Raw genomic sequence first — 283,352 nt, 5'->3', positions numbered from 1 at the left:
TTCATTAGACTGATACCTGATGGACATTATTATCGTGGGAAAATATCTTAACAAATGTCTCCTAAAGATAGTTTTCTATATATTCATTCTGGAAATTCTAAAGTGGAGACTGAAATGGAGACTGTATGAGTTTTTATTAAAAAAAGACATTAAAAATTTTAATATGTATTTTTATATATGTAAATATGTGTATATATGTGTGTGTGTGTCTATATATATATATATATATAGACACACACACACACACACATATATATGTAGTAATTTGGGAAGGAATAGAAACAACACCTAATATTTATAGCATGAGGAATAATTTACTCAGCAATAGAAATTATATTGATGAGAAAATTAGTTTTTTGTAAAGAATATGCGAACGTATACACTTCATGCAATGAATGATCTGATTTATAACCGTGTTTTATTATTTAGATACTTCAGAGCATTGCCAATCATGTTCTCTTCACAAAAGAAGAGCATATGCGGCCTTTTAATGATTTTGTGAAAAGCAACTTTGATGCAGCGCGGAGGTAGGATTGCTCTATCTGATTTAAATATTGTCAGTTTCACTTAAGTCTGTGTACTTGGTCTATGTGGAGCTCCTGTGTAGGTTTTTTTCCTCTTCCCGCTCTAGGTCAAGAGCAGAGTTAATCTTATTTTCTTTTACTATAAGAGACAGTAGCGAAATAAATCCGTATTCTTGATAATTTGATAGTGACTTCCATACTTGAAAACTAGCAGGGATTTTTGGCACATCTACTAAAATAAAAGATTTGAAGTTGCTATAATATGGGGGAGAGGAAAAAGGAAAAGATTCCTTCTAGTAAAAACTAAAGCCAAAATGGCACATATTATGCTTAATAGTGTATAATGACAATATTTTGATGTTAGAATATTTTTGATACTTCGTTTTGGAAGTGTACCTGAACTAAAAAGTTACTCAAAGGAATAATGACAGCTGTTGAAGTTTTATGATTTTAGAAAACTTGAGTTCTGTGAGGTGCCATAACTAACTAGTTCTTTCTCTTTATCTCTCTGAGTTGTGGGCTTATCTGTAAATAGGGGCAAAACTGTTTGGGTTCTGAGTTGATTTTAGAGAAACAAATGAGGTAGTGTGTGAGAAAATGCTTTGTAAATGTAAGTTAAAGTCCAGAATTCTACTTTTCATGCAGTGTGAAACTAACTGATCTCATAGTCTAAGCTGGACTTGGGCAACTCTGTCTTGCAGTTTTTCATTGTTGTTCTTACCAGTTTCTGTCTAGTTGGCATTTAAAAGGCATATTGTTGGACTGCAAGCTCTATTGAAGAGAAAAGTGAATGTCAGCATAGGATTCATATTCCAGCAGATTGACTACCCATAGAAAGTTAAGAGAACAAAGGTTCTCATCCTGGCTCTGACCTAACCAGCTGTGTAACTTTGGGGAAGTCTTTTGTCTTGTCTTGGTCTCCATTTCCTTATCTATAAAGTACTGTACTGGCTTCGATCCAAAGTCTGATCTATCTAAATTTTGTTGTTGCCTGACTTCAGAACCTACCATGAAGCTGAAGCCCGGTATGGGAAATGGAAAACCAACTTTCTCCTTGTCTCTTCCTGTGTTTAATGACAGTCACATGTGAATAATACTTACAGTCCTCCATACTTGTAATGTCAGTTATTTTACAGAGTTACTTCAGATCAGTTTGATTCAAACATAGATATGAGTGCATCTAGTTTTTAAAAATTCTAATGGCTTTGTATTTTTTAAGGTTTTTCCTTGATATAGCATCTGATTGTCCTACCAGTGATGCAGTAAATCATAGTCTCTCCTTCATCAGCGATGGCAATGTGCTTGCTTTACATCGTCTACTCTGGAACAATCAAGAGAAAATTGGCCAGTATCTTTCCAGTAACAGGTAAGATTTCGCAGTCGTGGAGATTTTGAAAACTCTTAGTTTAAATTTATAAAAATTATTGGGCACGAATAATGCTTTTTTACTCTGCATCTGCTTAGAATAGAATTAAGGTTTGGAAAGAGAAATGTAGAGCCCTAAACTCTTAAATAGGCAAGCGGTTGACTCGTATGAAATGATGAACAAGTCTACCTGGTGCTACAGACTTTTTTTTTTTTTTTTTTTTAAAGTGTTAAGCTAAAAAAAATCACAAATTAGCCCTTTGGATTTTTCTGGTTTGCAAAACATCAAACGTGTGCAACAAGATATAGGGGAGTTTACATTTACTAGAAGTTCAAATGAGTATTGGTATCTGAATCTAAAGAGCAGCTAATTCTAGGGAATTTAATAATTAAAACATTGCCAGTGTTCTGATTCTATTTGTCATACTCTAAGTATTTGAAAATAAAGCTTTATGTAGAAAATACCCAATAATTGAAAAGTATTAACTTGGGTATTGGTTTATTAGCTGTTTTTAAAGCCTATTGTAGCCTGAATCACTTGCTGCCCTTTCAAGTTGTGTATGTGTATAAACAGCCCAAATTCCCACGCATTCCTCTTACAAATGTAAAATGAGTCCAGAAAAATCTTAAATGCTAATAAAAATGGTTTGCTCATTCATGGGAATGCTAGAAGACCATGAAGCTAAGGCTAACTAATAAAGAGAGGGCAGTTTAAAAGAGAGAGCATTTTAATCCTTCATGAAGGGTTACTGGGTTAAAGTGACACTGGCATGACCGACGTATGCTGGGACATAAAAGGAAGAAGATGCTTTGTCTGTGTGACACGCAAATAAACTGTGAACTTTTAAACGCAAACATTCGTTTCTCTTACATAATTCACATGCATATTTGTGTAGCTTGATGCTACAGAGTTTTTAAAAATGCGGATATTTCAAAAAAACGTTCCAAACATACAGAAGAGTGTAGGCTGTAATATAACAGAGACCCACATCTACCAACTAGCTTTAACATTAGTTTGCTATTTTACTTCAGATCTTTATAACATTTTGTTTCTTGGGGGAAAAGCTATTACTTCTCTCTATGAAACTGACAAAATAAGGAAATTATAGGCATATATAACATAGCTTTGTGTGTTTTAAAAATTTGCAGAAATTGGGACGCCTGGGTGGCTCAGTCGGTTAAGCGTCCGACTTTGGCTCAGGTCATGATTGCACTGTTCATGGGTTCAAGCCCTGCATCGTGCTCTGTGCTTGAGAGCTCAGAGCCTGGAGCCTGCTTTGGATTCTGTGTCTCCCTCGCTCTCTGCTCCTCCCCCGCTCTCACTCTCTCATAAATAATCATTAAAAATTTTGCATAAATTATATAGCGAATAAGTCTCTTCACACAATATTCTGTTTGAGATTTACCATTAACTTATGTTAGTATTTTATTGAATGACTATATCAAAATTTATTTTCACATTTCCTAATTGATGGATATTTCGGCCTGTTTCTTGATTTTCACTGTTCTAAATAGTAATGTAATAAATATGCTTCATATTTGTCTTCTTGTGTATTACCTGAATGTGTGATTGCTGGGTTCTGGGGTACACACAGCCCTACCTTTTCTAGATACCGCTCCATTACTTTTCAAAGTGTACATGCTCATTTACACCTTGATCAGCACTGAGTGAGAGTACCTCTTTATACACATCCTCACCAAAGTTGACATTAGTAAACGTCCTAATTTTTGCCGATTTGATGTTTGTGAAATGGTATCTTGTTATTCTCGTGTAGTTTTAAATGCTTAATAGTTACTGAAAATCCATATTTACCGTGGTTAAGCAAGGACAAATATGTCCAATTCATAAAGAGGAGTTTCTCAAGAAGGATTCTTTTCATCCTGTGAAAAAGTAGATTACAATGTTATTTTTACTTATTGCTTGTTTAATGGTAGTGGATTAAGAATACTAGAAAAAATGAATTTTTATGTAAATTTTGTAGTTTGGGGAGTGGTCATATTTCTAAGATGTCTCCGTGTGTATTTACAACCTTCGAGGTCTTTTTGTTGCTGTTTTTACAAATCATCGGGAACCACCAGCTGACAGTAAGAAGTAAAGCAACCGGTGATAAACTAAAGCAATGTGTACAGCTACATGTGAACCGCTGCTTTTTTCTAAGTAGTTTGCTGTTTCTAGGGATCACAAAGCTGTTGGAAGACGACCTTTTGATAAGATGGCAACACTTCTTGCGTACTTGGGTCCTCCAGAGCACAAACCTGTGGCCGATACACATTGGTCCAGCCTTAACCTTACCAGTTCAAAGTTTGAGGAATTTATGACTAGGTAAAGTACCACCGTGAAATAATAATTGCTCTCTTTTGGCTGAGGTGCAAGGTTTACCAGCAGACCACTTGTTGGATATACTTGTATTTCTGATGGAAGATTATTAGGAAAGATGTGCTTGATGATCACGTTGCCATATTTTGGGATCCCACTTGTTTCTTACCTTATCTGTTGTTGACATGTGCTTGGTTTTATAGTTGATTTTCCTCTAAAAATAATATCTTTTTGAATGGTACTTTGTCATATGGCTTTGAGGTGTTTTTGCATTTAATACTTATAAGGGAGGGTAGGTAATCATATTTTAGTTAAGGGAGATTCTGCAGCTCAGTGTGAGTAACTGATTTGCCCAAGATCCCACACCTCAGTCATAGGTCCTTTGGTTTTAAGTTCTGAGCTCTTTCTTTCTGCCACACTGTAGCGTTTTTCAGAACCCTCCCCAGATTTGATGCTATTAACCTGTTTTAGATGGAGACTCCCAAAATTCAGTAAATTTCAGTATTGCTGTAAATTTTCTGTGGACATTTGTTTTGAATCTCATTTAGAGGGATTTAGTTTGTGAGGTAAAAGAGCCTCCTTGTTAGACATGCACCTTTATGACGTTCGAGCGAAGATGGTGAGCTGAGTCCTTTAGTCTTTAAAGTACCTTTCAAAGTACTTTACACTTAGTCACTTAGTAAGTGCTTCAGTGACTGTGGGTGTTTTGTTCATAATATGTGCCAGAGACAGAAGTAAAAAAGCAGAAATTAAAATGCAGAAATTAACTCACATTAGAGATTGGCATATACTGTGCTTTGCAATGTAAGTGCTGGCTATTGATCATATCACGTACAGGCCATAGTTTTGTACACATGACTCCAGTTCTTTGATACCATGAAACGAATGTGTGAATACAAAACAGTCTCCTTTCCAGCTTATTTTTGATCTTTAGCTCTGCTATATTCTTTTCATTGTAACAAATGTTTATTCCTGAGTGATTAAAGAAATACTTTCCACACACAGTTTTCATATTACGTAATTGAAAATTACACAGTACAAAAACATATAGCTTTTTTATTCACCACTTACTGAGAACATCCTAGCCATTTTTCCACTTTTCTAAGAAAACCTATTTATTGCTCCTTCTCTGAGACCCTAGCTTCCCTTATAAAAGACAGTCTTCCATGCTTTTGGAGACTAACCAATCTAACAGTGTCTGGTATATATAGTGTTCAATAAATGTTAAGTGTTATTTTTGTTCTCCTCTCAGCTCCCACTGATGCTCTTTGAGACCCGTTTTTTTTTTTTTTTTGTAAAAAAAAAAAAATATATGAAGAAAGTTTCATTTTCTCAACTATAAAAATAAAAATTGTTAAGGTATTCAAAAGTCAGAAATCTAAAGAAAGTAAAAAATTCTCATTTACTCTTCTTAGAGATATTCACCTTTTAGAGATAATTCAGTTAACATTTGGCACGCAGCCTCATAATCATTTGTACATATGTGTACCTGTTGCCCTTATCAAATGATATCTAGGTTGTTTCCATTCATACTAAACAAATGCTGAGCTGGTACTGGCGACATAATGAACTGAGATGATAGAACCTCTCTCCCCCACCCCTTCCAGGACGTAAGAGATACATGACGTACAGAAGTACTAGGTCAAAGTATTTTATACTATATTACATAGCATTATACTATACTACTACACTATACTACTGTATACTATATATACTGTATACTATATATACTATATACTACACTATACTGCTGTAACACCTAGTATTATATGCTTAGGTATATGCTTTTTTAATGTTTATTTTGAGAGAGAGCACCAGCGTGAGTGGGGAAGGGGCAGAGAGAGAGCAAAAGCGAGAACCCCAAGCAGGCTCCATGCTCAGCACGGAGCCCACCTGAAGGCTCAATCTCACAACCCTGAGGGGTGCTTGGGTAGTAGCTCAGTCAAGTGTCCGACTTCGGCTCAGGTCATGATCTTGCCGTCTGTGAGTTCAAGCCCCAAGTCCGGCTCTGTTGCTGACAGTTTGGAGTCTGGAGCCTGCTTCAGGTTCTGTGTCTGCCTCTCTCTGCCCCTTTCCCTCCCCGCCCCCACTCAACAAATAAACATTAAAAAAATTTTTTTTTAATCTCATGACCCTGAGATCGTGACCTGAGCTGATATCAAGAGTCAGACACTTAACCGACTGAGCCACCCAGGTACCTCCAAAGGAAATATATTTTTAAAATATTTTATTTTTAAAACACATAGCTGGAAGATAATTTCTGAGCACATTGCCAACATATGGTCAGTACAGATTGATAAAGAAGTGGAAAATATGAAAAAAGTTAAGAGATGCAGATGACAGAAGGAGAAGGTCCAAAATGAGTAATAGATGTTTCAGAAATGGAGCTTAGAGAGAACGGAGAAGAGGTAATATTTGAAGAGACAACAGATGACAACGTCCCAGGGTTGGTGAATGACCTGAAGCTTCAAATAATTACACACTGAATGTTTAACAGAATACATAAAAATCAAATCATGCTTTTTCCGAAACATTTTAAAATACATATGGGGATCTAACATACGACAAAAAATTCACCTAGCAATGGGCACGTGGGTCGCTTCCATATCTTGCCTATTATAAATAATGCTGCAATAAATATAGAGTACATGTATCTTTTCAGATTAATGCTTTCATATTCTTTGGGTGAATACCCAGTGGAGTTATTGGATCCTATGGTAATTCTATCTTTAATTTTTTGAGGAACTTTCACACTGTTTTCCACAGAGGCTGCGCCAACCTTCATTCCCACCAACAGTACATGAGGGTTCCTTTTTCTCCAGCATCCTCACCAACACCTATTGTTTCCTGTGTTTTTGATTTTAGCCATAGAATGGACTTTTAATAAATGGTGTTGCTACAACTGAGTGAGTGACTGGAAAAAGGTGCTCCCATCATTCATGAGGATAAACTCCCATGAAGAAGAAACCATATGCAAAGGAAGGCCTTTTTAATCATTCAGAATTATAAACCCAAAAAGAAAAGGTTGATAAACTGAACTCTTGAAAGACAAATAAATAAAAACTCAACAGCTTCTAGAAAAAGAAAATACCATGATTAAAAACAATCCTATGGTAGGGACACCTGGGTGGCTCAGTCAGTTGGGTGTCTGACTTTGGCTCAGGTCATGATCTCAAGGCTCATGAGTTCGAGCCCCATGTCGGGCTCTGTGCTGACAGCTCCGAGCCTGGAGCCCTCTTCAGATTCTGTGTCTCCCTCTCTCTCTGCCCCTCCCCCACTTGCACACTGTCTCTCTCTGCCTCTCTCTCTCAAAAATAAATAAACTATTAAAGGATTTTTTAAATTTAAAAACAATCCTATGGTTCATATTACTGCCCAGGGTAGTGCTAAGGACGACTTGTTATGTTTCAAAGAGTAACATCTTGAAATTTTGGGTACTTGTTGTCCAGTTGCCCTTCAGGAAGTGTGTTGCTTTTAAATGTTTTGTCATTTAGTATATTTCATCACTGGTCTAATCATGGGTTTTTACAAATACTCAATGGACAATATAAAGCCTATGAGTTACCCTGTTTTTTGTTTGTTTGTTTGTTTGTTTTTCCTTTCAGGCATCAAGTACATGAAAAAGAAGAGTTCAAGGCTTTGAAAACATTAAGTATTTTCTACCAAGCTGGGACTTCCAAAGCTGGGAATCCTATATTTTATTATGTTGCACGGAGGTAAGAAATACTGTTTCAGTTTCTCTTATCAGAGTGTTTAAAATGGAGAGAGACAGCAAGTTTGATTTTTCCCATTTGACTTCACTGGAATTAAAGACAAGTTTACCTGGAAGAATATAGCAGGGTAAATAACCAGCCTGTCCCAAAATGATACGTGGTATTTTAGAAATTGCTTTTCAGGAGACCTATTTCCTATTGGCTTCTCTTTCCTACATCAGTTTTTTTTTTATACTTCTTACAATGGATTAATTACCAAGTATAAAAAAAAAATAGCAAAGCATCTTTTCTTTTTAGGTGTATTCTGATTAAATAATATCTACAACATGACAGAAATAAAACTTTAAGAATCTGTTTCTAAGAACTTTCAGTAATATGCTGTGTATGACAACATCAGGGTGATTTAACAAATAATTTAGAGAAGGTGTGGAAATTTCTATAAAGATGGCACAGGTGCCAGCTTGGAAAATTGATTGCATTTTTTTTCATGCTGTCTTCAGTCCAGGCTAGTGCCTAGAAAACCTTTCTGAAAATGCTGTGAGCTCCTTCTTCACAGTAGGTATGAAGCTTTGCGTTGCTTTCCCTGCTACTGTCTTCTCTTTCTTGCCTCATTCTACCTTTTGAGAACTTACCTGTGATACAAGTTGGCGAGTTTTAGTATATGTGCTGCCGAAGCGAGCACACAAGTTGGCGAGTTTTACTTCTTCCTGTTCGTATCATAAACTCGTGGTATTTGAACGGCAGAGACGGTGTGGTCTCGTATTTGAACCGCAGAGACGGTGTGGTCTAACAGAGAGACCATTGGTTTTGGAATTTCAAGGACTTTGTGTAATCTTAGTTTTACTATCCAGTAGCTGTAGAAATTAATCTTCCTGAGTTTCCTGAATTTAGCATACGTTGAAGAGTTCTGTCAGGAGACTGAATGGCCATGGATTGCGAGAGCTTGTCAGTGTATAGGAAATGGAGGTTGAGAAATGGCGGGAGAGGACTGAGCAAAGGGATGCAGAAGGTGGGAAACTAAGTTAGTCAAATAATTCAGATAGCATTCAGACCAGGAAGCCCCAAGAACCGGGTCTTATGGAATCTAGAGAGTATAGAAACTTGCATTTACCCTGTGGTCTCCTCTTGAACAACTCTGAGTAAGGTCTCTTCGTTTCCCTTGAAAGTCTTCTCTCCAACATTTCTTTCAGTTCCTGTTTCTAAGTCACCTAAGGTAATTTTCACTTTCTTTTGCAATTGAGATGAAGCATATTTGCGTTTCAACCACAACTTTTAATGCAGTCGGTATATTTTGACCCTCCCTATTTTGCTGAAGTAATTAAAAGTGAAACACTGGTGAGAGAGGCAAACAGGTGCGTGTCCTCCTCCCCCTTTAACTTCTCGTTAGTTTACAAGTAGCAAAGATTTCTGGGAAACCTCAGTGCAGACACCCTCTGTTGGATTAAATCAGTGGGATTTCCGGGAAACCTATGTAACATGGTGATTTGAGAGTGTTAAGGATTCTCAACTTTGTTGCGTAACTAGCCACATAATCTTAGACAAGTTACTTTTTTCTGAATCTGGTTCTTCATATGTTAAAAAAAGGTGAGGGGGGGGCGCCTGGGTGGCGCAGTCGGTTCAGCGTCCGACTTCAGCCAGGTCACGATCTCGCGGTCTGTGAGTTCGAGCCCCGGTCCGTGAGTTCGAGCCCCGCGTCGGGCTCTGGGTTGATGGCTCGGAGCCTGGAGCCTGTTTCCGATTCTGTGTCTCCCTCTCTCTCTGCCCCTCCCCCGTTCATGCTCTGTCTCTCTCTGTCCCAAAAATTTTTAAAAAATAAATAAATAAATAAATAAATAACGTTGAAAAAAAAAAAAAGGTGAGGGGTAGAACTTATAAAAACTGTCGACCTGTCCCATAAAATACTTTGTGACTTAAAAGTTCTGTACAGAGTATGTTTGAGGTTTTCTTTTCTTTTCTTTTTTCTTTTTGTTTTTTGATAGGACTCTTCCAGTTTCAGATTTTGGGTACTTTCAGCTTTTTATTTAGACCTCCTAGAGCTCCTCTTGGCCTTCATTTTCACCTGGTGTGAAGTCTTAGCTCAAAGACAGTTGAGCACATAGTAGCTCAGAGCGGAGAGAGGCCTGTTTCCTCCACTGTACAAGTCCAGAAGATTGTAAAGGCCTTATCTCTACATAGCCAGCTTTGTCAAAGAGCACTTGGGTTGGACTTCTCTTTTGATATTCTTGTGTTTCTGTGGCTTGGACTACAATGTATTAATTAACGTCTTTTGACCTGTGGATTCCATTCACCTTACAAATAGTCCAGGGACATTTCAGACTTGAAGTATGCCAAACTTAATTCCGTATATTCAATTCCACTTTTTCACACTGTATTCTCTTTTTCAATAACATCATTCTTCGTTCCCATGCTAGAAACCCTGATCTTTTTAAATTCTTACCTCTTTCTTTTATCCTCCTCATTATCAGTCACCTAGTCTTGATTTTAACAGTGAGATCCTGACAAATCAATTAAGTTGTTTTAGTGTGACCTTTGTTATTGCAAAGAAGCCCTTCTTATTTTCTCAGGAAAAACAGGAATTGCAGCAGAGCCTGCCCAGATGTAGACAGAGCTAGGTGGCTATCCGTTCTGGAACCAGTTTACACTCTGACTCCCTCTTGGCCTCCTAATCAACTCTGCTTCATGATTTTTCTCTTACTGTATCCCTTCAGTTTTAGCCCCAGCCACTAATTCTTTCATTACCTCAGTACTGCATGCTTCAAATTCCAAAAAGAGAATGTGGTTCGGCTGAATAGTATCTGTTTGGCAAAACCTTTCATGCTAAGTGCTTGCTCCTAGCTGCAGTCATGTGATCAAAATAACCACCTACTGCTATTTTTTTTTTTAGCAGGGGCTGTCCTTTGGTATGTGTTCTATTTTTTTTTTTTTAATTGGATCTTAATGGTTTATTTCTTTTAGGTGCCTTGAAAATGCCTTTTGGAACCATTTTTTGCCCCACTGCTATTACTGACACTTGCTTATTAGCTCTTACCTGTGCTAATGCAGCATTATCCTCCAACTTCCTAATTCGCGGGGAACTTCTTCCAGGTCATCTCCACATTGCTTCTGGAGGCAGTTGCCAGTACACATCTCATCTCGTCGTTCTCGGGGTGTTAAATAGCACCATCGATTCCTCATATAAAGGAATCCACAGGTTCTGTTGTCAGGCATGCAAGGTGCTCCATAATTATTACCTAATTGAGTTCCTAATCTTTCCCTGCTATTCCCTCCCATAGATTTATGCTCCTACCCTGTAGTAAAGTACCATAAATACAAGAACAATTGTTGCAGCCTTGTTTATAGTAGCAAAAAAAAAAAAAAAAAGAAAGAAAAAGAAAAGAAAAGAAAGAAAACACAGTAACTGTGTTCCAAAGGGGAATTGTTGAATATATGGTGCTGCCTCTATATTATGGAATAATATACAATGTGTTGTTTTTTCTACTTGTTACAAGCAACGGAAATGAAATTCAAACTTGTGCAAACTAAAAAGGGTATCAATTGGCACATGCACCTGAGGAGATCAAGGGATGGCCTGGCTTCTTGCATGACCTCGTGCAGAGCTTTGAACAGGGTCATCTGGAGAACATTGTCTTCTCTCTCTCGACTCCACTTCCTTTGGGTCGATGTCATTCCCAGGAAGCTCTTCCCATGGCCAGCAATGGATTGCGTTCTCAGCTTAACAACTGAGGGAGAATGACCTATTTGCCAGTAGGTACAGCAAAGGTCCTGGTTTTACTGGCCTGGCTTGAGTCACGTGCCAGTTCTCGAGGCAATCACTGTGGCAGGGGGATGGAATATCTTGGTTGTCTGGGCCTGAATCATGTGCCCATCCCTGGAGCACAGTGGTGAAACTGTAGCCCTACTTGAATTACGTGAGTTGAAAGGGAAAATTGGACTGCAGATACCAGGATGAGGAAAAAATGGATTCTGATCAGGCGAGAGTAACAGAAGTGTTCCAGTGCAGCTTTAAAAAGACCCAGAAGGAGGACTGTGGCACTTGTCATACAAGGTGCCGAGTAATATGTGTGCACAAGCATATATAGCTGGAGAAATGTGTGCAAATATGCACATTAAACTATTCATGTTGCTTATGACGGGGGAGTATGACTGGAGGAGGTCGAAGACCAGTTAGAATATTTATTATGTATCTCTCTGGGTTGTTACCAGGAGCATGGGTTATTTGGGGAGAATACTTAAAAATGTGAAACCTAAAAGTTTTACATGAATGTTAGAAATATTACACCTGGCAGTTGCTTTTTGGGTGGCACTAGTGCTAACATTTACTGAGTGCTTTCTCTGCGTCAGGCGAATTGTGCCTGTGGTAGAATTTTTCATGTAGCCCCGACACTAACCTTCTGAGGCCTTGTTAAGAGCCGTGAAGGACATGTGTATAAATAAACTTGTCAAGAGAAGGGGCAAGTCACCCCCAAACCTAGCTGTCCGAATGACCTGGAGAATTAAAACGGGAAACATATCCCGAGACCCTGTCCTGGGCTACCAGATCAGAATCCCTTGGGGAGAGCCTAATCTATATATTCAGCAGGCACCCGGAGTGATTCATCTGTAATCCGTTTATGACTGAAGTTTGGGAATCGCACCGGGTCGTGTATTTCACTCATGGCAGCACAACTGCTAAGAATCAGCTGGTTTCAAACCTTAACAACTACACTATTAATGACATGGTTATTATCAGTGTTAAAATTATGTACTAGGTTTTGGGGTTAAATCAACCCTTGTAGACCAGCATGAAACTTCCCAATAGTTTTGAGATACATTTCTATAGGGAAGAATTCTGAATTCTAGGCATCTGATTTACAAATCACCTTTTCAAATACCAGGAAAATGTTTACTCAGAGCAAGATAGTCTTGTCATTGGACCAGCTGCATTATGCATTGCAGTAGTTAGCAGAGTTGGGGCGCCTGGCTGGCTCAGTCGGAAGAGCATGCAACTCTTGATCCTCAGGGTCATGCGTTTGAGCCCTACCTCTGGGTGTAGAGATCCTTCAAATAAATTTAAAAAAAAAAAACAAAACATTTTTTTTTTCAAAAAACAGAATTGGCACATTTTTTACTGTAACAACATATTACTGTTCCACATTCATGAAATAGGTGACACAGGTGTTTTGTGTAGTATCTTCTCGTAAGATTAGCACATGTCTATTTAATAAAAACTGATACAAAAATAGCACACACCACTCCTCATTCCCCATCCCCTGTCCCCTTCTCTCATACACAGAGGTGTACTTTGGTTAGACATTACCAACACAATTTCTTCTCTTACACTTTTAATGTAAAAATCTGAGTTTCAATTCAATGCTGCAGACATTTAAAAGGCAAACATGTGGCATTTTGCTTGTTTTAGCATTTTTAAGGAAGAAAACCATTATATTAAGGTAATAAACTTACACAATTAAAATCTACAACCTAATTAAGCCAGGATAATGATAACTTCCTAACAAGTAAGTTGAAATAAATTTGATTTTCCTAGTGTGCTTGTTGTAATTCGGCAGATAGTAATGAACTGAGATAGGAATGCAGAAGTTCAAGTCCACTTCAGCCTGAGTGCACACAAAACAGTGAACATATTATATAGAAAAGAAAATGAGTGCTCTCCATTGGATTCAGTTTTGTGCCACCACTTCCCATAGTCGTCGTGTTCATGGTTGTGGCTATCTTTGGGGTCACTGCTGTTTTCAGAAGTGTCTTGTCATTTGAAGTCATCTTTGTATTTGAGGTTCTTTGGAGATCTGAAGTTGTCTTGAGAGTCGAGATTGTGTTGGAATTCGAGATTGTCTTGGAATTCGAGGTTGTGTTGGAATTCGAGGTTGTCTTGGAATTCGAGGTTGTGTTGGAATTCGAGGTTGTCTTGGAATTCGAGGTTGTGTTGGAATTCGAGGTTGTCTTGGAATTTGGGATTGTCAGAGAATTCAGACTCATCGCGGGACTCGAGACTGTCATAGACCTTGAGGTCATTAATGTTGTAGTGCTCCCCAAAGTGTTAGTGACAAACAGGAGGAACAGGCTGATGAGTGACAGCTTGAACACCATTTTCCTGTTTCAAAATAATTATAGAAATTTACTGACACTCGGAACAGAAATCTAAGAATTAGCTTTTTTAAAGAGGAACACCTGGGGGCGCCTGGGTGGCTCGGTGGGTTAAGCGTCCGACTTCAGCTCAGGTCATGATCTCACGGTCCGTGAGTTCGAGCCCCGCGTCGGGCTCTGTGCTGACAGCTCACAGCCTGGAGCCTGTTTTGGATTCTGTGTCTCCCTCTCTCTCCGCCCCTCCCCTGTTCATGCTCTGTCTCTCTCTGTCTCAAAAATAAATAAACGTTAAAAAATAAAATAAAATAAAATAAAATAAAATAAAATAAAATAAAATAAAATAAAATAAAATAAAAAAAAGAGGGACACCTGGGGGCACCCCGGTGGCTCAGTCGGTTGGGCATCCGACTTTGGCTCAGGTCACGATCTCACGATTCATGAGTCCGAGTCCTGCGTCAGGCTCTGTGCTGACAGCTTGGAGCTCAGAGCCTGGAGCCTGCTTTGGATTCTGTGACTCCCTCTCTCTCTGCCCCTCCCCCACTTGCTCTGTGTCTCTGTAGCTCAAAAAATAAATGAATGTTAAAAAAATTAAAAAAAAAAAAAAAAAAAAAGAGGAAAACCTGAAGGAAATCTCATTCCAGCCCTGGGGAAATGCTGATCTTGGGCTTCATAATTTCTTTCTTTTTTTTTTTTTTTTTTTTTTGAAGTTTATTAATTTATTTTTGAGAGAGAGAGAGAGAGAGAGAGAGAGAGAGAGAGAGAGAGAGAAAGAGAGAATCTCAAGCAGGCAGTACACTGTCAGTGCAGAGTCTAATGTGGGGCTCGTACCCACGAACTGTATCATGATCTGAGCTGAAGTCTGGCGCTGAACTGACTGGCACCCCAACAATTTTATAGTTTTTAAGATAGGGAAAAAGTCAGAGTGATCAATACCAACTCCTTACAAATGGACTTACAAATGGACTCAGACAAAGGGCATAACTTGCCTGAGAATGCATATCTTTTTTTTTTTTTTAACTTTTTTTTTTTTTTTAATTTATTTTTGGGACAGAGAGAGACAGAGCATGAACGGGGGAGGGGCAGAGAGAGAGGGAGACACAGAATCGGAAACAGGCTCCAGGCTCCGAGCCATCAGCCCAGAGCCTGACGCGGGGCTCGAACTCACGGACCGCGAGATCGTGACCTGGCTGAAGTCGGACGCTCAACCGACGGCGCCACCCAGGCGCCCCAGAGAATGCATATCTAAAAATGTGTAGAACTAGAACTTGAGTCTGACTCTTAGTCCAGTCTTCTACAGACATACACCAAAAGTTTACTAATAAACCATTTTTAAAATAAGGCTTATTTACTTTTATCTTACATTCAAACCTGATGGCTTGCCACATGTGAGATAATGCAACTACCCCATGTTGGTCATGGTTAAAATGCTCTTTTTAACTTGAAGTGCAGACTTTAATTTTAGGAATCTAATACATCCTAAAAGTTACATTTGCCTCTAATATGTAATTCAGAAAATTTGAAGTTAATATTACCTTTTGATGTTTTTTTCTTCGAAGATTAAGAATTCAGGCTTTCTCCAGTGTCCCTTGGGGAATCTAACTAACTTCTTACCGTATGCTGGTTAAATACAATCAGTGAGGAGGTCACATGTTCTGAACTTGACCTGGGATTTGCTCTTTGGAAATGTCCTACTGAGTATTTTCCAAACAGCTAGTATAAACAGCTGGACCTTGGCAGAGATCAAGGAATTCAAATAAAGTCTTTCTAAAATTCTACTTGTTTATTTAAGGAAGCCGGTGAACATATCTTTGTTATTCCTCTTATCTGTGTGTTCATTAGTTTCTTCACTAGACTAACTAGAGGACTCTATTATTTTGCCTGCTGTGATTATCATGACTTTAAATCAAGTAAGTATATTAAGAGACAGATGTCTTAATTTTTCTTAAAACATCTTGCTTATATGTTTATAGGTTGATTCTGACCATGTTATTTTGAAGTTTTAAAAATGATTCAGGAATATAGCATTTCAGGCATTTAATAATACATAATCTATTAGAAAAGAAGTTAAACCTTATTAATATAAAACAAGCTTAGTAAGAAAAGAAAGAAAAGGATTGCATATGGAAGTGATACTGTCATACCGTGTTAACAAAGTTTTTGTTTTTGTTTTTTTTTTAATAATTTTTCTTTTTAAGTGGGCTCCATATCCAGTGGGGGGCTTCAGCTCACGACCCTGAGATCAAGAGTCACATGCTTTACTGATTGAGCCAGCTAGGCACCCCAACAAAGTTTTTTCTCTTTAATACATTAAACCACCCACGTTGAAGCACATTAAGTATATTCTTTAAAGGAATTTTGTCTTTTGATTATTTCTTTTCCTTGATAATTAGCATACAGGGAAGTTCAGTTGTATCGTGCTAACATTTTCGTCACATTGGCCGGCACTCTTTAAAATTGTGTTGACATACAAGGAAATTGCTACAAAAATGGCAGAAGTACAAGTCGGTACATGTTCCTCACATGTTTTACTTTGCCATAAAGATTTGTTTCTCCTGAATGAATAGAACCAGTGCTTGCTAAACCTTATTTATGTGGCACATGTAATAAAGAACCTCGCTAAACTGGAGATTAGCGTGATTAGACCTAAGAAGTCAACATAAAAGGCCTCTTAGCAACCAGAGTAAAAATTTATAAATCAGAGTCCTCAGATAACACAGATAACTCCTTAGTGATGCTCCAAACACTTCATCTCAACTTATTTAAAATTTAAAATTCAAAGTTTTCCCTTCCCTATGTTTGAACCCAGATAGGTTCTTCTCATAGTCTGATTCTCAGTAAGTTGCATCATCACCTAGCCAAATGGCTTTCCTACCGTGGACTTCTCACGGTCCTCTTTGACTTATTAATCTTAGACTGTCTAGGCATCTTGATGAAAATTAGGCAAAATTTAAAACTCTGAACTGTCCACTCAGGTGCTCTTAATCAGAAGCCATTTGCCATTCATTATTCAGGTCTTTAAATACCTCCTGCCTCTTTTCGTTTGTTCAGTCTCCCCCCATCTGCCCAACAGACTTCTCGTTCACAGTTCTGTTCTTCCTTCCAGGTCTAAGTCGGATGGCAGTGCCTTTTCTCTGAGCCTTCCCTAATTCTATACTTCAGAATCAGTCACTTTAAGACTTCATACTTTTAGAGCATGGATCAGAGTCTGCTTGTTACTATAGATGTATCCTAAATCTCTCTTCCACCATATCCTGGCGTTCTCTTGGTCAGGATTACCTCTTCTCTATATTCCCTCTGCCTGCTAGCCCAGTGAGTGCTGGGACAGAACAGGATACAATCAACACTGGAATTGATTGCAGTATCTCCTTTGTTTCTTTATGTCTGTGGGCTGATATCACTAATGATGTTTAGAATGATAGGAGCCATTTGGTCATTTGCAGTTTTCCTAAGTGTAACTTTGCCAGTCATGGGTCTGAGTTGAAGTCCCATCCCTATTTTCTTACTGCCGTTTGAGAGGTTTCTTCATTTGTATAATGATCACACTGCACGTTCATAATCCCTTAGCTGTAATTCTGAAATGCAAAATCCTCTGGAAACCTGAAGGATTTTGTCAAAAAAGATCTGGTACCAAAACTTATTTGGTGGAAACGCCTAATCTGCCTTGGCGTGAGGCTTTTCATCATTGTTATTAGTACTATCTGTATTTGTCCACCACTTAACGTGGGTGTTAATGTTTCACTGAAGAAATCTCAGGTTGACTTGGGGTATGGTCTCAAATTCTACTGAAGTGTTATATAATACACCATAAGGCTAGCGCTTCTCACTGTGTTTCTTCTGTTCCTTCCGGACACATCACCACACTGCTCCATGAGTCTTTATAGTCAGGTGGTGCCACGTGTCTGTGTCTCAGTCAGGACAACGTAGGCTCCACTGATGTATGTCCCTTCCAGGCCTTCTCACCACTCGTCCATCTGGTGTCTTCTCTCAACACCTAGTAGCAACCAACGGTTCAGGAGGGGGTTCTACACATGGTGAACTACTGGATGACCTGATACCAGTGAGAAGTAAACTTTTGGTGTCTTAGCCAGGGTTGTGTTGGCATTGTGGCAGAAGTTAGTTCATGCTGACAAATAGAGCTGGGTCCTGGGTAACTTGCCGTGGCCTCTCCAGATCCACTCCCTGTACTCCCTGTCGTCCCCTGAGAGGCCGAGCTGTGTGTGGAGGATAGCATTGGGCGTCTTTGCTCACCTCCTTCTCTTTGACCTGTGGGGAAGAGTGTATTCTTTCAGCTCGCTTCCTGCAAGGCCACGGTGGGCTGACTGCATCCCTCTGTGAAGATCATGGTTTTTGTCAGACGGCCCTCTCTGTGTCTGGTTTCTGGCGACTGCTCCCTGCCTGACTCCTTCAGGTCTACTGTCCGACTGTCGAACAGTTTCCCTTATCTCTCTCTTAGGAAACCCTTCCCTCTCCTCTGTACACATTCGCTCGTATCCCAGTTTGAGTGTGCCACCTGTTTCCTGCTGGAACCTAAACTACTACAAACAGTATATGCACTGTGTTGTCTTCCTCAAAATCTGAACAACTCTCAATTCTGAACTGTATCTTGTCCCAAGGTTTCAGGTGAGGGATTGTGGATCTGTGCCACATTCATAAGTTTATTGTGAATATTGTGATAGTATTTGCGTGGCATTCAGAACTGTGCCCAGCAAGTAGTAAGCATTGGGTAGATAGTAGCCAGAATTGATGTAAGAATAGCAACCGTGTTCTGAATTTTTATCTGGGAAATCCAGATTTCTCATATTTAGTGCTGGAGCTTTGGAACTAGCAAGGAATTATAAGAGCAGTATCTTCCTTATTATACTTATATATTACCTTGAATTGACCTTTTTTTTATGTTTCTGGAACTTTCTATCTTCGCCTATTGATTCTTTCAAAACTCTTAAATGGAGAAAAGGGATCTTATTTATAAAACCATCTCAATGCTCATAAATTTTATATAGCAACTTCTGGAGAATTTCAAGTTGCAATTTTAGTATGTTAGTCTAGAAATAATTAGGTCCTGTTTTTTCTTCCGTAACTTTTCTCTTCCGTCTTTGGGTTTTTGTCTCATGAATAGGACACTTGAATGTTTTCTTGGGTGCCAGTTACACAAACACTCTGTTAGCGATGGAAGCACTCTTTGCTGTTTAGAACACCCTCTCTAAGTACTCTGCCATTATGTTTATTACACCTGTACCTCATGTCCCTTCAACTTTTAAAGTTTGGAAAGTTGGTGCCTGGATGGCTCAGTCAGTTAAGTGTCCGACTTCGGCTCAGGTCATGATCTCACGGTTCATGGGTTCAAGCCCCGTGTTGAGCTCTGTGCTCTGTTACCTCCGAGCCTGGAGCCTGCTTCAAATTCTGCGTCTCCGCCTCTCTGCCTCTCTCCCCCTCATGCTCTGTCTCTCTGTCTCAAAAATAAATAAAACATTAAAAAATAATAATAAACTTTTGAAAGTAATATGTGTTTGCTTCTGAAAGCAATTAGGGTTTTCAGGATTAACATTTTTATCATGCTACTAGTGGGCTTTTACCTGTGTTTATTTTTTTTATTTTTTATTTTTTTTTAATTTTTTTAACGTTTATTTATTTTTGAGACAGAGAGAGACAGAGCATGAACAGGGGAGGGTCAGAGAGAGGGAGACACAGAATCGGAAACAGGCTCCAGGCTCTGAGCTGTCAGCACAGAGCCCGACGCGGGGCTCGAACTCACAGACCGCGAGATCATGACCTGAGCCGAAGTCAGCCGCCCAACCGACTGAGCCACCCAGGTGCCCCAACCTGTGTTTAAAAGTAGAACATCTAGGGTGCCTGGGTGGCTCAGTCGGTTAAGCCTCCGACTGCGGCTCAGGTCACGATCTCCCTGTCCGTGAGTTCAAGCCCCACGTCGGGCTCTGTGCTGACCGCTCAGAGCCTGGAACCTGTTTCGGATTCTGTGTCTCCCTCTCTCTCTGACCCTCCCCCATTCATGCTCTGTCTCTCTCTGTCTCAAAAATAAATAGACATTTAAAAAAAATTTTTTTTAAGTAGAACATCTAAAACATATCAGAAGTGTGTAGCACAAGTGGCTTTCATTGTGGACAATTACTCGTGAAGACACTATTTGTAAGCTTCCTGAGAAAGTGGATATGCAAGTATGCAGAAACAGACTCTTGTTATGTCAGACTTAAATGTGATACATTTTAGAATTGTACTTCACTTTTCTACAGCGAAATACCAGCCATTTCATTTTAGAAATCTAATATAGGAAAAATAACACTTTTCCCCTTGTTGCAACATACATGTTCCAAGAGCAAATGACTGTTTTGGAGCAAGTTTTTTTCCTACTTTTATAATACTGTAAGTCTGTTACCTCATTTTGGCTTGTTGTCATTTAATCTTATTTTTCGTTAATGGTGAAAACAAAGTGATTTAATTTCTGAGACAGACTATCCTCCTTTCTGTTTCCTTCTCTCTGGTAACAGTGTCTCCAGCTGCCTTGAGCTTTAAATAGAAGCCTTAGCATCAGTCTTCACTTCTACCTGTTCTTAACCACAGGCATCTGATTAGGCAGTGGGTGTTTCTGATTCTGCTTCACAAAGTGTTTTATGCTTTATCTTCACACTCCATTTACGGTTCAATCGGTTGTCAAAGCTGGGGTTAGTGAACAAACATTTGTGGTAAAGGACCAAGTAGTAGGCTTTTTAGGCCAAATAGTTTTTCGCTTGCTTGCTTGCTTGCTTGCTTGCTTGCTTGCTTTCTCTTTCTTCTTTCCTTCTTCCTTCCTTCCTCCTTTCCTTTACCTTCCCTCCCCTCCCCCTTCCCCTCCCCTCCTCTTTCTTTCTTTCTTTCTTTCTTTCTTTCTTTCTTTCTTTCTTTCTTTCTTTCTTTCTTTCTTGTGTGGGAGGGATTGTTTTGTTTTAAAATGCTCTTTAAAAATGTAAGGACCATTCTTAGCTTACATGCCACAAGTGGCATGTGGGCAGTATACTGCCGGTGGACCATTGTTTGCTGTCTAGGCTATTACAACAACTTCCTAATTGGATTCTTTGTCAACCAGGATATTACCCCATCCCCTCCATTTTCCCCACTACTGCCAGAATGATGTCTCTGAAATACTACCGTGTTACTTCCAGATAAAACCTTTTATGTGCTCCAGTTAGCCAAGTTTTCATATGTAAGACATTCATATACCACCTTTGGGATTTTTGCCATTTCTTCAAAACTTCTGTTATTTCCTCAATATTTTTATTGGCTTTTATTGGACTTTTTTTTCTTAAAGGAAAATTTATATTATGCTATAAGGAAAGTCAGTATTGATTGCTCTAACTAGAAAACCACTAAGCAAAAGATAATGGTAAAAAGAAATACAGAAGTGTTAAATGCCTATTTCATATGGCACCCCATTATATAGGTACCATGCTTCAACAAAACCACCGACTTACAAGGCAAAGCCTTTGTTCCTTAGCGTCTCATACAAATCTCTTCATGATCTTTTATGCTGCTCATATTAGTTGCAAGGTTGCTGAACTAAAGCAGAAGGTTGAAAGTCATTTTGTAAAAGGCTAGATGGTGGCCTTATTTTGGAAATCTGATGATACTGCCATCATCGATGTGGTTCCAAGTAAGCCTCTGGGACGTTCTCAGAAAAGGGTCTTCATGGTACATGGCTGAGGGTATCATCAGAGCACTTGTCAAGAAGACTAGAGGAGCCAATGAAGACACAAAATCTGCCCAGAAAGCTCAGAATGCCAAGTGAGCATTCTATACATTACCTTTACTATAGTGATCAAAAAAGTCTTCAAGCCGTTTGTCTCAATTGGTCGTTTAAGTTTAATATTAGAGGACTAGCCATCACCATGTATGGTAACATTTGTAGAGGGTGCTCCAGACTTTATATTAGATGCCTAGCCTTGTGCTTCCGCAACACTAACCATCTTACCATTGGCCTTGGATGCCCTTCCTTTAATGTAGAGCAAACTCCTACTTTTGATTCAAGGCCCGTCTTGGTAACCTAACTCTTATCCCTCTAGACATTTTTTTTTTTTTAATAGTAACAGCTTTATTGAGATATAATTCATGTTGATCTTTTGGTTAATTAAAATGTGTTTCAGTTTGAAGAAAACAGTGTCTCTAAGTTCATACTTAATGTCCTGCAGCTTTTATTGTTTTTAACTTCGAGTCAGGGCAGAGACGTACAGCATTTCACCAGGTATGTGCTTTGTTAAAGCAAGAAAGATTTCTTGTAGTTGTTGTAGAAAAGCCGTGAGGAATGAGGAAATATCAGAACTTATCAATAGACGAAATGATTTTTAAACACTTCTTTGCTTTATTTGTCATCAGTATGAGGAAATACAGCTGAATATCTGATGTCTAAGTCATAGAACTGGTAAATGGACGGGCTGTGTGCCAGTTACTCTTATATTACACAATGTCTTACATGCAGTAGTGGTTGCTGAGGCTTTGTTTGGCAAATGAGGGCCTTCCCAGTGGTTATTGTGGTGATGGCATCCTTGTTTTCCCTTACTGAGGTTTTATTTATTTATTTATTTTTTCTTTCTGGACCAAAAGCCGTTAAATCTTAGTTTATTTTCTGTTGAGGCAGGGATTTGACAGACATTTCAGTCATTCAGCCTTCCAGAAGCGTTTGGTTTATTTGTTTGGATGGTGACTATGGGCAACAAAATAGCAGAGTGAAAAACTGCATTTCCTGGTATGGAGTATTTCATCAGATTTATGTGATACTTGGCACCAAGATGCCTGTATGAAATATCCAGATATCTGATTGTTTACTGCTAAATTTTATTCCCTATGGGATAAATAACCTTGTAAACTAGTTATTTGAAGTATAACTACATACATGGGGAATTATGTATCATTATGGGTTCAGTCATTTCCATTTCTGATGTTGGTAGTTACCCATGAATCTCTGAAACAAGGGACAGCAGTAATCTTTGAAATATTTATGTAGCACCTACAGAGTGCTTTAATACACGTGATTTATTGTATTCCTTAAAATACATATCCCATATGGGATACATGTTCTTAACTAGATTTTTACCTGAAGGCACATTTAATCACTTGCCCAAGGTAACAACACAGGCTGTGGGTAACAAAACCTTATCTCATGCTCTGTTAAACCACAATATGCTTTAAATACACTTAGAACTGTTTTGATCAGAAAACAACTATATAGTTTGCTGTTTTTACTGTGTGTGTGTGTGTGTGTGTGTGTGTGTGTGTGTGTGTGTGTGTGTGTTTAGTTTTTGTGCTTTCATCTCATCAATAACTTCCAACAGATTCATAATATCAAGCCACGGTTTATAGAAAAGATAAATGGGTATGTTGAGCATATGGCTCAACTAGTTCCTAAACGTGTTTAATGGAGTTGGGGCTTTGAGCCAAAAATGGCATTTTTTTTAAGTTAAGCTTCTTCAAAACCTCACTTTGCACAGCACTTTTTAAAGTGTGAAGCAAGCTAATCTGCTTAATACAGTAACAATGGAAGTGGCATTTGTTTCTCTTTCTTGGACTGATTTCTCTTGAGCCATCCACTGGTACTAAGTTGTTCACAGGTCTCAGAATTAACCTTTTTTTTTTTTTTTGGAATTATTCCATAGGTAACTCACACTGCCTAGAGCTAATTTCTTAGAAGTAGCCACCTAACCAAATCTTCCTTCATTCTTAACTTTTCTTAGATCTCTCCTTTTTCTGGACTCTGAAGCTATTATTTTGACCTAGTGGAAGAAACGCAGACTGTAGAATAAGACTTGGAGGTTTAACTTGGTCTGTTCTAAGTAGGTCATTGTTAGCGCACCAGGTACATCTTTGATCTGTATTAATTCATTGTCTCATTTCTAAATTCAGATCAAGATGGTCAAAAAACCCCACAGACTCCTAGGAGGCAGTGATCTCTACACAGAAATCGAAAGGAAGAATCCGGGTTTACTAGGGGAAGAAGAGGGAAGGTAGTGTACCAAAGAGGACACGCAGTATCTCTGAGAGCTCACGAGAGAGCGAGAGAGCGCGGTGAACCAGAGGGACAGAAAGATACTTTGTTTGAACTATACAGCAACGGAGCTGGTAAATTTAAGGATGCCACTCTAAAGGCAAGGGCCTGACCATAAGTAAGCCGTAGTAAGAGTTTACATTTTATTCTGAGATACTGGAAATTTTTGAATGTTTCGGGGGTTTTGTTTGTTTAAGGAGAGAAAAGAGCCTGTCTGGTTACATTTGTTGGGGAACAATTCTGACAGCAGCTGACCATGTGGTGCTAAAGTAAGCTCATACAATGTGTAGGCATAGCTTGGAGATTCTGCGGGTTCAGTTCCAGACCATGGCAATAAAGCAAGTATCACAGTAAAGCGAATCAAATGAATTTTTTGGTTTCCCAGTGAATGTCAAAGTTATGTTTACCCTAGAATGTAGTCTGTTAAGTGTGCAATAGCATATTAGGTCTAAAATAACAATGTACATGCCTTAACTGAAGACACTTTATGCTAAAAATGCTAATTATCATTTGAGCTTTCAGTGAGTCATAATCTCTTCGTTGGTGGGTGGTCTTGCACAGTGTTGACGGCTGCTGACTGATCAGGGTGCCGGCTGCTGAAGCTGGGGTGGCCGTGGCAGTTTCTTAGAATAAGACAACAATGAAGTTTCACACATCGATCGACTCTTCCTTTCGTGAATGATTTCTCTGTAGCACATGATGCTGTTCAATAGCATTTTATGCACGGTAGACCTTCTTTCAGAATCGGAGTCAGTCCTCTGAAACCCTGCTGCTGCTTTATCAACAAAGTGTATGTCATATTCTAGATCCTTTGTTGTCATTTCAGCAGTCTTCACAGCATCTTCGCCAGGAGCAGATTCCAACTGAAGAAACTGCTCTCTTTGTTCCACCGTAAGCAGCATCTCCATCCATTCAGCTTTTATCAGGAGATGGCAGCCGCTCAGTCCCATCTTCAGACTCTGCTTCTAATCCTAATTTTCTTGCTGTTTCCACCACATCTGCCATTAATTCTTCCACTGAAGAATCTGTTTCGGTGGAATTCTTCCACTTGAAATCCCTGAAGTCATCCATGAGGGTTGGAATCAACTTCTTCCAAACTCCTGTTTGTCTTGATATTTTGACCTCTTTCCAACGCAGGGCCTGAGCTCCAGAGCCTGAGATCAAAACCTGAGCTGAGATCAAGACTTAGACCCTTAACCGACTCGGTCAGGTGCCCCGAACCACAAATGTTTTTAATGGCTTCTAGAATGGTATCTCCTTTCCAGAAGGTTTTTGATTGACTCTGTCTAGATCCATCACAGGATCACCGTCTGGGGCAGCTATAGCCTTATGAAATGTATTTGTTAAATAAGACTTGAAGGTCACAATTATTCCTTGATCCATTGGGCTTCAGAATGGATGTTGTGTCAGCAGACATGAAAACAACATAAATTTCATTGTCTGTCTCCACCACAGCTCTTGTGTGACCAGGTGCATTGCCAGCAAACAGTAATATCTTGAATCTTTTTTTCTGAGTAGCAGGCCTCAACAGTGGGCTTAAAATATTCAGTAAAACCATGTTGTAAACAGATGTGCTGTTATTCAGGCTTCGTTTTTGCATTTGTAGAGCATAGGCAGAGTAGATTTAGCGTCATTCTTAAGTGCCCTAGGATATTCAGAATTATAAATAAGCATTGGCTTCAACTTAGTCTCCTGCTGTGTTAGCCCCTAACAAGAGGGTCAGCCTGTCTCTTGACTGACTTCTCTCTACCTACAAAAGTCCCAGATAGCATCTCCTCCCAAGAGAAGGCTGTTGCACTTACACTGAAACTCTGCTGTTTACTGCAGCCGCCTTCCAGAATGATCTTAGCTGGACCTTCTGGAGAACTTGCTGTAGCTTCTCCATCAGCACCTGCTTCACCTTGCATTTGTGTGTTACAGACATGGCTTCTTTCCTAAACCTCATGAAGTAACTTCTCCGCCAGCTTCAAAGGGAGCTCTGCAGCGTCTTTACCTCTCTCAACTGTCATAGAACTGAAGAGGGGTTGGGTCTTGCTCTAGATTAGGCTTTAGCTTAAGGGAATGTTGTGGCTGGTTTGATCATCTCTCCAGACCACTAAAACTTTCTCCATATCAGTGACAAGGCCGTTTCACTTTCCTATCATTTGTGTGTTCGCTGCAGTAGCTTCAAGAACTTTTCCCTCGCATTCACAAAGGCCTGGCTTTCAGCCTGTCCTGGCTTTCGACATGCCTTCCTCACTAGCCTTGATCACCTCTAGCTTTTGTCTTACAGTGAATGACATGTGACGCTTCCTTTCACTTGAATGCTTAGAGGCCACTGCAGGGTCGTTAATTGCCCTAATACCAATATTGTTGTGTCTCTAGGAATTGGGAGGCTGAAGGAAAGGAAGTGGTCGTAGGGATACAATGCACACATTTACTTATTAATTCACGGTCTTATGTGGATGCTGTTCTGGGTACCCCATGACAAATACAGTAGTAACATCAAAGATCACTGATCACAGGTCATCATAATAAACATAATTGCGATGAAAAAGTTTGAAATATTGGGAGGAATTACCAAAATGTGAGAGACACGAAGCGGGCAAGTGCTGTAGGAGAAATGGCGCCAATAGGCTTGCTCAGCACAGGGTGGCCACAAACCTCCAATATGAGAAAACGCACTGTGTATGAAGGTGCAGTAAAGTGAAGCCCACTAAAATGAGCTGTGCCTGTGAATGTGCTTCCAAGAATGCTGATTATGTTTCTCTGTCTCTGGTCTTCATTTCATGATGCCCTCTAGTGTCTTGACCACCCCTTCCCATTCACAGTTCATTTTTCGTCTTCCCATTTTCTTGTTTTCCTCCTTGACCTAGATCTCTTGGACAGCTGTCTCAGTAGTTCTTTTTTTAGATCTCTTGCATTTTTCAAGGACAAAGCAGTTAATAAAATGTACTTGGTATACAGTATTAGCATTTTGGTATAGATCTCTTTTTTGTTGTGTTTAATATATAGTTCTATATGTTTATATCCTATAATTTTTGCTTTCTAGTTTTTGCATTCTCCACGTTTCAAACTTCAAAAACTCTTCATAAATATTCTTACTGGACACATAATATTCTGGTCAGTGGGATCATGATCTACTTACCTAATGTCCTAATGGTATTTAGCATTGTTTCCATTTTTCCTGCTGTTAGAAAGAATTGACCTAGAATTTACTAGGTTAAAGGTTAAAATATTTTAGTGTTTTGAACATTGTTGTGTTGGGAGGCCTGTAGCTGGTGTATTACATTAAGAATACGCAGATTATACCATAATGGGTATTTACCCAAAGAAAATGAAAACACTGATTTGAAAAGATAGATGCACCCTTATGTTTTTCGCAGCATTATTTACAAAGCCAGTATGGAAGCATCCCAAGTGCCCATTGATAGGTAAGTGGATAAAGAAGATGTGGTATATAAATACACATACACACACACACACCTACATACATTCATACACACAATGGAATATTAGCCATAAAAAAGAATGACATCTTTGTGACAACATGGATGGACCTAGAAGGTATTATGCTAAGTGAAATAAGCCAGACAGAAAAAGATAAATACCATATGATCTCACTATGTGGAATCAAAAACAAAACAAAACAAAACAAAGAAACAAACAGACTTTTAAATACGGAAAACCAACTGGTGGTTGCCAAAGGGGAGGTGCATTAGGAGATGAGCAAAATAGATGAAGGAGAATAAGAGGTATAAACTTCCCGTTATGAAAATAAATGAGTCATGGAGATGAAAAGGAAATAGGAAATACAGTTAATAATACTGTAGTAACACTGTATGGTGACTGCACTTATGGGGAGCATTGAGTAATGTATAGAATTGTTGAATCACTGTGTTGTATACTTCAAACTAACATAACATTGTGTTGTAAAAAGAGGAGGGATTTAAGGGAAAAAAAGGACTCTGGATTATGACCTGCACAAACCACACACGTGGTGCTGGCAGGTAGCTCCCTAAGCACCTGAGCTTCCATTTTGGGGAAGTGAGAACCCTGGGTGGTTTTGATTTGATTTGTTTTGGCACACTCACACAAAGGAAGTAAGGTCAAAAGATGTATTACTTAGGGATCCCGGAAGTGTTCAGGGGGCTGGGCGCAATGAGCTGGAGGAAGGCATGCTTCCGTCCCGGCTCACCGGCAAGCAGGAAACAGCACAGGGTAACAAGCGCCTGTTACTTAGAAGGTGGTTGGGACGACAGTCAGTAACTTTTCACGGGCCCAACTCTGAGTAGTTATTTAACAATGTGCACCAGGAAAAGCAAAGCAGGAACTGGTGGTGGAAATCCTAAGCTCGGGTCCTTACCCGGAGGGCCAGACTCTGCGTCTGGGGGGTGTGCGGGGTTGTCCTCCTGCCAGACGCCTAGGCAGCAGCTCAGAGTAGCTGTTCCCTCCTCACGGCTGCCAGTTGCCGTTCAAAGAAGTGGTGCCAACATGTGAATGTGGTTATTTCGTGATGGCTTCCCCAGCCTTCATTTCTGTTTCTTAACGATTGCTTGCTGAATTAATGATGAAAATGGTATCCCATTTTGTTTTCATTTTCAGTCATTACGTGGTAGTCCCTAGGTCCATATACTTTTCAGTCAGGATACTTCCTGTCTTTTAAGTGTTCTGCTTATGTCCTTTGCCCATTTACCCATTGGGAATCTAAATATTTTTCTTATCAATTTTGTAAGCTTTTGATGAACAATCTCCTTTATGGTATTCTCTTTGAATATTTTTATTCAGCTCATTACTTCCACATAAAGAAACTTGGGAGTTTTATGTAGACAAATCCATTGATAATTTCTTTGTGATTTTTTTTCCCCTTTCCTAATTAAAAAAAAGGTCTCCCAGAGATTTATAAATATGTTTAAATTCTTCTGCTGGGGGCGCCTGGGTGGCGCAGTCGGTTAAGCGTCCGACTTCAGCCAGGTCACGATCTCGCGGTCCGTGAGTTCGAGCCCCGCGTCAGGCTCTGGGCTGATGGCTCAGAGCCTGGAGCCTGTTTCCGATTCTGTGTCTCCCTCTCTCTCTGCCCCTCCCCCGTTCATGCTCTGTCTCTCTCTGTCCCAAAAATAAAATTAAAAACGTTGAAAAAAAAAAAAATTCTTCTGCTGGTTTTAAGACTTCCTTTTTTTTTTTTTTTTTTTTTTTAATGTTCTCATTTTTAGTTTGCTGTGTAGGTGTATCATGTGAAATGAGTGTTGACGTAGGCTGTTTTCCAGTTTCCCCAATATTCTTAATACTGAGTCTTACCCTTGCCCTTTGATTTGTGATTTTTTTTTCCTTCTAAAGTGAACAATGTTTGGGAATTTCCTATGCGGTAGGCCCCGTTCTAAGCATGTTACATGAATTATCTCATTTTGCCCTCACTCCTCTCAACAACCCTGTGAGGAAATGGAAGTCCTTAGAACTCTTCTGTGCACAGTACTCTGACTGTGCTTGCATATCTATGCTGTGGCTGTCTGCCTTTCTATTTTTATGTCCCTACTATTTTGTCTTAGAAGGGTTCTCCTCCAGAGAATGTGTAAGATACCTCTACTGTGTCTTCCTTTTTTCTGTTCTTGCCTATTTATTTTTCCAGGTGACTTGAAGTGTTTTATGTCATGTCTCAAAAAGAATCTCATTGGAATATATTTGTCAGAGTTGGTTTAATCCACGAATTATACCGGAAATAATCTCATTTTTGCGATACCACTCAAGGTGTGTCTCGTGTACTTAGCCTTGATTCCAGGTGCTGAATAAATGTCTGTTGAGTGAAAGAATAAATGAATGGAGAGATCTTTGTGTATCGTCTTCATCAAGTTTCAGCTAATACCTTGCATTAATGCTGTTTTAGCTTTTCCCCCATTCGGTCCTGCACATTTCATGTGAATGTTATTTCAGGCATTGTATATTTGCTTTGTTGTTGCTGCAATGAACGGTATCTTTCTTCTGTAATTTTCTAACTATTTGTTGCCAACATACAAGAAAATCCTTCATGTTTCCATATGCTTTTTGTTATTTAAGGTTATTCTTTTGAAGGCATTCCTGAGGAATCCTTTGGATAGACCATTATTTCAGTTTATTAATAGTAATAATTTTGTTGCCTATTTCCATATAATTGTATCTGTTATTCCTGTTCTGGAATGTCCCAAATAATGTTGAGAAGATTGATGACAAAATAGGCATCGTTGTTCTGATTCTGATTTTAATAGAAATATAACTTGTCACTTTTAACTGTGATGCTGGCTGGTAGTTTGCCATGCATGCTCTCATTCTTTGTCTAGTTCTTAAAATGCATTGCATAAGGAATAATGTTAAAAAAGATTTGAGGTTGACTTTCATTTGACATCTTTGGTGTTGGTTAAAGGAATTTGCTGCTGCTTCAGAGCATTGTTATGGAAGGTTATTGAATAGCACATACTTGTGATCTTTTAATTTAGCCACAGAAGACATCTTCTTCTGCTGTGATAGTGAACGTTTCTCTGACTTTCTTCTGCATCCCTATTCCACTCATACATCTGAACCTGAACTCTGGAGGGTGGAAAAGCAGCGACTGAAGCCAGCACACCCTTTCATTCTGTTGCTGTTAAGGTGTGGAGCTTGGGTATTCCTACCTGCATTTCTCAAAAGCACTGGGCTTGGGCATATCCATAATAATAATAACCCTAACAACAGCAGCAGCAGCATTACTGCATATAGAATGTGGGGGGGGTGGGGAGGGTAGGGAGCACGACAGTATGATAAGGCTGTCTGTGAATTATACCATTTGATCCTCAAGAAAAACACTATGAATAAGTTCTGCTAGTCCATTTTAGACAGGAGGAAACCTTGACCCTGAGCAGTGGTAACATGGCCGGGATTGTACAGCTGAGAAGTGACAGAAGCAGGATTTAGGCCTAGAACTTTAGACACATGCTTCCCTGCTGTTTTTTTTTTTTTTAATTTTTTTTTTTCAACGTTTTTAATTTATTTTTGGGACAGAGAGAGACAGAGCATGAACGGGGGAGGGTCAGAGAGAGAGGGAGACGCAGAATCGGAAACAGGCTCCAGGCTCCGAGCCATCAGCCCAGAGCCTGACGCGGGGCTCGAACTCACGGACCGTGAGATCGTGACCTGGCTGAAGTCGGACGCTTAACCAACTGCGCCACCCAGGCGCCCCTTCCCTGCTGTTTTATCCCTTATTGCATTTACTTTGTATTTGTGCTCTTATTAGGATCCTCTTGACTGGTGAGAAACAAAAGTTACTTATAAAATAGAATTAAGCCCGAGGGGTGGATGAATGGATGGATATATATCTAATGAGCTCGAGAGGACTAATGTATTTTGAAATGTTTATGGAGCCAGTAATACAGGAGTTCTTGTCTTAGTGGCAAATAATGAGTCCTCCTCCATTAAAAATGATAAGAACACAATTTCCTTAGAAGGAAGTTTATCTAATTACTTTAAGGCTAGGTAATACTTCTAAGGATTTGAAGTCTGTGTAGTTGACTTGTAAATTTACTCCGTTTTTTCCTTTGCGTTTTGCAGACAAGTCAGGAAGATTGGTGTAATCCATAGATGCTACTAATGCTGTAATCCATAATTTCACCTTCTTGTCACTTGTCCCTGTAGCATTTCTAAGACAGCATTGTATTTTTGGCACCCTCAGAGTGAAAGACATCTAAGAAACCTACTTGTTGAGAAGCTCACTCTATGTGTTTCAGAAACCTGACATAAGTGTTTGGTAGAGGAGGGTGTGTAAGTGACTAGTCTTTTTTTTTTTTTTAATGTTTATTTATTTTTGAGAGAGACAGAGACAGAATGCAAGTGGGTTAGGGGCAGAGAGAGAGGCAGACACAGAATCGGAAGCAGGCTCCAAGCTCTGAGCTGTCAGCACGGAGCCTGACGCGGGGCTCGAGAACTCACGAGCCGTGAGATCATGACCTGAGCCGAAGTCGGACACTCAACCGACTGAGCCACCCAGGCGCCCCGTAAGTGAGTAGTCTTTACCATCGCTGGCAAAGCGACTAGGTCAGTGATGAGGAGGAGTGGAAGCAGCTTGCCCATTTAGAAAGGTAATGAATTTTAAAATCATTTAGGGGACTTTTTCAAATAACCCCCTTTCTTCATGGTGAGATTCCCTGCCATGGTGAGTTGGGTTTGCTGGGGCAGGGGAATGTTTAAGAGCCACTGTACTAGTCAGCCTAGGAGAGAAATGGCCTTATTGAAGCTTAACAGTAGTTTTCCCATAAGCCCGGGCCTTTAAAACCAAAAGAGTACGTTAGAGGGTTATTCCTTTTCTGTCTCGCCAAATAGAAAGGTTCCCAAACCTGGAAAGAAGTCTTGTCTTATTTTAAAATTTCCTAGGAAGGAGCATCAGAGTTTCTTTCTGGACTCTTCCAACTCTAGGAATTGCTTGAAATAGAGCCTTCCTTATGTCTCACAATTTAAATCCCTCATTTGTGGCCTATTTCAGCTATGCTGTCTTGCATTTTAATCTAGCCTTGTTTCAGGGCTTCTTTTTCTGACTCGTGGCTATTACTTTTGTTCGTCTCTAATTCATAAGGTGGCTTTCTTTTTTGTATTTGTAGAAAATTCGCCATTTTCTTCTAGCTGTGCCCAGTGCAGTTTGATTTGGAGTGTGAACATCGGTCTTAGGCCCAGCCCTAGTCCTATATTGTGTGTTGTATTGGGTTCATCACCCAGTTGTGGCACCAGATGAATCCCGTCTTTTCTTCCCTTTCTCCTTGCCTGTTTCTTCCTTATAGTGCCCATGTTTGTTAGACCCCCAGGATTTTATCCTGACTCTATCCTTATTTTTAATTGAGGTAAATCAGATTCTGACATCCGATGTACAAAAGGTAAATTTCCCTCTCCTATACGTAGAAGACTTTTAATTTTGTAAATGTGTAAATTTTTCATTAGTAAATGGTCTGTTAAATATGCGCTAAAACTGTCCCTTTACATATCTGTAAAGCCAAACTTTTTATGATATTTTTAATACTTTTCTTAAATGCAAAAAACAAAGCCGTTAAACTTTCCTTATTAAAATGCAAAGCCTGGTGTCTTCTAGCTTTTTGAAGAGCTTTTGTCCATTATATAATCTGTAAAGTAGCCAAGAGTTCCTCAGAAGCAGGACATCATTTAGATTTGAAACAATTATGGCTTGTGTGTAAAATAATGATGTGGCATAACCATTCACGGGGTAGCAACCACAGTTATACTTCAGTGGCAAAATCCTTGGATGCCTCCAACATTTCTTTCATTTACCCTACAGACTTTACCAGAGTACCCTAAGACAAAAATGGTTCGGTCATTTCAATTATACTGAAAAGATTAAGTTGGTCTGACTAGAAAGCCAAATGACACAATTATGAGCATAGACCTTTTATTTTTTTTTCCCCAGATGTTTGACAGTGTAAACATACATAAAATACATATTAAAGTTTAGATGCTTTACGTTTTGTGCGATAAATCGAAGCCTCAAAAAGAAAACATTTCATTAAAAAGAAAGAAACTCATTAGTGTTACTGAAGACAGTAAAATAGCAGCAAGTACCGAGACATTGTGCACTTCTTTTCTTTAAGACAAGTTACTTCATTTACATCGGAGTCAGAAAGGTGAGACTGGCTTTCTCGAATACTTATGTAGCTTGAATCACTGGTTAGATAGGGGCATATTTTCCCAACTATACATCAGGGGGGAGCTCTTTCATTGGCTTCAAACGCTGCGGCCCCTCAGCCAGCCAGCATGACCACAGCATTGAGCATCAAGAGAAGTGAAGCGTTTACTTTCCAAGCGCTTGCCACAGAAGGTAAGCGAGTCTTTCCATTTGTGGTTGTCTCTTCCCTTCGGAAGTTAAGGGTTGTGCTTTGTTGAGGCATTTCAGAGAAATTACTTGGCATGCCACTAGTAATACTTAGGGTCATGGGTGTTGGGGATGATTTTGTGGAGCTAGTGAGGCTTGTGTTTGTAACGATTCCATCTTGGAGGTGAATAGTTAGAGTTGCAGCTGCTGCTTCATGTGAATTGATGGTTTCTAAGGATGTATCTTCCGGGTAGGGCACAAAAGCCTTGTCGGTGCTAGCAAAGGTGGTGTCTTTGCTTAGAGTGGCACCAAACGTTGTTTCCTTTGTTCGGTATTGTTTGGGGGTTTTGGTCACTTTGGACTGAGTTACCATACTCAGAGAGTTAATGGTGTCCACTGTCTGCATCCCACTGAGAGTGAACAAGCTTGAGGTAAATCCAGAAGGTGTGGGATATATGCTATGTTCCTTCAAAGATGATATTTGGCTAGAACAGGGAGTCCCTATCACATGGGCTTTTGTTTCCATCATCCACTTCAATAAGTAAGTGATGTTTTGTTTGTGGTCACATGACCACCTGTTATTGTGAAGGGTTATCTCCTGCAACTGAAAGAGTTGGTCAAAAGCTTGATCTGGAATGAATGTGAACTTATTGTTGTGCAGGTAAAGATGTGTGAGATTTGTCAGGTTTATTAATGTTCCTGGAAGGATTTGTGTCAAGGAATTGTTAGACAGGTCCACGATATGTAGTTTGGAGGGCATGTTGGTTGGAACTGTCCACAGTTTGTTACTACTGAGGTTGAGAACCTCAAGACTTCTCAGTGTATTTTTAATGAGAACAACCTTTTCCAGCATATTCTTAGAAACATCCAGATATCTAAGGTTCCACTGATAAGCAGTATCAGATTTGTCAAGCAGTTTAATGTTGTTGTTAGCAGCAGACATGTTCCAGAGGGACCGAGGTAACTGAGCAGGTAGGCTTTCGAGCCTGTTGTTTGAAATATCCAGGGTCCTCAGATTGGTGTATTGGGTTAACTGGTTATGAAGATCGGTAAAATGGTTATAAGACAGATTTAAATGGATAATATTCTCTTGCAGTCCAGATGGTAATGTAGTCAAGTTTCTGCCTGAACAGTCCACATGCCTGTGCCTCTCTGTGCATATACATTGGAGAGGACAAATGCATAAAATACCAGGTGTCAGAAACAGAAGGATGAACAAGCTGGGAGACATTTTCAATATCTGATATTCCATCAAAGCCTGGAAACAAACAGATACACCCTTCTTTTAATATGCAAACACAATTAGGCATCTGCATGGGTCAGTTAGCATTAGGCAAAATTTTCAATAAACCTCGTTGTTGTTGAGTCCTTTTATAATTGTTCCAGTGATTAAACTAACAAAGCTCCCCTTCATTTATAGTCCAAATGCTTAATCCTTCAATTGGGGCTATGTGGTAGAGAGGGACTCTCTCCCCCTACTTGCTCCTGTATTTTTCTCCCTTCTTTTTTCCCTTCTTTTACCAGTCTTTCTTATTTATCTTCCCAGAGCCTTAAAATTACAAAATGGCATTCTCTGCAAATAGAGAGTCAGAATCTTAAGCTGTTACTCTTTTTGAGAATATCCCTTCTTACTCAGATAGGAAAAAATGGCTGTCGTGCCTGGGGTTTTTTTTGTTTTGTTTGGTTTGGTTTTTTTTTTTAATCTCTGCAGTAATGTAATAGTCAATATTGTGTATAGAGTAAGATTTGATTTAGATATTAAGACAATACTTTGAAATTCATCTTTGTCTCTTTGGGATAAATATGTCCTAGCAAAACATTTCAAGGCACTTGAAAAATTCAGACCAATACCGTAATTTAAACCTCTCATTTTATAGTGATTTTTTTATGTATGTTTCAGTGCCGATTCTAAAAGAAAGCAACGTGTATATTTACAAAGTGAATGAATATTAAAAAGAAACCCCTCCACTGACACTGCAGCAAATTTCTGGTGCATGCACTTGCTTGCTACTGAATATATATTCAATCCTCACGTTGACTTTTTCTTTAAAAAAAGGAAAAAAATTCCCAAGTCAGTCTTTTACTGATCTAAATAACAGCTTACCATAGTGTCGTCTTCAGCAGCAGCATCTCATTTTCTCCGGGAAACTTAAGCTTTAAAGGTCGCCTTGCTCTGGAGAGTGGGAGCCGCTTCTGGCTGTGGGCTGTGCTTGCCCGCTCAGCTGCGTTGTGCGGCTGTGAGCCCGAGCTCTGCAGCCACCTGATCAGTCCACAGAGGACTGCAGCGCTGTCATTGGTGCTGACTCAAATTTAGTGCAAGAGGTGCACACGCAACAAAATGGGCCCCCCAAGTTTGTTTTGTTTTTTTTTTTTTTTTTTTTAATTTACAGCATGGAGCATGCCCATCTACCTCCCAATTTGCCAGAGGATGTGGTGCCTCGTGCCCATTAGACCTGGCCCTCACTCATTTCTGTGTATTTGAGCTCAGGTTCCACATTCTGACATTGCCTCATGAAGAATGTGCAGTTCTCTTTTTAAAGCCTCTACCTCTTATTCTTTTTACACGTTGAACACGAACTTGACCGTCCTTTTCTAAGCTGTTAATTTAACTATTTTTAACTCCTGCCTCTTCATGTTCTCCTAAAATGGTTCAGTTGTCCTGTCACTTTTTAAAATAACAGAATACAATCTATGTTTCATTTTCGTGTGCTCCCCCAACATGCTGATTATTAATATAATCAGCTTTTCAGATTTATCAACCACTTCAATCTTCCTTTTTCAGAAGTACCGAAGTACTTACATATGGGGTTATTTTGTCATTATCTTTCTGGTACAAAGGATCATTTAACCCAGACTACACATAAGCAAGACTACATTTGTAAATGAGCATCTCATGCTTTTAGTTAAATTCATATGGTCAGATAAACATGTTTTATATTGTCTTTTAGGTTAAGGATCTTTTTTCTCTATGCAACTCAACTTCGTTTAGTGAGTGGGTATATGTATTGTTCCGTCCAGAGACATCTTCGATACAACAGGAGTGACCATGTATTCATTTGATTTTGTGTTTTAAAAATAATTGTATCAATTTTAGGTGATTTCGTCAGAACGTTTCACATTTTGCCTTACTGAGAAAGCAATTTATAGTTTTAAAATTGCGTAGGGGAGCCTGGGTGGCTCAGTCAGTTGAGCATCTGACTTCAGCTCATGTCCTGATCTCAGGGTTTGTGAGTTTGAGCCCCATGTCGGACTCTGTGCTGACCGCTCGGAGCCTGGAGCCCGCTTCAGATTCTGTGTCTCCCTCTCTCTCTGCCCTCCCCTGTTTGTGCTCTGTTTTTCAAAAATAATAAACATTAAAAAAAATTTTTTTAAAGAAATAACATTGCACAAAATAACGTCAAAGGCAAAACTTTGGTCATGAGTTTTAGAAAATGTGACTAGATTTGTAGTAGCTTCTGCTTCGCCCTTTAGTGGATTGATTGTATGAATAATCTGTAAGAGCTCAAATCTAATTCCCAGAATATCCAGTTTACCTTAGAAAAGAAAGCAAATAAAGTTATGGGATTTTCGTTACCAAATTGTTACTATTTAAAAACCAATTCTTAGCACGTTACATGTAAAGAAGATCTCCTTATGCCTTGTTGTTAATCCTTTGTTTTTCTCTAAATTATATTTGCCATTCCTTTGCCCCAGATTTTACCCCAAACAGAATTTATTGTATTAAAATTTGAAGTTTATTTTCTTAGAAAAGAAACTATAAGAGTCACCTTTTGTATAAAATTCATGTTCCTCAAAAAATATCTATAAAGTCTGCAGTGTTAGAGATTTATTATTGATTAGGTGCTTTATTCCCACTTTACTTGGAGAGTTCACCCTTGGACTCTTAATAAGATTCTTTCTATGGATTTCAGAAACCAGTCATCAATCTTAGTGCTTAAAAGTAATGTGTTAAAAATACTACGTTCAGCAATATTGTGGAACTAGAGAATGATTGTTTTGACATTTAGATTTCTTACATTTTAGCTCCTGTATGTACTGTTATACTTCAAGGGATGAGACTGAGGGTCAGCTTACCAGACAACTAAATCTCTGTTACAATTTGAGGAAGTCTCATTACATCAATGTGGAAATAGAATTACCCAGTTCCATTATACTTACCAGTACTTTTTTTTTCTGAAACCAGGAACATGTTATTTCATTAACTTACGGACTCAAATGAATTTGGGTTTAGGCTTTATTGAGATTAGATTCTGCTGTATATACTAGAAAAATCCAATATGATGGTAGTGACAGTATTTCTCATTTCAAGTTTGGGGACATAACCAAATTGCTTCCTATTATTCAAAGATTATTATAAAATTTTCAGAAAGATAAAGGGGAAACATTTTTAATATATTCAAATTGTAACAATCTGCCCTTATGTTTTTGGAAGCTCTCATCAAGTAAAATAATACCATATATTACTATTACTCAAATAATTTTGTATAGCCTTAAGTGTTTGTTACAACTTATTTTAGATATGATTTCAGGCAAATTGCATTTTAGATAAGTCTGTCAAGTCAGGAGTTCCAGCTATTGAAGCAACTATTATATTCTGGAGACTAAGCCGTATATTCATTTAACATACTCTTTTGTGAAATGCCCTGTCCTAGGATATATTACCCCACCCTTGTGAAAGGTGTAACAGGGAACAGTTGCCAGGGAACAACTGTCCCATGGTAATCAACAATTTAGAAGCCCAGTCGGTCTGTCTGTCTGTTTTTTTTCTTTTTTTACTGATTCCCATTTTGTATTTTTATGAAGTTTTTAAATCTTGGTTCCAGTATAGGTAACATACAGTGTTCTATTTGTTTCAGGTGTACAATATAGTGATTCAACAATTCTATACTTAGTGCTCATCACCGTAAGAGTACAGTAGTTTGTCTTTATTTCTTAAAAAAATTTTTTTTTATTCTTATGTATATTTTTAAGTTTATTTATTTTGAGAGAGACAGCGTGAGCAGGGGAGAGGCAGAGAGAGAGGGAGACAGCGCAGAGCCTGATGCAGGGCTTGAACTCACAAACTGTGAGGTGATGACGTGAGCGCAAGAGTCTAATGCTTAACCAACTGAGCCACCGAGGCGCCCCTAAAAAAATTTTTTTTTTAAGTTTATTCATTTTGAGAGGGACAGAGAGAGAGGGAGAGAGAATCTCAAGCACTGACAGTACGGAGCCCAGTGCAGGGCTAATACAGAATGCAAAGTCCTGACCTGAGCTGAAACCAAGAGTTGGTTAACTGAGCCACCCTAGCACCCCTGTCTGTCTGTCTTTCTTTCTTTTTTTCTTTCTTCCTTTTTTTGGGGGGTTTTTTGTTTGTTTGTTTGTTTGTTTGTTTATTTTTGAGAGAGTCAGAGCATGAGCGGGAGAAGGGCAGAGAAAGAGGGAAACACAGAATCCAAAACAGGCTCCAGGCTCCAGGCTCCAAGCTGTCAGCACAGAGCCTGATAGGGGGCTTGAACCCATGAGCCGTGAGATCATGACCTGAACTGAAGTTCGACACTTAACTGACTGAGCCACCCAGGCGCCCCTTCATTTCTTCATTTCTTATACTCATAACATCTGTCATGCTTATTTGAGAGTAAAAGTACTACATTTTCTGTTTTTAGTAACATGGTTGGCTATTCAGACTGAATTTTCTGCTGGAAACAAGAGTACTCAACAAAGTGTTTAATGGCATGGATGAACTGACAAGATAGAAATGATCAGGTTAGAACCCATGTGGATCAGTTTCTTGTCCCACCTCCCCACCCCTTTTTTTCCCATGCCACTGGCTTGTTGCCAGAACTCATTTATTCCTTCTGGATTTATGTTTGCTTCCTTGTAAACATTTGATTTGTTTCTCTGTCCACCATATTTCCTATAAATGGTTCCTAACAGCATTAACAAAATTGTTCATTCATATCATCGTACAATAGTTTCAAATAATGCCCGTATTGCTAGAGACAGATTACACACTATTGAATAAAATTTAAGATTTCTTTGTAGTTCTTTTTGTTCTTAGAATATAATTCACTAAGGATGTATAGTCCATTCTGTTGTCTAATACAACTTGAAATAACGTTTTTTTCTCTATGTTTATGCCACCAACTTTACATAAAGTTGGGTTCATTTGTTTCTATTAGTTAATAGTTTTTAGGGACTGCTTAAGTCAAAACTATATAACAAGATATATTCAGAGAAATCTTGCTTCTGTGTCCCCTTCACCCTATTCTATTCTTCCTCCTATTGGTGGTGACTATTTGTATTAACTTTTGGTTTTATATTAACAGTCTGTCTGTCTGTCTTTTTTTTGCAAACATATTAAAATATGTATGCATTGCATGTTCTTATTCCCTTTGCTTGTATTAAGGGCTGTATACTAAATATGCTGTTATACATCTTATTCTTTTTTTTCCTTAATATATCTTGAAGATCATTTCCCATCAGCAAATAGAGATCTTTCACATTCATTTCACAATGCTTAGTACTCTTTATGGGATTGTACTTACCATGGTTTATTCCACCAGTCCCTAGTATGAACATCTGTGTTGTTACCAGACTTTTGCTGTTACAGATAATGCCAGTGAATACCCTGGCACCTAAGTAACTTCATATTTTGTCCGATGAATCTTTGAAAAAGATTCCTAGGAGTAGGATTGCTTCGTGAAAAGGTAGATGCATTTGGAATTTGTCTGGATATTACTGCATTTTTCTGTGTAGTCCATACCATTCTGCAGCCCCCTCAACAGTGAATCATGGTGTCATTCTCTGTCACCTCACCATACACTTTGTTGTTGAACTGTTGGATTTATAGCAATCTGCTGGGATCAGTATCTCAGGGTAATTTTAAATACAGTGCTCTAATTTGAAGAAAGTTGTACATCTTTCTGTTTTCAGGAGCCATTAAAATTTTTTCTTCTGGGACTGTCTTTTACATTTTGGACATTTTTTTCTATATTGTTGTGGGTCCTTCCTTCCCCCCAAATAGAATTTTTTTTTTAAATTCGGAAATATTAGCCCTTTGTCTTATGGTTGCAAATTTTTTCCAGTTTGCCTTTGACTTTATTACAGTGGAATTTGCTTTTTGTTTTTTGACAGTTAAAAGTTTTTTATATAATTGGATTTTCCTTTTCTTTTTATTGCTTCTGGAATTTGAGTCTCAGCTGGGAAAATTTTTTTTCTTCCAGGTTATAAAGCAATTCTCATATTTTCTTCTATTATATAATTTCATGTTTTATATTTATATCTCTGGTCTGTTTGGTGCTTATCCTAATGTATGGATCCAATTTTATCTTTTTCCAAATGTCTATCCAATTGTCCCCATATTTCTTCTACCGATTTGAGATTTGAGTCTATTTCTGGACTTTGCAGTCCATTTGTCTAATCAGGTGTAAGTATCACAGTGCATGATTATTGTAATGTTTTAACTATAGGTGCCCAAATATTTTGCTACGTTACTTTTTGATTAGAACTAGGTAATAACAATTACAGCACACATCATTGTGTCCCCCACTACCAACACCAAATGGAGTACATGTGTGATACATATATGTTGCAATGCATGACATAGGTGCTCTTTGGTCCTCTACTAGTGAAAAGAGTCCTGACCCAGGAGTCAGGGAACAAACTCAGCTTTTAGCACCGCTACTAAGCAAGTCACTACTCTTTCTGGCCTATTTTCTCATCAGTTAACAAATAAAAGGAGTTGAACTGGATGGTCTTCAGGGTTGTTTCTGAATCTGGTTAGTGCTGATCTGGTAAGAGCACCACTGCCGTATGGTAGTTCAGTCTATGTTTTATCCCCCTGGGCCGTGTCCTTTTCCCATTTTCATGAAACAAAATTTTTCTTCCACTCTGGATCCTGGCTCTTCCATCTTTTTTGTAGGTTTTTCTTTGTTCCAGCACTTTCTTCTCTCCTGGATGTCTTTTATTAGCTTGCATTTCTTTCTGCTGATTAAGCAAGGATTGCCACTGTTTGGCTGCTCAGCTTCCACTGACCTCAGTGGGGAAAATTACATGCAGTAAATGGGAATTCTTTTTCCCCGTGGCAGAGAATTTTTTAAAAAAGACAACACCCAAAACTAGCTGCTGACAGTAAGACTGGTCTTCAGTTGTACAGAGAACAGCAGGAAGAAAGCTGCATGTAGGGTTTGAAGAAATCAGATGGGACTATGACCAGGTCATCGGCTCCTGATTTATCCGTGAGAGTTGGTGTTTCCCTATATTTCCCAGCACCCATCCTTCAAGAGATCAGGAAAAAAGGTAATGAGAAAGAAGAACAAAAGTGTGGAAAGAGCCTCTTGAGTAACCATCTCACATGTGAAATGAGAAGGGTTATGATGATTTAAAGCACATCAAAGTCTTGACCAAATATAAAAACATAGCTTATTTATCCTAAATAGAATTCAGGAAATTCATAGGAAATTCTTAAACTCCTGATTGCTGCTGAGTAGGATTAACCTTAAAAATGCTAAGTTTGAAAAACAACATGAAAGAAGCATTTTCAAGTGGGAGACAAAGAACCAATGTAATATGGCGAGAGACATGCTTCAGGAATAAACGCCAGGAAAATAAGTCCAAGGAAGTGTTTCTGCAGATAAGGCTTTTTAATGGTCAGTGAGGGATGGTTTAAAAGATTTTTTTTTTTTTGATGTTTATTTATTTTTGAGACAGAGAGAGACAGAGCATGAACAGAGGAGGAGCAGTGAGAGAGGGAGACACAGAATCTGAAACGGGCTCCAGGCTCTGAGCTGTGAGCACAGAGCCCGACGCGGGGCTCGAACTCACGGACCGTGAGATCATGACCTGAACCGAAGCCGGACGCTTAACCAACCAAGCCATCCAGGCGCCCCATAAAAGATTTAAAGGGAAATATTGTATATAAAATTTCAGTGTCCAAAAAAGCCTGCTAGTTTTTTGTTTTTGTTTTTGTTTGTTTACTAAAGTTGGAGCTTTGTTAGTTTCTTGAACAACAGTGCTACAAATAAATACTGTATTTTGTTCTGAAAAACCCCACAGTAATGAGGAGTTCTTCACGGTTAAACTACTGACAAGACCACCACATTTTATTCTGAGTGATGGCTAGGGTAAGGAAGAAGACCACATGCTTGTTGGGCAAAGAAACACTTTTGTGGGCACAGGCCGGCACCCCCACAAGCCTAGCCCAGGAACGCTCACCGCCCTGACTCTGACAAAGATTAGGTCCACCCCTACTCTGGTAACTCAGTTTCATCACTTGTCAGGTAATGGAGAAAAGACGAAATTCTGCATAGGAAAGGTGGTTTAAGAGTTTAAATGTATAGTGTCAGAAAGTGTCCATTTAGGGAAAGTTGAGAATCATCTGTATTTGATGTAGTCTGTTTTTCTTGGAAAAATCATTCAAATTTGGAATGGAGCCATAGAAGTGTGGTTTTGTGTGTGTGGTTTTATTTTTTGTTTTCCTTTATAAGATTTCATTTTGTTTGGGTGCTAGAGCCATAGAACGAAGAAATTTTTACAGATGCTTAGTTTTAGGGGCACCTGGGTGGCTCAGTCGGTTAAGTGTCCAGCTCTTGATTTCTGCTCAGGTCACGATCTCACAGTTTGTGAGTTCAAGCCCTGCATCAGGCTCTGTGCTGACAGTGTGGAGCCTCCTTGGGATTCTGTCTCCCTGCTGCTGTCTCTGCCCTACCCTGCTCGAATTCTCTCTTTCTCAAAATAAATAAACTCAAAACAAATAAAATTTTAAAAAAGGATGTTAGTTTAAAAAATTGTGCTCCCCCAATGTCTACAGTTTATGGTGCATGCTTATATTTTTTTCAGAGTAAACATCCCCAATCCAACCCCCACCCCCACAATTTGGTGTTTTAACATACTTGCTTTACTGTTTCCAGTGAGAGCTAAAAGGAAATTTTTGTATTCTCAAACATGCATTTTAGTTTCTCATCCCCACAAACTTGGAATATGTATTTAATACTTGAGGTGTTAATTTAAAATTTGGAGTTTTAGAGCACCCTGCTGGCTCAGTCAGCAGAGCATGCGATTCTTAATCTTGGGGTTACAGGTTTGAGCCCCACATTGTGTGTGGAGATTACTTAAAATCAATCTTAAGGGGGCGCCTGGGTGGCTCAGTCAGTTAAGCATCTGACCCTCAATTTCAGCTCAGGCCATGCTCTCACAGCTTGTGAGTTCAAGCCCCACGTCAGGCTCTGTGCTGTGACAACCTGCTTCCAATTCCATGTCTCCCTCTCTCTGTCTGCCCCTTTCCTGCTCACGTTCTGTCTCTCAGAAAGAAATAACATTTAAAAAATTTTTTTAATTAAAAACTTTAAATAAAATTTGGAGTTTTGTTTAAAACTTGGAGTATGTATTTAATTTCTCATCCCCTCCCTCCCCATCTCAATCTTTGAAATGGAAAAACAAAGTGTTATTTATTCAATGTAACTTTACACACAGCTATTCAGGAAAAAAAGATACATCCATTAGATGATATTAACTATATGTAGAGTGCTTATTTCCAAAGTGGCTAAGTTACTGACATACATACCATCCACATAGGTAAAATGTTCTCTGCATTAAAGTTAGGTACAATAGCTAGTAAATAGATCACTGTTATGTCATTTTTTAAAAATAAGTTCCAGCCATGCACATGGGCTTTAGCAGATTTCAGGTAGTTCCTGAATAAAAATCAAAATTGGCTACCAGGTGCCTTTTAATATATTTCATCACATGAAGAGAAAAAACAGATGGAGTTCTGTAGGAAGGATGGAAAATCAGCTAAAAAGCAAATTACAGTATTTATAACAGTTCTTCAGGTGGGGGTGGCAAGGATTCACTGTGGTCTTGACCAGAGTCGGGAGGAATAGAGAATTCCTGACCCTGGATCTCATTGTTGGAATCTTCCTGGTTTTTCATGAAATCTTCTGGTGCCGGGGGCAAGTGAAATGAGTCGGGAGGAGGTGGAAATGATTGTTCAAACTCAGAATTGTAACCTTCACAGACTTGATTGAGACAGTCCAGAGATGGTGGGAGATTGGTGGACTCATCTGGAAGAGGAGATATAATTGTCATTGTGGGTTTGTTGGATTGGTTACTCTCCTGTCCTTCCAAATCAAGAAGTGGGGAAGGTGGTGGATAATCTGCATCATCTGAAGAAGAAACAGCAGTGCCGATCGTTGATCCCCCAGCACTCTCCTCTGATGTACCATTTACCTGATCTTTTATTTTCTCTGTTTTGGGGTTGTTGGAATCTCCAATGTGTTCACTTGATTCAAACAACTTAATTTCTAAGTCATCTGCTAAGAGTGTGTTTTTGCTTGGTTTCCAGGGCATAAGTGAAACAATTGATGTCCTTTTCACGGGTACTTCATTTTCTCTAAAGTTATCCAAACAGATGTCAGGGGTTTCACCATCGGCAAATGGAGACCTACCTGCCCAATTCTGATCATGTGAAACTGGTTTTCTCAAGCATTTCCATAGCACAATCATGATTATAGCTACAAACATAGACGTCAGAATTACACCCACTAATGTGGCAGCTATCAAATTAGAATTGGTTTCACGTGGGATATTTGTGTTACTGGTAGTTTCTAGGTTGAATCCTGGAGTCACCCTCTGTGAACTTTTGACACTTGGGGTTGGTGGTATAGATGGATTATGAACAGTTGGTAGTATTGGTTTTCCAGGAGACGTGTGGATAGATGATGGTTGTTGAGTGGAAGTGTAGAGAAATGGCGGCAGTTGTTTGGTAGAAGTATGGGCAGATGGCGGTAGTTGTCCGGCAGAGGTAAGCACAGGGAGTACTGTTTGTCGGGAGGAGGCGTTGGCCGTTGGTGTTGGTTGTCTGGTGATGTTAGAGGCAGGTGGTTGCCCGGCAGAAGTGTGCACTGCCGGTTTTTCAGAAGGAGCATAGGCCCCTGGTATTGATTGTCCAGCAGCAACTTTGGCAGTTGATATTGGTTGTGCAGAAGAAACATGGCTGAATTCTGTTGGTTGACTCCAAGGATTCCCTGTTGTGTTTTGAGAATTAGCTGAGACATTGAGCCTTGATGATATAAATACAGGAGACTCTGTTGTAATGTCTTCTGTCGTTAAGAGAAATGTATCACTGAGGTGTCCACAAAACAAAATTAAGATGAAATATTTGGGATCCATTTCAGAATGTTTCCTTTTTATCAGTGGTTTTATAATGAAAGAAAGAAAGACAGGTGTTATTTGGTGTCTGGCACAAAGTAGGTAGGTATTTGAGATGTATTTATCGTTTCTAATTTAGACTTCATACACTGCAGTGTAAATAGTCTTGAATGCATCCTAAACTTCACCATAAAACACGTGGACCTCAGAGGCAAACGTCTCTCTTCGTTCTTTCATAAGATCTGTACTTGGCCCTGCTACCCCTTTAGCTTCATGACCTCATAATCCTTCATTTCACAGTCCTACTTCTTAAACACATAGGCTCTGTGTGCTGGTTCCATATGCTCTCTACTTTTCCTTGCGACTAGAAATATACCAGTCCTGTTGCTTTGAAGGACACCGATAATCATCTATTACCTAATCCAACAGTCTTTTTCTTTATTCTTTCTTTTTCTTTTCTCCCTCTCTTAGCCACTTTTGACACTATTGACTGTGCCTTCACTACTATTCAAGTAGCTCTTTGTGATAGTCTTCCTTTCATGTTAATCTCACTAGCTCCTGTTTTTCTCTTCTTAAATATGGGTACTTGGTATTCAGTCCTCACTCTTACCAGCTTTTCTGTGAACCTGAATCTATAAAATTTCAGCTCTCGCCTGTATGCCATAACTCCCAAACCTGCACGTCCAGCCTAAATCTCCTTAATTCCGATTGCTTGCCATGACTTCTTGGTGGCCATCTCCATGTATATATCCTACTGCCAGCAAATTTAACATACTCAGATCAATCCATCTTCATCATCTTTATGTCAAAACTGACTCCTCTCTCCTCTATTTTCATTAATGGTATCGCCTTTGGTAAGTTTTTCATGCACAGAGTCTACTGTGTTCATAGGCTCTGCAGCATCCTCAGAGTCTAGCACTATGTCGTTACATTAGGAGCTCATACTCTTAAAGGAGTCCGCTCAACTCAGAATCCTAAGTGATCTCTGAATCTGAGACCGTTCTGTCCAGTTGGTTAGTGTTGTCTTGCCGATGCTTTCATTTATTTATCGATGAACACTATCTTTGCGTCAGGCCTGTTCTAGGTTTGAGAGACACCCCCCCACACACCCACAATATAGTTTCTAGTTTTCCAGTGGTGGAAACAAGTAATAATTATAATAATTTAATAAGGTTTCTCATAAACGTATGCAAGAGATGCACAGAGGAACTGACATAGCCTGGGAGGTCTTCAGGGAGGGTTTCTCAGAGAAGTAAAACTTGAACTGAATTTTGAAAGGTCTGTAGGAATGAATTAAGCAAATAAAATATTCCAGTCAAGGAAACAACATATGGACATGGGTAGAGAAGGCACATGTGTAAGTTTGGCAGGCAGGGCTTTTTGTGGGATGTGGTAGAATGTAAAACTTGAAGAGTTAAGTTCCAGGTCTACTTCCAGCATGTAACTCTCCATCTAACTATGAGAACTAGTCATTTCATCTCTCCTGCTCTCAGTTGCCTCATCTCTAAAGTGAGGACTTACACTAAGACGGTGTTCAACACTAGGTGTGATATACCTGTTTTGTGCGTCATTAAACACAATGATAACTATTTGGTTGTTTCTTAACATTAGGGAAAGGAACATCTCAGGGTGTTAGATCCTGGTATATACGATTGGAAACTATATAGAGACTCGAAAGGGGTGTCTGGATGGCTCAGTTGGTTAAACGGCCGACTTCAGCTCAGGTCACGATCTCATGGCTCGAAGGCTCGTGAGTTCAAGCCCCACATCGGGCTTTGTGCTGACCGCTTAGAGCCCGGAGCCTGCTGCGGATTCTGTGTCTCCCTTCTCTCTGCCCCTTTCCCCCATTCACACTCTGTCTCTCTCTCAAACACAAACATTTTAAGAAATCATTTAAAAAAAAAGAGTTTGCCCAGTGTTATGTCACTATTAGTGACAGAGTGGCATTTGTACCCAGGACCATCTGATTCACAAGCATATGCTCTTTCTACTCCTCGAAACCACCTCAGGGTTTACATTTTGGCTCCTTTACAGCAAAGAGCCATGTATGTTAGGAGCTTAGTAAATACCTAACCTGTATTGGCTTCATGGCTCCTTTCCTTTTCAATTTTTCACTATCTATGAATACTTCTGCCAGAATGTAAGCAGAGAAGATGAAATCAAAGTTATTAAATTATGCTTTGTATCCATTTTGCAAAAGGCTTCATAGGGAAAGAAATGGAAACTTTTGGCATAAATATGGGGATTTGAATCATCTCTAGATGGTTATCCATGCACAGTTCCCACTTGCTATTCTTAAGAGCATCAACCCCTCAACAAGTTATTCTTCAGAGTTTCACTTTAGTTTTTTAAGAAATGCCATCCAGAGCAATGGAAAATATAGGCCATAAATTGGCTTCGGCCAAAAATGTTTCCTCTTTTGTGACTTCGCTTAAAATTTGTAAAAAAACCCACATGGTTCCTCTTTTCAGTTAGCTGAAAAAGGCGTTAGAGAAGGAAAGACCTCAAACAGGAACATAATTATAAACCTATTTTAATTTGTAAGATCAATTTTGATAGGTTCATAGCTTCTTTGGTCTTCCTGTGGTCAATAGGAAGACCATAAAACTTTTGAGTATATGGGATTTTTTGCTTGTCATTTAAGGGCTCCAGCAATATCAAAACCAAATTCTATTTTTTACCTATCTTATCTCTTTTTCCCACTCTTCAGTTAGCTGTCTACCCTCCTAGCATCTGCTACATCAGAATGTTAGAATCTGTTAGAATTCTGCAGCAAATCAGAACAGCCCAGAAAAGAAAGAGCAGGATTTAAAAGAGGAATAAATAGGGGGCCTAATGGTGAAGAAACGGACTTTTTCTAACTCAGAGAAGTGAGGCAGTTGTTACGACCAGTACAGAAAGAAAGTTCTTTAGCATACGTAGTTTTTTAAATATATAAACCATGTGTACCTGAAGTACCAACATTGCTTCTGTAGGGAGAAAGGCAGAGAGAAAGAACCATATGGGGCAGGGGAGTAAAAAGAAGATGTCAGATATGATGAAATGAAAAAGGAGTGCAAAGAAATAAAAAAAATAACACCAAGGAGAAAAATAAAGCAAAAATTAAAGGAAGCAGCAAACATATGGAAAAGGAGAAGGTCAATGGACTAGAGAAATTATTGAAAAGAAAAGTTAATGAAAAGCTAAAGAAAAAGTAGTGGTTATGTAAACTAGCAAGAAATTAGGGTATTTGATTAAGGTGGGCAAAATTAGAAAGAAGTTGGGAGAGAAGATTGAAGTAGATGAAGGGCCCACGAAGTGCTGTGCTCTGTCACTAGCCTGTATCTGCGGACACAAGGAAGCAACCAAGAGCGGCCTTCCCAAATGGAGGACTTGACTCACCTGTCTTCTCAGACTCCCTTGTCTTTCATTTCAGGCTCTCCTATCTGTTCTAAGTATCCTGAAGACACTTGAAATTTTTTCCTGGCACTGTTCACAAGCATGCCTGCTCATTATTCTAAAGAACCCATGCACGTAGCAAAGCATGTTTCTAAAAATCCCTTAGTCTGCTGCTCAAGCACATCCCAAATTTGTCTACCTTTGTATGCCAGTATCTTGCTCATTATTATAGGCTGACAACTTTGAGGTCAAAAATCTGTGATTTGGGTCCTTTGCTTTTCCTGAATATTTTAAAACGTTTTAAAAGAGGAAGGAAAACGACAGCTATATTTTAACTAACTGTACAGGAAGTTACAGTGAAGTAGGAGTCCTCATATATTAGCCATGTTCTCATAAATATAATGGCATAAGGATATAAAGAGTATAGTTAGGGGCGCCTGGGTGGCTCAGTTGGTTAACTGTCTGACTCTTGATTTCAGCTCAGGTCATGCATGATCTCACGGTTCATGAGACTGAGCCCCACGTTGGGCTCTGTGCTGACAGTGCAGAGCCTGCTTGGAATTCTCTCCCTCTCTCTCTGCCCCTCTCTTGCTCGTGTGTGTGTGTGTGTGTGTGTGTGTGTGTGTGTCTCAATAAATAAACAAACTTTAAAAAAGAAAGTACAGTTAAAATTGATTCTGTTAAGTTGCATATGGTAAAAAATAGGTCATTGTCATTTTTTTTATTTTTTTTAATGTTTTTATTTATTTTTGAGACAGAGAGTATGAGCAGGAGAGGGGCAGAGAGAGGGGGAGACACAGAATCTGAAACAGGCTCCAGGTGCTGAGCTGTCAGCATGGAGCCCGACATGGGGCTTGAATTCACTGAGTGTGAGATCATGACCTGAGCCGAAGTCGGACGCTCAACTGACTGAGCCACCCAGGCGCCCCAGGTCATTGTCATTTACAGAGAATCATGGAGATTTGGAGAACACATTCTAGGGAAAAAGTCAAGTATAGGTATAATAATACCTGAGTTATTATGGCTTTGATATTATTATTGCTTTGATGTAATAAGTTACAAGATAGATTAAAATTTATTATTAGTGTATCTCCAGCCGGTTGTTATTAAGTCATAAAAGGAAGAAAACACCAAGTCTTTGTCTTGAGGAAGAGTGGCAAAAGAGATTAACCTTGAACTATAATAGGAAGTGTTTGGTGACTTTTGTCGATAATAATAGCTATCATCTACTGAGTACCCATTAAATGTTAGGTACTACCCTATTTTAATGAGCAAGGTAGTGTTACCTTCATCTTATAGATAAAGAAACTGAGGCACAGAGATGTGGGGTAACTTGCCAGAGTGTCACAGCTATAAATAGAGGCACTGTTAAAGAAATACCAGTTGTGTACCAGAGCCATTTCCTTCTGTCCCAAGTCACTATATATGCTGCACTGTCTTTCATAGTAGAATTACGAAGCAGGAATGTTTTATGAAGGAAGGAGACGTGGGATCTCTGAGAACAGAGATGTAAATAACTTTTGGAGGCTGTCTTGAGTAAATGGTAGGGAAAAAACTACTAGAAAACCATTTAGTCCTCTGATTCTATGAAAACAGTTGTGGGAATTTGAATGGTTAGCCTATAAGCTATCATATTTGAGGTAACTTCTAAAGATTGGACACTGAAAGGCATCAGATTTATATTTAACAAACTTGAACTTTTTCAGAATTCATAATTTCCTTCCAAGTAGAGTTATACAGGAATTAGTTGAAAAACACAAGTGCTGTTAAACTCACAAGTACCATCGAACTGACCCTTTGAAAATATAGACAAATCGTGTCTTAAAAAAAAAGAGAGAGAGATAAAAATCTTTATTTTCTAACTTATGTAATAATTACTTAGAAAAAATCCAAAGTGGACTTCTATAAGGGAAAGTCATAAATATTTATGAAATGTTGTAATAGAGTATCACCCATTATGAATTTATTCTGTGATATTACAAGTCTATGTAAACTAAACTCTTTGCAATTTTTGTTTTGGAGGGTATTTACTTTGTAACTGCCCAGTTTACTCACAGAATAGGCATGTTTTATGCATGGTAGCAATTTTCTATTATTTATCCTGTGAGTGTTTTTTTCCTATATCTAATACTGGTTACTAAAGGTTCAGATGATAATGTGTGGCATAAATACGTAGATGATATGAATACATGTACACACATTTTGTCATAACAGTTTTGTCTTAGTGAGCTTTAAAAATGAGCCATAATATTTTCCTTTAACTTAAATATAAAATTCTTACTTATTACTTAAATATAAATATAAAATTATTACTTAAGTATCAAATTTTTACTTAAAATTCCATTTGTGTAAAAATTAAAGCATATGTAATAATGATAATTGAATATCTCCTCTAATCGCCTTTGCTTTCTTTTTAAATTAAGTGAAGGTGAAGATGACCGTTTTTACCGTGGAAACTAAAGAGGATAAAAAAAAATAATTTAAATCTATGGATTATGTTACATGTAGGAACATCTTATAAGAAGCAAGTTAGAATTTTTCACAGTTGGTATTTGGGGCTTGTAAATTCACTCATATCCCATGGATTCTAGTTTTACTTCTAACCCTTAGCTTTATCCACTATGTTTATAGTTTATATCTTTTAATTACAGAACTAAGGCTAACTAACCATTGTGATTGAATAAACTTAAAAGGGCTTATATTATACAAACCTAACTGAACATTTTTCTCCAAGGCAAGCTCAATACTGAATTTTTTTAATACCATGCAATAAATTACAAAACCGTTACAGACATCTTTAGACTAGCAGAGTGTATGTTTAAAACACTAACGCCATTTTAGTTTTAAAAATAAACTTTATATATAACAAAGATCAAACCAGATTGCCTGTGTGAAAATTTTCTTACCTCAGCTGTTAACTTCTTTTTGCAGAATGCTAAGTTCTTGTTCTAACTGGACATTTTGGTGATTTGGCTAAGGAAGCAAAAGGGGTGGTTCAATTCAGATTAAAAATGGTCCTGTAGCAAACTGAAATGCTTTCTGTAGAAGAAGAGGAAGTTGATGGATAGTTGGTTCAGGAAGTGCAATAAGCCACAAAATGACTAAGAAAGGCACTACTTTAAGAGAACTTATTTTGAAACACGATTTGCAGCTCTATGATTTGAATGCTTTTAATTAATATTGGTAAGTAAACATTTGAGACTCTCTAGTAATGTGATTATATAATTTAAATATTTCGAATAGAACTTTAGAGGCAACTTACATAGTCTAAGGAAAAACTACCTGTTGAGTTGTTACCCACAGTGAGATTTCTTTTCGTAAGAGGCAGATGGTGTGTTCTGTTTACTTGATCACCTTTTGCAAGTTGCTGTACTTCTGAGTCATCATTTCCTTCTCCGGAGGAATATGTCACTTACTGAGCTGTTGTGAAGATTAAATAAGCTAACGTGTATAAATGCCTCGCACACAGTAGGTAGCCAGTGAATGTTAAGCTTCTTTCCTCCTACATAATTTAGACAAAGCCCAGGTAAACTTACAGTCAATTTTTTTTTGGACCAAATACGTAACGACGTTGGGAGTTCAAGAGCACAACTCTTTGATTATCCACAAAATACGTCCTTCTCAGAAGGTAAAATAAATGGGGAATCATTATTTAAATAAATTAACCAAGCAAAATATATTGAAAAGAGAATGCATCAGTCTGAATAAAAATTTTCTTTGGACAGGTCACCTTGTAGCCTCTTTCCTCATCCAAAAAAGGGAGATCATAATTCCTAACTTGTAAATCTGGTCCAGGATTAAATGTAAAGTGCCTAGGATAGCACCTGTTACAGTAGATACATTACGTTTTAAGCCATGCCCTGCTTTTTCCCTGGTCACTGCAGAGGATCCCAGACTGTTAAGAACTCATTCTTAATGTCAAGGTTACTTACAACTTGGTAGAAAAAGAATAGTTTCTGTTTTTAAGGGGTCCTACTATAAAGCAGAGTATAATCAAAACACTAAACTTTTGACTCACTATTTTAAAATCCCTGAATTAAGTGTGTGGACCCTAATACCAAGGGGTGGAAACAAAAATGTCTTCGTTCAAAAATAACTTTTAAAATTTGAACTCAAAACAGACCTTAATGTATCATGTTTAAACACTGTCAAGTTTGAAAAGGAGCCACTTTTGTTTGTTCATGAGCTGTCATTGGATAGCATCATTCTGAGAGTGTGTATTTAATTAGGGAGTTGATGAATTTTAGGTATTCCTGCAGTAGAAGCTTTCTGTTTCGTCAGAAATTGTTGGACCTGTATGTTGAGTACAAAAGTGGTTACCTAGTTAATTCCTTGTTTTTAAAAAGGTGCTAATTTTTTTCAGTATCCTCTGACAAGTATATATGGCCCCTGATTCAAGGAGCTGTTTGTGTTACCACTATTCGTTCTAGTACACAGTCTCACATTATTAGTTTGTATAAGATGGGAGCTCTGCTCAGTTTCATTTGCCAGTCTGGTCCTTTGTACCCCTCAAAAGGTGACCTGATATCACCATGACTGGCATGAGTGTTCTCTTGCTTCCCCTTTTCCCTTTTTGACATTTAGTTTTATCTCGAGTAATACGGTTATAATTTTTTAACCCATTGGTAACAAGTTGATCATAAAGCGGATACTTGGGGGTTTTTTCCCCCTCTCGTTTTAAGATGTAACCTAGATCTTTAGAGCCATGGTACCTGTAAGAAGTGAATTTGGCCAAGAGCAGTATCACCTAGGGAATTAATGCAAAAATTACCAGTGCCTGGAGGCCACCCCCGTTCCAACTGAATCAGAAAGAGAGGGTGGGAATTAGGTTTTGGCTAGTTTTAAAAGCTCTTCAGATGATTCTGATACACAGTCAAGATGAGAATCACTAACCTAAAAGGGAGAATAAGATTGTGATCGTACGTGGCAAAAATATGCAAAATGTTTTCTTACATGGCTAGCGTATTGCCCAAAATAAATGCTCAGTAAGGGATGAGATTTTTTTAAATTTAGCTTGGTCTTTAGTATGCCCTGATCAATTTTAGCAGTAAGTTGGAAAGTCTCTCAAACCAACTTTTGTAATACATTTAACTGAAGGTGGAAGTCTTGATTTAAGTGTAAGTCATTATCTTACTTGAACCCAGTTTCTTGAAAGGTTAAACAATTACCTAGAGCATCTCGTTTTCCAAATTAGAACAAACACACCCCCCCCCACACACACCCCTTTCCTTTGCTCATGTCACATTAGATAGTAAAAATAAATAAATAAAATTGATCATTTGTCAGGCCACTTGGCATCCTTGAAGTCAGAAAATTAATCGGCCTTTGGATATTTGCTATAGATAGCCCAGTAAGCAGTATTTATAGAATAGAGGTACATGGCACTTGAACAGTAAGATATGCTGTACGTTTACACTTGGCCTTCTTGGTGGCTCCAGTCTCCCCTGTTTCAGTTGGGCACTATTTCTTATTGATCTTTATAGTGTGTTGTCTAAGATAATAAAATGAATACAAATAATACGTGTAGTCAGTTTTATTCTAATGAGTCTTACGATACAAAATTAAAAGTTTTAATTAAATATTTGTAGTAGAAAAACACTTTCTTATGTGTGCCATACTTAAAGATGAAAACATCTAGCATAAAATTAGCTGTGTTGATCTACGAGCTGGGACAGATTCCGTCTCATTCAGCAGAGGCACCGTTAAACTACAGTTCAACTCTGTGCATTAGGAATTTGGCTTCTGTTAGATGTTGAAGCATATACTTGCCTCTAAGGACACATTAAAACTCTTCAAAGTTTAATTACATTCAGACAAAGATCATCTAACTACTGCTGCTGAACAGGAAATATTTAATTGTTCCTTTCTACCTCCATTAATTAGTTCCTTCAACTCATCTTTAAAACCTTCTCCACGTCCTTGGGTGTTTTATTATTTGCTTCTTAAAATATTCAGTGTCAGAATGAAAGTGCACAGTTTAAGTATTTGAGAAGGTGAACTGACTTCTTCCCTTCTCGCCTGCTCGATTCTAAATTGCAAGGCTGCCATGTCAACAGATCTTAGACCAACTTGTGGCATTAAATGCCAAACGGATTTCATTTTTACTTCATAAGCTTTCTCATTGCTACTTTGCATTTGTCTTCACTAAAGCTTCTGTTAGTTAGTGAGTTTTTCAGTTCCTCCTTCATCTTTTCTGTCCCTTGTAGCTGTGAGAGTTCCAGTAGATTGCATCATTAGGTTGGGCCCTGTGAGCTGTTGTGCTCTTTTCCAAGTGTCTGATTCAGCAGGCCATAGACCACTGCTTGCCAGAAAATCGCCGTTGGTTCTCGGCTGACGCTTGCCTACTTGTTTTGATCGTCTGAGGGATGAGACTTTGTTTGCCAGAACTACAGTCGAAAGAAATAGGAGGGTGCAGATAAGAAAAAGCACTGCAATTATAATTAAGCAAACTAGCATAGCCATTTTGTTGTTGTTTTCCTCACAGACCCCTTTTTTGAAAATTTCATGGGGACTCTTGCTTGTGTTTTTGATGCTCGGTACTGTTGGAGAGCTGTTCCTGACAACAGAAGGTATATAAATCTCCAGTTCCGATTTAGGAGTTAGAGGTAGGACAGGAGATGACGTGGCGATTTCAGTCATGTTTGTAGAATTACTCTTTTTATCTACTGCAGAAGTTGTAGGGTTTGTGTTCATGTTTTCATTTTGGTTTCTGCCCGTCTTATTTTGAATATCTGGATCCCAGACAGTAGTACTGTTAGCCCACAGATGGGTATAGTTTGCTTTTGTTCCAGGACACAAAGAAAAAGCTGTTGTCATCACAAAGGCAAGATGCAGGTAATGTCCTGCGTGTTCCATGTCCATGAGTATACCGGTAATCTGTTGGGACAGCAGATAATTTGTTAATTTGTGAAAGAATAATGGTTCCTACTTTTCGTGATTGTAGTTAAAAGGTGGACACCTGATGTCTTACAAGTTAGCTACAAACTCATACCTAATATTTGCTGTCCTGTTTGAATTCCTTCTCAGCTGACTTTTTCTATTAGGCTATGTGTAAAGAAGCCATTTAATTTCTGTTATTCTTTTAAATGCTAGAAGTTGGCATTATAAAAGCCTATGAATCATTTTAAACTGAATACTGTGGTTTTGTATAGTTTTCTCCCCCTCAAGCATGCTGAACTTCAGCTTTGAGTCGACGACTTCTGCTTCTACTTTCCTGATTCCTCCTTCCTGCCCCCGCCCAGACCCCAACCATTTAAGGATCTTTCTTGCAGAAACTGCCCACACTCTAACAAATGTGTCACTCAGCTTTATATGGGCCTTAAGCATTTTGCTTTAAGTAGGAAAAGAACATGCAAATGGCTTTTTGGGGTTTTGTTTTGGGGTTGAGAAAGGGGAAGTGTGGTAGCAACCAAAGGAAAAGGATTTCAAATAGGAATTCAACATGTTCTTTAAAAAAAAAAAAAAAAAAAAAAAAATGGAATTCAAGATGTTCTTTTATCTTCCCGGGTGTTTATCTTGGAGCTTAGAATAAAACTGGTACTTAGAAATATACTCCTGGGTATTTGTGAAAGCAATTATATATGGTGTTGGTTCTCTCTTTTCACATCTGTATCCCCTGACTTCTTGTGGCTTTCTGAAGGCAAAGGCATGCCAGGTTTTTCAACCTAAAAATCTGGCATTACAGTGAAAATGAGGCAGATTTCTTATGAATAATATCGAAAGTTAAATTTATTGACTTTTTGCATCATCATTTATGCCCAGCATTTTTTCCATGAATATTTTGACACAATGTTTTAAAATACATGATACAGTAAAATAGAGAACACCAGGATTGTGGGGATTTAGACTGAAGTGGGAAGACAAGGCAGATCTTGAGTCTCGACATATAAATAAAAAAGATGAACTTTAGTTGTGGCTTCAGGCTCCTTGGAAGGCAGTACAAAAAGGAGACAAGTCTGTTCCTAATTCTCATTATCCACCATATGATTGAAGATTTAAACAGAGCTGGCATATCTGTTCTAGGTACTGATGAACCAGCGGGAACGATCTATCACCATTATCGAATTATCTCTTTTATTATAATATTGTTTGAGCTGCTTTTTTTTTTTTTTTTTTTTTTTGTAAGAGTATCTTATTGTTAGCATTTGTTTGAGATAACTGGAAGCAAAACCTACATTATTCTCCTGAGATTGACTCAGTGGAATTGCCTGTTTAAAAACTTTATTTTATAGATGTTCTTCTCAAACCTGAATGTGAGTGTCTGAATGTCTTTTTTTTTTTTTAATGTGGATTCTGATTCTGTAGTTCTAAGAGGGACCTGAGATCCTGCATTTCTAGCCTCCTCCCAAGTAAAACAGATGTCACTGCTAGCCATGCTTTTTTGAGTTTTGAGGTTTTATAATAAATAGTTGCCACGTGTCATTGGATAATATTTGGATGCTATTGATATACAGAAATTGAGAATAACAAATGTGATATGTTGTTATACTAACAAAAGTAGCTTATAATAAACAAAGGTAAATGGCAACTAACCAGTGAAGTAATATTTCCTAAAGGAAAATAAACCTTTATTATGTGTTCTAGAATTAAGATTACTTTTTGGATTATGATCTTTAATAGACAGTTGAAGGGATTGTGCACTGACTTCTATAAAATAGTGTTCAGCTTCAGTTTTTAAAGTGAACGACACCAATCTTAGGATACTTTATGGTTCTTTCACAAAGAGAAATACTTTATTTTGGGTTAGCAAGTAATTTCCCTCCTTTCATCCTAGACTAGCCTTCTGCATTCAATGCTAAAATAATTTAAAGTGGGTTATTCCTATCACATTAGTTCATTAACAGGGTAGTATACATCATGGTATTCGTACTCATTTCAGCAGTGCTTACCACGGGGTAGATAATAGGCCCGCTGTGGATTGTCTTCGGCCAGATGTACTGTCATTCCCAGATAAACAAGCTGTTAACAAAATGAGACTTTCTCTTGCCCTTACAAATGCCTGAGAATAGAGAACTGTCTCTGTGTCCCCAGTTTATGCCATGGAAGCCAGGTTATGTTACCAAAAGTTCTCTTTATCTCCGGTCATTTTGAATAAAATTTATAATGCCTAAGCATTCATAATGAGAACTTTATTTTTTAAACTTTTTAAATAACAAGTAAAACTTTTCAATTCACTGTGGAGTCTAAACTCAAATCCTTTCTAATCCTCATAAAAACTATGTTGATGATAAATCTTTCCATCTCTAACTTAAATGTTACTTAATAGTACAGAAAAGAACAGTACACATTTTCAATCACTTATGATTCTACTTTATTAGTAAGATTCTTAGGTATTATTTGAAAGCACTTCCTTCAGCACTAATCTGTACAACGTTATGAGTAAAAAGGCATAAGAAAAGCCATATATATGACCTACCTTACAAATTCTTGGTCAAAATTTGGTTATAACCTGATTTTAATAAGCCACTTCTTTTCTTGTCTTGAAGCACAGCTTCCAAGTAATTTAAAGCAGAATAGACTTGGAGAATATGAACCTTAAAGTAAATCTGCAGTGAAAAAAAAAAGGATATGTACAGCTAGCTTTCCACTTTTAAAACCAAACCACAGATGACACATTTCCTTTCTGCTGCAACTAAAGCACATGTCACAGGGGGAAAAAAATCCAACTTGTCCAGTTGGCCACTGGCATGACAGGAGGCTTTGTACAACAAGTCCCCGCCTCCAGGGCAGGGAGGGTTTTCTGCCCCATGCCTTTTGACCTTATGTGCATTACATATGCCTGCTGTGTGCTTTTGAATGATATATTAGTATCATTCAGAAAGAGATGGAAGGGTATTTTTCCTGCAGCATTACAATCTTCTCTAAAAATTTTATTTGTGTACCACAAGCTGATTTAATGACATGAGTTAGGAGACCTGGGGTATTGGTCAGATAATAGAAACAGTGATACACATAACCAACATCTCAGATTGCAGAGCTACAGCAAAGACTTGAGAAAATATCTAGTAAACTTAGGTTATATGGGGCAGAATATACTTTTGTGTTGTTGAATGTATACACACAAAGTCTCTGCCTCTCTCTCTCTTTCTCCCCCCAACCCCCGAAGGTCCTGTCATCACTTCATATTCAGTATGTCTAAATGGACTTCATTTTCCCTCCAAAAGTGGCTGCCCCTCATGATCTCTTTTTTTTGTCGTTCATGATAGGAACATTCTTTGTGATCTCAGAGGCTTGATACACAGCAAGTCCTTTTAATTCAAGTCCTTCCTTTCAGCCCTGACCAGAACTTGGATTGTGTTGGCTCTTCCCCTCATATTCTTGAATTGGTTTCTTTTTTTTTTTTCTTTCTTTCTTTTTTTTTTTTTTTTTTTTTTTTTTTTAGCTGTCACCATAGCATTTAGATCCTTAGGAGGCCATACCTAGACTACTACCATAGCTTTTATTTTTTTCCTTACCAGCCCCGACTTCTTCATGTATCTTGTATACATCACTTCCTTTGATCATATCACTTCTTTAAGAATGTAAAGTTGAATAACTCCTTAACACCTATAGCAGTGATTCAGAAATGTCTGTGTACGTAAATATGAGATGAGAAGTTTTTTTAAAAACAATGAAAATTTCTGGGCCCCGCTGTATACATTCCTATGTAGTAGGTCTGGGCTAGCAGCAGGAAGCAGACTGCATTTGTAACAGGTGCCACGGTTGATTGTGATACTGGGCTCCACAGAACATACTCTGAGAAATATTGGAGAAAACTCAAACCTCTTGAAAAATTTTGATCCCTTCACAACTTAACTCTTATATATTTTTCAAACTGTGTCTCTTTTTTGTGAAGTTAAGCTTTCCACTTCATTTGGTTTTGTGTTTTAGTTTTTGTTGAAATTCCAGTTAACATACACTGTGATGTAAATTTCAGGTGATTCAACACTTACAACACCTGGTGCTCATCACCGATGCGCTCCTTAACCTCCATCACCTATTTAACCCACCTCCTTCCCCTCCCTCAAGTGACCATCAGTTTGTTCTCTGTAGTGAAGAGTCTGTTTTCTGGCTTGCCTCTCTTTCTTTCTTCCCCTTATGATTGTTTGTCTTGTTTCTTAAATGCCACGTATGAGTGAAATCATATAGTATTTGTCTTTCTCTGACTGACTTATTTTACTAAGCATAATATACTCTAGCTCCATCCGCGTCATTGCAAATGACAAGATTTCATTCTTTTTTTATGGCTGAGTAATATTCTGTTGTAATATATACCACCTCTTCTTTATCCATTCACAGTTGATGAACATTTGGGCTCTTTCCATAATTTGGCTACTGTAGATAATGATGCTGTAAACATTGAATTAGTATTTCTGTATCCTTTGGGTAAATACCTAGTAGTGCAATTGTCCAGATTTATCTCTTAAAACGTCTGTACATGAATCTTTCATTCCAGCTAAAATAGCTGACTGTTGCCTCAGCACATCTAGTTATCTGTTTCTTTTCCTCTTTAGAGGCCTCCTTCAGGCCTCTCCATGAGGCCTGCCAGTCCCTCCTCTTGTTGAATTCAAAGTTTCTCCTACCCACTGAAGCCTCAGCATCTTCTGTGTAGCTTTCACTGGCTACCCAGTTTGTGTTCATATCTCCCTCTTCTGAACTTTTTCTCTGCTATTTGTTTGATAAGTGATTACATACAACCTCATACCTTTCCTGTCATCTTGAAATATTTTATTTTGGGGCACCTGAGTGACTTAGTCATTCGAGCGTCCAACTCGATTCAGGTCATGATCTCAGGGTCTTGGAATCAAACCCTGTGTCGGGCTCTATGCCCTTGGCATGGAGCCAGCTTGAGATTCTCTCTCTGCCCCTCCCCCTGCTCGTGCATTCTCTCTCTCTCTCTCTCTCTCTCTCTCCCTCTCTCTCTCTCTTTCTCAAAAATAAATTATTTTAAAATCATTTAACTTATATTTTTATCTTATTTCCTCCCAACAAGATTATTAAAAATCTCTGAGGTAAGGATGTTTATCGGGCCTAGTACTACCAGAGTCATCGAGTATGGAACTTTGGGCCAAGTTAACATCAGTTCCGACTTGAAGTTCTAGTACTGTGTTCTTCAGGGCTTTCTGGTGGTCTTTACCTTAGCTGCTCTCACACTGATCAGCATTCTTTTGAGTTGTAAGCAACTTAGGACCTAATATGGCTTAATCAAAAAAAAAGAATTTATTGGCTCACACAACTGAATAGTCCAGGGATAAATTTGGTCCCAGGAGAGGCTTTATCTAGGACTCCAATGAAATGGCTGGGGTCCTCTCTCTCTCTTCATCTCTCTGCTCCATTTCTTCTGTCTTCAGGCAGGCTTTTCTTTCATATGTCAAGATATGAGCTAACAACTCCCAGGGCAATGTGTTTCCTTGTTTATAAACACCAGGAAAGAAAAAGTCTCAATTCCTAACTAAAGCTAAAGTCTCTGAATTGGGCCTCTTTGGCCCTTATTGTCCTGATTTAAGTCATATGATCATTGCTGAACCACCGGTAGTCAAGGTGGGGTGAACGAATTGACCAAAGCCGTTCAGATGACTCCAGGGCTCCAGGGCGTCATTCCCACCCAGACTGTTCAGCTGGGAAATTCTGTGGGCCTCGAGGCAACCAATCAGTGTTCACTGCCTTCCTCTGTCTGTGGTGTGCGGGTTTGTTGCTCAAAAGGTTTTGAACTGGAGACTTGTCTCTTCCGTTTTACTTCTACCTTCTCAATGTCTCAAGAATAACTGATTTTAGAAAATGGACTTAGACTTTATGTAATTGTTTTATATTAGTTTTCTCTAGAAAGCTAAACAGAAAATTGAAAGAATGAAATAGATTAGTAGCATCTGTATATTTATCCGGAACCCTGTTAACCATCTGTGTCCTGTTTTTGTCCTCTTCCTTAGGTTTAAAACTGGCCAAATCAATGGCGATTTGCTGATATACCACGTCTTGCTGACTTTAAAGCCATATTATGCAAAGCCATATGAAATTGTAGTGGACCTTACCCATACCGGGCCTAGCAATCGCTTTAAAACGGACTTTCTCTCCAAGTGGTTTGTTGTTTTTCCTGGCTTTGCTTATGACAATGTCTCTGCAGTCTATATCTATAACTGCAACTCCTGGGTCAGAGAGTATACCAAGTATCACGAACGGCTACTGACTGGCCTCAAAGGCAGCAAGAGGCTCATTTTCATCGACTGTCCTGGGAAACTGGCTGAGCACATAGAGCATGAACAACAGAAACTGCCTGCTGCCACGCTGGCTTTAGAAGAGGACCTGAAGGTATTCCACAATGCGCTCAAGCTAGCTCACAAAGACACCAAGGTTTCTATTAAAGTAAGTTTCACTCCTTGTTAGGTAAATGATTTGTTAGCTTTCTCGGCTAAGCAGACTGTGCTGGCCTTCCTAGGTGTCCTCATAGTGGTGTATTAAATGTAAAGTAAGTCCAGGTGAAGGAAAAACCAAGCTATCTTCATGGGGGTCCTGTGGAAGATATGAGAGGTGTATGCTTAATTATAGTCTAGGTCGGATTGGAAGCAGGAGAGTGTTGTAGAGAGTGCAGTTTGCCATGTATCAGTCAAGTGGTAGGAATGTGTGGAGGGTGGAAATTACCAGGTGAGAATTCTTCTGATGATTACGCGCTCTTTGCAGAGTGGGAAACGAATCAAGAGAAAATCCATAATTGTCCGTAGGATTCTTGACCTTTTTAGAAAAAATAATTTTTTTAAATGTTTCCAGTCTCTTTTGAGATCATTTATCATAATACCTATTGAGTCCATTTGAATATGTAACGGTGGTAACTCTTCCTTAAATGGCAAACATGGTATTTGTTTGGTCGGTTGGTTGGCTGGTTTTCAGAGCTTCTTACAACTCTATTTAGCGGGATTTAATTCTTCTTCACTTCACCCTCTTACACCTTCACTTCCCAGGTTGGTTCTACTGCTGTTCAAGTAACCTCAGCAGAGCGAACAAAAGTCCTAGGACAGTCGGTCTTTCTAAATGATATCTATTATGCTTCGGAAATTGAAGAGATCTGCCTGGTGGATGAGAACCAGTTTACCTTAACCATTGCAAACCAGGGCACACCGCTCACCTTCATGCACCAGGAGTGCGAAGCCATCGTCCAGTCTATCATTCACATCCGGACCCGCTGGGAGCTGTCGCAGCCCGACTCCATCCCCCAGCACACCAAGATTCGGCCAAAAGATGTCCCTGGGACACTACTCAATATTGCATTACTTAATTTAGGCAGTTCCGACCCTAGTTTACGGTAGGTTTTTTTAAAAAACCCTCTTCAACTCTATTCAGGGTTTGTTGCTTTTAGAATGAGGCCGCTTAATAAGCTTTTAAAACAGCCTTTACCTTAATACTCTAAATTGTAAGGTATGCTGTGTTGGTTAACCAGCGTGACCTCATCAGCTTGTGGGGTATTCACATGAACTGTGGAATTCTAAATAGGGTGATTCACACTAAGGCAGTGTATGTTCTTTCTCCGGGAAACTTTCATCTGAAACAGACTGCATAGCAGTTTTATTGTTTTGGGTCCCCCCGCCCCCGCAAAAGCCTTTTTAAAAAAAGTTAGTCCTAAGTTTCTCCTTCTCTGAGTCTTCTAATTATGTTTTCCCCTGTTCAAAACTATATCACTGTTAAGTTTCCTCACAAATTAGATTATCATTGTTTGACAAAGGAGGGCTTAATGTTCAATAACTCAAACAGTAACATTGCATACTTTCCACTTATGTGACTTCAACAAAATTCCTGAAGTCTTAAGACTAATGCAGATGTCATCTGACAGAGTATAATTGGTTCTGTTTAGGCTTAATAATCTGAACGTGAATGAGGAAAGGGCATGGCCTGTGGGGTCAGTAGATTTGGTTTAAATCTAGATCTACTACCACGTATGACTTTGGGCAAGATCCTAAAGTACTCTTAGCTCTAGTCTCCTCATTTTCAAAGTAAAGATAGCAATGCCTTCCCTGTATACCTGCAAAGGTTTAATAGTATATACAGTAGTATATTTTAGCACCTACCAAACAGTTTCTGCTCGGTTAGTATTACTGCCTCCCAGTCCCCGCCCCCCACTTCCTCTCTCTGCCAATGTCTCTTTGTACTCCTCCCTCCTTTCTCCCCTCTGCTTTTTATTTTAGGATAATTCTTTGTCCCAGGTTCCTTGGGACTGTCAAGATTTTTACAGGTATAAATTCTTAGCTCCAGAAAATCTTTCTAGGGTATAATAATATAGCCCAGTTTTATAAGTGGCCCTTTTAGGATTCCTGATTCTTAAATAAAGGGGGGCGCGGGGGGGGGGGGGGGAATCAAGATTTCTTTACCTGAACGGGGCCTCATGGAGTCCATGAGCTCCCAGAAACTATACATAAAATTGTGTGTGTGCTTAGCTTTCATTATCTGCAAGGAACCTGTGACACCTACCCCCAGTTTGAGGAGGGCCCCATTCTTTATAGCTGTTGAAAATGTCCAAGAATAAAAGTCAATGTCAAAATAATGTAACTCCAAATTCCTAGGAGTTAGTAAGAGATACATAAACTTAGAAACAATATTAACATTCTCGATTTAGGAAAATAGAGCTACAAAGCCTGCCTTTAATTTCTAATTCAAAGTTCCTCATAGAAGAATGCTAACATCTTCTAATAGTTATCAGCTTGAATTGATCCTGTATTCTCTTCTGAAATAAAGTGAGCTGACAGCTTCTGCTTTTTGCTGAAGCAGGTCATTCCAGAGAAGAAACCTTTAGGCTGATTCAGATTTCAATGCCTTTTGCCCCCAGATGGTTGTTGCATAAATATAGTAGCATGGTGAAAGTTCAGAGGTCAGGAGAACCTAAAATTTACAGACCAAACTATTTCTCTTGCCAGATGGGGGAGAAAAATGAAAATTTGCAAATCGAGTGTGAGTTTTTTGACCTGTCTCCTAAATTGCTTAAGTATATTTTCAGACATTTAGAAAAGAAGTTTTGTTTCTAATGGAACCTGGATATATGTTATTATTTTGTTTTTAGTGGTTATGTGTAATGGAAGGAAAAATGGGGGGACTTCATTACATTACGTTTGTTTTTGACCCCCCAGTTTGTAGTATGTCTTGTAGGGCACCCAGAAAGAAATTCAGTAGTGTTGGCTAAAGATTTTCACATTTTAATTGGATGAGGGGCCATCTCGTTTGTCTTCTTATGATCCCCATTATAAATGGATCTGATGGGAGGGGAGCCACAATTTGAGGTTTGGGCGTCACTGAAAATATGATGAGCCTCATTCTACTTCTTTCTGTTGATCCACCTTAGGACCATAAATCTCTCCTATTTTATATCCCAGGGAAATGTCTTTTAGGAAGGTCTTAAACTTACCTGTCGCAGGAACCTCACAGTGCTGTTCTGGTTATGTCAAGAACCTCCTTTAAAGGAAATCCATAAATGGTCAAGGGGTATTTTGTGTTTACTGTAGAATCATAACATCTTGTCTCTAATGGATCATGAAGTTTAAAAATCGTTATTATGCTTTGTAATAGAATCATAAGTTGTGTGTTATGAAAAAAAAATTGGAGCTATAAGAAAAAATAAGTTTTAAACAACTTCATTTGTGTTTTCTCCTAGGTCAGCTGCCTATAATCTTCTCTGTGCCTTAACTTGTACCTTTAATTTAAAAATCGAGGGCCAGCTACTAGAGACGTCAGGTTTATGCATCCCTGCCAACAACACCCTCTTTATTGTCTCTATTAGTAAGACACTGGCAGCCAATGAGCCACATCTCACCTTAGAATTTTTGGAAGAGTGTATTTCTGGATTTAGCAAATCTAGTAAGTAAGAATTTTCTTTAATACTAACGATTCTAAGAAGAGTCCGAGAAGATCCTTTCATTGCAGAATTTGCCAGTGAAATCATAATTGATTTTTATTTTCAGTTCTTTACCTCCTCTAATATTTCATCTGCACCTGAGAGAACTCTGCAGGAACTTCCTGGTAGACAACATTGAGAAATCCGCCAAAATTCTGGCCACAAACGCGTGATGGCAAGATTCTGATACCTTACATGTCTCCGAGCCACAAGCCACATACAAAGTAGTTTTTGCTCTGTTCTAGTTTAATTGGCTCTAGGATTTATCTTCTTAGCTGATTATTCTGAATGAGTGAAGTGTCCATGTCATCCCCCTGATTTTTTTTTTTTTTTTAACAGTTATTTATTTTTGAGAGACAGAGACAGAGCATGAGCAGGAGAGGGGCAGAGAAAGAGAGAGGAAGACACAGAATCCAAAACAGGCTCCAGGCTCTGGGCTGTCAACACAGAGCCCGACGCGGGGCTTGAACCCACGAACTGAGATCATGACCTGAGCCACCCAGGTGCCCCGTCATCCCCTTGATTTTAAAGAAAGAGTCATGTTCTCTTTTCTTGAGGTTGTCTTTGAACTGTGATTTTAGTGTTCAAGTACAGTGCCTGGAGAATGCAGTGGCGCATAATACAGGGTCCAGAGTCAACTCCTGACTTGGCTTTTAACAAGTCCTAACAGGGGTGCCTGGGTGGCTCAGTCAGTTAAGTGTCCAACCTCAGCTCAGGTCATGAGTCCGTGGGTTCGAGCCCCACGTCAGGTTCTGTGCTGACGTCTCAGAGTCTGGAGCCTAATTCAGATTCTGTGTCTCCCTCTCTCTCTGCTCCTCCCCCCGAACTCTCAAAAATAAAGATTTTTTTAAAAATTAAAAAAAAAATGTCTTACAAATTTAACATCCACTCTTTCCATTCATTCATTCTCATACCCTGTAGTAGTATAAATGTTGCTCTTCTTCCAGCTTATTTCCTGACATTTGCTTCCCTTTCTCTCTCCATAATACATAAACTTTTTCCTGCATTCAAACGTATTTCTTGATTTTTCAGGTCATTGAAAACTTTGACAATTCCTCAAGACCAGATCACTATATATAGTTACTTAACAATAAGAGATGTAGGAATATAGCTCTAAAGAGACAATGTGTTAAGACTGACAAAACAAGAAAAGCATAAAGATTTGTTAAGAAATATTAATATTAAAAAAAAGATTTGTGTGAATGACCAGGCATATTGTGTTCCTGGATTAAACAGTTGTTCCCAGATTGTTATAAATTCAGTGCAATCCCATCAAAATAGCTTCAGGATTTGAGGATTAAAAAGGAGGCAGAACTGAAAATGATTATAAATTTCACCTAAAAGGACAAGAGTAGGTAAGAAAGTATGGAAAGAAAACTGAGAGACACTTGATGTTGCAGACATCTGGACACATACCAGTACAGTAATTCAAACAGAGGTGTTCAAGAGTCAGCAGTCAGATCAGTTTAAGAGAAACAGATTGATAAAGAAGCATCACAAACTGATGGGGGAAGATTAAATCATTTAAGCAATGAGATGGGGAAATGCATTAAATTGGGTCCCATCTTCACCCTAAACCACAAGATACCAGAATAAGTTCTAGTTATATTTAAGATATAAAAACTGGAACCATGGGGGCGCCTGGGTGGCTCAGTCAAGAGTCAAGCACCCAACTCTTGATTTCAGTTCAGATCATGATCTTATGGTTCGTGGGTTTGTGCCCCACATCAGGCTCTGTGCTGCCAGTGTAGAGCCTGCCTGGGATTCCCTCTCCGCCCCCCCCCCCCCCCCCGCCGTCTCTCTCTCCCTGTCTCCCTCTGCGTCTCCTCTGCTCGCGCGCACGCTCTCTCTCCCCCAAAATAAATAAATAAACTTTAAAAATTATATAAAAAATAAAAACTGGAACCATTAAAAAAGAAGAATGTTTAATAGCTTTCTGGATGATTAAGGACTTATGAAGGAAAAAAGTGGTAGATGGAAACAAAGGAAATGGTGAACATAAATGACCACGTAAAACTTCAAAACATCTCTATTTCCAAAACTGAAACACAAGTAAAAGATAATAAAAAACTAGGAAATAGGCTTGCAGCAAATATGAGAAAAGATTAACACCTTTAATCACAAAGAGTTCTTACAGATTAATGAGAAGTGGATCAACAGCAGTAGCATGCAGGTCATGCTAAAAAAGAGTGTATTTTAAGAAATTCACTAATAAAATCAAAGAAATACAAACTCAAAGAATAGAAAGATAACATTCAGTTATCAAACTGGCAAAGGATTTTGTTCACTTTATTTCAGTGTTGGCAGTCGATGGAATTGTGAACAGGGGCAGGGTTTTGAGAAAGCAGTTTGGACATAGATATCAAGACTCTTAGGAATGTTCATACCTTTTGGCCTCATGATTCCATCTTTTAGAATTTATCCTCAGGAATTGATGTTCAGGTGTTTATTATAGCATTACTTCTTATTTACGTTTTTAAAATTGAGGCATATCCTACCAGTCCAATGCCCACATCTTAAGTGAACAGCTTGATGAATTTTTACATGTGAACACATCACAAAACCATCTCCCAGAACAAGAACATTTCCCGCATTCAGAAGACTCCTCTCAGTCAGTACACTATCCCCTCACCAAGAGTAACCACTCTTAGGACCTCAATCGCCATGGATTTATTTTGCCTACTTTTGAACTTCACATAATGTTATTTATAATAGCAAAATATGGGAACAATCTAAAGGTCAAACAATGAAGAACTAATTAGGGGCGCCTGGGTGGCGCAGTCGGTTAAGCGTCCGGCTTCAGCCAGGTCACGATCTCGCGGTCCGTGAGTTCGAGCCCCGCGTCAGGCTCCGGGCCGATGGCTCGGAGCCTGGAGCCTGTTTCCGATTCTGTGTCTCCCTCTCTCTCTGCCCCTCCCCCGTTCATGCTCTGTCTCTCTCTGTCCCAAAAATAAATAAAAAATGTTGAAGAAAAAAAAAAAAAAAAAAAACTAATTGTCAGATTTCCATATGATGGAGTAACATGAAACCGTTAAAAATATTTTGGTTCAGAATTTCAGTTTGGGAAGATGAAAAAATTCTGGAGATGGAGACTGGAGATAGTTGCACAATGATGTACGTAAGGCCACTGACATGTGCACTTAATGATGGCAAATTTCATGCTGTGTATATTTTACCACAATTTAAAAAAAGCATTTTGGGGACTCTAGATAAAGTTACATGGAGGAATTTTTGTATCTTTTTCTAAGTCCGAAGTTATTTCAAAATGGTTCAAAAAAATGTTTATGGAGAATTTTTAATGATGAGTAATAACCTCAGTATAACGTGTGGTGCAGAAGATATTCAAAACATACTGCACGTACAGCATAGCCCCCGTCTTTGTGGAAGACGTGGGGTGGGTTTTCTGTGCATACGCACAGGTAATGTACCTCATCTCTGCATAGCTTTGAAAGCCTGAGGGGAGAGAGATTAATCTCAGCTTCATTTTTGTGGTGATGCTTTCGTTTTCCCTAACTTTCTCGGATTGCCACATATTCCTTTTACAATTAGAGTAAAAATTTTAACTAGAAGGTATTAAGAGGGAGAAAAATAAGATAAACCTTTTCAAACATGGCTAGTTGGCTTCTAAGATTACTTTCTTCACGGCCTATTCTCCTCGTCTCTGTCTTTAACATGGTGGCCAAATCTCTTTTCTCCAGGCTGTCTCCTAGGTAATGATCTTTACCTTTTACCTTCTTTCTCCCAATCCCTTATTTTTATTGTTGATGTCCTTTTCATTGGCCATCTATGCTAATAGTGTATTTTTTCCCAGGTATTGAATTGAAACACCTTTGTTTGGAATACATGACTCCATGGCTGTCAAACCTAGTCCGTTTTTGTAAGCACAATGATGATGCCAAACGACAAAGAGTTACTGCCATTCTCGATAAGCTGATAACAATGACCATAAATGAGAAACAGATGTACCCATCTATTCAAGCCAAAATATGGGGGAGCCTTGGGCAGGTATTGAGTTTGCTCAAATATTTAAATGTCTAGTACCTCCGTGATGCAGATATTAATCTAGTACCCCCTTTGTGCAAAACATTGTGCTAGGCATTAGGGATACAGCTGTGGAAAAGACAGTCCCCTCTTTCAAAAGGCATGCAGACACTCACCTAATTCTTGATCTGGTTCAGAATTGTAGATGTCTAATGCATGTTTCAGAGCCAGAAAAAAACTAGTTATTTTAGTGCTCTTTTCCATGACATAACTATATAGGATTTAACTGTAAAACTCCAGTGTGGTTTCTAGTAAATAGTGCTGTGTAACATATTCTAGTACCTGACATACCAGAGAGGTCAGTAGATATTTGTCAGTTGACGTTATTTGGGACACCTGCTTTCGTTTACAGTTCTCTCTCACAAGAACACCAGGAGTAAAGTACAGAATATACTGTAGTGTTTTCCTTTTTATCTGACAAGAATTATGCCCATCATTTCTTCAACATTACCACTTAAGGAAGTGATCCCTTACTCAAACAACGCGGCGAATCCTCCAAGTAATTTGAAATGACCTTGGAGCTGGTTTTAGAGCTCTGTAAAACATCTCAGCACTTGAAGTCATTTCCTATATTTTAAAACAATTGTATTTTATATTAATCACACATGACTGTCTTAGGAGACAACAGAGGTGCTTTGCTAGTGGATGAAAATAATACACGTGGAAATTTAAAATTTTTGCATGCCAGTCTCTTCATCTCTGACGCAGTTGAGTGAATATCTTCATACTCCTTCGGATATGTAATGACAAATTACATTTATTGACAGGTCTCTAAATGAAACCTAGTGTTTTGGAGGCCTCAGGGAAAGTAGAAGTTTCATGTTAATTGGGCTGCTGCTTGCAGTATTTTTAAATTAAAAGTTAAGTTGGCACAACAGATGGCGGAAACATACATTATTTCTCCCTCTTCCACTAGATTACAGATCTCCTTGACGTTGTACTAGACAGTTTCATCAAAACCAGTGCGACAGGTGGCTTGGGATCAATAAAAGCCGAGGTGATGGCAGATACTGCCGTAGCTTTGGCTTCTGGAAATGTGAAATTGGTTTCCAGCAAGGTAATCAACTTTTCCTTTGCCTTCTGGACCATGGCATGATGCGTCTGTTTTTCTTACCGGGAGGTTTTTTGGTATGGTGACTAGTCGTTTTAGAGTTAAACTGAAATTTTTTGTGATAAAACTTTTTTTTAGCCCTTGTGTTTCTTAAAATTCTGTTTCTTGACAGGTTATTGGAAGGATGTGCAAAATAATTGACAAGACATGCTTGTCTCCAACTCCTACCTTAGAGCAGCATCTCATGTGGGACGACATTGCCATCCTTGCACGCTACATGCTGATGCTGTCCTTCAACAATTCCCTTGACGTGGCAGCTCATCTCCCCTACCTCTTCCACGTTGTTACTTTCTTAGTAGCCACGGGGCCGCTCTCCCTTAGAGCTTCCACACACGGATTGGTCATTAATATCATTCACTCTCTGTGTACTTGTTCACAGCTGCATTTTAGTGGTGAGTTCCAGGAAAGTAACTTGTGTTTTGTAATTCCTTTCTCCACTTTATATAGCCCGGTTGGCACAAATTATCCTAGTTGTGAGTACGGTGCCTTAACACTAGCTGCTTATTGGAGCTTGTGATAGTGGCATGAAATACTATCAAAAAGAAAAAGAATAAATTAATTCCATTCCATTTCAAGCGATAGCCAAGATTTTGTGTGTGTATTTGTCAGGTAGAATCTTGTAGGTATCACAGAAGCTAAAGCCTGAGCACCAGTTGACGGTGTAGCATTACTAGCATGAATTTGTAGAGAAATGGAGCTAAAGCAATGAGCATTGAGATAATGTATCTAGAGGGTTGGTTTAGGGAGCATGGTTATATAACTTTGATCTGCTACTCAAATTTTCCAAATTCAAAGTGAAATTTGCCATGTTAAAAAGTTAATATCTTTCAAGTCTTCACTTGTTCCTTTTTTCTTTTACAGAAGAGACCAAGCAAGTTTTGAGACTCAGTCTGACAGAGTTCTCCTTACCCAAGTTTTACTTGCTGTTTGGCATTAGCAAAGTCAAGTCAGCTGCCGTCATTGCCTTCCGCTCCAGTTACCGGGACAGGTCGTTCTCTCCTGGCTCCTATGAGAGGGAGACTTTTGCTTTGACATCCTTGGAAACAGTCACAGAAGCTTTGTTGGAGATAATGGAGGTACACTAGGCAAAATGATAAGAAACTAAGGTTATTTTTTTAATCCGTTAGTACTGTAAAGAAGAAATACTAGTTTATTCTATTTTACGCTTAATGCTTAAATAAAACTCCCATGGAATGTGTTTATTGGTAATATATATATATATATATATATATATATCTCGCTTATTTAATGACATTATAATAAGCATTATTTAATGATTAGTATACATTTATGTGCATGAATCTATTTAGAGTATCCTTTTTTTAAGGCATGTATGAGAGATATTCCAACATGCAAGTGGCTGGACCAGTGGACGGAACTAGCTCAAAGGTATGTCCCAAATAAATTTAACTCATAGGAGTATGGGTATTATTGAAAATGTCAACATTACTGCAGAGTCGTTATTTTAATTAATTACCTAGTGTGTATAAACACAAAGGTTTTCATAGACTTTTTGGGTCTTTTAATTGCAGATTCGCATTCCAATATAATCCATCCCTGCAACCGAGAGCTCTTGTTGTCTTTGGCTGTATTAGCAAGCGAGTGTCTCATGGGCAGATAAAGCAGATTATCCGTATTCTTAGCAAGGTATGTCTCTGTCCCTCCTCCCAAATATCTGTGGGTCTCAAGTTGGAAAGCATATCTTGCATGTTTCTCAGTGACATCTAAACTTGAAGTTAATAAAATATCTTGCATGTTGCTTGCTAAACCTTTAAACAATGGATTTGGTTATTTTCTTTATTAAATTCTTTGAAGTGAAGAAACCTTTTCTAAAGAAGATGCCTTAAAAGAAAATATGTATTGTCTCTTTGGCTAAGAAGGTACTCTTAGTATTTTATCAGTTTTCAAAGCATTTAACTATATGGTAGAACTTGCCTTATATAAAAGTATTTAATTTGTAACAATATAATAATGCACAAAATATTGTATTGGAATATAACATAGAAGTATTTAAAAATGAAAACCCAAATGATCTAGCTACCAAGAATACCACAGCATTGGAAATAATTCTAGCACTTACTAACCAAGGAATTATTCTGAACTGATTCTGAGATCCAGTTTAGGAGTTTATGTTTTATTTCAGTGGAAGTAAAATAAAAAATTCTGTTTCCCTAAAAGGCACTTGAGAGTTGCTTAAAAGGACCTGATACTTACAACAGTCAAGTTCTAATAGAAGCCACAGTAATAGCGCTAACCAAATTACAGCCGCTCCTCAATAAGGTAATTACCGTACAGAACGAGCCCATTTAGTTTGGGCATTGGTATTAAATGTTGTTTCATTTTGTGTCAAAGAGTTCAGAAAACAAGTTGGGCTGAGAGGTTATAAGGAAGAGGAAGTAGTTAAAGCAGAACTTCCTGTCTTTAAGTGTAGTTGTTTGAAGACCTCACACTAGAGGAAGATAAGTATGCGGAGGATGTTCTCGGGTGCCTCTAAGTTTTCATCTCATCAGTGCTAAAGGAAGACAGGTGTAGACTCTGAATTTTTTTGTCCAATAAGTGTTCATTGAGCACCTGCTATGTGCCAAGTACCATTTTAGGTTCTAGAGAGGTAGTACCTGAACCAAACTAATAAAATTCCCTACCCTCATGGAGCTTACATTCTGGGACGAGTGTGGGAGTTGGGGCATGAAATAGATAATTAAATAAGTACGATAATAGTTCACGATCATTACCATGGAGAAATGTAAAGGTGGGTGAAGTGTACCTAATCACCAAATGAGTTTGGGTGCTAAATGAAGTTGATGTTTAAAAGGAATGAAAGGATGCGGCCACTGATGTAGGATGGGCTGAGCTTATCTCAGCTTTGTGGCCTGGAGCAGGTCGTTTAACATATCTGGACATCATATTTCCACATTGATAAAATGAATAGACTAGATGAGCATTATTTTCCAACTCTAAAGTTGTATAATTATATGAATTGAGTACAAGATTTGAGGGAGGTTACAGAGAAATAAATACCTGTGTGCTCCTCTCATCGAGTTGTATCTACGAGCACATCTTCTAATCCTAAATTACACAAAATGGTTCGCTCATCCTCATAAGTTAAAATGAGGCTCAGAAGGGCTAAGTGACTTCCCCAAGGTCACATACCTAATAAGACAGAACCACGATTCTCTTCCAAGGCTGTCTGACCCTGAAGTCTATGTATTTTCCCCTATACCACACTGCTAAATAAGGGTTTCCCCCAAATCAATATCTTGAATTCATAACAGCAAGAGATATTATGCTGATAAGGGTGACAAGAAAATTAAAAGGGTAGAATCTGAAGTTAAAGAGATAGTGGGATTTAGTGTAGAGAAAGGGAGAAAGCCTTGCATAGCAAACCATGCAGCAGGAGGGTCATACAAGAATGGTGGGACAGTGAAGGGATGGTGGGCAGACTATTCTAGTTGTATGGAGAAATTTTGCAGGAGAATAGAGAGAGGGAAGATTGTAAAGATTGGATAGAACTAATCTAACATCTAAGACCCTTCAGAAAGGAGTTTGGAAATGTCCCTATATGTTTTCAAGCAGATAAGTAATATGACAAAAGGAAGGCTTAGAAGGGTTCTTCTGGGGGCATTGTGCACCGCAGATTGGAGTAGGGGGAGACCAGAGGCAAAAAAGAATCCACATTTACAGTAAAGAAGGTTGGTGTAGAATAAAGTCGTTAGCAATAATCAAATACTAAAGAGACTACTTTGGAAGGATCAACAAGACTTGGTGACTGGAGTTTGGGATCAAAGAACAGGGAGAAACCAAAGTAGGTGTTAATGTTCTCAGCCTGGCTAACTGTGTCTTTAGCTATACACATGCAGTAGATGAAGAGCCTACCCGTATATTTACCTTCTTCAGAAGAGAAAACATGCATCATCTGGGCATTAATGTGCTCTGTTTGATACTGCAATGTGTTTTGAACGAGACTGTTTTGTAGCTCATCTCACTAATCTGGAATGCGTGGCCTTTGCCAGGACTCCCCTCTGCACAAAGCCCTCTTTTGGGTAGCTGTGGCTGTGCTGCAGCTCGATGAGGTCAACTTGTATTCAGCAGGCACCGCACTTCTTGAACAAAACCTGCACACCTTAGACAGTCTGCGGATATTCAACGACAAGGTAAGCAAGCTTTCATTTGGCATCCCTAGAGTGTGCACGTTAAGAATTCCTCTCTTGTTTATTCTTGTCCTTTTAAAATCAGAAGAGGTCCATAACTTCAATATGAATTTCTTTAATGCAACTTATTGTGAGTATAGCTTCTTAAGAACTCATATAAAACTAAACTTTCCTATGTAAAAATAGCAGAAAACAGTATTCACCCAATACTGGTAAATAGAAGAGGGATGAAAACTACTGAGTAGTGGGGCACCTGGGTGGCTCAGTTGAGCATCTCCTGTCAGCTCAGGTCATGATTGGTTCATGGGTTCCAGCCCCTGGCAGTGCAGAGCTTGCTTGGGATTCTCTCTCGCTCTCTCTGCCCCTCCTTAGCTCGCACACACACTCTCTCCCCCTCTCTCTAATTAAATAAACTTAAAATATATATACATATATTGAGGGGTCCCTGGGTGACTCAGTCAGTTAAGCTTCTGAGTCTTGAGTTTGGCTCAGGTCATGATCTCACAGTTCGTGGGTTCGAGCCCCGCATAAGGCTCTGCGCTGACAGTGTGAGCCTGCTTGGGATTCTCTCTCCCTCTCTCTCTGCCCGTCCCCTGCGCGCACACGCGCGCTCTCTCTCTCTGTCTCTCTCTCTCTCTCAAAAATACATAAACAAACTTTTTTTTAAATTTACATGCAAATTAGTATATAGTGCAACAATGATTTCAGGAGTAGATTTCTTAGTGCCCCTTCCCCATTTAACCCATCCCCCCTCCCACAACCCCTCCACTAACCCTCTGTTTGTTCTCCATATTTAGGAGTCTCTTCTGTTTTGTCCCCCTCCCTGTTTTTATATTGTTTTCATTTCCCTTCCCTTAGGTTCATCTGTTTTGTCTCTTAAAGTCCTCATATGAGTGAAGTCATGATTTTTGTCTTTCTCTGACTAATTTCACTTAGCATAATACCCTCCAGTTCTATCCATGTAGTTGCAAATGGCAAGATTTCATTCTTTTTGATTGCCGAGTAATAACTCCATTGTGTGTGTGTGTGTGTGTGTGTATATATATATATACACACACACACACCACATCTTCTTTATCCATCCATCCATCGATGGACATTTGGGCTCTTTCCATACTTTAGCTATTGTTGATGGTGCTGCTATAAACATGGGGGTGCCTGTGTCCCTTCGAAACAGCACACCTGTATCCCGTGGATAAATGCCTAGTAGTGCAATTGCTGGGTCGTAGAGTAGTTCTATTTTTAGTTTTTTGAGGCACCTCCATACTGTTTTCCAGAGTGGCTGCACCAGCCTGTATTCCCACATAAACAAACATTTTTTAAAAAAATATATTGAGTAGGGGTGCCTGGGTGGCTCAGTTGGTTGAGCGTCTGACTTCAGCTTGGGTCATGATCTCACAGTTCATGAGTTCAAGCCCTGCATCGGGCTCTCTGCTGTCAGCGCAGAACCCGCTTCAGATCCTCTGCCTCCCGTCCTCTCTGCCTGTCCCCCACTTGCACTATCTCTCTCAAAAATAAATAAACGTTAAAAAAAAATTGAGTAGTAATAGCTACTATGCTAGGCTGTGTGCTGTGCTGTACTTTGCACTGTACTACATAGGACCATCGTTATTTGTGATTTCATAACCCAAGGTTAGCGTTCTCTACCTCCCATTTCACGGATGAAGAAATAATGTATACATAAGCTTATTTTTATTGAATAATGGTACTTAATGAAAAATAGGGTGGAGAGTCTAAAGGACACTTTGGGGTACTTAATTATACTAGTTTTTGGTTTTGCCTAATCCCACTTTGAAACATACCATTAGCGCCCTTCTTAATGTTTATCAACCTTGACCGTGGTTGGATTTTGGTTCACAGAGTATAGAGGAAGGCATATAACAGTATGAAATGATGTCCCGTTTGTCTTTGGAGAAAAATGGGATAAGTCTAGGAAAAAGAAAGGGGAGGAATTTTTTTTTTAAAGATATGTACATGTTTATAACAAGAGATTTACTTGAAGTGAGCTGAACAAAGCTGTGAGTGGGAAAAACACAGAGAACAGGAGCATGGTTTGAAGTGTGAAGATACTTGGGTTAAACACTGTTTCATCAGTCTGCCAGATGTCGTATACACTTGGAACGGCCACCTTGGAGTTTATCCTTCAAACCTCCATTTTACAAAACACGAAAGAAAAAAGTTAACTAGCTTGTCCATGTTCGTACATCTGACTGGGGACTAGAGCCCATCCTTCATGATCCCCGTTGCGCTTCTCTGGGGTTGTCTTGGGACCATGGTGCTCAGAGAGAGATAGCTAGCTGTTGGCTATTTGTACGGATTTAAAAATAGTTGTAAATGAAACGTCTGTCTAGGCATATCTGCCTTGGTATTTTCATTGCCACAACGGCCCATTAGCAGGAGCTAATATTGACTTCAGTGCCCCCAAGATACTAGGAATCAGAGTTAATAAAGCTTATTAGAAGTTGCCAGGAGGTGAGATGAATAAGGTCTGAGGATCTGCTGTATAACACGGTGACTATAGTTGATAACACTGTAGCGTATAATTGACACTTGCTAAGAGTAGAACTGAAAGTTCTACATTTAACGACTTAATGTTCTCATCAAAAGCGGGCTGTAAATATGTGACATGATGGGCGTGTTCGTTAACTGGATGGGGTAAATTCTTTCACAGTGTAAACGTGTATCAAATCATCATGTTGTACACTTTAAATACCTTAGAATTTTGTCAGTTATGCCTTAATAAAGCTAGAAAAAATAAATTGTACATATAGCAGGTTAATAATCATACCTTATATAGTATTCTGCAACTTCCATTTTTATTTAACAACATAAAGTGAACATCTTTCTAAGCACACACACACACATTCACACGTACACGTTTCTGTGTGTGTGTGTGTGTGTGTGTGTGTGTGTGTGTGTGTGTGTGTGTAATTCTTTCCCCTGGCTGTAGAATATTTTACAGTATGCATGAGCCACAATTTTTTCAACCATTTGCCCATTAATGAACATTTGTTTCTGTCGTTTCTTCTTTTCTGTTATAAACAATGCTACTGTAAACACCTCTTTACATTTATTTTAAGTACTCCTGTTTTCCTTTCTTTGAGATAGAAATCTAGATAACCTGAGCATGACCCCAAATACCTTCAGTTGTTGGCTTTTAAAAATTTCTGTTCAGGAAAGGGAAAGAAAAATAAGATAAAAACAGAGAGGGAGGCAAACTATAAGAGACTCTTCAATGCAGAGAAAACGAACTGAGGGTTGCTGGAGGGGTATTGGGAGAGGGATGGATTAAATGGGTCATGGGCATTAAGGAAGGCACTTGTTGAGATGAGCACTGGGTGTTGTATGTATATGATGAATTCCTAACTTCTACTCCTGAAATGATTATTACAGTATATGTTAAGTAACTTAGATTTAAATAAAAAATTTTTAAAGAGGAGAAAAATAATCTCCGTTCATGAGGGAATCACTGCGTTTTGGGGTTTTTTTTGGTTTTTTTTTTTTTTTAGAGAGAGAGTGCACTCGAGCAGGGGCGGAGCAGAGTGAGAGGAGGACGTAACATCTGAAGCTGGCTGTGCACTGACAGCAGAGAGTCTGATGCAGGGCTCGAACTCACAAACTAGGAGATCATTACCCAAGCTGAAGTCAGAAGCTTAACTGACTGAACTACCCAGGCGCCCCTCCCTGGGCTTTTTTTAAAAATGCAGATTCTGGGGCATTACCCAGTGACCTTAAACCCTAATTATGTTGGGCAAGTTGCATAGCATTTTTAAGTTTCAGTTTCCTTGTTTTCCCACACTAGAATGTAAAATCCACCAAGGCGAGTAGTTTTTGTTTTGTTCACGGATTTATTTGCAGAGCCTAGAGCCATGACTGGCACGTCAAAAACACATAATAAGTACTTGAGAAGTAAAAGAATGAGCCAATAAATCTGTACAATGGAGCTAATGTTGGCTGCATAGGAGTGCTTTAAGGTTTCAGTACAGTCATGCATCTAACATTGTCGCATACTGCGGGCACTCAGTAAATAGGAACTCTTTTTGTTGTCTTGAATTTTCAGTCATAGTACACAAAACACTACATCTGCTACAATTCAATGGATGGTCTTGTTTAAAACAACAATAATTCTAATTTTTAAAAAGTCATCACAAGGTAAATTGATAACCATTTGTTTTGCATCATAAACCAAAGCTCTTTCATCTGCTATCATCTTATTATTTATGCTTGATTGTCTCACAGTAACTTATTTGTAGTATCTTGAATGTTCTATGGTGTTCTGTAGTCATCTGAAAATAATTTCTCTCAACTCGAAAGGATTACTTATCTTGTCATAGCTGTTGAACACAATCAAAAACCAATAAGTGACCCTTTAAGGAAAGATCCTGTGTGAACCCCACCAACCATCTTCTGATTATCTTTAACAGAGTCCAGAGGAAGTATTTATGGCAATCCGGAACCCTCTGGAATGGCACTGCAAGCAGATGGATCATTTTGTTGGACTCAATTTCAACTCTAACTTTAACTTCGCGCTGGTTGGACACCTCTTAAAAGGTAGAGGCCTTGGGTCAGAATGTTTTTATGAAACGATATCAGGAAGCCTGAAGTAACTAAAATAATTCATAATTTTAAATAAGTTGAAATAATTTGGCTCATATGTCCTACTTTAACTGCAAATATATCTGTCTTCCTGAGCCATGTTTTTTTGTTCAATATGTATTTTAATGGAGCCTAATTTCCACGTCAGTTATCAGATTTCCTTTAAAAGGCAAAAGAGTTGATTCCTACAATAACCCTAAATACCGGACTTTCTAATAGCTGTATTGTTAGTCAATACTAAGTATCTTTTTGGTTATTGGAAATAAGACAGACTGCAAATCAATAAATGTAACTTGAGTAACTTATGTTAGAAAATGACAGCTTAGAGAGTTGATCACAGACTTTCCCCAACTTGTTTCTAACGTATTGATTAGTTGCATTGTTACATACCACAGAACCTCACTTTTCTTGTACCCCACATTCCCCCCCCACCCCACCCCACCCCCGCTTCAAATTTTTGTATTGCTTATAGCAGTGGTCTCAGCTATTCTTAGAGCCAACCCAATCACTGCCTGCCCTGGCTCCACTCCCCACTGCTGGCTTCACTGTGTGTTAGCTTTGGTTTATTAACATGGAACAGCCATGGCCAGAGACTATGTCATTAATAGGAGCGGCGTATGGTGAGGAGTCAGAGACAAGAGCAGTGAGACTTAGGATGAGGAACTAGCATGAACCAATGGTCTTAAGCAGCACTGGCTTTGGTCATAATTAGAGTTTTGTATCAATTTAAATGATTCTTACGCTGGAGGGATCATGGAGGTTCCCCGGTTTTTGCCTGACATATGTACATACACCCACTAATGTGAATGTAAACATTTGATTTCATCACCTTATGAAATTTCTGCAAAAATATTAATAGTTTTAATCACTAAGGTGAATAGGGATTGCTCAAAAGATATTACACTGACTCCAGGAATTCAAAAGAAGGGTTGCACTAGGCTGATAAAGTGCTTGCCTGTTCTGTATTTCTAAAAATATACCAGGTGTTTTCAGTGTCCACATCCCCTGCTGTAAAATGGAGTAGCTTTCATGTTTAAAAGGTGTCCAGAGACCAGGCTAACTCTCTGATCAACCCTGTTCTTCGGGTTCTGAGAGCATATGCAGCCTACGTCATTAGGGTTTTTTCTTTAAGAAAAAAAAAAAGAATTTTAAGCAATAGAACCCTATTTTCAAAAGATATCGTCAGGTGATCCCCAATACATAGTTGTTGTTGTGGTTTTTTTTTTTGGTGGGGGGGGGTGGGGGGGAAGTTCCTGCACTGCTTTAGGGAATGGAATATCTGAAACCACATCCATCTTTCCTAATTTTCCTCTCCCTGAGGTACCTTAGAGTTCCAGGGATCAGTATTCTTTTCTACACATATATGGTACTTAATCTTTTTGTAATTAAGTATTCACATTTGTATGTTTATCTTCCCAAACAGCTGTTCTCAGAAGGCAGGAGTTTTCCCTTATATTTCCTTTCCCTGTAGAGTTGCTGGTCAAGAGAGTAAGAACTCAAGGAATACTGGTTGAAAGAATGGACGAACTTCCTGTTCGTTTTTCTTTTTTGTAGGGTACAGGCATCCTTCACCTGCCATTGTTGCAAGAACGGTCAGAATTCTGCATACACTACTGACTCTGGTCAACAAACATAGAAACTGTGACAAATTTGAGGTGAACACACAGAGCGTGGCTTACTTGGCAGGTAAAAGCACGAAACAGACAAAATTAATCTTACCGAATCTATCTAAAAACATCTGTCAGTCCTTCAGCTGGTTGCTTGGCGGGGTAAAGAGTTCAGAGTCCAGTCCTGTGGTGGTGGTTAAAATTTTAAGTTTTGCCAAAACATTTTTCCTTACAAAAGAACTTGCATTAAAGTCTGAAATGCATTCCCTTTGTCATCTTTGGTTCAAGACACCGCATGGTTCCCTATTTTCTGCTATAGCATCTGAAGGCCTCAGCCTAGCATCCTTGGGCCCTTCAGCAGTTCTCCTGACTGTCGCCTTTCCCTACATTTCCTAAGTCCCAGTTTTTATTACCTCTCCAGATGGATGGGCTATTTTAAGCTCATCTACTTGCCGCCCCCTTGGAATCGCCTTTCTGCCTCTTAAAAGTGCGTTCCTAATGCCATTTGTTTAAGCCAGAATGTCTGCCCATCCCCACCATCCCATTAAATCTTCCCACTTGTTCTCACCCGGTGTGTGTTTTTCTCCACTCGGCAACACTTAGCACTCCCGTGTAATGCAGCTCTGGAACGTAGCAAGTGCGGATTCCCAATTTAGGAGACGGCAGTTTGTGGCAGCTTTTTTGTTGGAATCATTTGACCTTGGGCAAATCATCTAATATCTCAGAGTATTTTTCCTTATCTAAAAAATAGACCTTATAGTACCTGTCCTGCCCACTTTCTGTGTTTGTTGAGATCAAAAGTACATTAAAGCGCTTGACAAATATAAGGTACTTATTAAATCTCAGTATATTTCATACTTATGTAGTCTTTCAAAACAGACCATAAACTTTCAAGGTAAGAAAGTCTGTCCTAAGTGGTTTATATCCTTAAACTTCACACTCTCTAGGGTTCTTTCTCTGCTTGTCTGACAGCTGTTACCCTCTAAGAGGTTGTAAGAATGTATCCTGTTTTTAGTCACACTTGAAATTTGTTAAATTTTCTCATCTTCCTTTTTTCCTTTTAGCCTTACTCACAGTGTCTGAGGAGGTTCGAAGTCGCTGTAGCCTAAAACATAGAAAGTCTCTTCTTCTTACTGATATTTCAATGGAAAATGTTCCTATGGATACATATCCCATCCATCATGGCGACCCCAGCTATAGGTAAGTAGACTTCTTCTCCCATAATTACATAATTATAATCAGGTTTCAATTTTCCATGCCAGTGGAGACAGGCAGCAAGAATAATCAGGAAGGTAATATATAGGGGAATCTAAAGATATCTAGGAACAGTATATAAATCAAAACTCCTGTTACACACATACCATGTGTAATGTGGATTAGTAGTAGGAAAGTTTCTCCTCTTCTAATCTAACTGTGCTCCATGTTAACATTAGTTTGCCTCTGTTAAGCACAAACAGTTGAGTAATGAAAAGAGACGATTTTGAAATTACCGGGTTGTCAGAAAGGGCCTAGGAAAAAAACAACATGAAATATAAGCAACATCACATTCTTAATGATAGAAAACTAAGCTATACAGATTTGTGCAAAGGTACACATGCCACCACATTTGTTGTGTTTATTCCCATCACACTAAACTTACTTAAAATTTTTCTACGGTGTGGATTTAGTTGGTAGAATAATCACATTATGCCCACTGTTGTATGTGGTTTGGGGTAGTATATTTTTCACTATAACATGGAGAAATTACATGAAACTTTGGAGACTTTCTATATTTTCAATTAAAAGACATCTTTAAGTTTTAGGTACCACGTTGAATATAGGAACGTAATTGTGTAGCTGTAGAGCTTCTCTCATTCAATTTATCACCATCCCACTTTTCGATTAAAAAGTCTTCCACAGTTTCCCACTGAGATTTTAGCAGTGTATGCAGAAGTTTTCCAGGCACACTTGGTTTTCGATAGTCTTATTCTTCAATCATTTCTCGGATTATATTTCTCTGACATATGCCCTTTTTGTCCTGAAAAGGAAAAAATGAGTTTGCTTGTGTTCCTTTGTCAAAGTATAGTTGCTTTTCTTGGTTTAAACCAAGAATACAATTGCCTGTTTAAACTTGATTTCCCCTGATTAAAAAATCAACGTGGTACAGTTCTGCCAAGCATCAGTGAGTCCCTACTGTGTATAAGACATCGTGGCAAGAAAGTAGGAGGAAAGTGCTAATTTTTAAGAAAATTTCCCAAATAGATTGAAGAAACAAAGGAAGAAAGAGAATATTTCTTGGACATACACTAAGAGCTTGTACCCTAAAGCCTTTTTTAAAGTGCAGTTTTAAAATTAAGTGATTTCTGTCATTGGGAAATAGGACAGCCAATTGAGAGGGGCAAACAGTGGTTGTCTTTGTCACCATGTTATCTAATTCTTCTCAATTGTTTAAATCTCTCAGGACGCTAAAGGAGAACCAGCCGTGGTCATCTCCCAAAGGTTCTGAGGGGTACCTTGCAGCCACCTATCCAGCCGTGGGCCAGACCAGTCCCCGGGCCAGGAAGTCCATGAGCTTGGACATGGGGCAACCTTCTCAGGCCAACACAAAGAAGTTGCTGGGTTAGTTTATCTAAATTACATAGAGTTTGTTAAACTTTTTTTTTTAACGGCCAGATACTTTCACTCTTGGAAGATTATTCAAAGCTGTTCAAAATTATCAAAATTTCCCATTTTGATATAGCAAAGTTTTTGATGCCAATTACAAGAGAGTTTGATAGATAAGTCAGTTAAGCCATATCAGTTAAACAGACGAATGAGAACAGGATCTTGAACCAGTTTTTTCTGATTCCTAGATGAAATACTGTGCTTATCCTCATTTTGTTCTGCCTTGGCCGGGCAGCAGGGAAATGGGAGTTGGGGAAACATTAGCCCGAGAAAGGAGGAGTCTGGCCGCACTCAGATGCAGGGCCTTTAACAATATATTTCCCCAAAAAGTATCGCCTGAGGGCAGAATACATCAATATGCTATGAAGCTGTAATAATGCTATTTGCCACCTCTTCTTTAAAAAGACAACAAAGTAAGATTTTTTTGATTACTGTATTTTTTATTACTATATGATTCTTTTTGAAAATGAAGATTGCTCAGTTACATCAGCATTTGTTGATGAGAGAGGTATACCTAAAATTCTGTGAAACCCTCTCCCTTTACAAAAACTGAAAGTAAATAATGAGAGAGCTCACTGACCTCATGCCACCACAGAGGAACTTTGCCTGAAGTTGGAATTGTTTCTAGAATACCTTGGGATCCATATTTCAGTGACCATGAATGGCTCAGTGGGTCTCAGTTATCCATGCAAGCATATTTTTAAATATCTTTGGGTATTGGGAAAATGTTTCTGTTCATAAGGAAAACAGTGAACAAACAATGAAGTGTGAAATAAATAATCTGCTAGTGAGCCATGAAAGAAATAGAAACCGTGAAGGTTAATCACTGTCACTAGTCACATAGGGTTGCTACCTTTTGTTTGAGTTTCTTTCTGTTTATACTTTGTCACAAAAGAGTCTTCTAGGAGTTTCCTAGTTACTTTGTGTTTTGTAATTCTGGGTTTTCATGCTAAGGAAGTTGTAAGTGCAAAACTAACTTTAGAGAAAACGTACTATTGAATTCAGTTAGCCCATGTGCTAGATGAAAAAGTTATGGTCTCTGCCTTGAAGAGCTCATAGCTTGGTAGCTAGGCTTATAATCCACTGATTATGAAAGCATCCCCAAGTGCCGCTAAGTAACATGTCTTGCTGAGGGGAAACTGAGGATCTGGGGAAATTAGGAAACACTGCAGAGAGGAAGTAACTTTGAACTTTTTGAACTTTTGGGTCTTGAAGATTTACTGTGCGCTTGCCTGACAGATACAGGGTGAGGAAGGCAAGTGTTCAAGAGAGGGGAGTGACGTGCAGGAGACTTTATATGCCGCGTTAAGGGATTTAGCCTTGTGTACCCAGCAGGGATCTTTAAGCAGGGAAGGGTTGTTACCAAATTTTGTTTTTAGGCAAGTTTTTCTGGCTGTGATGTGGAGAAATAGAGATGTTTGGCAAAGGGACCACATAAGGGATTGATAGAGCATCCAAACAAGAGACAGTGTGGACCTACACTAAGGCAGGAGCAATGAAAGAATGGAGAAGAGGGGTCAGGTGTGTGGTGATGTCTGAAGTAGAACGGACGAGACTTAGTGCAAGTCTAAATAGTCCACTGTCACCACTTAAAAAAAATGTTTTTAAATGTTTATTTAGTTTTGAGAGAGGGAGAGAGACAGAGTGCGAGCAGGGGAGGGGTAGAGAGAGAGGGAGACACAGAATCCGAAGCAGGCTCCAGGCTCTGAGCTGTCGGCACAGAGCCCGACGTGGGGCTCGAACCCACAGACCACGAGATCGTGACCTGAGCCAAAGTCGGGCACTTAACCGACTGAGCCACCCAGGCGCCCCTCACCTTCATTACTTGAAATAAGAGAAAGGTATTCCATGTAGTGCGATACGTGACTTAGACTCAAAGCCAAGTGGAGACGGTGCTACTTGCCATTTTTGAAGCATGTCCCACTGTATCTATTTATTTAGCACTTTATTTAGTGTTTAGTACTCCTTTAGTACTTGCAGGCATGCAAATGTTGTTTTCAAAACTGAAGCGCTAAAATCAAACTTTGATCTTGCCCACATGTGGAAAATTTTCATGCTAATGACTAATTCTTGCCACGAGCAGAATTTCTTAAATTGAGAAGAGGCTGTTCAGACATAGTTGATCTTTGCAGCTGAACAGTGCATACCCCTATACTCATCACCAAACATTGTACTTGTTGGCAGAGTTGGTTACCTCCAGTGTGGTGAATGTAATCTCAGTTTAATTTGGACCAATGAGGTACATCCGGTCCTGAGATGGAAAGCCGTGGGGCCAAAATTCCTTGGCAAGATGGAAACTAAAGGAGCGAGACTCTGCCCCCAGGGATGTGTTTGAGCTTTCTTTGGGTCCTTAAATGAAAACTTAAACACTTGATGTCCAAACATTTTCTTTTTAGTATAAATCCTATTCACAGACACTGTGGTTAATGAACTGCCATATTCTGTAACTTTTGTTTATAGGAACAAGGAAAAGTTTTGATCACTTGATATCAGACACAAAGGCTCCTAAAAGGCAAGAAATGGAATCAGGGATCACAACACCCCCCAAAATGAGGAGAGTAGCAGAAACTGATTATGAAATGGGTGAGAAACAGAGTTAATAATTGATCTAGATCATTGAAAATAAGATGGGAGAGCCATATTTGCTTTCCAGCCATTTCTTAGAATCTTTAGGATGAAATATAGACGCGTTTGCTCTTGTTCAGAAGATAAGCTATACAGTCCTTAAAATGAAAGTATTCCTGAAACCTGTATAAAAAGTAATCATATATATGATATACAGCATTGTAAACAGCTGGCCAGAACGTCTGTGTAGGTGAATATTAATTCTGTAAGATATTGACGTTGCTGTTTTAAGTACCTGCTAGAAAGCTATTGAATTATAGAAGTAACAGTAAAATGTTAGGTGAAGTGCTATGTGGTGTGAATGTTCGGTTAATACAGCTGATTGTGTTAATCCGCATCTCACTGCAGAAACTCAGAGGATTTCCTCATCACAACAACACCCGCATTTGCGTAAAGTTTCGGTGTCTGAATCAAATGTTCTCTTGGATGAAGAAGTACTTACTGATCCAAAGATCCAAGCGCTTCTTCTTACCGTTCTGGTAAAATTTTTGACCTTTTGTGGGGGGTGGGTTTTTTGCCCTCAAGTTTTTATTGCAGTCTATTCTTGGGAGGCCCTTAAATATTAAAAACATGAAAAGGAAGACGGTCTTCTGCCTCTCACCAGAACAGATAACAGTTCAGCCACAGAATAAAATGTGTTTTGTTGACTTTTTTGCACTTTGGCAGGCTACACTGGTAAAATATACCACGGATGAGTTTGATCAGCGAATTCTTTACGAATACTTAGCGGAAGCCAGTGTTGTTTTCCCCAAGGTTTTTCCAGTCGTGTAAGTATCTCTTGTTTGTGTTTGACTTTTGTATCTATCTTGAAGTCATGTGTTTTATAAAAGCTCGGGCAAAGTATCATCCGATAATGTTCACCGGTTGTGGAGTGGGGGGGATACGAGACAGTGTGATAGAGATTTCAGCTTAGAGACAGTGGTTTAGTGGGGGCCAAGACTAGTTTTGGCCTATTAGGGAAAACATTTTTTTTTTTTTTTATCTTGTTGGTTTTCTGAAGGCTTCATCCTGATGAGCATTGTTCATTCCCTCACTTAGCAGCAAAGTGTTAGATGCTGTATGTACCTGTTTTGGTTTCTTTTTTGGTAGAGCTTGTGTGTTTATCCACAGCTGAGTGAAAACAAAATTAACCTTCTATATAGGAGATGACTTTTATTCTCTCTGAAGAGCAAAGATCATATTCGCCTCAAAGTATTCAAATCTAAATAACCCAAAGAAACATGGGCTATTCTATTCCTGATCTAGACCTTCTATGTAGTATCATTGTATCCTTACTTTTGTTTAATCTCATTTTAAAATGTCAGAATTTTATATAGTTGGCTCTTGGTTATTTCTATTAATGGAGTGTGGCCGGGTTAGACGTAGTTAATTTCCTCTTAATTTTGAATAGATCATATGTTCCACCCCTCCAAATTAATTTTGCTCTCCTAAAGTGACTGATATTAAATTTAGTTTTAACTCCCTGGGTACATATCAACAGTCAGCAGAAAGAAATGGTCCTAAAACATGTCAAATGACAGAAGCCAACCTTGTCTTGAGCAAACAGTCACCATATATAATTAAACACGGTTGCATGACAGTACTATTTGGTTGTTTTTACCATATTTTTCTTGACGACTAAAAAGGACAAACCACGAAAATAAATTCATACGTTTAATGTAGAAAATTGGAAAAGCACCAGAAAGTAAAAAAACACCCCTCTCCCTTCATCTTTATCACGTTGTTCTGGGGAATATATGATCTTTTCCAGTGTATATTACCATGTAGGTTTCCTTTAAAATGTTCCTGTGTTTTGTTCTTGTTTTTTTTTTTTAGACACAATTTGTTGGACTCTAAGATCAACACCCTATTGTCATTGTGCCAAGATCCAAATTTGTTAAATCCAATTCATGGAATTGTGCAGAGTGTGGTGTACCATGAGGAATCTCCACCACAGTACCAGACATCGTACCTGCAAAGTAAATGTCTCAGGAGGATGGTTGATGAACTTTCTAAAATGAGCGCTGTTACAGAGCGCATGACTGAAGAATTCGTTATAAGGGATCGGCTTGTTCATACTTCTCTCTCCATATGCCGTTTTCTGACTCTTTTCATTGCGTGTTGTTCAATACAATACAAAGTTGTGGTTTACAACTTTTTAAAATTGCAATATGGTTTTATACTGAGTTTAAGTGAGTTTTAATCTACCCTGACATTCATTGTAAAAAAAAAAAAAAAAAAAAGGTTTCAAATGTGTGTAGGTTTTAAATGTCATCAACTATACAACTTATTTAATTTCTGTTAAGATTAAGAGAGTATCATGCTTGTTGTAAGAGTAACATTTGATTTGTTGCAGGTTTTGGTTTTAATGGCTTGTGGCGGTTTGCAGGACCCTTTTCAAAGGTAAGAAAATATTTTTTTCTCTACTGACAAAATGAAAGTTTTTATTCATATTAGTGTACCTGCTCTGAGAACATACAATACTCTGAAAACCAGAATGATGATTCACAATAAACACATTATTTTTCTAAAATGTTTTCCAGCATAGACTCTTTCCAAGAGGCAGCACCTTTAATAGGTTTATATATTAGTTTTTACCAAAAAACAACTCAGTTCCACTTAGGCTTGACTTTTCAGAAGGGTGTGATGAACTTCTGCAAAGTTTTCTGCTCTCGGTCACTCATGTGTTTGATGATCGTAATGCATACACTTAAGTATCTTGTAATCAGAAAGGAGCATTACCTGTGGCTAAAATCTACCTCGTGACCCAAAAGTAATATAATGTTATATTTCAACTCAATCTCCGTTCTTAAAAAGATTACATAATGAAAAAAAAAATTACCTCCTGAAAACATTTTTCCTTCCAACCTGTTGGATTAGATTCATTCTTCCCTGAATATATCCTTATTTGTTTCTACTCATTTTTTTCTTTGATTGGCGTTAGTTGATATAGTGCTACATAAATGTGTTTTTGATGATTCTATTACTGGTTCCTCTAGATTGAGATTCCTTGAAGGCAGGACTTCTTTTTCTTCCCCCTACAGTTCCTAGTGCAGTGTCATAGTTTTATGAATTCAGTATTTCATTTTTATTTTGTTCAGTTATTACTGAATATCTTTTGATATGCCAACGTTGTGATTTTTAAAATGGGTCTGAGTTCCTAGGAGTAAGTATATCGTGCAGGAATGTGTGTAGTTGCACGCAATTCTCTGCCCTTCCCAGTGTTCAGTTAGTCGAATATGTAAATGGCAGCTGGAATGATGATACTCCGTTCGTTTTCTCTGTTTTGGAAAACTGACTAGACATCATTCCTGATGGTTTTATTGTCTCAGGATCAATGCCGTCTTTGCTTCTGCATGGCTTTCAGTAATTACAGGTTCATTCGGAAGCTGTAGGTGTAAGCCAAATAAAATTCCCCACATTAAGTCCCATGGTAGTCTAGAAATACTGCACCAACCTCTCCCCGCCCCCTTTTAGCGCTGCAGAATACAAAAGAAGAAAAACAGTACATTAAGCCCAAAACAAAAATTGAGTTAATCTTTTGTGGCTTCAGAGGGGATTTACAGAAAAAAAGAATGGAGCTAAAATAATTTCCTATATTTTCCATTACAGCAAACCCAAATCCCAGACTATGCTGAGCTTATTGTTAAGTTTCTTGATGCCTTGATTGACACGTATTTGCCTGGAATTGATGAAGAAACCAGTGAGGAGTCCCTCCTGACACCCACTTCTCCTTATCCTCCTGCAGTGCAGAGCCAGCTTAGTATCACTGCTAACCTTAACCTTTCTAATTCCATGACCTCACTCGCAACTTCCCAGCATTCCCCAGGTTAGTAAATGTAATCTTTATATAAATTTGAGCAATACTATTAATATACCAACATCAGGACTTCCCTTGTTATCAGGTTATAGTATATTTATAGTACATTTTGCTCCTTTTGATCATGAGGTTCATCTTACATTTCTTCTTTACCTTAGAGTTGACTTGAATTTTGTTATTCTGTAAAGCTTTCTACTTTCAAACAGTTATTCATAAGATAGTGAAATGTTTAGTGTTCACACAGTGTTCTAAGGTTGATAATTTTTTAGAATTTGGCCAGGAAGAGCAACCTCTGTTACCTTACCCTGTAAGTGAAGAAAGAGAATTAGAATTCCCTTCCTAGATATATTAGCCTTGCCCTAAGGGCTTCTATGTCTCTGGTACAGCGTACCATATCCAAAAAATACACAAAGTACGGTAGTACCCCCTCTCCCCGTTGCCAGCAACAACTCAACCATCCAGAGACCAACCTGAAAATCTATAAATTAACAGCCAGAAAAAAGCCATCTCAAGAAAATAACATCTTCAAGCTCATAAGTGTGTTCCTTTACCATGGAGTCACTCTTAGGTGCACATGGGAAAAATATGCCAATGCAAACACGCAGCCAAGAAGTGGGTACACTGAGAAAGAACAGCTAATAGCTTGAGCAGGGCTGAGGCACACAAGATGGCAGGGATGGCAAACTTCACCGACTCCTGGGCTCATCCAGTGTCCCAGTGAATGTTCTCATACACCTCTGGTCCACATCAAAGGTGCTACTCAGGGCAGAACTAACGCCACTGTATACGATGATGACAGTGGGTAGTGAGGGAAAGCTTCTGTGTAGTCATGTTTGCTATTCAGAATGATACCCTTCTGAAATGGTAAAAAATTTTTAAAAAAGGTTTTGCGTTTAAAGTTCCATTATCTGAAAATTCTACTTATGAAGCAGCTCATTCTATAAGGAAAAGGTACTATACACTGTTCTTTTTTAGGTGTTAGCATGGATTTTCTTTTTAAAAGCCAAGTAATGTATCACTCCTATTTTGTGATGTTCAAGACACATAAATAGAACCCCCAAGTTTATAATCCTAGTTTTGCCTCAGTATTTAAACACGCATAATTTCGAAGGCCTGAAGAACTCGGCAAGTATAATAGCCAATTCGCATGATAAACCGTCTCATTAAATAACCTGTATCCATCTATTACGCTCTGCTCAACAACAAAGCTTTGGTTAGCAGAGGAAACAAACCATTTGGTCCAGCATTTATTTATCAGTCACCTGACTGCATTTCTTTTTTCCTCCAAGAAATAGAAGAAATCTGGCCAACTTCCCTTCCGCACATAACCATGTTCCTTTGCCCTCTGTCCCTTATTCCAGAGGACAGTGTTTCTCCAAGTGTGATTCCTAGACCAGCATCGGCGTCATTTGGGAGCTCGCTAGAATGCAGGTGCTACAGTCCCACTGCAGACCTCCTGCGTAAGAAAGTCCAAGAGTGGGGCCCCACCAGCAGTCTGCTTTAATAAACACCCTGGGTGATCCTTACATACACTGGAGTGTGAGAGGCACTGCCCTAGGGTATGCCTGTGATCTTGACCCTTTATCAGTGTCCCAACCATTAAAGCCAGGGAAAAACTTAAAATACACTTTCTTCTAGATATTCCAGCCACTGAATTCTTTCCCTCACCATCACCATCCCCTCCAAATCTTAGCATTTTGGAGCTAAGGAGAACTACAGAGATAATTTAGTTCTAGGCCCGCCAGGGTTGAGGGTGATGGGGTAATTAAGGTATAGAAGGGTGAAGGTAATTGCTTTATCACGCAGTTCTTCCCCAGAACCAAGGCTAGTGCTCTGCCGCATTGTCTTCCATATCTGTGATGTATCCATCACCTTTCTTCCTTCCCTTCATCTCCCTTTTTCTTTCATTTATTTGTCTATTTACTGCTGTCTCATTACTTCCACCTGCCTCACCCTAAGTCCACCACTCCTTTTCTTCTGTAGGGCTGTTTTCTGGGTTCCTTGTTGTTTGTAATGTTAATGACAATCAGAAATGTGTAGACTCTGTCTATACTGTCCTCTTGTTTTTTTAAAGTTTGGTCTATTTCCATCAAACTTTTGCCTCTTGGGCTACTAAAGTGGTGTTAAACCTGTCAAAATGATTATTTGTTTTTATATTAACTCTTTTTTGATTTTTACACCCGGACTAATTGTTAGGGAGATTTCTGCCCGTCTTTGCCCACTAATGGAGACAGTAAAGTAATCAGATTGAGAATAAAGGTAACAGTACAAGTTCCCCCGCTAGTTGATTAATTGCTTATATCCTGTATTGGTTTAAAAAAAAAAAAAATAGCCCTACCCTGCAACCTCTTATTTAGAACTGTTTATAAAAATCAGAAAGTAGTATGTATGGTTTTTGTTACGGTTTTATACTTACTCTTAGCCAAAAGGCTGAGAAGCAATTTTTTTGGTTAAAAATTGGTCACTTCCAGTGTCCAGTGTCACTTCCAGTGGTTCTTCAGACGGCTGCTTGAATAGACTGCCACACTCTGGAAACCTGCCACTATTCTCAAAGGAAACTGAAGCTTTAAAAGCAATAGAATTAATTAAGTAAAATCATGGTGTTCAGCAATTCCTAGCTCTCAATTGCAAATTGTGTGTCCTTGGTTTACCAGATTAATTAACCACATGTTTTTGGAGAAGGTGGTTATCCTTTCAGTAGTGATGTCACTCTCCAATGAAACAAACCCATTTTTATCTTTAAATTGTGGGCTCATCTCTATGAAGGGATCCTGGTTTATCTATGTATACAATCGCTGCACTTTTGTCTTTTGCTCTTATGGAATTACCTCTGTAAGAGTTAATGCTTCATTTGTAATTAGGTATCCTGCTTTGTATCTCTAGCTACATGTAATCTTAGATTCCTGTCCCCTCTGTTCTTTATGGAGTGGACTTGCTGATATCAAAGGGCTGAAAGAGGTGATGAATCTTACCCAGATTCCTAACTCAGCCTAGCATTTCTGCTTTGCTGTTTGGCTGTATAAAAGCAAAATATTTCCCTATCTCCACTCCCATTAGCCAAGTCCCAAGCGTAAGTATTTAAAGAAACTCGATGTCACCCCCTGAAATGGAGCACAAATGTGGCTTGCCATCAAATTACCCAACATTAATCTGCGCCCAATCTCCTGAGCTGTAAGCAGGTGAAGTCTCTGTTGCCCTATGTCAAAAAGCCACGGTTGCTGATCTGCATACAGCCCAGCTCTTCACTGCAAACTTTCCTTGTCGATCAAGGCACTGCTGTCTACATCTTTGTTCCTTAGCAGGGTCAGCCACTCAGCTGTATTTTCTTTTTGGTCACCAACCAGCCTTCTCTGCTGTCAAATCAGCTAGGTAAGAGATTCGTAAACTCCCTCCCACTCCGAAACATTAAACCTCACTTAAATAAAAAAAACTTTCAGTGGTAATTCATCAACCACCAGCTTTTGAGGAAGGGGTGGTCGTTTACTTACACAAAGCAATTGCCTCTGAAAATGCATTCTTCTTGACAAATTATCATTAGCTCACTTGTCTATCCCCTTAGCACAAGGAGGATTATTTGATAAATCTATATTTTAAAATGTGTAAATGGCTGTTTTCTGACTCCCTCCCTAGTTGAAATTGAATTTGGCATCGGTGGAGCCATCGGTGGAGTTCAGTGCATGTAAAATTGTATTAACTGTGGACCTTTTAGCCAAATGGGCATAAAACTTTGCCTCTTCAGATTTTCCCAAATGCCACTAAGAGAACCCTGAAGAGAATCCATGGAATTTACTCTCTCATATATAAGAATATTCCAAATTGATTTTTTAATCCACTATTAGGTCCAGGGTGGTAGAGTTGGACTTGAATGGAAGAACCAGGATTAGAGCTAGAAAATCAGGTCTATCCACTTAGAAATGTTGGGGCAGGCAGGGGGCGGGGCGGGGGGTGGGAGGGAGGAGTACCCTCTGTCTTGCTTAAGGCCAAGCCATGAGTGGCTCCTGTAGATGCTGAGCAAAGAAGCCTTTTTAAAGCCATAGTTCTGAATGCTTTATAACCATTTCAAGTGCAGTCTCCTGGCATCTTCTCTGCACGTTAAAGAGCAAGTATATCAGAAATAAAATCCAGATAGAATTAGTACTCATTAAAAAGAAATTAAGCAGATCCACTTCCAGTGTATTAAAATTTAATTGATACTCTGCCAAGGTCTCCTAGTATTTTTCACACTGTAATTTAATTCAGTAAACATTTGAACATCCGTTTTGGAGGTGTACCCTAAGGCACTCTGGGACACGTAAAGATGAGAGAGACCCTGGTCACCAGCGACATCACGGTTTTTGCTTGTGGATCTCACTCAGTATTGGATTTTGAGCTAAATTTTTTACTTCCTTCTAACAAATTCTACATGTACACAGGTTCTTTGCTTTTAAGTGCAAAATTAATACTACAGTGTTCTGTAGAAAATAACCAAAACTCCAGATATTTGTCCTACAGAGATCCGTGCAAGGAACTCTTTTAGACCTAAGGAAGCGGGGAAGCTAGTGGGACTTAATACCTGCCCTCAAATGGATTTCAGAATAAGAGGGGTAAAGTGCACACAGATAACTATTTTGATTTGACCTCTTTTGTGGGACTTGCCATGTTGTACTTTATACTGTTTTCTGATGGATCAAAGGGACATCTGTTTGGAAGAATCACATAACAGTCGTGACAAAACTTTTATAACATATTTGTGACCTCAGAAAATGTGAGGTGTTAATTGATTTTTTAACCCAAACAAGCATGGGATCTATTTTAAATGGTTTTTGCTAGAAAAAGGATCTTTCCCCCCCTTTGATTAGCTTATTTTACTCTTAGTATTGGAGCATGAATGTTTTAGAACAAAAGCCTGTTCAGTTGAGTGGGTGTTTTGTTTTGTTTTGTTTTGTTTTGTTTTGTTTTGTTTTTAAATCACCCCTTCCACTTTATTTTGGGACTGTGTCCAAGCCTGTCGGTTACTCACTTTCCTTCTGAAATGCAGACCTTCTGGGTGGAGCAACTGGGAATTACAAGCATTCTTTAGCCAGTAGCCCTGACAGTTATATGCACGGTAACACTGTGTCAAGACCATTTCTCTACACTTAGACTTAGCTCTGAGCCCTTAACGTTCCTGATGTGTTTACCAGGTTTAAAATGTCTCCCTCTTAGAAGAAACTTAAAGGCCTCTCTCTAGAGACTACTTAAAATCTCTGAAACAATTTTAATGTTTTAGGGAACTGCATGTGGTATCCCCAGACCTTTATTTGGCATTCTCTTGATTATTTTTCCCTTCTTTTTCTGTGTTATTATTATCCTGTATTTCAGGGAGAAAAATAATTTAAGCTGAGCACTTGCTTGCTGTAATTTCTAATTTTTCATTTAATTTTTTAGTTTAATTCTTGATGTAAACTAAAATTATTATTCTAACGGAGGTGGTAAAAACATGTCTACCCGTAAAATTAGAAGTTCTAACATGTGTTTACAGAGTGTAATATTTAGGCGATTAATGGTCAGAGTTCAATAATTCAAAACTGATTTCTTCTGAAAACCAGGGAACATAATAATCATCCCATACCTACTCGTATTTCACCCTTTTAAAAAATCCTGTGGCCATCACTCACTTTTGTTTTTCCTTCCATTCCGTGTCTGTGAAGCTTCTCTGCCTTGCTCTAAATCGGCAGTTTTCATGCAGCTGTTTCCTCATCAAGGTACTCTATCCTTCCGTCAGCTTTGCACGAAATACCGCTTACCCCGCGCTCGTCCTGGGCACGTGGCATGAGACTTCACTCACCGATCCCTGTAAGCACAGTTTGGCTTAGCACCTGAGGCACTTGTAACACCACCGCTGTAAGGTCTGGTGCTTATTGGGCCTGCGGGGCCGTGCAGTCTGTCTCCGTGAGGAGCTGCTTATACCCACCCTCCCCTCCGCCGCCCCCAGCACTGAACATGCGGTCCCAGCCCTGGGCCAACGCAGGCAGGGTCACCCCAGGGACAGTTAATAGGGAGAGCAGGGTAAGTCGTTTGAGGAAGAGTTTCTATCTTAGAAGTACTTGTTTTCCCCCAATACCAATATAAATCCAATCCCAGTATTTCCTTACAAATTAAAGCTGCCCGTGTACTCTAGCCCCATATTTAAAAAAAGGAATGCGGCCTGTACTTAGTTCTAAGGGCTAAGAAGAAAAAAATGTGATGCACTTATGTTTAATTTATAAAAGCTGTCTCTTCTTTTACTCTCCTATAACTATTACACAAAAAGGTTAGACCTAATACAAAAAGAAGTAATGGCAATTGAGGAAAAGACCATAAAAATGTTTGTTAATTCTTAGAGTTACAAGTTTGTATATCTAGCTTAAAGTACAAATATTTCCAAACACGGACTTAACATGTCTCCACGAAAGTATTTACTATACCGTAAGAACAAGCTATTGTTACCTCTTCTTCCAAAGTTTGTGTTTTGTGCTTAATCCCATTGTCCTAAGTACACATCCTAGTATGCACGTTCTAGTGTAAAATTCAAGTCCTATGCATTTGTTCTAATACTCCTTTCAGTACGTCATGTGGTCTTTTTTATTTCAGGTGTCAAGAGCGTCTTGATTTCTGTAGTGGTTATCTTATCTGTGTGCAAGAAGTCTTCACATGGATTATCTTGTCTGATTCTTCTAACAGCCCTTGGAAATAGGCAATTCTACTCTTACCCTTAATTGACAGATTAAGAACTAAAACCTAAAGTTAGGTTCTGATCCAACCAAGACTCAAACCTGGGTCTTCTGACATGTTTGCTTCCTTGTCTGTAATAAATGAGCCCTCTGATGTGTTTGCCTTCTCATATATGTCTTAAGACTTTTCTGACAGGTTTGCCGTATTACGTATGTAATCAACCAAGCAACGCGGGGTCAGGTAACCTACCAGAGCTCCTGTGCAGCTGGTGTGAGACTTGACTTCTTAGTCTTTTTGTTGTGTGACCTCTCACAAATTAACCCATTTTTCTTTGGCTTCTCAAGAACTAAAAGGGGTTCAGTCCTTTTATTGTTTCATGAAAGTATAGGTTCCAGTTTGGGGAAAACATTTTGGTCTTTAAAAAAAAAAAGAGGTGAATTTTAAAAATGGAGTGTTTTATTTTATGTTAGGTTAGACCTATCCCTAGCTGTCAAAATATATAAACCATGATACCTGCCTTCAAGGAACTCATGTTCGAGCAGAGGAGTTAGATTTATAACTTCAATAACTATTATGTCATGTAATCATTTTTCCTTCTTGATTTCCTAAAGTCTGGCCAATAACACCTTTTGTTTAGGATTTCATCTTTATCTGGAACCACCACAATTCATTGAAGCATAGTGCTTATTAATACACTGCTCTAGAGAATTTCCAGCTTCTTCTGTCCTGCATGTCTGTAACTGGCTGCGTGTTTGACCACAGCCCATATGGGGGTGCGGGGGGGGGGGGGGGGGGGCGTGGGACTGAAACTAGGAAATCAGGACCACGCAAGTTTTTACCTTTGTTTCATTCAGGTGGTGGCCTCTGGGTTTCTATCACCTCAGGCAGCTTTGCTCTTGTGCCCACTGAGAGTCAGAAGCGTAAGCTGTTGCTTAGGGGCCTAAGAAGAGACCAGACTGCAAAGCCTCAGAGGGGCAACACCAGGGTCTGCTTCCTAATTTAAAGCATCGCCTGTACTGGTCCAGGGTAGATCCTGTCTCCATTTGAGCAGTCTGGCTGGCCATCTGAGAGTTCTTCCTCTGGGATGCCAAGCCCAGATCCCTCACCAGTGTCAAGAGCGGATTCTAGATGTCATTGTAGAGAGCAAAAAGAAAGAATGCTGCCAAAATTCTCAAATGTGCAAACCGGAAACCAAAATGCCAGAACTGGGCACCACAATCGCTCTGTTTCGTTCTAACTTGGCTTCTCCAAGATGCTGCACCCTGGTATAAATGTAATGCATTTTTAATTGATTTTTTTCTTACATATGACCCTCCAAGATGTTTGTATAAACCTGTCCTTTAAAGTAAAACAGTTTTGCTGTGGAGTTAGGAAACAGTTATGCCACATTTACCTGTGTGTGGCTTGTAGAGTCGGGTCACCGAGTAGGAAGAAAACACACATACAATAACAAGAATTGAGATGAAAATTAATATGAGGGCAGAAGTAGGACATCAACCTCTAACATAGCCTGGAGGCTTTTGGCTGTGGGTGATGGGACAAAGTCAGTGATACTTTAACATTTTTAACCAAAAGGAACAGGTGCTCATTCGGGGGGAAAAATGAGGAAATTCAGGAAAATAGAAGAAAAAAATCACCCTTAATCCCACCACTCTAACATTTTACTATGTTTTATACATTTTATAAATGTTTAACATTTTGATACATCTCCCTCCCGTTTCTTTCCTTTACATAGTAAAGGTCTAAAACTTTATAGCTTGCTTTCTATCCTTAACATTTAACAGGAAATAAATAAGCCTTTTAAATTTTTATTTAGAGGTCTGAAAGTTACTTGCTTGACAGAAAATAGAAGATCCTTAGTATTTCTTTGGAGAAACCTTCACCCTAGTGACTTAGTCTGTGACTACACCTTCTGTGATTTTCATTCTGGGAATATCAGCGAGCAGGCCCTTGTGCCTCCACAGAAGCATTGCCCCTCGCAGTGTAATGAACGAGTGCCTTCTCCCTGGAGTGAGCCCAGCCCAGCCAGTGGCAAGGCTATCTCAAAGGTGTGCACACGAGAGCAAGCCCCAGGCTGGCGGATTGCTGCCAGAGAGCCACGGGCCCTCCTCGTGGTTGCCCACTCTGAGCTCCTCCTGATGGCTGTCTCCCAGTTGTTTTCAGACTCTTCTCTTCTTAAATCCTCGTTTTGCCTGAATCTTACTTTCTGTGAAGGATAGGACCCCAGGTAAGGAACTGTGGACTTGAACTTGTAGGCCCCATGCAGATTTAAGGAAATGGAAGGTCATATGCACTGAATTCATGACAATTTCGGATGGAGAAAGCTAAAAAAAAGAGTATTTTTGTCTTTTCCACTCCATATATGACACCACACCCTCGAGATCAGGGGTTGCACGCTTTTTGGCTCTGAATCACAGCGATCACATTTAAAACTGGTAGCATTCCCTTCAGCCCATGTTTACTGAAGAAGATAGCAACTAGATCCTAAAGGAAAAGGAAAATGAATAATAAATAATCTTTGCTTTTTTGGGCATAGAGGAGATAAGATGTAGACACAACTGGTGGTGTAGGGAGACTGTAAGAGATACAAATGCCCTCTAGAAGCAAGGAGAGAGAGAGAGAGAAAGTTCTGGCAGGAGACTGCAGAAGGCATCAGGAAGGAAATGGAGAGGAGAAAAAAACGGGTTGGATGTATCTAACGGAGACAGGCGTGGCAATGAAAAGAGCCTGCACAAACACACACTGCAGAGCTCAGGGCACGCTAGAGATGATGAGCAGCCTTCTTTGCATTTTGTTATTATTTTTTTTTTTAAATCGCCTGAGGAAGATGCAAATAAACACACAGACGAGGACAAAGCTCACCCAGAGTTCTGTCACCCAGAGAAGCGTCCTGTGAACACCGGGGTGCGCTTTCTTCCATTCATCTTTCTGCACACATGGTTAGAACGGGACAGATTCCGGATGCTGGTTCCCTGTGCCCGGCTCCTAGGGAGGGGTGGGGGGCGCGGTCTGACTCTGCACTCAGATTGCAGCCCGGTGCACGCTCTCATAAAGAAACACTAGCAAGTGTCCGCCTTCCCGTGGTAAGTTCGAGACAGCAAACCCCTGTTGAGCCTGTGCACATCTGGCCTTACACTCTGAATGGAATTCAGGGCCAAGTCTAAATGATGTGTGGCTCCTGGAAGGTCATCACAAATTCACTTCCTTTTCATGAGCCAGTAAGTAGATGTCTGGATCTATGTCCATCTTCTGTAACATAAAGCCTTCTTGGCTTGAAATGGTCCTTTGTCCAAAAGTGGGTATTTTTTCATCCTCAGATTTCATGTTTATTTTAAAAATCAAATGGTATGATAAGAATTAGGTAAAAATTACCTGAATTAACGCTACCCAGAAATAACGTATTCTGGCAGGTGTTTTCCCAGCTTTTTTTGTTTTTTTTTTTTTCTACTTTTACTAAATCATGGTCATCTTTCTGTATCCGTAAATATCAACCAGTACTTTGCACTTTGATACAAATTGCCAACATGCTCTCCAACTTTCTGCTGTCCCACCAAGTGATACCATAGGTGGGTATAATCAGTAATTATTTTGGTAAATTTTGCTGAAGCGTAACAGAAAAATACACAGATCAAATTTACAACCTAGTGAACTTTTAAGAAGTGAACACTTAAAAATCCAACATCCGAATCAAGAAACAGAACATTGCCAACACCCCCAAGAAACTACCTACATTCCCCCTTCCAGTCACTACTTCCCAGGGTCACCACTATTCTGTTACCTAATTTGTAATCTTTACTAATCTGATTAACTATGTTGTGTTTTGCTTCCGGTTACTTTTATGAAGTCACTGCTTGGACTGTTGATAAAATTCATTGTAGGGCCCAGTTTCTGGAGGTTAAATCTCCTCCGTGAAAGAAACGAATGGCATCTATTTTAGGTGCAGAAAATGAAGTGATATGCCAGAGTTGAAAAGGTTAAAGCAAAGATTCTACAGGGGCACCTGGGTAGCTCAATTGGTTAAGTGTCCAACTCTTGACTTCCACTCAGATCATGATCTCACAGTTTGTGAGTTCGAGCCCCACGTCGGGCTCTGCGCTGACAGCATGGAGCCTGCTTGGGAGTCTCTCTCTCTTCCTCTCTCTCTCCCCCTCCCCCACCCCCTGCTCATACATACACTCTCTCTCAAAATAAGTATTTTTTTAAAAGATTCTACAGTATAACCTTTGTCATATATTCTCAGTAAATATTTGAGTTCCTTTGAGACAGGCACTGTGATTTAAAAAAAAAAAAAAAAATCTTCCTTTCTTTGAAATGACAAATTTCAGTATCTTCTGCAACTGGAGAGTACATTCTGTGTTTAAACACCAGTAAGGCCATGTGGCTAGAAGCTGACCTCTGCTGGAAGCTTCTGGTATGATTTGGTGGTAGGAGCTCTCGTCTTCCCTGGTGGCTGCTAGCCTTTCGTTCAGCTCAAGCCCGCCTGCCTCTCTAGCTTTTCCTTGCAACTTGTCAGTTTGTTCTTTTTCTTTTCTTCCTTATGCTGTTTTTCTGCCGTGATAGCAAATTTTGCTTAACAAAATGTGAAGTTTTGTGTGTGGCAAGGTCTTTGTGAGTAAACGTCCTAGCAGCTGTTACAATGAAATATGCAAAAGCAGTTTGCCAGGTTGCACCTCCTTTACACGTCCCGATATTCAGCCCCGGAGCCCAGCACCAGAGGAGGGAGAGTAACTGGCTGCTTCTCTTCTCTCCAGGGATCGACAAGGAGAACGTTGAACTCTCCCCCACCTCTGGCCACTGTAACAGTGGACGCACTCGCCATGGATCCGCAAGCCAGGTGCAGAAGCAAAGAAGCGCTGGCAGTTTCAAACGTAATAGCATTAAGAAGATCGTGTGAAGCTTTCTTCCTTTCCTTTTTCAAACAGACTTAACTCACACGGGCTCTTCGCCAGTGACCCCTCACCACCGTGCTGTGACGCTGCACTTCATGTTCCACGAGGAGCCCGTCCGAGTCTGCCATGTTGCCAGATGATCAACTCTTGGAAGCATTGCCTAAATCTGATGCTGCTTTTTCTTTAACTTTTGTTGTTGTCGTCGTTCTCCTACTTTTGGTGTGTCTGGTGTGAGCAGGTGTTCGGAACAACTGCAAAGAAAGTGGGAGGTCAGGACGCTTGAACTGAGAACGTCCCACTTGTGAGAAAGGATGAACTCTTGATTACTGCTACCACTGGCCAGCTATGAAAGCCATTTGCACAGAGCTCTGCCTTCTATGTTTTCCCCTCCTTCGTCCTACAAAGTAAAGTGTTAGTCTCACTTACACACTTTTCGAGATAGGAGTTCATGGGACAAGTAGCACTATAACCCCGGTATGTTTAATCTGACTTTTAGCTGTGGACTTTTTTTTACCTTACAAAACCGAAGGAACCGTAGACGTCAAGCCTCAGTGACTTCACACCGTAAAGCCACAGGCAAGGTACTTTGGGGGGTGGAGGGATTTAGAGTTTTGTAATGAGTTCTTACGAAATACTAACACTCGAGTATTAGCAATAATCACAGGAAAGGAAGCATAACCACGTATATCTTAACATTACCGAATTAAAGCGACGGGTTCTGAGGCCTTATCCAAACTCAGTCATCCAAACTAGTTTATTTTTGTCTCCAGTTGATTATCTTTTAACCTTTAAGTATGCTGAAAGTTGTTGTTTCTGTTTTTGTAAGCCAAAACTATACTAAGTATAGTCATGATCTGTTTTCCCCCTCCTTCTCTTCTTTCCTAAATAATTCTGAGCAGGGTAACCCGTGAACAAAGTGTTGGAAATTGTTCCTTGAAGGTCATTTTCGTAAATGTTTGCATTAGCTCCATAGCAAAATGGAATGGTACGGGACTTCTAGAGTAGCTGATGCTTTTCATTTCGTTGGATGATTTTCCCAGAAACAGAGTGTGGTGTATATTATCAAAAGTTTCTTTGATGACATGTATTTTAAGTGTCTTGTGATCTCACCCCCTCCCCTCCGAAAAAATCAGGAATCCTTTTAGCAAACCATTTGGGTTCTATATGATAGAACTGCATTTAACCACTGTGAAAGGACGGGCCGGCCTGCATTAGTGTGACAATAGGGGACCTTAACAGTTGCTGCTATACTGAACCGTATGGGTTATCCTGGTGTTGGAATTTCCCTGGTAATGCAGACCCAAGTTTTGGGTGGTACCTGCAGTATGCAAAATGATTTGACTTCAGTGAACACAGTCGTAGTATCCGGATGTTCCAATTTAGAACTGAACCGTATTTATTACAAAAAGATAATATCCCCCTATTCCCAGGTTCCCTTTATATGTTCCGATGTGATGGCTTTGGGAGGGGAAAGAAACGTAGGGGAGGGGAGCCTCCTGTAGTGCTATTCCATGAGCGGATTTCAGTAAATTAAATTCCACAGCTAAATCAAGAAATAATGGTACATTGAAGTGTTCTGATTTTAATAATATAACACATTTCACATTTATCCACACAGTAACAATGTAATATGTTAATGTAAATAAAATTGCTTTTGATATTGAGAAATAACAAGAATTTAATTTTTTTAATTTGTTTACAGTCTCGGAAAAGTAAGAACCATCTGCCAAAATAAAAGGAGAAAACACTTTAGTTAATACTAAAGTTAATAGTTATTTTGACATAGAACTGTTGGAAAATATTGAAGACAGGTGCAATTAACTAAATTTGTGTTTTTATTGTAGAGGCTGCGTTAGAGTAGTGTTTATGGTAACAGAGCAACTAAGTCTCTAAAGATGCTAAGACTAGAGCTGAGTTTAGAGGTAGATCCTTAACAACCCGATGCCGCGCTGCTGTTAAGGTCGTGGTTCTCCCACGACCCCGTGCTCCTGGGAAGGTATCGCGACTCCTTGGATCCTGGAATAAAAGGCAGATGTGAGCCTTTAATCATTGTGGTTCCACGTTTTTCCTCTTGGTTGGTTCGGTGCGTGTCGGTGGGTGTTGTCACACTGTTCTGCTTCTCCCAATCAAAATAGAGCAACTGCCAAAGGTTTTCTGTTAAAAATAGTGATGTTTCCATAACAAACTTTTCCAGGTATGATATTTCTTAAATTTATTCATTATTTCCCTCTAGTGTAATGAATGGAATGAATTCACTTGAAGTACCTCACGAAATGATCAGCGTTGCACAAATCAAAATTGAGCCTTCTTTGAACTGCGAAAATACTTTTTTGATCAGTACATCCTGGAAATTTGAGAACGCCCTAAGGTTTAAAATTTACCTTGTTTAGAGAACTTCTGACTTTTGAGGAGAACCTAACTTTCCAAGTAACTAAAATGAACATGAGCCTAAGCCTCACCAGTACTCGTCCCCTGAGAAATGAAACACTCTCTCAGGCTTCCTGCCACCATCTATCTACACAAGAAATCTGAGGTTCAGAGCAAGTTGCCCATTTTGCGTAATCCGATGTGAGTTCTACAAAGAACATCATAATTGGGGTTCGTGGATGTTTCCCCTGACTTGCTAAAGAGGCAAACGTGACGCAGCACGTCGCTGTGCAGAACCCACCTGTTTTATCACGGGCCCCATCCCAGGGGTGCGCCCTCATTCACCAACATCGCGACGCCGTTCCCTGGCTCTGGGGGAAAACGGCGAGGCTCTGCCCTTCATCCACTCACCCCTCCCCTGCCTGTTACAGAATGCCAGCCCCGTGCAATCCTGATGGGGGGCGGGGAGGGAGGAGAAGGGGGCGCCTGGACCCCCAGGAGCAGTCAGCTGCCACCCCCACAGGACTCCCTCCCTGCTTAGCGGGTTTTAGGCTTTTTCCGTTTTGTTTTGGCTTTCTGTTTGCTACACCCCTCCCAGCCCTCCAGGCATCATGAGGCATGTCTTATTCAATGTTATGCAATGGACTTCTAAACAAAATTCACTCTTCGTGTCAGCCACACAATTTTTTTTAAAGCAGTATATTCACCTGTAAATAGTTTGTGTAAAATTTGACAGAAAAGTATATTTACTACACTGTAAATACATGTGATGATATATTGTATTATTTTGCTTTTTTTGTAAAGCAGTTAGTTGCTGTACATGGATAACAAAAATTTGATTATTCTCGTGTTAGTATTGTTAACTTCTTCCTGCGACTGCGTTACATCATTTAAAGAAAATGCTGTGTATTGTAAACTTACATTGTATACGATAACTTCCTCTCCTTTCCATCTGGGCCTAAACTTTGGCAGTTCCCTCGTCTACAGCCTTGTGAATATTGTCCGCCAGCAGGAGAAATACTGCCCAGCAGTCAGAATGGATCATTGTAGGGGAAAATTGTAGAAATCCATTTCAGACCATTGTTGTTCCCACCCCGTTTTCCTCCCTGTGTATGTACTCCACACCACCCACCCACCCCCCTTTTTTTAAGTAAAATGTAAATTCAATCTGCTCTAAGATGTGGGGAGTTGTTTAATTGCTTCACATGCCTCAGCTCTGTTTTCTCCCTTCCCCCCACTTCCCCCTGATCTTTTGAAACATCAAGGCCGGTTCCTTTCTTTTAAGGATGCCTTGGGTTCTCCTCCCTCCCACAGCATGGGACAGACCTTTCTATTTCCAGAACCTCTCTAAAGGAAAAGTAAAATAATTTTGGTGAACCGTGTAGGGGAGGAAGAGTTTTCCTCGAGACTTTTAGGGTCCCTGGCTGGGTCTGAGAATTAAACTGACAAGGACAGCTTAACAGAAGAAAAGCACACAGCACAGGTTTACGTATACAAGTTTTACATGACACAGGAGCCTTTATAAGAAAATGAAGACCCGAAGCAATTAGACCTGGGGGTGTTTATGCTTGTTCTGCCCGATGAAGAGGGCAGTCACGGAGGAACATGATAGTCAAAGAGTGTGAGGTAAGTGTAGTCAAGGGGAGGGTGGGGGACACTTAGCAAGGCCTGTTTGTTTCCATGGTCTTGTCTTTGGAGATAAGGATGCTCCTTTTTTCTGGGCCTAGGGAGAATGGCCCTCACAGGAGGGGATTATGCCCTGTTTTCAGGGGAAAAGGGCAGGGGCAAGGTCGGAGTGAAGGCCTCCACCATTATCTCAGACTCTCTGTGCCATGTTTGGGGGTTGTGTGGCCTGATCCCCATCCAGTGCTTTTTCAGGACAGCTTAAGCTGAGGGGTGACTGTTCTCTGGGATGAGCCGTCTTGACTTCTTTTAAAATGAGCCGTTAGAAATGCCAAGACCCCCCTGAGATGGAGCAGTCAGAGGGCCTGTGTTGGGACCGTACAACTCTCCCCACCTTTTCAGCGTTCCCTCCGTGGACTCTTCTGTGACACTACGTGGGTAAACACTGGAAAACACTTTCCCTGGCTCAGCTGATGCCAGCTTTACTATTTACCCCATTAGGTGGGCTACTCCCGGGTGGAGAAAGAATCCAGCCTAAACCCTGTAGGCAGGACAGAGCTGATCCTTAGGAGGTGGCAGTGCCTGGCGTTAAATAAAGGACTAAAGCACCATGAAACAGATTCCCGCACGTGTGGGGCAAGTGCTGGTCTGTTTGTGGGGACACAGAACAGGTGTACCTCACCTGAAGAGCTTGCTAATATTTCTTGGGCCCTCCGAGGCACAGGCAGACTCCAGGGATGGGGTTCTAGGAGGGACAGACAGAGTTTAAAGCCTCTGAGGTGACTGTCCTGGGTGCCCAGGCATAACTCCGCTGTCTTTTCCCTGTGGCCTAAGGCGTGGTAGCCCAAACTAGGGATGCCTCTGGGGTAATAACCCTTTGGACCACACCTCTCTATCCCTGGACAATAAGCTCCTTGACACGGACCATATTGTTTATCTTTTGTGGGGCCCCGTGCCCTTTCTTGGCCTGTACAGACTTTTGCTTTCTGGGACACCCTCGGGGACTTGAGAAATGACCAAGAAGTGTGTCCGGGTGGAGATATGTCTAGTGTGCAGTTGAAAGTAGGGTTATAGGGGCGCCTGGGTGGCCCAGTCGGTTAAGTGTCTGACTTCAGCCCAGGTCATGATCTCACCACAGTTTGTGGGATCGAGCCTCGCGTTGGGCTCTGTGCTGACAGCTCAGGGCCTGGAGCCTGCTTCGGATTCTGTGTCTCCCTCCCTGTGTGCCCCACCCCCGCTCGTGCTCTCCCTGTCTCTCTCAAAAATAAGCATTTTTTTAAAATTTAAAAATTAAACGGGGCGCCTGGGTGGCGCAGTCGGTTAAGCGTCCGACTTCAGCCAGGTCACGATCTCGCGGTCCGTGGGTTCGAGTCCCGCGTCAGGCTCTGGGCTGATGGCTCGGAGCCTGGAGCCTGTTTCCGATTCTGTCTCCCTCTCTCTCTGCCCCTCCCCCGTTCATGCTCTGTCTCTCTCTGTCCCAAAAATAAATTAAAAACGTTGAAAAAAAAATTAAAAAAAAAAAAAAATAAATAAAATTTAAAAATTAAAAAAAAAGTAGGGTTGTATAAGAGGTAACTGAAGCTGGGGATGATGACCTGACCCAGAGAAGACAGGTAGCAGAGAAGCATCTAGGCAGAAAGCATCACACCCCAACAGGAGATTCGCTCATTCTGTTCTTTACTTTTTTCCATTCTTTTGTCCCACTTTGGGGGGTGTACCCTAATTTCCTACATTTTAACTCCACAAAAACAGGCCTTAGGGGCACCTGGTTGGCTCAGTCAGTTAAGCATCCGACTTCAGCTCAGGTCATGATCTCACAGTTTGTGGGTTCAAGCCCCACGTCGGGCTCTGTGCTGACAGCTCAGAGCCTGGAGTCTGCTTCAGATTCTGTGTCCCCCTCTCTCTCTCTCTCTCTGCCCCTTCTCCACTCATGCTATCTCTCCTCTCTCTCTCTCTCTCTCTATCTCTATCTCTCTCTCAAATAAACATTTAAAAAGATTTTTAACAAACATGCCTTAGCCCCAGAGCAGCAAAAACAGGGGTACTCTGTATCTCTGAGTCTGGCCCAAAGTCAAAGTACAGTCAGAAACTGATGGCAAGGGGTCCTCCCTTATTGATTTAGTAATCGATGCACTGAAGGCAGAAAAGAACTGGGTGATCCAGGCTTCAAGCAAAAACGCCACTACCACCCCCTATAATTGTATCCCGAGACAAATGAAAAAAAAAGGTTTGGTTTTGTTTTGATTAACAAAAGAGTCCATTTCTGAGTTTGCAGGCATTCATTCCACTCACGGAAGAAAGAAACATCGATTGGACCCCTTGTTTTCACAAATGAACTCCAGCATCAGCACCTCCTGGAAATGCCTCCGTTCAGGCACTTGTTTCTCTTGGTTCTGGAACAGCTGCTCGTTGGCAGGGTTGTGATGGAGCGCTCCTACACTCCGGCTAGGCTCTGAGCCTCAGTTGCAGGCATCGTGCGCGTTCGAGGCCCTCGGCAGATGGTTGCTGAAGGACACGTAAGGCTCTGTGTTCTCAGGGAACTGTAGAAATAGATGTAATAAGAAAAAAAAAAAAAAAAAAAGACCCTCTTCCTAATAGCAATCCCAATGCAAAATCCCTACCAAAATGGAGATGACCTGTGTCTCCTAATAAAGACCGACTGAAAACCGTAATCCAGGTTTTGAGATTTCACGTTTCAGTAAAATTTCCAAAATGTATTTTGTCCATTCATACCTTTAGAAGAAAGCACGAACCTTTTTAAAAAGTCTTTTTATAATGAAAAAGCCATTTCAACCTCAAAAGAGTAGGGAGAGAGGGGACCCTTTAAGAGGAATTAATTTTGCTTTGTAAAAAGTCACTGTGTTGTCCTTCTCCTCCCACAGCACTTCTCAGCAGGTGGGCATGTGACTGACCTGACCGGCAGGTCTGAAAGGAGAGCTAAGTAAATGGAGAGACAGACCACAGCCCTGGGTGGGAAAACTGAATAGTACAGTGTCAAGTCTTCCCAAGTTACTGATTTTTTTTAACTCGTTTTTAAATTAAGTTCATTTATTTATTTTGAGAGGGGGAGAGGAGCAGAGAGAGCGAACCCCAAGTAGGCTCCACGCTGTCAGCACAGAGCCAGATGTGGGACTCAATCTCAAACCTGAGATCATGACCTGAGCTGAAATCAAGAGTCAGATGCTTAACGGACTGAGCCACCCAGGCGCCCCTGCAAATTGCTGATTTAATGCACTTCCAATCCAGATCCAAACAAAATGACCCTAGGGTGTATCTTGGAGCATAAACAAGAAAGCATGGCTAAGAAAAAAGAAAAAAACATAGTTGGAAACTTCCCTAACTAGATAATATAGACATTTTAAAATATTTCAAATTGATCGTTTAATTAAACTAAATAGAATGGAACAGGCAAAAAGGTCCTAATTATGCTATAGTTTAAACGAAACAAAACACCAGCAACCTCCAAATTTCATTGAGCCACAAAGGCGGATTCCCCACCCTGCTACGTGTCCACCACTGGCTGGTAGGGGGCGCTGCTCACCCAGTTTCTATGGCTCCAAAGTGCCGCCTCCACAGCAAAGAGCTGGTCAGAGAGCAGAGGGGGAGCTCGGGCACCGCTGCCCCAGTCTCCCCCTGGGACGATGTTAATGTTCCATAGCCACCCTGTCCAATATGGTGGCCACAGACACACGAGGCCGAAATGTGGCTATTGAAACTGACAAACTTACTTTTTATGTCATTTACAGTAAATGTAGATATACATGGGGCTGGTGACTACCAGATTGGAGAGCCCAGCACCCAGGGAGGTCTCACATTAGCAATTATAGGCCTGAGGCCAGACGTGCAACCACTTCTGCTCACTGTCACTCCCAGACTTGTCACACAGCTCCACAAAATAAACCACAAGGGTCCCAAAAAGCTATTCTTCATTGCCCAGAAGGATGGCTAGAAATGTTGGCCAAGAACATAAATAACTCTCACAATAGGGAAGGACTTTGTAAGCCGAAAGCAGCGGAAGATATCCTAAAGATTATGCCAAAATGTCCCCATGTCCAAAGAACTCACCCAAAATGTAAAGGCCAACAGAGAAAAAAACTAAATAAAAATAAAGGCCAACAGAGAAACTGTTCCTATTATAAAGAGTTCATTAAACTCAATTATTTTATTTTATTTTTTTATGTTTATTTACTTAGGGTGAGCTGGGGAGGGGTAGAAAGAGGCGGGGAGAGAGAGAGCGAGAGGGTGAGAGAGAATCCCAAGCAGGCTGCACACTGCCAGCAAGGAGCCCGATGTGGGGCTCAAATTCACAAACCAAGAGATCATGACCTGAGCTGAAGTCAGATGCTTAACCCACTGAGCCACCCAGGTGCCCCAAAATCAATTTTTTTTTTAAATTTTTTTTTCAATGTTTTTTTTATTTATTTTTGGGACAGAGAGAGACAGAGCATGAACGGGGCAGGGGCAGAGAGAGAGGGAGACACAGAATCGGAAGCAGGCTCCAGGCTCCGAGCCATCAGCCCAGAGCCTGATGGGGGGCTCGAACTCACGGACCGCGAGATCGTGACCTGGCTGAAGTCGGACGCTTAACCGACTGTGCCACCCAGGCGCCCCCCAAAATCAATTTTAAGAAAAGACCCATGTAGAAAAAAAATGGGCAAAGGACATGAATGGCTAATTCACAGAAAGGAAATACTGTACCAACTGCTGATCAGTATACAATGAAAAAGTTCACACTCAGTAAACAAAAAAATTCCAATAGATACAGTGAAATATCATTTTCATCTGTCAAATTAGCATAGATGTATCTAACTGATACTTGGTGCTGGTCAGGAGAGAGTGGGATGGACTCATGCACTCGACCTCATCTTCCTGTGTCACCAGCCTTAAGAACATCCGCACCGTTTGCCCCAGTAATACTGTAATCTGGTCATCTAGCCTAGAGAAAGAAGGGATCAGAGTGCTAAGACTTCCATTAAAGTATCATATATAATATCAAAACACCTGGAGACAACCAAAACGTTGGCCAAATTATCTACGTTTTTCCAGCACTTTCTGGAAGCTGACAAGGGCCTCCTTATATAGCCTTTAAAAATGGGTTTAAAGAAGAATATTTAAATTTGAGAGAAAACTTCCAGTAGAATCAAGAGTTTGGAAACTGTGCATGAGGGCTGATCCTCAATTATGTTTATATATGTACACATATATATTCATATGTATAGTTTATACATAGAAGTCTAGGAAAGCAACACTGCTTCTTAGGAGTGATCTTACCTCCCCTGAACAGCAGGGGGCGGAGGAGAACCGGCCAATTCCCAGGGAGGCAGATGGATGGAGCACGGGGAGGGAGCCCTCTCTGCTCCTTTGCTGTTTTGTTTCTTGGGCTGCCTTTGCTGGAGGCCAGGATCCCTGCTGGAACCCCTTTTATTTATTTATTTACTTATTTACTTATTTATTTACTTCCTTATTTATTTATTTATTTATTTATTTATTTATTTATTTAAGTTTATTTATTTTGAGGGGGAGAAGGGCAGAGAGAAAAGGAGAAAGAGAATCCCAAGCAGGCTCCACACTGCCAGCACAGAGCCTGACGCTGAGCTCTATCCCACAAACCGTGAGATCATGATCTGAGCCAAAACCAAAAGTCGGACACTTAACCGACTGAGCCCCCTTTAAACATGGCACCTGGCCGATCAGGTCAGTGGAGCATGTGCCTCTTGATCTCAGGGTCGTGAGTTCAAGCCCCATGGTGAGTGTGCAGTTTACCCAAAACAAGCCATAAAAACACTGCACCTCGGTCTGTTCTCAAGAGGCCTCTGGAGGACTTCACGGCAAGGTGACCCTCCAGTGCCTCCTGTGCAGTGTCACTGTCGGTGGGGGGGGTCCCAGCAGGAAGACCTGACACTCCCTTGGCCTCTGTGTTCCTAACTCTCAGTGACCCTGGCTTGTCCAGCCCAGCTCCCAGCCCCCACACCCCTCCCACGTGTGTATTCAGCAAAACTGGGACACCTTGGATTTCTGGGTGTTATTTTGGTTTTTAAGCTTCTCAAGCAGGGGTGGCAGAATTAGTAGCTGGGACTCTCGCCTACTGCCTGAGATTCTGCGTCTGTCGTTCCAGGATCACCTGCCGCACCTGCTGCCCCCATGCTTCCATGTGGGAAGGAGCATTGATGGGGGCCAGGAGGCCACCTGGGCCGTGGTCCTGTCTCTGCCACCAAAAAGCCTTGTGATCTTGGGCACTCACTTTCCTTCTTGAGACTTTGGGTTTGAATCAGACAAAGGGGTTGGCAGGAAAGTGTCTCCCATCCTGACAGTCTCTGGCTCTCTGATCATCAGGCCTTTGGGATAAGCTTTCTCAGCCCTCCTCCTGAGCCCAGTTACCTTTCAGTAACAAATGGCCCCGCCTCACCCCCATGTCACCTTTATGCTATGACCCGGGCTGACAAGCAGCATCCATGCGGGACATTGCCAATCTCATGGCAGAGGACAAGGAGACATGGAGGACCATGCTTTGGCTCATAAGTCTGTCCCTAAGTGACAGTTCCTCCACATTTCACGGCCCAAAGTAAGTCCCACATGGCTACTTTCTGAGTTCCCTAGGGCAGAATGTATGATCCCCTGGAGGGGGAGGGGTCCCAGGGGGGAAACTGCAACAATTAACAGCACAGTAATACCGCCTGCCATTTACCCATTTACTAAGTCCTTGTTAATATCCCAGGTACCTTGTGACATGAGTCTCAACTCCAAGACAACGGTTAACTATTGAGCTGACTGATATGGGGGCGCCTGGGTGGCTCAGTCAGCTAAGCACCTGATTGCAGCTCAAGTCATGATCTCACGGTTCGTGAGTTTGAGCCCCACGTTGGGCTCCTCGCTGACAGTACGGAGCCTGCTTGGGATTCTCTCTCTCTTTCCTTATCTCTCTGCCTCTCCCCCACTCGTGCTTTTTCTCTCTCAAAATAAATGAACCTAAAAAAAAAAAAAAAAAGCACAACGTACAGCAAACAGTCTGTGTTCACACCAGTATTTTTCAAGAACGCTGGGGTGGGAAGGTTAAGATAGGGGATATTATTTTGTCTTTACTACTCTGTGAGGTAGATATCATTATGCCCATTTTACAGATAAGAGCATTGAGATTAAGTCGCTTGGTCAAGGACACATGGCTTATAAGTGGTCGAGCCAGGACGTGGACCTCAAGCCCTCGGAGTCTGAACCCCGCACTCTCAGCCTTTCCATTATATACCTCCCACAAAAATGGCAGAGGCCCAGGACGGGCCTGCCGGGCTCCCAACAGCACGGAGCATATGCCAGCCTCCTGGGGGTAAGAAGAAGTCAGCCCATGGCACCCACTGGCCCTGACCAGGCTGCGTTTCCTGGCCTGGCAGGACCAAGGAGCCTGTTTGTTCTAAGACCCGGGAGACTAACAGCAAAGGCCCCTGAGACACATTAGCAGTGGGTCAGACCCCCCCCAGCAGAGACACAAAGATGCTCTGATCCCACTTTGCTTGGGGGTGGGGGGGGGTGCAGTTCTTGCTCTGTGAGGACAGAGAGACCCCGGTGCTATCAGGAGACGAAACCAGAGGGGAGGAGCAGGCCTCACCAGGAGAGGGTACCTGGAGTCAACCCGCTGGGATTCGAACCCTCCCACGAGCTGCTGGAGACAACAGAGTTGGTTCACGGAAAGCCCGTGGCACAGTGCCGGGCGTGTTGTCGGTCTCCGAGCGTTGTTACAGGGGCCCGAGGAAGAAGGGAGTAGAGCCAAAGATCAGCTGGGACGCTCAGCAAGCATCACGGAACCTCACAGAAACACCCGAGGAGAGTCTGCATGGGGTTCTGTGGGAGCAGAGCGATGAGGGCAACTCAGGGAAGACTTCTTGGAGGAGGTGGTGCCTGAAGGACGGCTGTGGAGACGAGAGGAGGTAGGACATTCCAGGCAAGGGGGACAGGTAATTCGTAAGACAAGCCGGGTGTGTCGTCCATCGACGCTGGGTCGAGTCAGTGTCGCGGAGTCAAGGTCCATGCTCAATAAATGGGTAACAGTGTGGTAGATGGCTTTACTGTCCTGCCATCTTACAGAACAAAGGGCCCCCCGCTGGGATCGCACTGTAAAGGTCCTGCCTGTTTGCCGGTCACACTGAGGACTTGGGAGTTTTTCTTTTCTGCAGAAGGGGGCAGCAGAGGAGGCTGGAACAGGGGAACGTGCTGAGGCCCCGGGGAAGCCAACTTCCGGTAGGTGAGACCCGTGGTTGGAGCCGGCTCCCCAGCCCTTGAGGAATCCAGGAGCGGCTACTGGGCTTTTAGGAGCCATGTCTGCACTGGTGAAAGGATCCGGAACTCACTCGGGCCGAATAAGCAAGGTTTTGCACCCTTCTGAGAATCTTGGAAGGAAGGTTAGCAACCAGTTAGCAACCCGAGGGTCAGAGAAGGTTCCGCGTGGGCACCCACGGGAGCGAAACCCCCAGCTTCCTGGGCACCCCTCCCAACAAGGAAGGACAATGTCTTTGGATGCCCTGCTCACCTGGACGCGCCCCCGTCCTTGGCACCCCCCGGGCAGGGTGCTGCTGGCTTCCACGAGCCTATGGGCACTCTGCGTCTGCTGGCCAAGCGTATTTTAGGACAGGTGAAGAAAGCAAATGAGTTCACGCCACCTTCCTCCTCTCCAGAGCGATAATTATTCATGGTTAAATAAAACCCCGCAGGTTGTGAGCAAGAAAAAAAAAAAAAAAAAAAACCAAAAAACTGTGAATCCTGCTCCGTTTCCACACAACATGGACGATGAAGTCAATGCCCCTACATGAAAACCAAAAATGCTTCCCCCTTTCAGACTGGTTCCAAACGTCCCCCTGCGGACACACGTACCGGACCACAGGCCGGTCACCAGCCCAGGCACCGCACGGGGCATGTTCCATTCGCTTTCTCATTACAAACCCCTGGGGCCTCTGTGAGGCAGGAACTACCGTCCCCACTTTACAGACGGGAACACTGAGGCTCAGAGACGTGAAGTCGTGCAGAATCATGAGCTAAGAGAGCAGGACCTGGTGTTCAGCTCAGCTGTCTGGGATCCCAACTGGCTCTCGGTAATTTTCAATACCTTCCACATGATATTCATACCTTGGCTAATGGCTGCACCACCCTGATCTCTGGTTGTGTGTTCACGCTGCCTCCTTTTCTGTTTCTGTCAGACCTCCCTCTAAGTGTGGCTGTATTTAGAGCCCACCCGGGGAACCCAGGATAATCTCCCCATCTCCAGATCCTTCATCACATCCGCAAAGACTCTTGTTCCAATAAAGGTCACGGTCGCAGGTCCCAGGGATTGGGAGGTGGGTCTCATCAGGGGGCGTCTTCCAGACTACCACACACATTTCACCCTTCCTTCCTCAACTTATTCCCTCACAGACCCTGCCTGTGTCTGTTGATCATTGTGCCAGGAGCTGGGGGCTAGAAAACCAAGGACAGGGTGGCTTCGCTTGTCTGCACAGAATGATGCAGGAGCAGAGAGGAGAGACAGTCAAGGTGAAAGAGAATGTAACCAGGGAAGGCTTCCTGCAGGAGGTGCCTGTGCCACTTCCAGGGCACCTTGGAAAGAGAGGCTGGAGGAAGTGGCTTGGGAGGAGGTAGGAATGAGGAGGTGCCCCAGGCAGAGGGAGGCAGGAGGGAGCTGGGATGCTCTGGGACAGGGGTGAGGAGAGACAGGAGACCGGAGAGGCTGAAGCCTGTTGAGGCTCCTCCCTAGAGAATGGGTTGGAATCCCCACTGCTCCTTCCATATGTATTTCCCAGGTGTGCCTGTGAGGCCGGGCAGCTGTTGGAAATCGCCTGGGGACACAGGGGTCACCTGTGGAAGAGGAAGAGGCTCCTGGTCTTGCTCACTGCTCCCCCAAAGGACTCTCTTGCTTCCCTGGCATGAGTATTCTCTCGTAGCTGCAGGGGCTGCACTTTGAGTTCTCAGACCAAAGACTTGGGAGCCCTGGGGCTCTGGTCCCAGGTCGGCCTCGAACAACCTGGGTCCTCCCAGTCCGGGCCCTCAGTGCAGGTCCCATGTGTCATGACTGCCCAGTTATCAGCAAGGACAGGGACTGTGGCTACTCCTTCTTCTCTCACCGCCCCGGCATGCCAGTACAATATAGGCACTCGAGAGAAAGAACGTGACCACACAGAGAGCACGTCTGCGACGGGTCTTGCTGGCCCCAGCGACACAGTGGTGAGCCACAGACCCGGTCCCGAGCCCACGTCTTGGGGGGGAGGCAGGCATCCATCAAGCCATCACTTGACAGAGGTAAACCTGCAGGGAGGGACCTGGCCGAGAAGAGTCGGGGGTCGAGGAGGACCCCCCCGAGGAAGGAACTTTTGAATTGGGGGTGACCGTGTCTTTTGGGAGAAGAACCACTATTCTGATTATGGGCGTCGGGCCCGGTTCACCTGGGACTGATCTGTTCATGCTCAGACCTGTGACTCCCACCTCTGCCTGTGGAACTGGGGGAGGTCATCCAGCTCCCTGGTTCCCCAGTTAGGGGATCTGATGCCAGGGAGAGCTCTGCCAGACACAGAAGGCAGGCCCAGCTTCCACTGCTTACCTTCCTGCCAGCAGGCTTGCTGGACCTCCAGCCTCTCCCTCAGCCTCTCCCCCTCCCCTGTCCCCCTGGCTCTCCCTGATTCTCTTCCTCCGTTTCCTCTCGTGCTTCACACGGCAGGTGATATGCAGACCCTTTGCATACATTAGGGTCTAATCTCTGGCCACCCTCTATGGGAGGTACTGTTACTGTGCCCAAGGTACAGATGTGGAAACTGAGACTCGAAGTACCTTGCTGAGGAGCATCCAGCTGGCAGAGAAGCCCACACGCTTCCCAGAACCCAGCCCGCCCCCAACCTCCACCCTTACCCCATGACCGCCCCCTTTCCCGCTTTCCCACAGCTTAGATTCTCCAAGCCTCAAACTCAAAAGTCTGTCTTCCCAGGAGGTACTCCCGGAGGAATTCAAGTGTCAAGGGGGAAAGGGCAGATAAAGACCACATTCACCCCTGGAAAAGGGGTTAGACAGACGGAAGACTGGGGCCCACAGTCAGAGGCCACATGGTGGTCCCACTCAGAGTGAGCAGGAAGACCAGAGGCCAGAGAGGAGAGGCCACGCAGCCCACGTGCAAAACCTGCCCGCAGCCCACTCCAGACTCCCCGCCTGGGTCTCTACACTGCTCTTGGTTCCTGGGGCTGGGGCTTCTTTGGGACACACCCTTGGCTGGTAATGAGGACAAGAAGGTGATTAAGACATATCCTGTTCTGGGGGCACCTGGGTGGCTCAGTGGGTTGAGCGTCCGACTCTTGGCGTGGGGCTCAGGTCACGATCTAATGGTTCACAGATTCGAGCCCCACGTCAGGCTCTGTGCTGACATGGCAGAGCCTGCTTGGGATTCTCTCTCTCCCTCTCTTGCCCTTCCCCTCCTTGAGCTCTCATGCGCTGTCAAAATAAATAAACTTAAAAAAAAAAAAAAGACACATCGTGTCCTGGTGGGTTTCCTGGCATGGTGGGGGAGATGGGCACCCCACCACAGAATTATAAAACTAAGTAGGCACCTGGAGGAAAGCACCAGAATTCAGACTAACAGGCAAGATGGCGTGCCATCAGGGAAGGCTTCCTGGATGAGGAAACCTCTTTTTTTTTTTTTTAATGTTCATTTTCAGAGAGAGAGAGAGCACTAGAGCAGGGGAGGGGCAGAGAGAGAGGGAGAGAAAGAATCTGTCAGCACAGAGCCCTACACTGGGCTCGATCTCAGGAACCTGAGATCTTGACCTGAGCTGAAATCACGAGTCAGATGCTCAACCAAGTAACCAAGGTGCCCCAATGAGGAAACCTCCTAACTGAGAGAGAAAGCGTAAGTGGGAATGCACTCAGCCAAGGCCTGTATTTGGGACAGGTTGGGGGCAAATGGTGCCACAGGGGCCTGGCACGCTGAACAACAAGGTAGATGGAGGAGAGGCGGCAGGCCAGACCTTTGGCGGGGGAGCGGGGGGGGGGGGGGGGGCTCGGCTGAGCACTCCTGGCAGGAGGCTAAGGTCCAGGCCTGGAGGCCACTGCCACCTCTCAGATTCTGTCCTGGCCTCTGAGCTTGGGCAGGGCTCAGGCACCCAGGGCCTGCCAGAGAGGGGTGAGGGTGCAAACCCAGGGGAAGGGAGGGAACCTCCCTAAGGTGTTTTGTGTCTGCAACAGGCAAACCTAGTTGCTTGCTTCTCCTTCCTCCTGCCGGGCCCCGTCCTCTCTCTCTCTCCCTCCCCTGTCGCTGGATGCCTATTGGGGCTGGAGCTCTGTTCCCTGCTCTTCCTCTCCCCGTCCTTCCCCCAGCAGGCATCCGGCCCCACAAATGCTGCTGGGGAGGACCGTGTGGTCCAAAGCCTGGAAACCGTTCCAGAGGTTAGGAGTAGGGAGTCTAGGTCCATCCAGATCTGGACTGGATATAAATGTTAGCCCTTCCTCTCACAAGCTGTGTGGCCCAGGGTAAGTAGTTCAACCTCTCTGGCTCTCAGCTTCCGAATGAATGAACAATCGGACACGAACGGAGGAAAACACCTAGAACCTGCAGAGCGCCGGGTCCTGCCGGGGACGCCCCCGGGGCGCCGGCAGCGGGGACGGGCGGGCGGCGGGGTGGGGGCCGCGAGCGCGGAGGCGAGGCGGTGGGACCCGGGCCTCTCGTCTGCCTTCTCCCAGGGGGGCGGGGCCTTCGGGCAGCTGGGAGTTTCCGGGCACCGGCCGCGCGCCCCCCTCCGGTTTTCGGGGAGGAGGGGGAGCAGAGGGAAACCGAGTCGGCGGGGCGGGGGGCGGGGGGCGGCCCGCCCCGCAGGAGCGCGGCTCCTTTTGTCTGCAGCCTCCGCGCCGCCGCCGCCCCTCCCCGCCCGCCCGGAGCGCGGGGCTGCGGCGCCGCCGCTGACACGGCTCGGCCGCCGCCGGGCGGAGGCTGCGCGTCGCAGAGGCGCGCGGGCGGGCGGGCGGCCCGGAGGGCGCGCGGCGGCGATGGCGGCGGCGGCGGCGGCGCGGGGCGGGCTGCGGCGGCCGCGGCGGGCGGCGCGGGGCTCGGGCTAGCCGCGGGGCCGGCCGGATGGCGGGCGGCGCGGGCTGGGCGGGCGCCCCCGCGGCTCTGCTGCGCTCCGTGCGCCGCCTGCGCGAGGTGTTCGAGGTGTGCGGCCGCGACCCCGACGGCTTCCTGCGCGTGGAGCGCGTCGCGGCGCTGGGGCTGCGCTTCGGCCAGGGCGAGGAGGTAAGGGCGCCGCGTCCCCGGGCCCCCGCCGGCGGCCCTGCCCTCCACCTGCCCGGGAGGGGCCCCGCCGGCGCCAGCCCCTTCCCCCCACCCCCACCGCCCGAGCGGGCCCCCTACCTCCCGGCACCTCCCCCTCCCCCTGCCCGGTCGGACCCCCGCTTCCCCCCCCCGCCACAGCCCCCGCGGCGGCGAGCGGCACGCGGCACGCCCAGGGTGGCTTCTCTGCCCACCTTCCCTCCCCCGCAGTGCGGGTCCCTTTGGCCCGTGTGAAAACCCACTTGGGGGAAGGCGCTGTCAAGAACCCGGCTTCGGGACCCCCGCCCTCCCTGCCCCTGCGGAGACAGAGCCGGCCCGGGTCTGTGGGAACGGAATTCCAGGACGCGGTGGGGGGCGGCGGGGGGGTGGGGCGTGCGCCCCGTTGGGCCCAGCCAGTGGGTGGACGGGCCCACTGGGAGCGCGCTGCAGCCGGACTGCACCCACCGGGCCTCGCACCCAGGAGGAGGATGACACCTGGTGACCCCTCTTTCGGGCTCCGATGGGCAGGCCTGGCTGGCAGCTGGCTGTGTTAGCTGCGGCAGGCCAGCCAGAGCCAAGCTTGCAGTGTCCCCTGTGATAGGCCCGCGTCTATTTGGGGAAAGCAGGAGTTCTGTTGGTTGTTAGCAGGGCAAGAATCAGTGGGTGGGTGTTGCCAGTGGGGTAGCCAGAGGAATAGCGATAAATGCTCCCTCGACCAGTGTCCTCTCGTGCCATGGGCACAAGGACTGGTGACTTGTGTCCGGGAGGGAGGGCAGGACACCCACCTGACGGGGAGCGTCCTCATTCTCGAGTTACTGCCCACTCTGACAGGGGTTTTCTCCTGGGAACAGAAGCCCTGAGTTTCCAAGGCCACCTAAGGCCTCAGGCTCTGCGTGGGGAGCGTGGGCACCGAGGGCATCAGATGGGCATTCTGTTCCTGGGGCACCTCGTGCCTAGCATTCCAGAACATGGGAGAAGCCAGGACTTGGTTAGGTTGGACCCGTGCCTCTCTGCCACCTGGCAAGGGCGAGATGATAGATACCCATCTCTCCATGGCACCTGGGCATGGCCAGGACCTGGGAGCAATAGGTGGAAGAGGATGAGGCAGGTTATCAAGTTGGAGGAGTCAGCTACCCCATCCCAGGAAGCTCGCTGCTGTGCTTCTTGTTAGAGTCCACATTTCCTGCAGCCATCAGGATCTTCTTCCCCAAAGGCCAGCCAAGCCCCTCGCCCTCACCAGTGGCTGCCTCTGAGGCCAGCCGAGCAGCCCCTTAGCATGGGGAGAGCCCCAGCACTCCTCCCAGGACACAGGCTACAGGGGGAAGCACCTGCCTGGCTCTGCTGGAACCCGGAGTTCCAGAATAGCAAAGCGGTTCTCCCAGCAATCTGTGCAGGAGGCCCCCTGAGCCCCCAGCAAGCGTCACCACCTTATCCCTGAGCTGGACAGCTACTGTTGTTGGAACCCCTTCTCCTTCCTGCACTCTTAGAGCCAAACCTGCTTGTCACGTAGTCATCTCGGTTCTGCACAGGGACTCACATGGGTCTCTCTTGTGTGTGGCAGCCTTTAAATATTTGAAAAGAACACTCCTGCCCCCTTAGCTCCTTCCCATCCACTCCTTCCCGTCTTCACTTCTCCAGGTCGAATACCCTCTGTTCCTGAAGCCCCAGCCATTTCCTTATGAAGCCCCTATTTCCTGGTAGGGGCTAAATCTCTGGCTTATGGCCCTGGAGCTGCCATCAACTAATTTGTGTGACTCAGTGTTCCTAGTAATAATGCAGAGGACCTGGGTCAGGAGACCCCCAGGACTGCTCCAACCCCAACACCTGACACACACCCAGGAGGCTGCCTTGTGCATGGTGCACCACACTTTCCGTTTATATTACGTTTCTGGCCATCCAGACCCCCAGGGATCTTTCTTAGAAACCTCTGCCAAACCAGGATTCCCCTCAGTCCTGGAGAAGGGTCAGTGATTTCTTTCTTTTTACAGCATAATCATATTAGAGAACCAGTTTGTATGCACTGTAGGAAATTAGAAATGTGGGTATTATGTTCCCATCTCCCAGGCAGCTCCACTGTGACACCTTGGTTACATCCTTCCAGAACTGTTTCTATGCTTATATGTAGATTTCCCCCATAAAATGAGATCATGCTGTGCATACTGTTTTTTAACCTGATTTTTTTCCCCGGTAAATGATCAGCACTTTCTGCTTCAGTAAATTTTCATCTCACTTAATATGCAGACCTTGTTCACATTTCTCTGTTTGGCCCCGAAATGTCCATTTTTGCTGTTTTGTTTAAACCAGTTTCCTCTCTACGACTGTGCAGTGCATCAATGTTGTGACCCTTAGGTCTCTCTACTCTAGTGCAATTCCTTTTTTAAAACAAAATTTTAATAATCCTGTCTTGTTGAAGAGATCAGGCCTCTGGTCTGTGTCAGTAATTTCTTGAATCAAAACCTGTTATTTGGCCCTTTTTCCTATTAACTTTCATCTCGTTCATTTCATCCCATTGTAATAGACAGTGGAGAGAATTTAAAATCCTACCTCTGTCACTCTCACATGCTATGCTACCTGCGGGGTAGAGAAGCAGTGCTTCTATCCGAATCCACAGGCTGATTGGAAACACAGGGCAGGACCACGGACAGGGCCTGGTAGGGGCCGTTCTACTCACACTATCCTTGACCGAGACCTACAGACGTACATTCTGCGTAGTCCTCGCTACACATTACAGTGGAGGAAAGTCATTTCTCCACAGTTAGGGATGCCTTCGAAATTCCATGTGCTTGGACAGTTTCTATTTCGTTTGTTCAAAACTCAAGTGGAAACCTTGATCTCCCAACCCACTAGCGCTGTAGGGTAGATAGCTGTGGTTCACTAGCTGTGGCGTTCAGTGAACTTCTCAGAGCTGGTTACCTGCGTTTTACCAACTCCCTTCAGAATACCAGGGATGCCAGAATCCTATGAACTGATCAAAATATACTGGGTTGCAAAGAAGAAAATAAAATACCCATGAGGCCATGCTAATATAAATGATTGGATGAGTGAATAAATAAATACTAGGAAAATTTCCTATACAGAAGAAATTCAAATAATTTATGTAGATGATTCCCCACCAAGCAGGCAGAGCCTAACTCCCCACCCCTTGAAAGAAGTGTCAGATGTGCGTAGTGGCTGCCTTCTAAAGGTGTAACTTTTCAGCAGAGAAGCCTGACTAGCACTGTCTCAGCCACACGATCAACATCAATAGTGATAAGTCATGTAGACAATGTGTACCCTTGATGTGACGTGATAAGAGGCTCTTTACCTCTACGGTCTTCCTCCCCAAACCCCAGTCTAGTCGTGAGTAAAATATCAGACAAACCCCAACTGAAGGATATTCTGCAGAACACCTGCTTAGTATTCTTTCAATTTGCCAAGGTCATCAAAACCAAGGGAAGTCTGAGAAACTGTCACAGCCCAGCAGAGCCTAAGCAGATACGACAACTACATGTAAGGCAAATGGGATCACGGAACAAGAACAGAACATTAGGGGCGCCTGGGTGGCTCAGTTGGTTAAGCGTCCGACTTCAGCTCAGGTCATGATCTCGCGGTCCGTGAGTTCGAGCCCCGCGTCGGGCTCTGTGCTGACAACTCAGAGCCTGGAGCCTGTTTCGGATTCTGTGTCTCCCTCTCTCTCTGACCCTCCCCCATTCATGCTGTCTCTCCCTGTCTCAAAAATAAATAAACATTAAAAAAAAAAAAAAAAAGAACAGAACATTAGGTAAAAACTAAGGAAGTCTGAATAAAGTATGCACAGGAGTTAGTAATGGTATTATGTGTAAATTAGGTTGGCCTCTGACATCCCCCCTGATTTATTGGCTTAGGAATCAGAACAGAAAAGAGAAGACAAGAAAATTTGATAAAAACATAAGTGCCTGTAACGGAAACACAAAGATTGAGCTTTTAAGGACTACAAAGATGGGGGGAAATTCCACTGTCCCAACTCTGAAAGTCCCTAATACGTGGGAGCAGGCAGACAAGTACATAGGAGCGTGGTCTGAAACCATATTGACTTCTCATGTCTTGCTTTTTTTCCTCTAACCTTTCTAAGCCTCTGTTTACTCATCCATAAAATGGGGGTGATAGTAGTCCCCATTCCATTGGGTTATCGTGGAGGTTGAACCAGCTAATATATGGGAAGCGCTTAGTCTGGGATCTGCACAGAGTAGGCCCTCTATCAGGATCGCTGCTGCTGTTGTTACTACGATCACTTTCTGAACACTTGCAAGCACCTTTGAGAGGCTGTTCTGGAGTTCCCTGGGGCTGAGGTCAAGGTCTGGGACCAGCGTGTGGTGCTCTCAGCCTACCCTCCTTGTCCAGCTCAGATCTGCCAGTCGGCCTTGCATCCTATCAGCAGTCTGAGGACAGAAGACCTTAAAAGCAGCGAGAGATGGGCCATATTCCCTGTTGCACATCCTCTCCTTTTTTCCGCTTGAAGACCATCCTTCTTGCTAGACAAGACAAGACAAGACAAAAGCGGTTGAGTGGCCTCTCTGCCATCTGTTAACACGGCACTGTCTCCTCTGCACAGTGGGCCTGTCCTTCCTGCTGGGAATGGGGGGGCCACTCCCACATCCGAAAGGGTGTTGTGAATTATTTGGGGGAGGTAGCTCAGCCGTAGCTAACCAGGACTAGTCTGTAATTTCCCCCGTCTTTGCGTTTGCCCCAGATATGGCCAGAAGAATTGGGGCACGATGCCTCCTTCTTCACATTGGGCAGGAGATGAAATAAAGGTCCCAGCTGGGTTCCCTCAGTCCCCACGTCCCCTCTGCACTCACGACTGCCGTGAGGGAGATGCCGACGCTGCCTGAGCTGGCAAAGGACTTGGGGTGCTGGGACAGGACAAGATGACTCAGGGGCCGGCCCTGGGGTGGGGTCCACCTCAGATTTGTGGGCTGCCAGGGACAGGGGAACCGTGAGCTACAGCTGGGGTCTGCCCAGGAGAGGGGATTGGCTGCTGGGGAAGAAACATCCGTGTTCCCCACATCTGTGGCTAGATCTTGGGAGGTGGGGAAGCGATAGCAGGAGAGGAACCAGATCGGGAAAGGCTCAGCCATCCTCCGTAGACAGTGGGAAGAGCCAGGCAGCAAGATGGGATGTGTGCTTGAGAACACAGGCCGGATCCAGCAGGAGACTGTGACACACTGTCGGAGAGGAAGAGGGCCCAGACTGGGGTAGGGGTGGGGGCAGAACTGGCAGGGGCCCGGAAGGCCTGCAAACCCCCAAAAGTCACTCCTGGATGATGCAACTCAAAGCTCTGTTGGCAAATGGGCCCCTCTAGGTGCCCTGCCCGATCGGGGACACCCTACAGATGACACGGCTGACAAAACAGGAGGGCCCAAGTCCTCCGAGCCTCGAAGGAAAGGTGGGGGTGCCTGTGGGCCATGAGAGGGGAGCAGAGCAGGAGTGGGCCCGAGACCTGCTCTTTCCTGCGCTTCTGCCCCCGCTGGGCACACCCTGGAAGCTGTGGTCCCTCAGGCGTAGGGGATGAGCACAAGGTACCCAGCTGTGGGGGTGGGGCGGGGAGGGGCAGGCCCTGGCAGGCACGCAGCACCCTCCGGCCTCTCCGACGGGCCTGCATCACAGTTTGGCTGTGCCGGGAGGAGGGCCGTGTGAAGAAAGCCCACAGGGACTGGTCCATCTTGTCAGACATTCTTGACGTGGCCTGAATGCATGTGGTGAACATCTCTGGGTATAGCTCCCAACATACCAGGTTCTAGAGAAGAAGAAAGCTCTAGGTAGTGGAGGACTTGGTGGTGGGCAGGTGTGGTCGCTGCCTCCACGTTGAGATCTGAATGGGGGAACAGAATCAGGCCTTGCAAACAGCAAGACGTGCCCTCAGAGTAGTTTCAGTGGGCAGAGGATCTGAGCTGTCCTTGGGTGCTGGGCCTTCACCCTCTGAAGGTGGATGCCGTAGGCCTCAGGGTTACCAGCCAGGGCAGGCAGAGTGGTGTTTAGAAATGGCCCCAGGGGCGCCTGGGTGGCGCAGTCGGTTAAGCGTCCGACTTCAGCCAGGTCACGATCTCGCGGTCTGTGAGTTCGAGCCCCGCGTCGGGCTCTGGGCTGATGGCTCAGAGCCTGGAGCCTGTTTCCGATTCTGTGTCTCCCTCTCTCTCTGCCCCTCCCCCATTCATGCTCTGTCTCTCTCTGTCCCAAAAATAAATAAAAAACGTTGGAAAAAAAAAATTAAAAAAAAAAAAAAAAAAAAAAGAAATGGCCCCAACTCTGAGGCCTGGGCACTTTCTGCAGCTCCAGGAAGAGAACCAAATAGGCAAGGAAGGAGAGAGGAGAAGGTGGTGGTGGAGGCAGGGCAGAGGAAGCAAGGCTCTGCCTGTGGCCGATGATTCCCCGTGTGCCTCCCCAGGCTGGTGGGCCGGGAGGGGGATTCCCAGAAACCTGGTGGGTGTGTGGTGGAAGGCTGAGAAAGCACTCCTCCTTCCATGGGCCGGCTGGCTCCACCGCCGTCGGGGTCGGTCATCCCTGCCTTGGAGGGCAGTGCAGATTTGGGGCTGGTGACCCACCCACCAGCCCCACCCCGTGCCACTTGGTGTGGGCTGGAACGCCCTCGTTCACGGGTCCATTTGTACAGGCCTGGTGGGAGGTGGGGGGGGGGGGGCTTCCTGCCCGATCCCAGAGTAAGTGTGTAAGGGGGCTCCTCTGTCCCCTGCTGCAGTGGCCCCTGTTCTTCCCCAGGCCCTGAGCAGTCCCACCAGCGCTGAAGGGGAGGCTGACAGCTGGCTGGGAATGACAGTTAGAACTGGGCAAACCAGAACAGGGAGGGATGGGGGAGGGGACGCCTGCTGACCTGGAAACAGTGAATGTCATGCCTGCCCTAACTGCTCTCTTCTCACACGCACACACACAATTGGGTGAAGGCCCTGAAATTTTTATAGAGTAGTCTTAATGGAAATACCTTTTGCATGTGGGAGTTGTCTTAATATATGTTTCCAGGATTAAAAAAAAATTTTTTTTCCCCATTTACATCTCGCATGCCTACTATATGCCAAAACCCTTCCGGGCACTGGCAAACCGGAGTGGCCTGGAGCTGGGAAAGACACAGGCAAAGGAATAAAAATTACTAACAGGCAGTGGTAGGTACCAGGAAGAAACAAAGTACTGAAACAAAACCAAAAGGAGATTCTTGCCCTTTGAGTGACTTGTGTTCTAGGAGGACATGTAGGTAGAGGCTGGAATGAAGTGGGGGACTGCCTGCACCTGGCAGATATCTGAGGGTGGCTGACCCAGGCAGCGGCAGGAGAGGCCTGGGGGTTAGAGACACGGCAGGTGGCCTGTGAGGCAAGAGGAATAGAGGGAGATGGGCGGGGGGAAGCAGGGCACCCACAGGCCCTCATCCTCATCCAGGGGAGAGATGCTGGAGGCGCAGAGCAGCGGCAGCGGTAACGGAGACGTGGCTGGATTTGGACAGTCGAGCCCACTGGAAGGAGGGTGTGAGAGACAAGGAGAGAATTTGGAGAATTTGCTGGATGGGGAAGACTGAGGCTGGAGGCGGGTTGGGCAAGGAGTCAGGAGGTCCACGTTAGCCTGTGAAACCTGAGATGTGCCTGGCATCCACGCGGAGATGTATGCCAGCAGGTGCACAAGTCCAAGGAATGCGCCTCAGCCTGGCTCTTACTGGCAGGCCCTTGACCTCCTCCCTCTTCTTCCTCAGCCCTTCGGTCTGACTGCCCACAACACAGGAGTTTATATGAGGGAAAAACAGAGAACCTGATTAAAGTGGGATTCGGCCCACTTTTTTTTTTTTTTTTTTTTTTTTTTTTTTCAACATTTTTTATTTATTTTTGGGACAGAGAGAGACAGAGCATGAACGGGGGAGGGGCAGAGAGAGAGGGAGACACAGAATCGGAAACAGGCTCCAGGCTCCGAGCCATCGGCCCAGAGCCTGACGCGGGGCTCGAACTCACGGACCGCGAGATCGTGACCTGGCTGAAGTCGGACGCTTAACCGACTGCGCCACCCAGGCGCCCCGAGATTCGGCCCACTTTAAAGGCCAGGCGCAGGTGTGGGGGCCCAGGGACTCAGCCGGGCTGGCTCGGGGCATCTCACATGCCCACCAGAAGATGCCTCGAGACGCTCGCCTCGCTGTCTTCTTTCTGGGTCGCTGACTGCTCATCTGCCCGGCCCATCTTGCCTCCTCCCTGCACAGAGTAAGAACTGGCCAGGGCCATAGTTAACTGCCGGAACGTGCGGTTGATATGACTGCTCACCCTCTCCAGGGCACCTCGACTGGAACCACCCCCAGTTAGACTTGGGGCTCTTTGAACCCTTCTGTTCTATGCTGTTTCCCCCACCCCCAACATCTTCTGATCCTTGGAGGCGCCCCTCCCAGAGCTTAGGGCCACCAACATATCACCCCTGGGGTCAATGCTGAGGGATCCCATGTTCATAGTTGCATGCTCTTAGAGACAGGGAGAACAAAGCAGCTCAGACTCTACACGTTCGTATACCAGTGATGCAAGAGGAGAGTAAGCCTCCTGGTAGCCATAGCCCAAACTAGAGCTTTGAGGACCTCTAAGTTCCCTTGGGATCCAAGACCTCGAGTCTCATTTGCTGTGGCACAGAACTCAGAATATGGCCAGCTTCCTGCGAAAGCAGCTATCGACTGCGCATGGGCCTATGGTGGCCACTGTCCTGAGGGAGATCCCAATCTAAGACCAACACATACCTGGACAGGGTAGACAGGTAAATCAGAGACTGATTTACACCAAAACAAAAACCACCAGGGGAGTTAGAGGCCCATTCAATGCGTGTGTCATTCTAGCACAGGCCTGCCAGGAGATGGGGGCTCACTGCCTCCCTAGACAAGCCCGTTCTGCTCTGACAAGGCTCTGGCTGAGTTCTCTTTCACACAGTGAGCTAAGGTCTGTCTCCTGGGGCTCCAAATTTTGCTCATCCTTCCCTCTCCCCATCCAGCCAGCCACCTACCTGCCCATTGGACAGCACATCCTACTTAAACATCCGCTTAGTCAGCCAGCCACCTCTCTGCTCATCCATCCGTCCAAACATCTGCCTCCCCATTGACCCATCTACTCATCCGTTCATTGCACATCCACCCATTTGTCCATCCATCTGTTCACCCACCCTTCCGCCTCCCCTGCCTCTCCATCCACCATGCGACCAGCATTTCTGAGTAACTACAAGGCCTGAGGCCTAAGCACAGATCCAGGGCTGGGGACTGGCATTTTTAGGGAGTGATACGTGACTGTGTGTGGAGAGGGCACAGCAAGGGCAGGGAGGGTGAGGGCTGGAGCAGGGGCCAGATGGTGACCTTCCAGAGGGCTGAGGAGCTGAGACTGGCTGGCTGGCTGGCTGGCTGGCTCAGATGAGTCGTGGGTGCACAGCAGCCCGGGCCTCCCCTCTTTGGAGTTAGCTGGTTTTCATTTCGCCCACACATTGGCCTTGGTCTGGTGAGGGCCGAGGCCTGACTCTAAGAAGGGAAAGCCTACATTATTTCAAAGGTGCTTATTATGATGGATGGACCTGTTTCCTTATCTGTGAAATGGGGGTCACAACCCCTATTTGTGGGAGTGTGTGTGCTGAGAGCTGGAGACAATACGTCAAGACCCAACATGGCGCCTCTCAGCATCATCATTCACCTGCCTTGTTGGCATCCCTGCTGCTCTCAGTCCTGAGAGCGCACCTCTGACCGCTTTCCTCTGCCTGGTACTTTTCCAGGCGTAGGCCTCCCTTGTGCAATGGCCACACCTTCTCCCGCAGCCACTAGTGACTTTCTGTGGACGGGGGGGGGGGGGGGGGGGGGGGGGCGGGGGGGGGGGTGAAAAATGATTAGTGCTGTCTGCCATCATAGTTCTCGTTCTGGTTCATCCTGGAAACAACCCTGTGAACCGGAGAGGTGAAGTGAATTGTCCAGGGTCCCACAGGAAATGGAGGAGCTGGGGCAGTTGGGGTCCCTTCCAGGTTCTTCCAGGGTCAGGAGAGGAAAGAGAATGATCAGATCTGAGTTTCAGAAACTTGACGTCGGAGGAACCTCAAATCCGAGGCTTCATCTGGCGTTTCTAAATCTGGGGTGGCCCGGGTTCCGTGTGTGGAGCAGCGCCTGACTGGAGCCATAATTAGAAGTAGGTTGTAATCTGCAGGACGACGAGGGCACTGCCAGGAGCCCTGGATGGGCCCTGCAGGCCAGGCTGGCTTCGCTGCAACGGAAGGGCAGGTGGCAGCGGGGACCGAGTTTTAGGGTGGAGAGAGGCCACCGGCAACGTCCCGCGGATGACGCATCTCCACTGCTTCGCGTGGTTTTCCTGCCAGGTGCCCCTCCTCCATCCTCCATCATATCCAGGCATGTAGGGCAGGGGTGGGGGCCTGACTTGCAAATGGGACACCCCGCCAGCACCCTGCCCCCATTCTCCAGGCTACTTCATCTTCTTGGCCCACGCTGGGGGCCCTTCCCAGCCATGAAGGCCGTCTGGCCCCAGGCAGCCTTGACCTTTTTTTTTTTTTTTTTTTTTTAACATGTATTTATTTTTGAGACAGAGACAGAGCACGAACGGGGGAGGGTCAGAGAGAGGGAGACACAGAATCCAAAGCAGGCTCCAGGCTCTGAGCTGTCAGCACAGAGCCCCGATGCGGGGCTTGAACTCACGAACCGCGAGATCATGACCTGAGCCGAAGTCAGACGCTCAACCAACTGAGCCTCCCAGGCGCCCCAGCCTTGACCTTCTTTTGCTCCCCGTGCCTCCACCTCCCCCAGCATCCCAGTTCAGGCCAGGCCGGCTGTAACATTCTCTCAGGGCACTGGCATCAGGCACACAGGGTCTGAGAAGGTGACTGCCACCTTTTAGCTGGGGGACTCGAAGTTACCTAACCTCTCGGTGTCTCAGTCTCACCTGTATGGCAGAGATAATATTAGGTTAAGTGTCATTCATATTAATATCAGTGTTACCACTCAGTCTCGGTTTTCTGGGTGGGCTGTCTGTTTTCATTCTTTTAGGGATCTTTTTGAGCACCTGCTCTATGTCAGGTTTGGGGCCAGAGGTCATACAGGTGGTTAGGATAGACTTCCTTCCCTGAGCAGCTCACTCCTGGCGGGGGGGGGGGGGGGGGGGCGGTGTCGGGAGTGTTCTAAGATGGAAATCATGGCTGCCCTCCGTGTGAAGGGTGCCACTGGGGACCTGTCCAGGTGTGCTTGGTGTGACAGGAGATTCACTCTGCCCGGAGGTGGGAAGCTTCCCAGGGGTGACCGGGGTGAGTCTTGAACAGGGTCAACCAGGGCAGAAGGGAAGGATGGCTATGCCAGAGGAAAGACCTGCCAGGCAGGAGAGGTGGCAGGTGGGACAGGGACTGAGCTGACAGGCAGGAGGAGGCCGGATGGAGAGGAAAGGGTAGATTTTATCATGCAGGTGTCTGGATGAAATGTTGAAAAGGTTGAAGAAGAGCAGTAACGTAGCTCTGTGTTGTTTTAGACAAACCCGTCTGGCAGTAGCATGGGGTGAAGGAAAGGGAGGCATCGTGGAGGCCACTGCCCCCCCCCCCCCAGTCCAGGGGCAGGAAGAAAATAGGTGAGGTGATGGAGAGAAGTGCAGGGTCAGAGGGTGACTTCCGGGCTATCCATTGGACTTCACAGCCGTGCTCGATAAGCAGGAGAGAACGTCACCTCGTGCGTGTCCTGTGACCCCCACTTAGGTTGGCTTGGGTGATGGGGCCTGAGCCCAGGTCGAGGATGTGCACACACCTGCACGGCTCACGTGGTTCATGAGGAATCCCTCCCAGGACAGCCGCTTTTTATTTCAAAGGAAAAAAAGTTCCAAATATTGTTGTCAATTTATAGCAACTTTATAGGACCAGAGACATTTAAACAACTTTGTAGGACAAGAAAGCTAACGAGCACCAAACTGCATTTTTATACCTTAATATCCATATTGTGTCCTTGGCAGTGACCCACATGTGGTTGTGACCAGTGCATATGCCTTATTTGGCCCCTTTCCACCTAACGCTATGTCCTGGCCCTGAGTCCCAGATGGAGCCCCGTCACCTCTCTGTTTAATCCAGGTCCCAGGATCGGCCCTCCCACCAGCCACTATGAGTGTTTCCGCAGACTTCTGTCTGCCTCACACAGTTTACTGAGCCTGGCACACCTGTAGAGGTACCTGGGCTGGCTGGTCAACTCCTGGGTCCCGGCAGCCTCTGCAGGACCCAGCCCCTGAGCTGGCGGGGGGGAAGGGTGGAGCCTAAAGGAAACAGTTCTCCCCGATGATGCCCCAAGAGGGTGTGGGGGAGGGATGCTTGAGGGGGGAGTCCTGGGCCTTCCCCCTAAGTGGTCCACCTGCACTCCACACTGGGTTGGCCTTCCTCGGTAATGCTGACGGACCCCAGCATCCCAGCTGCCTGGGCTCTGTCCTTGGCCCAGCGCCCGGGTGCCAGCCAGAGGACTGGCCTCTGCTAGGGGCTTCTCAAAACCCTGACCCTGAGTGGGAGACACCTGTTGCCACGTCCCAGACACTAGTGGGTGGAGTCAGGTGCCTGCCTGCTCATCCAGGCAGAGGCATTTGGGCTTCTGGGGCCATCCGACGGTCTGGTTGTCAGTGTCTCCCTGTCTGTGCCCTCCCCTGCCTCTGATATGATTTGCCCGAGGCATGAGGGTGCCTGTTTCGCCACATCCCCAGCAACATTATATCTGTTTCTGCCAGTGTGGGAGATGTGGATGTGTAATGTGTAATAGTATTCCCAACTTGTTTACGTTTTCACTTTTGATCACTAACAAGTTTGCGTTTTCCCCATGTTGCTTTTCTTCTTCTTCTTTTTAAAGTTGATTTATTTATTCTCTGAGAGTGTGTGAGTGAGGGAGGAGCAGAGAGAGACAGAGAGAGAGAGACAGAGAGAGAGAATCCCAGGCAGGCTCCATGCTGTCAGCGCAGAGTCCAACACAGGGCTGGAACTCACGAACCCGTGAGCTCACGACCTCAGCCGAAATCAAAAGTCAGACACTTAACCGACTGAGCCACCCAGGCGCCCCTCATGTTGCTGTTTATTCTTCGTATTTCCTTCTGCATAAAGTGTTGTATCCATCTCTTCCAAGCACTAATCGAGAGGGACTTATGTCGTGATCTTTATTTTTTTTTTAATTTCTTTTTAATGTTTATTTTTGAGAGAGAGAGACAGACAGACAGACAAAGTGTGAGTGAGGGAGGGGTAGAGAGAGAGAGAGGGAGACACAGAATCTGAAGCAGGCTGCAGGCTCTGAGCTGTCAGCACAGAGCCCGACGAAGGGCTCGAACTCACAACTGCGAGATCATGACCTGAGCCGAGGTCGGACGCTCAACTGACTGAGCCACCCAGGCGCCCCAACTTGATCTCTATTTTTTAAATTGGTTCTTTATATTTTTTCAAAAGCATTTGTCACTTTTTATCTTGCTCTGTTGCCTTCCTTTTTGTATTTGTTCATTACATTCTATCACTTGAAAATTTTCCTACATTTGAATATTTCTTTTTTCAATTATATCATATCTTCCTTATTTCTAATTATAATTATCCTTTTCTTAGTAGTGTAGGGGCCAAGGACAGGCTGCCCCAAGATGGGCTACTTTGGCATGAAGATTATTTTGAGTTCAAAAGATTATTTTGAGTTCACACCTAAGACCTAAAAAGAATTTAGATGGAGGACCTGCCCTATCTATCACCATAGATAACTACACTATGATGTGAACTGGCTATGGGAGACAGGGCGGAACCCGGCAAGCCTGTTTGATCAGAGTTCTTCATGCCCCAGTGTTTCTGAGGGGCCCAAACATTTGTTTACCAAACAATTACTCTTTTTCATCTTCCTGTGAATTTCATTCCTTCTCTCTGAAGTCCCAGACCCCTCCTGCCTTCTCCTGTGTATACCTTATTTTGCCTATCTTTGGAATTTCCATGTCTATGTGGATTCCCCATAAGTACGAAGTGAAATTTGATTTTTCTTCTGTTAATTAAATTTGGGGGGCGCCTGGGTGGCGCAGTCGGTTAAGCGTCCGACTTCAACCAGGTCACGATCTCGCGGTCCGTGAGTTCGAGCCCCGCGTCAGGCTCTGGGCTGATGGCTCGGAGCCTGGAGCCTGTTTCCGATTCTGTGTCTCCCTCTCTTTCTGGCCCTCCCCCGTTCATGCTCTGCCTCTCTCTGTCCCAAAAAAAAAAATAAAAAATAAAAAAAAATAAAAAAATAAAAAAAATTTGGGGGGGGGGTTATTTATTTTTGAGAGACAGAGTGCGAGCAGGGAAGGGGCAGAGAGGGAGACACAGAATCCGAAGCAGGCTCCAGGCTCCGAGCTGTCAGCACAGAGCCCGACGTGGGGCTCGAACTCAAGAGCTGCCAGATCATGACCTGAGCCAAAGTTGGACGCCCAGCTGAGTGAGCCACCCAGGCGCCCCCTGTTAGTCTGATTCTTAGTCCAGCTGGAAGGATCTTGAAGAACAGAGGAAATTCTTCCTCCCCGACAGATGTTAGGAACTTACTTCCCATCTCTAGCAAGAATAAGTTGTTTTGTTTCCAAACCCCTCTCCAATTTATAAAAATGTTTAGCTTTTACCCACTTGGAATTTATTACAAAGTTCGTCCAACATTCAGTTCTATTAATATGTTTAATTTCTTTTTAAACGAGAACTGAATTCCATTAGTTTTTCCTTTTCTGTTTTTTTTTTCTCATCCTTTGTGTTCAAAAGGAAAAGTTAAAGAATACGATGAACACCCAGATATGCCCTTCCTAGATTCGCCAACTGTTCACCTTTGTCACATCTGCTTTTTCTTTTACTCTATCTATAATTTATCTGTCTGTCTATAATTTATCTCCTTTAGTGTTGTTTTGTTTTGCAGAAGCACTTTAAGTGATGACGTCTTGACAGGTTCCCCCAAAACACTTTAGAGTATAAAGAACAAGGACAGTCTCCTATCTAAACAAGAGTCATCACCACACCTAAGACTTAATAGTAATTCAACAGCATCATCTAAGGTTCAGTCTTTTCCCCGGTTGTTCCCCGGTTGTTCTCAAACTTTCCTTCCCTCGCTGCTTTCTCTTCTGATGCAGGATTCAGTCAGGGATCACACATTGCATCTGGTTTGGCAGATGCTGCCTCTTGTATCTCCTTGAAATGAGAACTCTCTCTGTTTTTTCTTTTGTTTCGTTTTGGTTTTGGCTTTCATAACATTCGCATTTTCTTTCAAGTTTAGGCCACTTGTCCTGTAGGCTGTCCCATGATCTAGATATGTCTGATTGTTTCCTTGCATTTTTGTCAAGGAGAGAGGAGTGTGGACCTCTCAGAGCATCACATAAGGGACATCGTTTTGTCCCTTTATTGGTGATGCTGAGTTTAATTACTTGGTTAAGGCCCTGCCTGCCTGATCCCTTCAGTATAATGTACCTTTTCCCCTTTATAATTAATAAGCAATCTGGGGGATGGTGCTTTGAGACAGTGTAAATATTTCGTTCCCCAACAGCTTTTCACACAATGGCTTTAGCACCTGCTGATGCTCCTTGCCTGCATAAATTACAAAGCTGGTTGCAAAATGGTGACTTTTTCCCAATTCTTTCATTCCTTCTAGAGATAGAACATTGTTCAGTGAAGATCTTTTCTTCACCCCCTTTTCTGAGTATCACTATGGATTCATGGATTCTTTTCTTTCCAGTGTGTTATAATCCGTTACCATCACGTTTATTTATTTTTTTTTAATGTTTATTTTTAGAGAGAGAGAGAGAGCCAGCAGGGGAGGGGCAGAGAGAGAGGGAGACACAGAATCTGAAGCAGGCTCCAGGCTCTGGGCTGTCAGTACAGAGCCGGATGTGGGGCTTAAACTCACGAACCGTGAGATCATGACCTGAGCCGAAGTCGGATGCTTAACCGACTGAGCCACCCAGGTGCCCCGCCATCATGTTTATGTTTTGATGTTCAGAGATATCTTTGTTTTGTTTTTAAAGCAGCATGAAATTTTGATTAGTTAGCATATAATATCTTAAAATGGAGACATTGACCATCGTTACCTTTAAAAACTGCTTTCTGATGTCCTTCATTGTTTGTGGATTTTTAAAGTGTATGACATATTTTCAGGTCTTTATTTGGCATTGCCTTAAATTTATTAAATTAGCCATCTTTAATGTATGTTTAGTTTTGCCAATAGGAGAAAAATATTAACATTGAAAATAAATGTCGGGGCACCTGGGTGGCTCAGTCAGTTGAGCGTCCGACTTCAGCTCAGGTCATGCTGTCACACTCCATGAGTTCAAGCCCCGCGTTGGGCTCTGTGCTGACAGCTCAGAGCCTGTCGCCTGTCTCAGATTCTGTGTCTCCCTCTCTCTGACCCTCCCCCATTCATGCTCTGTCTCTCTCTGTCTCAAAAATAAATAGGGGCGCCTGGGTGGCGCAGTCGGTTAAGCGGCCGACTTCAGCCAGGTCACGATCTCGCGTCTGTGAGTTCGAGCCCCGCGTCGGGCTCTGTGCTGACAGCTCGGAGCCTGGAGCCTGTTTCCAATTCTGTGTCTCCCTCTCTCTCTGCCCCTCCCCCGTTCATGCTCTGTGTCTCTCTGTCCCAAAAATAAATAAAAAACATTGAAAAAAAAAAATTAAAAAAAAAAAATAAATAAACATTAAAAAAAAAAAAAGAAGGGGCGCCTGGGTGGCGTAGTCGGTTAAGCGTCCGACTTCAGCCAGGTCACGATCTCGCAGTCCGTGGGTTCGAGCCCCGGGTCAGGCTCTGGGCTGATGGCTCAGAGCCTGGAGCCTGTTTCCGATTCTGTGTCTCCCTCTCTCTGCCCCTCCCCTGTTCATGCTCTGTCTCTCTCTGTCCCAAAAATAAAATAAAAAACGTTGGAAAAAAAAAATTAAAAAAAAAAAAAAGAAAAGAAATGCCTTACAATTAGGCTAAATTAATGTTTAATATTTAATGTGTCTTGTTACTGCTGAGAATGAAATACTTTTTCTCCATCGATTTTTTTTCTAACTGCATGTAACTAGCATATAGAATGCAATTGATTTTTGTAAATCTGTCTCATAACTCACCATTGGTATGTACTCATTTATTACATCTGGTAATTTTCTGGTTGATTTCTTTGGATTTTCTAGGTAAGCAATCATGTCCTCTGCAGAAAGTAATAATTTTATTATGTCTTCCTTTCCTATATTTATGAGTCCAATTACCTTTCCTTCTTAGATGAAAGTCACCAGCATTTCTAGAACTAGGTGGAACAGAGGTGGGCACGGGACATTGCTCTAACTTAGGAGGGCTTGGGAGTGACACCTGCTGGGATGCTGACCGTGTGGCCCAGCCGCAAGTTCAGGGAAACAGGCTGGCAGGTGCCTTTACCCCGGTGGTCTCACAGACAGTGTCCCAAAGACAGCGTCACCCAGGCTGCTGTTGTGTGGGAGTTGGTCTCACTTAGAGAGAAGGGGCTGGCAAGAGGTAGTCTTGTGTCTCGTTTGTGGATCAGTGCAGGACTCCAGCCTTGAAAGGCAGGAAAACCCAGGCAGAAGCAGTACAGCAGGGGATGGACAGGCTGAAACTAACTTGCTGTCCACAGGGCACCACAGAGCTGGTCCCGGGCAGACGGAAGCAGCGGGCAGGGGGGGTTTGGGGGAGGCTGGGGGGAGCTGAGATTATTCCCTGCACCCTGCTCTGGCCTTGGACTAGTTGGAGCCAGTGACTATAAGGGTTTGTGGGGCTGGCAGAGGCAAGACCCCACTATCCTTTTCTTATTGCTCTTTTATATTTTTTTTAATGTTTATTTATTTTTGAGAGAGAGAGAGAGAGAGAGAGAGAGAGAGAGAGAGAGAGAGAGAACGAGAGCACACACAAATTGGGGAGGGGCAGAGAGAGAGAGGAAACACAGAATGCAAAGCAGGCTCCAGGCCCTGAGCTGTCAGCACAGAGCCCGGCGTGGGGCTCGAACCCTCGAAACGTGAGGTCAGAACGCCTCAGAACCTGAGATGAAGGCGGATGCCTCACCGACTGAGCCACCCAGGCACCCCCTTATTATTCTTTTAAATGGGCTGACTGTCCATTACTACCATTAAGTAGGATGGAGGCATCTGGGTTTAGGTTTATCGTTAGCAGGTTAATAAAGACCACCCCCTCCCAGTCCCATTTTCCTTTCACCTTAAAGGTGTTCATGATGTTTGCCATTTTCCCCCATTGATGCAAAGACTACGCCTGGAAAGGGGAATCTGATTGGCCGGGTCTGATCAGGTGCCCATTTCCAGAGGCTGGCTTCAAACTATCTGGGAAGGGTGTAGTTCCCCCAAAGGAAAGTCGGGGTGAGGGCCAAGCGATGCTGGACAGAGACAGAACGCAGACTGCAGGGCGTCCCAGCCTTCTAGCCCACCCAGTGCTCGCTGTCCCCCGCCTGCCCGGGGAGGAGTGTTTACTTCTGCATTTCCCGGACAAACGGGCTGTAAGGACTGCAGTTGGGTACGTGCGCCACTCTGCCCCCAGCACCCCGTCTGGCTGGGGCACGTACCAGGGGCACGGTAAGCGTTACTTAAACGTCTGAGTGGGTGAATAAACGAAGTACACGGGGACGAGCCCAGAACCCAGCGACCCAGCGCCTACTGAGCTCCACCCTGAAGTTGTATGGTTGGTAAGCAAATCCCTCTCTACCTCTGTCGGCTGCCTGATAAAGTTTGGGGGCTGAGGGCTTTGTGGTCGAGGACCCAGGCTTTGGGCTGGATAGGTCAGAGGTCAACCCCCGGTGACTTGCTACGACTGTGACCTGGGCTGAGTCTCTGTACATCTTTGAGCCTCACCTGTGAGACAATGATGGTGTTCTTGACAGTGGAATAAGAGAATGAGGTGAAGCTCTTAGCACAATGTCTGGTGCATCCTAAGCCCTTTATACAGGGGAGTTATTTTTATAGACCCTCTGTAGTTGTAGGGACATTTAGAAGACGAAGTGTGGCACTGGGTATAGCCTGCTGCGGGCCCCCAGCCCCCATGTGTGGTGGCCTGAGGAGGAGGAGGAGGAGGAGGAGGATGATGATGGAGAGACACGTGAGCACAGCTCTGTGACGGGCACTGTGCCTATCACCGCAGATACAAGAGGGAACTGCAAAGCTGGGACCACACAGCAGGAAGGAGTGCAGGCTCTTGAAGTTTGAATTCTGGTTCCATCGCTTCCTAGCAAGCCCTTACTCTCTGTGCCTCAGTGTCCTCATCTGTAAAATGGGTACAGTAATGACAGCTCCTTCCTCCACTTGTGAAGTGTAGATGAGCTATTGCGTGTATGCCCGGCTCATAGTAACTGCTTGTAAGTGTCACCTGTCATTAAATCATTGTCACCATTGTTATTACTGTTAACCCCAGTAAGCTGTCAGCCCTGTGAGGAGCCAGCCAGGAGAGGTTGCGGCCACAGCAAGCCGAGCCTGCCTGGGCTTGCTGTCACCCCCACTTCCACTGCTGCTGGAATATTCCCCCCACAGCCACCTAACCTGCCCTCCTGCCAGCCTCAGAGGGCATGTGCGGGCTCAAAGCCCAAAGTCCCCAGGTCCACTGTCCCTGGCGGTGTGAGGTTACCAGCCACTCAATCAGGATTCTCCTCCCGGGTCTCATCATCAAACTCTCTGGGGAGGCCTTTGAAAATGCAGGTGCCTGGGTCCATGCTGGCCACCAGACTCCACAGACCAGCATTGGGATCGCCAGGTTGGGAGTGTCCCCCGTGCCTCTGCCAGAGGTCATGCAGGCTCCAGATCAGAATGCTGGGAGAGCCCCTCCCAGTCCCTGATGCTCCTGAGCCTGTTTTCTGGTCTAGTAAAAGAGGCCGGGGACTCTCCTTCAAGGGCCGGTGTGAGGGTGAATGAAGTGCCACAGCCCTAGTTCCTCGGGGGCTCCCAGAATGGTGCCGGGAACCCTCTTCAATTGGCCCTCCTCCCTCTAGCCCAGGGCTCCGGTCCACTTAGGTTGGGGGAGAAGTATACACTCTGAACAGGGTGCAAATCACGTATGAACCGTCCTGCCCCTGTTTTTTACTGCTGTGCTGCCTGGAAAAGAAATTTGCTTCTGCAAAGAGCCCCTCAAAGCAATGGATTCAACCTGCTCGCCCTAAGGCCTTTCCCCAGTGCTCTGCATGGGGCCAGCGGCTGGGAGTGCAGGGCCCCCTTCAGAGGAGAAGGGATGTGCAGCAGAAAGAAAGTGGGGGGCAAGAAGGCCCAGACGCAGCAGCCCCTCGTGCCCATTACATCCCCACTGCTCTGGGTTGAGGCCCCGGGAGCTTCTCCTCCACCCCGGAAGCTGCTTGGTTCCAGCAGGACCCAGAGAGATCCCAGCAGGTATCCCCAGGGGGTGGGGTGCAGGCAGCGCTGGGAGCTGCGCCCCAAGAACTGCCCGGCCATGGGGAATAGGGCGAGCGGACTGAGGTCTCTTCGCTCTCTGGGGGTGCCCACGGGCATCGCCAGCCTTCCTATCTCGCGCATTCCACTTCGGTGGGGAAATGGCCCATTTAACATCCTGTGCCAAACAAGCTGACGGTGGCAGTGCCCACGGAAGGGGCCCCACCCTGAGTCCGCACAATCCTGGTCCTGCAAAGACCAGGGTATGTGGCCAAGCAAGTTTGGAAAGGCACCCGCTTGCCCCTCCCCTTAGTCCAGTGGAGGCTCTAGTGAAAAGTTTTGACACGGGCCCAGTGCGTCTCCCAACTTCCCGAACCGTCTTCTCATGGGACACCTTGATGCTCTCTGAGAAGTGCCTTCCTGGTGACCTTGGGCAAAGGCTCAGCCTCTTGAGGGTCCATTTGCTTCCTCGGTGAGCCTGGGACCCTATCCCCCGTCCTACCTACCTCACTGGGACAAGGGATGAGAAGGGCTAGGCCCCATTAGTCTCTTCTCCCCCCACTGACACAACAGCCTGGTCCTCTTGGTAAGAGAGATGGGGGGATGCGCTCACAGTTTCACACCTCTGAGGTCATGGAGTCTGGATATGGGTGCGAGCCTGACCCAAGAAGTCTTAACTGTCACCTCTGAGATCTTTGTGGGGTTTCTGCTAGGGGAGGCAGGACATCACCCTTCCTCTGCAGCCACCAGGAGTGTCTGTCTGACTTCTGCCAGCAGCAGGGAGGGAGCCTGGTTCATGCAGGGGAATTGGGGCTGGCAGGATGCCGTTACTAAAGCCCTGCTCTGCCCAGCGCGCTCAAATCCATAATCTCTTTTGGTTCCCAGAGGAACGGTATGAAGTGGGCAGTCGCCTGCCCCGATTTCACAGACCGAAACACTGAGGTTCCGAGAGTCTGGGGTTTTCCCACGATCTCATGGCAGGTTTGAGGTGATGCTTTCTTCTCTCCTTCATTTAGAAGTTCTCTAATGAGGTTTCCAGAACTACTGATCCTTCTCATTTGCCACCTTCTGTTGTGTTGACAGCAACAACATTGGAATTTCTGGCTGGAGCACCCATATTTTGCTTTGTTTCAAGTAGCTAGGCCCCAGCTCACAGGAAGGCTGTAAGATGCTCTGATTAACTCCACTTTCTGGGTAACAGAGGGCTGGCGGGAAGGCATTTCAGTTTGAGTTTAGTTGATGTGTCAGGGTCTGGGGGAGGGCAGCCCGGGGCTGAGGCCCGGCGCAGCGGGAGGAACGATTAGAACCAGGAGCTGGGCCAGTCGGAAGAGCACCGGGGTGGGATGGATGGGAGAGGCAGGGCCCAGGGACCACAGCCTGGGAGGGAGCCCTGGTGAGAGGTGGTGTTCGCACCTCCAGCAGGCCCACACTCCCCTTCAATGAGCAGATATTCCCATCTGATATTAAATAATGGGCCTGAAACCAACCAGAGCCTTAGATGGGGGCAGCACCTGTCAGGACCCTGAGGATCAAGGAGGCCAACCCAAGGCCTGGTGCTGAGGTCGAGCCACTGGAGGGTGCAAGGGGCACCCTTCCACAGTACTTTCAGCACTGTGCCTACCCACCCCCACCCCCGCAACCCCAAAGCAGTGTCCTAGGACAGGTGCCCCTCCCCTTACAGGGTGAGCTCCCTGCCTTCATAGCCAGGAAACCTCCACCAGGGGTGGCGACAGCCTTGGCCTCCTCCATTAGGGAGGGTTGGCCCACCTGTCAATTTTCCTTCCTACCCTGGTACCGCAGGGTTCCAAGTGGTGCGCACCAATTGGACTCCCTCTTGGACCCCTGCTTCGGAATCCTGGAAGGGTCCTTAGAGGTCGCCTAGAATGTCACTACTCCAGAGTGACTCCAAGGATCAGCAGCTGGTTAGAAATGCAGGCCCCACCCCGCACCTAACAAATCAGAATCTGCATCTCATTAAGATGCCCAGCTGCTTCATGGGCACATAGAATTCGGAGGTGCTCGGTCAGAGCCGTCAGAAGCCCAGGGGCGGGCGTCCATCCCACGGAGTAAATGGGACTGTGTTCCTTTTCTTCACAGCACGGCCGGTACCTGGATCTGGCCACGCTCGTGGGCCCTGGGGCCCTGGGCTGGCTGGGCAACTAAGAGAGGGTGCCCCTGGGGGTCTTCGGCCAGACCTTCTCTGAGTCCTGGTCACGGGAGCCCTCAAGCCACAACCTCCTTGTGCTCAGCCGGGTGGCTGCCCCCGTCTCCCATGCCAGACCGACTCCTCCCTGCATCTGCCACCATGGGGGGTTGGGTCAGAGCTGCCATTGCCGTCCTTGGAGAGAGGTTGATGTCGTGGTTAGAACGAACGGAGGGGAGCCTTTTCTTGGCAGCCGTCAGGCCTGGCCAGGGAGGTGTCTGTGTCTGAGAGCTCCGGGGACCTGGATGGGTGATGGTCCCCTGACCCCCTCACCCCGTGCCCTGCCCCTCCTCCTGGGTGTCTGCCCCGGGGAGGTAGTCCCCACTGTCCGCTCACTCCGCTTCACCTCCCTCCCTGCACCTCTTCCCCACCTCAAATCAAGCCGGCCCGCCACAGGCCTATAAGCTCTTCCCTGGCCCCTCTTTTCCTTCCCCCTCGCAGCCCTGGGTCCCCACAGCTGCCTCCTCTGGACCTCCATGTCCTCACCGCCAGTCTCCCATCTCCCTCCACCGTGCACTGTGAGCTTGGGCAACTTCCCACACCTGCTTTCTGGGACCCCTCCTGAAACCCCCACCCACCAGAGGGGAAAGCCCACTGGGTCCCCTCCCTGTTGGGCCCCCACCTCTATCGTCCCCCTGCCCTCCCGCCACACAGGGCAGCTGACGGTTCCCAAGCCCTTCAGGCTCCTCCAGAGTCTGGCCCTGCCTGCTCTGTCCCTCCTGTCTGCCTTTGCTCATGCTAGCCCCCATCCCCTGCCCCCCACTGCTGTGTTCATGCTCTGGTCCCCTAATGTCCTGCACAATCCCTTCAAGGGCCTCCTAGCATCCCCCAATCCCTCTGGGCTCTTTCTCACTGAGGGTTTGGGTAACATCTCTTGGGGGGTTGTATCATGGTAGATTCTGTCTTCTCTACCCCCACCATCCTGGGAGTCTTTTTTTTTTTTTTTTTTTTTTTTTTTAAGAATAAAGAGAGCTTTACTGTTTTTTTCCCCACTGATTTAAAAATGATCCAACCCATTTTTAAAATGTACCCACTTAGGAAATGTGGAAAGAAGAGACAAGAGGATTGGCCATGCTGGCACACAGAGATTACCTGTATCAACAGCTTGGCGCCCAGCCTGTAGGCCGAGGCTGCCTATGCAAGTGCTCACTTTATCCGGGGTTTGCTCTGTGCCACGTTCCAGGCCACGTCTCCAGTTCTTTCCCTTTAAATCCTAACACTCCGCAGGCAGAGGCTATTGATCAGAGAAGCTGAACACAATTACCCTTGGTCACACAGCTGGTAAATGGAGGAAGTGGGATTTGAGTCCAGCTCTGTCCACTTCCAGAGTCAGGAGTGACATTATGTGTCCTTGAGCATGTGGCAGTATTGACAGTCATCTGTACCCTTTTCTGCTGCTCCCTAGGCTATTTTTGCTTCACTAAAAAAATACAGTAGGACAGGGGCGCCTGGGTGGCTCAATCAGTTGAGCGTCCGTCTTCGGCTCGGGTCATGATCTCGCGGTCCGTGGGTTCGAGCCCCGCATCGAGCTCTGTGCTGACAGCTCAGGGCCTGGAGCCTGCTTCGGATCCTGTGTCTCCCTCTTTCTGCCCCTCCCCCACTCATACTCTGTCTCTCTGTCTCTGTCTCACTCTCTCTCTCTCTCTCTGTCTCTCTCTCTCTGTCAAAAATAAATAAACTTAAAAAAAAAAAATACAGCAAGACACCTGTCCCCTCCCTGAGAGCTTCCTGGGAACTTGCCTGTCACCCCGCAGGACAGGGTCTGAGGAAACATTTGCAGAAGGAATGACCAGATGAAGGAATGGATGGATAGGTCAGTCTACCTCACAGACCACCCAGGCTTCTGTCCCTTTCATTCCTATTCATACATCAAACAAAGCCCTCTTGGGTGGCCTGAGGGATTCTGGTCAGCAGCAGTGCAGGCTGTGAGTGACGGGCCTGCTTGGTGACACTGGGACATGCTGGGGGTCTCTCAGTAAGGACGGCAAGTCCAGCCCAGGAGGCGGTGGCCTGGGTACCATGTGACTGGCCCGTCCTGTCGCCTGGCCGCCCTGGCCAGAGATGCTCCAGTGTGCATCCATTGTGCACGGAGCACCTTCGCTCTCAAAGCCACCCTCCCACTCCCGCCTTTTACACCTGCAGCCCCTTGGGGAGGTCTCCTTCACTAGTTAGGGGCTCCCCAGCTTTGAGACCAGGAACTGATGCAAAATGGCTTAAATGTGTTCTTTCTCATCACGCGCCAGCTCCAGGGATGTGTCCTTCTGGGGCTCAGAGGACCCAGCCCCCTAACATTCAGCTTTCCCCCACGTAAACCCAAACAGAGTCTGCACTCCGGGATGGCAAGGAGGGCCGGGAGCACTTCCTGAGCATCGATCCCCATCTGCACCCTATCGTCAGGGAAAACCTCTCCCAGAAGTGCCTTTCTCATGACTCATTGGCCAGAAATGTATAACATGCTTTTTGCCTAAGCCAATCACTGGCAAGGGGATGAGCCACCTGCCTGACTTGGCCCAATCAGGGCTCATGCTCGGGGGTTGAGGCACCCCTGAGGCACCTGGTCCAACAGGAGGTGGGCATCTCACCCACATCTGGGCTGCCCCACACAGAAGGAGGGGAAGGGAGGGGCAGCCTCGCAGCCAGCAACGGGATCTGCTTTGGTCCTCGTCAGTTTTCTTGACTTTATAAGAGAGAGGAAGTAAGAGGCTCAGAGAGGTCGAGTAATTCACCAGGGCCACACTCCAAGGTCCCCAAGCCATTTGTTGACCTGGTCCTTGGTGAAGCCCGGTTGGATGGAGACAACCTGCCTCCTAGCCCTTTACTCTCATCCACTGCTCTATCTGGTTTTCTTCTCCCCCTCCCTGCCAACCCCAAGCCCACCCAGTCGTCTGGGGGAAACATTACAATCATCTAGGCTCCAGAGCTGGAAGAGACCTGCCATATTAATGTCATTTAATGCCTTCGTTTTCCAGTTGTGGAAACCGAGGCCCAGAGAGAGGAGGAGCTCCCGGGGACCCCTCAGTGATGTCACTGAGGGTAAAGCCAGGACTGGACTGAGGGCCAGGGAAGCACAGCATCCCTGAGACTCACAAAGGCTCCAAGCCCACCCTACTTTATCACCCCAATCCCTGCAGCAAGACAGCCCCTGGTGGCGGGGAGGCTCATTCTCACACTTCTCTTTATGTACCTTTTGCACAGAACACTTCATAGCACTCTGCCCTCCACAGCGTCCTTTATCGCACCATAATCTCATTTGACTGTCACAATAGTCCTGTGAGCTGGCCTGGAGTGCATCATCAGGTGGAAACCGAGGCCCAGAGAGGTAGCATGCCTTATGCAAGGTCAGCCCGTGAGTGCCTCTGAAGCCCAGGCGAAGCCGACTGTATTGGCATGCCATGCAGTCACACAGCATTTGAAGCTCTGTGGTCACCATCTTGGAAAGCCAGAATAATTTTTGAGCAAGGGCGCCAGCATTTCCGTTTTTGCACCGGGTGCCACAAATTATGAAGCTCACCCTGAGCCCCGGCTCCTGAGTCCTTCCCATGCACCTGTGGCCAATCTGAATGATGCCATGGGACTGCTCCTCACAGATGACGGGTGGCCTGGGGTGCAGGGACTGGCAGGACCCACTTGGAACCCCCGCCCCCCCCCCCCCCCCCGTCTGTCTCCAGCTGGTTCTGCAGAAGCTCTGGCCTGACTTCCCTCCCCTCTCCTCCAGAGGGCCAGCGGCTGCCTTCCCCTCCACCTCTTGTGCCCTTTGTCCCTCAGGGCTGGGGGTTGGGGGTTCCAGAATACAGGGTTGCATTGTGTGCCCTGACGTCAGGCAGCCGGGCTGCTCGGGAAAGTGGGTAAACAGGCAGCTCGGAGCACGCGGCCCTGAGGCTCCAGGGGAGGGCAGGAGCCCCCTGAGGTGGCGGAGGGGGTGCCGGGGAGCCCCCGGGGAGTTGGATTCCACCCTCACCTGCCGTGGCCTCTGGATCAGCTCTTGCACAGCGCCGCTGGGAGGTGGGGAGGAGTGAGGCTGTGAAGTACGCAGAGTAGCCCCTGACACATAGTCGGTGCTCAGCTGCGAGCCCCGCTTGCTGCTGGTCCTGCTCCCTTTACTGCCCTCGCATCTACCCCGATCTCAGGACAAAGTGCAGCCAACCTCCGCACGGCTTCCAAGCCCTTCTCCTTCGGGCCCTGTCCCTTCTGTCTCCGGCCGCCTGCCTTCATGACACCTCCCCTTCCTACACGCCCTCCCCGCCTTGCCTCCAGCCACCCCAAACCGCTGTCCTCGTCTGGGATTCCTCTCTCCCTCCCCTGCCTCCGCCGCCTGCCATGCCCTTCCCCACCACCCCCTTCCCGCAGAAGACGGTCCAAGCAGTCTGGGATTCATGATGCTTCCATTCCGTTTTCCATGCCCCAGTGTCCCACAATCGTCCCTGTGCCCGAGCTTATGGCCTCCAGGCCGGCCACCCTGAGCAGGACTCCCGGCTCCAGCGCCTGCCTCACCCCCTCCAGGAGGACCCCTCCCCAGAATCGCTTGGAAGGCGATCTAGGCTTGCGCTTTGGTGGTCTGGGGCAAAGGAGGACAGCATAGCGCTGAACAGCTCCCACCAGCACTGAGCCGTGCCCTTCTGGAAAGCACTCCCTGGCCTGCTGAAGGGAGCCTCCAGGAAATGTGTCTTGCCTCTCTCTCCTTGTAGGTTCCCCCCTGTCTCTGTGACCCCCCTCCCTCCCTCCCTTCTTTTTAAAAAACGTCTTATTATTTTTTTAATGTTTATTTTGAGAGAGAGAGAGAGAAAGAGAGCGTGAGTGCGGAGGGGGCAGAGAAAGAGGAAGAGAGAGAATCCCCAGCAGGCTCCAGGCTATCAATGCAGAGCCCAACTCAGGGCTCATTCTAACGAACTGAGAGATCGTGACCGGAGCCAAAATCAAGAGCCGGATGCTCAACCCACTGAGCCACCCAGGTGCCTACTCCCTCCCTTCTTTATCTGTCTGTCTGCCATTGCAGCTGCTTTTCTATGCTGGGGAGTTTCAACCCTGCCCTATCCCAGACTGGCCCAGAACTCTCTTTACAGGTGTAGAAATCTTCAGGAGCCTAGCCCAGCTTTGTTTCTGCCCAGGGTAGCTGGACCTCACACTCAATGGCCACAGGGCCGGGAAAGGGAGCTGCCTGGGTGGGGCAGATAGGGCAGGGGTGCAGAACTTGGAGTCCGGGGGTTACCGTGGTGAACTGGGGAGCAGAGCACCTGTGTAAAAAGCATGCTGTACTTTAGCTGCGGCCCGTTGTAGCAGTGGGACAATACAGACCCAGGGGTGCCAAATCTGATTTTCCAAAAAAGTCAGATATCCCAGTTTGTGTGGTTTCCTTGAGTGAAAACTTTAAAAAATTTTCCATATAGTAAAAATTAACTTTTTTAGACATATGCATAGATTTCTATAAGCACCACACATCGGGGTACAGAACAGCTCACCCCCCCCCACATTCCCCCAGGCCGCCTCTGTAGTCACAATCTTCCCTCCTCCCTTTACCCCAGGGAACCACTGATCTGTTGTCTGTATTGTAACTTTGCCTTTTCCAGTGGAATCTCAGCTGGTAGCCTTTTGAGACTGGCTTTTTTCACTCAGCATCATGCATTTGAAATCCATCCATGTGGACATAGCGACAGCTCTTTTTATGACAGAATAGTTTGCTTATCCATTCACCTGCCAGAGGACATTTGGGATGTTGCCAGTTTGGGGCAATTCTGTATAATGCTGCCCTAGATGTTTATGTACAGTTTCTTCGTGTGCAGAAATGCCTTCATTTCTCTAGGATAAGGAAGTTCTTTTCCAATTTGCTGGGCATTTTATCATGAATGGATGTTGAATTTTGTCAGTTGCTTTGTATCTATTGAAATGGTTACATGGGTTTTTTTCTCTTTTTTCTTTCTTTTTTCTTGAAGTATAGTTGACGACGCACAATGTAACATGGTTTCTGGTGTACAGGATAGTTATTCCACGAATCTATACATTATGCTGTGGCCACCTATCAGCATACAAAGCTATTCTAGTACCATCGAGTATGTGCCCTGCCCTGTACCTTTCCCCTGTGACTTATTCATTCCATGACTGGAAGCCCGTACCTCCCACTCCCTTCCCCCATTCTGCCCGCACCCCTACCCCCATCTCCTCTGGGAACCATTAGTTTGTTCTCTGTATTTATGGGTCTGTTTCCGCTTTGTGTTTGTTTGCTTTGTGTTTTAGGTTTGACATATAAGTGAAATCATACAGCCTTTGTCTTTCTCTGTCTGACTTATTTCACTCAGCAGAATACCCTCTAGGTCCATCCATGTTGTCATAAATGGTAAGATCTCATCCTTTTTCATGACTGAGTAATATTCCATTGTGTGTATATATGTGTGTGTGTGTGTGTGTGTACATATATACATATGTTGCCACGTCTTCTTTATCCATTCATCTATCAGCAGACACTTACGTTGCTTCCGTATATTAGCTACTGTAACAAATGCTTCCATAAACACAGGGGTGCATGTATCTTTTCAAATTAGTGTTTTCGTTTTCTTTGGGTAAATACTCAGTAGTGTAATTACTGGATCATATGGTAGTTCTATTTTTAATGTTTTGGGGAACCTCCGTCTACTGTTTTCCACAGTGGTTGCACCAACTACATTCACGCCAGTAGCACACAAGGGTTCGTGTTTCTCCACATCCTCACCAACACTTGTTATTTCCTTTTTTATTTTAGTCATTCTTACAAAGAGGTGTGAGGTGGTATCTCATTGTGGGTTTGATTTGCATTTTCCCGGTGATGAGTGATGTTGAGCACCTTTTCGTGTGTCTGTGGGCCATCTGTCTTCTTTGGGAAAATCTCTAGGCAGGTCCTCTGCCCATTTTAATTGGATTGTTTGGTTTTTAGCTGTTGACTTGCATAAGTTCTTTATATATTTTGGATATTAACCCCTTATCATATGTATCATTTGCAAATATCTTATCCCATTCCGTAGGTTGGCCTTTCGTTTTGCCAGTGGTTTCCTTTGCTGCACAGAAGCTTTTTATTTTGATGTAGTCCCAATGGTTTATTTTTGCTTTTGTTTCCCTTGCCTCAGGAGCCATATCTAGAAAAACATTGCTACATTTGATGTCAGAGAGATTACAGCTTATGTTTTCTTCTAGGTCTCACATTTAGGTGTTTAATCCATTTGGAATTTATGTTTGTGCATGGTGTAAGAAGGTGGTCCAGTTTCATTATTCAGCATGTAGCTGTCCAGTTTTCCCAACATTTATGAAGAGGCTTTCTTTTCCCCATTGCATATTCTTGCCTCCTTTGTCATAGATTAATTGGCCATATAAACATGGGTTTATTTCTAGGCTCTCTCTTCCATTCCATTGACCTATGAGTCCTTTGTGCCAATACCATACTATTTTGAACCCTAGCTTTGTAGTATATCTTGAGATTTGGGATTGTTATACCTCCTGCTTTGTTCTTCTTTCTCAAAATTGCTTTGGCTGTTTGGGGTCTTTTATGATGCCATATAAATTTCAGTGTTCTAGTTCTGCGAAAACTGCAGTTGGTATTTTGATAGGGATTGCATAGAATCTTTGCATAGATTGCTTTGGGCAGTATGGACATTTTACCAATATTAATTCTTCTAATCTGTGAGCATGGAATATCTTTCCATTTGTGTCATCTTCAATATCTTTCTTCTTTTAAAGTTTATTTTGGGAGAGACAGACACAGTGCAAGTGGGGTGGGGCCCGAGGGAGAGGGAGAATCCCAGCAGGCCCCACACATGGTCAGGGAAGAGCCTGACATGGGGCTCAAACTCAGGAACTGTGAGATCATGACCTGAGCTGAAATCAAGAGTCGGGTGCTTAACCGACTGAACTACACCGGCTCCCCATCTTCAGTATCTTTCATCAGCGTTTTATAGTTTTCCAAGTACGGGTCTTTCACCTGCTTGGTTAAGTTTTTTCCTAGGCATTTTATTCTTTTGGTGCAATTGTAAATGGAATTACTTCTTAATTTCTCTTTCTGCTACTTCATTATTAGCGTATAGAAATGCAACTGATTTCTAGGTGTTAATTTTGTAGTTTCAACCTTTCTGAATTCATTTGTTCTTTTTTTTTTAATTTTTAAAAATGTTTTTTTTATTTTTGAGACAGAGAGAGACAGAGCATGAGCAGGGGAGGGGCAGAGAGAGAGTGAGACACAGAATCTGAAGCAGGCTCCAGGCTCTGAGCTGTCAACACAGAGCCCGACGCGGGGCTCGAACTCACGAACCGCGACATCATGACCTGAGCCAAAGTCAGACGCTCAACCGACTGAGCCACCCAGGCTCCCCTTCATTTGTTAGTTCTAACAGGTTTTCGTGTGTGTGTGGTGGAGCCTTTAGGGTTTTTTATGCATAGTATCATGTCATATGCGAATAGTGACAGTTTAACTTCTTTACCAATATCAGATGCCTTTTATTTCTTTTTCTTGTCTGATTGCTGTGGCTAGGACTTCCAGTACTATGTTGAATAAAAGTGGTAAGAGTGGACATCCTTGTCTTGTTCCTGATCTTAGAGGAGAAGCTCTCACTTTTCACCATTGATGTTAGCTGGGGGTTTTTTCATTATATGCCCTTTATTATGTTGAAGTATATTCCCTCCAAACTGTGGGGGGTTTTTTTCTTTACTCATGCTCAGATAACATCAGTGGATTTTCAAATGTTGTACCAGCCTTGGTGGCTAAACCCCACATGTTCATGGCTGTGTTATATTATTCATAAATACACGCACATACATATATGTATATATATTTATATATACACACACACATACATATGTATTTGTTGTCTAATATTTTGTTTAGGATCATTGCATCTATGCTCATGAGGGATATTGGTGTTCTTTTCTTACCCAGTTATCCCCCGTTATTCAAAAGTTCACATTACACCACTTCACTTTTACAAAAGACCTATATTTAGGAGCACCTGGGTGGCTCAGTCAGTTAAGTGTCCAACTCTTGATTTCGGCTCAGGTCATGAGCTCACGGTTCATGAGTTCTAGGCCTGCATCGGGCTCTGAGCTGACTGTGCAGAACCTGCTTTGGATTCTCTCTCCCTCTCTCTCTCTCTCGCTCTCTGCGCTTCCCCTGCTCATACTCTCTCCCCCGCCCCCCCTCCCCCAGTCTCAAAATAAATAAAATTTAAAAAGAAAGACCTATATTAGTACCCGCTTTTGCTAACTGAAAGAAATCCAAAGAGGAGTTCCACCTCTAAGAGAAAAGGCAAAAAGCGAAAATCACTTTCAGTGTATTTGCAGCGAACTGTCACAGAGGCGGCGTGCTCCCCAGGCAGCAAGAAGGGCCCCACCAAGCTCTGTTCCTAGGAACTACACTCAGCATCTCAGCACCAGCTGCCAGAACTTTGAACTGTGTCTTTGAGCACCCATGCTTTATCTTGATTTATTTCATGCATTTGTTGGGAAGATGTGTCCTAAGGTATCATAAAAGCCTAAGAGAGGTTATAGTTTAGGTCTGGGAATGCTGAAAAAAATTTCGGTATAAATTAAAGGTAATCGCTGCTTCTGGACAGCATGTCAGCTAATTGTAGGAATGCTCTACTTTTGGAGGGTGGGGGGAAACCTGTGCTGGTTTTGTCTGCTTTTAGTATCAGGGTAATGCTGGCCTCATTAAATGAGTTGAGAAGTGCCCCCTCCTCTTCTATTTTCTGGAAGAGATTGTGTAGAATTTATGTATACTTTCTTAAATGTTTGGTGAAATTATTTGGGCTTGAAGCTTTCTTTTTTTTGGAAATATTTAAACTATGAAATTAATTTCTTTCGTAGTTACGGCATTACACAAATGGCCTCTTTCTTCTTAGGTGAATTTTGACAGTTTGTGTCTTTCAAAGCATTGAGCCATTTTATCTAAGTTGTAGAAATTATGTGTACAGCAATGTTCATGGTGGTCCCTTAACCTTTTTAAAAAAGAACTTCTTTTATTTTATTTATTTATTTAAAAAAATTTTTAATGTTTATTTATTATTGAGAGACAGAGAGAGACAGAGCATGAGCAGGGGAGGGGCAGAGAGAGGAGGAGCCACAGAATCCGAAGCAGGCTCCAGGCTCCGAGCCATCAGCACAGAGCCCGACGCGGGGCTCGAACCCACAAACCGCAAGATAATAACCCGAACCGAAGTCGGACACTCAACCGACAGCGCCACCCAGGTGTCCCTCTTTTATTTTTTTAAAGTTTATTTTTATTTATTTTGAGAGAGGGATAGAAAGCAAACAGGGGAGGGACAGAGAGAGAGGGAGACAGAATCCCAAGCAGGTTCTGTCATGTCAACACAGAGCCCAAGATGGGGCTCGAACTCACAGTGAGATCATGACCTGAGCTGAAATCAAGAGATGAACGCTTAGCCACTGAAATCAAGAATCAGATGCTTAACCAACTGAGCCACCCAGGCATCCCCAAAAAGACCTTCTTTTAAAGCAGTTTCAAGGGGCGCCTGGGTGGCGCAGTCGGTTAAGCGTCCGACTTCAGCCAGGTCACGATCTCGCGGTCCGTGAGTTCGAGCCCCGCGTCAGGCTCTGGGCTGATGGCTCGGAGCCTGGAGCCTGTTTCCGATTCTGTGTCTCCCTCTCTCTCTGCCCCTCCCCCGTTCATGCTCTGTCTCTCTCTGTCCCAAAAATAAATAAAAAACGTTGAAAAAAAAACATAAAGCAGTTTCAAGTTTATGGCAAAATTGAGAAGGAGGTACAAGATTTCTCAAACGCTCCCTGCCCCCATATATGTGTAGCCTCTCCCCATTATCAAGTTCGCTCACTAGAATGGTATTTTTTTTTTAATCAATGGTGAACCTACATTGATACATTATAATCACCCAATGTCCATAGTTTACATTAGGCTTCACTCTTGGTGTCATATATTCTACGGATTTGCACAAATATATAATAACTTATGTCCCTCATTATAATATCACATGGAGTATTTCACTGTCCTTAAAGTCCTCCGTACCTATTAACCTTTTAAGTCTGTAAGACTGGTGATATCTGCTTTCATTTCTGATATTTGTGATCTGTATCTTCTCTCCCTAGTTTTGTCAGTTTGGCTAGAGATACATCAATTTAATATTTTGAAAGAACCAGATTTTGGTTTCATTGATTTTCTCTGCTGTTTTAGTGTTTTTCAGTTTTAAAATTTCCGCTCTTCATAATTTCTTTCCTTCTTCTTGCTTGGGGTTTGAATTTTATGTTTTATTTTTATTTCGATGGTGTCAAACATTTTTAACTTCCTTTGAGATTTGCTCTTTGACTCATGGATTATTTTGACGTGTCATTTGAATTTCCAACATTTGGGAAGATTTTAGATGTCTTTCGGTTGTTGATTTTTAGTTTAATTCCGTTATGGTCAGACCATATGATTTGTATGATTTCAGTTCTTTTAAATCTGTTAAGTTTTGTTTAATGGATATAATCTATCCTAAGATATAATCTATCTTGGTGAATGTTCTGTGAGCACATGAAAGAAAGTACATTCTTTTATTACTGAGAATGAGTTCTATGTCAATTTGTTTATTTTTTTAATGTGTATTTATTTTTGAGACATAGAGAGGCAGAGCATGAACAGGGGAGGGGCAGAGAGAGAGGGAGGCACAGAATCTGAAGCAGGCTCCAGGCTCTGAGGTGTCAGCACAGAGCCAGACACAGGGCTCGAACTCACAGACCATGAGATCATGACCTGAGCCGAAGTTGGACGCTCAATCGACTGAGCCATCCAGGAGCCCCAAGTTCTATATCAACTTATAGGTTAAGCTGGTCAATAGTGTTTTCCAGGTCTTTTATATCCTTGTTGTTTTCCCACCTAACTAACTTTATTGATCCCTGGAATAAAGCATTAAGGTCTCCAATGATAATTGTCAATTTGTCTATTTCTCCTTTCCATTCTATCAGCTTTTGTTTCATGTGTTTTTAAGCTCTGTTGTTAGGTGCGTGCACATTTAGGATTGTTACGTCTCCTTAGTCAGTTGACTCTTTTATGTAATGTTCTTCTTTGGTCACTTTCCTTGTCCAGATTAGATAATTTCTATCATTCTATCTTCAAGGCCACTAACCATTTTTTTTCTCTCATCTCCATTCTGCTATTGATCCCACCCAATAGATTTTTAATATTTGAGTTGCTGTATTTTTCCGTTCTAAAATTTCCATTCAATTCTTTCTTATAGCTCCTACTTTTCTGCTGAGAATTTCTATTTTCCCATTTGTTTCAAGAGTGTTCACCTTTTCTTCATGGAACATGGTTAACTGCTTTAAGGTCTTTTTGTCTTCTAGGGATGCCTGGGTGGCTCAGTCGGTTAAGCATCCGACTCTTGATTTCAGCTCAGGTCATGATCTCACAGTTCATTAGATTGAGCCCCAAGTCAGGCTCTGCGTTGACAGCACAGGGGCTGGTATTTACTGACTGTCTTTTCCCTTGTCCATTATTGGGCTTTTCCTATTTGTTTGTTTGTTTGTTTGTTTTACATGTCAAGTAATTTTCACTTGTGTCCTGGACAAGTTTTAAATATTACATTATGAGACTTTGAGCCCTGTTAAAATACACCAAAATGTATCAACTTGGGGGGTTTTGTTTGTTTTAAATCAGGAAATCAAGGGGTGCCTGGCTGGCTCAGTCAGAACATGCAACTCTTGATCTTGGGGTTGTGAGTTTGAAGTCCATGTTGGGTGTAGAGATTAAAATAAGTGAACTTTAAATAAGTAAATAAATAAGTAAATAAATGAAAAGTAAACAAATAAATCAGGAAATCAACCCAGTTAGGTTGAAGTCTCAGATCCCAACCTGCCTTTTGAGCTAAATATAGTTCCAATGTCAGTTCAGTTTTCAAAGCCTTTGAAATATTATTTTGGATCCACTTCAAGTGTGTATTCGCCTGGGGCCAGACTGTTCACTGTCTACACTGCAGTTCAGTTTTCAAAGCCTTTGGTATGCTGTTAGTTAGTTCCTTGTATGTGTAGCTCAGGAGTGGGTGTAGGACTTCAAACACAACTTTATGGGATCCTGTGCTTGAGCTCTTTCCTTTCTGTGATCACACCCCTCCCACTCTCAAAGGTCCCTTTTCCTGGTCCTTTGGTTAGGAATCTGAGGCTTGGGGTGGCTGGGTGGCTCAGTGGGTTAAGTGCCCAACTTCAGCTTAGGTCATGATATCACGGTTCGTGGGTTCCAGCCCCGGATCAGGCTCTCCGCTGTCAGCGCAGAACCCACTTCCGATCCTCTATCTGTCTCTATCTCTGCCCCTCCTCCCTCCTCAAAAATAAACATTAAAAAAAAAAAAAAAAAAAAAAAAGGCAAGAAATCTGAGGCTTTGGCCTTCCTCTGTAGTTTCATACCTCCCATGACTGGTCTGCCTCCGGGATGAAGTGGTAAGAGGAAAAAGAGAGAAATGAATCACAGGAATTTCCTCCACACACTTTGACCACAGGGACCCCTTTCCCTAGGTTCTCATTCCACGGACACAGAATTTTCTTCTCTCTGGGTTTTAGGTGCCTGCCTGGAGGCCGTTGCTGCTGTGAACCCCAACTTTGAGACACGGTCTTGCCTGGGGGTAGGGCAGGGAGAGGGATTTTTTTTAAAAAAACACAGCATTGGGGCCCCTGGGTGGCTCAGTCGGTTAAGCGGCCAACTTCGGCTCAGGTCATGATCTCGTGGCCTGTGAGTTCGAGCCCCGCGTCGGGCTCTGTGCTGACAGCTCAGAGCCTGGAGCCTGTTTCAGATTCTGTGTCTCCCTCTCTCACTGACCCTCCCCTGTTCATGCTTTTGTCTCTCTCTGTCTCAAAAATAAATAAACGTTAAAAAAAAAATTAAAAAAAAAAAAACCACAGCATTTCTTCTACCCTCTCTGTCCCCAAAGGACCCCCTTTGCCTGGCCTCTCATCAAACGGGAAGCGTTTCTTATGGAGCTCTCCCTGTTCACACCTGCTGTGCAATTCCAGGGTTTGGGCCGCCCGACTCCAGGCTGGAAAGTACGCAAAGGAAAAATAAATCCGTAGCTTACTGCCATATCCCTCTTCAAGCTTTTTGTTTATTTGTTTTTTTGTGGTTGTTTTTCCTTCAAGTTTTAAGTTCCCTCCTAATTTGCCTGCTAGTATTTGCTTTTCAGATTCTTCCTATAGGTGCTTTCTGTAACCTGTCCAGCGTTTCCAGCCATAACCAGTAGAAGTGATAGAGTGGAGTGCCCTGGCTCCATCTTAACCGAAACCAGAAGGCTTCCTTGGTTTTTAATCTTGGCATTTAATTTTAAAAATTTAACTCTGTCTCCAGGCTGCATCTGGGACTACTAGTTGGAGGCGTGCTTTAGCAACGCAACGTTTCATGTGACACTTTTCCCTTTAAATATTCACATTCTTGGGCCTGCGTGGCTTAGTCAGTTAAGCAGCTCCCGACTTCGCCTCAGGTCATGATCTCGCGGTTTGTGAGTTCGAGCCCTGCGTCGGGCTCTGTGCTGAGAGCTCAGAGCCTGGAGCCTGCTTCGGATTCTGCGTCTCCCCCTCTACCCTTCCCCCCGCTCACGCTCTGTGTGTGTCTCTCTCTCTCAAAAATAAACATTTAAAACTGAGGGTTGATGGGGGTTGGGAGGGAGAGGAGGGTGGGGGATGGGTATTGAGGAGGGCACCTTTTGGGATGAGCACTGGGTGTTGTATGGAAACTAATTTGATAATAAATTTCATATATGGAAAAAAATAAATAAAAGAAAAAAACATTTAAAAAAATCCAAGTTCTTAAATTTTTTTTTTAACGTTTATTTATTTTTGAGACAGAGAGAGACAGAGCATGAACGGGGGAAGGGCAGAGACAGAGGGAGACACAGAATCTGAAACAGGCTCCAGGCTCTGAGCTGTCAGCCCAGAGCCCGATGCGGGGCTCGAACTCACGGACCGCGAGATCGTGACCTGAGCTGAAGTCGGACGCTCAACCGACCGAGCCACCCAGGCGCCCCCCAAAAAATCCCAGTTCTTAAGTAAAGGTTCCCTGTACCCATCACCATTTTCCTAGGTGAAAAGAGAGCAGAAGACAAATTTATTCACTCTCTGGTCAGAGCAAGCCCCCAAACTTGTGATGACGATAGTAATAATAGTAGTTTATGTTAGTAGAAATAATAATAATTATTGGCAAAGAACATGAACTTTGGAGCCAAACTGCCTGTGTTCAGGTCTCAACTCTGCCTCTTACCAGCTGCGTGACTCAGCCTTTCTGAGCCTCAGTGTCCTCACCTGTATAATGGGAACAATAATAGTCTCTGCTTCTGAGCTGGTTGTAAGGATTCAATAAATCCATATGAACAGAGTGCTCAGAGTCTGGCGTAAAGGAAGAGTCACCAGGCATTTGCTTGATTAGTAATAGTAATTGCTAATACTTACTAGGCATCTCACCTGCTGACTGCCGGTTTATTTCCCTTGTTCAGATGAGGCAGCTGAGGCCTCCGAGAGGCAAATGGCTTGCTTGAGCCCGTCTGGCTGGCAGATCTGGAAATTAGGGAGGCGGGGGCGGCTGGGCACAGGCTCAGAGAGCATCTGGCTGGTGATCAATCAGACGGCGGCAGCAATGAGGTTTTAAACATCATCTGGTTGGAGCCAGAAGAGATGTGACCCGGGGGGAATGAATGAATGGAAAATCAGCCCAAAGAGAAAGGCAACAGAAATAGAAGGGGAAGCCTGGTAATTGAGTGGCCCCAAAATGGAAAGATCAATATTTTACTGCCAGTGAACAAGCAGTGTCTCTGGCAGCCAGCTCATGGCCCAGCCGTGTGTGGTTCAGTGAGAGCAGCTGCCCCTGCAGGCCCTGATGGGCCCAGGATGCCCTTCTCTTCCGACTAGAAGCCGAGAGGCGGCCCAGGGCAGCCTGGCCGTGGATGGTGTGCACGTCACACGGGGCGGGGGGCAGTGCCTGTGGCCCCACTTCGCCGCAAAGACCACACGTGGGTGGTTATTTGCTGCACTTGCTGTGTGACCTTGAGCAAGTCCTTCCCCTGCCTGGGACTTGGCTTCCCTGCCTATAAAATAAAGGGCTGGGTCAACTGAATGCCCCCCCTCCCTGGCCCAGGGATGCATTGGGAAAATGTGGTCTAGTTCCAGGAGGGTTGAGACTCTTGGTGATCAAGGTGACTGGTCCCCAGCCGCAGCAGGTAAGGGCCCTGATACGCAGGAAACCAGTAGACCGCAGAAGCTGATCGTCTGGGGCCAGCAGGACCTGGGTTCAAGGAAGGGTTACTGCCACGGTGACTGTCTAAACGTCTAACCTCTCCCGTCAGTCTCCTCAACTGTAGAATGGGAGGCTGTGATTGTAGCCGTTAAGGTTGTGAGGGTCAGAGATGAGAGCAAGTCGGGCCAGAGTTTAGCACACAGTTGAGCACAGAGTTGCTACAGTTGATGGCAAGCCCTCCGTGAACCCAGCAGGAATTACTAATACCCCTCTGCATGAGCCCTGCCACTGTTTATTTAGAAGGTCCTTGAGCCTCCAGTTGCGGTGTTAATATAATTGGCAGTTTTGTTATAATAATTTACAGTGGTCGCGTTTGCTTTCTAAAGGGCCGTACGGCCCGTGGCACACACTCTCCAGGGTCTCCGCTCTTTGATGAGCCCTGTGGGAGTCTCCTACGCCATAGCTCAGGGGTGTTCAGGGACTTTGCGGTGGCCCTCAGGACCTCATCTGTTTGCCTGTCATCAAGCAGCCCCGCACCTCCGCTCCAGGCCGGCTTTCCCTGGAGGCGGTGGGGGTCAGGGGGGCTGGACAGCCTGGTCCCACCAATGTCTCCCAGTCCCAGGGGGCGACGGACACTTGGAATCCGAGTGCACAGCCTGCTGCTTCTCAGGTGGACCTGAGACTGGGGCTCTGCACCGGCCATTCAACAGTCAGTGACGATCCACCCTTGACTGCATCGGAGATAATTAAGTCATAGCTCCTGACCTTGGAGAGGATTGTGGGGGTGAGTGCGGGGAGGCTGGGAGGTACGGAATGTCCCAGCCCAGCCCCAGTGTTCACAGAGTCCCCACGATGCCAGTGGGGAGAGGGGCAGGAGGGGAGGCGGTGGGATCCTGGCCAGGGTGGTGGGTGCAGGTGGCACTGGGCATTGGGATCCTCAGAAGCCACGCCCCTGCCCGATAGTCAGGCTGTCCTTGCAGTGAGGGAAGGGGACAGCTGCAATGCTGAGGAGGCTCTGGCCGGGATGGGAGCTGGCAGGAAGCCACCTTCTTCCTTCACTGGAATTCCAACGTCCTGAGAGGTACCCAGGTCGAGGGGGTCCCGGACAGACCATGTATAGGCCCTGCCCACCCGTCACCCCCAGACTGATACCCGAGTGCAAAATGCATAGTCAGCTGGAATAGAGGTACGAGTGCAGGGCCACCAAGCTCAGGGAGGGAGAAGAGATGCCCGCTGCTCGCTCACCGCTCATCTCCAAAGCCAGCTGGGTGCGTCCCCATGAGGCCAGGCCGCTGGCAGCGACCAGGCCTTCAGACTCCCGCCGCAGCGGCCACCACTGGAAACACGTCCCATGGGCATGCAGGAAACACAGTCCTTAATGGACGGATGAATCCCCACCATGGCTTGGGCTTTGGAGCCTGCGGTGAGTGGTGTGGGCCACGGGCGTTAACAATACCGCCGGTAAGAGTAACCCCTTGCCTGCATGCTGTGTTCTAGGGTTTCCAGAGTGCTTTGATGTAGCCTGCCTGCAACCCAGCCCGAAAGGAGTCTAAAGAAAGAGCTCCTCTTTGCCCCACTGTGCTTTAGACACCGAGGGTGATTACTGGGAAGAGAGGAAAGGTGCCTGACGAGAGTGTGGCAGTGTGTGCGCACGCATGCGTGTGTGTGTGTGTGTGTGTGACCGCGTGTGCGCTTGCCTGAGGCCCCCAGCAGGGTGCCCAGCATGTAGGAAGCGCCCAGTGAGCGAATGAAGGTTTGCGTGTGCGCTGAGGGGAGGGAGGGACTGCCACTAAGTTACAGGCTGATTTAGAAGCAGGCTTCCAGAAGAAGTGGACTTTCAGTTGCTGGAACTATGGGTGGGGGTGGGGGAGGGGTGGGGGTGCGGGGGGGGGGGGGGTGGAGCCTGGCGCTAATTAATTAGAAAAGAGAGTTCTTAGGAAGTTGGCCATTGCCAAAAACTAAGGAAATGTACTCGGAGCTCTCGAGTGGGAAGTCACTTGCTCTGGCTGAACACTAAATTAAGACTTCGTTACAGAGAACAATTTGGCAACTGTTGCCAAAAGCCTTTAAAATTTAGATGACTCGGGGCGCCTGGGTGGCTCAGTCGGTTAGGCGGCTGACTTCGGCTCGGGTCATTATCTCGCGGTCCGTGGGTTCGAGCCCCACGTCGGGCTCTGTGCTGACAGCTCAGAGCCTGGAGCCTGTCTCAGATTCTGTGTCTCCCTCTCTCTGACCCTCCCCCGTTCATGCTCTGTCTCTCTCTGTCTCAAAAATAAATAAATGTTAAAAAAATTTTTTTAAATAAATAAAATAAAATTTAGGTGACTCATAGAACCATTCATATTCGGTTATTCAACAAATGTTCGTGAAGCTTCTAGTATATGCCAGTCATGGTGGGAGCTACCGTGTATGCAGCCGTGATCGAAACAGACGTGACCCGTGCCCTTAGGGAGCTTATTTCCTAGAGGGGAAGACACAAAGTAATAAAATTATTGCATACAATATAATTACAAATTGCAGCAAGTGATTTGAAGGAAAAGCATAGGGTGCTACAGGCTACTAGCAGGTGGACCCTAATTAGATGGGAGTGGTCAGGACAGGTTTGTCTCAGGGGGAGACATTTGATAAAGGTACAAACAGTGACCCGAAGGATGAATCAAACCAGGTGATGAATGACGGGAGGACAAGCATTTGAGATGACGTACAGCATGTGCAAAGGCCCCGAGTCAGGAAAGAGTGGTTTGCTTAAGGAGCTGACTGGAAGCCAGTGTGGCTGGAATGCAGTGAGGGATAGAAAGAGTGGGAGGAGATGGGGCTGGAGGGGCCAGATCATCATATAGGGCCTTGTAGACCACGTTACAGAGTTTCGATTTTATCCTACGGGTAGTGGACAATCACTGGAAGGTTTTTACCAGGGGAGGAGGTGACAGAATCCAGTCGGAGTGGAGGATGAGCGGGAGAGAGTAGATGAATCAGGAAACTTCGGCAGCCAGGAAGGGAGATGATAATGGCTGTGACCCGTGGGACTCCATGGGTGGTGTGGAAAAAGGAAAGTGGCTTTAGGGTATGGCATTTGGGTATGGATTGCATGCGGGTGAGAGGGAGCAGCCCCCCCTAATGCTGCAGAACTGCACAATGGGCAGAAAGGGACGGAGGATGCGGCCAGGGAGTGGGGTGTTCGAGTGAGTGACATTGGAAGAGGGGCAAGTCCTCGGTGTGGCTGGGGTGGCTCAGGGTCTCGCAGGCTGAGGTGGGCTGGGGGAGAAAGCGATGAGGAAGTCAGGGATCTGAGGGGCCAGGGCTCAACTGGTCATCACACAGCTGTAGAAACCCCCAAAGATGAATTGTAATGACAAAAAGCAGGAAGTAACGAAAATGCCCAACTATTAGGGGTCGTTAAGTCAATTAGGGTGTATCCACCGTGCAGCATATCTTATAACCACGAACAACATGGGTGGTACCACAGGGCAGCACGAAAGGGTTTCTTTTTTTTTTTTTTAATTTTTTTTTTTAATGTTTATTTATTTTTGAGACAGAGAGAGACAGAGCATGAACAGGGGAGGGTCAGAGAGAGGGAGACACAGAATCTGAGACAGGCTCCAGGCTCTGAACTGTCAGCACAGAGCCCGACGCGGGGCTCGAACTCAGGGACCTCGAGATCATGACCTGAGCCAAAGTTGGACGCTTAACCGACTGAGCCACCCAGGCGCCCCACAAAAGGGTTTCTGATTAAACTGTTAAGCAGGAGAGAACCTTCCAAACATCAGGAATGGCTGAGTCCTTTGGGCTAAAAAAAAAACCCCTTATTAACAGACTTTATTTTTTAAACATTTTTTTATGGAAGTATAAAGTACAAACAGAACAGAAAAGTGTGCCGGCCACAAGCAGACAGCTCAGTGGGTTTTCACTGTGTGGCCAGCATCCAGATCAATAAATAGAAACCCCCTTGGTACCTTCCCCCTCCTACAAAGTGCTACAAATGCAGCCACTGTCTTGACCGTAATTGGTTTTGTCTTAAATCTTATTTGATTTGTAATTTAAAATTCTCCAAGAATGTATACAAATGTGACATAATTATTTCCTCCTTGTGGACAAAAGGGAATTTGGCCAAGGGTCTCTCAGAACTACAAAAAAAAAAAACAACCAAAAAGTGGTTCAAACCATGTGTTTTTTCTTTAAGTTTATTTATTTTGAGAGTGGAGGAGGGGCAGAGAGAGAGAGAGAAATTGAGAGAGAGAATCCCAAGCAGGCTCTGTATTGTCAGAAGGGAGCCCAACTCAGGGTTTGAACTCACGAACCATGAGATCACGATTGAGCCAAAGTCAGGCACTTCACCGGCTGAGCCACCCAGCTGCACCCAAACTATGTGTTTTAAAGGGGAAAAAAAGTGGGAAACGGCAGGGTTTGATTCATTCTCTTTTCCGGAGTTTCTGCAGCGAGCTCGTATGATTTTTGTAGGAAAGAAACCATTAAGTTAAAAAAAAAAAATCAGAGCGTTCACTCTCCATGTGCCAGTCTTCGTTGGAAGGCTCCTGGTGCTGTTTGTGGACCTCAAGAGAATCAAGTGGCCCGGCTGCCGTCGGGGGGTTGGCGCTGATCCAGGGTGAGGGGTGGAGGCCTGGGAGGGGACACTGTATCCCCTTGGCTCAGGTGACAAGCCCTCCCTCCATTCCAGCCTCCCCAGCCACCCTCACCCCAGCTCCGTGAACCCCATGGGGCGTCTCTGGAGACCTCACATCTGTCCCTCCTTCCTTCTCACAGGTGGAAAAACTTGTCAAATATTTGGATCCCAACGACCTCGGGAGAATCAACTTCAAAGACTTTTGCCGAGGGGTGTTCGCCATGAAAGGTGAGACCTTTGGGTCCTAGGGGTCTCTCAGGATCCCGTCCAGCTGCAGAAGCTGGCCTGACTTGGGTCTCAGCTGAGATTCCTCCCCTGGGGACTGAGGAGAAGGATCCAGGCTCACCCCATGCCCACGGGACAGTCATTTCCTCCCTGCCCATCATCTGTCCTGTAGAGAAAGGTTTCTGATTGCTTTCCTTTCTCCTCCTTGAGTCCTCCTCCGGGTCACCTCCCTCCAGGATGACCCAGCTCGCTGGCAGTTTCCCAGGACACAGGACTTGCAGTTTTAAAACGAGGACAGCTGTGGGCAGACCCCGGGGCACAGTGGATGCCCATCTTCCTCCTTCTCTCCTGTTCTCTTTGTTTCCTCCCCTCTCTCTTCCTTGGGACTCCTCAGTCTCTTCCTCTCCTCCCCGCTCCCCTCCTTGAAGGAGCAAAATACAGTCCCTCTCTTTTCCCAATTCCAAGGCCATTGTGAGGCACTCCAGGGATCAGAGGCCACTCATGGCCACTCTTACCACTAAACTGCTTGTCTGGAGAAAGCGGCTTGGGCCAGTGGGCAGGCAGACTTGTTCAAGCCTCCCTGCTGGCTCTGAAGAGAACACAGGCCCTCGAGACTTTCCTGCCATCTGTGAAGGAAGCCATGTTTTCCTGTCAGGATGAACCTTTTTCTGTGGGGCACCTGCGGCTCTGGGAGGGTGGGAAGGAAGCAGGAATCACTTCCTTGGAGGTGAGGGCTGACAGGAAGTGAGCTGAGAGGTTGGGAGGGGCTGCACGCGGCCCCCACAAAGCCTTCCGCAGCGTGGACTGTAGGACCGCCACTGACTGGGCCTGTCATGTGCCCACGCCAGGTGCTTTGTGGGTTTGACCTCCTTTGTCTGAAAAGATATGAGGGCATTTGCTCAGGAGCCGCGGAGGGAGGCCATCTGTGTGACACAGTCTGCAGGACGTGGAGCCATGCTGAGGGTGACCCTGTCCTTGATGTCCTGGAGTTTACAGGGCCATCGAAGGCCTCGACCGCAGGGGAGTGTGTGCATTTGCGGTGTCTGTGAACCGGGCAGGGAGTACTGTCTCGTGTCCCTTCCTCCAGAGAGGCCTCCTTGATTTCTCTTTGCCCCTGGCCTGCCCTCTGCATTTGGGAGTCTCTCTGCTGTGTGTTCTCTGTTGGGGTCAGTGCGTCTCAGCTCCACCAGCAGAGCCCGGGACCAGCCTCTCCAGGGCCTGGCACGCCATCTCTGCCTTTGAAGGATCAGCTGGGCTCTTGGACACTTGGGCCGCCAGCCCCCCCACAGCCCTTCCTGCCCTAGGCCCGTGGATCAGAAGCAAAGCTGCTGAGGTTCTGAGCCTGCGCTGTCTGTCCGTCTGCAGGGTGCGAGGAGCTGCTGAGAGATGTGCTGTCCGTGGAGAGCGCGGGGACGCTGCCCTGCACGCCCGAGATCCCAGACTGTGCGGAGCAGGTAAGAAGCGGGAGGCCCGAGGCCTCTCGTGAGCGGGTGGAGGAGCCTCCCGAGGCGCTGCCTTGGCCTTTATGATCTTTTTGCTTCTGCTCCACCCCGTTGGTGTCTGGGACGCCCCAGGGCCTCCCCTTTCGAGGACACTTTGGCTTCAAAGTCAAGAAACAGTTTTTGGAACCTGAGCAGCCAGGCCCCTTGCGAGCCACGGCAAGGAGGGTAGGGACTGGGGGGTCCTCACGAAGCACTTGGCTCCCCCTCTCTGGTTCCAAGGAGAAACTGAGCCAAACAGGGGAAACGACAGACTTGAGGTCAACACCAGGCAGGACCGCATTTTGTTTTTCTTTTCTCCTCTGCCCTTGACCCACGGAGCCAACTGGTCCCTGTGTGGTTTTTCCCAAACGACAAGCCCCGCCGGGTCCTCGGTCCGCCAGTTCTCCAACGCCAAGTAGGCGTCTAGCGGTTCAGTTCCGTTCCAGGGTTAGTGCAGACCCCAAGGGTCACGGACGCAGTCCCACAAGCCTGCCCCACCGTGGGGCAGCTACAGATGGGGTGCCCAGGCTGCCTGCACTTGTGCTGGCAGGGGTCCCCACAACCCCCCTCGGCTTCAGTAATTCACTGGAACAAGTCACAGAACCCAGGGACACACGGTATTGGCGACTATCAGTTCATTACAAAGGACACGACTCAGGAAGAGCCTAATGGGACAGGTGCAAAGGCAAAGCGTGGCGGGGGCCGGGGGTCGGTGAGGCGATCGCATGCTGTCTCCAGACCCACTGGCTTCCCCGCACATGTGTGTGTTCAGCAATCGGAAACTCTCGGAACTTCGAAAACCTGACGTGCTGCCTGGGGTGGGGGGATGGGCGAGCCGGATGTTCCCACCTTCTAATCACACTTGGGTCTTTCTGGTGGCCAGACCCATCCCGAGGCTCTCCAGGGGCCCCCCGGTGTCACCTCCTCGGCAGGAACGTAGCCATGTCGGGAAGGGGTTCCCTATGCGTGACTAAAGGCACTCCCGTCACTCAGGAAGTCCTGAGGGCCTGAGGAACTCTGTGCCCGAGGTGGGGCACACACCACAGTCCTCATGGCTGTTTTCCTTTATCCGTGCCCAGCGGTGTGTTTGTTATAAAGCTTCGGAACTCTTGTTCCAAACACTTGTGGCTACACCCTACAGACAGACACAGTTTAAGATGCGTATATTGACAGGCTCCAAGGGCCCTTCTGGCTGAGACACCCCAGGGCTGGAGGACGATTGGCTCGGTTTGTCATCCAGGCCACCTCCAATAACTTCTCTCCGCCTCTGGTTGGTGAACTCCCCCAAACAGAAGTATTTTCCATAGCTGAAGGAGATCCAGGACCCCAGAGGTCACTTAGGCCGGGTGGTGGGGTCAGGATTGGGACTGGATGAGCGGGTGTCCACACAGAGGGCTGTATTGCTGAGGGAGGCCAGGAAAATGATATTGGAGAAGCCAACGCTCAAAGGCGGCAGAAGCCAGAGCCAGGCACGGGGTGCGGGGCCAGGGCCCCCAACACGGAAGCCAGGTGGCTGGCCTCCAGGGTGCTGTGCCCAAAATGAGGGCCCCCAGGGATGAGTGCAGAGAGCTGGGCTCCAGGCCTGCCTTGACAGGCCCAGTGGATGTGGGGTGAATATGTATTTGAGCCCAGCTAATGGGATGTGGGCCAGGATCAGGGCAGAGGACTCCCCATGTGGGACAAACACGGAGCGGCCCCAGGGTTTTGGGGTGGACCCCTCGTGGAGAGCTGAGCAGGAAGCAAGGTGAGGAGGAAGGCTGTGGGGTCACCCAGGACTGGGTCCATACCCCACTTGGGCCACTGACTGGATATGCACATCGGACAAGCCGCTCTCAATCCCTCTGCGCCTCAGTTTCCTCAGCTGTAAACAGGGCTGGGCACGCCGGTCTAAAGGACCTGAGGAAATATGAATTTTCTTATTAGCGAGTACATGAGAGCTGCCTTCCTCCCGTGCCGCGTCGTGGAGGTCAGCACGAGAACGTGGTGCTCATCAGCTTTACCCTCGGACCCTGGTGTTTCGGTAGCCTGTCAAAATGGAGGCCTGCCCACGAGGAGCTGGAGGGCAGGGGGTAGCTGCGGCCAGGCTCCCCACCAGGGTCGCCCAGCAGGCCCTATCCCCGCAGCCACGGGCTGCTCGCCTGGCCCCCATGCGTGGCCGTCCACGCTTCCAGAAGAAAAGGTGGGAAACAGACACGGAAGCCCTGGGCTCCAGGAGGATGCTCTGCTTTTAAACAACACTATTTTCCAGAATAAAAAGAGGTTAGAGAAAAGCGAGAAGAACATGCCAGTCGAACCTCAGCAACCCCAGTACCCCTCATTTTCTCTCTCTCAGGACTTTGCCTGCGTATGTGCTTTTATTCCCCTGTGGTTAAGCCCCTCTGGGGGGATCGCTTCATGCCCTGCCTGTGGGTCTGGCTCTTTCAGGTGGCTCCGTTTGGCAGGACCCTGGGGAGGTGGAGACTGATCACTGCACACACTGCTCAGCCTTGTTCTGGGGCGTCCAGTGGGGCAGCTCGGTTGACCCAGGGTCTGTTCCTTACCATGGACTCCTGAGTGCTGGGAGGTGGGAGGCAGGGGGGAACAGGTCAAAGTCCAGCCTGCTGGGCCTGTGGGCTCCTGCAGGGACAGGCTGTGAAGGCCCGGGGGCTCCGGGTCCCCGTGATGTGAATGAATCCACTTCCTGGCTCAGCCTCCTCTAGTGTGCGGCTCTGGGCTCCCTTCGGCTAAAGGCCCACAGCTCCTCAGGTCGGGGGAGCAGAGGGCGCCCGCCTGGGCAGGTCTTAATCCCGTGGACCAGGCCCTCAGCACCCTGCTGTGTCCCAGTTGTCCCCTAGGGGTCAGCTTGAGACTGACAACGGCCTGGTCACTCAGGCTTCCAAAGTGCTGCTGGAGACGAAAGCGTAAGGGTGGTTTGGGGACCACGTAGGGAGGACACGCCGATGGGACACCCTGGGGTGGGGACCTCTGACATCACCACTTGATGAGGGCCATCGTTAAAATGGTGAGACACTTTAGTGTTGCTGGTGGCCATAGGCACCCCGCACATGAAACTCTGGCCACTGGCTGTCACCGCCATGGCTCCCAGCCTGCTGTGCAGACTTCTGGGCCATGTGAGTCCCTCCTGGGTGGGTGCCACCTGTGCTGCATCAGTTCTGGAACTTACCGAATGTCACCCTAACTGTGTCCTCAGAGCCTGCGACACTGGGGCATCCAAAAGCGTCCCTGAGGCCTTAGTAAACCCAACGGTTGAGCGAGTTTCCCGGTGCAGGGGGATGTGAATTTGGTCAGGGGATGCTGGGTGTCCCTGGTGTCCACGGATGAGTGTCCCTGGGCTAGGGTCTTAGGAAGCACCCTGGGAATCCCTCCCAAGGCTGGCCTGCTCAGTAGGCTGGCCCTTGTCCTCTTTTCTTTACAGCCCTCCATCTATATAGCACAGGGGTCCCCGTGGGCAGAGGGCATGGGCAGGTGTGGAGAGCCCCACTGCGGGCCCAAGAGGCAAGGGGGCGGTGCCGTGGAAGCTGACCCCACAAATGCTGTGAGATCCGGGGCCCTTGGTCATTCTCCTTCGTGGGCCAATTAATAGGGAACCCCCTAAAATGAATAGGGCATCAAGCCACCTGCTTCTCCTGTGAAACTGCCATCTCAGTGAATGATGTCACCAGCCAGCCAGCCCCCAGGCCGGAAAGTCATTGCTGCCGCCCCCACATCCAGCCGGCCTCGAGTCCCCTGATCCCCGCTTGCTGCCTTGTCCTTCTCCCCCTGCTGCCTACAGCTCTCTTCACCATCCCCAGCCTGTCTAGACCCTTAGCCCGGTGCCTCAGGATCTTCCCTAAGGGGCAGCTCTCTCACTCCCTTCTGGGACCCCTCATCACCAAAGGGATAAAACCAACTCCCACCTCGTTCTCCAGCCTCACCACCCCGAAATCGGTGACAGCCGACTCTTCCTCATTCTATGAAAAGGCTGAGTTCTCTCTTGCGTCCCAGACTTTGTATAAGTTTTGTCTTTCTCCAGGGATGTCCTCCCACCCGCTGTCCCTGGGCTAACTTCTGCTCAGCATTAAGACTTACGCTTCCTCCAGAAAGCCTCCCCTGGTTCCCTCTGCCCCAGCCTGGAGGAGGACCTGCCCTGAACTTCGTTGAGGCCCTGGGCCTTAACCTCAGCCTCCAGGGTGGCTCCAAGTCCCCTCCATAGTGACACCATTTTCACCCTGTGGTGACAGGCCTCAAGCTGACCCTGTCTCCATATCCAGCACACCCGTATTCATGCTGCATAGAATGTTCTGTAAGTATTTCTAGGATTAGAAATCTAAAAATGGAATTGCTGTATCAAAGAGTGTGCAGACCCTATTTATTTTTTATTTTTTGGCTAAATGGCACTTTCTCCCTCTCTCTCTCTCTCTTTCTCTCTCTCTCTGTTTAAATAGGCTCTACCCCCAACACGGGGCTCAAACTAACCACCCCAAGATCAAGAACCCCTTTGTTCTACTGACTAAGCCAGCCAGGCACCAACATTTATTTCTTTTTTTTTTAAGAAATGCGTCCAAATTTTTCTTCTAAAAAGGCAGTAGTGATGTATCATCTGACCGTATGTGAGAGTGTCCATTTCCTCACCCCTTTGCCAACCCTGGAAGGTCTCCACCTACCTGCCAGTCTCCCCTCCACTCCTCCCTTCCCTTCTCCGCTCACCAGCCTGATGGAGGGAGACTCCCCCTTGCTTTCTTTGCATTGACATTTATTTACTAGTGTGGTAGACCATGTGTCCTGTTTACTGGCCCTTTGGATTTCTTCTTTGGGGAGTTCATAGTCTTTGCTCATTTTCCTTTGGGTTGTTTGTCTTTCCCTTATTGATTTATAAGACATCTAAATATATTCTGTCAATCTTTATGCATTTTGCTTGTACTTTAATCTTGGGTTTGGCATCTTTTATTGCACAGAATTTTAAAATTCTTACGTGATCATTACCCGTCCTTTTATGCCATTCACATGTTATGCCTTCTTTATCTCAAGGCTATAAACGTATCCCCCTATATATTTTTTTTTCCGATACTTTTAGACAAAACGTGTTTATGCTTAGCTCTTTGATCCACCTGCAGACTATTTTTGCTTTTGATAAGGGTATAGTCATGCGGCATCATTATTTTCAAAATGTTGCCAGCTGTTCAAGCTCCTACTGTCAGATCATCTCTCTTTCCCCACTCATTTGAAATTTCACCCCTTTCTCGTACGCTAAATTTCCTTATAAACACAGATTTCCTTCTGGACTCTGGTCTGTTTATTGATCTATTTGTGTATCTATTTCTAAGCCAAAACCAGTTCAGCTACTCTCGCTTTATAGTTTGATATCTATAGAGGCGGTCTCCTTCATCCTTCTTTATTTAAGAACATTTTTTTGTTATTCTTACATATTTTCTCTTTGAGAATATTCTTTTTTGTCAAAACCTGTTAAAAATCCTGCTAGAGGGGCGCCTGGGTGGCGCAGTCGGTTGAGCGTCCGACTTCAGCCAGGTCACGATCTCGCGGTCCGTGAGTTCGAGCCCCGCGTCAGGCTCTGGGCCGATGGCTCGGAGCCTGGAGCCTGTTTCCAATTCTGTGTCTCCCTCTCTCTCTGCCCCTCCCCCGTTCATGCTCTGTCTCTCTCTGTCCCAAAAATAAATAAAAAACGTTGAAAAAAAAAAAAATTTTAAAAAAATCCTGCTAGAGATTCTGTTTGAAATTTATACATCACATGAAGGGAATTGGCTTCTTTACCATATTGAATTCTCTCATCCAGGAACATAATATATCTCTTCATTTATTCTGGCTTTCTTTTACGCCAGGACTTCAGAATAGTTTTATTTCTCAAATAGATTCTGTGTGTTTCTTCGTAGGGTGACTGTATTTTCGAGTCCCTATTGCTGTTATGTGTAGAATCCTTTTGCTGCAATATTTCCTAATTGGTTATGTCTGTTGTATAGGATAGCTTTTGATTTGGGGTGTTGATCTTGAAGCTCTAGTATCTCACTTATATGCTATTTTCTAACCTTCATTCTATATACTCATGTAGCTATATGACTTTCCTGCATAAATTTATTTTTTTTTTAATGTTTTTTTATTTTTGAGAGAGAGAGAGAGAGAGAGGAGCCCACAAGCCCAAGTGGGGGAGGGACAGAAAGAATGGGAGACACAGAATCTGAAGCAAGCACCAGGCTCCGAGCTGTCAGCACAGAGCCCGACACGGGGCTCGAATCCATGAACCGTGAGATCATGACCTGAGCCGAAGTCGGATGCTTAACAGACGGAGCCACCCAGGTGCCCCAACTCTGTATAAATTTAAATAGCAACTTATTATTTCATCACAAGAAGACAACCACATTTTTTTTTTTACCAGTTCCTCATTGTTAGCATATATGTACATATATATTAATGGAATTTGGGGGGTTAACAAAAGCAGTGTAACCATCATTCTTGTAGCTAAGTGGTTCCCCATGACAGCAATCATTGCTTTAGAGTAAGTCTGAGGTTGGCAGACTACAGTTCCTATGGGCCAAATGTAGCCGCCTGTTTTTATAAATAAAGTTTTATTGGAACACATTCACCCCTGTTTGCTCACCGCTTGCCTGTGGCTGCTTTCACATTACAGTGGCAGAGTTGGGTGGCTACCGCAAAGCCTACACTATTTCCTATCTGCCCTTTACAGAAAAAGTTTGCCAACCTTTTGGATAAATCCTGCTAAGTGGAAACTATTTTATCAAAAGGATGCACATCTTAAAATTTCTAATACAACCGCCCAATTCCTTTCCAGAAGATGTCTCATTTACTCTCCCATCAGGATTGTACCCTTTTGGTACGGGGTGTTAAAGGATTTCTCAAATCTTTTTTTTTTTTTAATTTTTTTAACGTTTTTTATTTCTTTTTGAGACAGAGAGAGACAGAGCATGAACGGGGGAGGGGCAGAGAGAGAGGGAGACACAGAATCGGAAGCAGGCTCCAGGCTCTGAGCCATCAGCCCAGAGCCCGACGCGGGGCTCGAACTCACGGACCGCGAGATCGTGACCTGAGCTGAAGTCGGACGCTTAACCGACTGAGCCACCCAGGCGCCCCTCTCAAATCTTTTTAATTTGAGAGGCTGAAAGAATTAGGATTGCTCTTTTGAATTAAATATGGTTGAACTTGGGGCGCCTGGCTGGCTCAGTCAGTAGAACATGTGACTCTTGATCTCAGGATCACAAACCCTGCAATGAGCATAGTGATTGCTTAAAAAATAAATAAAATGAAATACGGTTGAACTTCTTAAATTACATTTATTGGTCATTAGGAGTTCTTTGCTCATTAACTGCCTGCCCACATTCTTCACCCTAGTTTCTTTGGATGTATTAATATTCATTGATTTAGAAAAACTAGAAATATTAAATTTTCTTTTTCTTTTTCTATTTTTTTTAATGTTTATTTATTTATTTATTTATTTGAGAGAGAGAGAGAGAGAGAGAGCAAGCAGGGGAGGGACAGAGAGAGAGGGAGACACAGAATCGGAAATAGGATCCAGGCTCTGAGCTGTCAGCCCAGAGCCCGACATGGGGCTCAGACCCACAAATCATGAGGTCGTGACCTGAGCCGAAGTCGGACGCTTAAGCGACTGAGCCACCCAGGCGCCCCTCTTTTTCTTTTTTTTAAGTTTATTTACTTATTTTGAGAGAGACAAGGGGGGTGAGGCAGAAAGAGAGGGAGAGAGAAACCCAAGCAGGCTCCGTGCTGTCAGCTTAGAGCCCCATGTCGGGCTGGAACTCAGGAAACGTGAGACCACGACCTGAGCTGAAACCGAGAGTCGGATGCTCAACCGACTGAGCCACCCAGGTGCCCCAGGTATGTTACATTTTTTGACATACATTACAAATATTTTTTCAGCTTGTCATTTGTTTTTAACTTTGTTTATGACAGCAAGTTTATAATTCTTTTATAGCCAACTCATCAATCTCTTCCGTTATGGCTTTGGCTTTTGGTGTGGTGCTTAGAAAGTCTTTCCTGCCCAAGACCGTGGAACTAGTCTATCTTATCTTTATTTTGTGTATTCGATCTTTATATTTACAGCTTTGATCCATGGAATTAATGTTGATGTCTAGCGTGAGGTAGGGATGCGCTTTCCTTTTTTCTCCTCTGCCCCTCACCCTCCCCCCTGCCCACCTCACCCCCCACCCTGGGAACCAGAAGCTCTTTCAAGGTTACGCAGCAGCTGTCCGGATGGCAAAACAAATGGGGTTTGCTGGGCATCCAGGCTCCAGGCCTGGGCCCAAACTGGCCCTTCTGCTCATATTCAGAAGGAGCTCTGCCCAACCCCCCCCAACGCCCTATCCCCCCCCCCCCCGTCTCCCCCATGCCCCGCCCCCCCACACCCCCCCCCCCCCATCTTGCCAGGACAGCTTTTAAAAATCTGCCCTGTGCTTCTGTCTGGAACTGGCCCAGGGAGCTTATGGTCTGCAGGTCCACGCATATTGTTGCCTAACTTCATCCCTCCTAGAGCGAGTGTTCTTAAAACCGCTTGTGACAATGGCACTTTTAGAGTCTAAAAACGCTTTTTCTGACAAACGGTGCTCTGATTCAGCTGTGCTGCTGGTGGTGGTATCCTGTGTGCCGATGACTGGTGAGGCGAGAGGGTGTCTAACTCAGCGGGCTCAGCGAGGGGCCCGGCTTCGTCCTTTCTGCTGAATATGGCCACAGTATTTCTCTATGTTCGATACCTCCCTCCTCCTGAAGGAAAGAATAATCCTCTTGTCCCAAGCCTCCTAGTTTGTGTCAGAATGAAAGATCTTTGAGTTGCATCTTGGGGGAATAACTGAACTCTGATGAAAATGGGAGTGGCTGGGACAGAAGCAAAGCTGACGGGCCTTTCATTTGTCCCCCACGCCCCGTCCTGGTCTGCCCTGGATGGCCTGTCCCCCACCTTCTGTCCCCAACTGTCCCTGCCCTAAGAAGGCTGGGCTGAGCCAGCCACCAGCACTGGCTTCTCCGGGCAGTCGTGCGTTCCACCTCCTTCCTGCTCCGCCCCCCCCCCCCCCCCCTTATTGATCAAGTTCACGCTCACCTTCAGAACCTGGACTCACGGAGTTAGCACCTGAGCAAACTTTGGAGCGTGGCCACCTACATCTCATCTTGAAAGGGTTTTGTTTGATTATTACCCTGTAAGGTATTAACCAATTTTGCATCTAACTTTGCGGTTTACTGTCAGCATTATTTCTTTCACTGACTATACACACCTGGATCTCGCCCGTTCTCCTTGAAAGCAGCTGGCTGCCCCAACATGCCGGGTGCCTCATTAATGAGTTAAGTAAATTTTTGACACAGGTAATTGTGGGAAAACACAAACGCGCACAATCACATAAGGACCGATGTTAGTTCTCAGAAGCAGCCCAGTCCAAACTAGGGGTTCTCAACCCCGGCTACACACTGGATCCGTGTCGGGTGCTTTCAAAAGATACTGATGCCTAGGCCCCACCTCCCAGAGATTCTGACTTAATTCATCTGAGGAGGGGTCCACTTGTTTATTTTTCAAAGTTCCCCAAGTAGCGTCTGGGAGGCTCAGTCGATTAAGCATCTGACTCTTGATTTAGGCTCAGGTCATGATCTCACGGTTCATGGGTTCGAGCCCCGAGTCGGGCTCTGTGCTGATGGTGCATAGCCTGCTCAAGATTCTCTCTCTCCCTCTCTCTGTTCCTTCCCTCCTCACTTGTGCACTTTCTCTCTCTCAAAAAAAAAAAAAAATAAACATTAAAAAAAAAGTTCCCCAAGTAATTCTAACGCACACCCAAAGTTGAAAAGTAAATGTCTAAACCGGGAGTTCTCGAACTTTGCCACGTATTTTAATTGCCTGGGAGCTTTTAAGATTCTGGATACCCAGGCTGTCCCTCAGACCTGTCAACCCAGAATCTCTAGGGTTTTGCCTTTTTAAAAGCTCCTCAGGGGGCACCTGGGTGGCTCAGTTGTCCAACTTTGGCTTGGGTCATGATCTTGTGGCTCGTGAATTCGAGCCCCGTGTCAGGCTCAGTGCTAACAGCTCAGAGCCTGGAGCCTGCTTCAGATTCTTTGTCCCTCTCTCTCTGTCTCTCCGTCTCGAATAAACATTAAAAAACAAAAAATAAAAAATAAAAAAATAAAAGCTCCCAGACGATTCCATGAAGCCGTGACCCTGTAACATGCTGGTTCATACTGTGACAATGGACACTGGTGGGTTCAAGAAATATCGGCTGCCCTTTGACTGGTGTGGGATTGCAGGGCCCTGCTCCGAGGTGGCTGCCCTCCGTAGAACCGAGCTGCCCGATGCTCAGGCGCAGGGAGGGAGCATTCTTGGGGTCCAGTGAGCCATGACGCTGCTTTTCCAGAGAGAGGCCCTGCAAGGGCCCGTGGGGCCTCTGGGTCAGCCAGGCCGGGGTGTTCCCTGCGTCAGAGCCGAAACAGGAATCGTATTAGAAGTTCCTCACCTGAGGCCCAACGTAGAAACCTTCTGAGAGCTCCGGCTCCCGCTACAGAAGCTACAAATTTACTTTTCCTCCAACGTTTTACCTTGAAAGTTGTCAACTCCAGGAAAGACGTAAGAGTCGTGCAATTGAATACCCATTTATCTGGCTCCCGACACTTGCTTTTTCTGTATTTGTGTGCCTGTATATCCTTTATTTATTTGTTGGTGGACCATCTGAAAGTTCATGGCAGGGGAGCCCGGGTGGCTCAGTCGGTTAAGTGTCTGACTCTCGGTCTCAGCTCAGGACTTAATCTCAGGGTCATGAGTTCAAGCCCTGTGTTGGGCTCCATGTTGGGCGCTGTGCCAGGCACCAAGCCTACTTAAAAAAAAAAAAAAGTTAGTTGCAGGCCTTATGACACTTCATCCCTAAATACTTGACCATATTCCTAAGAGCAACGATGTCCTCTGACATAACCACAATACGGTTCTCACTTGTGAGGAGTTGAACATGGAGGCGATATATTATTTAATATAAATTCTATATTCAAGTTTTCCCAATATTTTTGGAACTTTTTTCAATTTAAAAACTTTTAATGTTTATTCATTTTTGAGAGACAGAGTGTGAGTGGATGAGGGGCAGAGAGAGAGGGAGACACAGAATCTGAAGCAGGTTCCGGGCTCTGAGCCGTCAGCACGGAGCCTGATGCGGGGCTTGAACCACGAACTGTGAGATCATGACCTGAGCCAAAGTCGGACACTTAACCGATTGAGCCACCCAGGCGCCCCATAACTTTTCTTTTTGATCTCAGGTGCAATCTAGCATCACATGTTATATTAGTTGTCATGTCTCTTCAGTCTCCATTCATCTAGAATAGTTCACCAGCCTTTTTTTTTTTTTTTTTTGCACCCTTAATGACATTGACATTTTTGATGAGTTCAAGCCAGTTGTTCCAGAGAATGCACTCAATTTGTATTTGCCCATATTGATCATCTAGCCCTTTGGGGTAGTGCAATTTAAATCCAAATTAAAATGGGGGTGGAGGGGAGCCTGGATGGCCCAGTTGGTTAAGTGTCAAACCTCGGCTCAGGTCACGGTCTCACGGCTTGTGGATTCGAGCCCCATGTCGGGCTCTTTGCTGTCAGTGCAGAGCCCGCTTTGGATCCTCTGTCCCCCTCTCTCTGCCCCTCCCCCGCGCGCTCTCTCTCTCTCTGTCTCTCTGTCTCAAAAATAAACATTAAAATAAAATAAAATGGGGTGGAGGGTGGGGAGTTCTACTGGGTTTATTTTTCTGCTCCATATGCATTTAAAGTGCCCATTGTTGGTGCCTACTCAACGGGCCTCAGTATTCCCAGTGGTAAAGCAGCCAGCAAGTGGGGTGTGGGGACAGTAGGGGAGCACCGTGAGGCACCTGTCCCCAGAATCGGGAGAAGGCTGCTGCCCTGGTGCCGTGGGAACATGCCATGGGCCACGAGGGTGTCTCTGCAGCTCACGACGAACCTTGGCACCTGGCCCCAGAGTGCAGCATGAGGAGACGGGGGTCCTTGCTCCATGGCAGTGGCCACATCTCCGTCCTCTCTGGGCTGGTGTCCTAAGCAGTGAGATGAGGGCATCAGAGTAGGCGTCTTGTTCTCTTGGAGGGCTGACGTCAGGAGAAAACTGTAAAATGGGGCCGGTGGGAGAACCGCATGGGCCTCCTGGGGACTACGTGGGCTAACGTGGGGAAGACACCTGAGCCTGTGGGACGCTGTGCATGGCATCTCTCAAGGCACCCAGGCCTGACAGGCCCTGAGCACCATCTTCCTGGGATCCCAACTGCAGCGCAGGAATCAGGGAAAACCTCATCAAACATTAAAACGCATAATTCACACGTGTTTGAAAAATAACAAGGAGGACTTTTATGTTTGTTTATTTATTTATTTTGAGAAAGAGAGAGTACAAGCAGGGGAGGGGCAGAGAAAGAGAGAATCCCAAGCAAACCCTGCACTGTCAGCGCAGAGCCCGACGCGGGACTCAAACCCACAAACCGTGAGATCATGTCCTGAGCCAACACCGAGAATCGGACGCTCAACCGGCTGCGCCACCCAGGCGCCCCAAGAAGGAAGTTTTAAAATAGTTGTATTTGACAGGTTGCTCTTTTTTGAGTCCTGCTCCTGTAACCAGCTCGGGCCCCCCTGCCTCTAGAGTGTGGCCACTTTATATAAGATATCACTATTATTGCTGTTTTATGATAATAAAATAAAAGCGATGTCCATTTTCGTAACAAAACTGGCCTTGGCTGGGGAGGGAGAGAAACAGGGAAATTCGACCCTGGGTGGCTGGGGCCAGGGAGGGGCTCCCCGGACAGGAATCTGTGGACGACATGATTTCACCTCTTCCCACGGCTGGCCTCAAGGAGGCTTGGTTCAAGCCCCCTTTGTCTGGGGGCTGCCCTACCTTGCAGGAGCCCTTTAGGCCAGATCCTTACCAGGCACGGCTAATCCTCGCCCGGGCTGCTCTGAACCCCGGGACAAGCTCAGGGTTGAGTCAGGAGGGCTGAACGCGCATTCCACTTGCCCACTTTCTCTGTGTGTCCTTGGGCAAGTTGCTTCACGTCTCTGAGGCTTCTTCACGTCCACAGGTGTAACATCAAGGGAGTCATGCCTCACTCACACATGAAATCATGTGGCTAAGGGTCCTGACGTAAACGAGGCCCTCAGTAAGTGGTAGGGTTGTTGTTGTTGTTGTTGTTGTTTTCCAGTTTATTTAGAGAGAGAGAGAGAGAGAGACAGCGTGAGTGGGGGACGGGGGAGCAGAGAGCAAGGGAGAGAGAGAGAATCCCTAGCAGGCTCCACACTGCCAGAGCAGAGCCCGATGTGGGGCTCGAACTCATGAACCCACGAGCCCCTGACCTGAGCTGAAACCAAGAGTCGGATGCTTAACCAACTGAGCCACCCGGGGGGGGGGGGGGGGGGGCGGTAAGGGATAGCTTTGATTGTCTTCTCAGTGTGGCTCCGATCCCTGAGGGGAATTCTGGAGAGCACAGGTGACATCTCCTTCCCTTCCCTCCCCTCTCCCAAAGGCACCAACTGCACCCACACACGGTGCCCTCCTGGGATGGTGGGTGACGTGACCCTGCTCTGACAAAGAGCGCTCCTCTGCCTGAGCCCTGGGTCCCAGGCCCTCTTGGCTGCCGGAGGACGAGCGCCCGTGGCCCCAGCCCTGGTGTTGCCACTTGCGTGCAGCGGATGTAATATCGTGATGCCCACCTGAGCCCATCACCTCTTTCCTCAAGGCTCTCTGCACCCACTTTCTCATCTCTGTTTCTGCCCCCCCCCCTCAACCCTGTCTTGGCCCCTCTTTTCATGGTCACCAGGGTGTCTGCCTTGTCCAGTCCGAGGGTGGGTTCTCATTCTCGTTTTATGGGAACTCTCAGCACGACCTGGTCCGGACGAGCTCCCCCTTCTCGAGACTTCTCCCCTTCGCTCCACGGGCTCCCTCCTACCTGTCTGTCTCTTCCTCCTCAGTCACCTTTGCGGGCTTCACGCCCTCTGGCTCCAGTTAGGTGGTGGTGGTCCCAGGTCTGGGTCCTCAGCCCTCTGCTCCTGCTCACCTACACCCCCTCCTGGTGCCGGGGCTCTAAATGCAAGGTTACCTGCCAGCTCCCGGCGGTATGTCCCCACTGTCTTTGCCTTTGGCTCCAGACTCCTGTGTGCAGTCATGTCTGACACTAAACCCCTTGTGCCTGCTCTCTCCGCCCCAACGGCTCCCCCCCACCATCAGCAAATGCCATCCTGATGCTCAGACCAAGGGCTGGTCAATTTCTTTATTTCTTTTTTCCTTTTTTTTTTTTTAAATGTTTATTTATTTTTGAGACAGAGACAGAGACAGAGGGCAAGTGGGAGAGGAACAAAGAGAGAGGGAAAACACAGAATCAGAAGCAGGCTCCAGGGTCTGAGCGTTCAGCACAGAGCCTGATGCGGGGCTCGAACCCACGAACCGTGAGTGAGATCACGACCTGAGCCGAAGTCGGACGCTTAACCGGCTGAGCCACCCAGGCGCCCCTATGTGTGTCCTGTCTGTGTCCCCCATGTTCGGTCCGTGGGTGGAGGACTTTGCCTGTCTCTTCCCTTCCGAGCCTGCCTCGCGGAGCACAGCGCCTGGCTCGGAGAGGCCGGCGTGCATGCGGGCCGCACAGGTGGATGGATGAACCCCAGCTGTGCCAGGGAGGGATGGGGTGGGCATCCTCTCACCTGGGAGCACTTGGGGGACGTCCCCTCCAGCTCGAAGGCTGTAAAGTCACGCTGTGCCTCCGTGCTTTGGGGGGCTCAGACAGGAGCCAAAAGGGAGGTGACCGGTTGCTCTGACTCTGTCCCTGAGCTCCGATGCTTTGATGCGAGCAGGAATCGCTTGGGGGACTTAACAAAACACAGCCTCCGATTCTGCGCCTTCTACCTGCATCCGGGTGATGGTGGCTGCTGGTCGGGGATCACACAGGCAGCGCCTTTGGTGGGTGACTCGCGGGTCCATCCCTCGAAAGAGCTCTGAGGGTCCCTGCCTCGCCTCCTCCCTCCTCCCCGCACTCTCCGCCAGCAGCTGGTCTTTCTAGCCGTCACTGTCACCTCCGCGTGTGGTGAGGCCCGCGGCTTTCTGTCTCCGCACGCCTGCTACCGTGACAGACAAGACACATTCTCTGCCAGAAATTGTGCTCAGCCGCTAGCTTCCGCCCCGCCTCTGTCTCCTCTCTGCGCTCTTCTCCTCGAGGCAGACTCCTTGGGGATGCTGAGTCCGCCTGAGGTCACCAGTGCAGGACGCGACAGCTGACCTGCCTGAGAATTGGGAGACACTGCAGAGTGCTTTCTGAGCTCTGGTTTGGGGAAGAGGCACGTATGGGCCCACCTGACCGGCCCTGGAGATAAAAGTTAATTTACACTTGGGGAGCACATGGGCTTTGGGCTCTGAAGCCCTGGATTTGAACCCTGACCCTGTCACTTAGACGTACATCACTTGTAACTGGTGTCTTCTTCGTAGGATTGTTGTGAGTTTTATGTTTTGTTTTCTGAGTTTTTTAAGCCCAACATAGGGCTCGAACTCACAACTCCCGGATCAAGAGTCACACGCTCTACTGACTGAGCCAGCCAGACACCCCGTAGGGTTATTGTTAAAATGAAAAATGAGAATCCTTGGAAGACAGAACAGTGCCTAGAAATGCTGGAGTCTCTCAATTCCCGGTGCATAGATTGGGAGTCATGTCTCATAGTCTGAATACCTTTTGCCCCAGGGTTGCTGACAGGGAGCTGACCAGTGATGTTAAGGTCCCAGCCCTCCTTCACACCAGCATCCCATAACCAGATTCTGTACTACGAGGCAATTCAGGCCCTGGGGGCATTCCCAGGAATTGGGCCCACACTAGGTCCTGTGTCCGACCTTGTTCCAAAGAAGGGAGGGCCTGGCTGCCAAGAAAATCATGCCTGCAGAGCCTGAGGGTAAATGCCCAAACATGCTTTTTTGTGTTTATTTTTCCCCAAAAATTCTATTTAAATTCTAGTTAGTTAACATATAGTGTAATACTGGGGTCAGGAGTAGAATGTAGTGCTTCGTCACTTACATACGACACACAGCGCTCGTTCAAACATTTTATAAGAGACAGAAATAGCTGTTCCCATCCTGATCGTTGCCGCATACACTCCACCAGGGCAAAGAAAATGACGGGAATTAATATGACACAGCATAAAGTGTGATTCTTGAGATAGAAATGCTCTATGGGCTCTGTGGATGCATTGGGAGTCCCAGGCTGGTTGACAATTCTCCCCAGGCCTCTTCGATGATCAGCACAGGGCGGATGGGTAGGAGGAGCACTGAACAAGTCCCTGCCTCTGTGCCTCGCCAAGCCCCTGCTTTGTACACACTCCCTGTAACTAGTTGGCCAGAGAGGGCTCCTCTGACCACAGGGGCAGGGAAGTTAAGCATCTTCTCAACTCTGATGCTGTGACTTTACCTCCAGAGCTCATTTCTGAACAGTTGCCTTTACCACAGCTGGCCCGGTCTTCTTCCTGTGCCGTGACAGAATATTCTTGCTCCCCTCAAGGGAATTTTTAATCCGGGCTGAAAGGATCCCTGGAGATGGGTGGGAGGGCCAACACCCAGGCCAGGCATGTAAGGACCTTAATCTGCTGGGGTGAATATCAGTGAATATCAGCCGATACGCCGTGAGATCCAGGGAGAGTGCCATCCTGAATTTACAGGCAGAAGTTCGGCCCAGTGATAAGGGAGAAAGTCTTCCTGAGGACACGCTAACCCCCCTTCCTTTAGATTTTCCGTTCCTGGTATGGAGTTCCTTGTCAGATAACACTGTTTCATCTTACCCTTCTTAGAAAAACCTCTTCACGGACATACGGTTTGTTTTTATTCCCTTGGCTCAGGGTAAGGCGACCCTAAACAGAGTATGTCTTCAACTTCCTTCAAACTGCTGTTAGAAACCTTACCCAATTTGCCGTCTTCTTGTACCCTTTAATCCAAAACATTCTTTTGAGGATTTTTGCACCGGGGGAAAAAAAATGTCTCCCTGATGAAAGGATTTTCTTCTATCGTCAGATGATGAGAGTTGTTGTAGAACTCACTGCTGTCCCTTTCTTGTTTTGGTAGTTAGGAAATTTAGAGCTGATGGTGAGTCGAGAGCTTTTTCCATTTCATGATTTACTTCCTTTTTCTGTGCAGTTTATTTTTTTTTTAACGTTTATTTATTTTGAGACAGAGAGAGACAGAGAGAGAGGGAGACACAGAACCGGAAGCAGGCTCCAGGCTCCGAGCCATCAGCTCAGAGCCCGACGCGGGGCTCGAACTCACGGAACGTGAGATCGTGCCTGAGCTGAAGTCGGACGCTTAACCGACTGAGCCACCCAGGCGCCCCTGTATAGTTTATTTTTATTGTATCAGTTCGAGTGGAATGTCTTTGATTACAAATAACTTGACAGACATCAACAAAAACAAGTTCAGCTTTCGTAAGGGGCGACTGACTGGCAGACAGTCTGTCCTTCCCTGTCCTACCTGCTACTCCCTTGCAAGGTAGTCAATAAATTTCTATCTCTTTAAAAAAAAAAAAAAAAAAAGTGAGAAGTGACCGTTTGGAATCATTATTCCAAGGAGGGAGAAGGAACTTTTGAAACAGATGGAGGGACCGCTGAGCTAGGGACAAAGCTCTGACCGATAGATCGGCTAGTGTCTCAAGGGTGGGGCAGGAGGAATAAACTAAGCTGGAAAGAACCGGTGTGGGGCAGTGTGCATGGGGTGGGGGTGGGGGGGGTGGACAGTGCCTTCGGAGCAGGTCAGGAATGTTTCAGCCTGAGGCCAGCGGTGCTAGGGAGGGCTGTTAGGAAGGGGCTGTGAGTGGGCTCAGCCAGGACGGACCAAAGGGCACAGACCTGGGGGAAGAAGAGAAGCCTGATCTGAATTCGGCTAACCAGCATTGTGTCCTGGTTGGTGGGAGAGACCATCAGTTCACGGGCCAACCATGGGAATTTTGGAGGGTGGGACGTGCTGGTTCCCAGGTTTCCCTAAGTCTGGACTGCCCTGTCCAGGGATGGGGACCAGCCTCATTGACTGCTCTGCCCTGCCCAGTCCTGGGCCTGATCGGGTTACTTGGTTGTGTTTGTTGACTGGCTGAATGAGGGCCTTCCTGGAATCAGGAGCTCGCCTCTGTGGCAGGTGCAGAAACACGCAGGCCATGCTCCCACACCTCCTTGAGGGCTCCCCAGCTCCGGGCCACAACCTTCGCCCCTCCCTGAGGAGCTCCTAGCTCCCCACCTCCTCCCTGTCCTGCCTTCACCCCAGTCCCCTTGCTGGTGGGGGAAGGAGGCGGCGGGACCACCCTTGCAGTCCCCTAGACGAGAACGTGAAGTCCCCAGGGCAGATGACAGAGTCAGAGGGAACTTGAAGGCAGCAGCCCTGGGGTGGGGGGGCTGGGCAGGGCAGGGCCCCTTTCTGCCCTTTCTGGGCGGGGCCTGACCTCCCGCAGGTGAACTCACTCCACTGGCTGCCTGGACCCGCTCAGCTGGCCTTTTTCTGTTCCTCTGCCTGTGCCCTCCCTGCTCTCTCTGCTTCTCTACCTGTGTGTCTCTTTCCAACTCTGTCCCTCTGTCTCCCTTTATATCTGTCTCTGCTTCTTTCTATCAAGCCTCCGTCTCCCTCTCTGCCTGCCCCCCACCCCCGCCCCGTCCGTCCTTGTCTCTCTCCATCCCAGATCTCCCTGGCCTCCTGCTATTTCCAGTCCAGCCTAGGGGTTCTTCCAGTTGGACCCATGTCCCAGCAAGAGCCCGACACAGGGCTGGGTGGGGGAGGGACAGATGGAGTGTCAACTAAGCTGGGCACTTGACCCATCTAATCCCTTGTCACCATATCACCCCATTCTGCCCACTTAGACTAACCCTGCCAGGTAGGTACTGTTATACCCATTTCACTGATGAGGAAGCTGAGGCTCAGACCGCAGTGAAGCCTCTTGCCCAAGGTCTCAGGCCCACGGTGTGCAGGGTTCGAATCTATACCTGTCCGACCTCAGATAGCCAGCTCTGTGTCCCCTTTCCCTGAGGCTTCGCTGGTCTCCCAGGTGTCTCCTGTCTGCCCTTCCCCCAGCCCGGGAGAAAAGACCAGAAGGACTCATTTGCCCTGAGGGATTTGCATAGTTTCAGAGGTAACTCTGCACTTCCCCCAGCCTGGGAGAAAAGACCAGAAGGACTCATTTGCCCTGAGGGATTTGCATAGTTTCAGAGGTTACTCGTTGGGAACATCCCATTGCTGGAGGACCATCTTTTATCCAAAAGAATAAAAGTCAGCATTCCCTATGCAAGAGTGAGGCCGGGCCTGGGGACAGAAAGTGGAAGAATTACCCAGCCCATTCCTACTAGCTTTTGGAGCCTGAGCATGGGCTCTGATCTGGGCGCAGAGGGGCCTAAAATCGAAGTTTTGGTTGGGTGCAGGAGACGATGGCACAGAAGCCCCCCCCCCCCCCGCGCCACACCGCAGTGTGAGGCCGTGCCTAGGGGATTTAAAATGTGTTCCTCAGAAAGGGGCTTTCCTGTAAGGGAGTCCCAGAAATGCTTCCAGAAAGATGACTGGGCTCCTCCACTGCGGGGCTCCTGGAAGCCTTTAAAATGCTCCTGTGTGCCTCTGAGACCCCCAGCAGGGAGGTGTAGGCAGTTTGACAAATTTCTTTGCTCTTGGAACCCATCATCTTTGTTACAGAAATGTAACTGGTTCTGTGGGTTTCCCAGGGTGTCGTATGAAATGTGAAGCATCCTTGTGAGGTAGCTGCCACTTCTTCCCCAGAGGAAGCAGAGTGTGGCCGTGTGATAACAGTGTAGGGTTTGGTCGGCAACTAGCACCCAGAGATGAAAAAGCTTGTGGCCACATACACAGTCATGTGTGAGTCTGGCCCTCTGTCTACTAGCTGGGGTCATTGTGCTACACAACTTCAAGGAGAACTATTCTCATTATAGTCCACGGGAATGGCAATCTGGAAGTTGTACAGTGCACAACCTGTACAGCTGAACGTGACAGTCCTGATCCTATCCTTCATCATGATTGTCTGATTGTTACAACAGATTGTTGACTTCCTGTGTCCTATCTGACACCTCTGTATCTCCTGCACCCTTCCTCTGGGTCACCTCTCCAGTCCTACCCTCCTCCAAGTCCAGGTGAGACTTTGGGCAAGTCATATACCTCTCAGAACCTCAGTTTCCTTGTCTGTGAGATGGGCACGATCCTGGCGCCCTCCTCAGGCTCATTGTGAGGATTCAAGGAGATAAAGTAGAAGCCCTTGGCATTCATCAGGATGTGTTGGAGCCTAACAGCGAAACAGAGCACTGGAAACGTTGGTGGCTATAAATATTACTACTCCCCTTCTATTTTCTGGCAAAGAACCATTAATTTCTTGGAACTCTTCATTTTCTCTTGCCTGCAATGACTGGCAGTGGCAGGTGGCTTTCTCCCTGGGACTATTTTTTTCACAGAAACAAAATTGTGTGTATGTTTTTTTTATCACTTCGCAGGAGTTATCACACATAACTAGCAAAGAACAACACTGCTGTGAAAACTGGCCGGGTCACATGCTAGGCCCCCAGCTCCCCACCCCAGCCCCTCACCCAAGAGCCCCTACACACAGCCTCCTAACCCATGGTCCCCCTACCCACATACCCCCCTCCAGACTCCCACTGCCCATGGACACGCCCCCCATCCCTAGACCCCATCATCCATGGACCTCCACCTCCTGTGGACCCTACCCACTGCCCCCCATCTCATACAGATCTCCCACCAAGTTCACAGCCCCCACTACCCACACCCCCACCCACCAATCTGATAATTACCTTAAAGCCATTTGCCACAGAGGAGTAGGTGCACAGGTGAGACAGAAAAGCCCTCCCCCCACCCCCACATGAGCTTGAGCCTGGCCTTTGGCTCAGATCATCCCACTGTCCATAGTTCCATCCTCCCTGCAGACCCCGCAGCAGGTCCCTAAAAGTGCACCTAAAGATAAGGACTACCGCCAGCGGGCCAAGCACTGCTGTAAGCCAAATGGTCAAACACAAATAAATGGGGGCAGGACTCCTCAGAGTTTAATATGCTAAGGACCTCAGGTCCTTTAATATCCTCAGGACCCCAAAGAGGGTGACAGGACTTGGCCTTTCTTCCCCTCGGGAACGTGCTACAGGACCTGCTGTTAGCGCTCTAGATGGTGTGGTCCACAGATGTCTCCCGGGGGCCTGTTACAACTACAGAATCTGGGGCCGAAAGACCTCCTGAACCAGGATCGACATTCCAGCAAGATCCCCCGTGACTCACTCACATGCTCCGTAGAGTCTGAGCCACACTCTTGCAGGTCACCGGGCCCTGACGGAGGCTGGACTCGCCTGGGAAACTTTAAAAAACACTGATGCCTGCATCCAGATTTCCTTGGTCTGAAGTTTGGCCTTGACAGGGGGAGTTTGAAAAGCTCCTCTGGTGATTTTAACTGCAGAGAGGTTTGGGAATCACTGCTCTCCGCCTTGCTACCGGGCCAATAGGCTATTTTCTTGCTTGTGTTTGTGAGCAAGGCTTGGTGAGAGGAAGGCGGAAGGTTAGGGTGGCTGCTGGCCAGCGCATGGATGGATGGACGTCAGATAGCGTCAGGCGTGTCTGCTTGGGATGCGCAGGGAAGCCTTTGGGCCTAGAAACCGCCCCAGGGAGGCACAAGGAGAACAAGGTCCTGTCCCAAGGTCCCAGAGCTGGTGGGTTGCAAAGCCCGACCCAGGACTTAGTTTCCTGACACCAACAGCCCATCGGTGTCTGGGCTCTTAGAGTGGCCCCCTCCACACCGGCTCCTGGAAAATTCCCCTTCCTAAACCTACATGTCAGCCTTGGTCCTCACACCCAAACCTCAGCTGGGGTCTGATCGGTAGGCGGTAGGCCGCCTCAGCCCCTGGCCGCTGGCCCAGGATCCCAACAAACCGTCCCTGAAGCCAGTAAAGCTTAATCCACCAAAGCCGGGAGGCATTAACACATTGTAACCAGCCCAGCTCCATTCCATTCTGTAATCAACACCCGCTGGGAGGCAGCTCAGTTTAACCGAGAGCCAGGGATCCGGCCTGCTGGGTGTGAGCCCCAGCCCTGCCACTAGTCCGCTGTGCTGCCTTACTCTGAGCCTTCAGCCTCTCTGGGCCTTGGTTCCCCGATCTGTAAACTGGCCACAACAGCACTCCCTGCTCAGGCCCGTGAGCGGACTGAGTAGGTAAGGAGGTGACGGAGTGCCCAGCTCTGCCTGGCGTGTGACGGGCTCTACGTCACAGTTCACTGGGGTTGCAGGGGACTCAGCATCAAGTGACATGGACCCAGGATGCCCAGGTTCTCAGCTGGCCCAGGCATGGGACACCCTGAACCCACCCCCCACCCGGGGGCCGGACCTCTCCACTCGATGCCAGACACGCAGGCTCAATTGTTGTCCCCGTGTTTGGTGGCTGTAGGACACCTGTTCTGTCGCTATGGGGATCCCCAGCCTTCCTGGGCCCCTCGAGAGGCCGAAGTTGGCTACGCTGGGTGGCACTCTCCACACCGCTGCGTGGGCCCCCTCATGACAGAGAGCTGTTATTGTCATGGTTGTTTTATTTTTATCCCTTCCTCTGGGAGCCCAGAATCAAAGGAAAACATCAGCTCCGCTGCCTGGTTACAGAGAGCAGAGGAGCAGGGTGTGTGGGTGAGCGGATCTTCTCAGCCAGCCCCCCAGCCTACCCCCCACCACTGACCCAGGCTCAGAATTCCAGTGTCAGAGCGCAGAGCCCATGGAGACTGGTGCAACACTTCCGTCTTACAGATCAGGAGACTGAGGCCACACAGGGTCGAGGGCTTTTCCAAGGGTGAGTCAGCACCAGGCTGTCCCCCGCTTCCCCGCCCCCGGCTCCTGTGACTGCTGTCGCCAGGATCCAGGAACCGGTGAGGGTGGTGCTGAGAGTCCTCACGCTCAGCCAGTGTTTCTCTGGGAAACGCAGATTCCCGGGCCCCGCTGACCAACTCCGCAGCTGGGGTGGACCCAGGGATCTGCACCCTTGGCAAGCTCGCCTGATCAGGGTCCTGGAATCACAGCTGTGGACTGTCCCCAGAGTCCCAAAGCCCCAGACCCGTGCTCTGGGCTTCTCTCCTCTCCTGCGTCCGAATTCGCCATTCGAGTAATCCTGGCCCCTAACAGATCGGCTTTCTGGAAAAGCCTGGTTTGTCTGGCGTAGTTAAACCACAGTGGGTCCCCAGTGAAGGGGACGAAGGTGGTGCCCTGTCATGGACAAGTACACTCACCCAGACCCCGGCAGCCTGGGATGGAATCCCACCTCTGCCACTTCTGATTGTGTGCCCTCTGCCCATCGCTGCACCTGAAGGACAAGGACGGTGATGTCTCCCTCCTGGGCGTTGCGACGATTAATGAAGCACTCGGGTTAGTAACTAGCACCCGCTAAGGTCTGTACAAATGTGTGCTATTATTATGCCCATTTTACAGGCTGAGAGAATTATGTTTAGGGAGGTCGAGAGACTTTCCCCGGATCACGCAGCCCCTAGGTAGCAAGGTTGGTTGGGGTTTGTTACCCTCGCCCCTCACAGTCCCTGCCTGGGTGACCACAGCTTTCCCATGCCTGCGGCCAGCCACCTGCAGCTTGGCCAGTGGACTGAGGATTGGCCGGAAAGACCCTCCCCACCCCCCACCCCACCCCCCCAGTCACTCATGGGGCCATTCACGCACTCTGGGGTTAGGATAAATCCCCATTTCTGTTAGCCAAGAGGGCAAGAAACCAGATGGCCATGAAGGGCCACAGCAGCCCAGCTTCCCTTTGCCCCGAAAGTCCCTCAGAGGGGACAAAAGCTGCTGGGGACACTGCCACCCTCAAGCTAGAAAGCTCCATTTTTGTCATGCCAGCGTGCCTTTATTTGAATGAAAAGGAAACAAAAAGCTTATTTTCATTTCCTGGAAGAAATTACACTTAAAATCTCTGCAGTTTGGTCTAAGAGAATGTTGTCGGACATTAGCTCTCCGGGTCCTGGTGCTAAAGCAGGTCACTTCCTGGTCTGTGGAAGAGAGTGAAGGCCAGGTGTCCTTCAACCGGCTGGCCCCGGCTGTCTGTCCGGAAGCTGTGTTTCTCCCAGGACTCCCCGCCCCACCCCACCCCCCAGCTCTTTCTCTTTCTGGAGGTTCTTGGAGCGGCTGTAATGGAATTGGAAGGTTTTCCCAGCTTGGGCTGACGTGCACCCTCACAATGGGCTCTGTTCTACCTCTCTTTGCTCGTGGCTCTGAGGACTGAAGAAGGGAGAGAGGCCATCCAGCCAGGGAGGGCCTGGCAGGCACCAGGCGCCCCCTTCCTGCTGCCACCCCCCCTCCCCCCCTCAGTGGCCTGGGGAAAGGCAGCCGCATTACCGGCCTTTTCTGTTCTTTGATCCCTGCCGGGATAGAATCTGCCCTGAGCGGTCAGAGCCCGGCCAGCAGCTCTCGGGGCCCATTCTAATGAAGGTAACTGAATGCCAGGCAGCTGAAACCGGCCCTTTGCAAAACAACAAGGGGAGGGCTGCCCTTGAGGGCAGAGTGTGCAGCAAGTGTTTGCCCTAGCCTGGTATTAAAGACGGGCTGGACCCTGGCAGCCCCAGGGACGGAGGGGCCCAGGAAGGGGAAGGGGACAGAGAGTAGGTTTATTTGGGGTGAGCCAGGCTGGCTCGGTGCTTTCAGCGGTTGGAAAGACAAACAGTGATAGATTTGGGTCACAAGGGGGTGGGTGGAAGAAGAGATGGTCAGATTAACTGGGATTCTGATGCCAAGCAGCCGGGGCTCAGGACTCTGGGCTCCGGACTCTGGACTTGGGACCCTTCAGATCAGAGCTTCTCTCTCCCTCCTCTCATCCTCCCTCCCCACTCTGCCCAGAAACCCACAGCTGCAAAGCTGCCCTTGGGCAGACACCTGTCTCCCCCGACCAGGCCTCCTTTCCCCGGTCTTGGGAGGCCTGTGACAGAGCTGGAATGCAAGCCTGCATCCAGATCCTGGCTCCGAATGTCTTTGGGCCGGTTCATCTTTTTGAGACTCAACCTTCTCATCTGTGAAATGGGAAGAGTCGTGCCTACTTGGAGTCGTGCGTACAGATCCCGGAGGCCTGAGGCTCTTACAACGTGTGCAGTCATCTTTAAGGTCAAAGATCTCCATGTGTCTTATTTTGGCAAATTTCACAAAACACAACGGCCATGTGAACCCACTGGCAGGGCCCCCCTCAAGCACGTAAGTTGAAGCTTCATTAGCCTCACGGATAATCCAAATGGGTTGGCTACCTGATAGGTCTGTGAAGGATTAAACGAGGTAATATTTGTAAAGCTCCCAGAACAGTGCCTGGCACAGAGTAAGCCCCTCATAAGTGTTCGTTTTTATTATTACCACTCAGGGACGTCATGAGCGTTAGATGGAGGCGGTGTTAAGCTCGTAACCCCAAGCACCGCGCTGGCAGACCCTGTGCACCTGATACCCTCGTTTGTTCGCTCACTCAATAGCTGGTGCTCACATTGGGCCAGGTGCTGTGCTGAGGTCTGGGGTCAAACGGTCCCTCCTAGAGCTCCCAGTCTGGGAGGGGTAACCAGGCCATCAGGTAATCCCACAAACTGGCAATTCTGAAGGAATAATGGTGGTCTGAAAGAGCTAGGCACTATCTAGGAGAAAGAAAAAGGAGGGACTGATGTTGACTTGGGATATAGGGAAAGACCTCTCTTGAGGTGTTAAAAAAAAAAAAAAACGGGCGCCTGGGTGGCTCCGTCGGTTAAGCGTCTGACTTCGGCTCAGGTCATGATCTCGCGGTCCGTGAGTTCGAGCCCCGCGTCGGGCTCTGTGCTGACCGCTCAGAGCCCGGAGCCCGTTTCAGATTCTGTGTCTCCCTCTCTCTCTGACCCTCCCCCATTCATGCTCTGTCTCTCTCTGTCTCAAAAATAAATAAACGTTAAAAAAGAAATTTAAAAAACAAAACAAACAAACAAACAAAAAAGCCAAGAAGAATCCTCATTATTCTAATGTCTGGATGTCCGTCTGTGAAGCAGTCCGGCATAGTGACATGAAGGACAACCAGCAGGTCCGACGAAAAGCTAACCATACATTGCCGGGCCTCTGGACAACTCTGAGGGGAGACAATGGAGACCAGGCGGGAAGTGGTTTTACCTGAGCCGACGTGTGTAGTAAGTGGCGGAGCTGGGATTCAAACCTCACCCGATGGCCGTAAAGCTCTTTCAACCATACCACGTGGCTGACACAGGCAGAAATGCCCTTGCAGGCTCATGTGACCTGTGACCTTCTCAGAGGTCACACTACCACTACTACCAAACTGGCTATGACCTCCCCGGGGCATCAGAGTCCAAGAGCAGTCAGCCTCCCGGACTTGGAAAGCCCTCCCGATGTCCTTATGCACCTGCGTGGTTGACTCCCACTGCACACACCCAGCCCTCAGGGCCATGGACACCAGCTCTTGCCTGGCCCTCTGGTCTACCCACTTGACTCACTTGTTCCTGGAAGGGCAAAATGCTCTGTTGCTTGCTACCCTGGAGGCCTTCAGGAGCTCCCAGTGAGAGGCACAAGATGCACTCAAACCTTTGTAAAGACAAAGGTCAGACTTCAGAAGACGAGTAGAGGGGCGCCTGGGTGGCGCAGTCGGTTAAACGTCCGACTTCAGCCAGGTCACGATCTCACGGTCCGTGAGTTCGAGCCCCGCGTCAGGCTCTGGGCTGATGGCTCGGAGCCTGGAGCCTGTTTCCCATTCTGTGTCTCCCTCTCTCTCTCTGCCCCTCCCCCGTTCATGCTCTGTCTCTCTCTGTCCCAAAAATAAATAAACGTTGAAAAAAAAAAATTAAAAAAAAAAAAAAAAAAAAGAAGACGAGTAGAGAAGCAGGAGGACCCAAGTATGGGACCCAGCATGCCACAGTGAGGGTATAAACTTAACCTTATGTTTCCAGACAGGACTGGCAGAAGGGGGAACGGGTGATACGTAGCTCTTATAATCCAGTGGAGGGGAGCAGTTACACGGCAGGTGGACGGGGGTGGGGTTGAAGGGGGGCTTACACTTCTATAGGCTCACACCTACCCTGTGTCACTGCGAGGTGCCGGGACCCTGTTCTTGAGTGGTCCTCCTAGCACTCTTGTGCGTAGACAACTTGTGTCTCCATTTCACAGATGTGAACACTGAGGCTCAGAGAGGCAAGCGAACTAATGAGGACTCATCCGTGACCCTGACAGGAGTTTGTGGGGAAGATCACTATACAGGAGACAGTGGGCCACATGGCGTTTTCTACGGAGGTTTTTATTTTTTAAATCGATTTCATGGTTTTTAAATACAGAAGTTTCTCATGTCCCTATTAGCCCTTGTTGGAAGTGGAAGCAAATGTGTTGAAAGCATATCTGTGGGAGATGGGAGTTTTGCAAAAGTGTCCAGGGTTGTCATATTCTGCCAGAGTAAAACGACAGTTTACACGTATGGAGGCCACGGGAACCAGGCACATGAGAGACCTTACCGCGTTCGAGCCCCCCAACGAGACAACCTCTCGTGAGAGAGACACTGTTATTATCCCCACTTTACAGCTAAAGGGACGGAGGCTTGGCCGTTCAACAGGCTGCCCCAGGCCCCCCAGCTGGTGAGTGGTGGAGCCCAGACTCAAGGTCAGAGAGGGGAGAGATGGCCATGCCCTCTGCCCCGAGCACACTCTGACAGGAGCTGCTGAGCCAGGCTGGAGACGCTGGGCGACAGTCTGGTGTTGCCAGAGGCCGCTGGCTGGCCTCTCGGCGCCAGGTGTGATGATGAAAGTCACCACCGTTGCTGCCCAGCCGACGCGCCCCTCACCCAGTGCCAAAGCTGGCGGCGGGCCCCGCAGGCTGGGCCGGGGCTTGTGACCAAAGGAAGTAGCCCCGCCAGGTGGGGAGGCGCCTTGCCGGAAGCCCTCAAAGGTCAAGTCATGGAAAAGAATTTGTTTACCTGAGGTCAGTTCCCCAGACCTCGGCTCCCCCCACGCTGGGCCAGGGACAGGGGGAGCGGAGGTATGATGCGGTCCGTCCCGGAGGCGCTCGGCCCTCAGGGGAGGCAGATACACGTAGGACCCCGTGCGGTGCCACGTGTGGAATGTTCCAGGTGTACCGGGCGCCTGGGAACCTGGTGAGCGAGCAGCTGATCGTGCCCTGGGAGGGGGCGGGGGTCAGGCAAGGGCAGGAAGCTGGCCATCGGGACTGCTAGCTGAGATTACCACCAACATGCCCGCCGCTCTCCACCTCCAGGCCTCAGGCCCACCCCCCCCGCACGAACCCCGGTTTACTGATGAGGCTCAGCCGCGCACGCATTCCACGGTTACGCGTGGGGGACCAGGGCTCCAGCTGCCGGCAGAAAGACAAGGTCCTCTCCCCTAAAGAACTTCTGTCCCAAGGGGAGAACGTTAGGAAGTGCCCTGAAGAAAACAAAGCAGAGGGAAGCAGAGTGATGGGGTGCTCGCGGGAGGTGAGGGGGGAGAGAATCGTCAAGGACTAGCCTGAGGCTCCCGCCGGAGCTCCTGGGTGACTGTGGGTGCCATTCGCTGAGCCGGGCGGGGAGGGGTTTAAGGGAGGGCGACTGAGGAAGGCAGCGGGTCTGGAGGGAAACTCAGCAGTCCCGTGGCGGACACGTGACTGGAGATGCTACTGGGAGGTTCCACTGAAGACGAGCACACACCGTGGGGTGCGTCCAGACCTCATTCTCCCTTCTGCCCAGGTGCCAGCTGCAGCTGCCCGGCCCCCGGGGCCGGGGGGCCGCCTGGCCCAAGATTACACCCCTTTCCCGGAGGCAGCCCGCATCCCATGACTGGACCACGTGGGGACACAAGGGTTTTGCCATCTTGCCTCTTTCAAGGGCCATTCTGGCTTCAGAGCGAACTGGGGATTGACTGAGGCCTCATCGCATGGCATCCCGGTCCCTCTCTCCCTCTGTCCCCTCCTGCTTCTCTCACACCCTCGCAGGCCTGGTCCCTAAGACACTCCCAGCAAACCTCCTTCACAGGCAATTGGATACAGTGGTTTAGAGGCCAGGGAAGAGGCAGGCTGGACATGGACTTTGGGGGGTCATCAGCATTTGATGGGATTTAAAGCCACAAGTTAGGGGCGCCTGGGTGGCTCAGTCAGTTAAGCGTCTGACTTCGGCTCAGGTCATGATCTCGCGGCTCGTGAGTTCAAGCCCCACATCGGGCTCTGCGCTGACAGCTCGGAGCCTGGAGCCTGCTTAGATTCTGTGTCTCCCTCTCTCTCTGACCCTCCCCCCGTTCATGCTCTGTCTCTGTCTCAAAAATAAATAAAAAATTAAAAAAAAAAAAAGCCACAAGTTAGATGAGATCTCCCACCCCCTTCCCACCTCGGGGCAACAAGAAGGAGGGAGGGCTGAAGCACAGTGGGTGCAACATTCAGGGCTGAGGAAGGACGCCAGTGCCAGCAACAAAAACAGTCACGACTGGGGAGCTTGGAGGGAGCTTGAGGGAGCCAGGAGGGTGGGCATCCTAGGAGCTGAGCTAGGAAACTATTTCAAGGGGAGACCGCTGGGCTCAGGGCTGCATGAGAGTTCAGGGAAGATGAAGATCCGTGTGGCTCTAGCACATTCCTTTCCACCCTGTGGTGTTTAGGGAGGGGTTTTCAAGGCCAGGGCATCATCCGGAAAGGAGCTGAACTGGTCGAGAAGGAGCCATTGATGACGCAGAAAGTGGCGGGAGCAAAGACCCTGTGAGGAGCAGGGTCCCCGACTGAATAGAAGCCATCTGTGAGCCATGCATCAGGGCGGAAGGAAGGCCGCTGAGGTACCTACATGGAGTGTGCAGACCAGGTGGAAGAGACAGAAGGCCCCTCTCTTCTGGGTGCTTCTTTTTTTTCAACGTTTTTTTTTTTTATTTATTTTTGGGACAGAGAGAGACAGAGCATGAACGGGGGAGGGGCAGAGAGAGAGGGAGACACAGAATCGGAAACAGGCTCCAGGCTCTGAGCCATCGGCCCAGAGCCTGACGCGGGGCTCGAACTCACGGACCGCGAGATCGTGACCTGGCTGAAGTCGGACGCTTAACCGACTGCGCCACCCAGGCGCCCCCCTTCCGGGTGCTTCTATTAAGTACAGTCATCAGCTGCAAGTGAGCAGGGGGAGCCTTGGAGATGGGGGGGGTGGGGAGAAAGGATAACCAGCTTGGCCTGAGGGCCCCCAGCCAGCTCGCAGCAAGGATGTGGTTCAACCAGCCCTGAGGTGAACTCGAAACCCCTGGGCCCCGGGCTTCACTAGATGGGAAAAGTGCAAGGAAAGACATTCCAGGCTGAGGGAACAGCAAAGGTGTGGAGATGGGGTATGTTTCGCCTGTCGTAGAAGTGGTAACAGTAAACGTGTGTATTGAGCTATCGCTGTGCTAAGTGTTCCTCATGCGGGATTTCATTTATCACCCCCTCGGTAACCCTAGAGCGCGGACACAGTTGACCCTCATCGTTCGCACATTCTGTATTTGCAAAGTTGCCTACTGGCTAAAGTATGTAATCCCCAACTCAATATGGCGGTGTTTTTGTGACCATTCGCACACGTGCTCTGAGTGCTAAAAATTGGGGTCAGCCCGGCTGAGGTCGAGGAGGACATTACTCGGCCTTCTCAGACTGTAAACCAGCTTCCTGTTGGGCAGTCTTTTTAGCGCTGTGTTTTGTATTTGGGGATTTTTTTGTTGGTGATTTGGCCATTTAAAATGACCCCCAGGGGCGCCTGGGTGGCTCAGTCGGTTAAGCGTCCGACTTCGGCTCGGGTCATGATCTCACAGTTTGTGAGTTCGAGCCCCACGTCGGGCTCTGTGCTGACAGCTCAGAGCCTGGAGCCTGCTTTGGATTCTGTCTCCTTCTCTCTCTGCCCCTCCCCACGTGTGCTCTGTCTCAAAAATAAATAAATGAAAATAAATAAATAAGTAAAATGACCCCCAAATGTGGTGAGATGCTGGCTATCATTCCTCAGGGCAAGAAAGCTGCAATGTGCCTTTTTCTGCCGCCCTCCATGAGCTCATTAGTCAACAACATATATTAACTAACATGCCTTTAAATAAACATGCACCAAACAAGCGGGTGTATGGAGTGGTTGACAGAAGTGTTATAATCAGAGGCTCCCGGCAGGGAGGGCGCTCCTGGGTGGCTCAGTCGGTTAAGCATCCGACTTTGGCTCAGGTCACGGATCTCACAGTTCGTGTGTTAGAACCCAGCATCAGGCTCTGTGCTGACAGCTCAGAGCCTGGAGCCTGCTTCCCATCTGTGTCTCCCTCCCTTTCTCTGCCCCTCCCCTGCTCTCGCTCTGTCTGTCACTCTGTGTCAAAAATAAATAAACACTAAAAAAAAAATTTTTTTTTTTAAAGAGGCTTTCGGGAACTTAACCCCTAGGACCAATGGTTCAGCGTTTGCTGAATCAGTGTCCACGTGGCTCCTGAAAATAGTGACAAACACCGTCGGCAAGCTAGGGGCCTAAGGAGCCGAGCTGGGGCTTGAACCCTGGCTGGCCAGGCACCAGAGCGCTTCGCTCCCATGAATGTGGCCTTGTGGTCTAGTGGGGGCAGCGGGGCGGGGGGGGGTGGGGGTCTGGCCTGGAAGAAAGGTTTTCTTTTTGAGGGCACCCTGGGAGTAGCCCCCTGCCTCCCCTCCGCTGGCCTCCTCCGGGCTCAGCCTTCTCCAGTGTCTACCTGAACACAGCGGCTCCTTCAGCCTACCCGGACTGCGGCCACAGAGCTTTGCAGGGGTGCGGTTTTCCTCTAAGTGGGAGGAACACTGGCTCAGTGTCCTGGGGCCAGGCGCCTTTGGTTTCCCTCTGCGGAGCCCAGCCCTGAAAGGGGAGCCACAGAGGTATGCGTGCCTGAGACCAGCTCCAGGAGCGCTGGCGGCCTGTTTATTCAGGGGCGGTCTGGCCCCTCCTCGGCAGGTCTAAGGGAGCCCTTGGCCTTGGGCCCTCCGGGAACCACCCCAGGCCTGGGCTGCCGGCTCCCTGCCTTCTCATAGCGCGGAACCCACAGCCCCTGCTTCTGTCGTTTATGGGACGGCTTGCTTTTTGTGTGGGTTTTGGGTGGTTTTCATTCCAAGATAATTTAGGAGATGATTGGAGGGGACTGTGTTTGCTTTCAGAGTGGAATTACAAGCCCTTCTGTGTACGTCTTCCCGACCTGAAAAAAGATGTACAGTTGTCTTCCCCCACTTCCATCCTTGTCTAAAAGTTCTCCTCCCAGGAGCGGGCTACATTCCTGAGGTGAATACCAGCGCCCCGAAGGGTCCCTTGTGTTGGGCTTGATTACAGGCTGGGAACAGGGAAGCAGGGAGCGTGTGAGGTGGGGCAGTGACCGTGGCGAGGGGGCTCAGAGGGCCTCGTGGGCCACACCCTGCTGGACAGCAGCTGAGGGCAGACGGTGGGCAGGCTGCCATCAGGACATGCGGGATGACCCAGCAGGGAATGCGGTCCCAGTGCCAAGCCAAGGGCCGAGGAAGGAGCCTGGGCTGGCAGTGAGAAGAGCTGGGTGTGGGACCGTGCACCCCCTGACCCACCGTGTATGGGCTGTCGGGAGAGCCGAGGCGGCATCTGGATCCCAGCATCTCAAGTGAAGGGCCCCTCTGGTGAGCTCACCCGCCAGCACGCACATGCGTGCACATGTGCTAATGACCGGAAGTCATTAGCACCCACAGTAGCGCACGGCCCTAGGTGTCCATCTCAGTGGAGAACCCCAGCTCTCTGCGGTCAGAGGGGCCTGTACGGGCGGCTCTCTCCATCTCGTTCTTCTATCCCCAGGTGGTCGGCACGGTGCCTGGCCTGCAGTTTCTGCTCAGCAAATGTGGTTGGAGTAAAAGAATAAACTAGTTGAATGAGTGGATGGCTTTGGTTCCACCGTGGTTGCTTTGGGGAAGTTATTTTACAGACCTGAACCTCCCTTCCTTCCTAGAGTCATGGTTGGGCCAACCCAGCCGGCTGCCTGGGTTTGAATTCTGGCTCTCCACTTACGAGCTTTATGTCCCTGAGTAATCTCGTTGAGCCTCGGGTTCCCCATCTGTAAAATGGGGATAATGCTCACCTCCTAGGTTTGTTGTGAGGATCGAGGGAGCTGATAGCATGTGAAGCACCGGAACAGAGCCTGGTGCATAGTAAGTGCTGCGTAGGCGTTTGCTATGAATAAAATGAAGATAGTAACATCTAGTTATTGTGCGTTTATGCACCTGCCTGAGTGTGTGTGTGTGCGCTGGGAGCCTGGTAGGTCGTCTCCCCAATTGTATTCCTTACGATACTGAGTGCCTGTGTTGTTAGACGGTAAACGACAAGGGTCGAAGCTGGAGAGGCTTAGGAAACCCTGAGTTACAACAGAGCCAGACGGGTTTGTCTCCTGCCAACACGCCCTGTGACATCTCCAAGGAGGGGTGAGGAATTTCACCGGCTGATATGACCACAGAGCCCTTTCTTGCTGTCAGAGTGGGAGGAGGGCGCCGCAGAACACATTTTTGGAAGCAACAAGTTCTTCTTCCCTCCGTGTCATCCATCCTGCTCCTGTCATCTGGTGGCACCCAGGGAAACGTCAGGACGTCTCTCCCTGGGTTTGGAACTGGGGCAGGAAGCAGTGGCCAAGTCAACAGCAGGGGGGTGCCTGGCCCTGCACCCTAATACAGTCAGCGGGGCAGGTGGCTGCGGCCCACCCTCAGGGGCAGGACACTCCCCAGCGGGTATTGCAGGGGTGCATGTTGGTCAGTCCAGGGGCCTGGTGTGACCGATCAAAATCATTCCGAGCTGGACACGCACACCTCCGCAAGGACGATGGAGGGGACGTGGGAGGCCCTTACTTGCTCACAGACTTTTGTCATCCCTAGTAATTAGCGTCTGCCTCTTTCTGGACAATTCCAGTTGCTGTGAATAAGCTGGTTATGCAATAAGAGAGGCAGCAGGAAGGCCTGGACATGGGCCAGCAGATCTGAGTGCAAATTTTAGCGCTGCCGTCTTGGTGCTGTCTAACCCTCCGGAGCTCGGGTTTCCTCATCTGTAATATGGGTGCGGTAACATCTGTCCACGGGTGGTTGGGTTAAAGTAAATGAGAAGAAGTGAAGTGACGGGTCCACAGTAGACCTTCCATAATTGGTAGCTGTTCTAATAATAAAGCTACAGGGAAATAATCTCTCTTTGCTTTCAGGGCTTGCATTAGGCAGAGGGGTGTCTCTTCAGAGCCGGATCTGATGCATTCTGGGAAGAGGACAATTGGATTTTGATAAAGGCCTTGCTTGTTTCCTTGTTTCTCTCCTTTTAAATGCCCATCTCAGGAACTTCAGAGAATAGTCCTGCTAATTCATGACTAATCGGGCCTTCAGCTGTCCATTGTTTATGTGTCAGTGATCCTCAGTCCCCTTCAGGGCCTCAGATACTCCTCAAGTGTCTCCTGCGTGCCAGACTTGTTAACCAGCTGGAGTCCAAAGACACTAGGGACATGGGCCCTGTTCTCAGGAATTACAGTGTGGCAGGGAGTCTGATAGGAGGCCAATCTTACAACACAGTGTGTTCCTCACAGTAGTGGAGCTTGCATTCAAGGCACGGAGATCACGAAGCCAAGGACTAGTTTATTCTCACTGGAGGAGACAGAAGGCTTCACTTGGCAGGTCACACCTGAGTGGGGTTTTGAAGGATGAATAGGAGTTTGCCGAGTAGACACAGAAAGCAAGATACTGCACTATCATCCCCAGTCTCCTCCCAATGACCTCCTCCTTCTGGGGTCAGTGTGGATCCTCTGCCATTAACAAGCTTTGTGATCGTAGGTAAGTCCTTTCTTCTCTCTAGGCCTGTTTCCTGGATCTCATCTTGCACTGTGATTTCATGTCTATACAGGCCTAGATGATGAGAATTTCTAAAAAGTCCTCATATTTGCAAAGCACTTTCCAAAAGTCTTTGACATTTTCTTTTTATCCCCAAGTTTTTGCATCAGTTTAAAAAAAAAAAAATTTAAGTTTTATTTAGTTATTTTGAGAGAGAGAGAGAGAGAGAGAGAGAGACAGAAAGCATTAGCAGGGGAGGAGCAGACAGAGAGGGAGAGAGAGAATCCCAAGCAGACTCCATGCTGTCAGCACGGAGCCTGGTGCAGGGCTCGAACTCACGAACCATGAGATCATGACCTGAGCCAAAATCAAGAGTTGGACGCTCCACCGACTGAGCCTACCCAGGCACCCCTACATTCGTTTTTAATGAAATTTATATATTAGAGAACCATGATCACACCTTAATTTCTCAAACATTTATATGAGTAGTTTTCATGTTGTGGTACTTCTTTGCTTGGTTGGTTGTTGTTGTCTGACATTTTCTTTTTTAATGCAGATCCCAGTCTTACCAAATCGGTCATACTCTTCCCATTTGACTGAAGAGGAAACTGAGGCCTGACAAGTGAAATGATTTGCTCTTTGCCAGGAAGGGGCAGAGCCAGGTCTCAAAGCCAGGTCTTCTGACCCTGAATTTGGGGTTCTCTTCAGTGTTCACAGGAGCTCTCACACACCCCATAAGCCTAAAATCCCTCTGCGGATTGCTCATAAATGATGCCTGATGGACCCCTTGCCTTGCACAGACCCTCTGTCCGGCATTGTTGCTGGCACGGAGTTGGAGGAGTCAGGGGCACTGGTACAGAGGATGCCGGGCCCTGCCCTGAAGGAATTGCTTAAGGGGAAGAGCCAGGCAGGAGGCCCTGTGAGAGGCAGGAGGCGGGACCTCAGGGACTGTCAAGTGAAAGCTCTTTTAGCCAGAGAGCAGGAGGAAGTCTGGGACACTGAGCAGGGGTGCGGCTACCCTTTCCTGAAAGAAAATCTGATGCCTAAGTCCAGGATGAAATTGGACCCCTATCCCCAAGGTGTCTGATCTCTTACCCTGCTTTGGTTTTCTTCATAGCATGTGTCAGTATATCATTTATTCATTTATTTGTTCACTGTCTGACTTCCCCAGTAGAATGGAAGCTCCACGAGAAGAGACTTTAGTGATCACAGCTGTACTCTAATACCCGGAACAGGGTCTGGCCCAGAGGAGATCTTCAATGAATATTTATGAATGAATGAATGAACGAATGAACGAATGAACAGATGATGCCTTCACCTATGACAGCCCTGGCCCCCACTGTAGTCCACAGGCCTTTAGCAAAGTCGTTCCTGAACTTTCTTGCATTGGAAACACCTGGGATCTTTAAAAACTGCTAACACCTGGCTCCTACCCTAAAAATGTGGATGCAGTTGTGACCCGGGCATTTGATGTTTAAGTTCCCCAAGTGAGTCTAGCGTGCCATTTGGGAACCACTGCCTTACTACCGACTTCTAGCAGTCAGAGACACTGCTGCCTGGGCTGGGAGGAGGTGGGGACGGCGGGGAAGGCATTTGTAGGAAGGGAGAACTGTTTGTGCTCTGATGGGTTTGCAACCACCTGACTGTTACCAAGAGTGAAGGAAGGAGACGTTTCTACCCCTTGAGCTCGCCCAATCCAAGTCAAAGAAGACCTTGTCTGACTTCCTCCTCCCCTGCCATCTCCTCCTCTTCGATGGTCAAATGAGTCAGAGGAAACCCGGGTTTTCTCACCATCTGCCCCTCCTATAGGGTTTGCATGAGTAAGAAAACCCATTGTTCACATGTGCCCAGGTTGACAAAAATAGAGCTTGGCCTCTCTGAACACTGAGCTGGGGCGAGTCGGTAAGACCCCGTCCCGCCCTGTTTGCATAGCGTCCAACAGGACATTGTGAGGAAAAACAGGCCTGGGGCAGAGCACTGCGGGAATCCTGGACAGTCACCAGCACTGAGCTGTTTTCCAGTGGAAAGGGACTCCCGTATCCAAGGCGTGAGCCTGGGTCCAAGATCTGCTCCCGGGCTAGCCCAGGGTCGTAGAATGGGAAGGGACCTTAGCAACGTGCCATCCAAACCATATCTTTCCAGAGGAAGGAGTGGTCCCAGATGTCCTCCACTTCCCAGATGCAGTGCAGGCCCCCTGGCCAAACCCCTGCCAGAGTGAAAGGGCTCTCAGAGTCACGGGTCCCTCCTGTTGTTTCTAAATGGGAGATGGGGAACAACTTTCCTTTGGGGTTAAGAGACTTCTGCAATCCCAGGGTTCTGCCTGCTTCCTTGGTACCTGCTTCTCTTTCCAAAGCCACTGCTTACGTCATCAAAGGTTGAATTTGTCCTCTGGAATGACGAGCTGAGACTTACCGGTTGGGGCTGATGGTTTCTGACCATTTCAAGGGCCGTCTAAAGAGGAGAGGAATGGGGTGCCTGGGTGGCTCAGTCGGTTAAGTGGCCGACTTTGGCTCAGGTCATGATCTCACGGTCCGTGAGTTCGAGCCCCGAGTCGGGCTCTGTGCTGACAGCTCAGAGCCTGGAGCCTGTTTCAGATTCTGTGTCTCCCTCTCTCTGACCCTCCCCCGTTCATGCTCTGTCTCTCTCTGTCTCAAAAATAAATAAACGTTAAAAAATAAATAAATAAAAATAAAAAATAAAAAAAAAAAATAAAGAGGAGAGGAATGGTGCCCCTGGGTGGCTCAGTTGGTTAAGTGTCTGACTTCAGCTCAGGTCATGACCTCATGGGTCATGGGTTCGAGCCCCACGTCGGGCTCTGTGCTGACAGCTCAGAGCCTGGAGTCTGCTTCCGATTCTGTGTCTCCCTCCCTCTGCCCCTCCCCCGCTGGACTCTGTCTCTCAAAAATAAATAAAAATTAAAAATAAACATTAAAAAAATAAAGAGGAGGGGAGAGAAGACAGGTGTTTGTGGTGGAGTCTGAGCTGGCTACCCAGAGGGCTTTTCCACACCAAGTAGCCGGTGGAGATGTTTGGGCAGAAGTAATGTCCAGCATGTATGACCAGGTTTGACCGATGTTGACAGTTGTGGTTGGTGACAGATGTCCGTCTTAGCACTACACAGAGAGTCATGAGATCCAGCTCTAATCCTGGCTCTGCTAATGACTGAAATGGTGAGGAGAGAAGCTATCTTCTGCCTCTGAGGCTTGTTCCCCTGTTTGGGAAATGAACGGTTATATCAGACTAGTGATTTGAAACAAATGTAAAACCACGGAACTCTTTGTTCACATGAAATCTCATGTGGAAGTCTATTTGTAAAGCAGATGGACGTGGAGCTATTCTTGTTGCTCACCTGGAGCCCCTCCCCCCCCCGGCCCCCCCAGCTCCTTGGCAGAATCTCCAGAAAAACCCACAGGTTCCGAGGAACCAAGCTTGAGAACCACTGGTTCCGGACCAGTGGTATTGTTTGTGTAGCTGTTTCCTTGTTTGTTCCTTTGGCTGGTGTTGGTTGGCATCATTTGCTTGGCTAATGTCAACACTGGGTAATGTTCGGAGAGCTCTTTTCTTGTTATAATTATGCCATATATATTCAGCCGGTCCCTCCATATGGCCCCAAGCATGTACAAAACGTTGCCTCTCTACACCATCTGATGATGCGCTAACTCCTGCCTGGTGACAGCAGAAGTAGACAAAGGTAGGCCGATAGCTGTGGTACAGACAGGACTTAGTGTATTCTCTCCCTTCACCTGGCCCACCCAAGTGAACACGTGTTTTCCACCCCCATCAGTTTCTGGAGGCCAGTAACTCCCGCTTGTCAACATTCTGTCCGCTTCTCTCTGGCGTCGGCATTCAACCTCATGCAAGTCGTGTCATATCAACAATGGCAGAAGCAGTGCCACGACATAAAAAGAATTAATCAGAGTGACCTGCCCTCTGCAAATCATTGTCGGATATGTTCCCTGGGAGAGGGTTTCTGTTTTTAATGAGATTGTTCTTCTGAAATAGCAAGTCAGACCACTTAGGAGACTCACAGAGCCTGGTGAGCTCTGCGTAGGAGTTAACTGCCCATCACTTGCCATCACTCTCCATCACTCCCCAACCCCTGCTGGCCCTACCATCTCAGTAAAGCATCCCAGCCAGATCAGGAGCAGGAGGTGAGGGCTCTGCATGGGAAGTTTTAGTCCCTGCTGATCTGATACCTCATTGTGTGGCTTTGGACAAATTCCCACCCTTCTCTGAGCCTCCACCTTCCCATCCATAAAGTGGGAGAAGAGTATGTTAGATATTTATCCCGAGAGCCTTCCTAGCTTAAAGTGCTTTGACTCTATAACATCTTCAACACAGCTATGCTAAGGAACCAGGGTAGCTAACTCAAGACCCTCTTTGCCCCCAGCCCTAGAGGTGGGGCTGTGCTCAGGGGGGCAGGACTATATTTCCCTAATAATTCTCTCCCAGCCCCCATTTGAACGGAGAACACTGAGTCCTCTGGGAGCCCTAGCCTGGGCTGGAGCCCGCAGTTTCCACATCCCATTTCAGAAGACAGCCAGCCTTCCTCCCCAGCCCCCAAATCATCACTGCTTCCCCGAACCCTGTGGAAGTTGTCAGGGCCTCTCCCAAAAGTCAGGGTTCTAAATCATCCCTCAAGCTGCTTCAGCTTCTAAGCCTCACATCACTTTTTCCCGGTCTCTAGTCATATGGTAATTGAAAATGGCTGCTGTTTATGGAGCACCTGTTATGTGCCAGGCCTGTTCTGAGTATTATGTGGGTCCTGATTATTTCAATCCTCACAATAATCCTGAAATACATGCTGCTATTATCTCCAATTTGCAGGCGAGGAAACTGAGACACTGGGAATTAAGCTTGCTTAGGCTCTTCCCGCTGTCCCTGTATAAGGTGGGAAAGCCAAGATAGGACCCTCGGTTCTGGCTCTGGAGCTCATGTGCCGAATCATTGAGTCAGACTGGGGCTTATTCGTGCTGCTGGGAATAACTAGAAGCCACCATTTGTCGAATGCCTATAGCACGGGAGGCATCGAACTATTATTTTCTCCATTCAAACCTCACAACTGAAAGAGGAGAGGTTGTGTTTCCATTCTACAGTGGTGGCAACTGGGGCTCAGAAACATTAAATGACTGCCCCGTGGTAAGGTGTAGACCCAGGCAGGCCTCAGACTCCCAAGCGCTCAATGCCAGCATCTGGTGACCCTCCTCTCTGTCACACTGCTTTTCCGGACAGATACTTGGAGATGCTCTCCCTACCCCATCACCTGTGGGGAAAAAATCAAGAGGGACCACTGGCACTGCTCCCTCCACAGAGCTCTTGGAAATGTCAATCAGGCGACCCCTAAGGAGGACAGGGGCGGGGTACTTGACAAGGTCTGCTTTTCTTCACTGACCTTTGCTGGACGAGAGCTAGGACCCAGAAAAGTTTAGGGTGCGTGGGCTTCTCCATGCACCACACCTTTGATGAGCGCCTAAAATTAAGTGGACCCTCTGCCAGGGTGCCCAACAACTCATGAGGCAGATTGTACCACTCCCATTTTATAAATGAGGACACTGAGTCTCAGAAAGATTGTATAACTGGTCCTAGGACTCACAGCTGGCAAACAGGATTCAAACCCAGGTCTGTGTGATTCCAAAGCCAGGGTTCTTTATGATACACCGCAGTCCTTCTGCGTGTTAGGGACTGTCGGGGTGGACACAAACAAGGGTGAGAAACAGTCTGGAGCTCCCGCATAGAGATCTCTGAACTGCCAGGCATAAGCGAGGAGGAGGAGAGGGCCAGCGGTGGTCCAGTTTCCACCTCACCCCCACTGCTCCAGCCTCCCCTCACACAAAGCCCTTGCCAGGAGGCCCTCCTCTAGCTAATGCTGTCCCTTTTGGAGAGTCCCTTGTAGGTCTGGGGAGCCTCGGTGGGGTGCTTTGCCTCAGAGACAGGCCCCTGGTAGACAGAGAGGCAGCTGGCAATTTATTTGCAGGAGAGATATTGGTGAGAAGGAAGTTGAGAGCAAAAAGCCAGAGAGAAGGGGGCAGGAAAGCTGAAAAGCTCTGTGTGTGTGTGTGTGTGTGTGTGTGTGTGTGTGTGTGTTGATGCTGGAGCTGGACCAAAGCACCCAGCTGCCGACAGTGCCACCGTGTTGGTCAGTGAGGACTCAGGGAAGGCAAAAGGGCCTTCATGTTAGCCTGGGACAATTAGGAAGATAAATCCCCCACTCCCTACCCCCAGTTGCACAAGTAACATCGAATTGAAGAGAAACTTTTGCAATATTTGCTGCTTTACATTTTTGCTTTCTTTAATCCAGAGCATAGTGAGGAGTTACGAGGGGGGCACATTTTTTACTTAAATTGTATTTACTAGGATTTAATACGGGGATACTTCCTTTTTTGTTCTTAGTTCGTGTTGCCGTTTGGTTCTTTATTCCTGGGCTGGTTATAAAGACAACTTTTGACTTTACAACGAAGATCCGGAAAGTTGTGAGTGCGATTCGGGATGAGACTCAATTTGGGAGTCACCAGTCGCGGGCTGACGGTGGTGGTAGTGCGCGAGGGGGAGTTTGGCAGGGCTTCCTTCGGGTCCGCAAATGTGAGCGCGGAAGCGCTAGCCGGGAATCTCACAGGACGGTGACCGCAAACAGTGAGAGTGGCCTGGGCAGGGCAGCGGCAGCGACGGCGCCCGCCAGGCAGGCGTGTGAACTTACAGAATCGGTCTCCTGGAATCCCAGGGTCCGGGCCGCGCAAACCTGGGCGGCAGTAACCTTGCGACGCGGGCTCGGGCGGGCCCGGGCGAGCCCCACCTCCACAGGCGCCCTCCCCGGTGGGGAGCTTGGGCCCGCCCGAGCCCGCGCGGCCATTGGTCCGCGCCGCGGCTGCCACCTGCCCCTACCTTAGGGGGCGGGGTTACCTGGGCCCCGCCCCCCGCGGCTCGGGTTCCCAGACCCGGCTTCCTCCTCCGGCCCCGCCCCCGGCCCGAGGCCCCGCCCCTACGATCCCCGGGCCCGGGCGCCTCGTGATGTCACGGCAGCTTTGATACAAAGAGCCCTTCGGCCCACGCGGGTCTCCCGGCAACGGGCGCGGGTGGGGGCGGGGCCGGCGCCTTCAACTGGAGCCGAAAGCGAGCGAGCGGCCACGGAGCGGCGGGGATCGTCCCTGCGCTCCTCGCGCTGCCCGCCGCGTTCTCGCCCGCCCCGCCGACCAGCGCCCGCCCGCTCCTTGCCCCTCTGCAGCGCACCGACTCGCCGCCGGACGGGGGATGCGCACCCCGCCCGCCTCCGGGGGCCAGGTAAGCGGCGGCCGAGGGGCTCGGGCTCGCGGGGCTCCGGCGACGCGCACCTGGCCCGGCCCGCCGTCCCCGGGCCAAGGAAGTTGCCAGAGCGCGGAACTTCGCCCGCAGCCCAGGCGCCGGCTCCCGCCCCGGGAGTATCCGCCCTCTCGGCCCTGGCCGGGGAGGTCGGGTTACCTGCGTCCTCGCTCGCTGGGCCACGGAAGAGAAGCCGCTGTCCCCTCCGGGTCCTCTGCGGGCTCCCTGGTGCGGGGGTGGGCAGGGCTAGCCCCCGGGCCCGGGGAGAAGGGGCCGCTTCTTCGGCGCAGTTTCCAAAAGTGTTTTTAGGGGGATCTAGTGAGCCAGGCGCCTCCGCGTCCCACCTCCGCTCCCAGCGCGCCTGTTCCTCCGGGACCGGTGTTGTTCCAGCTCTTTGCCCTTGGCTCCGCCGAGTCCCGCAGGGGGCTGTGCGCCGGCGAAGTTTTTCCATAGCTCTTCGGCGGCTGCACCGCGCCTGTGCCCGGGTTCCCTCGCCTCTCCGAGGGGCTCTGCCCGGCAAGAGGGAGAGCCAGCCTCGTTCGGGGTTTGGGACCAGGGCCCTGCCCCTTCGCAGCCGTGACGTCGCCCAGGCCGGAGGTATTTGCGGACTCCCAGCTCTTTGCCCTCCGGCCCCGAAAGCCTGCGGTCGGCCCAGGTAGTAGTTGGCTGTTGTCACAGCCGCTTCTCTGCGGGCCACAGGCGGCTCTGAGGCCTTGGCGAGCAGCCTCTGGAGAACCATGTCTGTGCTATAGGAACCTGGTCCCTACTCAGCCCTGGACTTTATTCCTTCTCATCCTTGCACAGCCTCCAGCGTACCTCTTCCCACCATTTGTCCCTCTCCCCAGCCCCGTTCTCCCACAGATGGCTGTAGGTGACACATCACTCACCCTGACAGATATGCCAGTTTTCCTTGTCTGACTTATTTATAGGCCTCCTCCTCAAAGGATTGTTAGGGGGCTGGATTCCTGCACTCCGCCCTCACTTCTTGTTTTGACAAACCCCTGGGATGGTTTCTAATGGTTCACCTCTCCTCCCTTGGTGGTGGCAGGTGCTAATTGTTTGGGTTCCAGGGAAAGGGGTGGTGTAGGCACATCCCCTGGGGCATCTCCAGGTCCTTCCCCTGATGAAACGTAGCTGCCAGGTTAGGGAGAAGGGAGTCTCAAAGAGGGGGAGGTTACCAATTATGTGTATATCAGACCTTTGCCGTGAGAGTCTCTGTAACTATCCAGCTCAGCCTTGGTGGAGTCCTTGGGTCATTGCCATTGACTGGGGTCTTGCCATAAGCCAGGCACCAGCTTACCCAGATAGACTGGCCCAAACCTTAACCCTGCTGAGCTGGCATTCGTGAAATGCTGCTTATGTGCCCAGGGGCTGTTACACAGGGACACTTCCCTGTCCCTAAGGTGTTTGCAGGCTCTAGGAGACTGAAAACCTGGGTGGAATTGTTACCTGTCCAACTCCCCTGAGCCCTCAGGCACATTGATCTGGGTTGTCTCTGAGGTTCCTGTGACTTCACTGGGAGGGGTGTGTGGCCTGGAGGAATGGGGGAAAGCCCAGGAAGGTCTTGCCACTCGTGGTAGACATCACAGTTCAGAGAATGCCTTCTGGGGACCAGCTTTGTTGTTTGGGGGACCCTGGGCTTTAGTGGAGGGGGAGGGGTGGTTGACTAAGGCCAGCAGAGAGATAAGGCTGCCTCGGGCAGGGACCTGACTAGCCAGGCCTGGTGAACAGGCCTGGAGGTGTGACCTTTGCCCCAAGGAAGACCAGCAGGAGAGACTACCTAGAGTCTGTCCTTGAGAAGGACTTTTAGTCAAGGGAAGAAAAGACCAGAAATCAGGAGGCCTGGAGCAGCCTGCCTTGGGGAGGCCCTGGGCTGCAGCTTGAGGTCTTGCTGACTGGCCTCCCTGCTCCCCAATCCTTCCGTCTCTTCAGAGCACTGTGCCCCTCCCCGCCCCAAGCACACTGGCCCCTTCATAGCCTACTAGCCCCCTTCCTACTTGGTGGGACCAGCTGCCCCATGTCCTGGGCTTTCCCTTCAGCTGTTCACCTGAAGCCCTCCTGGCTTTCACCTTCCCGCACTCTCCCCCTCTCCCTCTAGGTGGCTAGAAACTTCCTTTCCTAGGGCTGGCTGTCCCTCTTCTGAGGTGCCATGTTATGCCAAGGGATGTTTCACAACTGATCTCGCTCACCATTTCACTTCCGTGTATATATTTTAGCTGTGGGTAGGGAGGAGGGAGAAAGGTTCCCAATAAAATAACAGGTGAGCGATTCCTAGAAGGCAGGCATCTCAGGACCTCGGATGGGGGAGGGACAGCCTGGACGAAGGGTGCCCACTCTTTGGCTCTGTGCTCGGTCTCCTGGCACAGAGCTCAGCAGGACGCATCTTTATCTGGTCTGCCTGCTGCCTGGAGTTGGCAGTGGGGCACCGTGCCTTGGCTTTGCCTGGCATGGAGAGTCCCTGGGGTTGGGCTCTGTTTTCTTCTGGGTCTGCTCTGTTGGCTCTTGACTCAGTAACGAGGCATTGATGGCATCAAAACGCTGGCCGTTCCAAGGAGGAGGGCTGCTTGCGTCTTCCTCCTGCCTGGGCTCCCAGATGGATTAACGGGCAGTCCTGCCCCATGGCCAGCTGGGCACAACGAGATGGCCATGTGATTTGTCGGGCCCACCTTGCGTCTCCCTGGACATTGTGTGATCACATCTCCCGGATGCGGTGTGGCAGTCTCCTCTCTCAGACGGCATTCCGGGGCACAGGCCCTTCCCCCTTTCTGTTTGCCCAGCCCCCACCCAGCACACTGCCCGGCACAGGCAGTTCATCTGTCAAATGCTTGAGCCTCTGATTTGTGCTAGACTGTGCTGGGCGCTGGAGACATGGCAGCAAATGACAGCAACAGTCCCTGCCTTCAAGGAGCTCACGTGATGGCCGTCAAGCAGGTAGAATGTGCAGCGTGTGGGGTGGCAGGAGAGAAAGCCAGGCAGTGGGTGTTGTGTACTTAAACAGAATGAGCAGAGAAGTCCTTGCTGAGAAGTGGCGGCTTGACAAAAGACGTTCACGCAACGGGAGCAGTACCTGCAAAGGCCCTGAGGTAGGACCACGGCTGGCGAGGTGTGTCCACGGAAGTGCAGGGAGGCTGCTGTGATTGGAGAGGGAGCCGGGCAGGGGCAGGCGGCACATGTTCAGACCGGGGGCCTATCATGCTGCCGAGGGAGCGCCCAGGCCCCACGAGATGAACAGCACAGTTGAGAGTAGAAATCCACACGCACAAAACACATTCCGTTGCTCTGCTCTCTCCAAACCCTTGCTGTTGACGGGTCTGGGCACCGAGGCATTTCTTGAGGAGAAGTGTCTGCATGTGGCCATCGCTGCCGTGGACTTTCCTGCCCCCAGGCGGGGTCAGGTCAGAGAAGCCTGTCCCCATGAATGCGGAAACCCTTCTTGCCAGATGTTATTCCCACCACACAAATCTTATGAGCCTGGGTGACCTGTGCACGGCGGTGCGTGAGCAGGCAGAGCTGGGGCCGTCTCCCTGTGCCCATGGGTCCACACCAGTGGGGGTGTAGCAAGTCCAGTGCCCAAGACCCATGCTCTGACCAGCCGCAGACATCTCCCTGGGCTCCCGACCTCCCCGGGCCCCAGGGTGCCCAAGCCTTCCTTCACTTCCAGTTCTGTGCCCTGGTCTCCTAAGAAGCCTAGCAAAGGCGCTCACATACCTGGGCAGCACCTTTGGGGCTAAGCTCTGTCCAGCCTGGGTCCCCGAGAGAGAGAGAGAGAGAGAGAGAGAGAGAGAGAGAGAGAGTGAGAGTGTGTGTGTGTGTGTGTGTGTGTGTGTGTGTGTGTACAGGGAGGAAGTGGACAACCGGCAGGTCTGGGTGGAGATCCAGAGCTGTGGGGTCTGCGTGACCTCTGGCCCCAGCCCCTGCTGGCCGGCTGGTACTAGTAACACCAACGTTTTGAACCCCGCTTCTTGACTTCCTTCAAGAAACGGGAAGTTTTCCGACTGTCGGCCCTACTCTTCATTGATTCAACCTGTTTCGTCTTCCCAGACAAGTGGGTTCTTTCCCAGCGATGTAAACACGATTCAAATGAAAACAAAACTCTGTGGCAGTTATTATTAATAGCTGTGGCCCTGCTCCTGGGAGCCTTTCTCTTTTAAGGGACCAAAAAGAGGAAGGCCCGAACAGAACTGGAGTGTGGGAGAGTGGGAGGGAGCTCTCTCTCTCTCTTAGTCATCTGTCCCCGCCCCGCCGCTCTCTGCAAGGCTAACTGCGTGGAAAGGGAAGCTGCGTTTCCAGTAGCCAGTGTGGTCTGCAGCAGACTTGGGGGTAAGAGGGTCATTGAGTGCGGTTGGTGGGCGAGGTCTGCTCTGCACCGAACTTCTGTCTCTCTCTTCAGACAGGAGAGCCCACAGGAGTAGGATTTTCCTTGCTGGCTTTCCTGGGAGAAATACCCACCTCAAAACACCGGTGCCTTCCTCTCATTCTCAGCCACCCAGGGCCTGGTTTCTTCAAGTAGAAGAACATTTCTTTGGTCTCTGTTGAGACCCTGGCTCTGCGGCTTGCTCGCTCTGGGACTCCAGGCAAGCTGCCTCCCCTCTCTGAGCCTCCGTAGGGCGATGGCAAAGAGAAGCTGGGCCCCTGCCACCTAAGAGGCCCAGAGCGGTTTCGGACACTTGTTTGGTTGGCACCTGGTGGGTGGTGAGCTAGCTAGAGAGGCAGGGTGCTGTGGTGCCCCGGAGCCTGGGCTCCGGAGTCAGGCGGCCTGCGTTCAAATCCTGCCCCTGCCAGGAATCTTGGGCGAACCGTTTGTCCTCTCTCTGCGCCTCCCGTTCCTCCTGTGCAAGACGAGGGTGAGGCGCGTAAATGTACGAAAAGCACTTGAAACCGTGCCTGGCGTGTGAGTTGTTATTTTTAGTTCTATTGGTTGGATCCTTGTGACTGATAACCTTAGCACCTCGTGGGATTTTTTGCAGAGACGGGAAAGCAGTGGAGAAGAAACTCTGCTATCGGAAGGCCTTGATGGGAGGAGCAAAACTCCACTCTTCCTCAGTCCCTGTGTCTTTTAAATAGCCCCACTCAGCCTCTATAGGTGCGGACCCTGGGGCCGGAGCGAAGTGACTGGCGGTGACAGTCTGTGAATGCTGTACAAAGCGTGTTCCGAAGTGACAGGTGTCTCCCTCGGGCGTGGTGCGGGGCTCTACCTGGTCCTTCCTGTCCTGCCCTGCCTGCTGTGCCGGGGTGTGGCCCACCCCTCACCCCTCACCCCTTCACCTGCAGCCCGGGGCCTACCCGTCTGTCCACCTGTGCGCGGCCGGAGAGCCAGCTTGGGGCGGTGTGCCCCCGTGCTGCCACCAGCCCCCAGCCTCTGCCTACAAGGCCCCAGGAGAGCAGGAGAGGGGCCAGAAAGGTGTGGACTGTGCAGCCACGTGCCGCGTCGGGTGACTGCCCTTGGTGGTTTTCCAAGGGGTGAGCCTACCTGTTCACCGGGCCTGGCCACCGAGAGGTGGGCCGCTCCACGGAGGCGAGGCTGGCCGGGTCTGCTGTCGTGTGCGTGGTGGTCAAGACGGCCTCTGCCTGTCACTGCGATGTACTCCTGGCGAAACAAGGGTTCTTGTTGACAGGCGGGTCTTACCTGCCAGACCGCGTCGCTTACCAGCAAAGAAGTGTCCCATAGCCGCCGGGTGTGCGTGAGTGAGTGCACGTGCGTGTGTGGAGATGTCCTCTCCCCTTCGCGTCACACAGTCTAAAGACCAGTGACCGAGTCCCCATTCCCCACTCACACCGTATTCTACAGGCTCTCAGACACTTTCTCCCCCCACGTTTTAACATCTTTGGTTGGCGTGTGTCGTACATTCGTTGGCGTGCTGTCCTTTCTGGCAGCACCGTTTCTTTCCTGGTGTACTCGGAATAATGGCGCGTCTTAAAAATCGAAGGCCTCTGGGATTTAACGAAGCGCAGAAACTAAGGAACCTCTAGATAACTTGTGTGATTTGCCCAGTTTCTTCGGGGAGGGGAGTAGAGCCACCTTGTAGTGGGGGGAAGGTTGTGTGAGGGGACACTCCCTGTGATGTGACTCAAGGGGACGAGGTTGGACACCAGGCAGACCGGGGCTCAGGTTCTGGCTTTACCGCGCACAAGCTGTGTGGCCTGGGGCAAGTAGAGCGACCTCTCTGAGACTCAAGTTCTTCCCCTACCGAATGCGGATCGTGGCTGTACAGTTGTCATGGTTGGGCGTGAGGCCTCTTTCTCCGTTTCTCTTTTGCTGGGTATCCTCTAAGGTCACGCCGTCCCATTCCAGCTTGATTGAGAGGGAGGTGAAGGCAGAGAGTGAGTTACTGGCCTTCCCAAGGTAGCAGAGGGAAGGGGGTATAATTTATCTGGGCTTCTTGACTCCGTTTATAATCCTGGAACATCGCCTTTTCCTTCCTTCCCTCCTCCTCCCACTGTGCCCGAGTTTTCATTTTCATGTGTGTTTCCCTTTAGCAATTTTCTTTCCCATCTCTCCCCTCTCCCTTCCTGTAAAATCTTCCCACATGTAGCCTCTTTGAAGCTCCCTGCGTAGGGAAAGGGGAGGGGGCTCTGCCTCATGGCCAGGGTGGCATGGGCCCTAGGAACCTCAGCTGACAGGGGTCCGGGGCCTAGTGGGCTGTGGGGGCGGCAGCTCAAGCCCACATTCTTTAGCCTTGCTGACCCCTGGGCCCGTGGCCTGCAAGGTTCAACCTGTTGTCTATACCCTTCTTGCTGCATCCAGGTCCGACCTTGTCCACATCCCAGCCCTGCCGGCTCTGTGACCTTTTGCAGGTTACCCAACTTCTCTGAGCCTGAGTGTTCTCCTCTCTATGGTGGCTGATGCACAAAAACACCTGGCACGTGCTAGGTGCTTAAGGGAGGTGTTCTTTCCTGGTCTCCCTCGACTGTTTAAGACCACCTTCTGTCTCCTTGGGGTGCACGCCCTGAGACAGACGGAGGAGCTCGGGGCCGGGAACTGCAGGGGTGGAGGCGCAGGGGCCCGGGTGAGCAGGATGTGTCGGGCAGTGTGGCTGGCCTCGGGGAAGGAGTGGGGCCGGCGGTCAGGACCTCCGCGCCTTCGGAGGGGTGAGGTCGACGCGGTGGGCCTCTCGCTGAGAGAGCAGAGGGCTGAGTTTGAGGCATTGGCTGAAGCCACGTGGGGACACCCAGCCGGAAGTGGGCGGCCCTGAGCAGGGCCTCGGCGAGGGATGCTGGCCGGATGGAGACTCCCCAGGAAGGCGGCGCTTTTAAGCCGTGTTCTCGTCGGAGGTCTCTCTGCCTCTCTCCCTCCTGAGATCCCGATGGAAGCCAGCGGCCGACTCCCTCTGTATCGTGTATGGTGTCAGATGAGGTGGTACGTGAGCCCTGGCACGAGGGTGGCGTCTGTCCTTGGCGCGCAGCGAGCGGTGTGAGAATTACCCAGCCCCACGAGAAACCGGGCCGGGGTCGAGGCGCAGCCTTTCCTACAGAGAGCCCGCAGCAGCTGGCGTGGTGGCCCCTTTGGGACGCAGCCTCCTGCCCAGGGAGCAAGGCTACCACACGGCTCCTGGCTGGGGACAGGGGGAATCTGTGGGTTCTTGTGCCAAGGCTGGGGTGGAAAGATTTCCCCGCTGGGTAGGGTACGGTCGCCTCGCCCCGTGTCCCAGGGAGAGAGTCATGGGGACAGAGAAGGGGCCCGAGGTTCATGCCCAGCGATGCCTGGAGGGCCCCAGGAGTTCAGCTCTGGGCTGGGAGGGGAAGGATGGGCCTCCTGGGTGCAGTGACTTTCTGACGGGGGCTTCTTTAGGGACAGGGCTTTGTGGCACGGGGAGAAACTGTGTTTCAGGCACGAGGAGCAGCACGTGTCAAAGCGCGGGGGTGGTGATAACGTTGGGCAGGAGCTTGGAGGACAAGGGAGGGGAGGCTGAGACCAGCCGGACGGGACTGACTACGTGTGCCTGTCTGAGACAGGGCCTGGTTTTGTGGCCATTGGGGAGCTCATGGGCCCTTTGACAGGGCCAAAGTTCATGGACCATCGGTGGCCTTGTACTCGCCGTGGGGACCTCTTGCCCTCTGCGCCCCAGGCTATGGCTTGTGGCTGGACCCAGAGCCCTTATCTGTTCCTACTGCGGGAGAGCCGGGGAAGGGACCTGAGCCGGCTCCACCTGCCTGGCCCGTGGCGCCCCCAAGCTGCGCTCTGGTGCCTGTGTGAGATGGCAGCCCTGGGACCTCCGGCCTGGGGAGCTGGACCTGGCAGAGGTCCTGTGGCTTCCTGAGCAGAGGACAGGGAGCATCTGACTGGGGCCTGCTGGGAGCACTGCTGGGGTTCTGGCATGATGGGAGGTGCCCAAAGGTCATAAAAATAGAGGCTCTGGCAGGGGGCTGGGGGGGTGGGGTGCGGAAGAGTTGCCTCGCCCATGGCCTGCCTGATCCCAGTCTGTCTGCCCCGGAAGCTCTGGCCATTAGCTGTGGGTAAATGCTGGCATTCTGCTTGGCCTTGCAAATCTGAGGCTTTTTTTTTTAATATAATATTTATTTTGAGAGAGAGAGAGAGAAAGAGAGAGAGAGAGAGAGAGAGACAGAGCTTAAGCAGGGGAGGGGCAGAGAGAAAGGGAGACACAGAATCCGAAGCAGGCTCCAGGCTCTGAACTGTCAGCACAGTTCAGCCCGACGCGGGGCTAGAACCCACAAACTGTGAGATCATGACCTGAGCCGAAGTCAGATACTTAACTGACTGAGCCACCCAGACGCCCTGCAAACCTGAAGCTTTCTGTGCAAAGAAGGGGATGAAGTAGGGACCTGCCCAGCTCTGGCCTGTTGGTCAGCTCCGTTCAGATGTGCTCTCCTTGGAGCAGAAAGATCATAGCCTCTCCCTGGGAAGTTCACGTCCCCTCGTTTGAGGGTGTCCCATGAAGGAATATGGCTCGGTCCACCTGGTGGACTGTGAGAGGCAGGAGAGCTGACCTGGGCCACTGCTGGCCCATCCCAAGCCCCTCTTTACGCTCTTACTGTGATGGTAAAACATGGAGCCCCCAAAGCGAGCCCCCACAAACTCTTGACTGTGTGAGTCATTAAGCCCTCACTTCAAACAGCCACATCTTTAAAAGCTATAATTTGTAGCCCAAAATAGCTGCCTGTTCAAAGAGCCAGGAGAACCCTTGATGTGCGCCCCTTTCAACTTGCAGCCTGTTAATTCGCCTTTGACATTTGGGTTGCTCGACACCTGGCTGTGGCTTCCTGAGCAGTAGGGCCAGTGGCTGGGTGGGAGCTGATCCTTCCCGGGGGGGGCTTGGGAAGTCTTTTCTGAGAATTTAGATGGGGTGATTGATGTCCGGGGGTTCCTGTTTCAGGTTCACGTGGCTCTATCCTGCGTGACAACAGGGCTGGAGAGAAAAATGGCAGCCTAACTTTGGGGGAAGGTCAATTCAACTCTCTGGACCCCGGGTCCTTACCTGTAAGGAGGAGACCGTGTTTACTTGCAGAGATTTTGAGGGAAGAAAACAAGACCACCTCAGTATAGCACACAGTAGATGCCACCTGGTAGGTGCTCCTGTGTGGCCCCTTCCTTTCCTTTCTCCCACCTGGCCACATGATGTGGACCTGTCTTGTGGATTCGGGTAGGTGCGTGTGGGGGGACTCCGCTCACAGGAAGCCCCTCCCTTGACCTGCAGCTTCTCCATCAGCTGACGTGCCTGGAATTCTTGGGGCTGGCTGCCGGATTTGGTTTCCAGATGTGGAAGCAATTAAGTTTTGTTTTCCTAATCCCCAACAGTTTGCCTCTGAAGCCCACGTTCTCGCTTGAAAATCAAGACTATCAGCTCCGTTTGGGGGTGGAGGTAGACCAGGTGGCCCCTGAATCCTTTTTGTTCAGGAGGTACGTTCACTGGGCACTCAGATCTGGGACCCAGGGCTCTGTTAGGACGGTCACATCCCATCAAGGGCCTGGTCCCTCCGGGAGCAGTTCACCCTGGGGCCACCTCCCCTGTGGTTTTTGCTTGGAGATGGGTCACTTAGCCAGATTCAGCCGCAGTGTCCGCCTGGCCCCTCGGTCGCCATCCCTGACCCTGGACGGCCAGCCTCAAAGCGGGAGGGGAGCTCCAGTCCTGACCAGCCCTGAGGGAGGCTGGTGTCGGAGCCAAGGTGCCCACGTGTCCCAGGAGTGGTAGGGGCCCCCCTTCCCAAACCGACCACAGTTGAGGGGAAGAAGTCTGCTCTGAGTTTCAAGTAACCAGAAATACTGTGTGGCATGGAGAAACTGGTAATACCTTGCTCAGTTAGTGGGTGCTCCTGGCCACAGAGGTGGCCTGCCCCAGGATCAGACACTGGCACGTGCCCGTGGTTCCGGGGCTAACTGCTGATCTTTTCCCTTGTTAACCATTCACTTTTTAGGTAAAATAACTTTTACATTTGTACTATAACCACACTAAATACAGTTCTGAGTAAACAAAAATTGCCTTAGCAGTTTCAAATGTCTCTGGCTGGATAGCACATACGCTTTCCTTTAAAATTGAAATATTACTATTCAGAGAACACAAGAAACAAATAATTTACTTAGACTGTTTTATACATATATACATATATATGTATGTATACACACACACACACACACACACACACACACACACACACACAAACGCTTATGATGTTTACAAAACACCATCCTGATAATTCTAGATCCACCAAGCTTCGGCGTCAGCAAAATCTAGTCTCTTTAGAAATGGCTTCTCTCTCACCATCATTTTGAGATACTGCTAACATTTCTTTTGAGCAGAGACCCCAAGTCTCTTGTTGAGGTTCTAGAGGCCCAGTAGCTCTCTGTAGAGGTGGAACTGAATTGGCCGAGAAGGAATTTGCCATTATTATCAGGGTGGGAAGGGGGCTGACAAACCCAGGTGGAGCTGGGGGGTTTCCGTGCAGGCTTCCGAGCGGGGAAGGAAGGGGCGTTCGTCTGCCAGGGCCGCCAGAACAACAAAGTGCCGTAGACTGGCTGGCGTAGACAGCTGAAATTAATTTTCTCAAGTTCGAGACCAAGGTGTATGCAGGCCTGGTTTCTTCTGAGGCCTCTCTCCTTGGCTTGCAGGTGACTGTCTTCTCCCTGTGTCTTCACGTGGTCCCTGTGGGCATGGGTGTCCGTGTGTCCTAATGTCTTCCTCCTCCTCCTCCTCCGAAGGACACCGGTCAGATTGAATTAGGGCCCTCCCTTATGACCTCATTTTAATATAATTACCTTTTTAATTTTTTTTTAATGTTTATTTTTGAGAGAGAGCAAGAGAGAGACAGAGCATGAGTGGGGGAGGAGCAGAGAGAGAGGGAGACACAGAATCCGAAGCAGGCTCCAGGCTCTGAGCTGTCGGCATGAAGCCCGATGCGGGGCTCGAACCCATGAACCAAGAGATCATGACCTGAGCCGAAGTCGGATGCTTAACCGACTGAGCCACCCAGGTGCCCCATAATTACATTTTCAAAGATCCTCTGTCCAAATGCAGTCACACTCTAAGGTACTGGGGTTGGGACTACACCATGTGAATTTGGGGGGTGATGGGACACAGTTCTGCCCATAACAGAAAGGTTCTCTGGAACCGTCCTGCAGGGGGAGGAGGGAGAGGAGTGTGAGCAGAGCCTGGCATGCAGGGAGAGAGCCCTGCGTGGAGGGGATGGGAGGCAGCTCTGCCTGTGGGCAAAGGCCCACTGTTGCCGATGGGCCTGTCGGGGTGGCTCTTGGCCAAGTGCCGTATTCAGAAAAGGTTCCCGTGTTCTGACTCCTGGTTTACGTTCTAGAGCCTGAGCCACCGTTGCCTCCTGATCTGATCATTTGGAACCCAGACTGTTCCTCTTCCAGTTCTTATTCTCGTGGGGTTTTGACCCTTGAGGTTCTGTCGCTTCACCGGGCTCCCTATTGCTGCTGCCTCTGCCTCTAGGATACAGCATTCTTTATGGCTTCACTTTTTCATCTTCCTTTTAAACAGCTAACTGTGTCAGAGATTTTACACTTTTCCTTAACCAGTTCAGCAAGTCTGGGGCAACTGTCTTTCGTGTTTTATGTGTGTTTCTTTCTGCCGACCTCCTGAAAAAAATAAGACCTGTGAGAACTGATTATGGGAAGCCGTTGAGGGTGGGGCCTCCAAACCTGCATAACTCCTCAAGGTCTTGCCCGAAGCAGCCTTCTGCAGGGGTCCCCAGCACCCCCTCTCAGCCCCCAAGGTGCCAGAGCCCACCTTACGGCCCCTACAACGGCCGTGACTCCATCGGCCACGCAAGAGGACCTCCACGGTGCCCCAGTCAGCCCCTGCAAGCAGGACGGAGCATCATGGAGCAGGACGGGAAGGAAGACCGTCCCAGTGAGGATTTGCACGCCCCAGTTACTCACCAGTGCTGCCACCACATTTGCTTTATCCCTGTGTGTAACTTCCCCGTCCCCCCAAACCACTTGAAAGGAAATTAGGCGACGCGTTATCAAAACGCAGGGGTATTTCTCCTTAGCAAGCATAATTAGCAAGCATGATTCCCGAATATCGCCCAATATGCAGTCCCTACCCTAGCTTCCATTTTGACCCCAGTAGGTCCTTTGTAGCTAGGTGGGTGTTTGCTTGTTTGAACTGGGATCTAATCAAGGCTAGCATTTAGTTTTTCTGTCTCTTGATAAATCTAAAACAGTGGTCCTCACGGGATGGTCCTGGGACCAGCAGCATCACCCGAGAACGGGTTAGAGATGCACTTTTTACAAAAACCTATTTCAGTCTATGGAAATGCAGACCCAGGCCTACTGAATGAGAAACTCTGATTCAGCCCGAGTTAGCAATTCATCACCACCATAACCCCCCCCCCCCCACACACACACACATGTACACACAATTCTGATGTACATTAAAGGCTAAGTACTACTGATCTCAGAAAATCCCTGTTCTCTTCTTTAGGACATTCTCTTTTTGAGACGATCGGGCCAGCTAGCTGTCTTGTAGAAGTTGCCACATCCGGTCTGCCTGCTGTTTTTCTCTGTGGTGCTGTGTAACTTGTTCCTCTATCCTGCATCTTCCTGTTTAGTAAAGGTTAGATCTTCAGGCCCGATTAGAGTGGAGTGTTTTGTTAAGACTACGTGAGCGGTGAGGCTGCGTCCTTCCTCTTGTATCACATCAGGAGGCCAGCGTCTGAGTGTTCCCAATTAGTGATGCGAGGTTTGATCCCTGCGTTAAAGTGCCAATAGCCTACTTTCTCCATGATAGAGATGATGGGGAGGGGAGCGGTGTTTGGTAGTAATCTGGTGGGTGACTCTTCGGTGCTGTGCAAGCATCCCATTCCTCATCAACCTTCGACCTAGTGTTTTTTTTTCTGCAGTTGTTGGGTACGGTGTGCTGTTTGCGTCAGGTCTAGTTGGTGTGGTTCAGATCTTCTGTCTCCCTTCTCGTTCTTTTGTTTGCCTGCTCCATCAGTTACCAAGAGAGATGAATTAAAATCTCCAGCTTTATTCATTTATTTATTTATTTAAAAGTAAGCTCTACACCCAGCATGGGGCTGGAACTCAGGACCCCGAGATCAAGAGTCACATGCTCCAGGGACGGAACCACCCAGACGCCCCTTCCTTCTTTTACTTTTGACCTGCGTTCTGATGTTTAAATTTGTGTCTTGTAAATGGCACATAGCTGTTGTTTTTATCGAGTCTGACAGTATTTGTCTTTTAATAGTATGCTTTATCCCATTTTCATTTAATGCATCACTATGGTTAACAGCTTTGGTCTTTCTTTTCCTCCTTTTTTTCCTTCCTTTCAGATGACTTAAGCTTTCTTTTTTTTTTTTTTTGTATGTTTATTTATTTTTGAGAGACAGACAGAAGGCAAGTGGGAGAGGGACAGAGAGAGAGAGAGGGAGACAGAGGATCCAAAGCAGGCTGCACACTGACAGCAGAGAGCCCGAAGTGGGGCTTGAGCTCGTGAACCCCCGTGAGATCATGACCTGAGCCGAAGTCGGATGCTCAGTTGACTGAGCCAGCCACCCAGATGCCCCCAGCATTTTTTTTTTTATTTTAAAAAAAAAATTTTTTTTTTTTTAACATTTATTTATTTTTGGGACAGAGAGAGACAGAGCATGAACTGGGGAGGGGCAGAGAGAGAGGGAGACACAGAATCAGAAGCAGGCTCCAGGCTCTGAGCCATCAGCCCAGAGCCTGACATGGGGCTCAAACTCACGGACTGTGAGATCGTGACCTGAGCTGAAGTCGGACTTCAGCTTAACCGACTGAAGTCAGACTTCGGCTTAACCGACTGAGCCACCCAGGCGCCCCGCCCCCAGCATTTTTTTTATAACATTTTTTTCTCCATTAGATTTTGTAGTAATACGTTTTTATTCTTTAACCGCTAACATTTGACGTGCTCCAACATGTTATTGGGTTGGAAGTGGCAGGGTGGGGAAAGAGGGCTTGGAGTGTCTCTGGTGGAGTGCATCGCCTCACTGTGAGGAGCCTTTCCAGCAGGGTCCCCAGTCTGGCCCAAAGCCTAAACAGGCCTGAAAACCAGATCTCATTGGCCCTTCCCTCACCGCTGAGACTCAAGTGCCACCCATGCCCACAGATTGTCCCTAGGTGGACACGCACAGCCAGAACGCCAGCTGCTTCATTTATAGTGAGAAGTGCGCTCTGGCAGTGAACTTGGGCAGTCCTCTCCCCGTGCTCGGCAGGCTCCTGGATGTTTGCTATGATGAGAAAGGTGGTGGGTGAGCTTGGACACAGGGAGCTGGTTAGAAGGTCTGAATGGATGTTGAATGATCTCAAGCTCTGGTGCCAGCTAAGTTGGACCCCACCGTCCTTGGGACAGGCTGGACATGCGGGCCAGGAGACCAAACACCTCTGGCCGGTGCCTGGATGGGCGCTGCCAGGATCTGCTTTAGACCCTCCTTCCTGGCCCCTTCCTGGGGCAACACCAGATCCCTTAATATTCAGTCCCTCTGCTTGGCCACCCTGCCGGAAATTTGCTTACCCCTCGTCTTAATCTAGCTGCCAGGGGGCTATCAGACCTCCTTGTTTCTGAATTTTTCTGGGAGCTGCCTCATGCCCTCTCTTTCTCTTGCACTCCTGTGATACTACCTTAGCAGTAGCGTTGGTTGTGGGGAGAAGGTGTGAGATTGGGAAGAGAGACAGCTCAAGGGTTACAATTAAAAACATCAAAAAGAGGGGCACCTGGGTGGCTCAGTCGGTTAAGCGTCTGACTTCGGCTCAGGTCACGATCTCACCATCTGTGAGTTCAAGCCCCACGTCGGGCTCTGTGCTGACAGCTCAGGGCCTGGAGCCTGCTTCCAATTCTGTGTCGCCCTCTCTCTCTCTGCCCCTCCCCACTCGTGTGTGCACGCGCTCTGTCTCTGTCTCTCTCAAAAATAAATAAAACATTTTTTTAAAAAATGGAAAAGAGGGCCACATGGGCTTCCATGCCCCTTCCGCTGTTTTGGCGTGTGCAGTAGAGAACTCCCTATCTGACTGCCTTTGCTTCATGCAAATGGCATGTGAGTTCTTGAGAAACATGGGCATGACTTTCTCTTTCTCTTCTCAGTACCAGCCTGAGGTTCCACAGCCAGTGGGGGGTCAGATCTGGGACTGAACCAAGTCTGCCTGAGAGCCCCAGTCTCTCTATCCGTAAAGCTGGGTGACTTAGACCCTCCCTTGAGGGGCTGATGTGAGAATCAGACCCTCTTAGCATTTCCCACTTGAGACAGATGAGCTCCTAAGGAAGCCCCAGTTGTCACTCTTGTCCCCTTCCTGGATCTGCAGGTCCGTGTTAGGTTAAAGTAGTTTTTGGAAGGTCTACGCTGAGGTCTGCCCCTGAAGGCTCCTGTGCCAGGAGTGGCCAGCGCAGTTGAGAGCTTGTCTGGAGCTGCTGGTTGTAGGAGGGTTCCGGAAGTGGATCCAGGGGCCCCTGGCCGGGAGGAGAGAGCCTGAAAGCTGCCTTGGCTGCCACCACTACAGAGGGATGGTTCCTGGCCACTCTCTGATCTGGCCCCTGGGAATGGGGACATGGCAGTCTGTCCTGTCTTCTTGGCTTTGGCCTCCCCCACCTGTGTGGGCAGCTTGGGCTACAGAGCTTTTATCTGACAGTATGCAGTCAGTCCCCAGGGCTGGCCAAGAAGGGCGATAAATGAACTGTAATAGCTTGGTGGCCTGGTGCCCCCATGCCTGCCCTTGACCTTGTTGGGGATGAGCTGGGGCCTCGTATCTGAGCCGTTATTTCTGTTCAGAAGTTGAGGCTTAGGCACCAGCCTTGCTGCGTGGATACTCCCCTCCCCCCTTATTCCCACCCTTGCCCCTTGACTGGCATCTGAGTAACCCTTTGTTGAGCCAGAATCTTATCAGCCGCTGATGAGCACCGGCCTCCCTCCAGCAGAGCCAGGCCTGGCTTCAGTGTGGCCGTTGGCAGCCACAGGCAGGAGGTGGGCACAGCCTGGATTGCTTACTAATCTCTGCTGCTGCCATGCCTGATGGGTGGCTGAGCCGCAGTGGGGGGTAGGGGATCCCAGTCCAGGTAAGCCCACCCCTTCCCTCTGGACCTGGGAGCATGGGCATCTACAAGTTGGCTCCTTAATCTTTTGCCTGTGGGGCCCAGCGAGAGCTCGAGCAGGCCTGTCACTTCCCGGGCCGTGGGCTGGCTGGGATTATGAGGAGGGATTTCATCCCCGGCCCAGCCCCACTGCACGAGGCTTGGTTTGTGTCCACCCCCCGCCCAGTGCCTTCCTGCAGTGGGGTTCCACGTGTGCCTGCTGGTGCCTGGCTGCGAGGGAAGCTGGGAGGTGCCCGCTCAAGCTATTTTTACCCAGCCCTGTCCCCACGGAGCTGTTCTTTGGCTCTAAGTTACTGCCTGGCAAGCAGAGCCACTGCCGGGGCTGGGGGTGGATGTGCCCCAGCCTCCTGGACTCCCTCGCCGGCGCAGTGTCTCATCCTAACGCGTGTTAAAGCATGTAATTAATGTGCAGAGAGACCTTCCAAGAGCATACACAGAAGATGGCCCTGGGGGTGGGAGGGAGGGCGCAGAAAGAAAGAGGCACCTGCAGCTCAGGCTTCCAGAAGCCGAACCCAGCCTGCCTCCACTCAGTGTGCCCCTGGGGGTCAAAGCGATAGGCTCCCGGGGCTGCACGGGCCAACAGGCGCACCCCTGCTTGTCTCCTCTCAACCAGAATAGCTCAGATTTGTTGACCATCTTCCGTGTGTGCCGACCACACGTCCTAACTCATTTCCTGATCATCGTGAACTCCGTCAGTAGACGAGGAAACCGAGGCACCGAGAAGTAAACCTAAGGTTGCAGAACTTAGGGGTGGAGCTGAGGTTTGAACCCAGTCGGTCCACCTCCAGAGCTCGTTCCCAGCGCCACTCTGCCCGCTCTCTTCTTTGCCACGATCCCAGCACCCGTGAGGTACGAGGCATCGTTCTGCGTTCTCTATGGCGATCCTGCCGGGCAGGCATTTCTACCCGTCTGTAGATGAGGCTCAGAAGTCAAACAACTTCTCCAGGGTCACACGGCCGGCCAGTGGCCAAGTCGGATGGGCACCCACGCCTCGAGGTTGCCATGGGTGGGCTCTCCCCAGCTCACCGTTCTGCAGGGCAGTTCGTTTCCACAAATACTTGCTAATCGCCTGCCATGTGCTCGCTGCGGTGCTGCCTGTTGGGGGTTCAGGTGCTCTCATCGCCATGGTTGCTACCATAGGGTCCCTTCTTACGGGGAGTGTGGAGTGGGGCCTCTCGGGCCCGTGCCCTCCGTGCACTAGCCACCAGGAGAATGGAGTAGTGAAGTGTGTGGCTTGGAGGGAGCATCCCCTGAGGGCCGGGTGGGCGACGGGTGGGACCAGACGACATCATCGTGTCCAGGCCCTGCCGCGCCGCCTTCTGGAAGTGTGGACGGTGGGCACCGGAGGCCCCTCTGAGGCGGGGATGCCCTCTCCCGCCATCGGTCCTTTTCACCAGCTGTTGAATTCGGCCTGGGCCGACTTCCTACAGAGGAAGGGGTGACTTTAGGGCCTGCTGCTGTCACTGGAGAGGGGCCCCACAGGCAGGCTGGGTGCCTCCCGGCTCCCACTTCCAGCCAGGGGCCAGCTGCATCCAGTCCCAGCTGGAGACAGGGTGGGGACGCGGAGGGGGACACTGGTGATACCGACCTGCCCTGCCAAAGCAGCTGCCTAAGGCGTGTTTTCCCAGCCTCCGGCCTCTCCGATCTCTCCAGAAACCCCTGGTTTTGGGTAGATCCCCAGGCCCAGCTTCTTGAGGAGGGCATACTGCCTGGTCTCCAAGCCAGTGAGGGGTCACACCTGCTAGCACCTGCTCCCGCTTTGCCTCTCTTCCTGAGGTGTTCGGGATCAGGGCAGGCTGTCCCCACTTCCAGGGGCACCCCTCCCAGGCCCGGTGCTATACCTAGCCCTTCCCCAGAGGGCCCAGAGGAATGGGAGCAGGGTCAGGATTTTCCCAGGGGAGTAGCAGGGGTGACACGGCTACTTTTGTCCGGGACAGATGCCAAACCAGTACTGTCCCAGACCAGCCAGGGTATAGCTTTTCTGAGAGCTTGTCTTTATGTTACTTGAATTTAGAAGAAAGCTACTAGAAATGGTTTTGAGGTTCTAGAAATCGTAACTTGCCTTGGGCAAACTGTGAAAAGGTGTCAGCGTGGGGAGGCAGCTGATTTTACAAGGCTGGCATGTTGAGAGAGCGCGTGTAGCGAGGGGTGGCTGAGGGCCCTGACGTGGCATGTCAGGAGCCTGGCTTCGGGTCACAGCAGGGCCTCCTGCAGCGGGGAAGCTCCAGGGCAGCCCCCTTGCTCGCTGAGCCTCACCTTCCCCATGCGTCAGGCTAAGCCTGTAAATCCTCAATCCCTGCCCTCTGCACCTCCTGGAGCTCTCCCGGGGCTCTCGTCCGAGCCGGACGGGGGTATGTGTGGGAGACAGACCAGATCCTTCGACAAGTGCAAAAGGCCAGACAGATGTGGACTCTGCTTGATCAGAGGGTAAAACTATGCCTGAGGAAGTGGTGGCCTTATTGGGAGGGAGTGACCCCTGTGGGGGCCTCCAAGCCGCCTCCTGCCCCACCTGTAGCTGAGACAGGCCCCTCTTTTCTCTTGGCCCAGCTGTCAGGAGGGGGATGTTGCTCTGGGACATCAGGTGGGAGGAGGCCATGGTCCGCACTTCTGTGTGGTGAGTTGGGTGTCTCTGGGCAGAGTGCCTGGCAGAAACTGGGCCTCCGTATCTCCGTGTCCAAGGGGACAAACATGAGTTAGCCAGAGGCCAAGCCGGATGCCTGAGGAGCATGGCTCCCGGTCTCTACTTGGTGCCCTGCCTGCCTCAAGCCTCTTCTCGGTGGGCAGCAGCCTCCTCAGGACCCCTGCTGACGGGGCTATGAGGACAGCATGGGCACTGGCGGCTCCCGGTCCAGTCCTGCCCTGCGCCTCTCTCTGGCGGGGCCCTGGGTAAGTCACCTCACGTATGAGAGGGGAAAGGAGACCCAACTCCTAGGGCTGTGAGGACAGGAAGTGGCCGAGGACTCCTGTAAGCCACAAGGCAGGCGTTCCCAGCGAGTGCCAACCCTCCCCTGCCCTTGTGGCTGGGAAGGCAGAAAGCTTGCAGGTGAGGGAACAGAGCACGGCCCTCCTCGGTGAGCCGTCTCCCTCCTGCCTGGCGTCTCTCCCAGTTTCCACGCGCTGAGCCGAGGAGCCTCCTGCTGTGGGTCGGAAGTGGGCAGCACGTGGGGGCTGCAGCAGGTGGAATGCCTGGGCTTCATAATTACTGATCTGTCCCTACGTGAGACTGAAGCTCCAGGAGCGTGGGTTGCATGACTGATAGACGGAACCGAGCGTGTGGTGGTCAGAGGTAGGTGGGGCGACCTCCGCCTCCTGGCCTAGAAGACTCCTGGCAGGTGACTCTCTGAGCCTCCATGTCCTCGTTGGTAAAGTGGGGCTAAGAATCGCTATCCTGAAGAGCTGTCCTAAGCCCAGATAAGATTACGTATTCACTGTCCGCTCTGCCTCCGGAACTTGGTGGCTGCTCGGGAAACGTTGGCTTCCCTTTGTTTCTGCTGGGATGCAGCCTCGGGCTTGTGGACGGAGAGCTTGCTTCGGGTGCAGGGTCCGACGCGGTCGGGAGCCCTGTGGGATTGGGTTGGTGACATTCGGGTGGAAAGGGCCGTGTGAACACGAGGGTAGTTTTAATTACGCAGCCCCTCGGCCTCCACAGCCAGGGGGGCCTGGCTGCCTGGTGCCGACTTTATTAGTGCAGCCGGTGCTCCGCCCGAGTCCTGGGACAGGCGGGAGCCAGGCTCATTAACGGCCATCTATTCTTGGGCCAGGGTGTCTACAGCAGCAGGTGACGGCACACTTCTCAGTGGGCACAGCCAAGCCTGCCGCTGACCACCTTCCTTGGATGTCCCCAATCCTGTTCTTGTCTGGGGTGCCTGGGGGCTTTTCACAGCCTCTGTTACTGTTCCCCTGGCTGCAGTCCCGGGGCCGCAGGGAGCACCTTCAACGCGGGCCACACGGAAGATCCTTGGGAGCAGTTTGACCTCTCGGACAGGATCAGGTGGAAGCAGTGCCCCCTCAGAGGCGGCAGCCCCGAGGGTGGTTTTGCGGAGCGCTGCCTCTCAGAACGGAGCCAGAGCTCCTAACCTAGAAGGTGATTTTGGCAAAAGTTCAGGCGGGTCTTTATCTCGTGCTGGCGTGGTGCTGGGCAGTGTGCTAGGCACCGGGGACCCACCCCTGCTCGGAACTGAAGGGCTCTGTGTCCTTGCTCCTCAGCACGGCCGTGGCAGGGCCAAGGCACGCCGTCCTTCCCCGGCTGGTGCCACGTTGAGGTCCTACCCCGTGACACAGTGATCCTGTAGGATTCCACAGTCATTCTCAGTTTACCGAGAGAAGCGAGGTTCACGGAGGTGATCTAATGTGCCCAGAGTCCTGGAGGGCAGGTTCCATGGTGCGTGGATATCCCTCTATCCCGCTGCATCAAACTCCGCTAGGTTGGGGTCGTCGTTCTTGGTAGCCGTTCATTGTGGCTGTGCCCTCAACTCAGTCACGAAGCCATCTAGCTCCTTGTGCAGGCTGTGATGGGGACCCCGACGAGCAAGCTGTCCAGGTGTCCTGAGCAATGTAGCCAGCCCAGCTGTGGCTCTTCTCCACGGATGGCTGTCCCCGGTGGTGCTGGCTCCTCACTGGGCTCTCATGAGGCAGCTGCTGTGAGAGGCCCAACATGAATCACCTGCCGGGTATTCTTATTCTCAAGGTCCTGAGGTCTGGACCTGCCTGTGTCCCAGTCCCTGCCATCCCTGGCCCTGCCGACATCCTCGCGGTCTGATGAGGCACACTGAGCCCCGGGGAGCCAGCCTCACTCACTTTGTCCTCTGTCTTTCCCAGGGCAGCGAGGTGCCAGGCCCTACCTTTGCTGATGGCGAGCTCCTCCCCAGGGACCCCAGCTTCTTTCCCGAGGACGAGGAGGAGGCTATGACGCTGGCCCCACCTGAGGGCCCCCCGGAGTCAGACATGGACAGCCCCATGGAGAGCATGCAGAGCCTGGAGGGGTCGGTTGGGAGTCCTGCCGAGGAGAAGGACGGAGGGCTCGGGGGCCTGTTCCTGCCGGAGGACAAGTGAGTTAAAACTGTCTGGAGCGCCACATACAGGAAGGTGGTGGTCATGGCCAACCCAGAGATTTGGAGAGGGAGGAGAGGGGTTCTAGTATCAGTTGAACCATATGAAATTGTCAATTCTTAATCATTTTTGACCTTCAAAAAAAAAAAAAAGCAATTTCCTATACATTTTCGCAGGGCAGAGCTTCTCAGGCTCCAGTGGCTCTGGGAGTCAGGCTGTTCTCGGTGGGGTCTTTGGAGTAGTTCATCCATTTTGCTTCCTGGGAGCAGTGTGACAGCCGTACTGTGACCAGCCACCAAGGACAGCTGGTCAGGGACCACAGACCCGTTGTCCTTTTGGCTGACCATTGGCCACTTGATCGTACACATTGTTCTTCGGGACCAGTCGCCAGGAGGTGGCCAGCAGGGGACGCTGAGGGTTTTAATAAAATGTATAGGAGAAAGAGCTGGAATGTGATGAATCCATCCCAAGGTGCTGAGGAGCCTGAGGGCAGATGAGTGAGTTCAACAACAACAGGGTGGCGGTCCCAGCAGACTTGCTCGTTAGTGCCCTGTCATCAACACTGTGATTCTCAGATAGAGACCAGGACTGCTCAAGGGCACGGTGGGAGAATTACGGCCTTACCCACTTCCCTGCTTCTTGTCCCTGGTTCAAGTTGCCCAGTTTTGAGCTCAGAGGCTCAGGACGTCAGAGAAACCCTCATTTCTGAGTAGCGATACGTAGACCTGACCTCACAACCACGGACAGGAAGACCTATTTCGGCAGGTGACAAGCAGTGCTCGGTTCTCAGGTTGTGGACAGGGCTCAGCCAGCCCTGGACACTGTCACAGGCCACACCGTGGGTCACCCACGAGAGGCCTAGGGTCTCCGACCCATGTTCTCTGCAGTGAATCCCTTCTATAAACTGGGAGAAGCGCCTCATCTAGTAGCTCGTTGTTACTTATTTTAAAACTTCCATTTCTTGCTAGAATGCAAGCCAATTAAACAGAGCTTGGAAAAGGTAGGAAAGGAAGAATGGCGGGGGGAGGGGGGGGGAAGTAACTCACTTACAGTCCCACCACCCAAACCCAAGCTCTGTTACCATGTAAATACTTTTATGTCCTACTTTTCCTTATTCTGTATCAACCTTTCCTTTCTGTATTTAAATTTTATATCCAACTTTATATTAGTTTTTCCCATATTATTGCTAGTATTTTTTGCAGACCTTTCAACAATTAGATAACCCATAATTTGATATTTACTAATATATATTAAAATTTTACAACTGTAACTTAATCATTTAATTAGCTACTATTAGCAATATAGAATATATAATTTTATATTATACATCTACTATAACTTAAAAAAAAATTTTTTTTAACACTTGTTTATTTTTTGAGAGACAGAGACAGAGCATGAACGGGGAAGGAGCAGAGAGAGAGGGAGACACAGAATCCGAAGCAGGCTCGCAGGGCTCAAATTCCCAAACCGTGAGATCGTGACCTGAGCCAAAGTGGGACGCTTGACCGACTAAGCCACCCAGGAGGCCCCATATACTATGACTTGCTATAACTTATTCTAATTTAATGTAGGGAAACCATTCAGTTGTAAGCAATGTTTTGTCGCTGTAGAGAAGCATCGGTTTGCGCACCTCTTGTGCAGAAACTGTTTCTGTGGTGAGACACCTCCCTTAGGATGAGGTCCCCAAAGTGCACTTGCCAGGTCAGAAAGCACACACTCGGGCTTCTGATCTCTGTGGCACCAGTTGACCTCCAGGAAGGTCCCCGGCACAGGCTGTGGACGGGGCTGTGTTAACAGACAGCCCTTCTGTAACACCCAGGTCCCTGGGCCACGCCCCATCCATGACCACGTCGGACCTCTCCACACACTCCACCACCTCGCTTATCAGCAACGAGGAGCAGTTTGAAGACTATGGAGAGGGGGACGACGTGGACTGTGCCCCCAGCAGCCCCTGCCCCGATGACGAGACCAGGACCAACGTTTACTCGGACCTGGGATCTTCAGTGTCTTCCAGGTGGCCCTGTGGTCTGGAATGGCAATTTGGGGCCCGGGAAAAGCGGCCGGACCAACCAAACCTCATCCCAGGGCGGGTCAGAGGGCAGAGTCCTAAGCTACCTGGGGTCTGCTCCTGGAGCTTGGGGGTGCTGCCTTTGCACCCTGATTGGAGGTTCTAGAATTCCTCCCGCCTCCTTCTGGCTTGGGGAAGAAACAGAATTAGCCCACCTGGGAGGCTGCAGACTCAGGGGTGTGTGCTGTCTTGCTTCCTAGAACCTCGGTGTCGAAGGGTCCTTCTAGGTGACCTACTGTGATACCTTCCCCCACACCTAGTCATTACTCACTCTGACGTTAGCTCTCCATCGCCTTGTCTGTGAAATGGGTACTGTTCATTGGCCTTTCCTCTGAGAGTATCGAGGGAGGGAGGATCTGTTGCTGTATTTCTACTTCCTCTGCCCCTAAGCGCACACACAAAAGGTTCCCAGGCATTGGGGAACCCAGTCAAATAAGGATGGAGTAGGGCACCAGATTGGACAGCAGAGGTTGATTTCTGTCTCCCGAATCAGTGCGGGGCAGACACCCAGGAAAATGCGGCACGCCTACAACAGCGAATTGCTGGATGTTTACTGCTCTCAGTGCTGTAAGAAGATCAACCTGCTGAATGACCTGGAAGCCCGACTGAAAAACCTGAAGGCCAACAGGTGAGGCCCCCGGGACCCAGCAGAGGGATGGGCGGCCAGGGCTGGGGGTGGGGGGTGGGTCCAGAGGGGGAAGCGGCAGGCAAGGCGGCCCCACTCTGTCTTGGCAAGTGAGGGCCCTGTCAGGGTGGGATTGATCTTAGGGGGCTTGCATTTTTCTGCAAGAGGAACCTCAGGGTGCTTCTACTGAGGACCCAGCTGATTAGTGAATTCCCTGCAGCGGGCGGGACAAAGCCCTGTAGTGCACCTACTGGTATCTTGCAGCCAAGGCAGAGTAAGGAGTGGACTAGAGCCCCCTCTGTTCAATGACTGTTTTCTCTCTCCCTCTCCCTACTGCACCCCCACCCCTGTAGCCCTAACCGGAAGATCTCTAGCACGGCCTTTGGACGGTAAGACCCCCCCATCTTGGGAGGAGGGGTGGAATAGTCCCTCTTTCCATGCGGGCAGCCCAGATGCAGCCAGTGCCCGGTGCCCTGCGCGTGCTCAATGCACAGAGGGAAACACAGACCCCCAGGAGTGCGGGCAGAGCAACCAGACCTCTACTTCTGACAGGGAGGGGCCGCCCTTGCCCCTTGTGGCAGTGGAGCAGTCGGCCTCTGCAAACCCTTAGCTGTTTCCGCTCCAGGCAGGTGCGCCAGGGAGGCCCCGAGAGACCCGGCGCGTCTCACGGCTGTTGGTGCCCTGCCCCGCACCCTGGAGCCGGCAGCTGTACCAGCAGATCCTGGGGATCCCGCTGACTGAGACTGGGCACAAGTGTGCCCCGTTGGAGCTGGTCACTTTGCTCTGGGTTAAATCCTCCCAGCTAACTTCCTGGGACTTCCAGGCTCCCGCTCTGGATCTCGGGATCCAGGTTCTCATGCATGCTGGCCCGGGTCCACTCCCAGGGCCCTGGGAGCTGCCAGCAAGCGCCCAGACTCTGGTTCAAGAGCAGGAGTGGGACGGCACAGGCCCTGGGTAGAGACCTGGCTGCTGCCCGGCAGGGAGCGGGAAGGGGGAGCCTCACCATGGTAGCTGGGTTTGCCTCCGGCAAGTCTTTACCCATTTGCAGACCCACCCAACCCCCCGCCCTGCACAGTCTAGGTGGGTCTCCTTCCCGTTCCCAGGGTCCCCAGGGATGCATCGGGAGCCGGTTTGGTGGAGGAATTGAGTCTTGCTGGGTGGCCTCAGGAGGCCAGGACCCTCTGCCAGGACCATGGAGCCAGTCTACCTGCAGTGGCTGGTTTTGCAGCTGGAGGGAGGTGGTCGGGGGCTCACGTGCCCACTCTGGTCACTGGGTAGTTACTGGTTCGAACACCAGCATGAAAAGGGTGCTGAGGCAGCAGGCCAGAGCCGTGATGGATTGCCAGGGACTCTGGAGGGGTGTAGCGGCCCATCCGCTGGCCTCTGAGCTGGGTGACCTCTTGAGTTCAGAGGTCAGGCAACTCTTCTCCCCTGACTGGGTGAGGACAGCCTCCTTGGAGGGGTCCCTGGCCTTCTCCCCAAGATACTGGGTGCTCTCAGCCCATAGCCCAGTGTGGACCCCAGGCCCTGGAGGGCCAGCCTCTGCAGCTACCTCCCCCCTCCCCCGCAGGCAGCTCATGCACAGCAGCAACTTCAGTAGCAGTGACGGTAGCACTGAGGACCTGTTCCGAGACAGCATTGACTCCTGTGACAACGACATCACGGAGAAGGTGGGTCCTGAGTGGGTGGAGGACAGGCTTAATGTGTGTGTGCTCCCCGGGGTCATGGGGAGCCCCCCAGCAGCTATCTGGGGACTCGGGAGACAGAGACCCTGTCCTTGCCCAGGAGTTGGGGGTAGGTGGCCCTGATAACGTGGACACGTATGCGTGGGGACCCTCACGCTCACCAAACATGGCTTCTGTCCCACGGTCTCTAGCTTCTCGATCCTGTGGACTCCAAGGTTTCCTCCACCCCCACCTCTGCCTCCCTCTTGCAGGTGAGCTTCCTGGAAAAAAAAGTGACAGAACTGGAGAATGACAGCCTGACCAATGGGGACCTGAAGAGCAAGCTGAAGCAGGAGAACACACAGCTCGTGCACAGGTTGGGGGCTGGGGGGTTGGGGCCCTGGCCATGACTCGGGAACGGGCTTGGGGAGGGCCCTGAGAAAAGCTGGGGAGGTGAACTGCACATCTTGTCCTTCCTCTCCGAGAGGCTGTGATGTGTCAGCCCCTTGCTCCGTGGCTGTGCCCATGCAGGACGCACAGGAAGACTGGTCTCTGGGGACTCAGAAACAGGTCGGAGCTTGACCTTGACCCGCATGTCTGCAGCCCCAGGGTGGGTGTAAGGCAGGAGTTGGGATCCACTCCCGTATTTCTCTGTCCTACACTGATGAGAGTCTGACACCCGCCCGCCCCCCACCCCGTTTCTGGGGACAAGCTCCGCAGAGAGAGACGCTGGTGTGAGTCGGGCTCGCACGTGCTGCTAGCGGAAGGGTCCGGGCATCGCTGCCCCTCCTCCCGATGGGGGCCCGCTGACCCTGAGTGCAGTGAGGTAGTGCATGTAGCATGTAGTTGTCCTCACGGGGTGGCATGAGATTTGGTAAACTGATCCCCGCCCAGGGTCTGGCCCTCAACCTTGTAGGGCCCAAAGATGGGTTCTGGAACACCCCAGAAGGGTAGCCTCCTGGAGGGACTGTTCCCAGTGAAATGTGCCCAGACTGATAGGTGGTGGGGTTAGAGCGTGCCCGGTGGGACCTGGCCCCTTCCTGGGTCTTGAATGTTCAGGGCCCCTATCCAAGGACATGCGTGGTTTTGGAGTCAAGGTGCCCAGTAGCTGAATTACTGGTCAGAGGGGTAGGGACCAGGGAGGAGGAGAGCGGGAAGAGAAGCCAAGGCCCGAGGGCTGCTTCACGCAGCCGTGCCGAGGCCTGCTGTCCCTCCCCGCGCCTGGCTGGGAATGCCGCCTTCTCCGTGCAGCCTCGCTCCCCTCTGGGCCGACCGCCAGGCGCCCCCCTTCCCTACCCTCACCCCGTGGCGTGCGTGGCTCCTACACGTCTCCTTACGTGCTGTGGCATCCGCATTCATCTGTCAGTGAAGCTGCTGACCCACAGGTCTGGCAAACGCATCGCCACTTCCCGCAGCAGAGCTATGACGGAGCCAGGGTCTCGGGGCCTCCCGTAGCCAGGGGCGGGGGCAGGGTGGGAAGACACCACGAGAGCTGGCCCTGGACTGGGGCGCGCGCCCCTCTGTCTCCTCAGGGTGCACGAGCTGGAGGAGATGGTGAAAGATCAGGAGACCATGGCCGAGCAGGCCCTGGAGGAGGAGGCGCGGCGGCACCGCGAGGCCTACGGCAAGCTGGAGAGAGAGAAGAGCACGGAGATTGAGCTGCTCAACACCAGGTGGGCGCCTGCTGGGGACGGGGCCGCCTCGGAGGCGGCCTCCACTCCCGGTCCCCGTGGTATGGATTGGAAAACAGCCTGAAGAAAAGCCCCCTGTTGTAACAGTTCTCCTCTTGATACCTGAACACCTGGACATGCTTGCTGGGAAGTATATAAAAGAACCTTCTGGTAGCATTATTTCTACTAGGTACAACTGGAGACAGCTCACAAGTCTGTCAACAAGAGGATAGGTTAAAAAACTGTGGTCTTGCCCCTAGTCCTGGGTCTAGGACTAGACATTGGGTCTAATGTCTGGGCTCGGAGCTCCCCCTGCTGTCAGTCTCCTTGACCTTGAACACCTGGGTGCACCGACCCTGGGCCCCTGGGGCCAACGTAAATGGAAAAGCAGGGCCCGGTTTCTTTTGGGCTTCTGGGCCGCAGGTATAGCTGCTGGAACCTGAGGCCAGTAGGGAGAGGAGTATTGACCTGGGAATCTGGGTTGCTTACCCTTTAGCTCCAGGACTTTGGACATCCTGTGTCATTTTCTGGGCCTCAGTTTCCCCATCTGTCAGTCCTCCCTCCCAGCCCGACAGAATGACCGTGAAGGCAGGTGGGTTGCTGCACATCAGAACAGTACACACAGGTGAAGACTGTGGTGTCCCAGGGCTGCCCTCCCTAATGACCCAGGCCAGGGAGGCCACTGGGAAGCTACCTAGGCCCCTGGCAGAGAGAGCAGTGGAGCCATCACTCTAGGAAGGAAGTAACAAGTGTGAAGGAGAGGGAATGTTCGGCAGGAATCGGTGGCAGAAATGACCCTGTGCTGTTCCGGTGCCACTGACAGCCCAACTCACCTGCCCTCTTTTTTTTTTTTTTTTTTTTTTTTAAATGGAAATCTTTATCTTTTTTTTTTTTTAATTTTTTTTTTTTTTTCAACGTTTTTTATTTATTTTTTTGGGACAGAGAGAGACAGAGCATGAACGGGGGAGGGGCAGAGAGAGAGGGAGACACAGAATCGGAAACAGGCTCCAGGCTCCGAGCCATCAGCCCAGAGCCTGACGCGGGGCTCGAACTCACGGACCGCAAGATCGTGACCTGGCTGAAGTCGGACGCTTAACCGACTGCGCCACCCAGGCGCCCCTCACCTGCCCTCTTTTCAGGTCATTTAAAATGACCTGGGTATAGGGGCGCCTGGGTGGCTCAGTCGGTTAAGCGGCCGACTTCGGCTCAGGTCATGATCTTGCGGTCCGTGAGTTCGAGCCCCGCGTCGGGCTCTGTGCTGACAGCTCAGAGCCTGGAGCCTGTTTCCGATTCTGTGTCTCCCTCTCTCTGACCCTCCCCCGTTCATGCTTTGTCTCTCTCTGTCTCAAAAATAAATAAACAAATTTTAAATTTTAAATTTAAAAAAAAAATTTAAAAAAAAAATGACCTGGGTACCTGGGCTGTGTCTCCTCATGGGATCCTGTTAGGACAGCCCCCTCTGGACACTAACACAGAGGACGATGACCTGTGGATGTCACAGGCAGCTGCGGGGAGGGCCGAGTGAAGAGCCTAGGAGAGACGCTGGGGGGAGAAAGAAAAGCAAACGCTGTCATTGCTTTCCAAGCGGGAGGGACCTGCCACCACAAGCCACAGGAAGACCATCTCTTTAGCAGAAAAACGTCCTCTGTGTTGTTTCAGGCTCTAAGGACGCATGTGAAAAAGAATCCTATGTTCTTATTCACAAATGAGTGTTTCCTTTTATCACAAACAGAAGGATGGTAATTCGGTGTCCTTCCCAGTTTGCCTTGGATGACAGGAAGCTCGAAGCTGTATTACCCATCTGGAACAACTAGTCATATTCTCTCTCTCTCTCTCTCTTGCTTTCTGGCATCTTCCCTCCTCCAGGAAGCAGAGAATCGCTGTAGACTGTCCATCCGTTGTAAGATAACCTCCGTTGCTGACATGTTCGTCTTTCTCCTTTTCCCAGGGTGCAGCAATTAGAGGAGGAAAACACCGAGCTCAGAACAACAGTGACCCGGCTCAAGTCACAAACAGAGAAGCTGGATGAGGTGAGCAGCAGGCCTAGGAGTGTCCCTCAGACTCCGATCTTGAGCTGAAGCCACAGAGGCGGTGTTGGCCACAAAGGCCTCTAGTTGCTAGTTTGCCCTCACAGCAACAACAACTAAATAAAATATGAATAGTAATTTGTCTTGCTATGTTTCTGATTTTCCAAACTTTTTTTTACAGCAAATATAATTTTTTTTTTTTATTTTTTATTTTTTATTTTTTTAATTTTTTTTTTTTAACGTTTATTTATTTTTGAGACAGAGAGAGACAGAGCATGAATGGGGGAGGGTCAGAGAGAGGGAGACACAGAACCCGAAACAGGCTCCAGGCTCTGAGCTGTCAGCCCAGAGCCCGACGCGGGGCTTGAACTCACGGACCGTGAGATCATGACCTGAGCCGAAGTCGGCTGCTTAACCGACTGAGCCACCCAGGCGCCCCACAAATATAATTTTTTATATAATGGGGGGAAGTAGTAATAAAAAAGAGAGAAGGAGGTTAGCTTTTGTTTGGCCGCACCTTTGATTCAGGTTTCATCTGGCACCATCGAAGGGCTTCAGAGGCCTGTGTTTCTAGAATCCTAAGGGACCCGGCTGTTTCTTTAAGCCGTGACTCGAGGGCTGTGTTCAGGGGGGCTGGTCGGACTGCCTGCCTGTCCAGGTGGCTGACCCGGAGCCCCCCGACATCCCTGGGGTGTAGCAAGCCTCTCTGGGCACCGTCCTCCCTGACCCAGTCCCCCGATCCAGGAGCGGCAGCGCATGTGTGACCGGCTAGAGGACACCAGCCTGCGGCTCAAAGATGAGACGGACCTGTACAAGCGCGTGACGGACAAGCTGCGGCAGAACCGCCTTGAGTTCCAAAAGGAACGGGAGGCGACGCAGGAGGTGGGTCCCAGGCCGGAGGGCACCGGGCACCGGGGCTCCCTCCCGTGGCCGCGCTCCCGCCAACCAGCCCCTCCCCCACGCAGCTCATCGAGGACTTGCGGAAGGAGCTAGAGCACCTGCAGATGTACAAGCTGGACTGCGAGCGGCCAGGCCGGGGGCGCAGCTCGTCCTCTGGCCTGGGCGAGTTCAACGCCAGGGCCCGCGAGGTGGAGCTGGAGCATGAGGTCAAGCGGCTCAAGCAGGTGGGCCCTGCTGGACGGGTCTCCCGCATGGGGCCCCAAGCTGCAGCGGCACCTTCCCACACCCCTTCCTGTCTGCTCCTCTCAACGTCCCTGCCCGGTGGGGCTGCCCGTCCCCACCCCACAGCTCAGGAAAGGCAGCTCACCTCTAGGCCACACTTGATGTGGATCCCGGGGTCTCTCCTTGGAGTCCACACAAAGAAGCAGACCCCACTCTGCTGTCCTTGCCGATGGAGTGGAGGAGGAGACTATCCAGCCGTGGATGAGTGTCTGCTGTGTTGGGTCCTCCCAGAAGCAGACCCGGATCCCAAGGTTCCATTTCAAATGGTTCCCGGGAGCACTCCCATGATGGGGGAGTTGGGGGAAGTGGGATCAGGAGGGGCAGGGACCAAGGGAGGGTGTGATGGTGAGTGAAGCCCCCTGTTCAGCCCAGCCCGACATTCGGGGGTGGGAAACTGCTCTAGAAAGTCTACTCCTGCTGGCTTCACCAGCATCCCACAGCGATCCGAAAACCCCAGCCCTTTCTCCTGCATGAGGGCACCAAGTCCCAGGTGTGCGGTTAGTTAGGAGACTTTAGGCAAAAGCTAGCACGTGGTGCTGGCACATGGGGTCTGGGCAGGGCCCTGTGAGGCCACCTGTACTCGGGAAGAGTTCCCACAGAGCAGGATTCCTGAACCTCGCTACAGGAGGAGACTGGATCCAGCCTTGCAGCCCAGAGACCCCAAAGTATCAGGAGCTCCTCTTCTGGCTCACTCACCCCAGGGAGGAAAGCGTGGCCAGGAGCCCTGCCCTTATCTGGAAACTTCGTTCCCCTGAGTGGGCCTATAACTCTTCCTCAGGAACCTGTGACCTCCCAGGACCCAGCCCTTCCCCCGAAGCCTGGCAGAGGCCACATCACCTATGGGTGTCTTTGAGCTGGCCTGACACACACCTGAGAGAAGGGTCCCGGTGGCAGTCAGGAGACCGTGAATGCAAAGAAATGGGTTCTGCTGGGTTCTGGATGCTTCTGGGAGCTGAAGTTGCTTTTGTCCCACTCCACAGGAGAATCATAAGCTGCGGGACCAGAATGATGACTTGAATGGACAGATCTTGAGCCTCAGCCTCTATGAAGCAAAGAACCTCTTTGCCACCCAGACCAAAGCCCAGTCTCTGGCCGCAGAAATAGACACGGCCTCTCGCGATGAGGTAATGTGCCCTCTCATTCTTGCTTGGGAGCCTCGGCCGCTCCACTGCAAGTCCTGTCCCGCACCCGTGTGCTGTGATGATAAGTCCCAGGCTACCCCGAGCAGGGGAAGCAGACCAGGGCCTGTGAGGGTCCCCGTCTGCAGCCACCTGAGTGACCGTGCAGAGTGGTGAGGGAGTTAGAGCATTTCTGACTTCCTGCATGTGCTGGGGGGAAGCTCTGGGAACAGAGTGGAGTTTGAGTCTTTGCTCTACCAGAAACATGCCAAAATGGCCGGCTCATCCACATGTCTCTGTCAGCCCGTAGTGCAGGAGAAGCTAGAACCCCTCTGCCTCAAGCCAGGAGGGGAAAGACACTAGCGTTTCTTGAGCACCTGGTTGTAGTGTGTCTTCATCTTCTGACAACTCAAAGGCTTCCTGGACATTTCCATGTTACAGATTGGGAGGCTGGGACACAAGATCACCCAACTTGTGGAGGGAGAAGGACCCAGGTCTCCAGAACCAAAGTCCGTTCTGCCCCACCACCCCACACCAGGGTGTGCTTCTAAAAGATCAGGCCTCCAAAATACCCTGGTTACATTTGAACGTGAATCATAAGACAGTCACTGAACCCTTTATCCTGTACTTAAGACACAGAGTTAAGTGCTGACCCCTAGCCTCGGGGGACTCCCAGCTGAGCTGGTTACCAGCCTCCAGTCTGCGGGCAGATGTGGCATTTCAGTGACCTAAAGGACACGTCGGGAATGGACCTGCACAGGGGCAATGGCAGGGTCGGGGTGGTGAGGGGACCGTTTCAGGTAGAGGAAACAGCTAGAAGCCTTACAAGTCTTAGGGCCCTGGGACTCTGGATGTCATTCTTGATTGCAAATGCCTTTAGCCAGTGTTTTCAGCCTGTACCGAGCAGTTGCTCATACTTGGGTCCCTCCACAGACCAGTTGGATCAGAATCCCTGGGGGCGGGGCCTGGGCGTCAGCATATCTCACACACCTTACTGTGAGTTGTCACTGCTCTCGCTGGTTTCTGGCACCCAAGTGCTGAGGTTGGTCTGGGGGCCTGCCTTGCCCAGGTGTCCCGAGCCCCTCTGTCCCGGGCCCTGGCTCATCACAAGCTGGGGATCCGGGTTCCACCTGCACTCCAGCCCGGGCCCGGCCTCTGACCTGCCTCTCCCGTTCCCCCCAGCTCATGGAAGCCCTGAAGGAGCAGGAGGAGATCAACTTCCGGCTGAGGCAGTACATGGACAAGATTATCCTTGCCATCCTGGACCACAACCCTTCCATCCTTGAGATCAAACACTGAGACGAGGGCTGGCTGCAGAGCGGCCTCGGGACCCTCCCAGCCCTGGACCCTGGGACCGAGGCGCAGACCCCACTTGAGGATGCGGCCCAAGCCAGGCCACACACACACACACACACACACACACACACACACACTGTAAACATCTCTGGCCACCATGTCCTGTGTACTGATGTGTATGTGGGGAAGCCGCTCACACAGCAAGGGGTGAGCGTGGGGCTGTGAATGTCATCTGCACAGTTACTGCCCGTGCACTTTGCAGTCCCCTTGCAAGAGCGGATGGTCCTGGAGGGTGGGAGGGGCAAGGTCTGCTATCAGGAGTTACTGTAATAACAAGAACTGGAAGACTGTGTTTCAGGTACTGGATGAAAATGATTCTACCTCTGGGGATGAGGATTTAAAGATGCTCTAGTGAGACAGGCTCTTTTCACCCCACCTCTGTTCCCTCTGGGAGTGGGAGCAAAATTATGGTCTTTCCCAGGGGTTCGAATGCCTAACGGCCACATCCTCCCCAGCCTCTTTGGCCACCTTTCAAGCCTAGGTGCTCAGGCTCAGAGAGGAGGAAGGGGCCCTCCCAGAGCCCCTCCCTGGCCAGCAGCCCCTGTGATGCCTGTGCATGGGGTGTCCCGAGGACTCAGGCTTGCAGGAGAGCTGGCATGGGGCAGCCTTCGTTTGAGAAGTTCTTGGTATTTGGGGGGTTTCCTGTACACTTCCCCATCCCTGCCTGTCTGCCTGCCTCTTCCTTTCTGGCTTGGTTGTTTTTTGGTTTTTATTTTAGAGAGTGCGAGTCGGGGAGAGGCGCGGGGTCGAGGGTGGGGTGGGGGCGGAGAGAGAGAGAGAGAGAGAGAGAGAGAGAGAGAGAGAGAGAGGGAGGGAGGGAGGGAGAGAGAGAGAGAGAATGAATCTTAAGCAGGCTCCACACTCAGCATGGAGCCTGACGCCAGGCTCAATCCCACAACCCAGGGATCATGACCTGAGCTGAAATCAAGAGTTGGACGCTCAACTGACTGAGCCACCCAGGTGCCCCTCTTTCTGTTTTATTGTTAAGACCATGAAAAATGAACGGTATTTAACTTGAGTGTAAAATGAAGGGAATAAAAGGGGGTGGGGAGTGGGGGCCAGGGGTGTCTAAGGCACATGTTGGCATTGGGTGACAAAGACCTTAGTTCCAGGGAGGAGCGTGGTCCCATTCCAGTCTGTTCCCTCCCCGTGGGCTGCATTTCACGAGAAGCATGGATGGACAGTCCACAGGCGGGGAGTGGGCCTTGCTTACCTGCTCCTGTTCTCCACACAACCTGGTGATGGCAGGCCTCAGGTTTGGAGTTTGGGATTCTGAGCTCTGGGCTTGACTCAGCTGGGTAGCGAGGCCCCCGTGTCCCACCTTTTGGAAACTCTCCTATTCAGTTCTCAGCCAGGAGAGGTGTGCTGGTGAGAGACACGGGTGGGGAGATCACAGGGAAACCTTCGTCCTCCATCCTTGTGACACATGGTGGAAATTCTCTCTCTGGATTTTTTTTTTCTCTCTCTCTGGATTTTTAACGTGATCTTTTGTTGTAGGCAGCTGGTACTTTGAGTTTTCCAGTTTGTCTCAGTTTTATATGGCTTGTGATTCATTTCGTTAATCCACACATATATAAACATGTATGCTCTTGGTTTTTTTTCCCCTGCAGTTTGTTTTCTTCAGCAATTCTAGTGTAAGAAGGAAAGTTCAGGCATGTTGGGGAGGGGCAAGAAGGGGTGTATGCAGAGAAGCGGGGGCAGGAGAGGGTGAAGAGGGGATCGGGGACTTGGGATGTATGTTCCCTGTTCACGAAGGCAGGGCTGTGGCCACCACCCATCTTCATTCCGTTCCAGTCAACTTTTGCTTCTGTTGGATTTTGTGATTTCTTTTGAAGCATAAGTGTGGGGTTTGTTTCATGCTGCAGATAACGGGGCTGCGTTGGTCTGATCCAGGCCTTCGGGGGTCACCCACCGCAGGAAGACTAGGGCAGGGAGTCTCTTGACCCCCGAGGGTGCTGGTCTCCTTGGGCTCCTCCAGGGGTCTGAGAAGCAGCAGCAGTGGAAAGAAGGCCTGAGGAGTGAGTCTCTTGAGAATTTGCTAATGGCCCCTAATTAAGGGAAAGGAAAGAAGATGTATCAGGACTTGGCTTTGGTCTGGATTTGACACCAGGAGGAGTCCTACAGAGGCCAGCCAGACCAAGGTCCTGGGCTGTGGGAGACTCGCCCCAGGGATGAGCATTTTATAGGTAAAACTTTATATGCTCTTTAGCTGCTTTGATCTGGAATTCCAAAGGGCCCAGAGGCCTGGGTTGCACAGTCACACGGTCATTAGGCGGGAAGGAATTTCTGCCTTGGTGTAAAGGCGTGGAAAAAGCGGTCTGCCAGCAACATTCTGCCACCTCCTCCCTGAAGGGGGCGCCATGGGAGCGGCCTCCCTGAGGACGCCACGTCTCAAAGGCCCCAAGGGACCTGGTGCTGTGCCTGTGGTCTCTGGAAAAAGGGCGGACTTTAAAATGAGATTAAACTCCACGCAACCCAGGTCTCGAGTTAAATCCAGCCATCTTCAGCCAGAGTATGTCTCATAAAACCCAGACCGTCTAATTGGCTCTTAATGATCATGTAGCGTTTTTAACCGCTCTTCCCTGCTTGAAAGCTCGCCTGAGGGGTGCACATGCCCCAAGGGTCCCAGCCCCATGGGCCCTGCGAGGCACCGGCGGGGCAGACCCTGCCCCCTTCCAGTGTTTCCCCCTACTTTGTGTGTGGTCTGGTAGAGCGTTACACTCTTCTCTCTCTCCGTACGGTGGGCTGCTAGGTAGCATGCACGGTGCCCAGCCCAGTGTGCATTTCGGGCAAACAAAACAGAACTCGTAGGAGAAGTATGTTCCCTGCAATGCCTGGAACATATTTAAAATGGAGAGAGTTTTAAAATTCTAATAACTGGGTGGAATCCACAGAGGTTCTGACTTCGTTGGTGTGGAGCATGGCCGCCGAGGCACCGGAATGTTTGAACAACTCCCCAGCTGACTGTAATTTAACTGGGTGCCCCTATGTGGGTTTTGTTTTCTGTTTTCGCTGAACCCGGCCACCTTACCAAGTAGCGATTAGTAATAACTTGTCCAAAGTTTAGAGGTGTTGCGGGGGCGTGGAGAGGGGTTTCTGCAACAGATTCACGTTTTACTCGACAGTTGGCTATCCTTACATTCAGTTGGAAACCAGACAAAATTTGCTGAATCGGCAAGTGAGGGTTATATACAATATCTAATAGAAAAGGAGGTACTCTCTGGCTTAGCTAGGCCTTACTCTGTGGGAAAGTATAAGAAATAAAGTTCTAGTAGAAAAAAAATTTTTTTAACTTTGAATTGGCCAAGTTACACAAATTATTATGTTTTTTTTATTAGAGAGCAGGGGAGAGGGGCAGAGGGAGAGAACGAGAGAATCTTAAGCAGGCTCTACACTCAGCAAACAGCCCGACTCGGGGCTCGATCGCATGGCTCGTGACCTGAGCTGAAATCAAGAGTCTGACCTTCAACCAACTGAGCCACCCAGGCACCTGTAGACACACACACACACACACACACACACACACACACACACACACACACACTTCTTAATTTGTAGATTCTCTAAGAATGGCCAGAGGGAAATTCCTTTACCTTGACTTTGTTTCTGACCTGTTACAAACACAGAGCTCAAGAATCTCCGAAAGCACTTGGACCTGAAACAGTGGTTTTCAACTTGGGTTGTGCATTGAAATCACCTAGGGAGATATAAAAACTTCCGCCTGAGCTGAACCCTGCCCCTCCTCCCATCTCTGCCCCCAGATTCCAGTGTAATTGGTGTAGGTGTGGCCCGGGCACGCAGATGTTGAAAGAGCTCCCCAGGTGACACCGACGGGTAGCCCCAGGTTGAGACCCCTGCCCTAGAGGGTTGCTAGCCAAGGGTAGAGGAAGCAGGTACAGTTGGTCGTCAGGTTTGTTAATCCAGGTGCTGCGTTAACAGTAGGGTGTCAGTGGCTTTGATGGATGGTGAGAAGCCAGGAGATCCCTCTCCCCAGGATGGGAGGCCAGGTGCCTTCAGGAACTGGTGTGCCCAGCTGTTCTCGTCACCCTGGGGGTTAGCACACCTGAGCGGGCAAGTCTCTGTCGGGTGCCCGTGGGGTCAGGCGCGGGCCCATTCTGGAGTTGGGGTAGAACAGAGTCAAGGGTCGCGGAGGGGCTGTCCCCCGGAAGGCAGCCTCCTACTTGCACAGCTGAGCAGGAGGGGACACTGGCGCTGTGGGTTTTGCCTCTGACCTGTTTTCAGGCTGGGTGGATGAGGGTCACCCCAGCGTCTCCACTTTCAGCACCCAAACCAGCACACCCCGGCCCACGTCCAGGAGGCTCCAGGTGCTGGTCTGCTGGATCATCTGATTCCTGACCCAGCCAGGTCCCGGTGGTCAGGAGGGCACAGTGCGGGCGCTTTTGTTCCACTGAGGGACCTAATGGCCAGCAGAAACTGTATCGGCCAGTGGGGACTGGTGGCTCAGGGCGAAACTAAGCCCGCTTTTTGTGCTGTGGGCACGTGTGTTTAATGCATTAGCAAATTTAGCAGGGGAAGTTTGGGAACGGTCGCCACGCCAAGAAAATGACTGTTCGCCTGGCACGACCACAGCGACTCTTTGAAAGGGCTGAGGAGGGTTTGGGGCTGAGGGCTTCAGTGCTGGCATCCTCCCTGGCCGGTCCTCCTTGGGGACGGAGGTCAGTCCCTGTAGGGCGATGCTTCAGGCTGGTGGAGACCAAGGCCCATCTGCCCAGGGGCCTCAGGCCAGAAGGGCCAAGTGCTCCCTGGTGACTTCAGGCAAGTTCCTTCTGTTGACCTTAGGGACCTTCAGGTCCTCCGTCCTGCTCTGAATCTGTGCGCAAAAGGTCAGGGAGCAGGAGAGGCTGGCACCACGGGCCAGCCCGAGCTGCGTGGCAGCACAGCTCTAAGGCCCTTGTGCCGCCCACCTGAGAACATAGGCTGCTTTCTGGAAAGGTTGGTTTCTGAAAGCATAGACCCTGGCGAAGCGGTCTGACTTTGGTGCTCCGACCTTGTAGGCTCCTCCTCCTTCCTTGTGACTGTAACCTGCCATCTGCCCCCCCCCCCCCCCCCCCCCCCCCGCCCCAGCCACCCGCAGGAGGGTGGCTGAGAATGGTGGGAGTTAAGTGCTGTTGCCCCGGGGGGGACCGCACCTCCTACCGGGACCCTCTGCTTTGCTGTGCTGCACAGGCTGTGTTTTGTCTGCATGGTTTGGGGTCGCTGTCCTTGTGCCTTTTTTTCTTCCCTGTCACCACTGTACAGGATTTGCCATGTCCTCACTGCCCCTTTTCTACATCCTCGTGTTTACCCTGGTCCTTCCCGAGCCCTGTAAATGTGTACATAGCGTCCCACTTGGCGTCCACGGGGTCTGCTCCCAGGCCAGGCCTCCCAGCACGTTCTTCCACACGCGCCTCCAGGTTGCTCGCTCAGCCGTGCAGGTTTGGTAACTTTGTACAGAACTCTTTTCATTAAGGTCTTAAGCTCGGGGGGCTCGAAGTCCCTCGTCCAGCCTGCAGCTAGTTTAGAAGCCTTGCACACCAGAAAAGGGTCACTTTGTGTAAAGCACCTTCTCCCACAAACGTCTTCCCGTATTGGTGTCAGTATTTATAGAAAGCAGAGCGCACCTTTCTAACCGTGGGGTTCGGCCCAGGGCCCCCACAGGGACGTCATGGGTCTGCGGCAGCACCCCTGGCCCCCAGAGGAAGCTCCAGCTGTGTGTGGCTCCCGGTGCTTGGCACTGGGCTGGGTTCAAGACCACCACCATCTGGTGTCTCGAACAGCTTTGGAACTCCCAAGTGGGCAGAAGAGGCTCCTCGCTGCTGCCCCGGCCTGCCATTAACTGCCGAGCTCTTCCTCATCTGCCTGAGGTGCTCAGACCCGAGTGCCATTAATTCCCCGACTGCTGACCGGACTCACTCTCGCCCACGGCCTGCTGGCTCCCTCCGTCCTGGCCCTTCCTGCTTTCTTGGCTGGGCCTCCGGGGGCCCAGATGGAAGAAGCTACATGTATGGCCTCGTGCCCAGGGGTTTGTTAGACGGCTTTGACTCTGGGATTCCCCTTGGGTCTCGCCCCAGGAGCCTCCCTCTGGAAGTAGGCTTATCTCCGGAGCTGGGGTGAGACCACCTCCAGGCCCCAAGGCGGGGAGAGAGGGGTGAGGCCCAAGGCTGCGTCCCAGGGCCCCAAGCTCTCCACGTCCTACCTGCTTCTAGCCAAAAAGGAGCAGGCTGTCAGAGGCAGGCTCCTTCAGGAACTCTAATGTACAGACCAAGGTGTAAATAAACAGTTTGCTTTTCTTGCCTGACTTGACGGTGAGTTTCTGTGGTTGGGGGAGGGAGGGTGGAAGACGGGAGGTCTGGTTCTGGGGCTCCAGGGGACAGACAGTGTCCTTTAGGAAGAGCAGGCCCCACCCTGCATACCAGGGGGGCTGGCGCCATCCTCCAGGGGCAGGGCAGAGACCCTTGTTTTGGCCTGCTGTCCCCCGGAGAGGTGTGGCTCCCAGAAGCCCCTGGAACACCACACCGTTCCAGCCGCGGGGCTGTGATGCTCAACAACCTGGTCTTTGCTGCAGCCATGTTCCCTTTCCCAGCCAGGGCCTCCCAGGGGTCTCCGCTTGCTCTGGCCACTCTAATGGGGCCCCAGAGCCATCTTCCTCCCTGTCCACCGCTGCGATTCCTCTGGGTCACAGGCCCAAGTCCTCCCCTCAAGCGTCGTTTCAGACCGACGTGCCCGCACCAGTGCTGCCAAAGCTGTAAAGCCTCAAGGTGGCTGCAGGTTGAGCGGCCCAGACCCCCAGATTTCTGCCCTCTCCTGGTCTGCCCCTTCCTCTTACTGTGGCACTCCAGGTGTCGAAGGGATTCCCAGGTTGCCCAGGCCCAGCCCCTGGAGCGGAGGCTGCTCTCCCTGTTGGCCCAGACCCTCAGGACAGGCAGGACCAGGTCCCTTCACCTCCCCACACAGGCCCTTGTGGCGTGGGTCTGCCTGTAGGTGGCCCCCCACTCAGTAGATTTACCTGGCTTCCTGGGCTTCCCCTCCCAACACTGGGAATTTGTTGTCCTAGATCTCTGTTCCCTCCATTCTCCTAATGTGCCTGTTTCAAACTGCCCCACTTGAGTTGCCAGATCTGCAAATAAAAATACAGGATGCCCAATTAAATTCGAATTTCAGGTCAGTGATCCTTCGGTTTAAATACGTTCTGTGCAATACTTAAAAAATTAGTAATTGCGTGTCTGAAATTTGACACTGGTTCTGCCTTTCCTACCCAGCTATCCAGAAGGAACTGCTGGCCTTTCCAGAAGCTGTTAGCCCGCTTGTGCCTTTGTCTTCACATGGCCATCTTCCCTCTGTGTATCTCTGTCCAGATTTCACTATTAGAAGGACACCAGACGTTGGATTAGGGCCCACCCTATCCCAGGATGACCTCATTTTAAACTTGCTTATATCTGCAAACACCCTATTTCCAAATAAGGCCCAGTTCACAAATACCAGGGCTTAGGAATTCAACATTTCAGGGGGACACAATTCAACTCAGTTTGCTATTCTGGAGAGAGGTGAGAGCCAGCACTGCTGTGTGGACAGGCTGTGCCCTCTGCGCACGTAAATTCCCTGCTCACCTGTCCCGGATGAATAGCTTGGCTATTTCAGACATCACCAACCCTACGCCCCCTGGAGGCCACGGTTCCTGCAACGGCTTCATTGTCCGATCCCAAACTCACTAGGCCCTTAAATTTAGAGCCTTTTAGAGTGGTCCAGGCCCAGGTCAAAGTCTCCTGAGTAGGTAAAAAAAAATCTGGGTCTGAAATCCCCCAACCAACTGACTTGAGCACATTGTACGTGCCACTCTCTGTGTTGGGCACTGGAGGTTGGCACGGAAGAGACAGCAGAGGCTTACGTCCTCCTGCAGGCAGGGGAGCCAGGGAAAGGTCCAGGGGGCTGCAGGAGCCGGGGACAAGGGGATTGGGATCAGCTGGGGATCAGGGGCAGCTTCTCTGAGGAAGGGGTATTTCAGAGGAACCCTGAAGGGCTGTAGGATCAGGAACCACATACGGGGGAGGCCGGCAGAAAGCACAGCCCTTTTAGGGACTCTTGTTGGGAGGTGGGACAGGTGAGTCCACTCGGAGGCTGGTGGGCCCAGGGTGGATCTCGTTCACCATTAAGCAATTGTTTCATCGCTTCCTAATGCTCAGTGTAGAGCCGGGTGCGGGGCTTTGACGTTGAGCAAAACAATCTGCTCCTCACCCTCATGGCACAGGGTGCCTCCAGAATGTTCAAATGGGAGGTTCTCAATCCTGGCTGCGTGTTTGAATAGCCCGAGGGAGTTGAAAACACCACGGATAAAGGCCCCAGCCCAGCGGTTTGGATTCAGGAGGTAAGGGGTGGGTTGGACGCCAGGGTTTTTCCAAAGTCCCCCAGGTGATTCCAGCATGTTCACAGGTGTGAGGGTCACTGCTATGTAATCCCCCCCAGAGATCGTTGGGAGGGAACAGCTGGTGGAGAGCCCTTTAGAGAACGAGCAGCAGGATCTTAAGCCAAGGAGTGGCCTGCTCGGGGGCCGAGTTTCAGAGAGCGGCGGCGGGACCAGGCGGCAACCTGACAGAGGAAGTGAGAGAGGAAGGCAGCCTGGGACTCAGGTAAGACCCGGGTTGTTCGCTATTTGTTTGCGGAGTAAGATGAGGAGTTAGAATTGCCAAATGTCAGTGGTGGTTTGGGCAAGGCAGCCAGGCTTCTCACAGCCTTGCTGGGAGGGTCTCCGGAAAATGTCTCAGCTACATGCAAAGGTGGGTATAGTCACTTTCTGCGCTCCCCGCCCCCCCCCACCCCCCCCTCCACCGCAGCAAGTGCAGCACCCGTCACACTACAGGCGGCCCAGAGCCCTGTGGCCAGCAGGGGGCGCTCGCCGCGGGACAAGGCGGGCTCTCCTCGGAGGCGGCCCTCTGATTTTCCAGCCCTGGGGATCGGGATCTGGCGTCATTCCCCTTCCCTTACTCCGTGCCTAATGCAGTGCGTGGTTCTTGGGAGGTAACGCGAGGTAGTTGCCGTTAGCTTGCGTGCGCTTAGGGCTTCCTGTGTGCCAGGCAGTGTTTTATGCGCTCCTTGTGCACTGGGCCATTTAACCCTCACAACCATGGAGGGGAGGGGGGGCAGCATTATCTCCATCTCACAGATGAGGAAACTGGGCCGCCACAGGCGACGTAACTAGTCGTAAGTCACCCAGGGTTCACGCCCAGGCAGCTGGTAAGGGGAAGAGTCATCCCAGAGCGGGACCCGGAGGAGAGGGTTGTTCAGAGCAGGGAGGAGTCACTTCCGGCTGGCAAGGCTTCAGGGGGAAAGGACATGTACGGAGCCCTGGAGCCTGAGCCTGCGCTCCAGGAGCAGAGGGGCTGTAAAGGGCACCGCGGGAACAAGCGTGTGGAGGTGGGACACCGAAACGATGGTGGCTTCACTGCGGCTCAGCTTGGCTGGCGGGCTGAGGGGTCACTACCGACACAAGTGCCCTGGGGCGGGGGGGGGGGGGGGGGGGGGGGGGGGGAGGTTGTGGCCTCTAGGGCCCAGGAGCCAGCTTCAAACCAGTCCTTCCAGGAACAAAACCAAGTAGTTGGGTTGGGGCTGCAGGAAGTTCCCCTCACTCTCCTGCCACCCCTAGTTGGACCCTGGCTTTCACTCCAAGCTCTGATACTGTTCTGATTTGGGCAGGACGTTGGTGTGGCCTCTGGGCTTTAAAAAAAAAAAAAAAAAAAAAAGGTGGAGGGGCGCCTGGGTGGCTCAGTCGGTTAAGTGTCCTCCTCTTGGTTTTGGCTCAGGTCATGATCTCACGGTTCATGAGTTCAACCCCCCACATCAGGCTCCGTGCTGCTGGTGCTGAGCCCACTGGGGATTCTCTCTCCCTCTCTTTCTACCCCTCTCCCGCCATGCTCTCTCTCCAAATAAATAAATTGTAAGATTTAAAACAAAAATTAAGACCATGTTTTAAATGGTGGAGCTCCTGAAAGGCCCAAATGCAGAGAGCAAAGGTGCTGAAATCTGAGCCCCTTTAAGTCACAGTTAGTGAATGATGGGGGGGGGGGGAGTCTCCAAAGATAGTCACCATTGATTTATTCCCTCCCTGTGTGCAGGCGTCTCCCCTACTGAGAGAGGTGGAATTTCCCTCCCCTCCCCCACCTTTGGGCTGGCCACGTGACTACCCTGATCAATACATGGAAAGGTGCATCATTTGTAGCAGAAGTGACAATCCTGGGACTTCTTGGCTCTGGCCCTAAGAGGTGGCAAGGAAACTTCCGTTTCCTTCCTCTTGACATGCACCCTCTTGGAGGGCGGCTGCCATGCTCTGAGGAACCCCAAGCAGCCACGTGGTAAACTGAGGTAAACTGAGGTCCCAGCCCAACAGCACCAGCTCAGTGCCAGCCATATGAGTGAGGTCATGGTGAGCCTTCCAGCCAGTCCAACACCCTTGCCGACAACAGATAGGGCAGAATTGCCTGGCCAACCCCCAGAACCACAAAAAGGGTCTAGGCTTTGAGGCATTTGGTTACATAGCAATAGATGCATGAAACAGCGGGTGTTCAGGAGTTTGCTCTCTGTCAGGCCTCCCCTCACAAAAACCCATCTTTCCCAAAAGGAATCCTCCCAAGCATCTTGGGGAATAATTGGGTCCATCAGTCCCCTGACCTCACCCAGGTAGTTCTCTTACTGTGCAGGAGCCCCATGGAGAATCCTGAGTGACTGTGACAGCAGGATCACGTTCAGGGAAAGAATGAGTCCCAAGGGCTGTAGCTGCATAGCGGTTGTGCTCCCTAAGGCTCCTGCCTCATTTTGGGGCTTCTGGGGTGACCTGATGGTATTCAGCTCATGATCCGCCTGGGGGCCCTCCTCGCTCCTTGAAACATCTTGTTAAGAGGGAATGCTCTGGGGCGCCTGGGTGGTGCAGTCGGTTAAGCGTCCGACTTCAGCCAGGTCACGATCTCGCGGTCTGTGAGTTCGAGCCCCGCGTCAGGCTCTGGGCTGATGGCTCAGAGCCTGGAGCCTGTTTCCGATTCTGTGTCTCCCTCTCTCTCTGCCCCTCCCCCGTTCATGCTCTGTCTCTCTCTGTCCCAAAAATAAATAAAAAACGTTGAAAAAAAAAAAAAAAAGAGGGAATGCTCCGCCAGCAAGTGGAGGAGTCCAGGAAAGGTAATTGAACTAACCACCAAGAAGGGAAAGAAAGAGAGAGAAAGACGACCAAAGCGCATTAATCCTAAGTACGAAAAGCAGCCTTCATTTACATGTCTACAGGTGCGGCCTTCTCTCTAAAAAGGTTTCAAGTTGCGCTGACATTTTCCTATTAACAGCAGTCTTAATTTAGAGTTTTCGGGCTGGCAAAGGGACCATGAAACCCGACCAAAGGGGAAAGTGTCAGGTTGCTACTGTGCCCAAGGAAAAAAGGTCAAATAGCGTTTCAGCCCCCTGCTAACTTTAGCAGTGAATAATGAAGAAGGTGTTCAAAATTTAATTAACGCAGGGCTGTGACTAACAGCTAACTAACCCTGCTATTTTGGAGATGAGGAAACGAGATTAAATAACCACTGAGGGGACACTGGGCATGACCCCTCCCACATTCATCCAACCTCATGGAAGTTTTTGTTTTTTTAATGTTTATTTTTGAGAGAGAGAGCAGGAGCCGGGGGAGGGGGAGAGAGAGGGAGACACCGAATCTGAAGCAGGCTCCAGGCTGTGAGCTGTCAGCACCGAGCCCAATGTGGGGCTCAAACCCATCAACTGTGAGATCACGACCTGAGCCAAAGTCAGACACTCAACCGACTGAGCCACCCAGGCGCCCCCAGCATCACCGAAGCTTTAGCTCCTCCATGCAGATAACCACCAGCCTGTAAACCTAGCACCAAAGAGTGTGCTACATGTAACCTGCCGTATCAACGAACTACTGCTGTGTAACAAACCCCCTGCAAAATGTAGTGGCTTGCAACAGGAACCATTCATTACTTTCACCATTTTGTGGCTAGGGTGGCAGGTCCTCGGCTGGGTGTGCCCGGGCTCAGCCACATAGCTGCATTCAGCTGATGAGGGGTCTGCTGGGCTGGAAGGTCCGAGATGGCCACAGTGATGTGTCTAGCAGGTGGTGCCGGCTTTCGGCTGGGAGACTCTCCTGGCCTCTCACCCTCCGTTAGCCAGACTGCCTTCCTTACATGGGGGTCTCGGGACAGGGCTCTGAGATATCCCCCGGGCAGAAGCTGCAAGGTCTCTTGGGACCCAGGCTTGGGATTTTACACACCACTTTTGCCACATTCCACTGGTCAAGCCCATGTCCAAAGAGGAGGGCATAGACTCTGCCTCCGTATGGGAAAGCAGCAAAGAATGTGAGTCTGAATTTAGTCTGCCACGCCTGTCTATTTAAAATTACAACCAGGGGAGCCTGGGTGGCTCCGTCAGTTAAGCGTCGGACTCTTGGTTTCCGCTCAGGTCATGATCTCACGGTTTCGCGAGTTTGAGCCCCGCATCAAGCTCTCCGCAGTGTGGAGCCTGCTTGGGATTTTCGGTCTCCCTCTCGCTCTGCCCCTCCCCCACTCACCCTGTCTCCGTCTCTCTCGAAATAAACTTTAAAAAAAAAAAAAATAGGGGCATCTGGGTGGCTCAGTCAGTTAAGATGTCCAACTTGGGCTCAGGTCATAGTCTCGTGGTTCATGAGTTCGAGCCCTGCACTGGGCTCTGGGGTGACAGCTCAGAGCCTTGAGCCTACTTTGGATTTTGTGTCTCCCTCTCTCTTTGCCCCTCCCTCTCTTGCATTCCATCTCTCTCCCTCCCTCTCCCTCGTCCTCTCTCTCTCAAAAATGAATAGACATTAAAAAATTTTCTTCGGGGCGCCTGGGTGGCTCAGTCGGTTAAGCGACCGACTTCGGCTCAGGTCATGACCTCGCGGTCCGTGAGTTCGAGCCCCACGTCAGGCTCTGTGCTGACAGCTCAGAGCCTGGAGCCTGTTTCCGATTCTGTGTCTCCCTCTCTCTGACCCTCCCCCGTTCATGCTCTGTCTCTCTCTGTCTCAAAAATAAACATTAAAAAAAAAAAAAGAAAAAAATTTTTTCTTCAATAAAAAAAAAATAAAAAATAAAATGACAACCCTTCCTCCCCCGTCTGGAATTTCCTATCCTTCTTCCCCGTTTGAGGTTTCTCCCTAGTGCTTTTCACCAGCTGATATACTATGTTTTGCTTTTTTAAGAATGGAAGCTCCATTAGGGCAGGGATCTGTGCTGCTTAGTTCATTGCTTATAGCTCGAGCACTGAGTCTAGCACATTGTAGGTACTCAGTGAGGATTTGTTGAAGGAATCGATGATGGGAACCTCTTACTACTGTGCTATACGGAAGTGGGTATGGCCTGATTTCTGCCCCCGGGTTCTGTGTTCTTGAGCCAGCTCTCACACTTCGGTGAAGTTTCATAGCATCTTTGCCAATGCAAAAAAGGTCCTAAAAACGGCACAGACGTTTAGAAAACAGAAGTCTGATCACATACTTATGGCTGCTCACTCAAGGAGACAAGACCTGGCTCCCAGGCCTACCAGCTGAGAAGTGCACCTGGACAGACCCACCGTGACCCCACCAAGGAGCAACCCAGTGCAGCCTAGGGTTGGCTGTGAGTCACAGCAGAGGGTCGGAGAGCAAAGAATTTTCTTTTCAGGTTTTTTTTCTTTTTAAGGTGCTTTTATAAAATACACTCCTTAGAGCAGTTTTAGGTCGGTAGCCAAATTGAGAGTTCCATATTGCCCCTCCCCCACGCACAGCTTGCCCCACTATCAACATCCCACACCAGAGTGGTACCTGTTACAGTCGATGAAATGATCCATTTAGAAGGACATGGGCAATGTTCATCCCACAATGGTAAGTGAGAAAAATCTGGACACCATGAAATATACATATGTGAAAATATGCATCTGACCCTCCTGTGTTTCATATACTCGATTTCATCAAACTCACAAGTTTAAAAATCTATTCTTTTAGGTGCCATTAAAGGGGGAAAAGGCTGATAAGACTCCAACTAAGCAGTTGTCATCCTGATTTTTAATTTGTTGGAATGTGAGGAAAAAAACCTGTGTCCGAAGATAAATACATTACAGTGTGTTTCACACACACAAGAACGTAGGTACTTGTGTTTCTCTCCGGTGGGGAGACCACAGGTCCTTTGAATTCTCCTGTTCATGCTCTTAAAAACTTGCCTGCTTCTTCAACAAACGGGTGTTGGGAAAGCTGGAGAGCCAAAAGCAAAAAAATGAAGTTGGATGCCTACCTTATACCCCATACAAAAATGAGCTCAACATGGAATGAAGACCTAAACATAAGACCTGAATTGATATAGCTCTTAGAAAAAAAGAAAATAGGGGAAAAGTTTCATGACGTTGGATTTGGCAATGATTTCTCGCATGAGACCAAAAGCCCAGGCAACAAGAACAAAAACACAAATGGAACTGATGACATCAAACTTAAGACTTCTGTACTGTAAAGGAAGCAATCAACACGAATGAAAAATCAACCTACAGAAAGGGAGAAAATATTAGCAAATATCGAATAAGAGATTAACATCTAGGATATAAAAAGAACTCCTATAACCCAACAATAAAAAAAAAAAAAATAACCAGAATAAAAAATTGGCAAAGGACTTGAATAGACATTTCTTTTTTTTTTTTTTAATTTTTTTTAACGTTTTATTTTATTTTTGAGACAGAGAGAGACAGAGCATGAACAGGGGAGGAGCAGAGAGAGAGGGAAACACAGAATCTGAAACAGGCTCCAGGCTCTGAGCTGTCAGCACAGAGCCCGACGCGGGGCTCGAACTCACAGACCGTGAGATCATGACCTGAACTGAAGTCGGACGCTTAACCGACCAAGCCACCCAGGCGCCCCTTGAATAGACATTTCTTCAAAGAAGATCTACAAATGGCCGGTGAGCATAGGAAAATATGCTCAACATCACAACCAGGCAAATGCCAATCCGACCACAATGAGATACTACCTGATGCCCATCAGGATGGTCACTATAAAAAAAAAAAAAAAAAACCTGACACAGATGTGAAGAAATTTGAACGCCTGTGCACTGGTAGTGGGAATGTAACATGGTGTAGCCACTATGGAAAACAGTACGGCATTTCCACACTTTTAGACGGTCAAGATAAAACTGTGTGTGTGGTTGTTTGTTTGTTTTGTTTTGTTTTAAGCACACACAAAAATCGCTTTCCTGGGTTTCCCTAAATCTCCACGATGTATACTTTTTAAAAAGTTCTATAAATAAGCAAGAATGACTCTGGAGTGGCGGTGGAAGGGTGAGCAATGGTGCCATTGGTCTGATTTGTGTCTCCCCGCCCCCCCCCCGTCCGGCGCTGGCCTGCAGGAGGGCTGGAGTTGGCTGCAGTTGGCCATGTCCTGCCCCCAGGAGGAGGGCTCTTCTACCCCCCACCCACCTCTCCTGGAACAGACGCTGTGGCCACACCAAAGTCGGACGGAGGGGCGTAACTGCCTTAAAAAAAAAAAACTTTTTAAACAAAATACAAGATCTACAAAAAAGTATAAAGGATCATAATAAGCACTCATATTCCCACCATTTTAGCTTTTTCCCTCTTTCATAGAATAGACACCAAACATTACCAACAAAGTTCCTTTTGTCCCCTATCTCCAGCCAGTCTCCTCCCCTCCTTTATATTTTACTACTTTATACTTTTACCTGCTTTGTACGTCTTTCCCTTTAATAAATGGTTTTATTGTCCGATATCCTGCTTTCTGAATCACAGGTGGTTTTGCGCACTACCTATGCCGACAATCCTTCCTTTGACTCTAGATCATTCCTTTTTAATAGTGACCCCCTGTTCCCTGGCATGGACGGACTATCAGCTTCATCCAGGTCGCCTCCCAGGTTCACTCCCACTAGCACTGTCGCCACGAACATCCCTGGGGGCATCTTCTTGTGCGCCCACGTCGGTTCCTCCCGGGCAAGGCCATCTTGTCTAAACAGATATTTATCAGGAGTCTCCCGTACCAGGGTTTGAAGGGCAAGGGCGGAGCGTGAACCAGCCGGGGAAGGTTTTCCTTACCCAGACTGCCGCTCCTGCGGGGTTAGCGAAGGAAAGTCACCTCCCCGCGCCCCAGAAGCCTGGCCCTCGTCCCCCCACCCGGCTCCCTACATGTTTTTCCAAAGCCAGGACCGTCCACGCCCGCACTGCCCTTCTTGCCCCTTCGGCTCCCGGTATGCTCGGCCCGAAGCCCCGTAGCTGCCCGCGCAACCTGCCGACCCGACGGAAAAGACCCGGTCAAGGTCACACAGCGGCGCGCTCGCGGCCGCGGTATCCGCTTCCGCTCGCGTCGTAGCAAGCATCGGCCGTGGTTTTCTCCGTCTGGGCTCCCGGTCCCGCCGAAGCCTCTCGCTAATCCCCGGCGGGCCTCCTCCCGGCTTTCCCGGGGAGGAGGGCGGGGCCGGGCCAGAGCGCCGCTAGTTCGGATCCCGCCGCAGGCAGGACTCCGGCGCCAGGCCCGGCCCGACCGAGCGGCTGGCAGAGCTGGGTCTGCAGGGGCGGGTCTGGAGGGGCGGGCGGGAGGCCGGGGGCGGGGCCGGAGGCGGAGCCATGTGCTTCCTGCGCCTGCGCCGCCTACCCTCCACTGAGAGCTTCCACCGCTCGCTCGGCTGTCAGGCGCGGTGGCCAAGTGGTAAGGCGTCGGTCTCGTAAACCGAAGATCGCGGGTTCGAACCCCGTCCGTGCCTGGGGCTTGAGGTTGGGGCTTGGCGACGGGGGTCTGTTGTCCCCACGTGCGCCGCCCCTTAGCTCCGTGGCATTTTTTACTTTTCAGATTCCGTCCGGGCGTTCTCCAGGCTGCCCCTCCCCCTAGGCTGTGCAGCGCAGGCCCGGCCAGTTCGCTGGGGCTCGCGGGACCGCTGGTGTGGACGTGCTCCGTCCCTGTCGCGCAGCGCTGCGCTAGTGGCACCGGCGTTCGTCTCTACGGAGCCCCGCTCCCCTTGCCGTCCTACGCCGGCCGGACCTTTATGGGGCCCCTGTGATACCGGCGGGGACACCGAGGCCCCAGGTGGAGAGCCCACGCGAGGCATTGACGTCGCCAGCGGGGGAAGGGGCTCTAGCGTCGCTTGGCTTTGCGTGTCTTAAGGGTGGGAGAACTTTCCAGAGAGGACTTTGGAATTTCTGGACCGGTGTTTTCTGGTTTCTGTTTGTTCCTTGAAAGGTGAGTTATCCACCTGTGCTTACCGTCTGCATTCTTGTTGAGGAAGCCAGCCACATCGCTCAACTGGTGGGCACTTAGTCCTTTCCCAGCTCCTGGGAACTGACAGTTTGAGTCTGGTGCCTGTCTGTGTGATCCGTTCATTCCGGCCCCCTAGCCAGTTATGACACTCCCCAAGTCATCTCTAGGATAAACAGCCCAATTTAATATGACATGATGTTGAGTGCCTCTAATTTCTGAATCACTCAGTGTGTCTCCTTTAATTGTAATCCTCAGCAATGAAAATACTACTCCAGGGGCGCCTGGGTGGCGCAGTCGGTTAAGCGTCCGACTTCAGCCAGGTCACGATCTCGCGGTCCGTGAGTTCGAGCCCCGCGTCAGGCTCTGGGCTGATGGCTCGGAGCCTGGAGCCTGTTTCCGATGCTGTGTCTCCCTCTCTCTCTGCCCCTCCCCCGTTCATGCTCTGTCTCTCTCTGTCCCAAAAATAAATAAAAAACGTTGAAAAAATTAAAAAAAAAAAAAAAAAAAAGAAAATACTACTCCAGAGATAGTTTCATGAATGGAGCTTAGGCCTCCCTCGTTCCACATCCCATGCTTCTCTTAATGTGACCCCAAATCACATTACCTTTCCAGAGGCCCCTGTCACACAGTTGACCATGGGGACATGGGGAGCTTCAGGTGGACTGAATGTCAGAGTCTCTGAGGGGATATCTAGGGTTATCAGAAGACAGGATGTGGGGCCCTGGGAACAGGGGAATATATTGATCTTTTCCCTAAGATTCCAATAAACGGAAGGAATGCTCTTGGCTTTTGAAGGGAATGCTGAGCTAGGGATTCGGTGTTGTCGTGGAATTGTCAGTAAATACAAATTGAGACAGATTCTAGATATTCAGAAATAGGAAGAGGAAAGGTCCTGAACTACTGGATCGTGCATTGAATCTTATGCCTTAAACTGGATTCCTGATGAGAAGGAACTCCACAGTGAGGCATTGGGTCTCCTGTAGAAGCTGGAGCAGAGAATTTCACCTGTATAGAGGTGGGGACAATGAATCAATAAAATCAATAAAAGAGAGTCAAGGTACAGAAGAGGTCAACATACAGATGTTGGAGGAAACATGGGCCCCCAAAGGTAAAGGGTCAGACCCACGTACTGGGATGAGCACGGGAGCAGAGGTCTTACAGTTACCTTGAAGGCCCATGGGTATCTATACTCACCTTGGTGGGGCTGGAGGTAGGTCATTGGCTTAAAGGGTGAGGGCACAGGCAGGAAGGGATACCCATGTTGAGTTTATGGCATGACCTCTATTAAATCACTCGCATGCCCTGGACTTCAACTTGTTGCAAAATCTAAAAGTTGAAAGAGATGTTTCCTAAATACCCTGTGGCCTGAAATTCTGTTTCTGCCTCAGAGCCCAGACCTTTGGAGAAGCAAGGGGGCCTGAAGCTGTCCCACCCATCTTTCTCACGACTGCCAAGGTGGTGAAAAATGATAGTCCCTTTCACAGTGGGGCCTGGTCATCATGCCCTCGTGATGAGATCTGTATGACCCCGGCTCCCCCATCCAAAAGGTTGCAGTCGGTCCTCCCAGATGAGCGACAAAGGCTCCCATTCCTGATACACTCTACTGCCAGTTTCCCCTCCCCGCTCGGACCTCTTGCCATATGCTCCCTGCCAGGGTCTAGATCAGAAGACAGGGCCTCTGGCACTCCAGTTTGGGAGCCACGTAGGCAGATGACCATTTGTGGGCAGCTAAAACCTCCAGGATATTTTTAAAAATATAAACCACGTTAGGTCAGGCCTCTTCCTTCCTGTACATGAATATTATTTAACTTAAAAGCAGAATTTGGCAAGAAGATCTGTTTTGCCTCCTGCTGTCAGTTTGAATCCAATATTCCAGCCTAGAGAGATGTATTTTTAAATCTTTCCTTGTACAATCAAACACAGATTCGAAAGCCACACGAATCAGGTCAATGTCTTAACGAATTATATGCAGAATACTACTCAGGTCAGAGAACTTGGCCAGACACCCCAGAAACCTGTTTTATGTGTCCCCTTCTCAGTACGGCCCCCCCACAGCCAGAATAGTCGCTACTCCTATAGTTACCATTTACTTGCATTTTTAAAAAAACTTTTTTCGTGCTTGTTTATTTTTGAGAGAGAGCGAGAGCATGAGCTGGGGGAAGGCAGAGAGAGAGAGAGAACCTGAAGCAGGCTCCAGGCACAGAGCCCGATGCGGGACTCAAACCCACAAGCTGGGGGATCATGACAGGAGCCAAAGTTGGATGCTTAACCAGCTGAGCCACCCAGGCGCCCCACCCCTTACTTGCATTTTTACTTACCAGCTACTCGTGCATCTTTATACCCTACAGTTTAACTTTGTTCACTTTTATTTTTTTAATGTTTACTTTTAATTTTTTTAACGTTTATTTATTTTTGAGAGAGAGAGAGGGAGACACAGAATCTGAAGCAGTTCCAGGCTCTGAACTATCAGCACAGAGCCTGATGCGGGGCTCGAACTTGTGAACCACGAGATCACGACCTGAGCTGAAGTCAGACGCTTAACCAGCTAAGCCACCCAGGTGCCCCTTTGTTCATTTTTAAAACTGATATATCTTTTAAGTTGTTTTGTTTTTTTTTTTTTCAATCACTAGGATTATCTTCCTTCATTTCCTTGCAGTGTATCAGTTGAGGAAGCTGGCCAACTTGACCTGTAGGGTTTCCTATAGTCTGGACTTTGCAAACTCCCAATGTAGTTAAACAAGCTCCTGGTCCTTGGTATGTTTTGCAAATTAGCAGCTATGTCCAGACACGGGATCAGAGTCAGGTTCGATATCTTTGGCGAGATTCTAGTATCATTTTCTCTGAGGAACCTCTGATTCCCCCAGGGTAGTAAGTGACTCAGCTTCTTGTCTGAGGCCTCTCTGTGTGTCTCACGCTATGGCTGGGGGGCCCCTTAGGGCTGAGACAGTGTCTCACTCCTGTCTGGATTTTCAGCACCTGGTCCGGAGATAGAGGCCTGGTATCAGAGAGGTCCCTATTTGGAGGGTTGGGGAAGTCTTCTCTGGAGAGGTGAGGTCATTGGCTGGGCGCTGGAGGATGGAGAGGATTTCGCCAGAGCACCACAATATCTTGTGTACTTCTGTACTCATTCAGTCATCTCCCCCCCGCCCCCGCAAGTCTTTATCTATTTTTAGAGAAACAGTGTGAGTTGGGGGGAGAGGCAGAGAAAGAGGGAGAATCTTAAGCAGGCTCCACACTGTCAGCGCAGAGCCCGATGCGGGGCTTGAACTCGTGAACCATGAGGTCATGACCTGAGCTGAAATCATGAGTTGGACCCTTAACCCATGGAGCCCGGTGCCCCTCAATCATCTTTGACACTCAGATACCATGTCCAGCTTGAAGCTAACCAGGCAGGGGGTAAGGTACTTTTCTTTTCCCCATGGCCCTTCTAACCTGGCACATAAAATGGAATTTCAAATTAAGAAACAAAGCCAGAGTGAGTATTTTTTTTTTTTTTAATGTTTGTTTTTGAGAGAGCGAGACAGAGCGCCAGCAGGGGAGGGGCAGAGAGAGGGAGACATGGAATCCGAAACAGGCTTCAGGCTCCGAGCTGTCAGCACAGAGCCCCACGCGGGGCTCAAATATGTGAACTGCGAGATCATGACCTGAGATGAAGTTGGACATTTAACCGACTGGGGGACAGGCGCCCCCAGAGTGAGTATTTATTAATAAGCACTAAAGGTCCAACCCCATTCTTGGTGACAAAAGTTACAATTCAGAATCACGGACGGATGGGAATGAAAATGACCATTCGATCCTTGTTTTATAGCCACAGAAACGGGTAAAGAAAGGGGAGTGATTTGTTCAAGGTCATCCAGAAAGCTCTTCCTTTATCATATGGATTAAGCTCTTCCACATAATCAGCATGAATCTGTTTGGAAATGTCGTGTTCGTTATTGCTTGACATGTACCCAGGAGATGGTCCATCTCTTTGCCAGCCTGTGAGCCAGACGGGTACTTTACTTGTCTAATATTCACCCCGATCAATAGGAAAAACATATAGGGACAAAAATCACAGGCTTGACCAGACTACTCAGGCTGTAGAGGCAGGGGAGGAACATAGACACAAATTGCCAACGGTGTGTCAAATCCCCAGGAGACCTGACTACTACCTCCTCTGGACCAAGGACTCTAACATCGTCCAGACACTTACCCTGCCCGTTGAAAGCCTTTCAGAGAGCCCTGGGTGACAGGGCTGGGACTCTGGGCCAGTAGGGCTCCCTGTGTGACCTAACTTCCCCCACTGTCGGCCTCACTCCTTAGGTCAAGTTCAGAGGGTGCAACCTAAGCAGAGTATCAGACCACCTGCCTCTTCCCTAACCTCCATCACGCAGGAAAACTGAACCCAGCTTGAAGCACTGCCTTAGCATTGCTGACATATTATTACACCTGCAAAGAATTGACTCCTTTCTGGGGGATTTACCCGTCTGCTGCTGCTTGTGGGCAAGCGTCCTGTCTTCTCAAGTGACCTAGATAGATAAGGTAAGCAACAGTTAAAAAAAACGAGGGGCGCCTGGGTGGCGCAGTCGGTTAAGCGTCCGACTTCAGCCAGGTCACGATCTCGCGGTCCGTGAGTTCGAGCCCCGCGTCAGGCTCTGGGCTGATGGCTCAGAGCCTGGAGCCTGTTTCCGATTCTGTGTGTCTCCCTCTCTCCCTGCCCCTCCCCCGTTCATGCTCTCTCTCTGTCCCAAAAATAAATAAAAAACGTTGAAAAAAAAAAAAAAAAAAAAAACGAAACAAAACAAAAAGTCAGTAACTTCTCTTCCTACAGTTAAGGAATAGTGAAGCTGGGAGAAACCACAGAGAAAATTACGTTCCAGTTTGGTCAGTGATGAAACAGAGGCCCAGGGACAGAGAAGAACTGATTGAAGGTTGCACAGGTGTGAGGAGGTGAAAAAGGCCCCAAAAGTTGACAAGACCGGTGATCCCCGGTGTGGCTTTTCTGCAGCACAGATCTTATGCCCAGCCTGTCTCTTTCCTGAACTCTGGGGTTCTTTCCTCTGTCCAAGCCACCTGGGCCAGGAAACAAAATGCACGTAGATTGCCATCTGAACAAAATATGCTGTGTCTTGTGTCCGAACTCTTTCTGATGGATGGCGGGAGACCGAAAAGAAGCCAGCAAGGTCGGCACTGTAGACCTTGCATCTGATAGGCTGGATGGTCCAGATGGGGGGAGTGAAGTGGAAAGAACGCAGCAGCACAGGGTGACCTTGGGTAAATCCTTCCATCCCTGCAAGCCCAGTTCCTGTGTCCGCAAAATGGGGGTTTTCTGCCCTGCCTTGCCACTTCACAGCACTTTGTGTGTTGCTGGATACATGGCAGGAGTTCATGTGTAGCAGAGAATCGGTACCGAGACATGATGTTGATTTTAAATACCTTGAATAGTTTGGTTATTGGAGGCCAAGGTAGATGTCAGCCCTCCTGCCCTTGGGGGAATGTGTTCACCCCCTGAGAGGAAACTGGTGAAATCAGGAAGTGTTGGGGAGTGCCTCTGTGTGGCTGGGCCCTAGGGGGCCCCCAGGAGGGTTTGGGGCCATCAAGCCCCAAATAGCAAAGCCGGGTTCTCAGGGCAGTGTAGGCGGGACTGAAAGGCATTCGGCAAATATTTACTGAGTGTGCGTAATGTGCCAGGCACTGGGACACAGTAACGTATGAAAGAGACAGAAACTCCTACCCCTGCGGAGCTTACATTCTGGGAGTTGGAGGCAAAGATCAGCAGGGAGACAGAATACACTCAGATGAGTAAGATATGTGGCACATAGAGGGGAGAAGAGCTATGGGAAGGGGAAAAAGCTCGGTTGGGGGACCAGCTGTGACGGGAAAGGGGGCTGCAGTTGAAAACAGGGCAGCCGAGGAAGACCTAGGGAAGAATCTAGAATGGCGGGAGCGAGAGAACGAGGTCAGTGTCTCCAGCTCTATGGGATTTTGTCCCCAAGGCAGGCTGATCCCTCCCAGTGACAGAGATGGATGTCAGAGTATCTGGGACATTAAGACTGTTTGTGTCACACCCTGCCCTCCCCTCTCCACCCCCCTCAAGGGGTCTATGGCCTGCTTGCTAAAAAGCCTGACTCCTAGGTGTCATTTGTTTGCGGGGGGGGGGGGGTTGCAAAAAGGGCAGAAGCAGCAGGGCAGATTGGAGAGGCAGGCTCCATTGCGAGAAGGTGGCATGAGTGGCCCTGGATGCTGGGCTTCTCTGAGCTACTTCCGGGGAGCAGGCTGTTGGAAGATGCACTAGACAGGGGAGGCACTCGGTGGAAAGGGGTGGGTCTAAGGCCTGCATTTACTAGAGTGATTTCACCTATAAAATGTGGGTAATAATAACGCCTATGTCCGAAGGTCAGTGTGAAAATGTGTGGAGAAGCACAGGGTGTTGGTGCCTGGAAATTTCTCACTGAGAGCTGTCTCATCTTGGCACGTTCTCTAAGCTGGTATTTTCTTCTTTCTTTCTTTTTTTTTTTTTAAATAAGATTTTATGTATTTAGAAATTTTTTTTTAATTTAAGAGAGAGAGAGAGAGAGAGGGAGAGAACAAGTGGGGGAGGGGCAGAGAGAGGGAGGGAGACAGAATCCCAAGAATCCCAAGTAGGCTCTGTGCTGTCAGTGTGGAGCCCTACGCGGGCCCCGAACCCACGAACCTGAGCAGAAACCAAGGGTCAGATGCCTAACCAGCTGAGCCACCCACGTGCCCCTAAATAAGATTTTATTTTTACACCCAATCTCTACACCCAACATGGGGCCCCGAACCCACCACTCTGAGATCAAGAGTTGCATGCTCTGTTGACTGAGCCCCAGCCAGGCGCCCTGGTGGTATTTTTCAAGTTGTAGGAGATAACCATGAGTGGGTAATGAAATAAATTTTAACAGCTTGAGAGCAGCATTTTTTTTTTTAAGGGAACAGAATAGGACCACGTAAAATTGTTTTGAGTAGGTATGAATTGCTTCATGAGACGTTTTATATAAATATGTAGATATTTCCTACCTTGAGGCATGACTGCAAGTTTGAAAGCCACTGCCTTGAGGCAGTGTCTCTGTAAAGCCGGTCCTTCCGGAAGGGGTGCTTTTCTGACTTACTGATTTGCATGCCACTGTCCCCATTTTTGTCATATCAGAATACCACTCATACTAGTATAGACTGAATACCTGGCTGTGAGTGGGCTCACTTTACCCATTTTTTGCCTAACCATGACAACAGTACTTAGGACACTGACATTGAAAAATACACCCCACGTTTTTTGTTTGTTTTCAACCCTAAAGCCATCTCACACGTGAGCACTGTGCTGGGGGACACTGGTTAAAGAGCCTCAAGATGAAAGCGCTTTCTCAAAGTAAGGCTGGAGAAACTGAGACTCAGACCAGTCCCGGCCCCTCTCAGGGTCCCTTTCTGCCCTGTCTCACACTGCACGGCTTCCCCAGTTTTGGGTGTTGACCTTCCCACAGTGGCCTCCTCAAGAAGCAAAGGACAGCCCCTGTCTGCTTGTGGACTGGCTCAGGATCTTTTTGGGGATGTAACCCCCAGTGGAGGAGGCCAGGGCCCGGTATCTTAACTTTGTCTTGTGAGCTTTGTCCCCGGCACCAACTTGGCAGAATTTCCTTTCTAGTCCAGCTTTGATTCCATTGATGGGATTAGGTGCCCCCCACGGCCATGTGCTTTGATGTGGTCAGGGGGTAGCAGGGAGATTTCAAACTCGGAGAGCAAATCTTAATCTTCTGCAGGCTTCTCTGGGATCAGCGCTGGGGTAAACGCACTCCGTCCCTGCCCTTTCATCCCCCCAGGGCACCAGCTCCTCCAGGCTCTGAGACCCAAGGGTTTGTCAGATTTAGAGAAAGCAATAAAAGGGGAAGAAAAAGTGCACGAACCCCAGGCCCCCTCTAGCTCGGGCAGCATCACCAGCAATGTCAGGGCATTTTCCTCTTTCTTCTCTTCTAATCCTGGGCTCCCACAAAATGGGGAATTGCGGACCCTTGGGGCCAGTGGCTCATCCTGACCCGGCACCGAGCGCCTCTGCCTGTGCCTGCCAGCTGCCCTCCATCCTTCCCAGAGTGACTCTTTCCTGGGAGCACCTGCTCTTGCACATCTGTCTGTCCTGCCCTGGAATCTTTCTGGCCTCAAGGTGGGGGAGGGGGTGGGAGCTGGCAAATTGAGCAGATAAACCACTCAACTTCCACTTCCACTTTTAAGGTATGTTTTGGGTTGGTGAGGACAGGAAAGAGAAGGCAGGAACACAGCCAATAGCTGTATCAGGCCATAAACAGGTATTTCTCATTATTTTCTTTAAATCAGACTGCGAGGTTCCATCTGAGGAGGGGGAGGGGCGCTCAATCTCAGTGGCTATTTGGGCTTCTCCATCATTCCCTCTTACTCTCTCCTCCATGTTCCCAGGAATCCTGGCCATCTTGAGGATGGGCGTCTTGGCAGAGGCCCGTGGATGCTCCAGAATACCCAGATGAGATTCTCAGTTGTACTTCCCGATGTCCTGACTTCTAGAGAAAGTGGGGCAGCAGGTCCCCACAAAGGGGATTCCTCTGACTTCCAATCCCTTTCCAATCCTGGGAAAGTTCTCTCTTGGCTTCTCAGCTTTTCTCTACCACCCTTCCTCCCCCCCCCCCCCCCCCCCACCTTCCCCCTAAAGGAGCTCAGGTTTTCAGAAAGCACAGCCAAAGAGGTTGTTTGCAGGCAACTGGAAGGGGGTAGGAAGAGGGCAGAAAACCCATTCACATATCAACAAAGCACGCTGCTGGTAACCCTGCTTGGCGCTTTACATTTATTATCATCTCGTTGGTTGACCACCAAAGCCCGAAGGAAACGCCAGGCGGGCTCCGGGTTCCAAATGGGGAGGTTGAGGCCAGCCGCAGGAGAGCTCCACCGGAGCAGCGTGGCCGGCAGGGGGCTCTCCGCGCCGGCCTTCGCGGGAGGACGCGCCGGCAGCCGCTCTGACCGGCCAGAGGAGGAAAAGGGAAAATTACTGGAGCTCGGGGGCGGGAAGGGCTGCGTGACTGGGAGGAAGGCACTCGAAACTGTCGGGCCGCTAGCGTCCGGGCTCGATCCCCGGGGCGGCTCCGGCAGCCGGGCAGAGGGGCGCCCAGGCCACCCTCCCACCCCCGCCCGGGTGTCTTCCCGCGGGTGCCGCAGCCCGGAGCGGGCGCCGCGGCCGGGGGCGGTGCCGCCGAGGGGCGGGCGGAGGGCGGACCGGGGCGGGGCGCCGTCCGCTCGGCTCCGGGAGGCGGTGCGGGCGGGCGCTGGCCGCGTCCGCCCGCCCGGAGCCGCGGGGCGCGCAGCCTTCCTGATGTGTCACCAGCACGTGGAGCTAGCTAGGGCCGCGCGAGCGAGCGGAACTCCCCCAACTTTCGAGGGGTCTCGCCGCCCCGCTCCTCTCCCCCGCAGTGCCGGGCTCGCGCTCCCTTGGGGAGGGGGCGGCGGCGGCCCCCAGGTCCGGGCAGGTTGAGCGAGGCCGCGGCGCCCGGTCAGGCGCGCGCAGGGCTCCGGGACGTCGGGGCGTGGGGCCCGGCTCGCAGCTACTTCCCCGATCCCCGGCGGCGGCAGAGGAGGCGGCGGCGGCGGAGCGGGCTCGGCGGTGCGGGAGGGCGCGGCCTGCGGTGGGAGGCGCCCCGCCTGGGGCTCGGCCCCGGCCCTGCGCCCCGCAGATCTGAGCGCAGGTAACCGAGGCGGCGCGGAGCTGGGCCTCGCGGGCGCGGCGTGGGATCGTGGCGAAGTTTCTCAGCATGTAACTCTCGCGCTCTCGGCTGGCGTTGCGGGGTCGGGGGCGGCTGGGTCCCCACACCTCCCCCACGCCCAGCACTGTCCCTCGGCCTGCGCCCGGTGGCCTGGAGGCCGCGGCACCGAACGTCGTGTAACCCTTCGTGGGCTGGTCTCGGAGCCTTCGGGCCCAGGTCGGGCGGGGCGGGTGCCTTCTTAGGCGGACACCGCTTGGGGAAAACCCGGAGCGTCGGCTGAGCAGAGCGCCTTGGAAAGCGGGAGGTGGGATCCAGCCCGAAGAAGCCCGTCGGGGACGCGCCCGCACCCCGACCTCGGCGACGCGCGGGAGCTGAGGGCTGGGTCTTTGCGGGCGAGATGAGGGTGTCGGTTCAACTGGCCTACAAAGTCCCAGTCCTCGGCCCCCAGGACCGGCAGCTTCTCCGAGCTCCAGGCCGGCTCGGCAGGAGCTCAGCGCTCAGGCGGGAGTGTGAGCTCCTGCCAGGGGCCACCTCCCGGGGCCACACTGGAGAGGGGGCAGCGAGGGGCCCACGGCGCGGGCTCTGTGGGCGGATTCGAGGGATCCCTGTGCTTCGCAGGAACGGTGGGAACGTGCTCAGAACTTTAAGTCGGTCACTATGTGCAATCGGTGGCAGGTCCGTGTTCTTCGGGTGGAGCCGGTTCCCGCCAGGGCGGACGTGGAGTGGAGTGGGGGGGGGGGGCGGGGGGAGAGACAGCCCACCAGGGCTTGCCCTGCCGCGCTTTCCAGGGCGGCTGCCTTGAGCTTGGAAGTGGGGAGGATCACCCGATTTCTAGAGTTGCCCCCTGGGAGATGGCCCTGGATGTGGAGGTTTAGCCTCTGTGGAGGGGGATGCCCCTGCCCCTCCCTTCCACCACCCTTTCTTTAAAGGTACATCTTTGTGGGAGTGTCCTTTTGCTCCTTGATCTGTGCAAGGTAACGTTGACGGCTCTGAGTCCTCAAGTTTTATGCTGAGGCTCCCTCAAACCCTCTACCCGCTTTGCTTCTAGCCCCCCAAAAGAAAAGCTCCACCAGCCCCCAAGACTTCAGGTTTGCTGGGTGTTGGAACTTTGTTTTTGTTTGTATTGTGTTTTGGCTATCTTGGCCGTAGGGGCCTTGGAAAAACATTTGGGAACACACGCCGCCAGGTGACCTGAACTGTGTGAAGGGCAAGTTGACAAAACAGGGCACCTTGGGCCTCCTTCCACCTGGCTTTGGAAAACTGGAGAGTTTTCTAGAAGCAGGGAGGAGGGTGAGGGAGAAAGCAGCCCAGCCGGGTTGACCCCTCTCTGGAAGTTGTGCAGAGACCCCATCTGGAAGGTTTCTCCACAGGCTTCTGTGGGCTTAGTGTAGAGTTGGCTCTGCGGGAACCCAGCGTGGCCTCTGTCCCTGTTTGGGTGGCCATGCGGGGGCCTGAACAGAGGGGTGAGGTATGTGGAGGGGAGCCCCATGTGCTGTGGGGTCACTGAGGCAAGGCTGGGCCTGTGGGTCCAGCGGTGGACAAAGCCTAGCACTGCAGCTGGCCCGCACTTCTCAGGGTGAGCTTTGTCCTGCAGGCTCTAGTCAGTGTTACGTGCAGATGCCACAATTATGGGAAGAAGTCTGTTGGTCATTTATCTAAAGGTGCAAGGTGCAAACTCTCAGTTTTGAGGCAACATTGTTTCCGAGCGGGATGGTGGGAGCTTGGACTGGAGGCCTTGCCCTGTTTAAGGGAAAAGTGCTCTCTTTGGAGTACTGAACCAAGTTGGGAAAACAGATTTCTCCCTTTGAACCAATGCCTCTCCCGGCCCTGGGGATGCGTATCTTAAAGTAAATGAAGTGGAAATCTCCAGAATGTTATGTGGTCATAAAACATGCGCAGAACTGGGCTGGAGCGATGAGATGCGGAAAAGCTGGCAGAGTTGGCTGATTTGCACCCTCCCCAGAGGGGACAGACACGGGAATCAGGGACATAAATCCTGGGAACGCGGACATAAGGAGTCGTCGGCCGGTGTCCGTGGCCTCCCTGGCCTGGTTCAGGTGGCCGGCAATTCTCCCTCGGGCTATGCCCCATTCTCTAGGGCTGACCCAGGGTTTTAGGGATTTTTAGGAAATGCCCTAGTGCTTCATTTCTTCGGGGAAGTGAGTGATTACGTTTTTCCTTCTTGGGATTTTTCCTTTGCAAAATGTGACTGAATCAGCTACCCAGTGGGCTGGCCTGGCCTGGCCTCCAGCCGCTGATTTGTGCTTTGATTTAAGCCGTCGTATTTAGCAATTGTGCTTCGGTTGAGAGCCTTTTGATTTCGCTGTCCCCTTTTGAATTCTTCTAGTTTTCCTGAAACTGGCGCCTCCTCTGCCCCTCCCCCCACCCCCTTCATCCCTGTAAGCCCGGTACCTCACTTGGTCGGGAAAGCGGCTTCCGGGGCAGGCCCTTGTGCCCTGGGGCCGGCTTCGGGAAGCTGGCTCGAGGGAAGGGTTTCAACCAGACCCCCAGGGAGACCCATGGAAGACTTAAAATCCAGCTGGACTCCTGGTCTTGCCTACTGGGAGGAAACCCGGATTCCCTCAACTCTTAAGTAGATTGCAGCCTGGTGAATAACCTTGCCCTTGTGGCTTTTTTTTTTTCTTTTTTAAAGACAAACCAAATCCCAACCTATGAAAGATGGGAGATCCATTTTTGTTTAGCCGGATTGGATTGGCAAGGGAGGTGTTCGGAGAAGCCACCCCTCTCATCTCGGCTCCCAATGTCCTAGCAACTCTGGGAGTTCTGATACTTAGAAATACCTCTGGGGTTTCACAGGTGGCCATGCCTGGGGGTGGCCCAGGTCTCCTTCGGTGCACCTTTGCCCAAAGCCCAGCTTTTGGAACCGTTAGTGGAGGTCAGCGTTCTGTCTCTTGCTTCGCGCTATGTGTGGCCCTCACTCCAGCACGGGGTGGATTTTCCTTCCAGGCCAGTTTGCGGCTCTCTGAGCACGATGGTGACTGTTTGGCCTGTCTTCATTCTTCTCCACAAAAGAACAGCACTCCTGCTCTGTGACAGGTCCGTGAAAGAGGTGTCCCGGAAGCAAGGGGCAGTCTGGGTTCCAGGAAGAGTTTTTCTTGAAGCGGCCTAGTGTGAGGGCCATGATGATGGACCCTGGGTCCCCAGGGGCTTTACTTGGAATCCTGACTGCCACTTGCCAGCTGAGCCGCCTTTGACAAGTAACTGCTCTGTGCCCGTTTCTTCCCCTCGTGAAGGAAGCTCGATACTACGATGTAGCGTTGTGGCGAGGCTGATAGGAAGAATGTAGATTCGTTGCCTGGCATAACACCAGTGGACCTTTGACTGGTCCTTGTCTCCTCGGCTCTCGTATTTGGAATCTACGTGAGTATACGCGTTGGTTGAGAAGGTGCAAGCGGAGTGACTTGAGACCTCAGGCTTGTGGTCTAGTGGGTTGGAAGGTCTTGTACGGTGTCTGCCGTGTAGCCTGGGGCAAGTTACTTAACCTCCTGGGAACAGCAGCTTAGTGATCATAAGGTGGGGATGAGGTCTGGGAACCTCTTCCCCTGTCTCAGCCTTTCTTGTCTACTGACCGTGTGCCTGGGACTGGGCCGGGCGAGGGTTATGGCCGTGAGACATGCACGATCCCTCGGCTGCCCTCTGTGGTTTGTACTCCGGTTCTGAGAGCAGCCGAGGGGTGTCGGGAGTCCTCTTGGGGCTGAGGGGAGGGGCTCCCCCAGCATCTGATGGCCACTTCCTGGTGCAGTAGGGCTTTCCAGGTTGGGAGCCGGCAATGGAGAGCTGTGGAACGGGCGGTGGATGGGGCTGGATTAGCCAGCACAGAGTACTTAAAGTACCCCGGATGTGCACATGTGGCCCCCTCGAACATCTGCTCAGCCATATACCCAGCCACTTCGTGAAAGGTCCCCAGGAAAGGTGAATTGCCACAGCTTGGCAATGCCCATTCATTGACCCAGCGGGCATGCTAGGAGCAACTCCAGCGGGACCAGTCAAGCAGGGTACAAAATCAAAGTGGGGGTGGGGGTGGAAGGAAATAAGTTGATGTTCCAAAAAATGCTGCCGAGTATTCAGCCAGGAAATAAAAATCAGAATGTCGTTGGACTTCCTTATACTTTTTTTTTTTTTTTTTTTTATGGCTCAGTGATGTTTTTATTTTGAATTTCAAACCAGTGATTGAGAGAGATGGTGATCTTTCTCAGCGCTTTAGAGTCTTTAGGAGTCCCAACTGGCCGTGGGCAGTGGGCTGGGCTTGCGGACGGACACAGAGCAGGTGACTTCTCACCCACTGCGCTGCTCCCTCCTCCCTTTGGCACGGTCTGGGGAATTTTGAAATCTGGGGAATTTTGAAATCGCCCTGTAGCCAGACCCCTTGTGTTTGCTGTCCAGGAGAACTGGAGAGGGAGGTGCTGTGTGGAAAGAACCATCGCCTGATTTTAATCTCTGCTCTGCCACTCTGGGCCTGAGAGCCCCCTTCTCTGTCAAGTGGGGATTGGACTGAATACAGCATACACCCCTTGTAGCCTTAACATTGATTCTGGGCCCGGAGGAACAGAGGAGGGCACAAGATTGGAACCTGGGGCTCTGGTTGGGAGGGGTGGGGAAAAGACTCGGAGATGTGCAGCTGGGAAATTTGGATCAGTCTGTGAAGACTTTGTGGTTCATTCTCATGAAACTCACTTCCTCTCACTGGATTTCTGCCCTCGGGTGTGTGGGGTTCAAGGGAAAAACTAGCCTCTCCTTCTTAATGACTGAGACTTTCATTCTGGTGTTCAATTTTCTCTTTCTCCATGTACTACGTAAGGTAGATCTCCACTCTCCTGAAAACAAGTGAGTAGAGTTACTGCTCATATGCTGTTGGCACCTGGCTTTCCTGGAGATTGGTGGAGGACAAAATCCATTCCTGCTGAAGGCAGGCATTGGGGAAAGGGAAGGTTGGAAACCAGGCTCTCCTGTGGACTAGCTGCGTGACCTTGGACCAGTGACGTGCCTTCTTGGGACTCAGTTTTCCTGGATGTGATGATACACACCTACTTTGTAGGATCAGAGGATCACAAGAGAATACCTGTGTGAAAGGCCGTGTGCGTGGCAACAGGGAGTATACACAACTGTTCTCAAGTGACACCATAGTTGAACCCAGGGCCTGTAGGGCCAGTGAAGAAACCCCGGTGAGGTCAAGGAAAGATGACCTGAGGCTGGCAAGCTACTTGTTGGCTTAATATCTGGGGAGAAAATACTGGGAGAAAAGTTAAGTCCTTGCTGTACTGTGTGTGTAGGGGTGTGGGGCGGGGGGGCTGGCTTCTTGAGGGAGATATGCTGGGTACACCCTTGTGGAGGGGGTGTAGGAAGAAGTCCCAGACTCTACCAGGGGTGGGTTCATGCAATCACTGTGCTCCAGCTTCTGTGAGGGAACAGGTCAGTGGGAGAGTGAGGACAACATTCTCTTGAACCCCTTCCTGTAGAGCTTGATGTTGTAGGTTTAAGAACATGAAAAAAAAAGTCTTTTTTTTTGCTGTTGGAACTTTGAGGGCGATTAAACAGATACTTGGAACCAGGACTTGCATATGAGCAAAATGTTAGTCTCCAACTTGCCTGGCCAGACCACTGTGTATCTGGGAAAAGTCAACCAGACCACTTGTTCCCAGCCGCGTAGTTGTGGAGGGTTCACCCTCCCTTGGCCTGAGTCTTTTTCCCTCTCCCCCTGCCTCTCCTTCTCCTTCTGTGTCTGGTGATAGCAAGCATTCATTGTCACTCAGGTCTGGGCGCACACTAACCTTGGCCAAATCACTGAACGTTAAACCATCTGGCAAAATATCGCGTTTCGACAATGGGCCTTTTCTATATAGATGGGGATAGAGAGGGCAGTGCTGGATGCTGGAAAACCACTTAAGCATTGACAGTGGAAAGGGGCAGGGTCCAGGACCCTGACTTGAATGTAAGGGATGGGGCTGGGGGGGGGGGGGGGGAAGGGGCTGCTCCTTAAAATAGAAATAGGTTGGAGAACCAGCTGGGCCTGTTTCCAGCGCCCCAGTCGGGGAAGGGGCTACTGCCAACCTACCTTGGAATCCTCCCTTTCGTCCTTTCGGTGGATTTTGTTGTAATTAGACAAGTCGTGACAAATACCCCATTGCCCTTTGGGCTGGGGAGTTTTGAGGACTCCTGCCTGGAAACCCAGCCTCATTCACTTGGGAGCCATAATTAGGCAAGAGAACAGTTCTCGGGCCCTTGATTCAATAAAGACCCTTTTATGATGTTGGTTTTTCCCAGAAAAATAATACCACTTTGCCCCGTTTATTGCATTTAGATGTGTAATCATATTAGAGCTAAACAGCCCGGGATACCGAAGTTACGTAGTTGGGGTTTTCACCAAAGCCTGTTACCGGGTCTTCAGAGGAAAACCGTGTCCTCGGAAAAAAAAAAAAAAAAAAAAAGAGAGCGAGAGAAGAAAAGAAAACGACAAGGAACATTTTTGAGGATTTTTCTCCCGTGGCAAAAAAAGAGTATATTTTCTTGGATCAGGGTGAGAGGTGGCCCGGGATAAAAACTAGAAAGTGAAACTAACTTGAGCGGCCGCTGTCAGTGCCGACGCCTGGTGCCCTCCGCAGCCCTGCCTGTGGCCAGGGCATGCGCCCGCAGCACGGTCCCCTCCTTGTCGGACAAACGGTATTTTTCAGATGGGTAGCGCGTGTCCTGCCGAGGGCTGGAGGAAATACCAGAGAGGATGCCTGTGTCCCCTCCAGCAGGAGTCGTGGTGCCCCAGCACGTCTGCACCACGGTGGCAGGGCTGCGCGCGCTGGTGCACACAGGTGGCGGTTCTCTGCCTCCCCAAGCCCCTCCCCGTGAGGGCAGTCAGCCGTGACTAAATATAGTCCTGGAGGTCTCAGGCAGCTTTGGTTGGCTGGGACGTTTTGCGTGGCTCCGCCCACCGTCGCTGGCCACGCCTTCCAGGCAGTGGGCTCCGGGAGGGATGCCCTTCCCCTGGCCCTCTAGCGTGCAGACCCCCATCTACACAAGCGTCCCCTCTTACCTTCTTACCCCAGACATTTTGTCGGGCTAAACACATTTCCCAATCGGAGTAAAATCCCTCCTAGAAATCTGCCAGTGCCGGGTTAGGCAGAGCCCATGAGTGGAGTCCAGAACCTCTTTCCCAATTTGGGGTGTAGAAATCTCAGGCCATGGGGAAATTTCTGGGAGTCATTTGTAGGAGTGCTCTATGAAGAAACAAGAGGGTATGACATTTCAGGATGCTGAAACCCTGTTGTATTAAAGGGGGTGGGGGATCTGATGGGAGTTATTGCTGAAATATTTTTCAGATATCACCCTTTAATGCAGAAGCACTGCGTTTTTGTAGATGATTCCACTATTTATACGTAATGTGTCTGGAGATATTCTTTCATAATGCTTGAGGGATTTGGGTATTTTAAACTTTATGGATGTTTTACACTCTTTGGAAGAAGTGCTGTTAAATTACATATACATACAAATAATACTTGCTTTTGCTTCTCCAAAGGAGTATAATTAGAACATCTGAAACCAGATAACCCAATTAGTGCATTTTGCTAATTAGTTGTTACATTATTTTAGATTTCCAAGTGGAAAATTATTATTTTAGAGATGAGATAAATTATTTTAGATTTCCAAATGGAACTTGGGCTGCAGGGAGGTTCTGAGCAAGCACACAAAGAGGAAAGAAATCATGTGTTTTCAGTTTGGGCTGCCACCCCCTCACTTGCTCCATGCAAAACACCTTGTGAACCTGCCCATCAGGCAGCAACAGTGCACAGACAACAGTTTTATTTTCCTTGACTCGGATCAATGAAGTTGGAAAAATTGTTCATCTGTGTCAGTTTCTCTCTGCTCCTGCCACTGGAACAGGTAGATGAAGGCAGGGTTTAAGTACCACTGTTTTACATTTGTCAGCAATGATGTTAGTGGCTGTTCTTTGGGGGGAAAAACTCTGGTGATAGTTCATTCAGTTCGTATTTTCTGCATGCCTTGAGTGTGCTTGCTTTGTGCCCTGTGGCCATGGGGCCGTCTGCAGGGATGGGGACCTGCAGCCAAGACCAGGGAATGGAGCTGGGACCCAGCTTTTGTACTCTGTGGCTGTTACTGGTGCCGGCCCACAGTCCTTGCCCCAAATTTCGAACTCCCCCTCCCCCCTCTAAAAAACAAAAAACTGAAAACCAAAAGTTTGTTGGTATAACTCATTTCATGGGAAAACCTGACCCAAACTGAGGTGAGACCATTAGAGTCTATTTTCTCTTGGGGAGTGTGAATATCCAATGGGTTTCACTGCGTGATAGGAATGTGTTTAATTAGGGGTGTTGCAAAACATGTGGTATGTATACCTCATTACCTTTTTATTTTTGATTGATTGATGTTTTAATGTTTATTTTTGAGAGAGAGACAGAGTGCGAGCAGGGGAGGGGCAGAGAGAGGGAGACACAGAATCTGAAGCAGGCTTCAGGCTCCGAGCTGTCAGCACAGAGCCCGATGCAGGACTTGAACCCACGAACCATGAGATCATGACCAGAGCCAGAGTCAGACACTTAACCCACTGAACCACCCAGGTGCCCCAACATAGATTCTTCTTTCCCCTACTGTTAGCTGAGCCGTCTGTATGCCTTCTCTCCTTGTCTTGCTTTCCTCCCCCGTGGAGTCTCCCTTAAGAGATAAAATTTGTGACTCTGATGGCAGAACCCACGCCCAGCTTTGGCTCCTCCAGATGGTCTGGAACTGTGGAGGAAAGGAGGGCGCTGCCTCCCTGGACCAGCCTCATTAGCCGGAGTGGGTATTTGTGTGGACAGATGCTTTCAGGCTCTGGGCCAGCCTTGCCCAGGGGCACTTGGGCCTCCACCCACTGATGAGTGTTGGGGGGGCTGAGCCAACCCCAAGGCATGCTGGCCAGTCGGCATCAGGCCAGGCAGGGCTGGAGAGTTTGTTGGGCATGGGGGGAGCTGAAGGGGTGAGTGTAAGCATTTAGGAGCTGAGGTGTTCTTAGCAAAAGAATTTCTGGCTCAGAGACGTAAACCTGGGGACTCTGAGGGCTGAGTTTCAGGTCTCCTGGCTTTGTTCATCCCAGCCTGTGAACAGCCGGTGAGGGTAGGTGGGGCCAGTGAGTCCAGGAAGGCTTTCTGCTGCCTTAAAGGCTCCAGTCCAGCTGTGCCCTCAGGCTCCCACTTCCAGAGCAACTGTCCTGGGGCTGACTGGGTAGGTGTTGGAAGGAGGGCCCACAGAGCCCACTCCCTGAGTTGGGTGCTGGGAGCACCAGCATCCCTCTTCCTGCCCTACCCAGCTCCTTCTTCAGGGAAACTTGGCCTCTGACTCAAGCATGCTTGGCCTCTCCAGGCCCCGGGGCCAGACCGTCCCAGCCAGCCCCTGCCCCAGGCCCCGGCATCCCTGTCTGTGCCCAGTAGCTTCTCTGGAGGAGGGGTTCCCCCAACACATTTTGGGACTCTTGCCCTCTGCCTGACCACTTCCTTCCCTCGTTGGGTGGGACTGGCACATTCTTTTCTTTCTAAAGCAAATTCCAAACAAGGGCTGATAACTCTGGTTGGCTTTCTTTTCCTTCCACCATGGTTTTGTGGGTTGCTGGCTATTTTAGGGACTTCAAATTCAGAGTGGAGCCTCCTCACTCTGCAGCTCCTCTGGAGGCCCTGATGGCTTTTCACCCCCCAACGGGGGGGCGGTCAGGCCCGTGGTCATCAACGTGTGATCAGCACAGGCCAGGCTCAGGGAAGGCCCGAGGCCCAGGAATGGATGCGCTCCGATGCTAGCCACGCCCAAGTGGGTCATTTTCACACACCTGGCAGGGCAGGTGGGGGTTGGGGGGGGGGTCCTCTAGCCACTACCTGGGGCCCCAACCTCACCTCATTCTTGAACAGCGGGGCCAGACGCCGCCTGTCCCGTGGTGAGTAGACGGCCTCGAGCGGTGCTTCTTAAACTTGGGTGTCCCCGAGCATTGAACAAGGAGCCTGTCATACAATGCAGACTGGGGTCCTGGAGCCAGCATTGGTAATCCGTGCGTGTGACTGGGTGTACGTGGTTTCAGGACCGTGCTGCTGGGAGGCCAGTGGGTGAAGCAGCTTCACAAGTGTGGAGTCGGGGGGGAGCAGGGAGAAAGAAGGGGCCGGGGGGCCAGAAGGGTCACCCAGAAGAGGTGAGCTGAGTCTTGAGAACACAGCGGGGAATGGGTAACAATAACTCACTCCGCTCGAATGCTCTGCGCCGGGTATGGTCCTCAGCCTTTGAGAGGAATGAACGTCTTTAATCCCGTGAACCAGGTGGTCACCTTGATCTTGCAGAGGAGCCGACTGATGCCGAGGGTTACATAGCTTATCAAAGGTGCTGGGTCTCACCCCCTTACTCTACTCCACTGGACTGGGGCCAAGGCACCCCAGTCCCCCCGTGTGAGCAGGACCAGCTCATACAAACAGGGTTGGGGCTTCTTAGTGGGCAAAGCACAATGCAGTCGCGCTGTTGAGCAGTTCAGAGGGCCTTGTTCCTAGCGTGTGGGGGACAGCTTGGGTTTTGTGGGGAGGGGGGTGTGTGTGGCCGTGATCTTGGTTAGGGCAGAAGGCGGCCGGTGAGGGGACCATTGTCATAACATAGCTGGGAGAGGGTGAGGCTATAGCCAGGCAGCTGGGTTTCTGGGCGCACGGTGCCTCAGTCTGAACAAGGACTTGCCGTCTGACCCTGGACCGACCCCCACCCTCCAACACTTTCCAGCCGTTCTTCTGCGAGGGAAAGGATTCTCGCTGTCTCTGGTGACTTCCAGGGGGCCTGGGGTCTGCGGGGAAGGGGAAAACTACTTGGAGAGGGTGATATACACTCCAAGTGAAGCTCGGAGTGAAGTTCGCCGAGTGATATACGCTCCAAGTGAAGTTCGGAACTTTCATTCTCCAAGTGAAGAGATAATGGCACCAGGGCTGTCTTCCGTGAGTTAGGCTCGCGTGGTGGCGGGGCCACCTATGCTCTGAGAGGCTGCCTGTCGCGTAGGCACGGCTTGACTGGTGACAGGCCCCCAAGGGGTGGGTGCAGGTCAGGCTGGGTGGGGCAAGCTCCCAGTGGCCAGCTGGGCAGGTTCCAGCTGAGCTGGGGCCCTCGGTGGAATGGCCTGGCTTCAGGGCACAAGTGAGCCACCAATGGGTGGCATTCCACAGATGGGCGGCATTCTGGCCCGTGAAGTTCACAGGAGTCAAAGGTCCAGGGTCGGGGGTGGGGGGGAGCCTCTGCTGCCCTGGAGGCCTGTCCAGCCTGGTCCGTAGAGAAGGACTGTAAACGAGGCTCTGATTCTGGAAGCCCCTTTCATCCTCCCGTAAGAAAAAAAAAAAAAAAAATTGGTCACCACCCTCTTCCTTCTTGGCCACTTTCTGACCATCCCCTCACCCCACTCCCTGTTTCCTCCAGCCTGCACTTCCCCACGGAGCCTGTCAGGGGGTTGATTCGAATCTGAAAACCATCCGGGGCACCCCAGCCATCTTTGCCCACCGCAGGCTCTTTCTGCAGGGGGTTGGGGACCTGTGTTCCTACTTAGGCCCACCTGACGCTGTTGCCTCTTGTAGAGCTCACCTCTGATGAAGTGGGCAGGATGGGCACGGGGAACGCTGGACTGAGGTCCCCGTTCACGCGGCAGCCTCCCCACGGCGTGCTGGGTCTCAGGGTTCACCCTCACGCCTCCTGCCACGGACAGAGGGTCCGTGTCCGCCGGCTTTTCATGTCCCTTGCCTCTTATGCAAGAGAGCAGAAATTCTCTATTTTCTGAAAGGGGAGAGCTGCCGGAAGCTTTGTTCCTTTTGGGCCCATTTTAGAGACAGGGTAACCAAAGCTGTGACTGCCAGCGGGAAGCAACCAGAGCTCAGTTCTTGCTTCCCGTTAGAGTCTTGAGTCTTTCCAGTTGTTCTTCAAGAGGGCTTCCAGAGCCGAGCAGCAATCCCCCCAGGTTTCCTGACATCCCCAGCCCCGGTCTCCACCCCACCTGGTCCCGGCCTGGCCTCTGAGGAAGCCTGGAGCCGACTGTCTTGTTTTCACATGCTGCATGAGGCCCGTGACTGCCACTCAATTTCTCAGGAGCTCAGTCTCTCTGCAAGGTGGGCGTCCGCGCCCCCCCATGTGAAGACACGGGCCAGATGACCCTTCTCCCTGGTCTTCCTGCATTCCCCAGCTCTTGGGACTGCCCTCGTCCACTTACGATTCCTCTCCATTCTGGTCCACGGCCCTCCCTGGGCAGAAAGCACTGGGGTGCGAGTTGGCTCTGGGTGCAGCAAAGGCTGGTCATTCCCGGGTGTGCCATGGGGCCAGTGAGGCTGGCCACCGGCCAGGCCAGGCACTGGAGAAATTGTGCTGCGGTGGAGACCTGGTGGCCGCCCTACCCGCCACAGAGCGTCCAGGGACCCCTGGGATGTGGGCCAGTGTCGGGTGAGGGGACCCTCCACTCCACCTTGGCTCCCCTGGGCTGGGCGGGTTGGTTGACTGCCGACTTACCTGGAGAGAGTTCAAGGACAGCAAGAAAAATGAGGGACTTTCAGGGGCAGCTGTGTTTTCTGACTCAGTCATAATGCCCCTAAAAATCCTTATTGTTCTTGCAGTGTGCATCGGGCAAGCAGCTGCCAAGCCACCCCTTACCCACCTGGCCGCTCCGGGACAGGAAGGGCTTCCCGGGGTCAGATTGGGATGTCCTCCCCCATCCTCTTGAGAGCGAATCATTAAAACAATTCTGTTGGGCCGATGCGTTGATTTACATATATTTTTCCTTTTTTTTTTTTTTTTTTGGTCGAGGATTGGGGAGGGCTGGGCATTGAGATAGTCCTGCCCAGATTGGAACTCAGAAGAATAGAGGGTCTCCCCAGTTTGTGTGCGGTAAGGGTTCAGAGGACCCCGGCTGCAGGTGCAGGGCCCAAGGAGGGTGTCTTAGGGGCGAGCAGCAGTGTGGGGCTTGTGGGATGCCCACCTTTCCTGAGAAGTTAGAACTGTTTAGGGGCAGGAGGGGAGAAGGCACCTGGGCAGGAACTTGTACTGTGTTTTATTTATCTTGAGAGAGAGAGTGCATGTGCACCAGTTGGTGGGGGGGAGGGGGAGCGGGCAGAGAGGGAGACTCCCAGGCAGGCTCTGTGCTGTCAGCGCAAAGCCTGACTCACGAACCGAACCCGTGAGATCACGACCAGAGCCGAAATCAAGAGGCAGACGCTTAACCGGCTGAGCCACCCAGGCGCCCCTGAGCTATGCTTTAAAACCGAGGGAGCCTCAGCGAACTCCCTGGGAGCCAGTTACCTGGCCATTTTGAAAATACGCTCCCAGTGGATTCAAGTTCAACGCCCCCCCCCCCCCCCCAACCAATCCCTGCCGTGCCCCCGGAGCTTGCTTTTTCTTGGCTGGATGTTCTCTATCCCTGTTTCACCTCCTCTGGCTCCCCGCTTCTCAGCAGGTGGCCCCGTCCCCACCTTTAACCAGCCCACCCCACAGGTATTTTGGCTGAGCCGAGGCCTTGTCTTGGGTGGGTTTAGGGGTTGCGTGCTGGGGGATGGTCAAGAAGAAATACCAATTTGTGACATATCCGGCTCAACCCAGGAATGCCAATTCGCAAAACTGTCACCAGATCCCAAAGCACCAGAACCTTCCCCCCACAGCTAAGGCCTGCCCATAGATGGACAGGGAGGTGAACAGGCAGCAAGCAGGACCCTCTGGTCCACCCCAGGACTCATCAACCTCACGGGTCAGCAAGGGAAATGAACCCTCTAGGTATTTCTTAGGTTTCTAGGTACAGACTTACAAGCCCTCGTCACTGGAAAAGATGGCTGTTTGCAGGACCCTGACCACGTGATCATCCTTCCGGCCAGCCTTCCTCCTTCGGGCTCCTTACTCCCAGGCTCTGGTCATCCCAGCCATGCCTCTATACCAGCTCTGCCAGAGACCGTTTTTAAAGGGCTGGGTCTGCTCAGGAGTGTCCGCATTAAGATCTGCCCAGGAGAAGGGACAACTTCAAGGTAAAGGTTAACATGAGGTGGGAGTCGGGGCGGGGGGGGGGGTGGGCCTGGAGTGATGTTTATCCCTTCTTGGTAAGAGGTGGATGGGTCTTTCAAGAAATGAGATTCTCACCACCTACCGTGGACACGGGATGATACATTATTCCTTATAGCTAAGCATTTGCTACCTCTAAATCAGCTCTCCGTCCCTGAGGCCCCTTTGCCCTGCCACCCCCACCCCCCCGCCCAAACTCCTTGTTCCTGAGTGTGTTCCTTGTTCCTTACCCCAGAAGCTTGCAAAATAAAACAAAAAAAAAAAAAAGTCAATTTTATACAAAAGGAAATACATGAAAAATAAAACTGAATACTGTTTTCCCCCCCAACTGTAATAGAACTGCCTTCCACCATAGAGCATTTCAAAATACAGGAGGATGAAAAGGCTCACAGAAACGCCCATACCTAGACAGAACGTCTGCTAATAAACAGATCCTTCCAGCGTTTTTCCCCCATGCACGTATACCCCCCACCCAGTTAGCAGGATTGGGGTGTTTTACAAGGCGTGAGGCTCGCGACCCGTTTGAGCAATGGCCCTGTGCTCTTGGAAGCTAGAGTCTCTCTTTTCTTCTTGCCAAGTGGGACGGGCAGGAGCTCGCCCACAGCCAGGAAGCCCGGAGCTGTCAGTGGTGGGTAGTGGAGCCACACTAGGTCTCTCTTCTAAACCGAGATGGATGGAGTTGGTGAGGAGTCTGGAAATGCAGGCTTTGTCCTCACTGATCTCTAAGTGGGCTGCCGCACGGCTTCTAGACTCTGGTCGCGCTCAGAATCTGGGGAGCATTACAAACACGTCAGGGCCTGCTTGTTCCCCAGCAAGGCCAGTTGGATCTGGGTGGCCGGGGATAGGGGAGCACCCAGGGACTGGTCTCTTGGTCTTCTCTTCCTCGGGTGATCTCTTGGTCTTCTCTTCCTCGGGTGATTCTGTTAAGCATCCAGAGAACTCTCCGGCCACGCACCCACGAGCTAGAGATGGAAGAGATTCTGGCAGCCCGGCCTTCAGAGCCTGATCGAGGAGATGTGACCATTTGCAGTTGGCAGAATTTCACGTTCGTTATTTTCTCTGCCACTCAGAGCCCTCTTTTGATCCTCATTCTACAGATGGAGGGAGATCAGGAGACTCACCGGGAGAGACAGCCAAGGATAGGGCAGCGCTGGGGTTCGGGGCTGCAGCCTTGGACTCCCGCTGCCAGTGCTCTTTCGGTAGTAAGTATTTATAATTAGTATACGGTTTTAACAAGCATATCATAACACTTTGGTCATCCGGTCTCGGGAGGCGAGTGGGTGGGTGCTGCTGTCTCACGGAGCATGGTGGGTATCTGCATCACAGAGAGGCTGGTCTCCCTGATGTGAGTGCTCCCAGCCAGCCTGGACCCACAGCCGCCCCAGTTCAGCCCTCCGTGTAGCCTAGGATCCCAGCCCTGGGCAGGGCACGATTTAACCTCATTTTCAGAACACATCAGCCGTATGGCCTAGGTGACAGCTGGCGGGTGGCTGAGGCCCCTGGTTCCCTGCTCCCGGCCTGGACAGAGGTATCTAGGAAGGCACACAGCCTGCATGGGGCTTGCTCATCTGGGCCCTGCCCTGAGCTGGCAGCCCTCAGGGTCAGGACCCCCTCCGGAGATGCCTACGTCTCCGGAAGGCTGTCCCTGCCTCTCCTCCTTTCCCTACAGAGCTAGACTCCAGGAGCCTGGCCTGAGGGCCACCTGGGCAGGCTGCCAGTGCAGGGGACTCACGGGCAGGCGCATGGCGAGCTCCAGGAAGCTGTCAGCTGTTCCTAGACCAGCCTGCAGAGCCGGATGGCCAGCCTGCCTCCAACATGAGGGGTGGAGCCAGGAACTGAGAACACTGCTTTCCCAGAGCCTAGCTGGGCCAGGCCCACGGGCTTTCTCGGGCGCTGAGGGCCTGAGCCTTGGCCACACCTTCCCTTGTTGGCCTTGGCTCTCTCTCCCTCGGTCTGTCTCTCCCCCTGCCCGCCACCAGCTATTCCGCGGCAGAGTATACGCTCTTGGCAAGGCCATCCATTTAACCTGCTTCCCAGAAAACAGGATGGCTGGGCAGGCAGACTCAGCCAGCACCTTGGTGGGAAACAGGGCGGTGGACCTCAGCTCAGGCTTTTCTTGCCCGTACTCCTTGGGGGCCGGGTTGGGAGGTAGCCCTAAGCTGCCTTGGCTTACCTGGGTCAGAAATAACCTCAGTTCAACTCACAGCCGGGCAGAGGCAAGAGCTTTGAGCTCCTGGAGCTGGGGAGAGGGGAAGGAAGAGCCTTGGCCCAGGAGTCTGATCAGGGGCACTTAGCTGGGAGCCTTGGGTAAAGCCCCCCATCTCTGAGTCTGTTGCCTCATTTGTTTGATGGGCCTAAGAGTGCCCTTTAGAAACGTGTCTGAATACAAGGCTTCCGAATGCAAAAATGAAGTCATTGTTTCCCCCTTCTCTCCCCCTCCAGGAGGACACTTCCACAGAGAACCCTGGGAGATGTCTGGCACAGAGAAGATGCTCACTTAATGTAGGTGCACTGCTCTAGAAGTGAGGTCTGGGTCTCAGTGTGTCGGAGAGTGCCTTCCGTCCTTATCTCTACAAAGGTGACCTTTCCTTCC

The 283,352-nt window shown here is 48.1% G+C and overlaps 6 protein-coding genes, 2 long non-coding RNA genes and 1 other non-coding gene across 21 annotated transcripts in view; 4 read left to right on the top strand and 5 right to left on the bottom strand.

Annotated features, from left to right (window-relative positions):
• The window catches only part of NF1 (neurofibromin 1), a 252,664-nt gene extending 146,821 nt beyond the window's left edge, over positions 1–105,843 (top strand). For 4 of the 10 annotated variants that reach the window (XM_058703847.1, XM_058703846.1, XM_058703848.1 and 1 more), the window contains 27 exons: positions 430–527; positions 1,744–1,890; positions 4,066–4,212; positions 7,812–7,922; positions 62,233–62,665; positions 63,259–63,599; positions 65,934–66,136; positions 69,985–70,178; positions 71,131–71,271; positions 71,438–71,717; positions 72,187–72,401; positions 72,653–72,714; positions 72,858–72,972; positions 73,504–73,605; positions 75,336–75,476; positions 79,898–80,024; positions 81,624–81,755; positions 82,741–82,876; positions 84,117–84,274; positions 86,780–86,902; positions 87,293–87,423; positions 87,611–87,711; positions 88,760–88,902; positions 89,280–89,326; positions 90,536–90,752; positions 92,105–92,203; positions 102,167–105,843. In XM_058703847.1, the coding sequence (XP_058559830.1) occupies positions 430–527; positions 1,744–1,890; positions 4,066–4,212; positions 7,812–7,922; positions 62,233–62,665; positions 63,259–63,599; positions 65,934–66,136; positions 69,985–70,178; positions 71,131–71,271; positions 71,438–71,717; positions 72,187–72,401; positions 72,653–72,714; positions 72,858–72,972; positions 73,504–73,605; positions 75,336–75,476; positions 79,898–80,024; positions 81,624–81,755; positions 82,741–82,876; positions 84,117–84,274; positions 86,780–86,902; positions 87,293–87,423; positions 87,611–87,711; positions 88,760–88,902; positions 89,280–89,326; positions 90,536–90,752; positions 92,105–92,203; positions 102,167–102,309 (4,287 nt within the window). In that variant the 3' untranslated portion in view covers positions 102,310–105,843. Of the gene's footprint in view, positions 1–429; positions 528–1,743; positions 1,891–4,065; positions 4,213–7,811; positions 7,923–62,232; positions 62,666–63,258; positions 63,600–65,933; positions 66,137–69,984; positions 70,179–71,130; positions 71,272–71,437; positions 71,718–72,186; positions 72,402–72,652; positions 72,715–72,857; positions 72,973–73,503; positions 73,606–75,335; positions 75,477–79,897; positions 80,025–81,623; positions 81,756–82,740; positions 82,877–84,116; positions 84,275–86,779; positions 86,903–87,292; positions 87,424–87,610; positions 87,712–88,759; positions 88,903–89,279; positions 89,327–90,535; positions 90,753–92,104; positions 92,204–96,412; positions 96,467–102,166 lie in introns of all 10 variants that reach the window. The other 6 variants (XM_058703851.1, XM_058703855.1, XM_058703854.1 and 3 more) reach the window with 4 other exon arrangements.
• LOC131497511 (uncharacterized) lies at positions 13,222–15,669 on the bottom strand. Its single transcript, XR_009254993.1, has 2 exons — positions 15,533–15,669; positions 13,222–14,007 (listed from the first exon to the last, which is right to left on the bottom strand). It is a non-coding gene; the product is annotated as an uncharacterized LOC131497511 (long non-coding RNA).
• OMG (oligodendrocyte myelin glycoprotein) lies at positions 33,384–36,080 on the bottom strand. The gene is made up of 2 exons (XM_058703858.1): positions 35,925–36,080; positions 33,384–35,078 (listed from the first exon to the last, which is right to left on the bottom strand). The coding sequence occupies exons 1-2, from the start codon at positions 35,925–35,927 to the stop codon at positions 33,750–33,752; spliced, it is 1,332 nt and encodes a 443-aa protein (XP_058559841.1). The 5' UTR covers positions 35,928–36,080; the 3' UTR covers positions 33,384–33,749.
• Positions 44,229–52,364, bottom strand: EVI2B (ecotropic viral integration site 2B). The gene is made up of 2 exons (XM_058703857.1): positions 52,234–52,364; positions 44,229–45,983 (listed from the first exon to the last, which is right to left on the bottom strand). Exon 2 carries the CDS (start codon positions 45,968–45,970, stop codon positions 44,615–44,617), a length of 1,356 nt encoding a protein of 451 aa, XP_058559840.1. The 5' UTR covers positions 45,971–45,983; positions 52,234–52,364; the 3' UTR covers positions 44,229–44,614.
• On the bottom strand, positions 54,850–58,953 carry EVI2A (ecotropic viral integration site 2A). 2 transcript variants are annotated; one of them, XM_058703861.1, is made up of 2 exons: positions 58,743–58,953; positions 54,850–56,203 (listed from the first exon to the last, which is right to left on the bottom strand). In XM_058703861.1, exon 2 carries the CDS (start codon positions 56,186–56,188, stop codon positions 55,484–55,486), a length of 705 nt encoding a protein of 234 aa, XP_058559844.1. In that variant the 5' UTR covers positions 56,189–56,203; positions 58,743–58,953; the 3' UTR covers positions 54,850–55,483. The 2 variants fall into 2 exon arrangements, with proteins under 2 accessions (XP_058559844.1, XP_058559845.1); XM_058703862.1 differs by lacking the exon at positions 58,743–58,953 and adding an exon at positions 58,216–58,240.
• Positions 105,844–119,095: 13,252 nt separating the features above from the next.
• RAB11FIP4 (RAB11 family interacting protein 4) lies at positions 119,096–246,104 on the top strand. Of its 3 annotated transcripts, XM_058705415.1 has the most exons (15): positions 119,096–119,534; positions 162,977–163,064; positions 164,427–164,515; positions 227,866–228,095; positions 229,916–230,110; positions 230,658–230,792; positions 231,143–231,178; positions 232,360–232,459; positions 232,726–232,829; positions 233,986–234,126; positions 236,072–236,153; positions 236,895–237,032; positions 237,116–237,274; positions 238,313–238,456; positions 239,633–246,104. In XM_058705415.1, exons 1-15 carry the CDS (start codon positions 119,376–119,378, stop codon positions 239,747–239,749), a joined length of 1,917 nt encoding a protein of 638 aa, XP_058561398.1. In that variant the 5' UTR covers positions 119,096–119,375; the 3' UTR covers positions 239,750–246,104. The 3 variants fall into 3 exon arrangements, with proteins under 3 accessions (XP_058561398.1, XP_058561399.1, XP_058561400.1); XM_058705416.1 differs by lacking the exons at positions 119,096–119,534; positions 162,977–163,064; positions 164,427–164,515 and adding an exon at positions 206,282–206,512; XM_058705417.1 differs by lacking the exons at positions 119,096–119,534; positions 162,977–163,064; positions 164,427–164,515 and adding an exon at positions 210,830–210,850.
• Positions 205,181–207,411, bottom strand: LOC131498303 (uncharacterized). The gene is made up of 2 exons (XM_058705419.1): positions 206,690–207,411; positions 205,181–205,878 (listed from the first exon to the last, which is right to left on the bottom strand). Exons 1-2 carry the CDS (start codon positions 207,267–207,269, stop codon positions 205,832–205,834), a joined length of 627 nt encoding a protein of 208 aa, XP_058561402.1. The 5' UTR covers positions 207,270–207,411; the 3' UTR covers positions 205,181–205,831.
• A 10,351-nt stretch (positions 246,105–256,455) lies between the features above and the next one.
• Positions 256,456–256,527, top strand: TRNAT-CGU (transfer RNA threonine (anticodon CGU)). Its single transcript has one exon. It is a non-coding gene; the product is annotated as a tRNA-Thr (tRNA).
• Positions 256,528–281,871: 25,344 nt separating this feature from the next.
• LOC131497110 (uncharacterized) overlaps positions 281,872–283,352 on the top strand; it is a 2,863-nt gene continuing 1,382 nt past the window's right edge. Inside the window, exons 1-2 of the long non-coding RNA XR_009254773.1 lie at positions 281,872–281,958; positions 283,202–283,352. The exon at positions 283,202–283,352 is cut by the window's right edge and continues 1,382 nt beyond it. This is a non-coding gene — a long non-coding RNA (uncharacterized LOC131497110). The remainder of the gene's footprint in view (positions 281,959–283,201) is intronic.

This window comes from Neofelis nebulosa, chromosome 16 (genome assembly GCF_028018385.1).
Source record: "Neofelis nebulosa isolate mNeoNeb1 chromosome 16, mNeoNeb1.pri, whole genome shotgun sequence".
Lineage (NCBI taxonomy): Eukaryota > Metazoa > Chordata > Mammalia > Carnivora > Felidae > Neofelis > Neofelis nebulosa.
Note: the sequence above shows the minus strand (reverse complement) of the source record. Positions and strands in the feature narration are given on the sequence as shown.

Coding starts and splice junctions, on each gene's coding strand:
- RAB11FIP4 (XM_058705415.1), top strand. CDS start 119,376: ATGGCGGGCGGCGCGGGCTGGGCGGGCGCCCCCGCGGCTCTGCTGCGC. Junction 163,065..164,426: donor AGGGGTGTTCGCCATGAAAG/GTGAGACCTTTG, acceptor GTCCGTCTGCAG/GGTGCGAGGAGCTGCTGAGA. Junction 238,457..239,632: donor ACACGGCCTCTCGCGATGAG/GTAATGTGCCCT, acceptor CGTTCCCCCCAG/CTCATGGAAGCCCTGAAGGA.
- EVI2A (XM_058703861.1), bottom strand. CDS start 56,188: ATGGACATGGAACACGCAGGACATTACCTGCATCTTGCCTTTGTGATG.
- LOC131498303 (XM_058705419.1), bottom strand. CDS start 207,269: ATGGTTCTCCAGAGGCTGCTCGCCAAGGCCTCAGAGCCGCCTGTGGCC. Junction 205,879..206,689: donor CCCAGCGAGCGAGGACGCAG/GTAACCCGACCT, acceptor TGCCCTGCCCAG/GCCACTCTCACTGTTTGCGG.
- EVI2B (XM_058703857.1), bottom strand. CDS start 45,970: ATGGATCCCAAATATTTCATCTTAATTTTGTTTTGTGGACACCTCAGT.